At 43.5% G+C, this 262560-nt stretch overlaps 20 protein-coding genes and 1 long non-coding RNA gene across 95 annotated transcripts; 10 read left to right on the forward strand and 11 right to left on the reverse strand.

Moving 5' to 3' along the window:
* Positions 1–450: 450 nt before the first annotated feature.
* si:dkeyp-115e12.6 (centromere protein F) lies at positions 451–22808 on the reverse strand. Of its 2 annotated transcripts, none has more exons than XM_049028381.1 (16): positions 22668–22808; positions 20760–21026; positions 20120–20316; positions 19711–19811; positions 19504–19568; positions 19146–19413; positions 15389–15570; positions 14830–14955; positions 14475–14603; positions 12893–13015; positions 11753–11888; positions 5081–8376; positions 4437–4793; positions 3322–4219; positions 2792–2948; positions 451–2040 (listed from the first exon to the last, which is right to left on the reverse strand). In XM_049028381.1, exons 2-15 carry the CDS (start codon positions 20919–20921, stop codon positions 2818–2820), a joined length of 6171 nt encoding a protein of 2056 aa, XP_048884338.1. In that variant the 5' UTR covers positions 20922–21026; positions 22668–22808; the 3' UTR covers positions 451–2040; positions 2792–2817. The 2 variants fall into 2 exon arrangements, with proteins under 2 accessions (XP_048884338.1, XP_048884337.1); XM_049028380.1 differs by having other exon boundaries at positions 22618–22808.
* A 3010-nt stretch (positions 22809–25818) lies between these two features.
* Positions 25819–29685, forward strand: zgc:162144 (RD3 domain-containing protein). The gene is made up of 3 exons (XM_049028403.1): positions 25819–26072; positions 26444–26739; positions 28322–29685. The coding sequence occupies exons 2-3, from the start codon at positions 26444–26446 to the stop codon at positions 28686–28688; spliced, it is 663 nt and encodes a 220-aa protein (XP_048884360.1). The 5' UTR covers positions 25819–26072; the 3' UTR covers positions 28689–29685.
* Positions 29686–30306: 621 nt separating this feature from the next.
* On the reverse strand, positions 30307–37539 carry stx5a (syntaxin 5A). Its single transcript, XM_049028395.1, has 11 exons — positions 37417–37539; positions 36121–36338; positions 35967–36037; positions 35555–35610; positions 35369–35439; positions 34746–34862; positions 34488–34544; positions 33968–34049; positions 33506–33606; positions 33166–33287; positions 30307–32895 (listed from the first exon to the last, which is right to left on the reverse strand). Exons 2-11 carry the CDS (start codon positions 36181–36183, stop codon positions 32736–32738), a joined length of 900 nt encoding a protein of 299 aa, XP_048884352.1. The 5' UTR covers positions 36184–36338; positions 37417–37539; the 3' UTR covers positions 30307–32735.
* A 5061-nt stretch (positions 37540–42600) lies between these two features.
* vegfba (vascular endothelial growth factor Ba) lies at positions 42601–65461 on the reverse strand. Of its 2 annotated transcripts, XM_049028399.1 has the most exons (8): positions 62801–65461; positions 54310–54352; positions 51824–52020; positions 51454–51527; positions 50788–50820; positions 49298–49381; positions 48115–48261; positions 42601–44763 (listed from the first exon to the last, which is right to left on the reverse strand). In XM_049028399.1, exons 1-8 carry the CDS (start codon positions 62876–62878, stop codon positions 44742–44744), a joined length of 678 nt encoding a protein of 225 aa, XP_048884356.1. In that variant the 5' UTR covers positions 62879–65461; the 3' UTR covers positions 42601–44741. The 2 variants fall into 2 exon arrangements, with proteins under 2 accessions (XP_048884356.1, XP_048884357.1); XM_049028400.1 differs by lacking the exon at positions 49298–49381.
* On the reverse strand, positions 65451–72155 carry dnajc4 (DnaJ (Hsp40) homolog, subfamily C, member 4). Of its 4 annotated transcripts, none has more exons than XM_049028396.1 (7): positions 71549–71991; positions 70731–70852; positions 70034–70124; positions 68843–69027; positions 68454–68624; positions 66034–66120; positions 65451–65578 (listed from the first exon to the last, which is right to left on the reverse strand). In XM_049028396.1, exons 1-7 carry the CDS (start codon positions 71549–71551, stop codon positions 65482–65484), a joined length of 756 nt encoding a protein of 251 aa, XP_048884353.1. In that variant the 5' UTR covers positions 71552–71991; the 3' UTR covers positions 65451–65481. The 4 variants fall into 4 exon arrangements, 3 of the variants coding, with proteins under 3 accessions (XP_048884353.1, XP_048884354.1, XP_048884355.1); XM_049028397.1 differs by lacking the exon at positions 71549–71991 and adding an exon at positions 71998–72155 and having other exon boundaries at positions 65457–65578; XM_049028398.1 differs by having other exon boundaries at positions 65457–65578; positions 71456–71991.
* Positions 72156–73107: 952 nt separating this feature from the next.
* Positions 73108–78304, forward strand: nudt22 (nudix (nucleoside diphosphate linked moiety X)-type motif 22). Of its 7 annotated transcripts, none has more exons than XM_049028389.1 (7): positions 73108–73160; positions 75469–75613; positions 75907–76681; positions 76876–76983; positions 77079–77176; positions 77269–77362; positions 77981–78304. In XM_049028389.1, the coding sequence occupies exons 2-7, from the start codon at positions 75519–75521 to the stop codon at positions 78083–78085; spliced, it is 1275 nt and encodes a 424-aa protein (XP_048884346.1). In that variant the 5' UTR covers positions 73108–73160; positions 75469–75518; the 3' UTR covers positions 78086–78304. The 7 variants fall into 7 exon arrangements, with proteins under 7 accessions (XP_048884346.1, XP_048884347.1, XP_048884348.1 ...); XM_049028390.1 differs by having other exon boundaries at positions 73114–73160; positions 75445–75613; XM_049028391.1 differs by having other exon boundaries at positions 73131–73160; positions 75455–75613.
* A 1816-nt stretch (positions 78305–80120) lies between these two features.
* Positions 80121–86508, reverse strand: adssl (adenylosuccinate synthase, like). Its single transcript, XM_049028386.1, has 13 exons — positions 86226–86508; positions 85775–85877; positions 85497–85565; positions 85349–85399; positions 85126–85192; positions 84368–84475; positions 83713–83794; positions 83184–83310; positions 82883–83037; positions 82346–82470; positions 81643–81740; positions 81235–81384; positions 80121–80995 (listed from the first exon to the last, which is right to left on the reverse strand). Exons 1-13 carry the CDS (start codon positions 86454–86456, stop codon positions 80943–80945), a joined length of 1419 nt encoding a protein of 472 aa, XP_048884343.1. The 5' UTR covers positions 86457–86508; the 3' UTR covers positions 80121–80942.
* A 4995-nt stretch (positions 86509–91503) lies between these two features.
* LOC125750632 (rho-related GTP-binding protein RhoG-like) lies at positions 91504–96179 on the reverse strand. 6 transcript variants are annotated; one of them, XM_049028763.1, is made up of 2 exons: positions 96025–96179; positions 91504–94125 (listed from the first exon to the last, which is right to left on the reverse strand). In XM_049028763.1, the coding sequence occupies exon 2, from the start codon at positions 94094–94096 to the stop codon at positions 93521–93523; it is 576 nt and encodes a 191-aa protein (XP_048884720.1). In that variant the 5' UTR covers positions 94097–94125; positions 96025–96179; the 3' UTR covers positions 91504–93520. The 6 variants fall into 6 exon arrangements, with proteins under 6 accessions (XP_048884720.1, XP_048884723.1, XP_048884725.1 ...); XM_049028766.1 differs by lacking the exon at positions 96025–96179 and adding an exon at positions 95867–96011; XM_049028768.1 differs by lacking the exon at positions 96025–96179 and adding an exon at positions 95531–95837.
* A 2032-nt stretch (positions 96180–98211) lies between these two features.
* fhdc2 (FH2 domain containing 2) lies at positions 98212–112485 on the reverse strand. Of its 2 annotated transcripts, none has more exons than XM_049029044.1 (12): positions 112352–112485; positions 109557–110077; positions 108357–108418; positions 105994–106096; positions 105734–105819; positions 105057–105157; positions 104653–104723; positions 104247–104354; positions 103977–104047; positions 102902–103019; positions 102574–102738; positions 98212–101382 (listed from the first exon to the last, which is right to left on the reverse strand). In XM_049029044.1, the coding sequence occupies exons 2-12, from the start codon at positions 109986–109988 to the stop codon at positions 99703–99705; spliced, it is 2997 nt and encodes a 998-aa protein (XP_048885001.1). In that variant the 5' UTR covers positions 109989–110077; positions 112352–112485; the 3' UTR covers positions 98212–99702. The 2 variants fall into 2 exon arrangements, with proteins under 2 accessions (XP_048885001.1, XP_048885000.1); XM_049029043.1 differs by having other exon boundaries at positions 109557–110059; positions 112352–112478.
* Positions 112486–137132: 24647 nt separating this feature from the next.
* ogt.1 (O-linked N-acetylglucosamine (GlcNAc) transferase, tandem duplicate 1) lies at positions 137133–151463 on the forward strand. 2 transcript variants are annotated; one of them, XM_049027212.1, is made up of 22 exons: positions 137133–137611; positions 138913–139093; positions 140684–140927; positions 141024–141092; positions 144424–144540; positions 144651–144730; positions 144904–145099; positions 145350–145490; positions 145599–145699; positions 145844–145997; positions 146085–146186; positions 146344–146523; positions 146647–146805; positions 146945–147034; positions 147200–147325; positions 147464–147634; positions 147762–147878; positions 147956–148120; positions 148238–148390; positions 149100–149352; positions 149665–149788; positions 149870–151463. In XM_049027212.1, the coding sequence occupies exons 1-22, from the start codon at positions 137575–137577 to the stop codon at positions 150048–150050; spliced, it is 3141 nt and encodes a 1046-aa protein (XP_048883169.1). In that variant the 5' UTR covers positions 137133–137574; the 3' UTR covers positions 150051–151463. The 2 variants fall into 2 exon arrangements, with proteins under 2 accessions (XP_048883169.1, XP_048883170.1); XM_049027213.1 differs by having other exon boundaries at positions 138943–139093.
* A 1217-nt stretch (positions 151464–152680) lies between these two features.
* gcna (germ cell nuclear acidic peptidase) lies at positions 152681–160140 on the forward strand. 2 transcript variants are annotated; one of them, XM_049027214.1, is made up of 13 exons: positions 152681–153003; positions 153453–153564; positions 153722–153875; positions 153957–154032; positions 154548–154597; positions 155312–155378; positions 155471–155550; positions 157174–157512; positions 157864–158035; positions 158159–158306; positions 158409–158544; positions 158637–158841; positions 159357–160140. In XM_049027214.1, the coding sequence occupies exons 2-13, from the start codon at positions 153475–153477 to the stop codon at positions 159586–159588; spliced, it is 1749 nt and encodes a 582-aa protein (XP_048883171.1). In that variant the 5' UTR covers positions 152681–153003; positions 153453–153474; the 3' UTR covers positions 159589–160140. The 2 variants fall into 2 exon arrangements, with proteins under 2 accessions (XP_048883171.1, XP_048883172.1); XM_049027215.1 differs by lacking the exon at positions 152681–153003 and adding an exon at positions 153250–153282.
* A 1281-nt stretch (positions 160141–161421) lies between these two features.
* On the forward strand, positions 161422–162330 carry LOC125750215 (olfactory receptor 12D3-like). Its single transcript, XM_049027667.1, has one exon. The coding sequence runs from the start codon at positions 161422–161424 to the stop codon at positions 162328–162330; it is 909 nt and encodes a 302-aa protein (XP_048883624.1).
* A 670-nt stretch (positions 162331–163000) lies between these two features.
* Positions 163001–166748, reverse strand: cetn2 (centrin, EF-hand protein, 2). Of its 2 annotated transcripts, none has more exons than XM_049029376.1 (5): positions 166467–166748; positions 165783–165941; positions 165390–165518; positions 164377–164514; positions 163001–164188 (listed from the first exon to the last, which is right to left on the reverse strand). In XM_049029376.1, exons 1-5 carry the CDS (start codon positions 166467–166469, stop codon positions 164054–164056), a joined length of 564 nt encoding a protein of 187 aa, XP_048885333.1. In that variant the 5' UTR covers positions 166470–166748; the 3' UTR covers positions 163001–164053. The 2 variants fall into 2 exon arrangements, with proteins under 2 accessions (XP_048885333.1, XP_048885334.1); XM_049029377.1 differs by having other exon boundaries at positions 163001–164143; positions 166467–166675.
* Positions 166749–166871: 123 nt separating this feature from the next.
* nsdhl (NAD(P) dependent steroid dehydrogenase-like) lies at positions 166872–170142 on the forward strand. Of its 2 annotated transcripts, none has more exons than XM_049029374.1 (8): positions 166872–167087; positions 167347–167375; positions 168123–168284; positions 168466–168612; positions 168876–169004; positions 169333–169475; positions 169568–169670; positions 169761–170142. In XM_049029374.1, exons 1-8 carry the CDS (start codon positions 166973–166975, stop codon positions 170091–170093), a joined length of 1161 nt encoding a protein of 386 aa, XP_048885331.1. In that variant the 5' UTR covers positions 166872–166972; the 3' UTR covers positions 170094–170142. The 2 variants fall into 2 exon arrangements, with proteins under 2 accessions (XP_048885331.1, XP_048885332.1); XM_049029375.1 differs by having other exon boundaries at positions 167080–167097; positions 169761–170141.
* A 3018-nt stretch (positions 170143–173160) lies between these two features.
* On the forward strand, positions 173161–195807 carry znf185 (zinc finger protein 185 with LIM domain). Of its 50 annotated transcripts, none has more exons than XM_049027774.1 (49): positions 173161–173276; positions 174845–174899; positions 176764–176875; positions 176989–177096; positions 177599–177628; positions 177712–177765; positions 177880–177930; positions 178023–178103; positions 178722–178802; positions 178941–178988; positions 179228–179335; positions 180606–180656; positions 180840–180905; positions 182943–183002; positions 183197–183256; positions 183358–183417; positions 183555–183614; positions 183716–183775; positions 183913–183972; positions 184074–184133; positions 184271–184330; positions 184432–184491; positions 184629–184688; positions 184863–184928; positions 185503–185562; positions 185664–185723; positions 185861–185920; positions 186022–186081; positions 186219–186278; positions 186456–186518; positions 186700–186759; positions 186886–186930; positions 187066–187125; positions 187277–187339; positions 187727–187804; positions 187968–188009; positions 188230–188316; positions 188425–188469; positions 189556–189606; positions 189962–190006; positions 190096–190137; positions 190352–190417; positions 192399–192434; positions 193923–193976; positions 194099–194164; positions 194320–194388; positions 194554–194653; positions 194992–195090; positions 195374–195807. In XM_049027774.1, the coding sequence occupies exons 2-48, from the start codon at positions 174890–174892 to the stop codon at positions 195088–195090; spliced, it is 2937 nt and encodes a 978-aa protein (XP_048883731.1). In that variant the 5' UTR covers positions 173161–173276; positions 174845–174889; the 3' UTR covers positions 195374–195807. The 50 variants fall into 50 exon arrangements, with proteins under 50 accessions (XP_048883731.1, XP_048883732.1, XP_048883733.1 ...); XM_049027775.1 differs by having other exon boundaries at positions 184866–184928; XM_049027776.1 differs by lacking the exon at positions 180840–180905.
* Positions 195806–200560, reverse strand: fut11 (fucosyltransferase 11 (alpha (1,3) fucosyltransferase)). Of its 4 annotated transcripts, none has more exons than XM_049027829.1 (4): positions 200439–200560; positions 198258–198943; positions 196832–197454; positions 195806–196393 (listed from the first exon to the last, which is right to left on the reverse strand). In XM_049027829.1, exons 1-4 carry the CDS (start codon positions 200485–200487, stop codon positions 196246–196248), a joined length of 1506 nt encoding a protein of 501 aa, XP_048883786.1. In that variant the 5' UTR covers positions 200488–200560; the 3' UTR covers positions 195806–196245. The 4 variants fall into 4 exon arrangements, with proteins under 4 accessions (XP_048883786.1, XP_048883787.1, XP_048883789.1 ...); XM_049027830.1 differs by lacking the exon at positions 200439–200560 and adding an exon at positions 200377–200428; XM_049027832.1 differs by lacking the exon at positions 200439–200560 and adding an exon at positions 199572–199823.
* Positions 200561–200724: 164 nt separating this feature from the next.
* rab9b (RAB9B, member RAS oncogene family) lies at positions 200725–205128 on the forward strand. The gene is made up of 2 exons (XM_049027835.1): positions 200725–200836; positions 201533–205128. The coding sequence occupies exon 2, from the start codon at positions 201571–201573 to the stop codon at positions 202180–202182; it is 612 nt and encodes a 203-aa protein (XP_048883792.1). The 5' UTR covers positions 200725–200836; positions 201533–201570; the 3' UTR covers positions 202183–205128.
* plp1a (proteolipid protein 1a) lies at positions 205127–213542 on the reverse strand. Of its 2 annotated transcripts, XM_049027834.1 has the most exons (8): positions 213406–213542; positions 209960–210146; positions 209646–209802; positions 209047–209215; positions 208735–208808; positions 208564–208629; positions 207894–207960; positions 205127–205704 (listed from the first exon to the last, which is right to left on the reverse strand). In XM_049027834.1, exons 1-8 carry the CDS (start codon positions 213407–213409, stop codon positions 205634–205636), a joined length of 795 nt encoding a protein of 264 aa, XP_048883791.1. In that variant the 5' UTR covers positions 213410–213542; the 3' UTR covers positions 205127–205633. The 2 variants fall into 2 exon arrangements, with proteins under 2 accessions (XP_048883791.1, XP_048883790.1); XM_049027833.1 differs by lacking the exon at positions 207894–207960.
* Positions 213543–242283: 28741 nt separating this feature from the next.
* On the reverse strand, positions 242284–249853 carry pcdh20 (protocadherin 20). Its single transcript, XM_049028910.1, has 2 exons — positions 249609–249853; positions 242284–244949 (listed from the first exon to the last, which is right to left on the reverse strand). Exons 1-2 carry the CDS (start codon positions 249654–249656, stop codon positions 242463–242465), a joined length of 2535 nt encoding a protein of 844 aa, XP_048884867.1. The 5' UTR covers positions 249657–249853; the 3' UTR covers positions 242284–242462.
* Positions 249854–250860: 1007 nt separating this feature from the next.
* Positions 250861–254799, forward strand: si:dkey-27i16.2 (regulator of cell cycle RGCC-like). The gene is made up of 5 exons (XM_049028911.1): positions 250861–251020; positions 251386–251556; positions 252320–252400; positions 253029–253091; positions 253833–254799. The coding sequence occupies exons 1-5, from the start codon at positions 250999–251001 to the stop codon at positions 253838–253840; spliced, it is 345 nt and encodes a 114-aa protein (XP_048884868.1). The 5' UTR covers positions 250861–250998; the 3' UTR covers positions 253841–254799.
* A 32-nt stretch (positions 254800–254831) lies between these two features.
* On the forward strand, positions 254832–258170 carry LOC125750708 (uncharacterized). Its single transcript, XR_007400405.1, has 2 exons — positions 254832–255336; positions 255449–258170. It is a non-coding gene; the product is annotated as an uncharacterized LOC125750708 (long non-coding RNA).
* Positions 258171–262560: the final 4390 nt, after the last annotated feature.

Below are 262560 nucleotides of genomic sequence, written 5' to 3' on the forward strand. Positions count from 1 at the left end.
AAAACAAAAATCCCTGCAGCTCTACTTACCAATGAACTGTTGGCTAGTTCAAGAATTACTGAAAATAATGACTTAATAACAATAGCCTCCCAAAACACATCTGAAGTTTCTGAGCCATTTTAAATACCATAAAATGACATGGTCTACACTGGTTATTCTCTACCAGGCTTGTACTAAGAATGAAACAGCCCCTTTCTCTCAATTCTGGTTAGCTGATAAGCATCGGTCCCTTTCAAGGGGGGACAAATGGAGGGAAAGAGGTACAAAAAAAAAATCTGATTTTAAATAAAGAAACAAAAGAGCACCTTCAGTTTCAGATGAGCAAAGAAAATCATTTTACTAGCAAATGAGGATCACATGCACATAAAACCGCATTGATTGAGAGCAGGTAGCACTCAGGAGTCTTTCAGAAATCTACACATTAAAGCTAATAAGGACAAAACAAACAGGTTGCGTTTAAAAGGTTTTTATTTATAGAACTTTTTGTTCCAATCCTTAAAAACAAAGACAAATGATAATAAATAAAAGGACAAATTATAAAAAGAATAAAATTCCACTATTCACACAACAGAAAATTCATTCATTGAGTGAGGAACAACATTTATTATATGTGATAATTGTGTTTGTGGATATATGTTTTGCAATACATATATAACTTATTTGTGTAACTGGAAAGTTGAAATCTCAAAAAAAAAGCATCTTCAGTTCATCTGATGCTTTGAATTAGACCTTCGACAAGTAAAGAGAGCCTAACATGTAGCACAAATAACTACTGTGAAACCAACCCCCTGGCCCTCATTTAAAGCAGTTCATTCACAAACAAAAAAACACCACCCAAGCAGAGATGTGGCTATTCCAAAAACTGAAAGCCCATCTAATAAAATGTTACATTTGTGTGGATCAACACAAGTAATTTCTGAATGTACATTATTCAGTTAATTCATCTAACAGGCCACCAGAAAAGCAAGAATTTAGACAACTGTCATACATCGGCATTTATCTACAACTAAAACTAATGGCAGATTTACTTACATAATGACCTTATTTAAAAAAAAAACGTAGCTCGCCAAAACTCTGTTCATGAACAATCACTGCATCAGAGCAGATATATATCCATAGGATGACAAACAAGACTCAAAACAGAGACCACAATAAAAGGCAGTGTTTTACAGTCGGGGGAACTATTAAGAGAATACCAGGCTCAATCGAAACAGCCGATTGCCATAAATGGAGAGGAAAGACAGTAGGGCTGTGTGGCTCAGCAGACACACACAAGCGAAGAGAAACACAGAAACGCAAAGAATCCAAGTCTTCTAATGGAGAGAGGCTCATTGGAGAATTACTACATAAGAAAAACATTACACAAACATCTGATTATAAAGATCAAAGTACCCTATGTGTAAGAAAAAAAGTTACACACTAACAGGAATTAGTGCTTTTTGAAACAGATGAGTTTTCTAAAGAGGTAGTTAAAATGACTTTTACTTAGAAGTTATTGCCTGTATTTAATGGTACATCTGGATTCTAATTTATTAAATGTTAGCTCATTTTACTTGCTGTCGTCCTCAAGGCTGGTTAGGCTTTGCTATATAAATATCATAAAAATTCTTGCCAACATTAAATTAATCCCAAATTAAATAAGGAAGGTGACAGTGTGAACAGTGGCAACACCTCCTGTGTTTCTGTAACAGCAATGATCCTAGACAGCTAAATTCAAGAGTTAAAAGACCTTTCACATTCGAGACAATCCAATTTTATCTGGCCAATCAACCTCTCCCATAAAGAGCCATCACTGAGAACTCTTCTTAATATGGTCCTGAAAGCATGCTTGCTATACAGCCGCTTTGTTGATATGACCTCAGAAGCAACAAATAGTTGGGGAAAAAACTCAAAAAGAGGACAAAAAGACAATCATCACCTGGGTCTAGCACTCCAGTTCTGTAGGTTAGAACCCTTTTCGGTGGATGTCTCATTTGGTGGAAACCAATCTTCATGTCATGACCAGAATAACCGTTTGTTTTTAGCTAGACATTTTCACGCCTGGATGAGGGCAGAAAAACGAAGGACAAAAATAGAAGAAATATTTAGAAACATGACCATAAACCACAGATACCACACATATATGCTATAGAAATTATAAGTTCTCAGGAGCTTCCATCAGATCATCCCATTTCGAGGCAGGGAAGCAGGTCCCCCATTATTCAGAGACTAGCAATCAATCATAAACTGTCATTTGTTCAGCAGCCAATGAACAGTGCCTTATTAATCTTATTAATCTGTGTCATCAAGAAATACAAAAAGCTAGCTTCATACTACACGGCATACCTTGTGCGAACTAAGAGATTAACCAAGAAGCAGGAGCTGCAGATGTAATGGAAAGAATCTGGTAAATGTCTGGTTTCATGGTCAATGAGTGGCCACCGATTTATCAAGACACAGCACAGCCCACGTATGATATGAGCATTGCCAAAACAGCAGAACGGCCATCACAAATGTACATTTTTGCTGACATTTTTTGTACCTTAACATATTCATCCAATCCATTCCATCTCAGTCCTCTTAATTACCATTTATCCAATGCAGGGGACACCCAGGGCATGATTCCAGTCCCATGCAGGGCACAGGAACATATGCAAGTATTATCAATTAATTCAGAGCTGCCAACTACCCTAAATGGACTATGGGAAGAAACAGGAGTATCCAGAGGAACCCCACCAAAAATACAGAGAACATGCATACTCCTTACACACAGATATGAGGCTACAGTGCTAGCCACTAAGCTTTGACCTACCTGCATATGACTGAGATACTTGGGTGTCAGGGATCCAACTCTTCCTCCTCCTCACTCTCTGCTTGCTCTCGCAGAGGCAGTGGCATGGCATTGGTGCCCAACAGTCCCCTTCTGAGGACATAGGGACACGCTGGTCCACTCGGAATATCCGCAAAGCCTGGAAGGTGACAACCGTCATGTTTACCATCTTGCTTTTCGGCATTGCGACATTTCTCAATGGGAAATATACCGATTTTTACAGATTATTCATGATTTGGTAGCAATTTTTGTTCTATATATTTATTACTGCATTAGTTCTTTTATTGGTACCCGAAGGTAAATTTTGTTGGCAGTAGAGTCCACACACAAATTCAAATAGGAGGTCACTGCCTAACTAGAGAGTGCATTGTGTTATCAATAACTGTTTTTTATGTATAGATAGAGAGATAGATTGAGAGATAGAAGACCGCTGTTCCCTATAAATGTGGTGATTTCTCTGTGCCTTTTCAATGGTGATGCACTCACAGATCACAGCTGTTTGAGACACCCACCCTTCATGACGACCTCAGGCAGTCCGTAGGGCTCGTACTCGGTATCATCAAATGCAGCTGACATGCGGGAACGGTTCCGCCTTATTCTTTCTGCCAGCTGAGCCGGGTCAGCGGGGATGAGAAAGGACCTCGAAAACATGGTCATGTTGTCCACCATGGACAGAGCTGCGTCCACAGGCGAGAGTGGTGGAGAATCTGCACTCTCCTTGTCCGCCACCTCCACATCTGCTGGCTTATTCCACTCTTCCATGGCTCTCTCCTCTGTCTGTGTACCAGTATGGCACTTCTCCTGATCACTGGAATATGAGGCAAGGGAACCTGCTACGGCACCTTCGTTCATGCTTTCCGTCTGAGTGGCCATGCTCCTCGACTCTCTTTGGTTCTCCCACTGAGGAAAGCTGTTCTCTCCGTCTTCCAGAGGGCTTTTAGAGAACAGGCGTGTTGTCTTTCCTGAGGTTTCATCACTTTCTGCTCCTTGAGTTGCATAATCCTGAACTTTCTCAAAGTCTGCTCCTTCAGACTGCATCTGTGGCCCCTTTTCATTCAGCATTCCACTGTGTTGCTCAGTAAATGCTGAATTTTTTTCTTTGTTTACTTTGGCCTCTGGTTCAAGGATGGCTTTGGTCCAGTTGTCTTCTTGGACAACCATTTTGATCTTTTCACTTGTAGTTTTTTCAACAGCAGCTCTTAGCTGATTATCTTGGTCACTGTTTCTATCAGCCTGTTTGGTTTTGTTCTGTGTATCTGTAGCTCTGGTTTCCTGGTTTTCTTGGAAGAATATCTGAATGTCTGTATGATTACAACGGCTATGTGTAGTTTCTGTGTCCAGTTCACTTTGTCCATGTGCTACTGCTTTGGCCTTGAGGCTTTGAGAAACATCACCATCAGTTGCTGACAACTGAAAAGATAAACAGGAGAAAATGTGAAACTGAGGGTGAAGGTCTCTAACGTTTATTAGGATGAATATGACTTTTTTTTAGTTTTTTGGGAGTTTTAGTATTACCATAATAAATCAAAATACCATAAGATTTAAATTTTAAAATGACAACCTTTCATAGTGTAACATGTATATCGCAAATATTTCATAAATTTCCTGCAAAACAACACTAAATCACCTGAATAGAAACTGCCAGTGTCCCTGTTTCATCATATGCTCCTGAGAGATCGCACGTTTCCCTTTCTCCATGTACTCCATCAACTGCACCTGCCCCAGGAATGAACACTGGCTTCCCGCAATCTTCTAAAATATTCTCTGCATGGGATGGAGACCCCACAAGCTTTTTGGGCTTGCAGGAAACAAGCAGGTGGTCTTCCCGGACCACTGTTATGGAATCATTACTCATGTGAACAACAGGCTCCCCAAAAGAAACAGGGGTAAGAGTGTCTCCAGCCGTCCTCCAGACCTTCAGCTCATCTGCCAGTCTTTTGTTTTCCTCAACGAGACTTGAAACTGCAGACTGCAGTTCCAATAACTAGGGACAGAGGAAAAATACAATATTTTTATTTTTATATATATATATATATATATATATATATATATATATATATATATATATATATATATATATATATATATATATATATATATATATATATTAATGAAAATATGGTGTTTTACTTTTCACAATTTACAAGGAAATCTTGTCGTTAATAAAAACCTCTTTTTAGAAATTATTTTTGCCTACCCCATTCACGCTCTCTACAATATAAACATTTTTATGCAACCATGTGAAGGATAGTATACATTTTTACAGCCCACCTGCTGCTGAAGAAGCCAACTCTGGTTAGAGTGGTTCCCATCCTCTTCAGGCCCAGTCTGTGTGACACCATCCTGCACTCCAGGGCTTCTTTCCTGGTCTTCAATGAATGTTTTCAGCAGCACCTGCAGCTCCTTCAGCTGCTGGCTCTCCTTCCTCAGCTCTGTGTCTGTCTCAGTGACTGTCACTGCCTCAGTCAAGCAGTAACTAGGACAACTCGCTACGTGTGCTATCAAACTACTCCCTTCAGCCATATTTTGAATCCCTTGGGCATCTTTAGTCTTCAAGTCTAGTTCATTACTGCTAGAGCTCATATCTTCAGCTGAGAACATCACTGATGCCTTCTGAATAGCCATTTCTCTCTCTCGACTCACTTCCTTTGACCTGGGAAATGCTGAGTGCAATTTCTCAATAACTTCTGCACTTCCAAAACCACTAATTATGGCATCAATCCACCCCAGCACTCCTTCAGAAATGTTTGGCATCTCCTCTTGCTTCTCCAGAGGACTAACAGACAGAGCCCAAGACTGTAACGCCTTATTTTCCCCTAGTAATGTCATAATAGCATTTATATATTGTTTTACATCCACAGTGGGCTTGTCTCTTACGCGCAGCTCTTTACTTCTACAGATACTTTCAGCTTCCCTAGAAAAATGTAACTCACTGCACTCTGTTGCTGATTCTAGGGGGCTCTGCAAAGACACTCCTGTTTCTTGATCTTTGGTATTTGTATAACCTAATGCAACAGCAGCCACCTGTTTCCCGAGGCATGCTAACTTGGAGTCCAGCTGGTCTTTCTCCCTCTCCAACTGGTTTAACTCGTCCTGATTCACCTGTAGACCCGTCTTAGACCTGCATGTGATCCCTCCAAGTTTGGTATCTTGTTCCTCTACTTTTATCCATTCACCATCTGAATGTACACATAGCTCTGACTCCAATTGCAGCTCTTTGGTGTTAAGTAAGCTGCAGGACAATTGTTCTTCTAAGCTGCAAAGCCTATTACTTGGATTATCTCCATCACCTTTACCAACAATAGGCTTCTCCTGATTGACAGTTCTAGTTACAGATTCTTTAAGGTTCCCTGTCAAATGTTCATACTCATTTAGAACTACTGGATCAAAGTCCCTTTGTGCAGGATGCAGCTCCTCTGTAGATCTCTTGGTAGCAGCTTCACTCTCTTTGTTATCATCAAGTAAATATCCCTTAGAATCCAAAGGGTGGACTTCCTTCCTGCCTGGAGTTGTAACAGCTGCCAGAAAAGATTTGATTTCTTTATTCTCAGTTTTCAGTTGCATTAGCTCATTCATAGCAGCCTGTAATTGCACAACTACCCTGTGTGATGTATCACCACCAACCAGAACACCTAGCTCTGTGCTTATTTGTTCCAAACTGTTCAAATATGTAACTGCTTCAAATTTTGATTTCAGCTCTTTGTTCCCTGCTATTATCTCACGAAGGGATCCCACTAAACTCTCTATATTGGTATTTTCATCACATCCTCTCTGTTGATTGAATGCTACGGGAGAATGCAAATTTTCAAAAGCATGCAGTGTGCTCTTGATATCTTCACACTGCAATATGGGGGATTTCAGCTGGGGGTTTGGTGTTGCTGTAACATCCACCATAGATTTAATGTCCTCTGGGCTCTTGCCTTCCAAATGCAGCTCTTGCTGCTCTCTTTTCAGTAACTTTATCTCCTCTCGACAGCCCTGTAACTCCACCTCCAGCCTCCCGAGGACAGTGTCTCTGTCTTGCAGCTCATGCAGTAAATCCTGTATGTGGCAGCTTTGGCTCTCAAAGGCAAGTGTCAGCTGTTGGGTCTGGCTGTTCACCTGGGCCTGTAGGGCATCCAGCTTACCCTGAGTCTGCCTAGCCCGTCCAGCTTCCTTATCCCTTTCGTCCTTCAGGGTCTCACAGGTTCTCCTGAGATGTTCCAAATCAAGGACCAGCTGGACTGTTTCATCCCGAAACAGCATCGTCTCCAAGCCTACTTGCTTCTCGTTCCTTTTTGAGGGATCCTCAAGATTACTCTCTGATTGTACCTGACCTTCATTATTACTGAAGTTACTTTCACTGTGTTTTGTGCTTTGAGGGTCCACAAGCTCAGACTGAGGGGGGGAGTCACTTGGTGATGATGACGACATAGAGTCGATAATGACAGTCTCACTATTGTTGTTGAAGTTCTCAGCAATATCACATGTGATTAAAGGAGTTTCTCCAAATTCTTTGCCAGTTTCCCTGTCCTGATTCCCCCGGAGCTCCAGCATCTGAACCTCCAGTTGTTCAATCTGTGCTGTGAAAATTCTCCTGCTCTCCAGCTCATGTTCTTCATCCATTCTTCTCCTATCCTCCTTCTCACTCCACAACTGTCTCTCTCGCTCCAGATCCTCTCGTTCTTGCTTGAGTTGGGTCTCCAGTATTGCAACTTGGTGCCTGAGGACTGTACTCTCTGTTTCTTTTTCGCCATCCACCTGTCCCATACTCTGTTCAAGGGCAGCCAGAGCCTCCTTAAGCCTCCTGCTTTCTGCCCTCTCCTCCTCTAGCTCTTTCCCTAACCTCTCACCATCACCCTTTAACTCTTGGGCTTTTTGCCGCAACTGTTCCACTTGAGCGGAGTGCTTGCGGCTTACCTGCTTCAGCCTGCTTCTGGCTTCAGTCTCTGCCTTCCTTTGGGCCTCCAAGTCCTCAAGTCTCCGCTCCAGTTCCCGCTTCACCTCCTGAAGCTCATCATTAAGAGCAATGTTCTGCTTTTTTAGATCCTGTAGTGGTGGCTGGTTGTGTCCGTCTCGGTCAGCAGATGGAATTAGCAGATCCTTATCCTCTTCTGCTTGGACTTGGTCACAGTCTGGTTTTCTCACTTCTCTCACTTCTTCAGAATTCTCCCTTTCCATGTTGTTATTTTGTTCTTTCATATATGCTTTGCTGCCTTGAACATCGTATTTGTTTCGTTCAGCGATCAACTTGGCTTCATCTTCACGAGTCTTCTGATCCTCATTCTTTTGCTTGCCTCCTTCATCCCTTAATTTTTCCTCTGGCTGGGACCCAAGCTCGGTTATGTCGTTGGAGTCGATACCCTCCCCGGGTTCTCTGTCAGAAGGATATCCTGTTTTGGTGGTGCCATCTGTCCTATCTACCTCCCAGCTGTCCCTTGATGGATCATGACCTGTAGCCTTCTTCCTCTGTGAAGGCGGTGCTCGCTGGAGTCGTTCATGATGGGAGACTGAGGAAGGAAAGCTGTCTCCAGCTGGGGTAAATCGAACAGGAACATCAGCAGGGGCAGGGGCAATAAGCTTGGTGGCTGTGAAAGACAGAGAACATTGGATGCATTACCTCAATTATACCTTAATAAAATAAAATGTCTTGGACATAAACAATTAGAAATAATTATGCCGACCCTAACCCAAGCCGCACTGCAAAGAGAGACTAGTTAAATTACGCTTAGGTTTTCCACTGCAGAAGGTGCTCAGGAAAGGTGCCGCATGGTGTAGAGAATGACATAGGGCTGCTACGATTCATTCAGAGTAACTCGAATAACTCCACTACGAAAAAATCCTAGATGCAAATTCTTCACTTTGATGCTCCGTTTAATCCACACGACTATGTACTGCTCAGTGATCACCGTGTCCCACACGGAGGATTATTACTGGTGCACAGTGTGCTGACGCTGCATCACCTGTAGCAGAACAGTAGAAAAAAAAAAAAAAAAAAAGAGTGGCGACACTCCCAAAGGGCAGAGAAATCTCCTGGGTCTCAAACTTCTGGGCCATGGGGGCAGTGAATAGTTGCGAACATTGACATTCATGGCATAAAATCAGGTTCATTTCCATTATTTAGCAAGCACTTTAAGTGGTATGTTGATAAAAAAAAAATAAAAACCATACATTAGTCGTCAATTTACTAAATATTATTTTTTATATATGCTTACCAGCCCTGCGATGGGCTGGCCCCCCATCCTGGGTTGCTCCCCGCCTCATACCCATAGCTTCCAGGATAGGCTCTGGACCCCCCGCGACCCAGAAGGATAAGCGGGTTTGAAAATGGATGGATGAAATTAAGGAATTAAGCTTTAGCGTGCTGCATGAAAAAATAGCAACTCCTGGCTTGCCAAAGGGCCGGTTCTTGAATGGCAAAATGTTACGTTTGTCTGGAAACTGTTCTTAGTGTTCGGGGGAGATGTAGTCAGTAAAAGGCTGCAGTCACGGCTATTTATGCTGGGTCACTAAAGAACCAAGGTACCATGTGCTCAAGAGGCAAGAACACATAAATTTTTTTTTTTTTTTTAATTTGTACATAAATGCACTAAAGGTCTTTACATAAGACAATATATTAATATATAATATAATATATAATGGAAAATATATTAGAGAAATATATAAATGAGCATGCAGTGTCAACTCTTATCCTCCTCATGTTTTTATATAATGTGAGTTTGGCACACTTAGAAAGCTCTGTGCATTTCAGGGGTGTTGGAAATAGGAGGAAGGCATCCACCCCAAAATCAGCAAAACCTTCCCCCCTTCCCAAATAATAAATGAATACATAATTAACATTCCCTGCGATGGGCTGGCCCCCCATCCTGGGTTGTTCCCTGCCTCGTGCCCATTGCTTCCGGGATAGGCTCCGGACCCCCGTGACCCAGTAGGATAAGCGGTTTGGAAAATGGATGGATGGATGGATGGATAATTAACATTGTGTTCCTTATCTATCATTATATATACTTAACTAAGAATGTTTTGGGAAACAAGTTGTCTGTTAAAGCTCTAACATAAGGTAGAACTTACGAACGACAGCATTACGAAGGTTTCGGGAAACCGAGCCCTGCCTTTTTTCCTCATTTGAATTGTTACTAATGCTCTTTAATAGAAATGCTCCGATCAGCATTTTTGGGGCCGATCACCGATTACCAAGATCATGATCTGCCAATTGCCGATCACTGCCGATCACAGAATGGCAGGGGAATGGGAATCTTTTATCTATAATCTAGCAGAGTTTGCACCATTTGTAGAAATGAAACCAACTCTAAATTAACTATATTGAAAAAAAAAAAACTGTATAAATAGGCTACAGTCAAGATCTTGAAGAACTACCAAGTGTTTATTTTAGAAAATGAGAACTTAAGGCTACTGTAGGCCATCTTTCCCAAATAAGGCAGAGTAACTTAAAATTATTCGTGGATCAAGGCAGCTTAGCAGGCGACGGAACCCTTTATCCTCCACAACGGACAGAGGTTGTTAGTCGAGGCAAATTAATTCCATTATTCTGAACGTGATGTCTTTCCACCTCGTACTATCCCTGCTGTATGGTTCACGTCGTTTAAATGCATCACTCACAATCGGCTGGGTGAGGGATGGGGATGTTGTTGGCTTCGGCTGGTTTAGTTTCTCATACTCGGCATATTCAGTTGTATGGCGTATTCTAAGATGCCTAATCACGTTAGTGGTGTTAAAATACCGTTGCTTGCTTCCACCTCGAGGGATTTCATCACGACATACATTGCAAACGGCTAACTTTACGTCTTTATCGGACACTTTGAAAAACGTCCAGACGGGAGAACTCATGTTGCCACTGGTAAGCTCCGCTCTGCTGTTGTTTACCTGTGCACCGTGCATGCACGTGTGAAAAAGTCGCACAAGTAATTTACGTCAAGTGATCGGCTTTTTTGATCGGAGCTTTTGGGGTTCACCGATCAAGCTATTTTTAGCCAATATCGGCCAATCATGATCGGTGGCCGATCAATCAGAGCATCACTACCCTTTAATAAGGCAAAAGTATTTCTTATGCGATTGCGATTCATCGATAGAATTATCAATGGAATACTTGATTACTAAATTAATCAATAGCCGCAGCCCTAGAATGATAGTGACATAAAACCAAAGAGATGCATATATACCGTCAGAGAAACTAATAATTAATAATAGAACATGACGTTTTTTCCTTCAGATACTCCACGCAGATCACTGGTATCTCTGATGATAGTGACACAACCAGCTTAGTTTAGAGAAGCTTTTGCCCCTGTTAGTAAACAGGGCAGTGCCAGCACAGGTATAGGTTGGGTATGGATTGCATTTTTTAGAATAGAAAACCGTCAGTTCACAGGTACGGCTTGGTTTCTGGTAGCAGAGGAAGAGAGCCAATAGTGCTGGCAAAATATTGTATGCATTCAGCAGAGGGCAGCAGTAATACAAATTTTGTTCTCTGACACAACAAACAAACACAAAGATGATGACACATCTGAAGACTACAAAGAGTTCTTCAAAATTAGCCAGCAGTATTAGTCACTTGTAAACAATGCAAGACTAACCAAAAATCAAATGATGTAATAAAAACTGGGTGTGGTAGGGATTTACGTAGATTTGTATGCGAGAGCCACTGTGTGAAACCTTCTGTGGAAACATCCTCACTATTGCCACCTCTAGTCAAACTAGCCTCCACCTAGGAGGGGTTGCATTTGATAGGCTGGGCAGACAATGGCACTAGTTAAAAGAAAAAAAAAACCTTCCACAAATATTAATTTTCTAAAAGCAAGGTTAAGATGACCGATGTTGAGTCTATGTTAGGTCTCTGGGTATGTATGCCTGCACAGTAGCATACAGCTGTTTAACATTGTCCACACAAATGACAGATTCCAGTAGGTCACAGATGAAATGCCTAGAATCCTCACAGGCCTTCCTCACCCTTCAGCTCTTCCAGCAGCCTCAGAGCCTCACTGAGCTCCTGTGTCAGCCTCCTCACTTCCTCCTCCAGGCCCTTAGCCCTCCGTTCACTCTGTTCCAGTCTCAAGGCCAGGTCGTCCCGCTCTCGGATCGCCTCCTACAGCAGGGCACATGCATTCAATGCACTCTAAAAGACCCTGAAAGATTGCAGTGCGTGGCTTATGAACACTCCACCAGATGACTAAAGGCATCTAATGCTATGTTCACATTACATGATTTTAGCCCCGATTTTCCACTCGCCAACAGTTTTCAGTGATTGCTCACAAAAACAAGGAGGCCAATCAGTGTTCGATGAGTCGCTGATACATGGCAGGCTCCATCACATATCTAGCATGCTAAATATCTAGACCCGATGGCTACTCCAAATCCTGTAATGTGAAAAGTGTTGTGATTGGCAATGAGTGCAGCAAAGAGCTGCAACCAATTAGTGATTGGTAATGAGTGCGATGATGACCTATAGCCAATGAGAGAGCAAGAGACACATGAGGAAACACCCACATGAGGAGTCACATGCCAAATTCACACTGCACAAAAATAAAAGTCATCAGATCGCTATAAAAAAAATAAAAAATCAACAATGATGCCGGTAGCAAAAATTCGGTGAAGAAAGTTTGTTTGAACTTTGGCTAGGTGACTAATGCCTTTTTAATGTTTCTAACAACCTGTACCACAAACAAGTCGAGAAAGAAGAGGTGTACAGAAATAGCCAATTTTCTTCAACAGTCATGTGCCACTTCGTGTGTTTCTGCGACATAACAGTTGAGACCAGACAGACTAGTTGGGAATAGTTGGGATTCCGCCAGGTGAAAGATCTTGCAGTGTGTAATCCCCTGATAGTGATCAGCCATGTAGTGTGCAAACTCCAATGAGTTCAAGACTGCCAGTTACAAGACAACAAGTAATGTAGTGTGAACAGTACAAGGATCTGACAATTTTAAAAGTTGTGTATTTTGAACTTAGCATTATGACTCTCTGAACTGTCCACCACCATAATTACGGTTTATGTCGATGTAACAGTTCACAGCACCTTCTTCATATGAGAATGAGTTTAAAACCAGCAGAATTGCACCGCTTTGCCCTCATCCCCACACAGCCTCATACCGTCAACTTGCACTGGGACTGCTGTTGGACCTTTTGGTTTTCAAGCAGCTCTCTCTCTGTCCACTGCAGCTTCCCCTTCACCATGTCCAGGTCCTTCTCCACAGCCTGCTTCTGTAGCAATGCCTGGAGAGGAACGGAAAAGGGGGTTTAATGGGAGAACAGCAGAGGTACGTCTGGGAACGATGAATGAGCAGATTGAAAAGGAGAGAGGCAGTGAGAGACGACAGAGAAGACAGAAGGGACAAAAGTGAAGGGAAAGGAGATGCAGGTGAAAGGAGGGAAAACACAACCCCATGCAGGACACAAGACCCTCAGTGCATCGTGCTCATAGCCGATGCCTCAGCAAGAACAGACAAGGTGCAAAATCAGCTGAAAATGCCAACCGAGTTCTAGATCCAAAAAACATGCGATTTGCATGATTACATAAATACAAAAGTTGACCAGATTAATTTTTTTATACTTATTCTGCCATATTAGCTTAGAATTATAGAAATATATTTGTCTATAATCACAAAACACTGGCTTTGTGATTGACCTGCAATTAAGAAAAAAAACATAAGAACTACATAAGAACTATACAAACGAGAGGAGGCCATTCGGCCCATCAAGCTTTTTTCTTTTTTTTTTTTAGTGCTTTTTTTATTAGAGATAAGGAGATGAAACATATTACATGTCATACTATAGATGCGAAAGACGGGGTTAGTAGTACCAAGTAACATCACTATTTAAGGTTTGGCTGGAAGAGCCAGTCTAGCCATAGAAGAAAAATGTTTAAGAATGACTTTGACAAAATGTCCACCAAGCATATTACAATTATTATACCGAGTTGTTATGACTGGCCTGTTGAACTACATAGGGCAGTTAGGGATGTCTAAGGATTCACATTAGCAGGAGAGTATTAAGTTACACACTGCACTGTTATCATTCCTGCCCCTCCCCATCTCCCCCCCCCCCCCATGCTGTTCGTCTGACCTCTGACCCACATCCTCTCACTCAGCCCTCCTTGTCCCCAAGGCTTTCTCCATGTACTCCTCCCACAAACTCTTTCCCTATAACGAAAAGCTGACATTTACGTACGGGCAAAGGCTGTATCTGAAATTACAGTACAAACACACACACACACACATAAACACCAACTCACTAACCTTGATACCCCAAAAATCCACTGAGTGAAACAAAAGAGACATAGAAAATAAGAGAATTTGAAAGACAGAGAGAAGAGGAAAGTGAGATTAGTTTAGTAAGTCATAGAGCAAATCATTCTCTCGTGACAGTAGAAAAAGCCTGATCAGCCAAGGAAGTGAGAGGAAAGAAAACAGAGCAAGACAACAAACAAGTTTCTAGTGTTACGCAACATGGATGTTTTAGATTCCAGCAAAGCGAAAAGCCAGTGAACATGTCACTGTTTGGCAGTTCAAATATAAACTCTGTGGAAGCCTGAATGTCCCAGAAATATTTCTTTCAATTCTCGTACCAATTGAATACATTGCTTTTTACATTTACATGGCTTATGCAGTTTGTTATTGTTTGTGTGTGGAAGCACTAGACCGTCCCACAGGCATGTGTGTGTGTCGATGTGCACCTTATCACACTGTGCCTGCAGTGTGTTGTGGAGTGTCTGTGCACGCTGGATTTCATGCTTCAGTCGGCTGTTTTCCTGCTGGTGCTCTCTCTCCATGTTCTGCTTGTCTTTCTGCAGTCCCAGCAGCTCCTGAAAGGTGCCACAATGCACACTGCACATACAGCAAGCACACAGCCAGTCCCTCTCAGCAGTACCAACATATTACATGCCAGTGCATGTGCAACGTATGGTACATTTTGTTTACATGGTACCACTTGCCCAAGTGGCTCCTGTGGCCTGATATGCAGGATCCACACTCCCCAACACACAAGTACACCTCACAAACACCCAAGGGCTGCAGAATGGAACCACATACCCTGTGATGCTCTTTCTCCAGCTCTCTCCTGCTTTGCTCAGCGCTCCGTCGGCTGCTTTCTGCATTCTGCCTCTGGCAGCTCAGCTCCTCCTGCAGCTGTTTCAGCTTTTGCTCAGCAGCCATGACCTGTGTAAAAACCCAGGTCAGGGCCTGCTACTCAGTAGCCCTCTGGTTGTCACCTGCTAGTGGTGTTAAACTCATTTTCTGTTGGCTAAGTAAAACTCATTTCCTTGCTTTAATTGGTCAAATTACTGTTTATCTGTACTGTTTATACTAGCTAATTTTCCCAAAATATACTGTTTACAGAATGCTATGTTTCAATTCATAATGGACAAGCTTAACACCTTTGCAGTACTCCAACATGATTTTTTTACACTACAGCTGGGGAAAACATCCAAAGAATTAACCTCCTTTGTTCATAGGTGAATTTATGATTGATGAACCAATAATCAACTGATCACAGAGAACATGAAAGAAAACAAGTAGAAACAAGTGCTTGATACTTCAAAAAAAAGGTACATTGTTCAGAATTGGTCATACTTCATCACTGCCAGTTCACCTTGCTACACTCTTTCTCGAGAGAAGCACTGGTCCGGGCAAGCTCCTCTGTGGTTCGGGTCAGATCTTGCTCCCGGGCTGCCAGCTGGGATTCCAGGCCGCGGCGCTGGTCCGATGCAGATCGTGCCTCCTGCTCCAAAGACTGGACCCAGGTCTGCATTTCCTGGATCTTTGAGCGCTGGACTGAGAGGCAGAGTGAGAATGAGAGACTGCTAAGAAATGTATCATTCACTATGCATTAAAAAACTTCTGAAATCTAATTTCACACGTCATCCCAAACCCCTTAAAACATAACGAGATCAGAATAGTGAATCATTTTAACCTACTTCTTTATTTATCCTTTGAGTTGGTAAAAACAGGCACAGCAGTATGACTCATACTGACAGCCCTGGGACTCTAAACACTGATGACACACACCAACAACATGGCTGCCTTTTCCCAGTAGTCCTTAATAAAGATCCATTTTATCATAAAATATATAGCCCCTTTTGCACTTTTTGATTAACAAGTTGATGGCAAATGTGCTCTACAAAAAAAAAAAAAACACCCACTTGTTTCTCCAATTTTTTAGGTGGTACAGAAACATCCACAATGTTGGATGATCACAGCTGTGAGTGACAGAACTGACTGGAAAACAATACCTGGCATTCAGGGCTAATGCACTCAGCAAACACAGCTCTCATTCAGGCACACTTCAAAACCGGAACTTCTGGGTTCTGCAAGTGAACTTGATTGTTGCTCTGCTAGTCAAAGCAAACTACAGTCTGAAATATAAGCTATCACTACCATTAAATACGCTATCATTAGTATTATCATAGTGATTCTAAAGTTAATTACTATTATTACAAGCATTTTGAACCCTAATAAATATACACATTTCTGTACTGTAACTGTACTCTGCTCTTACAGGGCAGTTTCCTGCAATGCAGAAAAACAAAATTCGAGAAAGTCTAGTGTGAAGGCAGTTGCACAGCAGTTTTAAGCTTGTGTAAACTGGCTTTCAGTGCATCAGAACTACTACGCTGGATATAAATGTGTCTCTCTCTGTCTGTTTACCAGAACTGTTTTTCAAATGTGTGTCCACAGTGCCATTTGCTCCCGTTGTTATGGCGACTACAATTTAGCCTATGATGATGGCAACAGGAAACTGCCAGGTGACACACACTGGGACAAGAAGGTCCATCATAGGAAATGGAAACTTGAGACAAATTCACAAACATGGGAAAGGCTCCAAATCAGTAACGAGGGTCACTTCATGCCAACACAGACACACTGAGGGCTACAACAACAGTGCCTGTTTACTTTGGAATGCGACCTGCATGGGTATCAAATGTAAAATATTTCCATGTTTTCATGTGAAATAAAGGAAAATAAACACATGTTTCCAAAATTTCAGCAGCTGGCAAAGTCTATCCAACACTGGCATCACCAACCCCCCCCCCCCCCGTGGGCCAGCCCATCTGCATTGTCATGTCAGTCCCCTACTCCCTATTGTGAGGAAAACCAGATAAGGATAACATGGATGCACTTGAGGGTGGTACAGTAGCAAAAGGCTTCTGTGCTATTATAGGAGAGATACGCATACTCAGCAAACACTCAGAAATGTTCAGACCACTTAAATGTTATCTTAACACACACACGTCTACGTAAAAGGAGAAGAAATACTTCGCTGGAACATACAGATAACAGACAATTTCGTATAACAGAGCATATAAACAATATGTAGATTACTCATTTTTTCCCAAATTGCTGAATTGGTCATTTATTAACAGACAGCGTCATGAAATTAAATTGCTTATAGTATTATACAGCCATTATACAGCCATGTACTATAATGCAGAAGTGAAGCGATGTGTGACTTTATCAAGTACAAAACAGCACTTGCTCTTGAAAATGCAGGGCTGGGCGACATATTAAACTTTTTATCTTATATTTACATACGAGACAGCTTGATAATGCATGCTTATATAGACTGAATTTCTGATTGTAAATGTAGACGATATGGTTTGCCATAAAATGACATGATGAACAGATCAGGCACTGCCAGAAAATGTAACGTGGTGTACACATGTAACGTGCATATACATGCCTTTGTTTACGGTACACACATTTGTTGGCAGCGCAATATGGCTGCAATTTGACTCCATAGATTTAACCTTTGAACAACCTAGTAGTTAAATATTTGAAATACTTTTTCTGTTTTTTTCTTACATTGTAGGCACTCACATTGTAGGCACTCATGTTTAGTCAATTTCCATTTTTTTTGTTCATGTGAAACAGTTCTGCAGAGGAATGCAATAGCACCAAAATAATTACATAATGTCTTATACTGAATATAAGCATTTACCTGAACAACCTAATTATTAAATACTTGAAATATTCATTTACATTTCAGAAACTTGAATATTTAGTAAAACACTTTAGCTCATTGTTTCTTCAGTCTAAAAAACAATGACCTGACCAATAGGCCTCTGTCACGATAACAAATTTTGCTGGATGATAAATTGTCCCGGGAATTATTGCGATAAACAATAATACTGTCGTTGTGAGACTATTTTCAACTGATGTAATGATAATGGCATATTAATGCAAGTACACCCTTTCAGCGATCAAAGAACTTTAATTTCTAAAGAGCATTTAACACTGGGACTGAAAGACATTTTAATATCCAAAATAAATAAAACAACCAAAAACAAATAAAATGGCAAGAAAGGATAAACGTCTGTTTCAGAAGCTAAAAAAACAATAATAAATAATTTCCTAAGTGCACCACGTCCTCAAAATACAATCGAGTTTTAAGTTTCCACGCACATTTCTGGGAAATTCGGCAAATCCAACATATTTATACTCACATTTCATATAATTTATTGCCATTTTACTTTACCGCTTATAGTGAACACGTGATGCTTATAATCCGCTGATCATCATAACCGATTTTTTCTTCATGTCTCAGTCTAACTCCAGCTACAAAGTTGAACGAATAAGGCTCCCCTTCGTATCCGTGGATGTAAGACAAGGCAAACATCTTAAAGCCCTTCTCTAATTTACTCGTTGGTACTTTGGAGAAGGATTTACAAAAGCGATGTTCGTCATTGATCATAATGGGCAAGTCCTGTAAACGGCATGTACAAACCAATGCCATTTTCCACAGACCGGAAATGACCAAGCCGCACTTCCATGAACACAGAAGCTGACGTGCAAAGAGCCCACTGACACGAGAGTTCACGCCTCATTACTAGTGATGTGTCGCTCGTGAAGAAGACGGCTCTTTGAGCCGACTCTTTTTAGTGAACGATGGGAGCCGGCTCCTGTTCAAGAGCCGTTTTATTAATGTTTATAGAATTGTCCAGGTTTTTGAGCTGCCTAAACATTAAGGACGACAGTGGCCGGAACACGTTGTCTTCTGAAAAAGCCCCCCCACGAGACGGTGTCTTATTTTTAACATACTCAAATCAGGTCACACTAATCAGCATCAAGTTAAACGAAGAGAGGGGCGGGTTTTTTAAAAAAGAGCCGTTTAGGAGCTGAAAGCGCCCACTCTCCTTGGTGAGCTGAGCCAAATGAGACAAACAAGCATGCAAATGAAAATTATCGCGGCCGGAAAAATTATCAACCTAATTTTAATTATCGTGCAATTAATTGATTTATCGTTTATCGTGACAGGCCTACTGACCAACATTCCTTACTGCTAAAAAGTTCAATTCTTCTAAGCATCTTTGAATACGGCAAAAAAGGCAACAGACAATGCCATGACATACCATCAATCTCCCTTCTGAGGTCATTTTCCATCCCACAGTCCCGCTGAAATTGAACATCACTGACTTTTTCTGTGGTCTGCAGTGACAAGACAGGCCTTTCACTAGAGGTAGATGGAGCATCCTCTCGTTCCCATGGAAACATAGCTGAGGAATTGGAGGAATTTGACCGTCGGGTTGATTGGCGGACAGGTGTGGAGCTGTGTGGTTGCCGAGGGGACATAGTCCCCCCCAGCAGTGATCTGGGACTACAATCACCAAACTGCAACTGCTGCAGGACAACATAAAAAAGAGGTTAGGGTGACAAGATAAACATGCCCATGGACAGTCAGAAGCCTTTAAATTAATGATTAGCTCATACTCTGGCATGCAGTGCTTTAATTTCACTCTCTGCTCTGTATTCACTCCTCTCCTCCCATCGCAAGCCTGCAGAACACAAAAACTGCATCAGACAGAGGTCAAGCGACAAAAGATTAATAAACCAATAAACCAAATAAGAAAGACTAAGGTATCATACTGATGGGACAGGAACAAAATGAGAGGAAAGAGACAAAAACTGGGTAGCCACCATTATCCCTTGATGAGGACAAGCTCCAGCAGGGAGTGGAGAACAGTGTTGAGTCCACAGAGTTGCTGGCATTCTGCAGTTTCTCAAGCTCCGCCTCCAGCCTGGGGATCAGAACAGTCTCTCACAAACTGGAAGCTGTGGGGGGCTCTCCTCCAAATCCCAATTTAGTCTCAAATGACAAAGAAGAAGAGGAAATACCTGGCCTGCTCTTTACCACCTGCATTCATAAACCATGTACTTTCCATGTCATCACTGACAGGCTACCATTCCCTTCAGAAATGTTGTTAAACATGATTCAACTGATAGATGCTGTGCGGCCACAATTAAAGATTTGTGTGGTAGTGACATAATTTCTGAGACAGAAAAAGCGTCTGCAGGACTGCACCGCAATGCATTTGTGATGTCTTACCGTTTGACCTCCTGCGTCAGAGACTGCGTGAGCGTGCGGGAGGCATCCAGCTGTCCCTCAAGGCTGCACACCTGGGCTTGCTTTACCTGCAGCTCCTGGGAAAGGCGCTCTTGGACCTTTAGCCCTGCCTGTACTTCTTCCTGGGAGCTTTGTAAGTCCCGCTGGGCCACTGCCAGCTCTGAGCGTACCTCATCATACTGCAGGTAGACAGGGGTGCGGTGGATGAGTATTACTAATCTTCTACAGTTACATACAGAATACCGAACTGGACTTCTAAACAAAAGTCTCCTCTGCTTTTGTACCCTTTAGCATAGAAAATCTGGACTGAAGAACTGAATTACTATTGAAGAAATGAAATACTTGGTGCTTCAGCAGAAATCTAGTGGTGAAAACTGATGGAAAGAAATGATCCAAGTAGTTAATACATTATTAATTATATGCAATTACTTTTCAAAACCATTAAGTGTCTCTTTGACTATGTGGCTAAAACCCAAATAAAATGCATTTCAGAATATATAAGTCAAGTAAAACACTTCCTTTATCTTTTGTTAAACTAGGCTTGGCATGCAATTCCTTTTGTGTGTTTACATATTAAAATCTATGCACACAGTGCACACTTGCTGCCCAAATACACAAATACCTTAAGTTTCTGCTTGCTGAGAGCAGCTTCTGTGCTGTCCAGCTTCAGCTGTTTCTGCTGCTTCTCCCGCTTCAGCTGCTCTTGCTGGGACTCCAGCTCCCGCACTTTCTGCAGGGCCCGGCCTGAGAGCCCAGCCATCCAGTCGTCCACTGCCCAGCTCATCGCGGCACAGCTCAGAAGCACATGCGTTTCACAGAGCCGCTGCTGGTGCTGTGCGTCCAGCTGGGTGGAGCAAGAAGTCAAGCCATCCCACTAAAACACCGAAGTCTGGCAAAATCAGGAAAAAGGTTAGCACACTCTGCAATACCCATGACAACACGCAAAGTAGCAGTTCGATGCTAGGTCCACCTGGACATCTGTATGCAATGTGCTGTTTGGGTCAGGCTTAGCATAAGCAAATCAGACAACATTCATAATGTGACTCTGCACCTTGTTTATGTAGCCATGGAAACATAATGGTGCAAAATAGAACAGCTTCTCTCTCCTGGGCTAAAGGACAATCAGTTGGGAAATACTGAAGAGCTTTGCAACAACAACAGCAAAAAAAGAGAAGAGCACTAAATCAGACATGACTGGACACCACTGTAATTTTTATTTTATTTTTTATAGCTCAGGTCTACAATGCAATAAATAAATAAATCCAAACTTTCACGTCCAGAAAAGGAAGCACAACTAGGCACTATGAGAAATAACAAAGAACATAGAATAAAGACAATCAACATTGTGAATAATGATCTTTGTGTGTGTATGGTATGCATTTCTGCATAATAATATGCACCTAAAGGTAAAGCAAGGTGAAAATGGAGGTGTCAAGACCTACATGCATGCCGGCACACAGAACTACAAACATACTGCATGAAAACATAAAATGTGCATACAATCAGTTCATGCTGGGAGAACCAGAATCAACAGGTTTATGGCATTTTGGTCATCAGGTGATCCTCCGAGAAACTATATCAATACTACTTAGTATGTATATCTATCTATTTATCTATCATGCAGTTTAAGTCAATTTTAAGTCAAACTGCTACTGTATCTGCATTGAGTCAGAGGACTCAAAAGCAGAGTACCAGGTTTAGGTTAATTGTTCGTGTTTTGAATCATAGTTGGTTATCATTGGCTCGCGGCTGCAGACAGTGGAGATCATTTGAGTCGGACACGAAAATAGCAAGAATGTAAAATTCGCTTAAATGTAAAGTCGAAGTAAATGTAAAGTTTAACGACGCTAATGTCTCGTACAGACTGCAGTGCCAGTGCGTGGCAGCGTCGTGCACGCCTGCCGCCCCGCTTGGCGACTCCGCTCAGCGTTCGCCATTCAACCAACGTGTCAGTCAGGAGACCAAGCGTCATCAATCAGTCTTTTCATTAAGAAACCAGCTCGTTTTAAGATAACGCAAACTATTTAAGAGCACTATGGTGATATGCTGCAAGGTCGCCCTGAACACTTCATATCATCATAACTTTCAACTTATCATGAAAGAAATCATTAGTTGGGCACTAGAAGAATAATATCTTATTTCTAATGATTAAATAAAAACTGCCGACGGGCATTCATTAAATCTATCTGATTTCTTGTCAATTAAGATTAACGCAAGTTACGTGCAGCTCATCAAACATTAGCCTGAGCCACAAGACAGAAAGACAATGCTGTCATTAGTCCTCACGATATGAACAACTGAAGTCAATGGAAATATTATTTTTGGATACGGTCGGTCAAACATCGCTTCGGGTGGATAACTATAATTCTCTAAGCTAAGAAAACATAACATAATGATGTAAAACAGCCCTTATTTCATAAACAATCACGACACGCGCATTTATTAAAAGGTCGCTAAACTAGACAATAGTGTCCACTTACCGTTTAAATCCTTCCTTTTCAGTTAAGTTAAACTTTAAAATCTTACACACCTGAACTGGAGTTCTAGAGTTTATTTCAGTTTTCCATATTAGTCAAACAACCGGTTCATTCACAATGACTAGTGAACGGCCAATAACCCGCCGTCCGGTGCCCGAATAAATATCCAGTCCCAGCTCGCGCCTCCGGCTAGCTGCGCGGCTAGCAATCGGTCACAGGCACGAGGCGGAGGGCGGTGACGTGCCATGCCGAGACTAGGAGGTCTGCAAAAAGCTGCCCGCGAACGACACCTGCCGGCAGATTTAGGGAACACTTTGCGCCTTACAAAAGCGCAGCCCAATCTCGCAGTAGTTATGATTTTGTTCGTTATTTCGTGTTTTATTTGCTTTTATTCAAATTAGTTGCGTTTTACCTCTATCATAGAGGTAGACATTTGTGTAATAAATCTCAGCTAACAATTTCTCGTTCTAGGAACGTTCACAAACAAGGAGGTGGGATTGTGTTTACAATATACAGATAGAGTATTTTCAAATAATGATTTTTTTATTAGAAAACCTTTTCAACAATAATTACCCTTAAAATTATGTTCAGGTAATAACATTATCCTGGTAATGTTGACAACCTTTGTTAAAATGTCCATCCATCCATTTTCCAAACCGCTTTTTCCTACTGGGTTGCAGGGGATCCAGAGCCTATCCTGGAAGCAATGGGCACGAGGCAGGGAACAACCTAGGATGGGGGACCAGTCCATCGCTGGGCACACTCACACACCATTCACTCACACATGCACACCTACGGGCAATTTAGTAAGTCCAATTAGCCTCAGCATGTTTTTGGACTGTGGGGGGAAACCGGAGTACCTGGAGGAAACCCCACGATGACATGGGGAGAACATGCAAACTTCACACACATGTGACCCAGGCGGAGCCTTGAACCTGGGTCCCAGAGGTGTGAGGCAACAGTGCTAACCACTACACCACCATGCCACTCCCTTGTTAAAATGTAAAATGTGGAAATAAGTGTAACGTTCTCTGACATCTTTGAAAATACATTTATATAACATTGGCTAAAACTCTGGAAATGTTCCTTGTTAGATAGGGTTAACTGATTTATTTACTGGAGATGTCGCCCATAACCACTTATCCCATTCAGGGTCACAGGGGGGTCCAGAGTCTTTCTCAGAGGCTACAGCTGCAAGGCAGAGAACAACCCAGGAATGGATGGGGCACCAACCCATCAATGGGCATACTCGCACACCGGCCACTCGCACACCGGCCACTCGCACACCGGCCACTCGCACACCAGCCACTCGCAACACCGGCCACTCGCACCACCGGCCACTCGCACCCCGGCCACTCGCACCCCGGCCACTCGCACACCGGCCACTCGCACACCGGCCACTCGCACACCGGCCACTCGCACCCCGGCCACTCGCACCCCGGCCACTCGCACCCCGGCCACTCGCACCCCGGCCACTCGCACACCGGCCACTCGCACCCCGGCCACTCGCACCCCGGCCACTCGCACACCGGCCACTCGCACCCCGGCCACTCGCACCCCGGCCACTCGCACCCCGGCCACTCGCACCCCGGCCACTCGCACCCCGGCCACTCGCACACCGGCCACTCGCACCCCGGCCACTCGCACCCCGGCCACTCGCACCCCGGCCACTCGCACAAGCACACCTATGGGTTATTTGGTAACTCCAGTTAACCTCAGCATGTTTTCAGACTGGAGCCCCCGGCAGAAACCCCATGATGACAGTGAGTATAAAATGCAAACTCCACATGCAGAACCCTGGAGGAGACTCAAGCCCATATCCCACAGGTGTGAGGTAACAGTGCTAACCACTGTGCCACTCCCTGGAGACTATGAAGTACAGCAAATGTACCACGGCTTCAACCCAGGTCCCAGGAAACCATTCAATAAGATATGAATGGGAAGTCAGACGCATGGGGGCTCAGTAGGTAGTGCTGTTACATCACGCCTTTGGGTGTCAGGCCTTGAATCCCATTCCTGCTCTATTTGTCTAAAGGTTGAATTTGAGAAGTCATGCAGTTAAACGAGCTGGCAACTCGGTATCTCTGAATTGGCCTGTCTGTGGTGCCGATCTTATACTGCCATCCAGCACAGGGTACTTAGCACCTTTCAGTGCCCGAGGGAGGGTCCAGGCCCCCAGGATCCTGTACTGGGTAAGTGATGATACAATGTTCATTCTGATAATGTTTTTATTTGTGGAGTTAATAAAGCTTCATATATAAAAATGTTCACTACAGTTGATGTTTATATTGTTAATACTTACATAAACATACCTTTTGTTTAAAGTACACAAGGAAACCAAGGAAATAAAATTTTGCTTTCTTTCATATTCATGAACTTGTGAAATTCCTCATACAAAATCTTTATCACCAATAGAAGTCAGAGTTATTATTGCGACTGTTTCACAAGGCCTCAAAACAAAACTCAGTTGCTTGGAACACAACTAAATAAAGAACAGGTATACACAGGATCAACTGTTATGTAATCTATTATGTACATGATTTCATAACAAGAGATTAAGTAGACTTGGACTTGATCACTGTAACCATCCAACCAGATGATAATCTGATTAATTTTGTTTTTACGTTTATATTTTTAAAACAGTTGTGGCTTATAAATCAATAATAAAATAGTTTTTTTTTTTCTTTTTGCTTTTAACACACAGTTTGCCTTTACAAATGTATAATTATTATAAGTGTGAGACTGTAATTATACTGGATTAAATCAATGCAACTTTCTTATGTTCCCGGTATGAAACAGTTGACAGGTAACCAACGGGTCTTAGGTCTTCAGGCCCTGAGATTGTAAGCTGGAGTATAGGCGGCTCAGATCCTGCCAGCCAGCTCCCATGGAGGGTGTGACGGTGGCTTTAAAAGTACATGCTGGGCGTGAAGAAGCTGTCAAGGGGGGGGGTCCATATGGCAGGCAGGTAGGTGTGCCACCTGGTCCGTCAGCCAGCATGCATGGGCCTAGCATCGCATTGCGCATGAACGGCAGATACATGTGGGCTGCCCACTGGCACGATAAAAGTGCTGATCAGGTAAATAAGGTCTTGCCGTGCCTCAGTATTAATAGCGGATTACGTTTCTTACGTGCTCGGCACCGCTCCACCGAACGTGTGTGTTTACTGTGAGAGCCTGCCATTTAGAAACAGACTGTGTGGGATTCGTCTAACAATTATAGGATGGGTATGCGTTTGTACCGTAGCTAATGAAGAGATAATAAACCAGCTTTCATCCACTGACCATTCAGCTGCTTACGCACTACAGGCTCGTGGGTAACACTGTACTTGAGGCATTTATGTTTATTACTACAGATGTCATTTTTTATGCTTCTCTAGCAACGGGGAAAAAAGAGCAATAATTTGAGATTTGCATTTGAGCATTTATGCTGGATAAATATTATTAAATTCAACTAAGGTAAGATCTAGTAATTATTACTTTTCTTTCTTTCCCGGTTTACTTTTTTAAATCTATGTACATATATGCATATATAGTTTTAACATGAGCAGGTGCATGTGGTTTATATGCAGGACTATTGCAGTTCCCTAACAGAGCTGTACTAGTCAAAAAGCATCACATTGTCACACGTGAGGCATTTATCTGTGTTTAAAGTGTGCATTCTGTGCACTTTTTTCAAGTGTAGAAATGTCTCTATGGTTCCAGCTTTATATGTTTCATTTGCAGGAGTGTAGCATTATGCTTATTTTTAGTTAAAGCTGTATTAATCCTCATCTCTAAATAGCCCCTGAGCTACGCAGCATGAGAGAGCTTTCAATACCCCCCCCCAGATGTTTCCTTGGTCAGCAGTGCTCTCTGTGGCACCCAAAGTATCAGGCCAGCGCTCCACAGAAGAACTGGTCACCAACACACTCATGCTTGAGCTTGGGGCCCTGGTGAAGCGGGCGGAGCGGATCCGGCAGGAGCGGGCGATGCAGGTCCGCCGCCGCAGCTCTGCCGTGGACTACACCTGGCTAGCCGACTCCAGTCCCAAGCTAGCCTTTGAGATCTCCCCCAGGGAGGTGCTGGAGCTACAGAACCTGTGCACTAAAATCCCCCCATCCCAGTGCGGCCCCATCATTCTCAAGTAGGTGGAGTGCTTACAGTGTGATAATGACAGAATTATCACACCCGTGCCTTCCATTCTGTAATAGGAGGCAGATATTTGCTGCACCCACAAGCTGGACAAACTGATGTTACTAGTTTAGATTTGGGTTGCATGGAAAGTTAAGATGGGGAATTTTGGATATAGTCCAAGTTCCTGGGAATGACCAAGAATACAATAGAAATGTTCTACCAGTGTTTCTCAATATATGGGAATTAATGGAAAATTCCCAGCATTTTGCAACCCTAGTCTAGATCAGTTTGTCTCATCCTGTTCCTCGAGAACCCCAAGATGGTCCATATTTTTTGCTCCTTCCCAGCTCCCGGTACCAAAAATGTGGACTGTCTGGCAGTTCCTGAGGACTGGGATGAGACAAACTGATCTAGACTAGGGTTGGAAACTGCTGGGAATTTTCCATTAATTCCCATATATTGAGAAACACTGGTAGAATGTTTCTAAAGAAACAGGTCTAAAAAATGTCTCCTGGATAAACTGAATTGTGAAAATAAAATGTCACCCATCATATTTACAGCTCTTGAAGTTTTAAGTAGCATTTGGGGTTATAAAAAAAAGAAAGAACCAATACTCCCACGTTTATTACTTACCATTACTATATACTATTGTAGAATTACATTGAACAACTGCAAACTGTCCGTACCGGTCACTTTATGCATCAGTTGCACATAAATGGAAGAACTGCCTTTCACTTTACCTTATGAACGATTCTTAAACCACTGTTCTTCCCTATAAGCCGTTTATAGTCAAACTCGCAGCATCGCAGCCCTTTTCGAAAGTTGCACGATTTATGCATCTTATTTATTCCTTATTGGCTTGTTTTGTGGGTTTTATTGAATTACATATTTCTGGTGTTCAGCTTTTCTTATGCCCAAGAAGCTACGGTACCCTAAGATCAAACGTTCTCCCCAGACCTGCTGAGGGCAGAACCAAATGTTCATGACTTCCTCTTTGGGTGTTTTTCCACTGGCATACAGGAACCAGGCCATACCTGATCGATACTTCAAAGAGACACTAGTTTTACAGGAAGGTTCCACTTTGATTTTCCACTGCAGAAGGGTCGGCGCAGTAAAAGTATTGCCGGGTTTGGAGAGCAACAGTGAAGTAAAACTGAAGAGACGCCTGTTTACTGTTCATACCGTGTACATAATGGGTAACTAGTTGCTAATTTCCACTAGCACATCTGATAGAATGAGCATGCTATGTTCAATAATCGCTAGCATAATTAGCATTAGCGTGGATACGTTTGCATTATGAATCCATTCCATTCAGCCATTCTATAGTACTACATTAGTAAGTTAGTATTACTAATAAGCAGGGCCATGTCAGCATGGGTACGGATTAGGTATGGCTCGCATAATTTACAATGGAAAACCATCTCTTCCTGGTAAGACCTGGATACGCCTCTGTTCTTGGTGGCAGTGGAAAAGCACCATTTCTCTCCTGTGTGTCCCACCCTGACCCAACCCCTTCTTTCCCTGCTCAAAAAGCTGCTGATTGTTGCTGGATGGATTGAACGTTCTCAAACTTATTCTATCTTTATCTCCAGGTTCAGGAAGCTAGTGGCTGAGTTTGAGCCTGACGTTCATGAAGTGCCTAGCCTTTTCCGCTCGTTGCTGCGTGACTGCCTCGACGAGGAGGAAGAGCGGGACCTGAGTGGTGCCGAGATGCAGGCCAGGGCCAGCCGCTGGAGCACACAGCGCAGCAGGAGCCTCTCGTTCGTCTCCTTCCGCTCCAGGTTCCTCTTTAACCCCTTCAAGGGCGTGGCCTTAGGGGGCTCACGCAACAACCTGCAGGAGGGGGCAATGTGGATGGATGAGGAGGTGGAAGGGGATCCAAACCTGTCTGTTCCCGCGGGTAGGAGAGGGAGGAGCAGGAGCATGCCAGATATTACCCCGTTGGAGGACAGAAGCTAGTGCCGAAGGAGGAACTACAATACTGTGTAAAAGTCTTAGGCAGTCAAAAGAAATGTTGAAAGTTGATGAGTAGGATAGTAAGCACATATTTGCTTGGAACAAAAACATATTTTGACATTAGAATACATGCACATTAGGAGTAACACAATGAAAACTAACAGGAATTTCTTTTGTTTTCTAAAAAGTTACTGAGATCCAGCTGGATGGCTAGATTAACAGCTTCAGTTCCCAAACCTCTCCTCAGGGACACCCCAGCCATTCCAAGTATTTGTTCACCAATGTGACCACAAGCTTATTTGATTTATTAACTGAATAGGCTTTAAAAGTCAGTGAGGTATTGATAAGTCATGTGAGGTGTGCTAGTGGTCGAGTCAAAAACTACATGGATGTATTGGATGGTTGCTGCAAACACTGTGGTGACTATAAGAGAGATCTGAAAAGGTTAAGCTAACAAACCTTTACAGACATATTATCATAGTTTTATAGAAGCATGAAGGTCATTTAAACATAATTTTCTTTGACTGTCTAAGACTTTCACACAGTACTGTATGTGGGTTCAAAGTGTAGAAACAAAACATGTGAGTAGCAAGGGAAGGACGGACAGAAAGGCCAGCAGGGTGTAATACACATTCTTGTTTCTACGACATAGATATTCACATCAGAGATAGTGTAGAGAAAACTAGGGAAGACGTGCAAAGACAGCACCTTAGCACCAACCATGATACAGCACACTAACGAGGCAGATTCTTAAACGTGATTTAAAGACAAACCCATGGAGGATTACATTCGTTTAGTTACTAGTTTCTGAACAGTGTAAAAATCCCAGCAGTATTCAAGCCAGAAATAATTTATAGTGTCTGTCAAATTTAAATCAAAATATTTTTGTGAATATTAAAGTAATACGGACTGTAATGCATTCTCGTCTGACTGTTGCAGAAATACATTTAGGATGAGAAGTCGATTAAATAGGTACTGCAGCTCAATTGCCTCTGTGTGCCTTCACCCTTTACAAAACCTGAATGGAAACCAGCAGCTTTTCTTGGAGACAGTGACGCTACACAGTCAGATGCACAGCACTTCAGCTGTGACGCAGATGGCATCAGAGACTGCAAACAGCTTACGGTGAATTAAATGGGGAACAGGGCCTACCATCAAAAATCAGATGGATGGATCACCAACTCAGAAGCCATTCAATGCATCTGAGTGGAGAAGAACAATCCATGTCAATGCATATCAAGTGTCATGAGTTTTGCCCAGTCAATGAATCATAAATGGGCATAAAGTGTGGGAGGTATAATCATTCAGGCTTATAGTTTTTTTTTTCCATGAGAAAACTAATAATGGAGCACATAGGAAATAACTCACAGCATTTTGCAATCTCAAGATGATTCCAGGTTTCCTTTGAAACATGTACTACTAAATCCGTGTTCAGCTCTCTTTATGTTTTTACTTACAATTAGTATCTCCCCAGTAATCTTAAAATGGGTTGTAGGGAGGTATAAGGAACATTTAAGTGTCTTAAAAATAAAATGATTAAAATAGTCCCCAAGACACTAATGGCATTTTTAAAAGGCTAAAAAAGACAACATACACAATCAGTGCAGAACAGCACAGCAAACATATTCCAGCTCATTTTAATATTTACATGTTTTTAATAGTTATCTGTAGTTTGTACACTACAAGCATGAGCTAGAGTCAAACAGGAGAGGTGTGATAAAAAGACAGTCATTACTTACACAAAAAACCCTCCTGTAATATTATGCTGTTCTTTAATGCAGCATTTCCCAAGCCGGTCCTTGGAGACCCCCAGACGGTCCACCTTTTTACTTCATCCTAGCTCCCAGTAGAGAGCAAAATCGTGGACTGTCTGGGGTTTCCCGGGGATCGGGTTGGGAAACACTGGTTTAATTCACAGTTGTTCTTCACAGAGGGAGAGGTAGAAATTAAAAAATGACAGGAGGGTGACCTAGAAAGATCCAGAAAAGTGATTAGCAGTTATGCATCCAGACACATTGTTGCCCTTCAGTCTTGGGTTAAAGATGTCTCTTGAGTAACTTCTCCAAGGTCTGACACAGTCAAGAAATTTACACAACATATTTACCACTATATATCCAAATGAGTAACTCCTTCCCTCCCTTCATTTGGCCTCCACACTTTTCTCCATCATTCACACTTATTCTGCAACTAACCCTGTACCACCCACCAAATATATATACAAATTAGCTTACAGTCTTCAAAATGTGACATTCTGCATTATGTACATTTCAGCTAAGGGCATGGACTGTTCCAACAGAGGAAGGGGAGGGACTAATTATTAAAAATCATCCAGGATATCTCCCGCTTCCCAAACTGCTGTATCCATGACAATCTTTCCCTTTGCTTCAGAGTTCATAAGAGTACCAAGTGCCACAGACACACAGTAACGGTTAACGAAAGCTTACAGTGTTGCACGTATACAAACTGAGGAAAAGATCAGATACACAAGAGTCATCCTGTATAGGAATACATAAGGCTTAAAAATGGACATACATCAGCTTCACATTTGAAGTATTTTAAAAGTATGTTAATTTTAGGCAACTGTCTGGGGTGGTGATGCATTAGGCCCCTCGTCTGCCCCTCATCTAAATCCTGACAATGTCACAGAAGTGGCTTTTGTAAAGCTCTGGTTTTTCAGTTAACTGCTTAAAATGGCAGGTTGATGGTGGCTTCGGAACCCACTGCCACACTCTGAAGCCATTATGATTAGCTGAGGAAGTTGCTAAGTAACAAAGAACCACTATGTACCACTCTTCAGTCACATGTAAAGATACAGGTGAGAGTCAGGATGCAGGCTAAGATGTGTGCAAAGAGAGCCATCACTGCAGATATAATGCCAGTTCGCTCTCTCTACTCATCTTCTGTCTTTTCCTCAGTCTTTCTACAAAGCAGGAATGTTCCTCTATTGAAAAATGTCTAATTTAAGTTACAATAGTAACTTTAAATAATTCAAATGCTGGGAGCAAGTTCAGTAACAGGCCTTCATAAATAAAACGACAAAGGTCATGTCAACTACCTGACAGCACTAAACAAAATAATTATTACATTGTTTTTAACTCAAGACAAACCAATGAGCAAAAATGGATTTACAAGCTTTGAAAATGTTCATAAAAATGAACAAGGGAGACGATGGCAGATCATCACACTCCTGGATTTGGGTAAATCACTCCACATGCATTTCTCCATTTTGGAAAAACTACGAGCTTCTGTCTTGAGTTGTATGGGATACACCACCAAACTTTATACGTCAAAGATGACCCCAAGATATATATAAAGAAATTGTAGATATTTTCACCACTGCCACATTTGGAAAATGAATAAATACAAAAAAGTGCCAATATATTGGAGTGTTACACAAATAATATTTCAGAATCCTGTGTTCCTTATGAAAACCTTAAATATGGGACCTTTGGAAGAATTGCTTATGTCGCTGTAAATGTTATGTGTAAATCCTAATATCTATTAGGGGAAGATCACTTTTCAAAAGGGCAAGAAAAAAGTATAAATATACGTCTGAGTGCTACGCACACAGAATTTCATAACCCAATGTCCCTTATGAAAAACTTCCTATTTTAGAGGAAGAATTACTTATGTCATTGTGAAGGTTATGTATAAACCTTACAATTTATTATGGGGGGGTCACTTTCTAAAGGTCGCCAATGGTATATGAAAACTCTAAAAAGTCACGTAACGATAAATAAAAATAAAATCAAAAACAGCTTGGCCAGTTTCCCCAAAAACAGCAGCTTTCAAAGTGTTCACCCTCAGAGAGAAGGTAGAGATCATTAGCCACAAAAGAGAAGTTCGTCAACGTACAGAAAGTTCCCTTGTGTCCAAAACCCTTCATAAGCTAAAGAGGCTTCATCATTCTCACTCCCTGTTACTTTCACACACCCTCATAAGAGCTGCCCACACTCTCATCTTCCCCCTTTCGCTCCTCTCTCCCTCTGGTATGTGTGACCCCCCAACCATCCCCCCACCCAACACTTCTCTCCACCACCCGATCCTTCTTCAGGCGAGGAAGACGACAAAAACAATAAAGAACACCATCAGGATGAAGAAAATCTTGATCAGCAGCCAGCGGTTGGAGGAGACGGACTGGAAGTACTTGAGGATCTCTGCGTGGGCAGCCTCCACGTTGAGCTGACTGTCTTCTACATTAGCATCAATTCTGAGAAAGCAGGAAGATGGAGAGCATGACAGCTGGAGCAAAAGGCCACAAATGGCCAAAGACAAACACTCCAATGGCTCGAAATGTGTCAAACATAGCTTGCAAATAGCCAAAGTCAAGCATTGCCTTTCAAGGCCTCGTACCCATATTCCTCATCTCCTCTCCTCCCTTCCCGGACTCTAAACCCCAATCCTCTCTCACACCCTCTGTCTTCTAACCCGTCCCCTTCAGAGTGGCCTCCTTTTCCAATACATCCCACCACTGACCCACCTCTGCACCATCTCCTCCTGCTCCTTGACCATGTGTGCCAGCTGCTGGAAGATGGAGCCCAGTTCTACAATGGTGGACTCGATGTTCTGCATGGTGTCAGCTCGGCTCTGGATATACGAGTCCTAAAGAGGGGCAGTGCACAGTCGCAAAGAAGCCAAGAATGACTAGTAATTTACGACCCCCCCCCCTCCCCAAATTTTACAGCATGTTCTCAAAAAAGGGAAACTACACAACAGGTCAATAAAGGTTATGACAGAACCGGTCAGTGTCTGAAATGCATCCCACAGTTTAACATACTTTCTTTGAAGCACAAGACCATCATGATACCAGATTGATGTACCTGTTCATCTATGAGCTGAAGCTGCTGACTGGCACGGGGGTCCATGTCTATGGAGACCTCATTCGATCTTCTCGATTCATCCTGCATCAACACTGAACTCTCTGAAGAAGATGGAGAAAGGAGAAGACACCTCATAGGACATGCTACAATAAGCAAACAAGCAACTGAAGAAGCTCAGGATGGACTGAAATACGGCCAGATGAGGAGCAGAAATATGCATAAACTTCAGTCTGATTCAACTGCCGTTTGATTTTTTCCCCAGTTTCCACAAATATGGTGAAGGTGATCAACCGAAGCTTAAACCAATTCTACTAGTAAAAAGAAAAATATATCTAGCTTAAAGAACCTTATTCAGATGTATTCACATGTGCACAATTTTAAAAGGCGTTCATCAGTATACTGATGAACCTGGAAGCCAACACTATGACTGAGAGGGAGCAGAGACGTGCAAGGTGGTCTTACTGAAGTTGGCGGCATGTAAAGCGGAAGCAGAGATGGGAGCCTGAGAGAACTGGTCCCGCCGGCTGCGCTGCTGCTTCAGGTTCTGAGGGGAGGGGGACAGAGAGGGGAAATCCATCATGAGGGGGACAGAGAGATGACTATGGATAACTATGATACTTCTACAGCGGTTAAAATAACAAATACCAGTCCAAATACAGCTGTATATCTGGGTACAACTTGAAAGGTTGGGAACCCCTAACCTAGACAATTGCAAACTTGCACGTTTGCTATAAATCTTACTCAATTATGTTTTGGAGACGGACTGATACAAGCAAATCCATCTGGCTTGGTAGTGGAAGAATGTCAAAGAACTTTTTAAATTTAATAGCAATGACACAACAAAGAACCAAAATTATGACCAATTCAAATCACTGGTGGGAAACTCATCATTGTGTCTTTCTGTCAGGAATACAGACTATAATATAGTGTATAGTTAAGATCTGCACCTTTTTGAGAACAAATTGCTCCCATGAAGTCTTACCTCTGTTCTGACTTCCAGTACTGATTTAAAGTCGTTCGACATAGACGCAAGCTTTGACTGCAAGGTTAGAACAGAGAAGAGCCTAGTGAAAGTTTGCCAGCATGAACAAGACCATACACGTACCCCATAATGGTATATAAAATCTAACAAATAAAAACGACAAGATACAGATAAACTCATGAGTAGTATGAAAGACAGACAGTAACACAGTTATCGGCAGGTTCTGGTCACGTGCTCATTGCCAGTGTTGACCCTGACCTGCAATGACACGACGATGCTGTTGGAATGCGTCTGCACGTGTTTGCCTTCCTGGCCGGTCCGAGACAGCCCCAACTGCTGCAGCTGTGCTATCTGCTTATTCAAGCTGTTGATATCCTGGGATGAAGACATTTACATTTCCCCATTCAGAAGACACTACTACCCAAAGCAGCTTACAGACTGAACAAGTGCAAAACAAAAAGACAGATCATAAACACATACAGAACAATCCATGGGTTAGCCTGCACAAAAGCATATCATTACCATGGTGACACCGTGGCAGATAATGTAGCAAGATCAAGTGAAATATATATTGCAAATAGACACACAACCAGTTAATCAGTCAGACTTGCCTTCAGAAAATCAGGAGTAAGTGAAAGAGTTAAACGGAATTATTTCTGACTGGGGGGGGGGGGGGGGGGGGGGGTCGGGAAAGACATTAGCCCCCCCCAATGAGGAGAGGCCAAAATAAAGACTTTGGCCCTTGTGTGCTCTTTCTTCTGCATTTTTCCTCCCATTTCCCTGTACTTCGTGCTGACGGCGCTGCCCACGTACATGTGGAGGGTCATACACGCAGAAGTCACAGCTGCCATATTATAATCAAACACAAAGTATTGCCTCACCTGTTTAATGATATATGTCAACTCCTCAATCTCCACAGCTTTGTCATCAAACAAAGATTTCCTTTTGGCAACTAATTATAAAAGAAAGACATCATTGTATTTCAGGATTCACTCCATCTATGCATTTAAAAAAAAAAAGCCACAACACAAAATGTAATCATGAGGGAAAGAAACACGGTTCCTTACGTATAGTAAGCTTTTCCAGTTTGGCAAAAGTGTTACTCAAGTCTTTTCCAATTCTCCTACAAGAAAAGAGAGAGATAAAAAAGGAAATTTATAGAAGGACTGTTTATATTACAGTTATACGACAATAATTGTAAATACAGATTCAGTGTCACAACTACCAAACATATAGAGCTAATACTAAGAGGTTTATGGCTTGCTAATTATACTGCAATTAGGCATGAAAAGATATTCCTCTCCCCACACAAAGTTTGCTGGCAAATATGTACATGGGTGACGTGCTCACTAATTAATGTCATTTAACCGGGCCTCCCTCAACCTGTGTCATGGTACTTCATCAAATTAATATCAAATAACAGGTTCTTCAGAGAATTCGACAGAGAAAAACTGGAAATTCAGGAAAACAGGAACTGACTTAGCCATCAGTGTGAAGTCACTGCGTTGCTTGATGACACTGAGAGCTGGCTTATTCGTCTGGATCCCATTCTATCCAGAGAGATTTGAGTTAAACACAGAACCTGGCACACTCACCACCAAATAGAGAAGGCAGGAACTAGCCAGCTTCTCACCTGTCGGCCCTGCAGGGACTTGCATGCAGAGAGGAACTCTTGAGTCCTATCCCGGCAAGACATGGTGCTGGTGTTAGGCAGTGGGGCGGCGGCCGGGGTGGGTGTGTCTTGCAGATGGATCAGTTGCAAATTAGTCGGAGGCCCCAAGATACACCCCCTGCTCACTAGTATAAGGACCGTAGGGGCGATGTGTGATCATGAAGGTTCCACCATATCACCTGTGGTTAACAGGAGAGCATAAGAGGTCCCACACAGTCCAGAGAACCCAAACTCAGAGCAATGCCTTGTCTGCAGCCCCCCAGCAGCATCAGCCACAACAAATAGCCTTACATATACATGCTGAGCATAAATGAATAAGCTAATACAATAATAATGGACATAACTAAAGTTGATATTCCTTCCATGAGGATTTGTTTATGTAATTTTTAAGTAAATAAACTGGGGAGCACCAGCTAATTAATTGACCTATTCTACAAAAAAAAAAAAAAAAAAACAAAACCAAAAGTGGGGATGTTACTGACAGAGTTCATATTAAATCACTAGGCAAAACGTTTCGCTATTCGTTTAACAGAAACCTTCTAAAACTCAAAATGAAAACTTCATTATACCAGATTCGGTATTAAACATTTTTTGGTAATCGCTAAATTTCATGTTAAGTTCAATATTAAGTTTAGTATTTTAAAAACTGTATACGACTTTTCACCGCCATATACAATTTCCTAGGTGCCTATATACTGTGGTTAAACTCTTACACTCACAACCTACCACTTTCGCTTTACCGAGCCCGCCTCCAGCTTCACACATTTCTCATACACGTCCCTGTTACTGACTATCCCCGCATACCCAGATCTCATCTCCTATTCTATTGGCCAACAATCCTATTACTCATAACTTCTTAAGAATGTGATTTGCTGAATTTCAAGTCAATCATAATAATTTTCAGCCACACTAAATGATTGGCTGTTGCAGAAATCGATAAAAACGTTCTACGCGTCGGCGAAACTTGAAACTATGTAAAGAAAAATACTTTACAAGCATAGAAATAATCAAACTTCAACATATCACCGTGACAACAATGGATTAGCGCGTTACTTTTAAGAATGTATCAAATGTACTGTTAATCGGAAAGACAAAAGTGCGTTCGCTGGTAAAATATGACATTACGGTTCCGACCTAGCCGGCTAACTGTAAAAAACTCTCACAGTTCCTTTATTTCTTACGAATACACCACTGTGAAGCGCAAGTTTACCGACAAACGTATTTAAATAAGTGCGATTTAAAAGGCCAAGTTCTTACCGGTAAATCCTTGCTTCGCTCTATATAACCAGAATCTCCCGTATCGGTGTTTGGGGATTCGCTCCGGTTCACTCCCCGGATGTTGACGTCACCGCCACGTCTACTAGTGCGCGTGTCCGCATCTGTTCTTTTTAGCACATGCACTGTGTCACATGATAATACGAAAACGGGTGTTGTAGACGTGAAACTACCACCTAACAACAAATAATGACAAGAAACTGCGACATTTTCGTTATATGTAACACAAAAATACACAACGAAAATAAGAGATTATATGCAAGCAAAGTTAAATATTTAATTAAATGCAATTCCGTTATTCAAGTATAAAGTTATTCTTGCCAGTAGGTGTCCCCATCGCCTACCTTTAGAAATAAGAAGACTTGAGTTTCACCGCTAAAAAGCGCAATAATAAACCTCTGTCTTCTTTAATATTTACATAACTAAAGCATATAGCAGCACACTTATATCATGAATACTATTTTACTCTTTTGATACAAAATGCAAATTCTACAAAAGAATTTTTTATCCGTAAAAATCGTTCAATCCAGTAAAACTGGAAAATATTTTGTATGTGCATATGGATGTGGAAATATTACTGATGCTTTTATTCAGTATATATATATATATATATATATATATATATATATATATATATATATATATATATATATATATATATATATATAAACAAAGCATATATAATAAAAACTGTAATAAAGCATGAAAGGAGATGAAAGACAAAGAGACCAAGTTTGAAGCGAATGGGGGGTATGACAGTCAACAACCCAAAAAGAGATAACACGCTGTATGATCTCCTGATTCATACCTACGTGGTGCCCACATTCTCCAACCCAACAAGTACAGACAGGCTAAGGGCCGTCTTCCATCGCCCCCCCTCACCCATATCAAGACACTACAACAGCTCTGCTCACAAGTCTCCTCATAATGTTCAGTTGTCTATTCCCAAGTACAGTCTAAACTCAATAACCAACAACATGACTTTCAGCAGAAAATAGGATGCACATTTTGACTGCAGTGCATTTTCCAAAACAAAACTGGTTGCAGTGTAACAAAGCACATGTTGCTACTGGCTAGTAATACCTGGGTGTTATCATAATAAACTCTCTCTCTCTCTCTCTCTCTCTCTCTCTCTCTCAGGAAAGATGCTATCATGTACACACAGTTGTGCTATCCAGATGTCATAAAATACACACACAGCTGCTTCAATAAAAGACTGGGGGAAAACATGGCTGGCTGGATTTTTTTTATCATAAGAAAAACATGACACTTCACAGACAGTAGAAACAAACATGGGAACAGTGTTTATAGATGGAAATGAAAAAAATAGGCAAGAGATGTAACGAGGGAGATAGATATTAACAGAGGAAGATGTATGCGAGAGGTAGGGAATGATTTAGAGATGAATGAAAGGAGATAAATTGTTGTGCTATTATATAACCTGTATATACAGCATGTAATTTTCATAATTTCAAATAAATCCTGCATTTATTTTATTTTATAGACAGATTCTTTTTACTGTCTACATTGGTCTCTGACTCTGACATTAAATAGATAAGTTTAGTCCTGGCAAAATTCACCGTATGTACATCCCAGAGGCAGGATGCCAAATATGAACTCATTTAAATCAGCTGCCTAACAGGGAGAAGTGTGCAGATGCTGATAATCGCCTTGTTAGTTTTCTCTGACACTGAGTCAGCATGGAGGGGAAAGACAATATTGTTTCTCATATTATTGCGTCATTTACACTGATCTCCCTCACTCCCAATAAGCATTAGTAATTAACATCCTGTTTGTGTTTCATTAGAGCAACGACAACTAACAGGGAACGCTCTCAGAAATGTAGCTAGTATTATGTCACAAATTTGGCAGAGAATGTTCTTACTAAAACGTTAATGGAACGTTTTACACGTTTTACATTTAAACAAAGGTTTTGTTCATTTTAGCACGACAATGTTATTACATAAACATCCCTTTTACGTAAATCATGTTGGAATTATAGTTCCATAATAAAACATTGTGTCAGTAGTGTTATATATGTAAACTAGGAACGCATCGTGCAGCATTGAACACCTAACCCTAACCCTACCATCCCATTTCTTCATTTATGCATTATTGTTTAGTAGTTGTAGTAATTGGAGTAGTGGAATAATGTTCAAGGAAGCAGGGTTGGTGCCATTCCAGAATGCATTCATCAATTGCAGTCCAAATGAGCAAATGGAACTGGAGTTGGAATTTAAATCTCCCTGAAATTCGAATTCAATTCCAATTCTGTTCCCCATAGTTCTTTTTCCTGTCCTGACTCCAGTTCCATTTCCCCATTTGGATTAGAATTGATGAATGCATTCTGAATTGGCCGCAACCCTGCAAGGAACAACAGGAAAACATGACACTTTTGAGTGTTTCCATACCTTAATCATAACATTCAGTAAACGTTCCTTGAGCAAAATATTGTTAGCTGGGGAGTACCGAGAGGCGGAGTCACAGAGAAAGGGCTGGTAGTGGGCTACAGTGGGGAGAAACATAGGACAGAGACTGAAGGAGTCAAATGCAGAGTGGGGAAGAAGACAACAGAGAAAGGGTCAGAAATCACCCTTTTCAAAAATAAGCTGTTTTCCTTTAATGACTTGAACATTGTATTATGGTTACTATTAACAGCACGGTTCATCCCCTATCGACATAATTAGTAATATTCTTCTTCACATTTACAATGAAGTGTTTAATATTGTTACCACCAAAATATAACATGACTGACAAATACACACTTTTGCACACTTGCACAGACAATAAATAGGGCACAGATGGTGTAGCAGCAATAATAATTATCATCATTATACACACATATGCTGTATATATATATTTATATATTTGTAGGGAGGTTTTGGATTTGATTTGACAATTAGGATGTGACACACATTTAGTTCTACTCTACACTCCAAAACCAGAACTGACAATAAAGGTCCACATTGTAGAGCAATTTTATATTTCACCCAGATTTTCTTAGGTGGAACGGCAGACTACGCATTTGGTTAAATGTTGAAGATGTCATATACAGTATTTATATTTAAAGTGTTATGAATGCATTAAACTAATATATCCATATTATAATTATATAAGTCTGTGCTACATTTGCTAACCCTTCCCCAATATTGCTTTTGTACAATCTAAGCATGTTGCAACTAGTAGGCGGCGCTGATATACTCTTTGGAGAAAGTCTCATCTGCTATACACTGAGTCTCTAAAAATGTCCCCACGATGGACTTACACTGACAGACAAGGGAGATGTCACATCACCTGACAGAGAATACACCATAAGCAAGCTAGTGTCTAAGCTAGAGGTGCAGACACCAAACATTACATTCTAATGGGCTACTTGCATAAGTGTAGACGTACCACTGTGGAATCTACAGTACAGTACAAGTCAGCCTGATTGAAAGACCCCTTAATGTGGGCTCATCCTACACCTTTCATGATGTATTTCTGCTTATCACACACGAATCAGTCCGACAATGCTAAGTGGACGAAAGGTTTGTTAAATACATACAAATACTCTTGAAAAAAATGATGAGGGCAAATAAATAATAATGTAATAAATATGGGTGTTTCATCCATCTCAAAATTGGCACAAAATCCTTTTAAAAAAAGCTGGCCTGGAAAGTGGGAGGCTATTATATTTGTCCTCTTTCCCTCTGTGGAAATGAAGGCTGCGAACTCTGAACTGGGACCCTGTAGTGTTGCCTTTCAGCAAAGACCCCCCTCTCTTTCTCAACCCAGCCACTAAAATGGGCTCCAGACGTGGGATGAGAACTTCAGCCAAGTGAATGAATTATTATGCGGCAGGAGAAACTGCATTACGCTGATGGCACAAAACGGCGTCCTTTGTATATTCTCCTGATAGGCTACCCCCGGGTGACAGGGCAGGGTCCAGTGAGAAGCAAAAGCAACAAGCAGGGAATAAGAAACAGGAAGACGTGAACAGAAGCGATTAAGGCTTGAATACTGCGACAACTGAAAAGATCTAAGGTCTAAGGTTACACAACTTGAGGTAATAAGGAACGCAAAACAAAAGACTTAACTGATCTAGATGAGAAGATAATACACTAAGAACATCTAGAAGGCCAATTTTCTTTTTCTTTGTCACAGAACATATTAGAGGTGACATTTTGGGCCTTTTTCGAGAAAAGTTACTGAACACCAGAACCACATTAATTATTGCTCAGTTTATCCTGTCACTTGACTCAGGTCTGAAATACAAAATGCCGTAAAAAAAATTAAACAACACAAAAAAGCAGCAGTATGGAGCAATATTTAGTTTAGTTCCAAAGTCCATTGTCCTGTGTGGATTTAAACCAGAGGAACGCTGGTACATAAATTTGAAAAAAAATATACCACCACACTGGTGTGATATCTTTGTTTCATTTTGGCTCAAAAAAGGTATAATCAGTGTTAACTGGCCTAAAGCTTTTCATCAAGCAGCAAATAAGTATTTAGATGCAGCGCATGTCAATAAAGATTTACTACATCTGCCACTAATTCTGAGGCTTAACTTGGAAGATCCATTGCCATGCTACACAATTCCGTCCTTCATTTCCATTTAAAAAGTCCCGCTCTATGCACAGAATGAGTCTAATTAGATACACGGCTTTGGTGGGGGGACGGTTGTGTGTGTGGGGTGGGGGTGTCACTCCTTTTATACATTTTACAATTTACAAAAGAGTGTAGGTAAAAGTGTTTGCCTAAACCCATTTCCTAAAACATTTAATTACCTTCTCCCTGAGTCCTGTCTTGGCTACACTTGGTTTGAGTGATTTAGTCTTAAATTCATTGAATTCCATGGCTATGCACACAAAAGAAGACCCTTCCTCATCACCCGGGTCCACTGATCATTCTGAAACACTCACTGATAATGCATTATTACATAGGCTGATTGATTTTACTGCAAATTTGCAGCTTCTCTACGCAATCAGAGAAACACCTTTCAAATGACTTAGGATGCTGGTGTCGGTTCCACCGAAACCTTGTGCTCTATCTTATCGAATCTGCAAGATAAAGAACAAAACTGAAAGGACTAATGGCTTCTTCTCAGTCTCCATTTCATTGTGTTTTCATCGGTGTGTGTGGGGTGTTTCACTTTTATGTTCCAAGAGAAAATCAGTTCAGAGGTCATTTAAAAATTCATAGGAATATATTTCTTTCTTTCTGCACACGCACCTCGTCTTCGGCACAGACACACAGACATACTCTGCAGGCACCATTTTGTGAAATAACCAGCCAATCCGAGTGCTTCTAAGAGGCAGGAACACAACAAACAAACAAAAATAATATAACACAAAAGAAACATTACATTTTTCTTAAAAAAGGCAGCTTTTTTTTTTTACAACATGAACACAGTGAAGGCATCGCAAATATATATCTTAACATAGGCATAATGGCATAAAAAACAACTAAACATCTGACAAGGAATATATATCAGTATCTAAAATATATTTTCCATTCTGACTCAATTTTAACAACAACAAAAAGCTTTTTGTTACCTGTGTATATGTTTGCATGTTCAGAATTTATTTGCATCACAGTGTTTCAGAATCGCTGGACAAGTTCTGGGGATACAAGTCTGTATTTAACCATTGCGTTTATTTGTGTGTATGTGTGTGTGCCATTTAAAGTGCCTAACATTATCTACTATATTTCAAGATGGATTCGGGTGTGAGAAACCAAAAAAACAAAGGCAATGATGTTAATTACAAAATGACATCGAAAAGAACAATATAGGATTGGGTTCCTTAAAAAAAATAACTCAAGTATGTGTTTAAGTTTGCTTGTGTGTGGTCCTGTGGAAGAAAGCCAATATTCTTCACTATTGGCATTCCTAGCACTGCCCGACCAAGTTAAAGGCCCTTTCAGTCAGTAAAAGAAAAGGAATGAGACAAAACAAAACCAACAACCCAACAGGAAAAATAAAGATTCACTGACAAAGTCTGTGGCCGGCTGATGGATGCACACACTGAATAGAGAGAGAGACACACACACACGCGTTATTAATGACAGCCATGTGGGGATCATGTAGATGTCATTTTAAATTTGGTCACTTTAATAAAATTGATTCCTCAGAAAAAAAGGAAACCTGATCATTTTAACAATATGTGCCCATACGTGTGGATTTATTCATTGTATGGTGATACAATATTGAGGACATTATTAATTTTCATCAAAACTCTCTTTTCACCATATTAAGCTTTGTGTTCTCCCCACATCGCTTTTCCTTGGATTATTTCCACTAAAAAATCCATTTCCTCAGACCATTGGCATGTTGGAAATAATAATTTGACAAACGATTGTCAGTTGGTTTGCAGGCGCAAGATGCCAGTCTTCCTGCACCTTGTATCAGTGTGTGATATTAACCATGTATTGTAGGGTGTTCCCTCGGCAGCAGGCCAGTCAAATTCTGCAAACTTCAGTCTTTCTCTGTGCAAACTCACACATTTAATTTCTCTCCACTTTTTACCTGTTCACCAAGCACATCATTGCCGTTATTCAGTGGTCACATTTTGCTCCGATTCACTCCTTCAGATTCGGAGAGGACATCAGCAACCTTGCCTTTGTGTTTGACCAAGAGCAGGAAATTACCATGTAGGATTGCTCTAAAATGGCTTCGAATTCTGATGATGTGACTTAAGGTATTTGGCAAGTGATTCTTTATATGGACTCCAGTTTCAGGACTGTGATCTACGAGGGCTATTCTACCTGTCCTGACCTGTTAAAGAGCAGCATTGGTTATAGAGGAGCCCGTGGCACCTACTGTACTCCAAACGGATCGATGTGCTTACTAACAGATCTGGGTAGTACCTCCAGGTCCACGTTCGCATGAAGATCCATGACATAACATGAAAGATTTCAAGAAATATGAACGTGTGTTCTGTCGAACCACATGTCCACCATTCTGTCCCCCAGACCTTTCCAAACATTGCCTGTAAAGCATTTCTAATTATACCATTAAGGGAAAGGGGTGCCATGGCAACGTGATCCAGTTTGGCAGCAGTTTTTAGAAAAGCGTTATGTTGAGACTTGATAACACACACATATATATTTATTTAAGACTACTTGCTGTGGTGGCTTCAAGGTGGTTGGGTTATGGGAGTCAACAGCGGTTGGTGTGACTTGTTTGTTTAAGCGCGCACTCCGTCCACTTTAATGGTCCTTTCGGGTTTCCCCTGATCTCGCTGTTTCATCTCCATCACATCTCATGATTATTTTGTAGGCAGGACTCCTTTATTTCCACTATGGCGGGGAGACATAATTTCAGCTCATCACCGTCGCAGAGACTCGCATCTGAAAGCAAGGGGTAGGTTAGGAAGGAGGCAAGTTGGGGCCGGTTATTCAATCCAGCTGAGTCTCACACTAGGAGGGCAGCTTAACCTCTACTAAGCCCGACAGACCTCAATAACACGGCTAAGCTCATCATTTGCAAGGTAGACATATACACTCTTGAATGTCTGCAGACATTACGATGGAATGAAAAAGACGAAAAATGTATTTATAATGGATACATTGGTCTATATTTTATTAACATGTAAAATAACTGTATGTGTCATGCCCTGCTCGTCGGCTCCTCATGTGTGCCACGCCCCCCTGCTTGCCAACGTGTGTTTCCCTGATTGTTTCCACCTATGTCCGATTACTGTGATCAGTCCTGTGTATTTAAGTCTGAGTCTTGCCTGTGATCGTTGTCCGTCATTACGTGATCTGTGCACATGGTGTTGGTGGTCCCTCGCCTCCCGTGTCTCCTTGTCCCGAATAAACCCCGATTACCCCGATCCTGCTTGTCAGCCTGGTTTTCTGAACCACCGCCCGCACGATCGCCTGTCCACCCGAACCTTCCCGTGACAGAATGACGGACCCACAAAAGACGAAGCGGAGGCAGAGGAGAGTCCCGCAGGAGACTATCAGACTCGGAGCCTGCTCGCTCTCCCGGATGTGGCCGTCTCCGGACGCGGAGAAGCCCATCCGGACTCCAGCCCGAGGACCGACCCCACGGGACCGGTACTCCGTGTGGAGGTACTGGCCCTCGAGTACGGACGAGGAAGAAGAGTCCTTCTATCCTTACCCGGAGCCGGAGTTCGTTTTCTCGCCGTCCGTTTTCACGGACGTCACGCAGCCTCCCGCCACCGCCAGGCGCCGGAGGAGGAGGAAGAGACCGGAGATCGCCGGTACGGAGGTGCTCCCTCCGTTACTGCCAGCGGACCCCGCTCCGATGCAGCCGCCGCCGCCCGCGGACTCAGCGCAGGTGCAGCCGCCACTGCCTGCGGTTCCCATGCCTGCGCAGCTCCCTCTTCCCGCTGCAGCTCCCGGGCAGGCGCCCCCACTGCAGCCGCCTGCTGCAGCTCCCGGGCAGGCGCCCCCACTGCAGCCGCCTGCTGCAGCTCCCGGGCAGGCGCCCCCACTGCAGCCACCAGCTGCAGCTCCCGGGCAGGCGCCCCCACTGCAGCCAGCTCCTGTTCCTGACCGCGCTCCTGTTCCTGACCGCGCTCCAGTTCCTGCAGAGGCGCCCCCACTGCAGCCACCTGCTGCAGCTCCCGGGCAGGCGCCCCCACTGCAGCCAGCTCCTGTTCCTGACCGCGCTCCTGTTCTTGTCCCGGCGCTCCCTCCGCCTGCTGCAGCTCCCGGGCCGGCGCCCCCTCTGCAGCCGCCTGCTGCAGCTCCCGGGCCGGCGCCCCCACTGCAGCCAGCTCCTGTTCCTGACCGTGCTCCTGTTCCTGTCCAGGCGCCCCCTCTGCAGCCGCCTGCTGCAGCTCCCGGGCAGGCGCCCCCCCAGACTTCCACTCCTGTCCCTGACCGTGTTCCTGTCCCTGACCGCCCTGCAGCAGCTCCAGTCCCTGGCCCCGCTCCTGTCCCTGGCCCTGATCCCTCGCCCCGGCAGCGCCGACCCCGACCTAGGGTCGGCCTGTCTGTGTCCCGCAGGGGAAGGGGACACAGACGCAGGGCTGGGGTCCCGCCCGCCCTGCCCCCTGGCTCGCCCTGCCTCGCCTGCGCTGGGGCTCGGTTGGCGCCTGCGGGTCCTGGCCCTCCGGGTCGGCTGTCGCCTGCGGGTCCCCCTCCGGTGCCTCGTCGCCCTGCCTCGCTCCCCTCTCCGGGTCCTGGTCGGTCGCCTGGGGGTTCCCCGACGGCGGCTCCTCGGTTGCCTGCGGGGCCCCTACCTCCGGCCCCCCACCGGACGTCGCCGCCTGCTGCGGCTCCCCCCTCCTCCGGGCCTTCGCCCTGGCCCCTTCCAGCTCCCTCGTCCCCTTCCCTGGTGCTCCCTCCTGCTCCCTCCCTGGCCCCTCCGCGGGTCCCTCGCCCTGTCTCCTCGTCCCCTCCGGCTCCGGCCTCCCGGCCGCCTGCGGCCCCTCCGGCTGCCTCCCGTCGCCCGCTGGGGCTCCCACGGGCTCCCCTTGGTTCCCCCTCCTTCTCTCCCTTTCCTGCCCCTATCCCGCCTGTCTTTGTTCCGCCTCCCGCCTTTGTCCCGCCGTCCTCTGTTCCTGGTCCCTTTGTTCTGCCCCGCTCGGTTCCTGGTTTCCCGTCGTTCCCTCACGTCACTCCCGCTCCTTTTGTTCCGCCTGTTCCCTCTGTTCCGCCCTTTCTAGTCTGTCTCTCTGCGTTCCCTGCCCTTTGTCAAGTCCTGTCTTACGTCTTGTCCCTTGCCGTGTTCTGCGTCTCTGTTTTGTTTCCTGTGCTTCGTTGATTGTTCCGTTTGGTTCCAGGTCCGGGTTCCCGTGTTCCGTCTGTCGCCTCCTCCCTGGCGCGCCCGGTGAAGCGCGCCTTTGGGGGGGGGTTCTGTCATGCCCTGCTCGTCGGCTCCTCATGTGTGCCACGCCCCCCTGCTTGCCAACGTGTGTTTCCCTGATTGTTTCCACCTATGTCCGATTACTGTGATCAGTCCTGTGTATTTAAGTCTGAGTCTTGCCTGTGATCGTTGTCCGTCATTACGTGATCTGTGCACATGGTGTTGGTGGTCCCTCGCCTCCCGTGTCTCCTTGTCCCGAATAAACCCCGATTACCCCGATCCTGCTTGTCAGCCTGGTTTTCTGAACCACCGCCCGCACGATCGCCTGTCCACCCGAACCTTCCCGTGACAGTATGGTATAAAACAGGGGTCCCCAACTGGGGACAATTTAATCTGGACCGGGCAATCGATCACCTGCCCGCCCCATAACCCTAAACTTAACCCTAACCCCCCCCCCGCCCCAGAACGTTTTTTCAGGGCCAGTGGATCTTGGCTTTGTGCTGCTGATGGAATTTGGCTTTTGAGGAAAAATAACTGGGGACCCCTAGTATAATAGGACCCTTATGTATGCTTGAGGTTTCACACAGTCATCAGGAAATTGGGTATACTGTTTTTTTATAGTGATAGTACTTGTTTGGGCAATTTCACGCTAAGGTTTGTGTTATGTCACATCAATTACGCCGATAAAATGGTATGTAAATTAACATATAAATATGGAGGATTTGTCTATATTCAGCCCAAGAGGTCACATGAATTAACTCATTGATACTAAGTCTGTACATGCTCTGAAGCATTTTGTTTGCCAGTATGACTGTAAATGCCACAATTATTATACTGGAATTGCCCTTTTACATTATGTCTATTGTACGATTTCCAGCTATCGCTGATCTTCTGATCTCATCCATCGGCCAGATCCTGACCTGCAGTTCTGCTGGTTGAGCCTCTTTCCTCGTTGCCTGCAGCTGTCCGAGGTTTGGCTGCAGCGACACTGACAGGTCATACGGTCCAGCACCCGTCTTCTCCCAGAACAGGGCGTACACTGTGGCTTCGTGGTCGGAGGGGGGAGGCTTGAAAAATGCAGGGAGGGGATCAGTGGGGGGTCTGAGAAGTGCAGGGGTACATTCTGGCTAAATCTGGAACATAATCACAGTGCTGAAATGGACCGTAATTGATCGAGTAGCGAGAGAGCGGGCCTTTTGAAGATTCCCCCTATTGAAAATCCATTTAAAAAAAAGGATTGAAAGAGAAAGGCTTTTTTTTATATAAAAGTGACTTAATTGGGGGGAAAAAATCCCTTTTTGCTTCTGCTAAGGCACTGAGTGGTTGGGTGACAGAGGGAACATTTGAGGATCAAATTAGCCCGATTTCGCACCTGACACCATTTCAATTGGGGGGAGGGGTGGATGATGGATAAGCGCAGTAGCACCCCTATCCTAGAGTCACCAGCAAAAATACAGGCTGGGGAATCACAACAAAGTAAACCGTCTAAAGACAGAGGAGGGCAGAGCCTATTGCGTAAACATATAAATGCATGCAAGCAAACATGCAGCTGGAAAAGGTCGACCTGATTTACTACAGGAGGGAAGAAAACAGCCCATAATAACTTTAGAAATGATCCACGTCTTTAAAGGAAAATTAAGAATAATGAGAGAAGCAAAGGTTTGCATGTCAAGCAATTAGTGTGCAAGAAAAATTGCGCAAATACAGCTGTAGAGACAGAAATGTCACTATAAGAGTGAAAGAAAAAACTGTGGTATTAATTAGGGTCAGACTTGGGAAAAAAAAAGCTAGTCAGCAAAAGAACAGGGCAGACAAACAGCGCCTCGCATGCAGAATTAGGGTGCAGGAATCATTTGAGGGCAACTGACTTTCACCCAATATCTCTGGACCCATCAAACTGGTGTATAAAGATTAACAGCTTTTCTACTCTTTATTGGTCAAACGTTACTTAAACTTTTTTTGCCACAATTCTAAAAATTGCTGTGGACAAAAACCTTCAGAAGTCAAAAGCTGAATAAAGCTTATTCTCTTTCACAATGGATTTTGAGAAGTTAAGTGAATGTCTGCAGCCCTTGTCACAGATATTTTAAGAAATTGACGTACGATGGTTTGATCTCTCCGATTTTCTTTAGCTTGGATTTGTCTCTTTCTCTCTTTCCCCCTTTCCTTGTTGGGCTCTGTTCCTGTCTTCAAAAAAGAATTTAAAAAGCTACCTCAATCATCCTTTATGCAACAAGAATTTGCTTCTTTTTTGAGTAGCATGAATTTTGTATATAAACTACACTGTGTTCCACTTTAGCTTAACGTACACAAGCTGGACGTAGTTTAAATAATTGGAGGAGGAGTTTTCATCGGTTAGCTTGGGACTCCCTCAAAGAAAAAAAAAGAGAAAAGTCCTCCCCCCCATAATTTAATTACACAGCAAAGCAACCCCCCCCCCCCCCCCGCGTCCACAGGAGGCATGACTTTCCATAACTTGTTGCTGCACTTGACCTCTATAAACCAGGAAAGTGTTTGTTTTGCAGGACCTTCAGCACAAGCAGAAAATAAACAAAAAGAATATAAATAAGCATAACCTGTTTGTGGCGTGACGCCCGTTATTACATGGCTGATGTGCAGCACTCGGCATTTAGCCCATTTATATCGGCATTTAGATCGGTGATCGATCTGGGATACGGCAGCTTAATTTACGACAGACATCATATAATGGCTTCTAAGCTGAATGTCTCAATTCCCCTGAGGCACAGCGGAATCTTTGGCGGTATTCCAGCGTGAACTAGGCTGTGAAACCTTCTCACATTTGCCTAATAGTCAAATAGGAAAACTGTATTTTGTGTTCTGGCTTAAAATAAAATGAACACAAAATGCTAGATACCTACAATACAAAGATCTCCAGAGCTTCTGGACTTTCTATAGAGACGACATTAACATAAGTACCGACCTTATTTCTGGAACATCATGTGACCTGGAGATTAGTCTGCTTTCCTTTTCCCTAACCCTCTGAAACAGGAGAACTGGTTTTGCATTACTTTTGGAGAGAACTGAATGTTTAATAAGGCTTCATACATTTGCTGGTGAAATAAGTCATAAGAAATCTGATTGTAGAGAGCTACTCTTACATATTTTTCATATTTTATCACCGATATAAAAGGGGCCTTTCTGCTCGTCTTTGTTGGAAAAACCGTGGTTTACGCAATAAAAAATGTTTAATTCATGAAACACCATAGGACTCAAACCTGGGATTTACACAAAAGCCTAAAACGTAGTCCAACAGTAACATTCTGTTTTGAGAGACTGAAAAGTATGAAAAGGCACAATGGCTCACACACACAGATCTGTGTCTGGCTCCACAAAACAAAAACAGTATGCAGAAACATCTAGACTATCTCCAGGGCCCATAAGCCCCTGACTGTGCCTGGCGTAAGGGCTGTCATGCCGCGGTTCCCCTGAGCACCAGAGGAGACAAGCATCTCCCTGGGTTCACTGAGGCATGGCGGGAGGGGCCGTCCCGCGGGACGCAGGCTCTTAAAAAGCACCGCTGGGCGCCAGAGCGCACGCGTGCGTCACCACGCTACACAGGAAAATGAATGTACCTGGTGGGGACAGCGAGAAGGTCTTTTTTTAGTCTGGAAGGGAAAAGAAAGAGCAAGATCAGTTGGCGCGCTGACAGCAGGCAAAATGAGAGGGCAGTCAGAACTAAAAAGCTGATGTATCAGGCAAACAAAGGCTGTGTACGCCTTGTCCTGTCACTCTGCCTTAAAGGTAACAGTCTTTAAGGAAACACCTAGTCAGGAATAGTCAGAAAATTAGCATGATGGCCGTAATACTGTGAAGGGCTACATTTCAGTCTAGGATACAGACGCTCCACAGGTTACAATGGTTCACGTTACGGTATTTTGACATTATGATGGGTATTCCGTTTTTCACTTTCAGTAGATTATTCAATAAATTACATGAGATATGCAACACCTTATTATACAACAGGCTTAATGATTTTGTCCAACTCTAGGGCAACGTAAGTGTCCTAAGTATGTTTAAGGTAGGCTAGGCTAGGCTATGATGGTTGTTAGGTTAGGTGAACTGTATTAAAATACATTTTTGCGCTATGGTAGGTTTATCGGAACGTAACTCCATCATAACCCGGGGAGCATCTGCATTTACTGAGAGAGAGCAGCTGTCCATTAGTTTAAGCCAGTAATATCTATGAACATGGTGGATATACATGAGCTTGGGCATAGTGCGTGTCTGTGTGTGCTCACCTGCACTCACACTGGCTGTGCTCAGTGAATGGAATCTGCACCAGTTCATGCTTTGTGTACGTAGTCTTCATCAGCTGTGGGGGGGGCGGGGAGGGGAGAAGCGGTGGAAAAGGTACACCATGATAACAATATGTCACATGTCAAGGGCCATTAGCTGCATGGCAGTCACCGGGGCGTACAGGAATGATGGGCACTGTGATTCAGCAAACTGACTTCCTCCCTTGGGTGAGAGTATGTGCTGGCAGATAAGCCATAGGTCCTCCCACCTCCCCCCCCTTAGTGCTCTCTGGCGCCACAACGGAGGTATACATGGATATGCGTCGATGCATGCGCGTATCCATGTCTGCGTCTGCATTGCACGCGTCCATACCTCCATGGTGAGCGTGTAGGTGTGCAAGGGCACACACTCCAGAGTCTCGTCAGAGCAGCATCCACCACAGCGGTGCAGTACTACGCAGGAGGGCAGGAAGAGGTGCTGCGTCTCCCAAGGGAACTCCCTCCAGACCTCCACCAGGGTCTCCCGAGGCTGGCACCGGCTCCGGCTGTACACCTCCAGCCACTTGAGCACTGTGGGTGAAAATATGCACGACCCGTGTTTTGCTTCTTCAGGCACAGGCACGTGGAGACAGAGATATGACACGCGAATGCACATGGCACGTGCAAGGCCGGCGGCACCATCTCAGCGACCTTAAGCAAAGCTATACTTGGGAGGCCCCCTACCAAAAACCTGATGATCATTTCACTTCCTAAGCACTGCAGGTAATTCAGGAGCCCAAGGCTGCCACGACTGACAGCACATAAATATTTGAATTTGATGTGTATGATTTTATTTCCTTATCATTTTTAATTTTGTGAAATTATTCTTACGTGTAAATAAAATATATAAATATATATAAAATATATCTTTTTTCATGACTTTGTCTAGGCTCCCTTGTGCCAATCGGGCTCTAGGTAACTGCCTAATTCACCTCTACCTGGACCTGGCCGTGCACATGCACACACACTCACCCAACACCAAGAGTGCCACTTACATGTGTACAAGCACCAAAGCCAAACTTGCTAACTAACTATGGGGAGACGCCTCTGTGGGGGACTCTTACCAGATGGCCAGTCCTCATTCTCCGCCCCCCCGATGGCCAGTGCGACGTGCCGTACTTCACATAGCCAGTCCTGTGACGGCACTTCAGCCCCTCTATTCGAGATTACAGTACGACACACCCACCCCCCTCAGTCAACTCACACAGAAAGCCTCCATGCAGCACATACATACACATTACATACCATCTACTACTGCAAACACGTACAGTCATAATTCACCACAAGCACGCATTCAACACATAGGTTACACACTTCTTGTAACGTAAATTTGCACTTCTGAAATGCAAGCTGCTGCCCAAGATACACACACACGCACACACACACACACACACACACACACACACACACACACACACACACACACACACACACACACACACACACACAGACCTGTCTGTCTCTCAGTGTGACATAAGCCAGGTCATTACCTGCACATGCCTGTATCCCAGACAGGCCCAACCCTCGCCAGCCAATCATAAGCATTTCCATTCTTGCTCCTTGACACTCACAGACACTGTGGCGCATTTGTGAGAAATTTAACAAAATGAGTGAGGAGGAGAAATGCAAACAAGAGGTGGTCACCAAAAGACATTCGCTTTCTGCTGCATAGAAATATTTTTGATTCCACAGAGACGATATTGAGCAAAAGCAAGTGATTTGTCTGTACTGCTTTGTGTCCATCGGCATGACTCGCAGCACCACCAGCTTATCTGAGACACACTTTTGTTAGATAAGCTCTGTTTGGCTGTAGCTTATTTTGGGTAAATTTTCAACTTCTTTTTTTGTTTTATAAATATGAGAATAGGGCAACATAGTCAGCGCTCTTGCGGGACCCTGAGCTATACTTGTGGAGTTTGCATCTTCTCCCCATGTTGTATTGGGGCGTCTTCCATTTTTTCTGGTTTCCCTCCACAGTCCAAAAACATGGTAAAGTGAATTGGAGTTACCAAATTGTGTGTGTGTGTGTGTGTGAGTCTGCTCTGCATTGGATTGGTGTCCCATCCTGGGTTATTCAATACCTTCTAACTGTAGCTTCTGGAATAGGCTTCAAACCCCATGATCTTGCTCAGAAAAAGCAGATATAGAAAATGGATGGAAATATTTATCGCAATGTTTACTTTTCAAGTACATATAATGGCTAATAATTAATATTATGTAGTTATTTTGAAAGATTATGTGGCTTTCAGTGGCAATTATCTTGAGACACAAGAATCGTACAAAGTATTAACCTAAATAATAATATGCAAGTCAAAATGATGACATTGATGGGCTGGTTTACTCCAAGAGGTCAAACGGCGCATAACTAACTGTTATCCATGGGTAACCACATATTATTAGGCAAGTCCATGGATATCTTCTTTTAAGATGTCATTGTATTGCAGTTCCGGTGTTGCGATATTAAAGTTCTGCGACGACTGCATTTTCATTCATTTTTAATGTGAAGTGCTACCACACAACTGAGGCCTTTGCTCTTTCCGTTTTGGACCCTCATCCGCTATGCTTGGTCTTCCTTTCATCATATTGTAAGCAATCGACGTTATTCAATCAATCGTGACTGCTTTATTTATGTTATCCTGTTATTAAACTAAAATATGTCTATCTATTCATCAATCTATCCACACCTCACCAGAACTTATTTTCAGACGATGACATCATTTGGGTCATATTATGCATGTTAAATTACAGTCTCTCTCTCTCACACACACACACACACACACACACGCACACACTTACAGATATCAAAATCATCACCATTACCTTCCCTGGATCTGTGACTTTCGGCAGGCTGCCAGTGGGCCAGCTGGAAGACAGGAAAACGGCAAGCAAATGTCAAGTACGGAAAGGCCGGACAATGACAGTGCGAGAGAGAGCGAGAGAGAGAGACAGAGAGAGAGAGACACAGAGCAGACTCTCGCTCCAACATCTCCATTGTCTCAAAATGTCAGACAACATTCTGCAATGCAGGATGCACTGGCCAGGTGCATCAGTGGTACAGGCGTAGATTATGCTGGCCAGAGAACCTCAAAATGGCGTGGATAAGAATACAAAGAGCCAAGGAGGGCACACACTCTGTGCTGCAGGCTTTGATGAATAGAGGTTGAGCAAGAAATGTACCCTAGATAACAGAAAAAGGATGGCTTGAAGGGAAGGGGGATACAAAATAAACATGGGGGGAAGGCAATACATTTTACCGAGGCTGTGATTCTAAAATAGCACTTGCTGACACGTCCGAATGAATACAAAGAGGATGAAACCCAATAACCTTCATTGGAGCACCACGACACAGGGAAAGACCATAAATACATTATTACAGAATGCTTCATTCATCACTCTCCGTCACAGAAACAAATATATGCACAGGTGTGAGGAGGTTTTGGGGTCAGAGCACAGGCCTGGCCGGCACCCCTGGAGAAGTCAGGGTCCAACGGCGATATTATAGTGTGCCTACTAAAGAATTCAAACCTATGAGCTTTGAAAGACAGCCACCATACGTCTGATTATTATTAAAGAAGTCATATTACTGTATCTTCAACAAAATAAAGGCATTTTAAAAAATCATATCCAAGCATATAACTGTCAACTTTAGCACAGACCATAGGCCATAATCAAAATATGAGAATATGATCCGCAATAAGAGAAAACTGAATACGTGTAACCTCTTGCCTGCTTCATCAAAGTTCAGAAATTGTACAGCATTATTAAATACGTTATTACCTCTAGTCCTTTCTGTAGAATGTGTGACAATGAATGGGAATGAATGAATGTGTGTGAGAGACACACAGCTACGCACAGACATACAGATACGCACAGACACACAGATACACACGCACACACGGACGCACGCACACACGCAGCCTAGCCACTAAGTTCACTCTCTGGCAGAAGGTCATTACCTGGGCAATGCAGACTTTGCCCCTTGTTCTCTACCCCTAGCATTTCTGCTTTTGCCCAGTCTGTGAATAAATGCACACGTCCCTAGTACTTATAAATCTGCTGGGCTGTACAGGACTTCACGCAATGAGGTGTCTCTGGATGCAAATATATAAATAGCCTTATTGTAGTGAGCATGTAATCTGCATGCTATTCATGCGCATTTTCAGTAGTCAGATTTTTAACTGAATCTCTCCTTCTCCACGCCATACAATCCAATATATACCCCCCCCCCCTTACCCCTACATAACCTCAATATTGATCATTGCGAGAGCCACGTGTCTTCCTGGAATGTGCGCAAAAACCTGCTGAAAATACATACCCTAATGGAAGGCCTATTTGCGCAAAAATGGGACGTCTATACCCATTTCTGCATTCCTGTAAGTGTTACACGGATCACGGTGCTTTTCAGTACTCCACAAATCTGAGGGCCGCTACTTTGCTTCACCCTCCAAACGCCTGGCCCTCAGCTAAAACAGCAGTCACATGCTGTTAGCTTACAAGTAAAACAACTAGATGTACACCTTGCCTTTTATCTTGCAAAAACTGGCAGGAATGCAGGCCGCTCTGCTATCTCTAAGCCCACAGACAAATGCATGGCGACACACATATGAAAAGGTATACAACCAGCCCTCATGGGGCATACTTAGACACAGACGGGTGCACAAACACACAAGAAAGATCTACGCCGGCACATTTCCAGCCGGCACAATGCACACGCTCCGTGGTACGAGCAGGAACTGTGTCCTAGGTCAACTTGTGGAGGCCTGGAGAAGGATGAGGCGAATGGGGAACGTGGTTTTGCTTAATATGAAAGATTATAGTGCAACATTACTCAACCAAAGCTTCAATCACACAATCTCCTCAAGCTGGAGGAGTAGATACAGGCCATGCAGACTGAACTGTAAACAGCGCTGTTAAATCTGAGGGCAAATGGTTACACTGGGCTCACTTAAAATAATAAATACCCTGCTGCATGACATAGTTTAACTAATATTTATCTTAATGAAATTCAAAACTATCACAGGAAACATGCATCACAGAATTATATGCTGGCTCTGACAAGTGATTATGCTTTTTAAATTGAATTTCCTGCATACTGATGTGGGACCTCATCCTATGATGTTATATACTAAGATGCACTGCGGTCAACAAAGTCAATGAAAACAATGACCACTCATTGTAGCCACCACAGTCTGCCCACCATTCAGCTTTATTGATCATTTCTTACATGCCCGGAGTATTTAGCATGTACACAGGCACTGCCAAGAGTCACCGTGTGTCCGATTGTCAGGGTCGTCGCATATCTCCGTATGCACTGTGTGCCAGTAGCCAGTTCTGTCCAAAATTCTACATGGCACCCTGGTGTTGTAATCTGAGGGAAGAGTCACACCCTCCCATCACACCAAGGGAGTTGTGCAAGCCAGCCCTGGATGCCAGAAGGAACACAAGGCTGGCACTGCAACATATACGAAGAGCATTCATGCACTCAAAGCAACTATCAGTGAGTAGACACACATCTTCATTTATGGCCCCTAGAATTACATTTAACCAATAACGCCTACAGGCTATTACACAAGAGAAAAAAAGAATATCCTCAATTTAACTTCATATTCAGAAAACTCATCCTTGCCTTTATGTTCAGCAATGACATTACAATGACAAGAAACACTGTTCTGTTCTACAGAACAACAGATTTAGGGGAAGATTTAGCAGAGATTTACTTGCATGTTCTAAAAAAACAACGCTGATGGTAATCTTAAACATTCTAACTCAGTTGTGTACCTATTTAGTCTTGGTAGAGAGGTAATGTTTTACATTTAAACAATTTAAGTGATGTTCCACACGTTTTGTTCATGATCAGACAATTCAACATGCATTACACTTGGACTAACAGAAGAGTGTGTGTTATATCACTGACTACTTTTCAATGGATGCTGTAAACAATAGAGGTGTTAATCTTTGACCTCAAGGTGATTTGATTCAATTGTGATTATTTACAGAAAGACTCAAATGCATTGGAAATCTCGATTATTCTTATTTAGAACTTTATTTTAACTTCACTGAAATAAAATACGAGTATGGGAACTTAGGTATACATTAAGAATGGTTTATAAAGTAGATTATCAGAACATTAATTCTTACTGTTCACATTAAACAGTGACAACAAGTCATTGTAAATTGTCAAAAAGGTCAATTATTGAAAAAAACAAGGTAACACTGCCAAGCACATGAAGGAAGCGCTGTTTGACTGGCGGTTTTCACCAACAATAACTAGTGGTGCACTGACGTGGAAACGTGCTGAGCTTCCCAGCACAGATTAGCAGAATAGGGCTATGTTGTTGTTTTCTTATCCTGTGGAAACGGAAGGATCAATCTGAGGGCCAGATTTAATAATGAATTATATACATGTCACAGGCCAGTACTCTGAGGCCTAAGTGGTGTAGGAGCTGACGAAATCCCTCATGCTTCCATACAGAAAATGGCTGATCATTCAGCGCAATTATCTCCATTATGTAAGTAGTTGTGTCTTCACCTCTGGTATAAATAACGGCTGGCAATATCAGCCAAAACTAACACATCAGACTGATTCGTTAAAATATTTAGATTTCTTAACCGGTATATTATACATTAAACTACTTTTTACTTAGCCACCTAGTTAGCTACCTCAGGTGTTTTGACCATTGCTACTGTAGCAAGCAAAAACAATAAAGAAAGAAAGAAAATTCTCTTAACCGTTACAGAGTAGTCGGTACTACAAAACAGGGTTGAGAGTTAACAAGAGCATCATAGAGCAAAGATCGAGTAACGCTTCCTTTATGAATATCAATGGACTTTTCCCTTGACATCCTATGTTTTGAAAATTCTTGTGACAGCTGCTGCTCTGTGCACCTTTCATCAACATTTCAAAGGGAGAGCATGCACAACCTGGAAGTAAGAGCATCTTTAAGGATTTTGCCGATTATAATAGATTCTAACCAACTCTGACATTACAGATCGATGCACCTTAATCAATTTATCACAATGCATTGATGCATCTTTATACCCACAGAAGACAATAACCCTATGCTCTATAAATCATTAAACATGACTGTATGTGTAGATCTTCATACAGTAGTCGATTTTTGTCCATTGAGTCCACATCCATAAATTTCTCTCTCAATACTCTAATTACTCAGGGTTTGTAATCTCAGTTTTTTCTACAAATGCTTGGTAAAGAGCAGCTGGCAAGTGCTGAAGGGCAACTTCATTAAACTGGTGGTTTCATACCTCAATTCATACATAGGAGGAAAATACGTGAAAAAATGCATTTTTTACTTACATATATCGCATACTAGAAACAGGAGAAGGAAAACAAAAAAATATATAGAATTTTGGTGGATTTTGTATTTAAGTATATAAAAAGGACTCCATATGCCGAACACAAAAACTGGCAGAAATATTATCAGACCAGTGACTGAGACTTGGGAGGCTGTACTTTTATAAACCCCAATCATCCATGCATAAGTATAATGCCCTTTATCTATTGCCTAACTTTACTCAATGAGAATTAAACAGCAGGTAGCATTACTATGCGTCTGGTTTCTCACCCCTGACCACGATATTTCATTTTAACTGCCTCAATGAATATCCAGATGCATAATCATGTGTAAATTCAAACCAGCCATCAGCTATCAAGCACCTGACTTAGAGGAACAGGAATCCCCGATTAGCATTGTGTAACCGTCTATGAACAGTTACGTTTACATTTGCCATGATTTTATCAAAAGAAAAATGGCACATTCATGCAAATGTATTCAGCAGAATTCTGCAAGAGGCTTCATCCTACAGAATCAGCCTTTACATGCAGCAGTCACATGACATGGAAGTACAAAGAGGAGCACAGTAATTAACTCTAATGAATGACGAGTACCAGCGATACTACACAAAGTCGAGCGTGGTCCACATCAGCCAGACTAAAATCTCCAGGAGTATGGGAAGCTTACGACAGATAACCCCTAACCCAGCCCTCAGATCTCCTTACCCATAACGGACAAGTAAACGGCTATATTTAAACATCTTACACTCATTACATTTTCAAAAGCTTTCTATTATATCCTTTATAGCACATAAAGTGTATTACATTTCTCACACATGCTCCAGTATAAATGAAAAAGCTCCCTCTCACGCTCTCCTCAATCCAATTGAAAACCTTTTGGTTTGTGATCTGCTTTTATCACATTGTCAAAGCAGATAAAGACTAAAAGGGTGTCAATGCAGTACCAGGCACTTGGTCATACTTATACAAGATTTTTAAAGTGGTTTAACTAGCTTCAGCTCATGTACAGATGCTACTAGCGACACCCATTTACTGGGCTAATGAGATGCAGTTAAATAATACCTATCATACAATCAATCTGCAATTATGTTACTTAGATTGGGCTGCAGACACTCATGAACATCTCGATTTTTCTGTACATATTGCCCATAATAGTATAAACAGATCACCAAATAAAGTTAACGCAAATGTTTTTCATGAGTATAAGTGAGGACTTAGATTTCAACAACACACACATCTTCAAAGCTTAACAGATCAACAATATCAATATGTGGCATTGATCGCTGAAATGCCCTGTACTCTGAGACTAAAATGAGAAAAAGCTGTTCCTCACTAGCTACCCAGAATGACAAACATTGCATGTGTCTGCATCAGACATTTTATTCTCATGAGAACTGCTCATTTTCAAATGATGTGCCACAATGCAAATATTCTTCTACAATCCATAATTCTTGCCAAAACGTTAATTACGAAATGTTGTTTTGTAAACAGTGTGAAAGCTGCAGAAAAAAGTGACTTAAATTCTGTTTTGTTCACAGGGTGCAACGTTTTCTGTGCATGAACATATTAAAAATGCGCACAAAATCCGTGGCAGTGACCTTATTTCCTGACTCCTACTGACTTTCACTATACATACCTACTATACTTTGCCGTTATGGCTTATGCAGGCTTATGATGAACCTACAGGACATTCAACCTCCACACAGGCTGAGCTGAGACAGGATGTGTGTAAATAAAAGATTCCATAATGATAATTAACCAAAGTGTCTACATTCCTGTACTTTAACCAAAACATTTCATTAGCAGACTTGTATACAGACAACACCTCCAGCACAATAGTATAGTTTATGAGCACATCATGAAAATGACCACATTTTCCTAACACTCCTCATCCACCATACAATGACAACCAATATGAAAAACCTGTATTCATGAAATGAGCATATAAGACACTCAGCTAAAAGGAACCACAGAATGTCCATTCTACTCAACTACAGCTGCCGATACAGCTCTGTAGACAAAATAACCGTCTAGTATCTATAAGAAACCAGGATCATTACACTAGTCCCTACTCCAGTTTGAATGACGTGCACCCTTATCCCCGTTGGTGCATATATGTAAACCTCCTGAGCACCGAAGGTATACTCCAACTCCAAGAGCAATAAGGAGAACTAGAAATGTAGCTGTACACGAATTGCAATGTTTTTAATAAAAAAAAAATTGAGATAAAAATACTAAAATAAGTTGTGCGTAAGGGTGCCTGCAAGTAACAGGATAACAATAACATGTCTCTTAATAGGCGTATGTATTTCTTGTTAGCACAATAAAAAACACACATAAAATAAAAATAAAACCAGAACAAAACCAGATTTTTTGAGCCAAAAAAGAAACGCGTTTAATCCGGCTCCCAAAAAGAATCCATTCAAATGTAAAGTAAGCAAATGCATTGAAGCGACAGAACAATCTATAACTTCAGTTCAGCAAAGATATTGCCTGGGGTTAAGAATCACTTTCCCCGCTTAACACCCTCTTCTTTAGCAGTAAACCCCACACATTACAGATCCTCTGTCTGCGCCGCTCTCTCTGCCAGAAAAGAACGAGCTCCAAAAAGAAAATAAAACACGATCATTTATAAATAGACGGGATAAAAATCGTGTATAAGAGCCTTTATTTAGAATGCAAGGCACAGCAAAGTGAGAGCCGGTGGTCAGCCAAAGCGGATCGCCCTGACGGTAATTTTAATCGCTTACAACTCTCATTATAATGAGACGTGCGCGTCCCCCAGCCTCTCGCGCCAGGCATCAATCACGGCGCCGCTGCCCTGAGGAGCGCAAAGACTCCCCTGGCACTTTCCCTGCCTCATTGCACAAGACAGCACACAGCTGCTTAAACACATCCAGCCAACAAGACTGGAAGGCGCTGAACAGACCCCACAAACTGATAAACCACAGCTGAATGACACTGAATGACTCTCCCCCCATTGCCACACGTATATTATAGCTGAATTTGCCGTGAAGAGTTTTGGTTTGCCCGAGACAATTGATCGGTGCCTCATGGTGCCGTGCACCCGAGCCAGTGTATGATGGTAACTGGATTGATTATGTAAGGGTTTTACTTTTGTTCCGACTGAACAATCTGTTTTATGTCAAGTATTGGAAAGCACTCTAAATCAGGACATCACCAAACACCTTTCATTTTTAATTTTGTTATAGAAATATGACCAATTTTGAAACAGCAGCTCAAACACGAATTATTGCATAACCTCCATTAAGATTAATTCAATCCAAGAGAAAAAATTGTACTTTATCAACTAAATAAAATTACGTCAAGAGCAAACAAATGATAGGAACAGCCTAATGAGTAACTAACAAGAGTTTAGTTTTTCCACACAAAGCATACGGCCGCCGACGTGATATCACCAGACTGAAAGGTTTAAAAGGAGTTTAAAAAAAAATACAACGCCAATGGGGTTCTTGCCGACAAAACAGTAGACTGTATGTTCTTGAAAGAAAGACGGTAGACGTAAATAAAATTTATGTGAATTTTGCGATTGTCTGGAGGGAGATAATAGGGATCAGTTGTCGCTCTGTGGTCACGTACACCACCGGCTCCGTTCCGTATTTGTTACAAAGTACATGTCAGTCACTGGCAGCCCCAGCATTGTGCGCTTACGTTGAACATGGCAATAAAGGCATATGGCCGTATTCTGGAGCCAATGCACTTTTAAGGAGGGAAATAAACCGATGGTGGCCATGTCAATGACCGGTGGGGTATAAACATGAAGACTATAAAACCCGAAAATATTAACAAATTTATCGTGGTAGGGAGCTAGCCAGCTACATAAAAACAGTACTGTTTAATAACATGTTATTTCAGAAGTTGCCAACCTAAACAAAATACAAATAAATGATTACATTATTTCCAGGTGCTAATCCAGGTTTGGAGTTAAACACGGCGCCTTTGCGTTAAAGTATAAAATGTATATTTTTAATTACATACCTTGGCATAAGACGTGGGCATTCTGGTAACCAAGACGAACTGAAACATTCCTAGAATAACTTGAAGCTTAATCCCCATTGTTAATGTTTCCAAAAAAAGGACACCAAGTGAAACCCTTTCGTAAATTAACTTCTTCGTTTGTTGTCCTTTCTTCTTTATTTCTCCTTATTAAAATTTATGAGCAACTATACGTATCGGCTATGGTTAAAGCCATAACATCCATCGCAGCAGGGATTAACCGGAGGATAAAATTTCCAAACCGCGGCATATACTCACAGCCTCTATCATACCACATTGCACACACAGATGATTAGCCCGCATTCATTTATGTTCCACTTTAAAACGTGTCCTGTCAAACGCGCAGTTAATTTCATTCAGCGTAAAACAGCCCGATGCTATTACATCGTTTCCGTTTTAGTACCATGCCGAAAAACATTTTTCTACTCAAACGAGCGGTATTCCGGTATTCACCTATAGCCTTTTTCAGAAGTCAAAGGAACGAATTACTACGAATTACTGCGCGTAGTTGTATTTACACTTATGGAATAAGGAGGAGTTCTGGATATCTGAGGAGCGAATTTAATTCTAGCGAGGTAGCTAGGCATAAATGACCGAGGACGCGTCAAAGGTCACTGAACAGTATAAACAATACGAGATTTATTTTTCCAAAATTGAATCCCATTAAAATCCGTAGCAATTGGTTTGAACGATGTAGTTATTCCAGGCGTATATCTTCCTTGAGCCTCCTCAATAAACCGGTTCCGGCTATGAATCCACTCCGGGTAGCTAGCAAATTTAAGGGCAGATCAGAGTTGAGCCCATTTACTCCTGCCTCAATTTGCGCTCTACCGGGCATCGAGGATTTACAGTTTCTCCTTTACAGCGCAAACTTCTCCACGTTTTAGATGACTGGGTGGTATTTTTTTAACTGTACGCCCGACGAGTAGGAATACTTTGCGAAATGAGAATGTCAATTCTTCAAAAATGTGATGCGATTTTATTTTGCCCTCTGGAACAAAAATAAAAGCGTGCGGCAAATCGGAAACCGCACAACGGCTGTCCGTGTTATTTTGGTAGCCAGTTGAAGAAAAGCACTCCAGGCGAAGTAGTTACAGGTATACCGGTGTCTTCAACCTGTTCACCGTTCAGTTATTTCAACTGCGCTCCTTTTTCCTTCTCGTATTTTCTCTTAATTAGGTGGTTTAGACGAAGGGAGGTGGATGAAGTGGGCGGTTGGTGCGTATCTGAAAACCTGAGTCCGGTTTATAAGTCGCCCTTCCTCCAGTGTCAGTCTCAATTAGACTGCCGGTATTTCACATCCCACTGCTTTAAACACACCTACAGCACTCGCATTAACAAACTAAAGCAAATAGTAGCTCGTGTGTCACTGGTATTTATTAACAGGAAGACACACCATGCCTAAAACGGTTATCCTATTATAATATTCCAGGCTGTGTCTCTGAAAGAGACATTCTGTATGAAAACATTTTAAAATACTTTCTACAACGTTTTAAAATCCAGCAGATTCAACAGGCACAAGATTAGCAGAAGAAGTGAAAGACAAAGGAATTAGGGGATTTTAATCATTTTAAGTATTTATGGCCATGTTCATAAGTAATTAATTCAAATTTACGACACTTTGCATTAGATTTAAACACTTACTGTGAAGTGATACTCACATTTAAGCACTTACTTCTCCAAGTAATGTCAACACATTTTGGATGTACAGCATTTGTTTATTCATGCAGATCTACATCCCAGGTCCTTCCTTCCACTGAAGGGCACAGATATCCAGCCAAGGTGACGTCGGTACCTCATTCTAATTATGTGTGAAAATTAGCTTAAACAATAAGTGTGTACAAAACTGCAGGTTCTGAGTGCAACACCTACTAAGAGCCAGAAGAATGGGGTGGACACAGGCTGGCAGCTGCATGCCTTGGGCCCTCGTTCGTCCACGTTAAAACTATGACTGGAACTGAAAGTCATAAAAGGCAGCGTTTCCCAATCCGGTCCTCAGGGACCCACAGAAAGTCCATGTTTTTGCTTCTGTCTCCTGGTTGATATTTTAACAATTAACTAGATATTTAGAGAACACTTGTGTTAGTATTAAGACAATTGCAGACATAAACACTCCTTTGTACTTTTATTTCAGTGGCTAAGATATTTTCATAACTTAATTTATAATTTAACTTCTTATAACTGGTACAGTTAAATCATATCCACTAGCACTGACCTTTTAATTTCTTTGAGGTTCCTTATTGGCAATTCAAGTCCAAGTTCCTCTGACTCACGTGCTTTCTAACCATTTAATATCCTAAGCTGGGTGTTACTCGGAGGTCTAAAGGGACAAAGGGTGTGGCTTCACCTTTTCTGCTTCAGTGATGTAATCATTTGCCCAGTAAACACCTGTGGTTTCAGGAATCAGTCAGGTCGTAATTCAAATCAGTTACACCTATAAAAATTCAGCATCCTTCTTTTATGATAGAATCTTATGTTACATGTCCCAAATCCCTCATGTAACCATTTTCAATGAAATGTAACAATTTTCCACTCTTACTCTCCACTCAATCCACCCAGGTCCTGTGCTGGCATTTGTGTCACTCATGATACCCATAACACTTTGTTCCCTGGCTTGCCCCTCCCCCCTCCACCCCCCCCCCCCCATCCACCAGAACCCAATTCTATTTGTTGTCTCCACCCCTGCGCCACTTGTATTTTTCAAGATATTCAGCATGTTTCTGCCTCAGGATCTCCGTCTGCTTCTGGAACCCATTTATCCTGAAAATTAATCACATGGTTGACAAATAATTACTATTACGGTCATCCTTTGTGAATATTTAATCACACGATCAATAAAGATGGTCAATACAGAAATTGACTTCCCTGAAATTATTGGCCAAAACCATTCTGTATTCTCTGCAATCACTAAATCAATAACTCATAGTTAAGAAGGGAGCACTCTACCGTCATAAGGTAATTAAAAAAATGATTGTAAATCTCAGTTTATCTTAATAATGTTTGCATTAAATTGACTATATTGTTTTCAAACGTTTAAATCCAAATAAAATATATTTGCTGAAAACAAAAGGGAGTTATTTCTGTCCATGCCTGTTTGACCTTGTATAATGGACAGAAGCTACAATGATTCCCTAGTGTTGCATTCTATTCAATTTCTGATAAACCATTGTGCCGAGTCACAGCTCACGCGTATGTCTGTGTGTTACGTCACTCACCGGGCTCTCTCTTTGGACTCGTTGTAAATCTGCGTGATCACTCTGTCCTTTTCGTCCATGAAGTTATTGTGAATCTCCTCTAGCTTCCTGGTCGCAAGGTGAGGCCCACATACAAGAAACACAGACAGGAGCTGGAGATTAATCACATCAGCCAAAAGGGCACATGTGCAAATGAAAAAAAAGTGCCTGTGTGGAGAGAAAGCGAGGTCAGGGAGTCAGTCCCTGCTGCCTTCCCAAAACAAGGTGCTAAATTGCCGGGCCCTTAATCACAATGAGAAGGCAGACAAAGGACCTCGTTTTATTTCCCATAAACTGGCTTTAATAGAATTAGCCTCAGATGCTCACATGCTGGACACAGTCTCTATCAGTTCATCCACAATGTTATTTATGTTATTAGCCAGCCGTTTATAAAAACCCAGACACATCTGAAAAGTCTGTAAATATTTTACTAGTGCCGTTTTTTTTAACTGAAATCTCCAGATATGGCTATGTTATTAAATCCAGTATCAGACGTATCAGAACCGGAGGGGTCCGTGTGAAGCCCCACGGGAGTGTTCTCTTTAAACAAAAGCAAGGCCGTTAAGCCTTTGGACAGTTCACACGGCACTCAAACATGAACAAACATTGAGCGTTATCACACTATCGCACAGGTAACAATAACATACATGCAGAGACATTAAGTAAACAATGAAATATAAACAACATGTAGCATTTTCAATGTTTGCACTGTTTCCCTGGCTGGGGCAGCTGCAGAGGAGGTTCAGGTATCCTCGTCTCTGGGTGCCACAGGGACTCCGGCACCTTAATTGTTTTTTTTTTCAAACTAACCGACTCATTCAACCCAGTTATTGCATAAACTTCGCTAAGATGTCAATACTATTCTCAAGTGTTTTTTGTTGTTACAGGTTCTGCATATCTGAACTCAAAACAGTCATTTCCATCCACCCATCTGTGATGTTCTGATGTGTAACATTTGTGAGGAGCTGCTCCTGAATCCTACCGCAAGCTCTGTAATATTCACACTCTTCAGGCTGATCATAAAGACAGAAAACCGTGAATTCAGAGACATACCTCATCCCCATTTCATCCCCAATCTACTTCCAGACTCATGTGGGGACCTATTTTAGTTCACATAAAATGTTTTAAAGCTTTTAAATCTTTTGTACTTTGAAGCTAAACTGATTTTATTATGTTTTATTAAATTATTCTTCCATTTATACCTTTATGACGTTATTCTAACATTTCAAAAGCGTTTGTACTATCCTGTATTTCCACCAGTGCGACACAACTGAAGACAGTATTTGCTAATTTAGACAAAGTTTGGGACATAATTTCGATATTGCTACTCAATGTGCAAAAACATTATAATAATAATATTACTATTTTTTTTTACCTGACCAGACTGATAAAATAAGATGTGAAAAATAAGAATAAGATGTACAAGGTCTTTGAATGGTAAGTAGTTTGTGTACATCACTAAAGCCCCTATCAGACATGCCCAGCCATCCTGAACTTTTCTACACATCACCCGGAGGGGCTGTATAGGTGGAGGGAAATGCTCAACCCAGTCGTACCAGACACCAAATGAACTTTACCGGATTAATTCTCTATTACACAGTCCAGGTAATTTCATATTGACTCCTATGTGTGAATGAAGCAGGGAGAATTCCGGCGAGCTCACTTCAAGCATGTGGGCATCTTGATGACGTTTCTATCATGCGACTGGTGCAAAAACAGAAGAGCACAAACATCCAAGGGGGAAGGAGATGGTCGTTTACAGGAAGAAGGAGCCCAACGAACATGGCTGACTGGGGAGATTCGGGAACTTCACTCAGAAGTGCTGTAAACAAAGTGCTACAATTTCTGTGGCAAACTCTACCCAAGCACCACCTCTAGTCTAAAGCAACTGTAGTATTTCTAACAAGTGCGAAAGCATGTGACACAGACAATCTCCAGCTGCGTGCCACGTGTGTGAAAGGGCAACTTCGGAAAATGTCCGGGCCTGATGCTCCACACAATGTCCAGAGCTTACAAGCGAAGGAGAATAAAATAACCTGAAAATTCAAGCTGACATATGGTTTGCTTTTCCCCAAAATAAGCAGTGATCCATTCTGTCTAATTGTCACTTGAGCATAACCTTTTGGTACTTGTCACACCTCTTATAAATGGTATCGTTACTTTTGAAAGGAAACCTGCACAAACTCTTTAGCATGGCCCTCGCCTGGTCTTAGAGCTTATACATATAAGTTTTTTCTGAGTATTTATGACAATCCATTAATTCTAGAAAACTTTATACTACTAACTTGCTTATGCTATCAGGTTGGTCGCCTACTCATGTAACTCTACGAAAGACTGTCAATTTCAGAAATTTAAATTCACAGCCTGCAAAAAGCAATCCTTCTACATTTATCAAGTTATACCTGAAGCCAAGGTAGTGGATGCAAACGCTGGCAAGCATGCCAAGGACGCAATAACCCACGAGGCGCATGTTCTGCTTCTTCTGTCGCTGCCGGTGCTCTGCGGTGTAGTCCTGCGGTGGGGCGTAGCGAAACTGCTCCCAATAGCGCATCCGCTCTGCATGCTCCGCACTCCTGGGGGGAAACAGCGGGGGCCGGCTCAGTGGGCCCAGGAGAGGGATCGCTGGCATCAATAAGGAGCTTCACACGAGGAGCCACTGATGTTTGATACCATCTATTCATCTGTATTTTTCCGGCCTTAGACAGGGCCACTAAAGCCTAATTGTGGATTGTGAAAATAAGGACAAAGTGCATCTCAGTGTTTCACTGACTAAGTGCTGCTGCTCTCTCACCTCGACGGTGGCTTGGAGGTGTAGCCGTAGGCTGGGCTGAAAGGTTCCCCGCCATAGTATCGGTATCGGATTTGTAGATCGTACTCCCTCCTGGACTCCTCACGGCTGAGCACTCTGTAGGCCTCGTTCAAGGCCACAAACTGACTGTGTAAACTCGGGTCGTTGGGGTCGCTATCTGGGTGTAACTGCCAGACCACAGGAAAGGGAGGCACTGGTTAGAGACGGCCAAAGGAATAAGGCCCGAGGCCAGACGAAAAAGGTACAACTGCAGGCAGCTTATCAGTGCAGACAAGCAGGCAGACAGCGTAAGGAAACACAGGGGAGGGATAACATTCAACTTCCTCTCTTCAAATCGAATAATGTGAAACTTCCAGCAGGACACGCTTTGCCGTCAGTTTCTGCATGTTTTATTATGCAATCAAGAGGAGGGAGTTAATGACACGGCATGTCATCAACATGTAGGACGGACGTACGTATGTAAAACTGGCAATGATTAATTTTCTGAGCCAGACAGTAGTGGTAAATATCTGGGCCAGAGGCAGCGAGACTGGAAGTAGATGGAGAGTCATCAGATAAGGTGACTCAATGCTACAGTTCAACGGAGGAAAACCAGCACCATAAATCTACCTTTAAAGGTCTCACCTTCATATGAGAAAGAGTAAATAGACCAAAAAAAAACTGCTTAAGGTCTTTGGAGCCCCTAGTTCCTCTCGGTTCTTGTCATTTGTGGGGGCTTTATCTCATCGCCATCAACGTTTCTCCACAGGACAACACGCCCCTATCCAGCAGCCTCAGTCCCTCACCCCAGTCACGCTACAAATCAAAAGACACAACCACTCTCTGACACCACACATACTGGCATCTCTCCCTCCACCTCTGTCCAGACATACAGACAGATGCACACAATCTCTCCACAGATATGCAAACACACTCTGACACAAAAACACACAGCCCCTCCCACACATGTACCGACCACAGAATGACAATTGCTGACATGTTGCCCCTCCACAGCCCTGTACAAGAGCCTCCTCATGTGGACAGTAGATAGAACAGCCCAATAGGTGAAAATGCATGGAAGCTTGTGCAAAACATTGATCGACTGACTGACTGATTGATTGACTTATTTGTTTATTTAGTTTTTATGCAGACGCACATGTACACATTTCAGTTGCAACAATTTGGCAGGTTTACCTTTTTGCACTTGTTAAAAAAAGCATTTTTAATTTCCTCCAGTGAAGCATCTGGTTTCACTCCTAGAAGACCGTAGTAATTCAAAGCAGATCTGAAATAAATCAAAGAAAATAAGGTAGGAAGGATACAGAACTATGCACCTACACATAAATAAATGCATCATTAATATGAACTCAGTTAAACATGCATAAATATTTTCAATACTGATCACTTCTGAGTGTCCCTCATTGTCCAGGCATGTTCAAACCAACATCAGTTCATACATGAAAGCATATGAAAAATACCAATTACATCACATTTAAAGAATTATCACAAATTAGAAAATGGCATCTACTGTACAGCTGAGCAACTACATATGACTGTTGCATGCTAACATGAAATGCCAATAAATGTCTTTGTGGTTGGATAAAAGTTTATAAATGCTTTATTTCCAGAACTTCAATATACAATTATAAATGGCAGCATAAACTTAAAGTACAGAATTAAAAAAATATATATTTTTCTCATATATTAACAATAGGGATTGTAACTAGCTCAGTGCTGTTGAAAGAGAGCTTGTCAGAGCCTACATCCCCTTCTTAATTGCATGAGAACTGGGTGACCTCCAGTCCTGGGTCACGTTTACACAGCTCTCACCACAGCACCGATGACATATCAGTGCAGTAAAGATCTACAGAAGTTTCGCTGAGCCACATACCCATTTAAAGTGCTGAGAGAGAAGAGGCGTGGTCCACAATAAAGGAGACAGCGTTGACACAAGCGAAGATGCACTTCCAACTGCATGACAGCAAGTAATGGCGAGCCAAGCCGGGGACCCACCTGTGAAACAAACATAACCATTACAACTGAAGCTTTGCCTACCAAACTAATTATCTATATATGCTGTGATCTCAGCTAAGAATTAATATATTTCTCCTTATTTAAAACCAATTCTATTGGGGGAAAATACAAATTAGCAATCAATCAATCAATCAATCAAAGCCTAAGGGAATTACAAAGTCGGTAAACTTTTTTATCATATAAACATAGGCAAGCATTTTAACCGCTATAATATCAGGAATCAAGAAGCTCATTTGTCACGTGCACAGTTACACACGTACAATATGCAGTGAGATGTAACCCCGAATGACCCCTGAGACTCCGTGTTGGTTTATAATAAACACAGATAAATAAAAACCAAAGATATAATAGCGTAAATATAACAGATATATAGCAAATATGCAATATGTAAATGTATCAAATAATATGAAATACAAATAAACAATATCTATTAAAACAATTAAGATTAAAAAGTAATATAAAAATGGCAAAAGCAATTGTTGGTTTTACAGCATCGGGATTTTCAGCTAAGGAGACGTATATTTTTTGGTGTTTGGTCATATGTTGGAACATGATTTAAAGAACAAAATCTATAAAATATACCCAAACAGTGATTCTTAAAGGATGTGCGTCAAGGCGTAGATGAGAACTGTCAGTGTTGCCAGTTCTTAAATCCCGGGGTCATTTTGCACTTGCCATTAGGTGAGAGTGTTTCTGCACCGGAAGTTGGCAATCGGTGTAGCGCAAAACTCGCACAATGCAACAGTAAAGAGAGGAGGAATTCGATCAGAATCCAGGTTACACTTTATATAGTGAAATGCAACTTGCTATTATACATTGTTGTACTTAGCGACCAATTTAGCCACCTGGAAGGTTTAAAAATTAGACAGAAATCTGTATTTGGGAAACAAACATAATCTTCGTTACTACATAATCACACATATAAACCAAGATATGTAACTGAATGTTTCTACGACAGAGAACACTACGGAGGTGGCCATGATCGAAATGGCGACATAAACAAACTGCACTGCCATGGTCACAGATATGACATGATAGAACTGCTAAAACAGCGGAAATGTAGATAATCAGATGGACTTCGGTAAATACAATAATTTAAGGGATATTTTGCGCGTTGTACTTACGTTTCACTTCATTATGAATATGCGAGGTTGAATGTGTGACGTGACGAATAACGTAGGAGTCACACGCTGCTTTGAGCGCTTAACCCTTTCACGGGGTGTTACTCTGTATACCTCAAAGGCCATTGTGCACCTTCATTCAACAGAAAGAAAGCATACGGCCGCGCGTTCTCGTATTTCCATTCAGTTTTGTTTATTTGCTTTTTAGCTTACTGCTTCCGCGTTTCTCTGCCACTGTGGACTATCTAGGGGATCGCTCTGCTGCTAAATCTCTTCTAATGACGTTTGTTCTTTAAAAAATAAAGAGTATACTATGTACTATTATTGTGATTTATATTACCCATATGGAATCCTTGGTAGCTTAGCAAATAAAATGTAAAAATAATATACAAACAATATATATCAACGTATACGTCAAACGGCTCAGCATGACAATACTTAAAATGCAAAAATCATCATAAAATATTTCTTTCTAAACACGTCACAATCTTTTCATTCTGCGAGTGGGGAAAATGTAGACTGACTTGGTTGCCGATATGGCCTTTCACCAGGAGGCTGATAGTGAACGCGTGTTTCAATAAATAGTGAACTTGTATCTCATTCGTAATCTGGTGTGATGATGGCATTATAAGGTGTAAAATATGCTGTATGTTGAAAACTCCATTTATATACTTAAAGGCACAGGCCACTTTAAAATCTTGCTTATTTTTGCCGTATTATTTTACAATGGTTTTGCTTCATTCTTTAATCCCATGCATTCTGAGTTGCTAACTTGATAAACATCCATAGTTTATGATGACCAGATTTCAGTGCATTCATACATTCACATTCATGCTGGAATCACAATGCAGGGAAATATCATCTGCTTGACTAGAATAAAATGGATATCATATGGGAAATAACTCAAATCTGAATATATACACAATTTAAATGCTTATAATATAACATAATATAATATAATATAATAATTTTAGCAGGTGGATTGACATTGCAAGTGACATCACATTCTAGTACATACAACTTCGGCATTGCTTTTCGTGCCTAGTCTTGAGGATGTAGCCAATGGGAAATGATGAAGAAAAGCGGAAGGTGAAGGTGGAGCCAATCAAATGTAAATATCGCTGCTTCCGCGTCGCATGGCTAACGTCAGCCAGGAGACCTCTGAGGTATGTCATTGCACCGTGTGTCGGTACCTTTCCGGTTTGTTGTTTTTTTTATATTGGTTATTTTCCACTCGTCTTTTGCAGAGGTCATTTTTCTCCATCAAAGGAGACCAAAACTAGACAACTGTCCAGTTTATATTCTGTACGTAGCTAGGATGATAATAATAATAACTGCGTTATCGAGGAGCATCACACATTTATCAATCCGTTGAGGAAAAGGTTCGTTTTACAATTGACGAGATAGAAGCTAAATATATTTGAATGTATCTTGCATAGTTACATGAAAGTTTTATTAATTAAAAAAGTACAGTTTTGAAACCAAACAATCCAAATTTCTGAGTGGTCCAAGCAAAAGCAGAAGGGATACTTCGAAATGGTATGCTCTGAAAACAATAGCACGGCACATTTCAGCGAAACTATTATATTTTATGAGTGACAAATGGTTGAAATTATACTACTTAGAAGTTGAGGAAATACTCGGTCTGACAAAATGCATACAACAACACGATACTGATTTTTTAAAAGTATAAATCTTTTCCCTCACAAGTTATTGTATATTATTGTTCAAATCTACGGAGATTTATAAATATATAGCTCAATTTTTCGTAAAGTGGTCTGAGAGCAATTTAAAAGAATAGGCTTGTAATGTCTACCCTTGAAAATAGCTATAGAGCAGTTCGGAAATTATGTATGACGTCCTTGAGTATTTATAAATAGGTGATGTACTTTGCATCGTGAAAGTCGGTTTTTAGTTCGCGAAGAAACACCTCAGGGATTTATCGATGCAAATACAATACTTCACGAAGAACATTTTAATGGTACTTATCAATGATCAGCCCCTTTTACATTAAAAAGGACGTATCTAGACGCAATTCTTGTTTATGAATAGGTATACAAACATTGCTAAAACGGAACAGTAGCAGTGTTTCTCCTGATGCTTGAACTTGGAATCTGATTTTTGCAAAATTATTTTGGCAGTTGGTTTCTTTGGTTTTTGTAACAAAACTCCAAATAATACATAAAGAGAATATACCTAAACAACACAAAGTGTTTACTTATGAATACATACCGTAGTATATAAAATAATATATTTTAAGTAAATTCTAAACATTACTTTGCAGAAAACAAAAGTGAATAAAAAAAAGGCTTTATCACTTGAAGGGCACAAACACATAGTAGTAACTTAGTTGCTTAGTAACTTAGTTACTACTGAAGTATAAATCATGAACAAATATAGTAGCTACTTGAGATAAAAGATATGATTCATTAATGATGAACAAACACGAGATCAGTATTTCACTTGTTATTCATTCAGTAGCTCCTTCAGTAGTTTACTAAGTCTTACAGATATAACAGATATAGTAATAATTACAGTAATTGCTTGACATGAAAGATGTCATGATTTATTAATGATGATTGAACATGAACAGTATGTAACTAAGACTTAATTTGTGGTAAATTAATACTTAAGTAATAGCATAATATTACATCATCTGTGCCCCCTCAAGTAAAGTGTTATTAAAGGTTTGTATTTAAAAAATATGCTCAGGATACTGTTCCAAAGGCTTTATTCTAGGGGTCTCCCAGAGAGCTTAATGTCCTGGTAGAGGTCTTCATTGTTCAGAGCTGCAGAGGTGGACATTTCAGGTTCTGAAAGTAAAAATCCAGACCAAGATTTTGTTTCAACCAACCAGTTGAGTTCATTGTGACTCTGACTCTTTATACTCAACTGGTTGGTTGAAACAGAATATTGGCCTGGATTTTTACTTTCTGGACCTGAAATGTCCACCTCTGCAGAGCTGTATTCCATTCCCAGGCACTGCTTGTTCTACTCATTTCATGCTGGTTTAATATGTGTATGATGCACAGAGACTCTTAAGCTTTTGTTCGTTTGCATGTTATGATACAATGTGTCACACTGGTCCACATGATGTTGTTGCTTGAATCAGGACGAGGTCAGTTACACAACTCCTAGGTGCTGACAGTTTACAGATGGCAGCATTGGAAAGCATTTGGGTAATTTTGTGGTGACGTTCCTACATTTCCTGTATACAAACAAGGCAGATGGATAAAATAAATAAGAAAATAAAGAAAAAAAAGAAACACTCATGCATAAGAGTCAACAAAATTAACCCTATATGATGAATCCTCCCTAATTGCATATGTTGGCCAGATAACTGTTACATTTGTTCATTTACTGTATTTCTCGGTTTGGCTATTCTTAGCTTGTTCATTTATGTTGATCTGCAAAATAGAGATCCTGATATTTATGAAACCGACATTTTAGCCATTCCCAGCGTTTCTGTTATAGAGGAAAAAGAACGGACATCATCAGCAGGCCTGCGGTGGAGGAGACCCAGCATGAGCATGATGGATCCTGAGGTATCAGTGCTTCTACACTGCACACCTTGGAAAGGCTTGAGAGAAGGACAAGTACGAGTGGAGCTCTCGACCAGGTTTGAGCCCTCTGCTTCCCAGCTTCCTGTATTGAAGAGCTAACCAGTTTTTTCCTACAATAGTGGAAATGCATATAATCATTTACCCTCTGAACAGGACCATTGTTTTTCATGCCATGATGTCACTGTGTGGATTGCAGCACAATAGTGTGATATGTTTCAACTTTGTGCTACATAATGAAGAAATAAATGCCAAATAAAAAAACAGAACTGCAACCTAAGCTTCACAAGAAGCTCCTCGTGTGTATCACTAATGGAAGGTCTGCTAGACTTTCTTTCCCAATGGCTCACAGGTACAACCGCCATTGCCTGCCAGGGCTTGAGCAGCAGATTGAGGAGGTATGGAGAGAGCGAGTCACCTGTGAGCCCTGGCTGTTCAACGGGGCTAAATTCAGACTGCATTCAGCCACTTTTACACCCAAGTTCCATAACAAGCCTGAAGCAGACAGAAACGAGAAGGAGCAACAAGGAGAAGCTCATGCAGCAGATGTCCACTGCATGCTCTGTCTGCCACCGGGTCAGGCTGGATGCAACGGGCCACAAAAGTGGGTCAGTGGTGCCGAAGGGGGAGGGACAACGCAACAAAGAGGCAAGACTGAGCCAGACCAGACACAAAGAACCACTGAAAATACAAACGGGGCAGGAGCATGCAAATGTAGAGACCAGAAGACAGTAGATGTGCTGAACAGTGTCAGCTTGCATGCGTACACATGGACACCTGGCGCGGTAATGCATTCAGCAAATGTCAGTGAAGCCCAGAGAGAATCATCACATTGTGCCTCAGCATATCTCTCAGTGTGCCAGGGCAAACACCCCGTTCTCACCCTGCACCTTGGCCTGACCTGCTACAAGGATTTCCTTGGGACCAACTGGTCCAAGAATGTAGAGGATCTTGTGAGACAGGGAACAAGCCAATTTGGAGACCCAAGTTCTTTACTGGCCCAGCCCTTGGGGGTTGGCGCGGTTCTGCGGACCTCTGACAATCTGGTGGTGTTTCTCAGAAGGAGCCAAAAAGTGGCAGAAGCATCAGGACTTCTGGACATTCCAGGAGGACATCCAGAACCTAAGGTGAGTTCATAGTGTAGGGTGAACGGTTACTATCATCATGTACGTGATACTGCATTTAGGATTAACAAATTAATCACCTAAGGATATTTACTAATAAGGGAATATTTTACCAATACATTATGACCAGAATTCCAGATACCTGAGTGTTTATCTTTACAGATGACATCAATAGCTAATCTCCTGTGCATCTGCAGGCCGTGTGCATGGGGGTGAACGAGGACAGCATCCGTGTGGAACAGCTGCCACAGGAGGCTGTAGTGAGAGAGCTCTTCTCCTCTGTTCAGGCTGAGATCCGGGATGAGGTGAGGGTGCCCCTCTGATATTGTGCTACTTCCTTGTTAGTGACAGTAATGTCCGTAGGAGGCCAGGAGAGCCAAGTTCCCCTCTTTGTTGTCAGGTGAACATTCCCCTCAGCTGCCTCAGCGAGCCTGTCCTCATGGGCATCGCCCTTAATCACACCAGTGCCGGCCGACCCAGCGCAGAGTTCTACATTAGGTACTACGATATCTCAAGACCTTCATGTGACGTGTGAAGCAGAGCTGTTTGTCTTAAGAATTACAGGGACGCTAAATCATTCTCCTTTTTAGCTGCTCCCTCACTGCCCAGGAAGTGAAGGATTTCTACTTGCAAGGTGGCCCAGAAGCCAGTGAGTCCACGGATATCGTCTTTCTCAGTAGACGGGTGAGGAGACGACTTTAGAACAAAGGGCAGCCTTTTGTTATGTAAAGTCCTTTTACTGCTCAACTTTTACTTGATTCAGGTAAAGGAAAGTTATTTTGGTTTACCCTCTCTATCGATAAGGCCTTTGTGGTTGTTAGCCTATCAAAGCATATCAGATTTTTAATAATAATAATCCTTTATTGGCCATTGCACCAGTACAAGTACAGGTACATAGGAATTATTCTCTTTGCCTACCCCATCTTGCTCTCCATAGCATGGGGGTCACAGCACAGGGTCAACCAACGTGCAGTGCTCCTGGAGCTGGGGGGGGGCGGTTAAAGGCCTTGCTCAAGGGCCCATGGAAATGGGACTGTCTGCTGAGGCTGGGGCTAGAACCGGTGACCTTCTGACCCTGGGCACAGAGACTTAGCCTGCTGAACCACTGTAACGACTGTAGTAGTTATATCTCAGCCAATACATCTGTGTCAGCATTTCATCAAAGAATTTATCATATTTATGGCAAAACTATTGGCTTTTGCTATGCATGAAAATATGTCGTTTACTTTTTTGATTTTGCTTACACATGATTAATGGTGCTTGATCTCTGTCACCTGAAATGTTTGTGTGCTGGCTCTGTAGGAGGCACTGCAGTTGAATGAGAGCGCCCCCCTGTGGTCTGATCTGTGTCCATCCGCAAAAGGAGCAGTGCTGCTGTATCGCCTTGTTCTTCCTGACCAGGACTGATTGGCAGCAGAGCCAAGACATGAAAAACAGTTAATATGTTTAAATAAGTGCAAAATCAAGCACAGTAACTCAGGACAAATGCAGTCAAGAAAAATGGATATATGATCTCATTACATCATAAGTAAAGTTATAAATGTGTGCTGTACATATTCTTTTCATTAATGAGTGTTTGTATTGTTTAAAGCAAACACATGGATTTAAATATATTTTTGTACATTTTCTTCCTGCAGCATAATCTTTGAGCGAATGCTAAATTTCTACCTCAAAAGAATAATTACCATAACATACATTTTTAAATGGTATCTCAGACTAAATTGGCCAACCTGGACAAAAAAAGACCATTAATATTAGAAATCAAACAGCAAGTCTTTACAGTTGATGAAAGTACTGTTGTGCCATTGATAAGGAGGCTTCCACTGGAGTGACTGATGAGGATCAGAGTGGGAGCCGGAGTGCTTTTGAACAAACACTGCAATCGTTTCATTCAGGTTATCCGGTTGTCATGGAACAGGTCATTGAGTGAATTTGCAGCTGCTGTGCAGTATCACATCCATCCATCCATCCATCCATTTTCCAAACCGCTTATTCTACTGGGTCACAGGGGGTCCGGAGCCTATCCCGGAAGCAATGGGCATGAGGCAGGGAACAACCCAGGATGGGAGGCCCATCGCAGGGCACACTCACACACCAGTCACACACACATGCACACCCACAGGCAATTTAGCAACTCCAATTAGCCTCAGCATGTTTTTGGACTGCGGGGGGAAACCGGAGTACCCGGAGGAAACCCCACAACGACATGGGGAGAACATGCAAACTCCACACACATGCTGCCCCGTGCAGTATCACATGTACCGGTAAATGTGTTTTAACTGAAACCAGTAACACCAGTATGCTTGTGCAGCCTAATACTCGAATGGGTAACTACCATGAATTCTGACGTGTCCAACTGTATTAGGGGTCTTGTTTTAGGTTGGTCATATTGTGCCATCAGGTGGAAGTAGTTAAGGAACTTTATTTCAACATATTTTCCGATGCCCTACGCATACACGCATGCGAAGGAAGTCTCTATTTTGCTCCGTTTCCGAGATATTCGAAAATTTTTTGTATATAGCGTGTTTTGATGCTAGTTTCATCTCTTTTAATATATTAATGTTCAAATTAACCTGTGCTGTTGGGTGAAGAGGGAGCGGCATGGTGATGCAGTGGTTAGCACCATTGCCTCACACCTCTGGGACCCGGGTTCGAGTCTCCGCCTGGGTTACGTGTGTGGAGTTACCCCCCATCGGGCATCAGAAAATATGGGACATTGGGACGCTCCGTGACTGAGCAAAAAGTTGCTAGGCTGTGCCAGGCTACAATTCCAGACTGGTAGAAAAGTTACTCAACTATAACTTGTTTGTGAGCTTAGCCTTGCACAAATGATACAAGGGCAAACTATATCTGGAGAGCTACTGATGTGGAGTGTTGGACTTGGAAACAAAATCTTTGATGAGAAGCACTGCAGAGATGAACAATGGATAGAGACATCAGTTCAAACGTAGGTAGGTGAGGTCCTTGATACTGACCAATCATAATGGAACAAATCATTTAAACTTTACAATCGACCTTTCTTCATCGTGATTTTCCCCATCGCGTGGTCGGCTTACGGAATTAAATGAGAATTTTCTGTGAGAGCCAGGGATGACACACAAAAAGCTCAGCAAGTAATAAATGCTTTAAGAATATGGACACATGTTGGTCTGTTGCACGCCTGCCATGTGATATCTTGCATTGCTCATATCTTTTCGCTTCACTCACCATACCAGGCAAAATATTTTACGCCGCTTTTCCAGATCGCGGGGGCCCTGTGACCCTAACCCCTGCAATGTGGAAAGGTCGACTAGAAAATCCCGTGACATGCAAAATGTACAATATAATACATGTCTATGGAACAGTATTTACCAGTAGATCAACACCTTAAGCTGAGTGTCATCCTAAGACTTCACCCTCGGCATGGATTCATCTGTACATTACGCAATGACATACACCTCAGTTAGATTTTAATACATTTATTAGCAGCTAGTAAGAGTGCGTAGGGAGCGTGTTTCATTTCAGGCCCCACACCCGATGGAGCCTATTTATGATTCAGAGCCTTTCTTTAGATAGAACAGCATGCAGGATTTTGTCTGTGTGCACTGGCATCAATCAGGGTGAGCTCTCCACTAGCAAAACATGCTCTTTAAAGACCTTAAAACCAGTTTCATTAAAAATCAATACAAAATCCCTTTGCTTTACATGCCCTGAAATTTCTGCATCAAACTGGTTATGTTAATAAGCACATATCAGTGAACCTCAAGTTCAAAATAATCCCCTGCGATGAGACTGCAAGAATCAATCATATGCATCAAACTACGATTACTGTAAGAGGTATAACACGATTCGAGGTAACTTGAAGTGTTCACCGATTCCAAAGCGCTTTCCACAAAAGCCTCAGTTTGGCAAATAGCTCAATGATAATTTTCATTGACAAACTGGTACAGATAAAAGCTTCAGGCTGGAGAGCCAGATAACCATCAGAAAATAATCAATGAAATGCTTACAAATGGAAAAATCAAGGTACTGTTTTAAAAAAAAAACTTCACTAATAAACTTTGTTATAAAAAGAGGCAGTCCCCAGCATCCCACTTAATACTAAATAAGTTATCTATTACTTCATTGCTCTGTCACGACTGGATGACAATGACGACAGTGTGGTCCCAATGTAAATGATTCAGTAGCAATATAGAAGACATGTGCTGGTCTGGTATTATTGCATTTTGAGTGCCTGACATAGGAGCACAGGTGCTGGGTGCTGGGACCTGGATCGCTCCTTTGGCTACAAAAGTTTAATCATGCTCTCCCGTGACTTGCCTACGCCAACCCACTTCACTATAAGAGACAGAGAAACAATGTTAAGTGAAACTGCTGTGTAAACAAATAGCTACAAAGGAACAACTTATGCTTGGTATGCCAAAGCAACATGTTATATTCAAGGGTAAATGGTACATTAACTTGGGCAGAAGTATTTGAGGGGTTTGAGATATTTCATAAGACTGATGCATGGAATTAAACCTGTATTAAGCTCCTTCTACTAAAGTTACGGAATACAGAAGCATGTCTGGGCTTACCAGGAACCTGAAGGAAGTTCTCGATGAATTGTATATATTTCTGTGCCTCAAGGGGAAGTTCCTCAAAACTCCGAGCCCCTTCAGTGCTGCAATTCCAGCCTGGCAATGTCTCATACTGCACTGAGACCTTGGTCAAGACATCCATGTTCGCTGCAAAGGAGGCCAGACGAAACATCTGAGATTACAGCAACCGTTCCCAAACTTGAATCGTCCCAGTGTTTCCAGATTCTCTTAAACCATCAGCACACCCAACTGAACTTCATCAGCTTAAAATATTAGTTGATCAGTTTAATTCGATCGTCTAGGTGGCAACACAGGAGAAACAGCGAATGGCTGGTGTTAATTCCAGGAAAGCTTCGGGAACCAGTGAAATTCTGGACGAGGATGAGACCGGGTGACCACAATCACCTGGAAAGCTGGGAAGTGGCTGTTCATCAACTGTGTAGCCTACACCAACTTTGATCTCAGGTAGCGTATCCAGGATATCAAGTTTGGTAAGAGCAAGCCTAAAATGGATGGAAAAAAGTTAGTTTACCACTTCCCATAAAGTTGTGCAATTGACAGAAGAGACATTCATATATTTAAAATTAAAATGTTCATATATCAAAACATTTATAACATTTATATATCTATATACCAGGACATAACCACCACAGCATTTTAGCTGTTCATAACAAACACTGAACTCTCAAGGAACTCATCTGCTGTTATGACATCTGTCTTGGGTCTATTTACATCAACAACTAGCATAGTGTATTTGTATTGCAAAGTATGTGTGTGTGTATGCATTATATAATTTATATATATTCTATTCCATTATATTGCACACTATACAGATACTGTAACTAATGTTTATTTGTATATATTTTTCAATATATTTCCTTAGTCTTAGCCCTTTCATATTTAAGGGAATTTGTTAAACTTGTTAATGCACAGACTCAGGACTGAATATGGGTAGATTTCACTAGGTGTTACACTTGTATGACTGTGTATGTAACAAAAGAATCGTCAATCTTGAATATACCTGGAATTAAAACCTGAAAAATATAGGCAAAGGACACCTTAAGCAAGCATACATACACACGGGTGTGTGTGGCGGTTGGGCCCTTACGCAGTGAAGCCATTGACCATGTGGGCATAGCGCACCAGAACCAAATCAAGCCAGCCGCAGCGTCTGCGACGACCTGTGGTAACCCCAACCTCCCTGCCTCGAGACTGCAGCAAGGTCCCGACTTCCTGCAAACCACGTGCATGCGATGCCTTCTTACTGACACAGAAAGTCCATAAAGTACGTGCATGCGATGCCTTCTTACTGACACAGAAAGTCCATAAAGTACATGCATGCGATGCCTTCTTACTGACACAGAAAGTCCATAAAGTACGTGCATGCGATGCCTTCTCACTGACACAGAAAGTCCATAAAGTACGTGCATGCGATGCCTTCTCACTGACACAGAAAGTCCATAAAGTACGTGCATGCGATGCCTTCTCACTGACACAGAAAGTCCATAAAGTACGTGCATGCGATGCCTTCTCACTGACACAGAAAGTCCATAAAGTACGTGCATGCGATGCCTTCTTACTGACACAGAAAGTCCATAAAGCACACACACAGACACACACGGACACACACCACATGCCCACTTACGTTGTCCTGCTCCGTGGGGAAGGCTCCGACTCCTACTCTAGTCGTGTAGGCCTTGACCACTCCATAGACTCGGCCAATGTGTGACGGAGGTATGCCCAGACCAGTACACACGCCGCCCACTGTGCAGTTTGATGATGTCACAAAGGGGTACGTCCCTGCAAATCAGACCCCCACCCAACTTTATCATTTCTTATCCGTAACACAGCTGCTAGTAAAGAAAACATTCAGAAATGGCAGAAAGCCACATCTGGTGCCAGCAGATCATTGCTGCCACTTTGGCCTATTTCCATTTCTGTCATACCAAAGTCAATGTCCAGCAAGGCTGCGTTGGCTCCCTCTACCAGGATCTTCTTGCTGGGACCAGTGAGGGCCTTATGCATAAAGTACACACCATCTGTCACCAGGGGGCGCAGTCTCTCAGCAAAACCCTATATTACAAAGGAAAAATCTCATGAAATTCAAACCTTGTGACTGAGGAAATACATGAGCTGAACATACATTATAATTAAGAATCACCTGAAACACATGCACTAATTACACCTGAACCAAAAATATCAAGATTTGCGAGCAACAAATCTGGAGCAATTAGTAAAATTCTACTGGTCAGCAGTTAAATTGAACTTTACAGCAGTGGTGCTGAACCCTTGCAAAACAGAGAACAAAAAACATACATGGAATGTCCCAGTTTCACGAGGAAAGTTTAAAGGTGAATTAATCATTCCAATACTCACTGCAAAATCTGCCTGACATGCACCCAGGGAAAACTCACTGACATACTGTGGCAACTAAGACACTCAAAGTAAATAAATACAGTGATACCCTATACTCACCCTCAGCTGCTGCAGCTCAGCTTCAACGTCAATGTTCAGGATGGGGTACATGGCCTGAAAATGGCCAGCCAACATGCGGAACCTGCAAGAAGACCCACGTTCACTCAGGCTGCCTTGTGACAGAAATATACCGTCAAAAGTATAATTCACTCGCACAATGAAAGGGCAGCTAGATAAGGTACTTTTCATAACTATCCAGTTAATTGCATAGTTATCTTCATAAAACTTTGGTGATTAGACAGCTAGAATGTTGTTCTTTGGCAGTGACATCACTTCATTTCAAGGTCAATATTTAGTCACAACGCAAAGCTGCTACTGCGGCTGTGTGACTCACCCATAGAACAAAACTTTGAGTACCTTCACTACAGCCAAACAGAAGGGAAGTGTCAGAATAATACTTGTCAAAATAAAATTAAATTTGAGATTTTCCTATGTTTTTAGCACTTTACAGAAGAATATGCAAATCAAGCTGCTAGAGAAAGGTGAATTAGTGATTCACATACAAGTATACAGCTGCCTTTATAAAAGTAGAAATTTGCAAAAACAATCCCTTATTGATTATTCAAAAATGGAACAAACTGATATTAGTGTGTTTTTCTTCATTTTTACTTCCAGCTATTTTTATTAGTGAATGACATCAAAGAGACAGACTGACTTGTCCTCGAAGGTAGAGAAATCGGACACCAGGTCACAAACTCGCAGGCCGTTGCGGGAGGCTTTGGAAGAGTAGGCTGGACCGATGCCTTTCTTGGTGGTGCCCAAACTGAAAATAAAATGATGAGTAATGAGTAGGGTTGCAAAATTCTAGGAATTTTATACCAATTCAGATTATACCCCTGGTAATTCCTATGAAAAGTTTCCAACTTAAAATATTTCCAAATTTCCCTGCTTAACTTCCCATGGAATGGAAAGTTTCTGGAGATTTATCACGCTTTTGCAACCCTAGAGGTATGCAAGCAGGCGTCAGAACATTCATCACAAACTCTTCGATTTGTGGACCAGGCCGTAACTCTCCCACTCCTAGCTTGTCACCAGGCCATTTCAAACAGAAGCCACAGGTTTTTACTGAGATTTCAGCACCCACTGATCACACATTTTCCTCCTGCCCCCCCCCACCCCATCAGCTCCCACTCATGTTGGTGTAACCTTGAACTGACACAGCTTCCATTGTTCATAATATATAAAACAATTTCTACTGCATTCCTCATCTAACTAGCAGCCTGCTCAACATGAAACAGTACAGTCTATTTGAAGTACTTGAACAAGTGAGCTGTGACGTTAAACTGATATACAACCTTCAAACAGCACATAAGAATGAGATAAGCATGTGCCGATGATAAACACTCAGACCAAACCAACACAATTCCAACTATCCAGACATTTAGAGGAAAAAAGGCCAGAAGATTAACTCACTTTTTTCCAACTTGTTGCTGTCTCTGCTGCTCCTGAACCCCATCAACCGCCTGGTGGAAGTTGAACACTTGAAGAAAATTTGCAAAGACAGATAATATTAGAATGTTGACTCAGACACAGCAGCATGAACAGACTCACAGCCGAGAACTGAACGAAACAAACAAATACATTAACAAGTTGCCCATTACAAACAAATGCATACAGCATCACTGAGGTGGTTTACCAATGTGGGCACGATCCGAAATCTTCAGCCTCTCCTCCCATCCCTGCAGACCTGGCATATATTTAAAAACAATTACTCATAAGCTACATTACAAAATGTTGCGACACAGCTGCAGCTTACCATTGTCAACACATTTTCTGTAACACACCTTTTCCCTTCTTCAGATTCTTCTCTGCCTCCTCAAACAGGCCAGGCAGATGAATTACAACTCCATTTCCTTGGGGAATGAGAAGGTTAAATATTAAAAGCCTGGAAGTCACAGGTTTTTATAAATGGCTAACCTGACCGTGCAAAGGGAAGGTACCTCTCAGCATGAAAGTGTTTAAAAGCGCACACATCAATGGACAATTATCACTGCGATCACAAACCTTTAATGACACGCTGAAGTCTATAGATCTACAAAGGTTATAAATATGTGCAATATACCAATAAAGGAGACGGCATTCTTGTTCAACACTCCGCTGGGCAGGAGATGAAAGTCGTACTCCACGGCATCCACCACGACAGTGTGTCCTGCGTTGTTACCTCCCTAAACACATGCAAGGACAAATACGGTGTCAAGCTGCTCTGAAAATCACCCGCTGTGCGAGGAACAGCTGCCTTTTCTGCAGGCAAAGGGGTAGGTTTGTTTTAGTTCCCCAAGTCATAACTGTTTCGCAAAACAGTATCGGTGCGTGGACGCGCTACTGTCCCTGCAATTACTACAACGTCGGTGCTGATATTACTTCCTTTTATGGCTTTGGTTACCGATTATGATTAGAACTGGATATCCAATGGCAGCTTACCATTTATTAAACAGTAGCAATGCATGCATACAAACTTGTTTATGGATACATCGAGTTATATCTATGTAGAAGGGCAATGACGGTCAGATTACCTGACACCTGCACACTATATCTGCGTCCATCGCAAGGAGGTCCACGACTTTCCCCTTTCCTTCATCACCCCACTGAGCGCCCAGAACCACAGTCACTTTATTAAGCGGCTCCGATTTTAAAAGCCGGGGCGCATCGCAGTCCTCCGAACATTCACGGGCCCGCTTGACGACCGGCTCGCCGTTCAGGGACGTCGTTTTACTGCCATTAGACACCGTGCTATCCGCTGCCATGCTGCGCCCGCTTCTATGTGTATATGCGAGTGTCTAAGAATCCGGAACATGAAACCTGCACGCGAAGAGCGGAAAAGGAAATAACTTCCTTCTCTTCGGAGGCGGCCATTGGAGGTTTAAAAAATAGCAGAGAAATTAAATTTGAACTAGAGCAGATACTCCTACCGTAATAACAAATCAAAGACTGGATTAGAGGTCAAATTAAGTTATATGCGGAGTTTTTTTTTTTCGGATTTTCGTGATTGTTCTTGGAAATCAGTGAAACTTTTTCTGCATTTTACATTTAAAAATAAGAAGTTCCATTAACTCATAAAATGTATAGATTTTCCACATAAAGACAAATGGGCGGGAAAATTTTATGCGCGGTCATGAAGTTATGAGGTAGCTCCTCCGTTTCTTTTTTCCTACATCGTGGCTGCGCTTCTAGGTCTCGTGTATATATCTACGCTTAGATGAAGCTTGACGCTTTTATTGTTAACGAGACTTGCGCAGAAAATGGCGGGAACGATGTTGGAAAATCTATTTATTTTTCATAATGTATTTCAAACATCCCAGGTTTGGCTTCTTGAATTCAGGAAGGTGGTAATTTTCGAGCGGGAGAGGTTGGGATGGGGGAGATTTTACCGCCGCTGAATGGCGGAATGACAGATTTCCGGGACATTGCCCGGCACTGTCCGGCTTGCCAGCTCTCACGCATCTGAAGCGATACTCACGCTTTCAGACTCTCATGCAATAAACCTTACGGTAAATCTGTATTACTGCATTATAAACCTAAAATTGGCTATATCAAAGCCGTTGGGGTAGTTTGCAAATCCTACAAACTATTTACAAGGTAATTAAACTCTTACATACATGTAAGTGTGTGAGCAGAAAATATCACTCCAGCCAGCCGACCAAAGTTGGGAACCAAGGGACCTGCAGGCAATTTCAAGATTGGGGATTGGGATGTGGGATTTTTCCTTGTACACACAAACACACATGTTTGTATTCACATCTTTGTGGGGACTGTCCATTAGTTTCTGTGGGCAAAACCCGAATCCCGACAATGACAATGTTAACCCCTACCCAGCCCGAACCTTGACCATAAATAACCAAATAAAATACAAGACGTTTAGCATTTTTATTTTTATTTCTTGTTTGCAGTGACAGATTTTTTTAAAATGAAATTTCCCATAGTGGGAACCAAAAAAACAATAACAGGTTATCTGAGTGAAGACTAATATTTTCTGGCTTTGCAACCAAATGTCTTCAAAATGTAATACATGACTGCACACGCACATTTCTGGATTATTATTTTTTTTTTTACTCTTGAATAAATTTACTTAGTGCCAGTTAGCCTGCCTTTATGTTTTTGGTGGAGACCTACTCAGCACATGGCAAGACCTGGAAGTAATCTGCAAAAATTCCATATACATGGAGTGGAGGCAAGATAAGGGGTCATACTTTTAGTACGTACGCACATTTTACCGATTTTTTTGGAACCCCCCCCCCCCCCGTACGCACACATACTCTGGGTAGTTGACCCCCCCGCGTACGCACGCGTGGGCGATCGTCAGTCGACTTATGCACTGCTTTTTGGAGCTACAAACGTTCCTGTTAACTTTAGGGATAACAGAAGAATGATGTGATGAGATTTACTGTAATAAAATCACTTTCAAATAAAACGAAATGGGTCGCCATTACCTTAATGTTACAGCGCCTTTTAAACCAGACATTTCGGAGGTCCGTGGTGCATTGCAAACCTGTTTTTTTTAGATCGTTTATGAGATATTGTTTAAACAGAGACCGATCGTCCTAAAAACTCATGTCGCACTCAGAAGTTGTGACCGTGTAAAAGCTAGACATGATGTGGGGAAGCCCCGACCACGGTCGTTTTGTCTGACGGCGTTTGCACTTCCAGCCTTAAACTCGGCCCCATTGTCATTTGTTACGTTGCATTCAGGGGCAATGGGGCACGGCTGTAAGAGAGTGGTAATTTATAACAGAATAAAAATAACGTCAAACTTTCTATTCAACTTGGATTTATTCGACTACGTATGTCAGGCGAACAGTTATTACAGACATTAATAATAATGGTTAGTGTTGCATGCTTATAATTCTGCTTGCGTGTTGATTCGATGTTGATGGACTATCCGTCGGCCGGCCGGCTGATGATCGGGAGATGAACTAAAGACGTTTTGAGTTATATGCACGTATGGAATGCAATCCAGCAGGTCAGGTTTCGTGAACGAAACACTTAATTTTTTAATTTCTCACCCCCCCCTCCAGCATACGCACACGTAAATTCGGTCAAATTTTTACACCCCCCCCCCCCAGTGCGTACGTACTAAAAGTATGGCCCCTAACACGGAAAAAACATGGATGTATGAGGTAATGGTGCTATTGGTCTCACCATAGGATCATTCTGCAGGTGAATTCTGTATGGGCAGAGAAAAATACACTACATAATCATGTCGTAGGGGGGTACAGGAATATATAAATTCGTGATTCCCAAGTCGGTCCTTGGGGATCGACAGGCAGTCCACGTTTTTGCTTCTTCCCGGCTAAAATGTGTACGGTCTGGGAGGGAGCAAAAATTTGAACTGGCTGTGGGTCCCCAAGGATTGGATTAGGAAACATTAATATAGATTAACAGCCCAACCATAAGTGATGCCTTAACCTACCTTTAAAAAGATAATGTCCATCAAAAATTATGACGTCCATTGACATAAAGTATAAATTGGAAAACACACATCTGTTTGTGACATCAGAAAATGACATATCTGAAATGCCTAATTCATGGTAATGTAACTTTGCTTTAGGAAGGACGGTGAAATGTCATAACACATCTCTTGGAAGATGAAATTGCCACTTTCGGGAGTGGAGTAGAAGTGGGGCGACATGGCGGGGCAGTGTTTAGCACTGTGACCTCACACTGCTGGGACAAGGGTTCAAGTCTCCACTGGGATTTCATATGTGTTCTCCCTATGCTTTTGTGGGGCTTCCTCCAGGTACTCTGGTTTCCCCGCACCGTCTAAAAACAAGAGGTTAATTGCAGTTACCAAACTGTATATACACATCTGAGTGAATGGTGTATCAATATGCCCTGTGATGGGTGGTTCCTTGCCTTATGTCCATAGGCACTGGACCCCTGTGACCCTTAATAGGACAAGCAGCTGCTGGAAATAGATGGAGCAGAAGTGGGTATTACAAAATTGGGCAAGTGATTTTCATACACCCACTCTGTCTTACAAAGACATTGTGATGTGATGAACTAATTAAAAGAATGAGTTATTTTACAGTTTTTATTCTGCTCTACTTTTTGGGGTGGTGAGTAGGGTTAGGGATTTATGCCTTTGTGTAGAAGGTCATGAGTTCAGCAGAATAATCGTAACACTATTGGGTCCCTGAACAAGACCCTTAACCCCAATTGCTCCAGTGATGCTCTGAATAAAAACTGGACCGATTTATTTATAATAAGCAGGACAATGCCTCATGAAAACTTCAGTCCAGACCCCTTTTTTCTATGAATATTTATGGAGTCCCCGATGACTGTGTCCAGTCACAATGTGAAGACGATCAGGATATATTTTGCACAAGGCAGAACACACTATCCGTGAAACGCAGAACTCTAGCCTTCACAAGGCTTAAACATGCACAAAGTTAATTTAGAGTCACCAGTGTATGTGCACTTAGATGGGCAATCTTACCCCCAAGGGGCTGGTGTCTGTGCGGGTTTTCACTGCAACTCCCAAATCGGATTATTAATTAGAGGACTGATTGGCTGAAATGTCCTCACACCTGGGTCTGAGCATCTGACCCACAGGTTACCCCAAAAACCTGCATACACACCGGCCCTTTGTGGGTAAAACTGCCCACTCCTGAGTAAGACTGTGAAGTACGACCGTCAGACTCTGGTAGGTAATCAAAGTGGTGAGAACATGCACACTTTTCATAGGGTTCCTAGAGGAGAAAGGCAAGGATGCTTCCTATGGAGCAAATGGACCCCCCTTATAATCTAACCCTATGTCTCAAACACAAAATACTGATTTTTCTCCTTGCATAAAACTGTACTTACATGAATTACCACTCACCACAGAATAAGGTACAAATTAATTGAATTTATTAATTTATTACTTATTCCACTACTCAACAGTCTCTTTATAATGTCTGCATTCTTATCTTACACCTTTTCTGACAAACTGTTGTTCTGGAGTTGGGTGGAATTTACTATTGGAATGTTACAGTTGTAGACCCGATTTAGGTAATATTTGTTGGAAATTTAAGCTAAATATCAAATTTCTCCTAGAAGGCATAATCCCTTTTCATTCATTAGTCTTGTACTAAAAATTTCACATTAAAATGGTCGGTATGTGAGAGAATTTGAATTTAAATGCACTCTCCAAAATCAGAAAGAAGCGTTGTGCAATTCAAGGCCATGGTGAATGTTTTCACCTGGGTACGTTAGAATGAAAAGCCATCTAGCAATGATCAAAAAAAAAAAATTAAATAAAATGCATGCTTGATGCAACAATAAGTTCATAATATTCCTGCCAATCACCGGAAACCAAACAGAAGTTTCTAGTTTGTGCACAAAACATCTATTCACACCTCTACAACGCCCAACAAGCTTGACGGTGAAGGCTGCTTTCTCACCAACAGAACATCAGCTCATACTTCAGGTTTTTCCACATGCCACCACCTTACTACCTCTGGTGTTTGCCCCATTCATTTAAAGCTTTTCTAAGTAATGCGAGTTTCTACTCAATTGTTGCAGTGGCTTTTTGACTGCATAATTTTGCCTCCCATTAGTACTGCATGATGGCATCACAAGGTGCGGCAAGGAGAAGCGCATTTGAATAGCAGACATGTCTCTGACAGCAGCAGCTGGCAGACAAGCATTACGGTAATGGTCCGTTTGCAGATGCTAACCCAAACCCTCTGTTGTGGCTTGTGCAACCAGGAAGCCAGAAAGCGTGCAGCCCACACAAAGCACGAAACTACAGAACAAGCCAATAAGCATGTTAGAACACAATAGAGACAGAAACGTTCACAGGGCACCGAGAGATTTAAAGTGACCATTTTATTAGGCATAATTTATAAAAATCATTTTCAATGTTAGTTATTTATACAAAACTTTTGTTTCTTTAAAAAAATGTATAAAACATAAATTCCCAGTGTAACGGTGTAGTAGCACACGCTGTAGTACCACACGCTGTGGCATGCTGTAAGGAGGCACTGCGCGTGTGGCTCAGTCGACGCTTTCGCTTTGACAGCATACAGCAGTGATGTCAAAGACCCCATTACCCTCTCCATGCACTTACACCCCACTACGCGGGCAGTTCCAGGAAAGTTGCATTCACAGATTAGCAGTCTCTACATATTCATCCACTCAGCATAAAGCAGCAGCCATCACCAACACTGACAGCCTAACTCTTAGAAGTTTCTAAAAGAAACCTGAAATAAACTTAGGAGCAAAATGAACTTAATTTGTTCCAATATCGACAGAGTCCTCACAAACTTTCCATCGTTTTCCTGGCTGTCCGGTAGTTTAATTCCATTATAGTCATTCCAGTTATCTACTGAACCCTTAGTTACTGGGTTCATTTGCCATTGTTGGCCAGATAATTCATTTCACAAACCTTCTCAATCTAATGTCATAGTTAAATCAACTGATGATGGTCTTGTTTTCTGGTGCTTCCTCACCCCATTGTGGTGCATTTAGAAGGCACTTGCAGATATACTGGAAGTGGAGTTTTACTGCAGTTATGACTGCTGAGCTTCTCAGCTTAGTTCACGAAAGGCGGTTTAGGTCTCCTGAATTCAATGAAGACTTTAAGCTGTTTGATGCAGTCAAACACGTCACCTTATTCACCCACAAAAAAGGAAAAGACACATACACAATGAAACAACCAATCACAATGACCAAGCCAGACGACCATCACACATTCACACACTTAAAAGTTTGGTTCTGCTTTATATCTAAAATTGAAAACATGTACAAAATGTTTCAATGAAGTGAACAGGACACGAAGTACAAATATATTGATTTGAAAAATAGGAATCACCCTGATTGTGAACAAACCCAAATAGGTATAAACAGATAAACGAAAAAACAGCCATATGCAATTATCAGCTACCATAAACCCAAAGGCACAGAGAACATTTTTGCGGTTAACTGGTACTGAAAGGAAGAGGATATTTGTTGCATTTAAAACCTATTTCTTGGTGACCAGCTTTGATTTGAACTAGGCAGTACTGATTCAAAGGCAGTCATACACAAAGTCCTTGTCCAACGTCCATGAGTCAATATAAAATTTTGGAAAGACTTTATCAATTGAAATGTTAACCGGAGGACGTAAAAAGAAATCCAATGCCATAACATGCACATCGTTAGCTACGTCAAATCAGAAAGTCTACAGCTTGTGATCACCTTTTGCTGAGACAGTAGCACAATGGGAAAGAGACCAATCAGAACTAATTTAGGCTGGGCTGATTTTTGGATTCCTGCAGACAAGAAGAGTTGGACCACTGATCCAAACTGGGAGGAGTGTTAAGTGGTGACAATGAACATGTTCTTCTATGGCACATAATTAACAGGATAGCGCAGGTCCATTAAAATCAGTGTTTGTGAGGGGCCCCTCTGCTCCCTCGGCCCAAGCTATGCTGCAGTCTGTGGGCCAAAGGCGTGGGTTGGAGCGGCAACACGCTCTTAATGGAGGAAATCCTTTTTTGGCATCTTTGCTGCAGCGTTACTTCTCTGTAAAAAAATTCATCCGTCTCCCTCCTCTGATAAGACCACCATGCTTAAAAAGCCAAAAGCTAAAAGACATGAAACAGTAAAAATAAAGATGCATTTAAGAGAGATAATCTGTTGGCAGAAGCTTTAAAAAAAGAAAAAAAAGGAACCGAACTCCACGAACTGAGATGGGGGATGTTTTCAATTTCACTTTGGCATCAGTTGAAGTCAAACAAGGATGTTCAAGAAAACTGGGAACAAAAATAAAAAATATGGGTAGGAGCTTGGAAGCCTGTGCTGTCCTCATTCTGGAGCTCTTCTCTGGAGCTCTTCCTCCCCACTGACACTACAAAAGCACACACTTCTTGGCATTCTTCTTGTTGGAGGGATAGAGCACAGCACGCACAGCTTCCATGAACACCTCCCGCACGCCTTCCTGCAGCAGCGCCGAACACTCCAGGTACTTAATGGCGCCAATCTGCTTTGCCAGCGAGCTGCCCTGCTGGCCGGTGGTAGCTGCCAGGCCCTGCTCCCTCAGTTTCTTCACCGTGTCGCCGTCAGTGCGCAGATCTTTCTTGGTGCCCACCAGCAGGATGGGCACACCAGGGCAGTGGTGCGACACCTCCGGGTGCCACTTGTGCCGCACATTGGCATGCGATGACGGGCTGCCGATGGAGAAGCAGATGATGAAGACGTTGGTCTGAGGGTAGGAGAGCGTGCGCAGACGATCGTACTCCTCCTGGCCCGCCGTGTCCCACAAGTTGAGGCTGACCGTACGGCCGTCCACGCTCATCTGAGCACTGTAATTGTCGAACACGGTGGGGATGTACTCCTCCGGGAAGGCGTTGGTCGTGTAGGAGATCAGGAGGCAGGTCTTGCCAACCGCACCATCTCCCACCACCACACACTTTATAGTTTGCATTCTCCCCTCATTCACACAGACTGTAGCACCTGCACAGATGAAAGAGGGTCACTGATGCAGAAAATAAAAACAACCAGTCAAATTCATCAGAAGCCAAGCTTAAAATTACCACAGTAAGGTCACAGCTTTCTATACCCACAGTGCTCTTATCTTTGCTTGCTCTGCTACAGCCATAGCAATTTCTGTACCGTGTCACCCATTCTTTAAAGGATTTTCCCTTTCAGTTGGCGTGTTATAGATTTATGTGCATGTAAAGTCTGCAAAGTCTTAAAGGTCAAAGTACACGCCAAAAGGATGACCTCACCACAGAAACCGCTCTTCTGTAATCTTCCTAAAACTTCTTGCTAGAATTACAGCCCTTATTTCCTGGACACGGTGCGGTCACCTCGTAATACAATTCTTATTGGCCACCTACCTGAAAGGACCTGTCTGCAGACTGCAAGGGCATGACGCGTAAGGCAAGATGACCAATAAGAGCACAATGGACTCATCGGGGGTGGGGCTTAAAGCTCTAATATTGTAGCATTAGAATCTATTCTAGCAGACCCCAAAAATAGTGAACAGTGAAAATTAGCATAACAGGCCCCCTTCAATACAAAAAGTAGCAACAATGAGCAAATCTTAATTTACAATTAACACTAAGTATTTCTGTGAGCTATTAATTGCAACAGACTCATCATAATTTACCTGAGCTCTAGGTCAATTTGGACAAACCAAGCCAATTTAAACATCATTTAACAGCCATATTAAAACAGCCTACTTTTATTCTTATCAAATTTCAGACACTATCAAGTGCTAAAAGGTAAAAACTTGAATAAGCAGATTAATTATAAATAACCAAAACCCAAATATGCATTGTTACCAGCAGCAGAGGAAATAAATGTTACTTATTTTTATTAAATAAGCAATAAGATATTAGGCTTTGTGTGATAACTCAAGGCAGTCACTTCCTTGCTAAATCTCTGTTGTTACTTATAATATTAGTTTCAGTATAAAAATCAGACATCCTTTCCCTCTTGCTACAGGACTTACAATCACACAGTGACCATCTGAAACACAACATACTGATCTACCTTAAAACAATTCGCAAACATACCGTTTGAACTACCTTAAGAGAGGAAACATAGCACCTTGGGGAAACGACTGATCGTATTCAACTGATAATAGCAGATAATCCACTTTTCACACTGTGCAGCTGCTCTCACCCGTATTCGTTACAGCGCGAAATGACCGCTAAGGGTGTGAAACAGGGCCTCTGGACAGGCAGGGAGGGGAGAGAAGGGCTGCCTTAAACCAACACTGAGATTTCTGGTCTCATTGGGAGGTTCCTGTGACTCACACATGACAAAACAGTACGGGCCTCCTTGGTGCTCTAAAAAACTTAAAATGTGTTAAAGTTATGCCCACCGGTTTTTCGGAATGGTTTTCGAATACCTGAAAGTCCACAAGTGAACCCGCTACTCGGGGGCGGTGGGTCAGATTCATTTGTACGAGCACAAGCGTCCCAGGGCGGGCAGTAATTCACGGTAAAGGCAAAAGACTGTTAGCCCGCTAGCTATGCCGGCTACTCACATACCGTTAAGGAATCGCGGCTAACGATCTCGACAAGATTTAAAGTGACAGGTTCCTTCAAAAGAAGTTACAGATGTCATGAATATAAAAACCGCGGAAACAGAAAGAAAATGCAATTACGCTCACTGTATGACTCGCGGATAAGCTTGATGAATAAATAATCTTAATAACTGGCTAACAGCCGCAGAGCTCGCTTACCGGCTAAGTAAGCGGGTTCGGGTTTGAATCACTAGCTTTCCGGTCAAAAAAGCGAACAAATCGGAGATGACCGCGACTGGACCCGCCTTCCGAAACACACCGAGAAACCTGCAAAGAAAACAGGCTTATAACGAGCTTCAAAAACGCATCCGCCTTACCCCTTCATTGGCGGCTGGCGTTCTTCTGCCGCAGCTCAATTAGACCATGCTAAAGCGACCCGCCACAGACCTGCTTCCGGGGAGCGGCCCGAAACACCTTGGCCGATTGGCGGCGACGCCCCGCTCGGCGCCGAGGGACGCCGGTCAATGTAGTGCTTCGAGAACAGGTCCGACGGGCGCGCGGCAGGTGAATGCGGACCCGCCTACAGCCGCCGCCGCGACTCCCGAAAGTCCCAGGACCGGCGACCGAAAGGAAAAACTGCACAATGCAGAGAGGACACAATGAAATACACTCAGACTCTTTTTTGACTACAGCTGATGAGACGAATACTCTCCGGCATTCGAATCACTTTACGGAGCCAGTCCCAATTTTAGCGGCATTTCAGTAGCTTGTAATAAGCGCCAGGTGTCACTGTAGACTGTCCCTGAAGCAATGCACGTCTGAACTGACAGACCAAACCTACAGTTGTGTTGAGCACTAGAATGTTACATGTTGTTTCACAAGAATACGTATTCCCTGTTTTTCAGCAATACAGCAAAAATTCTTAATAAATATTCAGGTTTTTTTCTACCCTAGCATGCTCCCAAAAATGTAACTTATTAACCGGTTACTCAGGTCATTCACAAAATAAGTTACAGTGATGACTAAGGCTTCCCACCTCAGTCCCCTAAAATCCTTGACATTGTGACACCATTACAAAGGTTTGTTTAGGTGTGTTTAATAGGGATATTCCGTGTCCAGGAATGAAACTTGTTTTTTCCAGCACAGACGACCAAAATCCAGGGTGGTCCAGGAAAATCTTGGATGGGTGGCAACTCTAGTGATGACATCCATTCACAGTCAGTCATCTTTTCTCCATCTCCTGTTACAGAACTGGCCAGTTTACAACTTACAGTAACATCCCACCACGTGATGGTCCAATTCCAACAAAGAATGGCATTTTTCAAGAGGCACGAAAGGGACCTGCATACTCGATCACAGGCCAGTAATTCACAAACTAAGATACAACATAAACACTGGCTACTGGTAGTGTGGATACACCCAGTGACCCACAGTCAGACATTTTAACATAAAGCAACACCAGTTTATTACTTTCCCCAAGATTTCCAGCGTCACTAAGTCCTATAAAGGATACTTTCCCACAGGACCTTTCACCCCACCCATTCTTTGAGGGGATTCTCAAGGCCAGTTCTAACATCTCCATGATAACGCTCGCACACTAGGGTGTGCGTCAGTGGAAGGAAAAAGGGAGAGATTGAGTAGAGGTGAAGGGCAGAGGGCTATTACGAGTTAAAGGGAGAAAGTGCTTGAGGAAGTCAGAGAACCTTGAAAATGAGCCAGACTAGTTAATTAGCTCTTGCTAAACAAACTGAAAGGTCTTCCTGCTGTTGCATGAATTTGCAAACATCTGATGGAGACATTATGTAAAATGTGGGAGAACCTCTTGTTCTTAAGCAGAGTGAGGCATCAGCTATGAGAGAGCTGAAATCTCACGGTTCACACAGGGCCCTTAAACTTACTACGTCAGTCCTTCTCATATTCCAGGAAAATAGCTTTCAGAGACAAAACTATCAAATAATGGGTATCCATTGCATATTCCCCCCAAAAATAAACATGATTGGATATCATCTTTCGGGGAATGATGCCAATATAATTTTCAATCTCTGCGGAGTTTATATAGCACTCATAGCTACTCTCTTCTTTATAATTACCCATGTGGGAGAAACTTCATAAAAACACATGAAATGATCCAATTTTATGACATATAATTGGAGTAAACTGAGGGTGGCTTAGCGAGTAGCACTGTTGCCTCACATTTCCAGTGTTGGGGGTCGGAATCTCACACTTTTCACACATGCGGAGGTATGTTCTCCTCACGTCACGTGGGGATTTCCTGCAGGTACTCTGGATTGTGAAAGGAACCCGAAGACATGCAGTTTTCACTCAAGCCAAGTCTAAATTCCAATTATGTGAGCATGTACACTGTGAGATACTGGCATCCCAGCTGGGGAGGTCCCCAGCCTCGTGTACCGAGCTACTCAGGAGAGGGTCAAGTTACCATGATGAGGTCAGAAGATGGAAGTATTAGTTGAACTGAAGTTCAATTAATGAAAACCAAAGTGGAATGTGATTTTTAAATACACCTAAGTACCATTTCATGAGGAAAATGGCAAATCACATATACATCACACTGGGACAATGATCTTTATTTTATTTTCTCTTATTTACAGAACTTAATCATAAAAAATGACATCAAGTTACAATCACATCTGTAATTTAAATTAAATTCTCTTTTGTGAAAACTAAAGAGACACACGCGCGCACACACACACACACACACACACACACACACACACACACACACACACACACACACACACACACACACAATTACAGAAATACAGATGCCCAATCCCAGTCCCTCAGCAGCCAGTAAAGTGCACCAGAATCAGGAGGTTTTACTGTGAGGGAAAGGATGGGTACAAGTACAGCACTGAGTACTCTGCTGTGCCAGATGGTCAAGTCACAATTAAGAATCAGCCCTGAAATACCGTCCACTTCAAATGCGGTCATTGAGAACTGTATCATCCCAATTAATAGATTTGTGCCAAATGGGTTGCGCTGGTAAAAGCCCACTTGGTCATTCTGCCAGGATATTCTCAATGGAATATTGCAGGCTATTACAGCACAATGGAGGTAGGGTGGGATTTAACAAAGATAACACCTCCTATGCATTTTCACCATATGCAGCAAGTATTTTAAAATGTAATAGTGGTACTTTGGACTGCTAGCATAAACAAGACACAGAAAGATTGAGATATTTCAGTCAGGGTGCCAGAGGATGAAGGATCACACATCTATCAGACACTAATGAAGAGCGTGTTGCGTGCTGTCGATATATTATGGGCGCTGTGGTGTTTTATCAAGAGGTTTAACGAAGGACACCCTCTCCCACACCACAGGTGGCCTTATCTTCTTGTCCCCTCCCCTAATGGCTGGAGGTAGAGTGTCAAATTTAAGGGCTAATTTATACCTCGGAGTAGAATCTATGCCATCAGTATTATGTAGCTGCAAACCCTACTGCGCAACCTGACACGCACCTACCCAGAAATGTAACTTCCAGTGTCAGGCTTTGTCGTAGGAAACGTAGCTCCCAACAGCGTAGATTCTACACAGAAGTATAAATTAGCCGAAAAACGTAAACTGACTTCTGCCTGACGCATTTCCTTGCTGTCCCTATGTGCACACAGTTCAACATTTCCACCAAAGCCAATTAGCTGAGCTTGAGAAAGTAAGTTCACACCTCTCACAAAAGCTGATGGCTATGGACAATTCAACTAAACTCTGTTCTGTGCCTCCTAACAGTCTCTTCCACAGGATCAGATGCCCATTTTTCTCCAAACATTTAAAGATCATGGACAACATTGCAGATTCAGATAAACTCTCACTGATGAAGCTGGGAAACCAGCATACTACATAAGTACCAGCAGCAAAGGCAAACTATGGTCCTGTCAAAGGGATGCACATCCCACTGACAGTGTTTGCCCTGAATAAAAAAAAATAATAAAAAAACAAAATACATCCACTTCCTTGTGAACATAAAATAATTTTTTTTGCTCCTATACTATGAAACACCCATTTAATGGTTAAATGGTCAAAGGTCGTCACCTCAGACCTCACCTCCACATGGGCTGGGCAGCTGGCCGAACTACCTTGGGCCCAGGTAGCCGTGAACCTAAGACCCTGTTACTGGCCAACTCTGAAGTCTTGGCCTCTTTGGCCACAGCGGCGGCAATGATCGATGTGCGTATAGTTTTGGCAGTAGCTGAGGAGGGACTCAGCATTGCGGCTGCCATGTGGGATTCGGCTTTGGGTGCCAGTCGTTTGGAGACACGCATGGGGGAGCCCCTGATGAACGGCGCTGGGGTGGCTCCAGCCTTGTCTCTCTCATTTGTTGCATTCTCTGGGAGGTTACGGTTAGCCTTTAAAGCCTGGTTGGCTAAGACCCGAGTCTTATCGCTCGTGCTGCTAGCTCGTTTGATTTGGGTCTGGGCACCTGAGGGTCGTTGGCCTATTGTGGAGCGCCCCGAGTTGCTTCGTGTAATGGGCAGGCGGGATCCACGTGCGGGGGAGGTCTCCTCGACAGGGGCTTGATCTGCCTTGCTGCGGACCTTGGAAATGTTAGCATTGACATGGGTCCCTGGCCTTGGCGCTTGGGTCTTGCGAACTCGTAGAGGGTACTTTGCACTCCGAGTGTCATCCTTGCTTGCTTGAGATGCAGACCTCTCTCTGTCACCCACTTCCTTCCTCCATTTGGAACAGTGGCTGGGTGGAGCCCGTTGCACAGGCACAGTAAGGTTTTCGTAGGAGTGTAGGCCACGGACAAGGGTGAGGCACTCCAGCGTCTCGCCCACACGCGAGTACGTCCGCGCCTTGCCTGACCTTGGTGGTTCAGCTTCCTCAGCTAGCTGAGGAGCATGCTCTGACATATCCGAACCTCTACACTTATTCACCTCCAGGACAGCAGCAGGCGTTGAACCCATCTGCTGGGCCAACACCTTCTCGGACACAAGTCTCAGCAGCTGAGCGCTGTCCGTGGACGGCTCGCTGACAGTCTCTACAGCCCGAGCTTGCAAGTCACTGGCAAGAACAGAGGTTTGAGGCTGGCTCTCGGCAAGCTGCTTATTCTGCCTCCAGCCTGCACATGCAGAGTTGTTTCGTATTTTACTGAAGTCCTGAGCACTTTGTGCAGCATCTGAGATCAGCCCATTTTGAGTATTTATACTATGAGTCCTCTCCTGTTGCTGATTGTACGTACCTTTGACTGTGCTAAGCTGATCAGTACTGCTCAGTTCACACTGACTTTGAAGAGTTTCAGACTTGAGCCCAAAATAGCTGCTTGAAGTATGAGTACTTAACCCATTCTGATGATATGTAGAATTCAGTCCATGTTCACTAACTGTAGAAGCAGTGTTGAGTCCATGTTCACCAACTGTAGAAGCAGTGTTCAGTCCATGTTGCATCTCCTTGTCAGCAGTGTTCATTCCCTCCTGATGACTAAGTCCATGTTGTGTCTGTGTAGCTGCAGTGCAGGTTTCCTGCTGCTTGAGTGGATCACCAGAACCGAGCCTCCTTGGTGACGTGTTGGCTCTAGGGCTGCCGTAGGGCCCCAGGGACTTAGTATGGCGCAGGCTACGGCGCGTCTTGGCGGAGATAAGAGTCTTCTCCAGGGCTTGCTCCAGGCTGTCTTCACCCATGTCGAGGTCCAGGCCTGAGCAGGAAGCCACAGAACGCCGCCGCTCCATGTTCTTACGCTCTGCTTGTTTTTGCTCCTTCAACTCACGCTCTGCATTCTCCTGAGAGTGAGAGAAACACAACATAATCCTACAACTGAATTACATGATGGAAACAATGGGGAAAAACGCACATAAATCATTAAGGGTGTGTGTTTCATGGTAGCCCAACAATAGGGTCAATAGGGGAGGGAATTGGCAGTGACCGGTCAAATCGATATCGATGTATGTTTGACAATTCAACGTGCATCTAGAATTTTATATAGATTTTGTTAATGAGCATCTCAGGTCTACATTCAAAATAAAGGGCTGTAACGGTACGCATGTTCCTCGTCTGCCTTTTGGTTACAGCACTTTTGGTTTGGAAAGTGACAAATCAACACATTTCTTGACACAGTTAAAACAAATTCACAAGTAGATGTTTAACATGGAGAAGATTATGCTAATTGTGTCTTTGAATTAGTTACAGCTAGTACTACAGAGCTCAAAGACCCTCCCACATCACTTAAATCATTTTGGCTTCCCAATAATTACACAAGCACAATTGAGAGAGTAGTTGATTATACTAAGAATATCTGTCGGTTCTGGTAAATCGAACTCATTTTCCTGGAAACACATCCAACATGCTAACTCATTTTAGACATCATCATCTGAGCATGTGCTTCTGCCAGAATATTCAGACTGGGCTTAAAAATAAATAACTACATTATTTTAACCATGATTTTACGTTTGGCGAACGTTTTTGGCGATCCTCAACCAAAAGTCCCAGATCAGAGGCAAATCTGTGTTGCTTGGCTCTGGCAAATGGGTGCTTGATCACTATTCATTCAAATATGGGACTGACAGTCACCAATGCATCGTAGACACCAGTCAGATATCTAGCAGGCTAAATATGTGGACTTGTCGGCAACTCCAAATCCTGTACTGTGAAATGTGTGGCAACTGGCAATGGGTGCGGCAATGAGCCACAGCCAATCAGAGCAGAGAAGTTTAATAAAGGTGCAAATAGTTTAATAAGGGTGTAAATTTAGACATAGCTGTTAGTGTTCAGGTAAGAAGTTTACATTTCACACATTAGGTCAGCTGTAGTTTTTAACTCAAAATTATTATATTTAAGTATTGACATCGCCACCTTGAAGATTTGTAACAAATTCGATTTTCACCCCAACCCTAAGTCGGGATAAAACAAATACCACATTTATCAAACATAAAATACAACTGAAAGGGAAAACAGTAAAAAAAATGGATACTGACCTTCACTGCTTTTTGGAAGCGTTGGCAGAAGCTGTGGAAGACTTTGCATGCCTCTTCCAGCTTGAAAGATTGTTCGTCCTCACAGAAGAAGTCAACAAGGGCCTGACAGTTATTCTGTAAAGCCTTTGTCTCAGCCTCTGTCGCTTCCAGCTTCTTCTCTGCAACCTGTCAATGAAAATGTATCACGTTTCATTTGTGCAACAGAATTTCAACATGCTCAACATGTAATGGCCATTCATGTTGCAGAACTGGTGGCAGGTCACAGGGTTGCATCACCATAAAGCTCTGTGATGGACTCATCTGATAGCGCTGGCGAAGACATACTCACCTCCAGGAACTGTTGGATCTGCTGCTGCACCTCAGGCTCACTGGGAACGCTGGCCTTCAGCTCCGTAAGCCTGTCTCGTAACCGGGAGACATCATCCTGCAGTGACTCTTCAGAAAGCCTAGAAATACGGAGAACATCTGAAGTGACACACGGTGCAACTCTAGCCTTTTTTTTAAATCCACTAAAGCCTCTATATCTGCATTCCTGCTGCTGGACTGAAGGAATATCCCTCCCCAACCTCAAGGGGATCAATAAAGTCAACTCTAAGCCTAAAGGCTGGTTCATACTTCTGCACACGTGTACTAGCGGATGTGTCCACTCAAATATTTATGACAGTCTGACATCACTGCGCGCCTCCACGGATCTGCGCAAGCAGTCTACCAGCAGCTCTGGACACAGCGCATGATCGACTCACTTTAAATACCAACATGGGTGGTTTTGACGAGTGTTGGGATAGGGTGACTTTGGAAACTATAGTTTACAGACTACATACAAGGAAATAAAAGTGTGTGCATGTGAGTGCAGACTTGTCTCAAATTGATACTCTCATGCCAGTCGGCTGACCAAAACTGGCAACCCTGTGAGCTGCTCTCTGAATTTGTAACATATAAGGATACATGTGCGGGGAATATCAGAATAATAACTATTTATTATTAGTAAAAATAATAATAACACATTAATAAAAATAATAATAATATAACTACAACACATTGTGCGTATGTGCAAAGTATTTCGGCTTGACTGGAGAACTATGAACGTTTCCGTGTACAGATAGGCAGAGTGGATATGCAAGTGTTGCACTTGCGCGGAAAAAGTAAGAAGCACCCTTAAGCCTAAGCCTAACCCTTAAGCCTAAGCCTAACCCTTAAGCCTAAGCCTAACCCTTAAGCCTAAGCCTAGTACTCAAATCCCCTGGACAAACCAAAGAAGCAGGGAGTATAAAGCAGGCCCGGTAGAGGGTGTGACAACGCACCCGGGGCACAGATAGCTATGGCCATGTTGTGAGAAACAGCTGTTGTGCTGTGAGTACTGAGTTTAATTGAAGTCAAGTGTCCAGCATCAAGAAAGTTCAGACCTGGAGGCTTCTGCCACATGCTCCAGCTGGCTGGGAAACGATAACAAGCCTGGGTCTTTTTTCATCACTTCCTGCACAAAGAGGTGAAAAGGGACACGCACTTCAGTCATTGTAATTTTAAACTAAAAATTCTTTTATGCAGTTAGGAATGTTTCAACAGTCAAAATGCTAGGACAGCGTTTGCCCCAGAAGATGGGAGGGAGCAAAAATGTTGACCATCTGTGGGTCCCCCAGGCACTGACTGGGAAACACTGGTCTAGGAGTGCCTACCATGGCCACAAAGTGCAGCAGATTCATGCCCGGTTTGTTGGCTTTGGTGTCAGCCAGTTTGAGCAGCGAGGAGATACGGAAGCCAGCAGCGTTTCCAGCGTAGCTCCCCTGTGTACGACCAGAAATCAGCCCCAATCACCAATCAAACACACTAACACACAAGCCATGTGCCCAGCCGGACCAAGAAACACTGGACCCTTCACCCTTTAAACAGGAGCCCAGTCTGAAGCAGCAGCACGTAAGCAGTACTTAAATGGTTACGACAATACAAAGTCACGTGGTAAGCATTTTGGTACAGGCCAGTAAATTCTGTATTTGGACGGTGTCAATTCCACGCGACTTAATCCACAACCATAAATTGTGCGAATTTTGCTTGCGTGTGGGTGATGCAAGAAAAAAAACGTACTGCATTCATATAGTTTCCAGCCTTCAGTACCAGACGCAGGATGATGTGCAGTTCAGAACAGTTCTGTAGCTCTGGGGAAAAAGAAAATAATAAATCACCAACCTTACATTCCTACTGGGCCTCCTTGAGCCCATTAGCTGAGCTCATGCTGCTCGAGATCTCTAAAAATCACATTTAGGGACTGCTTAAAAAGTCTTCTTTTTAATTTTTTTTTTACAAAAAAGTTTCAAGTGTCTGCAAACCACACAGAACAATCACATTCCCAGAGCTGTCGTGCACCGCATGATTACTCAGTCTCTTAAGTGCAATGTAAAAATTCCTTGGCCGCTGTGTAAACGTTTAATGTAGGATGAGCGTGAAACAGGCCATGATTGGCAAGATCCTCCCCCTTCCTGATATCTCACCTCGAGCCGCGACTCCCAGACAGCGGGCGGCCACACACAGGGAGCTCACAGAGGGTTCAAACTCCTGCTTAAGGATCATGGCGTCCAGACGCAGACGAAAACTACGGGGTCGCACACAAGAAAGACTCAGAGGAGAGCAACTAGCAACTAGTCTCTAATGCAGCTAGGTAGGTAGGCAAAGGTTTAGGAGAGGACATCTGAACAATCAATGCCTTTGTTTCATTTATCAGTTTTGCAGTTCAGCAATGCGACTTGTTGCCAAGGCAATTAAGAGAGATTTAGTAGAGAAATTGGAGAGGAGGGAAGATAACAAAAGACACGTGTGGGGGGGGGGAGATGGACTGGGTGTGAACAGAGAAGACAAAGGGAGGGAGGATGCAGGCAGTGAACTGATTAACTGAGTCAGCAATAAATGAGGTAGTCACAGATGGGCTGCTCCAGCGTGGGGAGAGGTTTGTGAGGAGATTGCAGAGGTCGAGCACAGCTGGTGTGAAGAGTGACATTAGGCAGAGCCCCCGCCCACTAGAATTTATTGCATCAGGCTCCAGGAAATACATATGCCTCTCTGTCAGCCTTTCTGCTTGTCTTACTGTTTTTTCCTTGGGATAGCTCTGGGTGGCCGAGCTTGGACAGTGGAGGAGATGCTGACATGAAGTCGCGAGGGGCAGCCAACTCACCTGGGTAGCTGCACTAAAAGCAGCATGAAGAGATCAGGCTCCCCAAGCAGACGGTGGTCCCCCTGGAAGGATCGTAGGCGCTTCTCCTGCACGGTAGACAAGTCACGTCGACAGTTAGCCCGAAGATGCATGAATGTGCATATAATATGTACGTGACTCAAATTTGTAATAGAAGCTCCTGAACAAACTCAGCCCAGGGCTGTGATATTGTCCTATGGGTTCACGGTTTAACATGCCACAAACAAGAGTGGGAGAAATACCTCTTCTCGATCCGGCAGGAGCTTGCAAAGTTCGCTCAGTTTTTCTGCCCCGTACCGCTCTCCATCCCCCTGCCTGATGTCTTCCACAATCTCCCTGGCGGGGCTGTGGAAAGCGAGAAGCTCCCCGCTCTAGCATTACATCATCTTCATTTGTTACAGAGGCAGCCTCAAGCACTACCTGATGCGACTATGCACTTAAGATCTCTATGGAGCAATTTAGAAACAAACATCTTGTTCATAGGCATTTTTTCTTCATCTTTCTTTTAATCCATGACCTCCCCACCCTACTGCAAACAGGAGCTCAGGTTATTAGCTACGATTAATGCATATTAAGCAGTCACCAGCCAGACGGGTCTGTGACTGATACTGTAAAAAGTGCATGAATGTGATCAGACTTCCTTGCAACACCCTGCCTGTTGGCCTAGAGTCAGGAGGTGTTAGAGGTCAGCAAGCAATCGCTCAGTCCGCTTTACGAGGCTCTGGACCGTACGCTTTACAGTCAGCAAATCATCCTCCACGAGCCTGCTTATCTGCCCCTAGGGGTTATGGGTAACAAGTCTCACGCCAAACTGGCGACACTTGGAAGCAGAATGCAAACAAGAAAACCGTCCCTGGAAGTCACCCTGAGACTGGAGGACAGGCATAAACAGCATGCCCAGATACGGCCCCGTTCTGGAGGCGTGACACCATTCAGCGCGTCAGGGGAAGGACAAGTTCACACATCCTCATTTCTCCTACGTGTAAGACTCACTTGGGCCTAAGTGACTACTCCGAAGCAGGCTCTGCCCCTTTCTCCTCCCTTGCTCCCGCTCGTCCTTCCCTTTGTCTGCATCAACATAAACCTCGCCCAAAGACAGACGGTCTGGCTTCTTGTCACAAAACAAAAGAACAGCAAGTAGAAACAAACCCGCACAGGTGCCTCCGATCGTGTTTATTTTTGGTTTTATCTTCCCTTGAAAGGAATTGAACACACACTGTTGCAATACAGAGTCGTTTGGACACACACCTTTTGTTCCTTAGAGGAAATTCTGGATGCAGTCCATACTTCACAACCCTCATTATTTACAGTTCATCAAAAGTCTAACCCTAAAACAATTTTGTCAATTTTTTTCTTAAGGAATAGAATAGAAATACATTCATAGAATCTGTATGTCAACCTGGAAGACAAGCAGTTAGGCCAATCAGAAGTATGCGTAACATTAGATGTGAGCTAAGTGAAAGAAAACAAAAAAACTTAATGGTAGCCTGTCAGTCTGCATAGCTTAAGCTACGCATTAACTAAGTATCCAACACATAAGCACGACATATCCGGCAGGTTCCAGTCCAAACATACTTCAAAAGTGTTGTTTCTATAAGAATTAAAATGTCGTTCCCGTTTCTTACAAGGGCAGGACAAATGAGTGGGTGGATACAAACTTTTTTTTTTCCATCTACAAAAGCACCCTCATTATATTGAGTCTTCCATGCAAGTCCTGACAGACATTGACAGTCACTTGGAAGCACAGCCCTCGTACTGAAGATGGGCACCAAACACCCTCCCTCATCCACTTGCTCAATGCACAAGTAGGGGCATGACATCATGCCCGCTGAACAGAAAGACCGAATGTTATACAGACAGGCAAGTTAAAATGCAAACCCTCTTAAGTATGAGCTAACATTCCCAGTAATGTAAATTAGAGAGTGTGGAGAAGGGGGGGGGGAAACCATTAACCATTATCAAGTAAATACAAGTGGATGACACCCAGAGAGCACAAAATGTTTTAATGAGCTCTGTGGCTCATAAAAAAGCTCAAACAAAGGAGAGAAAAGGAAAAGCAGAGAACTTCCTCCTCTTTCTCTGTGGGGGGTGGGGGGTCAACACACAGTTAAAATGAGGCTGAAATGTTCAAAGCAGGTGTCAATTCTGACCCCAATGACCTTTAAACACGACACCCCAGCTGTACACTCAGTGTCCACTCACTCCACACCTGTCTGTCTCTGTCCATGACCCTGCCCTCACCCCCCACAAAAACCTCAGATGATTGTTGCCCCCCCCTTCCAAACACCCTGAGAGTGTTAACTTTCTTAGTTAAGTACCATCTATCTTCTGCACCTACAGAACTACACACAACAAGCAAGCTAAGAACCTGTTGCTCCAGGTTCGGTTCTGCTTTCTCTAAGCAAATGGAACACAAACAACTATACAGCTCATTTGCAGACACTTGCAATAAAGTCAACTTAGGAAAATATAAAGTTGTGTTTCCCACCCTGGTCCTTGGGGCCCCCCCAGACAGTCCATGTTTTACTTCTCTCCCAGCTCCCTGCCAGACAGTCTGGGGGTCCCTGGTAACTGGATTGGAAAACACTGATACAGAAAGTCTCACCTCTTGAATTGACGCAGAAAAATTCCCACATTCATGCTGCGCTTGGCATCTAAAAGGGAAACCTGTATGAGGACAGAGACACAAGAGACTCAGGATTGACTGATACAGTTTCCTTCCTTTACATAGTCACATATGTAGGTGAGGGGTGTTTGTAAGGGAGGTTCCAATGTTCACATCAGAATGAAGGCGGTTTATTTATCCCCCAGGGCCTTTACAGACAAGGAACTTACTGAAAAATATGCAGATTGGCAGAAAACGCAATGCGAATGTCATGAGACACAACCACTAAATTTTGGCTTAAAAATACACTTTTAGCAAGGGATTGCATGCATACTGAATTGGGGTATAAATCGCAAGCTTTGCTATGATTCTGGAGATATCTGAAAAGTTATGACACGATTCGATTCAGCAATACATAATATATATTTTCAATGCAGTGAAACATAAGCTGAATTTACTGAAATTTATCTGAATTAAAAAAATACATTTTAATAGGAGTATTTTGAAAAAACTGTCTCAAAAACTCAAAAAATGTCTGCACAAGAAACATTCTGACTTGTATTTGCAGTTTTAACAAGAAAATTTTCAGGATATGTACAACATAGCTCACTCTCTGAAGAGTGAGATAACAGGAACACGATTGTACTACATTGCATAAAATGTATCGTGATGCATCGGTCTGTACTCTCCACTAAGCGGAGTCTCCAGACAGCTTTGTGGGACAGATTTTTTTTCTGGCAGTGTTTTGGCATCTAGTCATGGTTTACTAATATGAATTGATATTTGTTAATTGAGTCAATTAAATCATAGCAGGGTTTTAGCCTCAGACACCACAGGGACATAACCTAGTAAAAAGAGACCCATAAAAGGAATTAATATACAAGCTACAGCAGTGCTACAGCCATCCCAGCTATACATAAAAACTACAAGTGCTGGGATCAATTGCTTTTCTCCAGGGAGGAAATGAGTCATTGTCTCTTTTTCCCTCCCTCACAGGATCCTGAAAGACTCTCTGCAGCCTCTTCTTGCCTTGGTGGTGTAATTGCTTTTTATTTTCTCTGAAGCTATATCAGGGCAAATGACACCCATAAGTCTGGTGGGTTACAGCGCCAGCAAACACCCTCACACATCCATGGAATTCCCCCAAAACTGTAAAGTCTGCAGCACCGGACGCCTTAGGCTGAGGGAGAAGCCGCTCACCTTGTCAGCACCATCCTGGGTCAACGTACAACGCCTCTGGCTTCGGCGGAAGCTGCTAGTCTTCTGCACAGACGGCGCCTCCCTCTGGCTGAAGAGCTCATCCAGCGAGCGTAGATCGATGGCAAAGTCGTCCTCGGCGGTAGCAGGCTCGCTCCACACGCTCGGCCGGCCCTCCACCCGCTCTTTGGGGATGCGTTCCCAGTTGAGGTTACGCAGCTTGGAACGGGGCATGGAGTGCAGCTGCGTGACGCTGGGAGATGGCGGAGGGGGCGGAGGCGGAGGGGGCGGCGGCGGTGGTGGAGGAGGCGGGGCAAGTGATGTGGCGATGACGTCCATGCCAGTTACTTCCATGGCCGCATCACAGGGGTCGCTTGGTGACACTCCATGACAGGCCTGAAACTCCTTTGAGGACACGGTCACATTTATCAGCATGGAGGCTGCCTTCAACAGGTCCTACTGATCTTCTGGCACCTGCAGCCTCAGCATCCACTGCGCCCCAAAGTCTGGGGGAGGAGAACAGCCTGCAGGGTCAAAACCAAAAATGGCAACGAAAACTAAGAAAATGTCACCATACATGTATACATTACAATGCAAACATATAGCAAATGAGATATCATAATTATCCCATAAAATACTTTTAGCATGAAACTATTCAATTTTAATAGAATGGATTTACAACAATGAAATTGATCAGAAATAATTTTCAAATACACAGATACATTATTAGTGACATGTGCTCATTTGGAGAATGACTTATGATCCATTTGAAATTCTAACACTGGTTACCATGTCCAGATTTAAAAATTAAACCTGACAATCTGTGGTCTTTAATTGCACTTGAAATATAAGCACTATATTCAAATCTGCTTTCAATTAAATTTAAATAAACTGATCCCAGTTTGTTAGGTCAATAAGAGCTATATCAACAGAGGGCCCAAAAAAAATCAACCCGTTTTGTAGACTTACTTTTTATTTAATTAGCAGAGCTTTTATCCAACGTGAGGCACACTACAAGCATAATCAACTCCTTACATCTGGATTGCGCAGAACATATAACTGCATCTTATAATAAGATAAACACAGTCAATACAGCCTAAGAATAATCCAAGGTAATCTGTACAATATGTACTTTTGAAAGCCGGCTTCACGTCATACTGTGCAGTTCAATAGACAACCTAGTTAATAATTGGGCCAAAGGCGCCAACGCCCCCGCCTGTAAACCCATGTTGTGTAATTACCAGGGGCTACACGTGTGTGGTTCCCCCCACAACTAATCCGACAGTCACTTAATGTCTAAATAGTAGATTTTAATTCCTGGGTTTAATGCAGATGTCAGGCTCGGCCTGCCGGTATTGATGCCGGATTTACGGCTCTATGGGAGCACTCGCACACTCCCTCCCGAGCGGCTTGTCTCGTCCTGTCCGCCTTCAGTCCGCCTTCACGCCTCGCCAAGCGCGCCGTCTCTCCCCCCTACTTCTTAGTAGTTACATCCCACCGGCCCGGAGAACAAGTCAGCTGCTGCCCTTGACGGGGGATATGGGATGGTGCTATAAAGCTGTCGCAAAAGCCGGGGATTTTTCCCGTGTATTGCATGTTTTTTCCGATCAACTTGCTCAACGATAAAGCCATGTCATCAGACGTAATATAACAATATATGCCATTTTCTCCAAAATTTGCCAGATCAACAATCGGTCTTTTACCGAGTTAACGTACAAGTACAAATACTTTGAGGACCCGATAAGTCACATTTTTACCATACATTTACTTCAATCTGGTGCTGTTTAAAATACCATTATTATCACATTTATATTAAGTCGAATGTATACAGTGATCTATGAAGACCCCGCTTTTCTTTAGGATTACTATGCTCCTAGCGGTCTAGGAGAGTGGAAAAACTGGAGACGAACCGTTCAGACACCGCGCCCAACACTCAGAACAGCCCCAACACGAAGCAAAACTCCGTGCCACTTCTATTACAGGACAAAGTAAATTATAAACCTAACTTTGTACATTGTAGATGCTTGTTTTCGACACCAGAGCAACCATCAACTGCACGAAACATTTAATAAGGCTGAAACCCTACAGGGAACCTCACCAAGAATGACTAATGCATTTCGTTAACTTAGAGATAAGGCAATCAGAGAGGTTACACGCCATGCCGGCATCATTTTAAGGTCCTTCGCGTGCTTTCCGTAGCTGACGGTCCAGCATAAGTGAGTCTGGCTTCCAGACTCACCTTCGTTATGCGCTATTCCCTGGGGTACCGCCTGAAAGCGCTGCACACACTCCGGGCATTCAATACAACACGCAATTAAGACCCAAAAGTGAATATATCATATGGTCAAAAATCATCAAAACCACCCTACACAACATTATACTCTGTTAAATATTATTGGTACGCAAATATGTATATATCACTGTTTATATCACTGTATTTAAAATAACTAACAACTTGAAAAAATATCGCAAAACGATTCAGGCAGTCCCAACATTGTATTTATCTACACAATCCGACGGCCTATTTTCGGATATAAATACAAAAAAATAGCGCCTTACAGAATGTTAAACTGTCACTTCGATTTCAGAGTATTGTGCCTGGATTCAGTCAAATAAGCTCATTTGCAAAATAATTTATAAACGTCATATCGTTAATAAAAGTTAAGTTGCGATCGTTACAATTAATTTAAGTCCTAATAAAAAAATCTGAGTTTCGTTTGCAAAATCTATGGTACAAAACTTAACTACAACCGTTTCTGCTAAACTTCAGTGAATGAACACAAAAGTGCAAAACTTACAACAAAGTGTTAGAGAAGTCCGTATGCGTCCTGCATTGATATTCCATTTATTTCCATAAGCCACTGTAATTTCCAACTTTTAACAACCTGTCTGCTTTAGCGGCGTCTCTCCCTCTCGCACACTAAAGCCGACTACGGCGCTTTCTCTGGATTTAAAACTTCAAGAAAGCGAGACTGCAGCGCGCTTGCGCAGCAGCCACTCGCTGAAATTAGACTTTTACTCATCATGCAAAAACTTTGGGGACCTGACTTTCCTTTTGCGTGAAAGATTAGTGGTTAGATTTCTGGTGGAATTTCCAGGGATCGTAGTATAATTAGGAATGGGAACCTCGTAGGAACGATGAGATTTATGTAGAGCTGTCATCGCTGACAGTTGACGGGAGAGACGGTCTTGATCATAGACCGGGGTGATGACAGTGAGAACAGTTGGATAACAAGCATGGGAAAAGCAAGTGAAATATAACTTGTGAACCCAATTGCATTCGTTTAGATATGGGGTAAAGTAGGCTTAGAAATGAGCTGTTGTAAGTGTAACGTTTTTAGGAAAGTATAGAGGAATATAATTACATTTTTAAAAAGACATGGCTTCCAACAAAGGAGGAACTGCTGGAGAGCAGTCATAGCTAAATTTGGGGGTGTCGTACAGGCATTCGGGGGTTGCCAGTGAGTTAGGAGTGGGGGATTTGTCCAGGAAGGGAAGAGGTGTTGGTCAGCAACAGTGCTGTGTGGGTGGGGGCTGTTTTCTAATGTAATTAAGGTCAGATGCCTTTTGCAGACCTCACTATGTGGGCTTTCTCATAGCTTATTAACTCCCTATTCATCTGGTAGGAAGAACAAAGCACTGTACATCTCATTTCTATTTCCTATTCAGGACTTTACGTCGCATTTCTAAGACAATAATTTTCTGCCTTGTTAAGATGCCACTGCATTTGTGTTGTGGTGTGACACAAAAAACTTCATCCGTCCATCACTCTTCTAACCGCTTACCCAGTACTGGGTGGCAAACCTCAAGTCCCTTGAGAAAGATTCCCACGAGTTCTGCTTCTTCAGGCTTTGTGTGTCTGCTTGGGCCTGACCTGAATTTCTGCCTATTGTACTTTGTCGGGCAGACTTAGGCCACCGGGACGATCCTTAGATTCTCATCAGTTTAAGTCCTCGGATTACCTGTGGGCCTGGAGATCAAAGGCGTGCCCACCAACCCAACCCAAAGCCCCACACCGGGTCTTGTTACTGTCACTCTTTCCATTGCGAAATGGGCCTTGCATGCACCACCGATGCAAGGTTCCACATGAGACACATCTGCCCATCTGCGTGCCCCCCTCCCCCCGCTGTATTAGATTGCTCTGGTTAGGGAATGAAACAAAGGGGTGTGTGATTGCTCAAGCAAATTGGCCGGTAAGAAACTTTCGCGAGGGCCCCTCCCCTCTCCGCTCCCACTCCTATACAGCATGTGTTTCGGATCGCCTTGCCGGTGGACTCCGAGTGGCACTGCAGTAGAGGCTGTGGCACAGGATTACTGCCGGGCCCCTTTGAAATCTTAATCTCTGTCCTTTGAAGTACTTGTACTGTAGAGCTGAAATAAATGTTAGGGTGGAAAGAGGGGCTCCAGTCAGCTTTCATTTATGCCTCATTGCCCCTCAGCTGCACCACAGCCCTGGCAGGGGTCCTATTACAGAGACCATGAAGTAGGGGAAGGGTGACCTGCCACTTGGAGATTAATGACACAAGACAATCCGATGGACTGTGACAAACAGCTAGTCACCTCTTTGATAACTTACAAAGGGAAGTTCAATTAAGCCATTTGAATTACTGCCCCGTTATTGTAATTAGGGGTTCATACCAATACCTGTATTGGAAATTAGAAAATTGTTGATAATTGCAGTCAGTTTGTGCAAAAGTTGTTTTCAAACTTAGAAGAGCCAGAAAGGCAGTATCGGTCTGCTGAAATATAGTCTAAAACATTTCTTTATATACCCTGCGATGGGCTGGCCCCCCATCCTGGGTTGTTCCCTGCCTCGTGCCCATTGCTTCCGGGATAGGCTCCGTACCCCCCGCGACCCAGTAGGATTTGGAAAATGGATGGATGGATGGATTTCTTTATATATATAAAAATAACCTTTTATTCTGCAATCATACTAATTACTCATAATGATTTTCATTTATTTTTCAAGAAACCAATAGAAACAAAAGAATGTGGCTTCATTGCTGTCAGCAAAACAGGGCCTAGGAGAATAAAGATTAATGCTATCAAGTCGAGATAATAGTTAACTTGAAGCTTTTGAGAAGGGACCTTAGTAAAGATTTTGCAGCGGTAATCTGGGATTTTTTCTCCCTCCTTTGATTGTTGAATCAATGCAGCTCAAACGTTAGTCAGGCATCAAGATGCATGACCCCACAAGCAAAAATAAACAACTACTTCTAAGCTCATTGCAAAACTGACGTGGCATAATCGCAGTCACTGCATTGGAAAAAGCCTGTAGCTTTAAAAGATGCACCATTAACAGTTTTACTTACACTCGTGGGTCCCTAAAAATAATAATATTTACAGTACAAAATTTAGGCACCATAACATGACTATTAATTTTGTCTATTACCAATCACTTGATGTATTTCTACAATGATTTACAGCAAAATCATCTGCATTTGAGTTTGTAAGACCTGATGATGTGTGCATTTTCTGCCTTTCACTGTGTCACCTGACATGAACCTGATCTTTCGCCGCCCATTTTCCCATTTGTGGGGTCAAATGCATGTCTTTGGGAGGTCAGGGGTCACATTGTCTGACCAGTTCTTTTTCCTCCCCTGCAATGGCTCTCATTGGTCAAGCCATACATAGACTGTAGTAACATAATTGTACCAATCATTGTGAATCACTGCTATAGAAGTACCTTGTACAGGATATATTGTTAGTCTTCTTGGCATAAATATATACATTTCTAGCGTGTTACATGCCAGCTGAACATTGCTGCTGCTCTAGTTTTCGTCAGTCATGGTTCCCAGGGACCAGATTCCATAACTTATAAGAAATTTGTGTAGAAAGTGAACAGACATGCCACTGTGAAACCAAAAACCCACTGGTGCTACAAGGATTAGTACCAATCGTAGTAGCCCCAGTGACTTCACAGTTTTTTGGGTAACCAGGGTATTCAGAAGCACAACTTCACCAGGACATATGTGACATTTCCTGCTGTTGGGGCTCGAATGTGCCAATAGGGATGGCTGCATTTTTTCACCACGGGGGATGTTTTGGGGTGGGGGGCTGGGGGGGGCGGATGATGGGGAAATGCGATAGTGAAGGGTCACAGGGCAGGTCTGGATCTAATCTCTAACAGGGCCAGCAAAAAACCCTGATGGCATACCGGTGTCTGGCAGATGTGGTCTCCTCTAATTGCAGACCCCCCCCACACACACATACACACACAGACACTTATAAACAATGATCTGAAGGGTGGGCAGGACACAAAGATGTGGAAGAAGACGAACAAGAGAAGATACAGAAAGACAAGCATACACAAATGCAGATATTATATTTTACTTTTAAATATCTTGTGGTTTTGTCTTAAAATACATACTAAACTAGGTTTAGTATTCCATTACCTTCTCCACTTTTTGGGACTAAGTTAGACCACCTAGACTAGTGTTGCAGACTCCTTGTGTTCTTGGTGTTTCGTCATTTAGCAAAGCAGAGAGAAAACATAACCCTCCAAATAAACTACTCGTCAAGTAGGAATGTGGACAGGGCACTGGAGTCTCTGGCAGTTCCCTAGAATATCTCTGCATTTCTTTGTTTTGTTTACCCTGCTAAACTCAAGCTGCAGTCTTAGTTTGCTTTACTTAGCAAGACACCTCACAGTTCATGACCGAGGAAGAGTGAAAAGATCCCTCTCTTTAGCTGCAACTACTGCTGTCTTACAGCATTATACTCAGTGCTTTCACAGATAATAGAGGAGCAAATCCAGACTCAATTATCTGTGTATCCAGATCTAGCTGTCTACCCCGAGGCTATCGTTCAAGCAAGCATTTACCTGTTGCTATAAATCATGTAGTGAAAACCATTTTAGAGTTATGCTTCTTCCTACATTCGTACTGTCAAAATATCAGAAACTATAATAAAACTGACATGTCAGCTAATAGAATCAGCTAAGCTCAGCGCATTAGGTATTTAGAATTAATTATTCAAAAGTATTTATACAAGCAGTGAACCATGAGATGTCATACTTTATCATTGCAATGCACTTCAAATGTGAGAAGCTGATAACCTAGTGGATATTATTGTTGTTCCTCCCGTGTCGTCTGGGACTTAATTAAAGTAAATAAATCCCAGGCTAACAGATAGAGCTCAGGGTTCAGGGCTGAGCCTGGCTTCTCCTGCGGATCATGACTTTGACATGCTACAAGTCTCAATTTAATACTCAGTTTGATTTGGTCTTCTGTTCCTGTCTTGTCTGTCTCATGTTCATAGTTTTGGTTTTGTTTTCCATCCTTCTCCACCAATGGCTTCTTCTCCAGCACACCTGGTTCCAGAACCTTCCAACCAGTCAGTGGCCCCAAGTTCCAACAACTGCCCATTTCCGGCAGCGTGTTTTAGGTGCCTTACTTTTATCTTACTATAGTAAACCCCGCTTCCATGTTGTGGATTGTGATAGTGGGCTACATTTTTGCATTTTTACTGGGTGCAGGTTCAACATCAATGAAATAAAAACTTTATTTGCGGCGCGAATGTGAGTGCAAGCATTGTGGAATGTTTCTTTTCATATATCGCATCACGGTTTCCTTTGACACGCACACACACACACACACACACACACACAAACACCTTGGGGTACAAGTGCACAGCCCATTGGAGATGAGAGTATTCTGCAAAGGATGGGATTTGAACAAGTGACTTTCAGATCACTGACACAGAGGTCAAACCCACTGAGCCGCCCTGAAGCATGGGAAGCGAGGTCCTAATTACCAGACAACACACAACCAGAATGTGTGAGACGGGAAGAACAATGCAGGTGATTCTTGACATCATGGAGTGCTTGGCAGCTCTATATTAGATCGTGCAGCCGTGGGGTGAGGAATTGCAGCTGCTACATGAAGTGTGCCCCCTTCCCACAGGTGACGGAAGTGCAGGCATAGTACTCACCCAGAGACTTGGGGCCCCTGCTTGTGTGGCCCGAATGCCTGCGCAGTTAATATTCACGGGCTGGCTCCTTGTAAAGGGAGCTGCTCCAAAGACAAGTTGACAAAGCATGTCCGTCTTGCACAAAGAGCTGTTGCCAAATGGCCCGTGTTAAAGGCGGCGGGGGAGGGAGGTCTCAACTTTGAGGGGGCAGTTATGTATATGGAGGAGAGGCAGTCTCTCAATGACGGCCGTCCAGCCCATTTGCTGTCTCTAAAATGTCTTCTGCTCCTTAAGACTGTCCGCCAAGTGTCTCGCTGTTTTTATCACACATATCAGTACATTTTGCAATGGTTACAGCCCTTTATGTCTGATTCTCTAACTTGAAAAACATCAGCCTCATCTTGTTCGATCCTTTTCCTAAAACAGGCTTCATCTATGATGCCCTCCCTCCACCGTCCCTCCCCTGGCTGAGAGGCCCCTGTTACCAAAGACAGTGTCATTTGGGTGAAACATGATTTATTCCCAGATTAGGTCTCTGGACCCCCTAATCATATCTTACTATTGCTTTTTTGCTATGTCACTTTTATTATTCTTCCAAACCAGAGGCTTCATGGTGCGAAATACAGGGGGTGTCAGTGTACATAGCACTTTGTGTCAAGAAACCTGCCGACGAAACAGGGGTCACTGTGACCCCTATGCCGCGAGACCCTTCCACATCTGTTGGGCCCCCAACGGAGACTTTGAGTGCCTGCCTTAACTAGACAGTTCTCACACTCTGCAGTGTTTCTCACTGTCTGCACTGCTTCTAAATAACATTACATTTACATACCTTTTGGCGGAATAGCCTGTAAATTTATTACTGAGCTATGTGGCATACACTTCAGGCCCAGTACAGTAAGTGGGATGGAAAATAGACAAACAGAGAAATGGATTATGGGTATTCTTGATTATTTTTTTTTTTCAGTAATAGGGTTAATAGAAAGACACTAATTTAATACTATTACTACTACTGCTGCTACTATTACTACTACTAACAATAATAATAATAATAATAATAATAATAATATACTTGTCTACTAAAATTTGTTTGAAAAATCTTTATCTTAAAATAAGGACCAGATGGATGGATTGATCAGGTGATATGTGTTACAGTTTCACTCAGTAATGGGTCTCTTTCGATATTGTATGGCTTTGATATGTACAAACCAGTTCCTCCCAGTCCCTTTCTGTGTGGTTTTAGTAAACATGACAAGCAGAAAGACCATCACACTGAATGTAGAAGTGACACATGTGCACATTGTGAAGGTTCCAGCCTCAATATCCACAACCCCCCACCCCCTGCCTGTGCTAAACAGTGATGTCATCTTGGACAAGAACATGGAGAAGCTGGCAGGTTGCCCGGGGTTCGAGTGGGGAAGGAAGGGCTGGGTGAATTTCTGCTGGCCCTCGCGTTGACGGCCGCAGAGATTAGAGTGCCCAGCTCCCAGGACGACAATTCGAAGGGCTCTCTAATTTAATGCCCCATAAGTCAAAAACAGCCGCATTTAACGAAAAAGAAAACACTACTGGGAGCATGTGGGGACAAGTGCTGGAATTAACCTCCCTGTCTTTGCACTCCTGATCCCCAGGTCCGCATTTCCAGGCCTTGTCCGGCCCCCCAATGTCGCCACCTGCTCCTGAGCTGTTACATAACAACAGGGCCCACTGTCTCATATGGGCCTTAAAAAATGACGGCCAAGCAAATCACTCTTTCCCCAGTCATGCCTGCTTCTCCTGTCAGATTTTGTTATGTGCTAAACTAACTGCAGCCGATTTTCAAGTTAGCAGCCTGGGAGTAGGAGTAATCTGACGCAGCCCAGTGCGTCCGGTCTTATTCAGAAATAATCCGAGAAACTAATTGTGCTTGACATTCCCTTTGTTGAGAGAAACCAGTTTCCTTGAGAGTTACTGTCACCTGAAAAATTCACATTCAAACTACGAATTAGCATTATCAGTGAGTGCTGAAGTCCTCTTTTCTCTTGTTCCTGGCGTGTGATGTGCTGGAGGTCATTTGACTAACTCATAATAACTGCACAGCCATAAATGTGTAGGATATAAGGCCCGAAAGTGAAAATCTGTGGAAATGAAAGACGAAAAGGCAAAACAGCACATACTCACTCACTGACTGTTACTCTCTGAGGCACACGGTGGGAAGACAAGGCCTGGCATGGAAAAGGGATGGAGAAATCCAGCAGAGGAGGGACCGGTGTGGGGATGTGATGGACAGCACTGTTTTGTGGCTGACAGCATGTAAATCAGAGAGCCTGTTGCTAGGCTGCCGCTGGGGAACAAAGAGAGCGACCAAAAAGCCAGTGGAGGCGAGAGCCACTGTTTGTGCTGAAAAAAAAAGACTTGGTCCTTATGGATGACTTTCAGCCCCAGTAATGGTGGTCATACAAACAGCCCGGGGCAGGGGGGAGGGCTTGCTTCAGAACTACCATAAAAGCTAAAGAGGAGCTGATGGAGTTTGTCCTCTACCCCCCCTGCAATGAAAACAGTCCTCTGATGATTCATTGGAAAGTTAGGGGCAAACTGTATTGGCGCTGCCACCATGAACGTGAAAACAGATCTATTTCCTCCCGTAACTGCGTTTGTGGCCGGCATTTGTGGTTCTTTCCAATGGCCTTGTTGTAAATACCCGTGTGGGACCCACTGAGCCCCTGGTGACACCCGTCCAACCCCCCAGCACCACACCCACCCTATCTCCACCACACCATGCGCACACACGATCACATGACCCACTCGGAGTCTTTCCAGCTTAAACACATATGTCATTCCCGACTGTTTTTATTTGGCGGAATGTTTATCTGGCCCTGCTCTGGAAACGTGAAGGTGTTTCTGATAAATAGGGCAAATTTGCTGCTGGTTCCTCCCTCTGTCTCACTGATGCCCCCCACCCTGTCACACAGAAATACTCTCACATTGTCTGCACATATTTGCTTGCATTTTTATAAAGCTACCACTTAAGTGAGATATCCACTTTCCTATTGTCTAGGTGAAACCACAAAATACTCTCGAAATTCTTGGTTTCCTTTTCTTTTTCGAAACAGGCCCTTGGGAGTGATCCGAATACCCCCAGCTTTAGCAATATGTGGCTAACGTGTAACCTCATAACCAAAAACGTGTGATTTTTTTAAAGATTGCAGGCGACTGTTAAAATGGAATGTTATAGAGAATCCCGCTATTTAGTCAACTAGTCTGTATGTTTATGGTGCACCTTCATGATTCATTGACCGGAGAAGAATTTCTGTACCCAAAGCAGCGGATGGTTGTACAGAGGAGGTGCCTGAAGCTCTGCGTGAACTTCAGGGCTCAGCGGGGGGGAGGATGTGCGCTGACTTCCGGTGCGTTGTTAACATTTCCACCAGTGAATTGCTCATCACTCAGCGTTATAAAGGCAGCACAAACAAAGGGAGACTGGACAATACCGCTCCGTGCTTCATATAAACTGCTGAACTTTCTGTCCCTACAGAGAGCTCTATAATCAGAATCAGATTCTTCTTTGCCTCATGACCAAGACTGGGAGAAATTCTTGTTGATACAGCATACAGGGGTTATGTACATAACAATAGACTATTAATAACTACAGACAGAATAAATTCAAGGCACAAAATACATGACAGAGAGGAATAAATGCAAGCTAGGTAAGACATAGAGTGGTATGTGTAATATGAGTAGCGTGTTGCTGTTATTTCACACATTAACAATGCAGGCAATATCACATCCTTAATTTCAGTACTGCACCCGGCCGTGGCCAAGATTGCTAAAGTTTTTAAGCACAGAAAGCCTTTAAAAGCAAAGCAGAGCAAGTGACTTCGACAAAAAAGGAAAGCTTAAGAAATGCTTCTTCTAAAATGGCTGTAAACAACCTAGTATACATAGTTCTTTTTTTTTTGCTATTCGTTTTTGAAAAATCGAATTTACTTTATTTATCCAAACAAATGACTGAAGATTGTAGGAGCCAGTGAAGAGAAGCAGGAACTTGGCTTTGGGTAGAGGATGTGAAAAAGAGGGTGGAGTGAAGTAAAGATATGAGGTTATAGGTTTATTTCCTAGGTTTATTCAGTCTTGCATAATATATTACCATGGAGGGCCATAGGTAAACCCCAGCACCCCCATCAGGCTCTGTTCCTACTCCTTCGGTTCACCTCTGTGCACATTCCTATCCAACATTCCTACAGTATCAGGAGTCGGTGAAGCAGTAGTTACATGCTTTCTCTCTGTAATTAGCCATGCCATCTGCACAGACAAAGCATAAAAAGCACTTTGGTTATGATATACCAGGTCGCACTTGCTCGCCCCCTACTGGTACAGTGATAAAGAGGTTACAGAATCTATGGTCATGCTACGTCTAAAGACCAAACCTTATAAAGGAAACCGTCATTTTGGTTGCTAGCCCTAGCCTGTAGAATCCACCGACATGATTTACGGCGGCAAACGGCCCCCCAGATGTGGCAGCTCTGTGAGAGAGACTTTCTGTGCCATGATGATACGCTGCGACTCCAACTTTAATAAGCACCCTACGTATGACTGAGTTGCCTGAGGAGAGCAGATCAGAGCGCTGCAGTACAGCAAAGGCTCACAAGGAAGCCACAGGAATCCGCAGAGCTGTAATGACACGGTGTATACTTGTCAAAAAACAACAAACACGTACACACACTGAAAAACAAAGGTTGCTCATCAGGACACTTTGCTGGCGAACTTTGCTATACTGCACTATTGAAAACAGGAACTCCTACCACATAAATATATGCTCCATTACTAATAATTTTATTTACATTAACTTATTCAATGTATCGGTTCCATCTTATTTATCAGTGGTTTAAGAATAATTTTTGATTCTGAACCACAGCAAAACCGTATCCATGTGTTTTACAATAAGATGTAAAATCTGTAATAATTTCATTGTTATCATTGACCACAGAGAAATTGGAAAAGTGGATGAGTTTAAATATCTGGGTGTTGCTTTGGATTCTCATCTTAAATTTGAGTCTCACATCAAGAAAGTGGCCAGAACCATTAAGACCAACCTCAGCTGCTTCTGTCTGATAAGGGCATATTTACCTGTAAAAGCTGCCCAGTTGTACCTGCATGCCATGATTCTGTCTCACCTCTTACACTGTGTAACTTTTTTTTGTTTGGAGCCAAGCATCTCAATCTGCTTTAAAACCTGTGATGTGTCTGTACAAACAACCCCTAAAAGTCTTGGACCAAAAATCGATGAAGTGGCACCACTGTAAAATACAGGTGAAGTACAATCTCCTAAATTTTGACAATTTTATAAACTACTTTTTTTATAAAACTGACATTTAAATGCCTCGATGGCCTTGTCCCCGACTTGGTGAGCAGAATGACTGTAAAAGCCAGCAGCACATGAGCCCCAACAAGAGGAGCGGCTAATGGAGACTGTAAACCAACAAAATACAAACCATCCTTTGGTCAAACCTCGTTGTCATTTAGAGGACCTCAGATTTGGAATAAGTTACCATCAGAAATAAAACTGTTACCAAATGTCAGGGTCTTTAGCTCCCAGGTGAAAAAATGGCTGAAACAAAAACAAACCTGTGAACACTGATGTTTTATATTAGCTATATTAATTAATTTGCATTCATTTCTTGAGTGCGTGTGTGTGTATGTGCGTGTCTGTGTGAATTGATAGTTGCTGTTATTGTCTATTTTTAAAAGTCCAACCATGGACTAGGTTTGAAAATTAGCCTCTGGCTAGAAAACCTCTGTACAAAACAACGGGTGCACTGTTTTTTACATGTAACATTGTCTTTTGTGCTGTCCTTGTTCAATAAATCCAATAAATAAAATGTATTCATAGATCAGGACTTCAGTATTACTGACATGAAAGGAGTAAGATGTAGTTTGCTGGCAAGGCCACTGACCTGTTTGTTTATGCGACAGTCACCTTATCAGGAATGAAACTGAATTAAGAGAAAAAAGGCATGTTTTGAAAACAAGTATCCGAACATTATTCAGTGTGTTTATCTGACTCTTGGTAGCCATGTTAGTCATCATGCTTACAAAAAAGCAATGCTTCATCACAGGCATGATTCATATATGTCTGTATTTTTTGCATTTGATGGGTGTTTCAATTAAAACTCATACTGAAATTGAGTATGAAATAAGCATTTAAGGAAAATGGCAAGATGGATTCCATTTTTTGTTATTGTTAAATTTGTTGTTTTCAATTTTACATTGGATAGTTTTTTTTCCATGTATTATTCATAGAAAAATATAGCTGATCAAAAGATGCGTTAAATGTTATGCAAGTATGATGAAGTTGCCTGATATTATGGGAAGGCTGGCCTGTGAAAATCAGCAGGCGAGAATTTTACGGATAACAACAGACTGTAAAAACACACACATGTGTCTGGATGTAAGTCTGATTTTTTAAATTGGACTGTTGGCCCCCGGCATCAGAAAGTGTCCTACAGTGGTACAAACTGCCAAATAAAACAGGGAAACTGCCCTGTTAAGTAACCTACAATCAACCAATTAAGTGAGTGGGGGGGAGGGGAGGGCGCTTGTCTGGAAGTGGGGGGGGCTGCAGTAGAACATTCCGTGAGGTCAGTCACATTTGGTCAGGCTTTGTTGTCCTTCACTGTGATGTTTACAGACGCAAAATGTAGCAAATATCAAAAATGAGTGGGGGGAGGGAGGGGGGCTGAAATATTGAGGAAGGGGTGTCTACATTAGAGAAACAAAGTGAGTGTGGGGTAATGATTGATGTCCGTATGGAAATCAGTGATAATATTAACAGAAAGAGTGAGGTGGTGCTGTGATAACAGAAGAATTTCTCCATGCTAATGATTTATTATTTTTGCAGAGTTCAAGACCAGACCATGAAACAAACATGGGATTTTAATATGAGATTTATTCAAATAAACAGTAAGCAGTTGCTCTATGTTGTATTGCACTTAATTACCAAATGAAACCGCTATCTGGTTTCTAGCCATCTGAATAACAACTACAGGATACGGGAAATAAACTTTTCTTTTATAAACAAATTCATCATGAGCATCCAAGCACAGCTGAAGGTGGAAACATTTATGAATTTTTCATCTATAAAATATATATTTTTTTCATACTAGCAACCTTAGTGACAATGATGGGATGGAAACTTTGATCAGCCCTGCCCAACTCCGCAGACTGAGAAACTGAAACTTCTGCTTAAAATTTGCAGAAATTCCGCTAAGAACCTGTTGTTGCTGCCTTGATCGTGGAAAGTATGTGATTGGTCAAGCAGCACATCTAGCTGAACAAACGGTTGTTTATTTGGATAGAAAAATCATGAAAACAGAAGACCGCTGTGACAAATATCAGCCACATGTCTAGCGACGTCATCTCCTGGACCCTTTCATGATAGACGTGAGAAGGTCAGCGGGGTTCCTACTGTAAGCTGTTGGTAAACAGCACTTAGCTTTCCTGTTCCAAATAAATCACATAGGTCAGTATTTCCCAACCCGGTCCTTGGGGCACCCCCAATCAGTCCACATTTTTGCTCCCTCCCAGCTCTTGGTAGGGAGCAAAAATGTGGACTTTTTGGCAGGGAGCTGGGAGGGAGCAAAAACTTGGACTCTCTGGGGTTTCCCCGAAGACCGAGTTGGGAAATACTGATCTAATCAATCACACGAGGCAAGGGAAAAACAAGAAAAATAACAAATGTATGATAGAAATTTCACCTTTATGAGAACCTCTATCAGAATTATTCTGTTCCATTCAAATAATTTTTTAGAAATAAAAAAGTACATTTAGACAGTGGAGCTTCGAAAGTGGCGTCTGGCTGTGGGAGGTTTGGTATAGAATGTGCTGGGGGCCAGTAGCCCCCGCAGGCGGGACAGTGGGCTCTGGGATCTGTGATTCTGGCACAGGGAGTGAGAAGCCAAGTGCCCTGTGATTCATGCTATTGTTCCAGGGCGGATGACACTGCGAAGTCAGGAGCAGATCCGACACCCCATCCAGCCAATGAGGCATGGGTCAGTTCTGAAAATGACCAACACAGCGAGCATTCAGACAGACACAATGCCAGGCGTAGCCGAGCCTCACAGCAGGCTGCTGTCACCTCCCATGGTACATTGACACAGCACAAGATTAACATGCAGTCCATACGATAACTGGATCTGTGCGGTATAGTGACAGACTCTGCCTGGATGGTAATTTATGTAACTCATTTCTCTGTAAAATATGCTGGGTAACACCAGCCACCATCTGCACCTTCCTAATTCTAAGGGGCACTAACTTAGCCTTTTAGATGGCAGTGTTTGTGGGTAAAGAGCCAATAGGAAACTTTACTAAAGGTTTCAGACTTTGTTCCAAATCTCTGGAAGGGATCTGATAAATTGTCTATAGGCCAGTTACAAACAGCTTCTGCGTGTATCCAGGACATTAAAATACAAGACGTATTATCCTGTAAAGCACAAGTGCTTACGGGAAATCATTTCTTCCCAGGGAAAAATATCCACAGGGCGCCAGCATGACCTCTGAGAAAAGACCAAGTCTGCAGGAAACACTGTGTTTCGCAACCTGCTCAATAACACAATTGTTTTTATTTATGGTAATCCCAAGGATCTGCAACCTCATTGAAGCCTCATTGGTAAAATGTTCCTCTGCAGTCACGAGAAGCTACATTTATGTTCAAGCAGATTTTTTAATATGCAGTGAATATAGATTTTGTATTAAATATTTTTACATGATCCATCTTCCAAATGCTTCTCCCTTCTGTAAAGGGTAATGGGGACCCCATCACAGGGCACAAGGCAGGGGAACACCCAGTACATAATGCCAATCCATTGCAGTTAATCCATTACTTATCTGTACTGTTGAATGAAACAAGATAACCAAAAGAAAAGCTGCACTGTGTATAGAGCAGAAATGGGATCTCAACCAGGAACTCTGTGGCAGTGGGCACTGCCCCCAGAACCACTGTCCCAGCCTGTGTCACTTATCATTATTGCTAATTTAACTAACAAATCAGCATATCTCCGGTATTATTTTCTACAAGGATCATTTGCAAATTACAGTCACTGCCTGTGATTGGAATGCGATTGGAATATCACCTGTTCATTTCCCGTGACCAGCAGAGTGATTTCACTGCTGGCCTATTGAGCAAAGCCCTAAAACCTCCCAGCCTGTGCGCCTTATCTTTATCATTAATTTAACAAACAGAATATTGTATTATTATCTTGCAGGGATTATTTACAAATTACAGTTACTGCCCGTGACTGGAAGGTTGCCGGTTCGATTCCTGTAGCTGAAAGAGTGATATCACTCTTGGCCCATTGAGCAAGGCCCCAAAACCCCTTAAAATCCCCCAATCTGGGGATTGCATGACCCTGCTTTGTCAGTGTCATGTTACTTTGGGTAAAAGCGTCAGCTAAATGAGAAACTGTAAATGTCCACCCCCTACTACATACTCATTAGCTAATGACACAGTTACATTAATCCTGGTGTCATGATTTGAGCAGGACACTGGTGTCAACTGAAATCTTATCCCATACATACTTCTATACACTATGTGGACAAAAGTATTGGGACACCAGCCATTACACCTACAGGCATTTTCATGACATCTCATTCTAAATCTATAGGCGTCAGTATGGTGTTGCCCCCCCCCTTTGCAGCTATAACAGCTGCCACTCTTCTGGGAAATCTTTCCACAAGATTTTGGAGTGTGTCTGTGGGAATTTTTGCCCATTCACCCAAAAGAGTGTTTGTGAGGTCAGGCACTGATGTTGGACATGAAGGCCTGGCTTGCAATCTCTATTCTAGTTCATCCCAAAGGCGTTTGATGGGGTTGAGGTCAGGGTTTTGTGTAGTTCTTCCACACCACTTGCTTTGTGCGCTGGGGCACAGTTATGCTGGAACAGAAAAGGGCCTTCCTTCCACAAACTGTTTCCATAAAGTTGGAAGCATAGAATTGTCCACAATATTCTGGTATGCTGAAGCATTAAGAGTTCCCTTTACTGGAACTAAGGGGCCCAACCCCTGAAAAACAGCCCCATACAGTTACCCTCCTGCACCAAACTTGCAGTTTGCACAATACAGTAAGGTAGGGTAATGTTCTCCTGGCATCTGCCAAACCCAGACATCAGACTGCCAGACAGAGTAGTGTGATTCGTCACTCCACCAAACACGTTTCCACTGCTCCAGAGGCCAGTGGCGGTGTGCTTCACACCACTTCATCTGATGCTTGGCATTGCACTTGCTGATGCGAGGCTTGCATGCAGCTGCTTGGCCATGGAAGCCCATTCCATGAAGCTTCTGCTACAGTGTTTTTGTGCTGCGGTTAATGCCAGAGAAAGACTTGAACTCTGCAACTATTTAGTCAACAGAGTGTTGGTGAAACACTACACACCTTAGCACTGCAACCCACTTTGTTACTTTACTCTGCTACTTTGTGCCTGAGTTTCTGTTGCCCCTAAAATAATGCCAATACAGTTGACCATCAAATATCCAGCTGGGAAGAAATTTCATGAACTGATTTACTGCAAAGGTGATATCCTATAACAGTACCATGCATGAATTCGCTCAACTCTTCAGAACAATCTGTTCTTTCACAAATGTTTGTAAACCTGACTGCATGGCTACAGTATGTCCTTGATGTTATAGACCTGTGGCAATAGGTCTGATCGAAACACCTGAATTCCATGATTAAGAGGTATGTCACAATACTTTTTTCTATATAACGTATTTGAAAAGTCCAACACCAGACACCAGCCTCTTTCCCCTGTTGACTGAGTAGATGCTCCACACAAATCCCTTAATATTTTGGAGTTAATGTGGATGTTGACATCTGTGCTCCAGGGCCCAGATGACCAACAGATGCTTAAATGAGACATGTTTGTTGTGGCTCTGTGCCTGTGTCTGCAAGGTCATTAGTTTGAATCTCATCCTCTGAGTCATCATCCAGAGAGTCATATCTCTGTTGGTCCTTTGAGCAAGGGTTAGTCCCCAAAAGTCCCCAAAATGCCCCAGGGTGACTGAATAAATGGCCTCACCTCGGACCCCAAACTTGACTTTCAACTGTATGTGTGTATATGTGTCTCTAAGGTGAGCAGGATGGGTTATGTGAAAAGAAGCATCCAATGTACCTGTGCAATGTGCCAAGTGAGGCTTCATTTTATTAGATGCTTACGCTGGTTGTGCGTGCAGGTGTACCTGTTGGTGGGAGGGCTCAAAGCTGATCTGGGAACAGCCAAGGGCAGTCAGAATGTTCAGTGTGGGCGCGGCAGTCTTTTTCCGATGTAGTGAAAGTGATGTGAAGCCTGCCCCCCACTCCGAGCCACAGCTGCCTTCCCCAGTATGTGCGGGGTTGAAATGCGGTTCAGTCCAGCTGACCTGCTGTTTCAGGAATACCCCCCTAGGCAGCTTTGTGCATGATACCATCACTCTCTGTAAGCCTCGCTCTGGATGGGACAGCAAACTTGGCCCTATGACATGGCACGAGGGGGGCGGGGTTAGGTACTTTATTTGGATACGGGAGTGGGTGTGGGTTTAACAAAACCGTTGGGAGGAACAAAAACAGGAGACAGCAGTTTTGGCGTCAGCTCAAGCGAAACACAAGAAAACAAAATAAGAATTCTGTCTTGGAAAAGGCAGCAGTGAGGTCTGAGGGTGTGTTCTGGCCCTGAGAGAAATATGGACTTATATGGCTATTCGTTTGAGACTGTGTTCTGGTTCAGGTAAAATGAATGATTGCAAGCACATCCACCTCACTAGTCAATAACTTCCATTTCACCGACCACTGACCATCCGTTTCAACCCACACTGTCATGAACCCAGCATTGACTTCACCCCCACGAGTCCTGTGACCAAACCCAGCTCTAGGAAACCATGCTGGATCGGTGCACGCTCCTGTCCCAAAGCTCTGGGGTAAGGCTGGCCAACATAAATCACTCCCTTAACTAAGTGTCAGTTATCAGCTAAGAACATTCACCTGTCTGCAGTATTTTGGCAACTTTAAAGGATTTCCCGGCACAAAAGAATCTGAAACACCCCTTCCTGCTGTTTCCTGTGTAGTTTCCTTCAAGGTCACTGGCAATAAAGCACACTAACACACACTCATACATATGGAGGACACACACTGGTGTTACCATGCCAACGTAGAGCTACACTGGTACATAGACAGACAGACAAACAGACAGACAGACAGATAGACAGATAGATAAAGGTAACATATGTGAACTATATCTATCATAGCTGTAATTTGGCATCTGTACAGGAAATTCTCACCTGTAATTGCTGTTGAACCAAGGATATGAAGTGAGTACAGAAATAAACTAGGTCATTCTGATAAGACGATTCTGACCCAATTAAATTTTAATTAATTTTTGAAGCAGGACAGTGCTGCCTGTAAACAGGACACCAGAGAGGTGGTGATTATTTAATCCAGATTGAAAATGGGAGGATAAACACCTGACCAGAGCTGTATTAGCCATGTAATTTAATTTTAAAAAATTGCTGTGGTGCAGGTGGGCGCAGTACAAGCTGAATAAGAAGGACACTGACAACAGAGACCTGTAGTGCATTTACACCATGACCATTGCATTCCCTGGAAAGGGCTCCGATCCTTTTCAGCGGCGTGTAGCCAGGGCCTGATTACCTAGATGTCTCATCTGGGTCCAGCCGTCTGAAAAGGAAGCAGGTGATTACAAGTGAACTTCAATGCAGAGCCACCGAAATCTCTTCTCAGGGAGGGAGGTGAGGGGAGGTTGCTGGTGCTCTGTGGACAGAGTGCCTTTGTGTTAGGCCATATGGAGGGGAGGGGTGACCGAAGCCTCAATCCAGCACAGCGCTGACCCGGTTTCCACACACAGTGTTTCACAGTGCGCTCTACTCACAAGGTGCTGCCTGTTATGCAATGGGGAAGATCTGTGGGGGGGAGGGGGGGGTGAGGTAGAGGATGGGGGATCCGTTTTTCAACAAGAGGACTGCGTGACAATCCAGAACAATACCGGCCTATTTGCTCAAGGCTGGATGAAAGGCGCAGACATCGCGGTACTCGCCAGCGGGAGTGCTGCAGCCCGGAGTGGGCCCAGCTGGGGTGTGTTTAGTCCCAGAGAGTCGTCCGGTAACTTATACCTATTAAAATAAAGAGCCCAAAGAAAGAGATTAGGCTGCTTGCGGAGGGACGGCTCTTGAGCCGTAGAGAATCACAATATCCAGGCCGTGGGAGTGAACCGGTAGGCAGCTGTGTCGTGTTGTTGTAATTACAGTGATGTCATTTGCCATGCACAACAATCATTATCAGATTACACAAAAGGCTTTATAATGTGTATTTTGTAAGGAAAAAGATACATCTTTAAATCTTTATTGTGAAACAGGAATAGATCCACCTTGTGAACAGTGTTTTTTTTTTACCTGTCCTGGGGGTGGCGGTGTGGGGGGAACTGAGTCTGTTAGCCTGTGGCTACCTGCAGGTGGGTAATAATTCTACTTTGCTTCGTTGCCTCTTACCAATGGCTAAGAGGAATTCTGCTGAAAGAAACTGGAAGCCTTCATGTTGTGAACTGAACATCCACATCAGTCAGCAGGATTTGGGGGGGGGGGGCAGGGGTCAGCTAGCCTTCAGGCATCTAAAAGGACAAAAGATGGAAGCGAAAGAGCAAAGGAGTCGGTTGGCCAAAATAAGCCACCAGGGGCGGGGATTAATGGCACCTTTATCACCTGGCATCGTACACACTTTGCGTGCCACAGGCAGATACAGGCGTCTCTGAAGAAACCACCCCAAAGCACCTGGATGCTGGCTTCCTGCACATCTTTGGACTGCACTGGATTTTGGGAGAAACGATTGCAAAAGACACCCCCCCCCCCAGCGCCACCACATACGCATTCCCCACGCAAATTCCCGGAGTGCTTCTCATGTACAAGCCCCATTTAAGATGACCTCATTCATCCGGCGAATTCTGCTATATTGCCAACTTCAAACGGAGTTTTTTGCGTTTACAAGGCACGTTCTCCCACATAGTTGTTTTGTTTTGCCAAACAAAGTGACCGCAAATGCGTGCCTGCCAAACCCATCCATCGCTCCCTCGTCCGGGCCGATTTCCCATAGTACCAAAGAAAGAGGAGCTAATATTCAGGAGTCTGCAGCTGCAAGGGTCTGTTGTCCCCCTCCTGTTGTGGTCACCAATATATGCCAGCTTCTTCTTTACACAATATACGGCTCGCTGATAAATGCTCATCAGGTGACTTCCCTGTGGCTATTGCACAGCTAGGAGTGTGCAGTTTGTCAGGAGTGAGATACACTAAATCTTTATTGTAATACAGGAACAGCTATTTTACCTGTCCTGGGGGGTGGGGGGTGGGAGACATAGACAAATGTCCTATGATGCCAACCACTTCAATCCTAAAGGCTCCCACAGGAACCCGGTGCTGTGTATGCAAGAGGCTTCCTGGGGGGTTGCCTTTGTATGAGTCTCTGCGGACGGCAGTGGGGAAGCGGCCACCTGCTTTGCTCTCTTCAGAGGTAAATTAGGTGACCGCCGGTGCGCTGATCCCACTTTTGCCTGTATCGTGCATGTGTGCATTATGTCCCGAGCCATTGTGTGCAGCCCGACGTGCTGCCAGATGGGGAAATGTCCAGATGCAGGCACACATGCCACAGCTTGTCAGGCTGGCGGACTTGCAGGCACATTGAGCGGGATGGCAAAAGACCTGCACCATTCGTCATATACTGTAGTCACTTTTCCATTAAATGACAAAGAAGCCACCTGCTGCTGAGTGCAGATTGACTGCATTTACAGGCAGAACATAGGGCACCTAAAAGAAAGAAATATCATAAATATGCGAAAAAATATATAACTAATGGTCACAGATTTAAATGATTGGCAGTGGTTTTATCTGTGCAATGGTTTTGCCAATATTATATGAACAGTACGTTTGTTTTTTTGCTAGAAAAACAGACCTTTTTTGTGAAAAAGCCAGGCAATACATTCTGGGTTTCCTCAGTAAATAAACAGCTTTGGACTGGTTTGTCCCATAGTTAAAATCAGACTTGGCAAGCAACTCTGTGCCAAGGTTTCTGGTAGCCAGAGAACCATCAATCCTTTCTTCAGACAATAGAATTCTATTTCCTGACCCAAATAGCCACTTTGGCACTGTGGATTAACAGAAAATAAACAGAGGCTTTTTGCCAGCCAAAGAAAGGGGGATTTAACTGACACTGAAGGGCTCCACTCTCAATCTGCGTGGGTAGGGGCTGGGGACGTGAGAGGGACCAGGCTGGGTGTGTGCTCTGAGCAACACCATTATTCATTTACCTACATCTCTCACATTCGAGCTGAACACCAGTAAGGAAAGTGATTTACCATAGCACATTGGTGTTTACCATATTTTACCTTCCTCTTTGATTGTAAATTCTCCTTCAGTTATTAACTAATTTATAAAGCTGAAGATATAAAGTGCACAAAAGCTGTAAGCATCTTCCCAACCTTTGAGATCAGTCACGATGCAAACACATCTTCAACTTTCCCTCCAATAAAAATTCAATTCAGGTGTTATTAACTTACTACAGGGATGGTGTTTTGGTGGGAAGCCCCTAACCAGTAGTGTTTAGTTTCCTGGGTCACATGGGTGTGAGGAGGGCGTGCCAATGTGATTTACTGCACAGATCTACCTTATGCTACTCGCTGTGGGTTGATTATAAGCATCATGGAGTCAAAGCGGCTGTTAAATGGATAGCACATTATAGAGAACCCTGAGTTCAGATTGGCCATCAAAGGATTCCTAGTTATACAACTTGGATGCCCAAGGCAGGAGAACAAAAGCCAGATTCATCACAATTTGCATAGAGAGACTCATTTGAAAGTGTTTTAGTGACAATGTAGCATCTTGTTCTTTTCAAAGATGCAAGCAGTTAGCAGTAAGTCGATCCATGGACTCACTTTGTCACTCCATATTATTACGGTGTCCATGTCCTGTTTGTCTGGCTCTTGAATTAAGGGAAACAGTGTATTCTACAGTAGTGAGCTGAAACAAGGTATGAATGCCGCTTCGAGAGTAAAATGATCTGAGAAAAGTTGGAAAGAAGCTAATTCCAAGGAGGAAAGTGCATCTTTCACATTCTTGACATAAAAACAACAATAGAGAAAAGTGATAATAAGAAAAATATATTACTCTAAAGAAAGGAAGCGAATGTGTGTCTGAGTTTTTAATGATGGTACGTGGAAGTCAGTTTCAGTTTCAGTTAAATAATGTTGCCCTGATCTGACTGCCAAAGATGGGCTGGCTGCCACGTTAGCTACAATTTATCTGAAATGTCTGTATTCCTGACTTTGCAGCAGAGTAGTAGGGCCCACCCAGACAGATTCTGGATAATTTTTGTAATAAAAATTGATCTTGGCCATCACAAAATAAAAGGTAGAATCAGCTCTGGTCTTGAGTTTACAAAATGATGTAGCACTTGATGTACAGTAATTCAAGCAAGACCTAAATTTTAGATTTAAATTTTAAACAATGCCTCAGTGTAAAATGGGTTTTATTGAGGATTATGGGTTGAACTTTGACCTGGCCCTACGTTCACACGTTTTCCAAAATAACTCAGGGCTGTGTGAAAGGGAGCCCCGTGACATGCTGGAGGAGAGGTATCCGTGCCGACCAAACAGCACTGGGCATGCACAAAGATAAAGGACGTCAGCTGCCATCACCATAGACACGGCCTTGACATCACCCTGCTGTGGCCTGCTCTTTCCCAAGACAGCCGACCTAACCAAAGCGGGCTGAGGGCAAAATCAGGGGCGGGCACACACACAGAACCAACGTGTGCTGAGCACACAAGGCAGCTGTGTGTCCGATGATGTCAGGCCCACTTCCCACAGAGGGGTGCTGAGAAACAAATGGGTGAACCCAGGCCCCGTTTTTGCCATTCTAGGAATAAAACAGGAAATTAATGAGATTCACATCACAGGGTAGGGTAGTCAAAGCCTCCATTGACACTGATGGTCTGTATCAATCAGTCAGAGAGGCTGGAGAGAGAAAAGACTTGAATTGGGCCTGTTTGCTTTGCAAACCTTTAATTTGCTGCTACCAGGACAAAGGACACAAAATCAATTGCAAAGGCTACAGGCTGGGAAGTGAACCACTCTCTTTTTAAATTAAATAAATGACTAATTACTAAATTACTAAATAACGATTTAAAAAATAATTATGAGAATCTGTGGCCAAAAAATTAATAAGCTGATAAGTGAATATTTCACAACTAGTAGAATATTGTTTTCCTATTGTACTAAGCTTGAACAGCAAGCATTTCTACACGTCTAACAAATCTTATCATCTTGTCATGAGGGTTTGCCTCATGGTGCCAGTAGGCTGCTTAGCGCGTGGAAAGCACCTGAACAACCACATAAGCAGGGAAAACTTCATTCAAGAGCGGCGATAAGGCATTTTGTGCAACTTTAGATTAAACTTTAGGTGCATGGGGTGGCAAGCAAAATGTTCAGCGAAAGATGGTGTTTGTCCGTATAGCTTTGCAGTCCTATTAGCACGTTAACAGCACTAGAGTCCGGGACATTCCTCAGAACACAAGACTCATCTCCCAGAGTGCGTAAGAGGAATGTGACCATTGGGTCATTTCTCAGAAAGCAGACAGATAGTGAAAGTGATATGTAGATGTTGTAAGTTCTTAGATAAATTTTGGGAGGGGACGTATCTGAAACACTCTTTGATCAGCTGATCATTTAACTGGTTTGACGTTAGGTTATTGGTTCTATTACTGTTATGACAGATTATCAATTAGCTGAAAAAGGAGAATAAAACTGATAATAAAAGCACATGGGAGACAAAGTAAAAAGTGGGTGTACAGTACTATACAAAGGACTTAGGCAGTCACAGAAAATGATGTTTAAATGATTTTTGGTGGTGTAAATCTATGATGCCTGTCAAAGTGTGTCAGCTTAGCCATTTCAAAACAAATGAGGGGAACGTTAGGATGATCCCAAAGGCCCCTCAATAACATTGGTCCTAAAAAAGTAAACATACTTGGAAAGTATTGTTTGGGGCCCCAAAATATCTTGACAACTAGGATACAATTTTTGACTCACTCATCCATCCATCCATCCATCCATCCATCCATCCATCCATCCATCCATCCATCCATCTATCTATCTATCTATCTATCTATCTATCTATCTATCTATCTATCTATCTATCTATCTGATTGGAGTGCCCTCAAGAAGAGGTTTGGGAACTGAAGCGGTCTTCTAGCCATCAAACAAGATCTCAATACCTTTATGGAATTCTTGTTCATTTTTATCATTACTGTTAATTTTCATATATTGTACTGCTAAATTATGCGTTTTTGTTGTTGATTTTAGGTTTTTTTAGCAAATATACACTTACTACCTAAATAAACAGCTTTAAACATTTCCTTTACATTAGACTTTTGCACAATAATGTATATTAAAGAAAGTATGGAAACAGCAGAGTTTCCGTCTGGATAACCTTTCTGGATAATTTATCCATGGGAAATTGCTAAACAGTTTGTGACTGCCCCCTGCAGTATTAAATAGGAGAAATTGTAACTGAGAATACAATTAAATGGTCTTTGATTTACTATAGGGTTTCTTTAATCAAAGTTTTTTTTAGATTTTGATATTTGGAATTATTAAGCTTCTTATTTACACATTTGGGTATGTTACAAAATTACACATTATAGCTATTAAAAATTCCCATAAATTCCACAGTATTACTCATTTTCACCGTTAAGTATTTGTGTTCTCAATCCTCATTCAACACTGTGTCAATTGGAAATATTGCAGATGCCTTCGTTTTCATGAACTCTTCGCAAGAGTAATGTAGGAGACGCATATGGTACTAAAAGTAAGGAGTAACATAAAGGTTAACGCTCTGAATTGTAAAAGAAAAAATACTGAACATAAACTGACTTGGTATAGCTATATAAACAAAGATAACTGTAGGTAACAGTTCAGAATAGTATGTCCCAGTCGAGCAGTGTATTGCGTCTTCCATTGCATTTTAGGGTTTCAGACCACAATAAAACTTGTACCTTTGTCATTTCATGTTCTTCCTCACTGAACCATAAAGACGAATGACATAATCATTAATGAATGTGCTTTTATTAATTAGCTCTATCTCTCTTGCTTCTGGTGTATAAAGATCGGGCATGTTCACATACCGAAAAACAAAAACGAATAACACTCATAATATTTTAAAATAAAATTAATTTCTTATACCGCGAACACAGTATTTTAAAAGCTGATAGATCGCACGTTTCGACACGCCGCAATGCCTCAGGTTACGGTCACCTCCTTTTATTAACAACTGATTTGGGATCAGCTTTTCTTCCACCACTGCGTATCCTGCGAATTATACGCAGACTAAACACACTGATCCGAGCTTACTTATCAGGGATATGATATCTACGGCGCCGCAGTGTCCCGCGAATTGATACGCAAAATTCTCCTTAGTACACCCACATTCTCGTTCATTCCGCTAAAAGACATTTTTATGCAACAAAGAAACTACAGAAGAAGACCACTTATTTGTGTGAAATATTTACATTCAAACACAAAGTAAGTTTTTAAAACATATGCTTGAGCTATATTGTTATAGATCTGAGTAATGTATTAGAATCTCAATGGGGGTCTACTTTTGAAACGGAAGAAAGTTCCAGTCAGATCCGCCATTTCAGAGTAGGCTAGGCGCGTTGTCAAGAATATTGCTTTCCTATTTTAGGAATATATGTATATTGTTATTCTTTCTTTATCTTTGGTTATCTTCGAAGATTGAAATTGGGTAGTATTTCAGTTGGTGTCTTCATATTTTATCCGTCGACCAATATTGAATGACGTGTGGTTAAGGCCAGGTGGCTAGCTACAAATGATACAAAGGATCGTTAGCTTCCTTGTTGAAGGATAGACTTCGCTGGTGCGTTGATACAACCAGAAAAGCACCTTTTGCCACCTAGCCGCCCCTTTAGACGCTGTGGGGAACGGTTTACAGTCATTTACCGGCGCTGGTTTTTGTGTAACTTGGAAGCAGACAAAACAATTCACATAGAAGGGAAACACTTTGACGGACCGCTGCGGACCAGACCGACGAAGAGATGGCGAGCTCCGTTGGAAACGTGGCTGATAGCACAGGTAGCTGTTCCCGCTAACCAACTGGTTAACTTGTTGGCCTTATTTTACTTATGAGCAATACTTTTAATTTGGAGTAATACAGAAGTACTAGTATTGCCGTCAGGTGTTTTAAACTGTCTTTATGAGCTGAACTGTAATGCGGCGTTAAGGTACCCCCGATGTTGCTATTTTTAGTTATCACGTTCCTTTACTGTTCAGACGCTTTTGACAAAAAAAATATATTAATAAAATATATAGCTAGATACATCCCGTTAAAATGTAATTCGTCGTTTTTAAGCGCCGGCCTGTTTAGAAACCCGAAATGAAGGGTACGTAGCTATTTTGGTGACGCTTTTCATTAGAAAATCCCTGCTGCTTTAACAACGTGCACTTCACAGCGCTGCCGCGAAGCCAAATGACAGTATCGTAGCCGACAAGCAACCTTCTTGTATAAAAACAGCGCGGACAGTCGACATCTGGCTGAAAATCAATAATGAAAATATGCGAAACTTGAAATGCATTCATATATAATATGTTTTATTCACATTCGTTACCGTATATTGTAGTAATTTTACTAGGCAATTTTACAGGTGTATATTTGCTTAAGTATATTAAGATTTTTATTTAAGGGTGTAATGGTGGGCCCGTTCTGTCTATTCATCTAACACGTTTTTGGTCATTGTAGGACAAGTTTGTATAGAAAATGAGTGGATAGATTATTGTCGGTTAGTTTATAAAAAGGATCTCCAATTCTGATCCTGCAGTGCTACTATCCAGTACGTTTTCTGTTCTGCCTGGCTTCTGATGAGCCACACCTATTCCTGGTATTTACCTGAGGACAGAAGTGGCTCATCAGAAACCAGGTAAAACAGAAAACCTACTAGATAGCAGCTCGCCAGGACCAGATTTGGAGGCCCCCCAGTATAACCAGTATAACCTATAACCTTTGTCCCATTTACTTTGAAATACTATTGAACTGCATTTTTTTTGTAATTCAGGACAATACATGTTGATAGTAAGTGTAGCAATCACTTGTATTTTTGTGTCAGAAGTATATTCCTCAACACCCATTCTGAAGTTTTTTTTAATCCCCTGTTTGAAATCTGTATCTATGTTTGTCATCACCACTCATTAATTTGTCATACATCATTTGTGCATCTTTGCTTGCAGAATTGTCTGAAGCATTCATTGTTTATCATTGTCGCCTTTTCCCGTTGTTGCTGTGCATTGTCTTATTTTCATTCATGTTTTGTTTCCTTCCATTTTTTTCTAACATGTTGTTTTTCCCCTCCCCCTCCCCTTGGGCTGTGCTGGTGCTCCAGAACCGACAAAACGTATGCTTTCCTTCCAAGGGTTGGCCGAGCTGGCGCACAGGGAGTACCAGTCGGGTGACTTTGAGGCGGCTGAGCGCCATTGCATGCAGCTGTGGAGGCAGGAGCCCGACAACACTGGGGTTTTGCTTCTGCTCTCCTCCATCCACTTCCAATGCCGCCGGCTTGACAGGTGAGACGGGCCCTGACCGGGCCCATGGTGGTGGTGTCTGCTGGTGCCGCCCAGCCAGCAGCACGCCCATGTGACGCAAGACCGGTGCTGCCAAGTGCTCTGATTGGCGGAGTGATGCCCTTATGTGTATCGGCTGTTATTCTTCTGTACCTCTCCCTAACCTGTTAGTCTTTTGTGCTTTTCTAATACCACACCTTTTTCTACAGCTTTCTCTAAGCAGAGTTTGTGTGTTCCTCCCAAAAGGTGTTTGAAACTAATACTTTATATGAAGTGAAAAACATTCTCTCACCTTCCACCTTTTCTTTGAGTGTGTCTTGTCTGGTTAGTAGAGGTAATGTATATGTATATTTGTGGGTTTATTTCAATAAACCTGGTGTCGGTTCTGGATATTTTTTTTTTTTTTTAACCAAAGCACCTTATTTCAAATTTTATAATTTGTGTGTAATTTTGTTATTCTTGTTTGTGTTTTAAATTCTTACCTTCTCTGGTTTTGGTGACTTTTTAGGATTATAAACTTTTAGGTCTAGCCTCGGTTGCACAGTAAATATAGTCCTAGCTGCTCGCTTGGTGGAAAAACCTAATTAAGTTCTGGAATTTTAAACATCCACTTGTGTATGAATATGAAAATGTGCATAATACCTCATACTTAAGAAATGATTTTCCAGGGTGGACTGCTGATGTTAGGTGGTAGTAGTATTGCAGTGTTTATTCATACTGTGAACCCTAGGAAGACTAAGGTGATACTATCGTAGGCTCCCTTTATACATGATATCATCTCAAGTTGGTGGTTGATGGGTGTAGCTTATTGTAACAGTTGTATTGTGTGTAGTGTTTATTCCGGTGACTGGTCTGGTAACGTACCATTAGTGAACTTGTAAGAAGTGCTTTTAAAGAGTGCAGTTAGAATTTTAGCTGCTCTGGAAGTAAGTTGTTAGATGAGAAAAGCACGGTTTGCTTTTATCGTCTCAAAGGGCAGAATAACTGAGCCTCATTCTTCTCTCAGTTGATGGAGCACTTGGGTGTGACTCAAGTACCAACATAGCAGTTTGTAAAATTTTCTGAAGCTTTTTTTCATTCGTTAAATGGGAATACCAAAGGTTGTAGTAATCTTTAGATTTTTTGCATGGGTTAGACATTTGCATGGGTTCTGCCCTTATGTAAACATAATGGAATGTTCCTTATAGCAGCTCAGCCTTTTTCATGATGCCACTGTCATAATTATTGGGCTTGTTCAGTGGCTTCTATAATGGACTCTTTCAAATTTGCTTTCCTGGGAATGTTAACTTAATTACATGAACAAAATTTTCCGTTGCAGCTGTATACTGGGATCTGGTTGTATGAACAGTATTTTAATTATCCCAGAGATGCTGGTTTTTCACTTACTTGAGTTTTTTTTTGTGTTTCATTTTGGCCTTTTATATGTTTGGATATTGGTGCAGATTAGATTACGGTATGTTCTCAAAGCGACTGGAATTGTTGCTGGGATGTGAACCTGTGAACCTGCAATCCTGTGGCTCCTGCTTCGCTCTGCTGCTTCTGTGAATGGTTAGTCTCTCTGACTTGGGGGTCTTCGTGTCTTTGGGTCTGCAGGTCGGCTCACTTCAGCACCTTGGCCATCAAGCAGAACCCCATGCTGGCGGAGGCCTATTCCAACCTGGGCAATGTCTACAAGGAGCGCGGACAGCTGCAGGAGGCCATCGAGCACTACCGGCATGCGCTGCGGCTGAAGCCTGACTTCATCGACGGATACATCAACCTGGCGGCTGCACTGGTTGCTGCTGGGGACATGGAGGGGGCTGTGCAGGCCTACGTTTCTGCTCTGCAGTACAACCCGGTGAGTGCCTCACCGTCCTGCCCCGTCCTGTGTCGGCCTGAAAAGATGCCTCAGCTCTAACGGCGACTTGTCTGGGTGCTCTGGTCTGCATCGCAGGATCTCTACTGTGTCCGAAGCGACTTGGGGAACTTGCTGAAGGCGCTTGGGCGCCTGGAAGAGGCTAAGGTGCGTCCTAGTGGGTTCACTGCTGCAAGGCTTGTTGTCTTATTTTTTATTTTATTTTTTTTAAGTACGTTTTGGTTGATTCCCACTCTCACTCTGGCCCCAGCCCTCCTGTTGGAGTGAATGAATCTTCCGCTTGTCTGTCTCCCTGCTGTCACTTTGTATGGTGTTCATTTGTCATATTCTACTTCATCTCCTCCCCCACATCATAGGCCCTGTCCCTTTTAAGAATGCCCCCATTTTTTCACTAGTTTCAGTTTCTTTAGTTTTTTTTTTAGGAACACAAAGCCCAACCCCTTCCCTTCATACATTGCTAACAGTCCATTTACATTAAAAGACCATAACTTTGCTTTTATTCATCATATCTATAACTCAAGCCTAGTTATTTTTTTTTAGTTCTTCGGTAGACTCCCTCCAGTTTTTTTATTATTAAAGAGATTTGAATTCTTTTCCTTTTTAAATGTAGTTAGATTACAGTCACGTCTCCTTTCCAGCTTGCTTTGTCCTCTTGATCCAGTACATGTTTCTTCTGCCTTGGCTTGATCCTGGTTCAGTGCCTTTCCACACATGAAGAAAGGCTGGTCTCTAGAAATTGTGTAAGACGGGAGTTCCAAAAACAAAATTGGCGTTTAACACTTAAGTCCAGTGCTGCTTTGGTGGGATAATGCTGGCTCGGTCTTCGAAGAATAAATGGACTGATGGAGTTAGTGGTCTTTGCTATGCAAAAAATAAGATGGCTTCTAACCCACATTTCTCACAATTTTCCAAAGAACTGCCCTTTTCCCACCCGGACAATAAAACATTGGGAATTGAACAACAGCCCCATCTGAGCAGAGTAGACTCCCCCTGCTGTTGCTCTTTGAGTTGTCCCTCTCACCCCCATGCCCCCACCCCCCTTAGCACTTACAGGCTCTGAAGCTGCCCTTGGATTTGGTGTTGGCTGGAGCTCAGTGTGTCCACCTTTTGCTGGTTACAAGCCATCTTATTTGGTGCTAAAGGGGGGGTGAGGTGGGGAGAAGCGTTTGGGGGCTGCCCATTCCCTGTCCCCGCCCCGCTCTATTGCTCCACCCCCCCGCGCGCCTGCTCAGGGCCCGTGGAGTGTGCGCGCACGGAGCTGTCTGCCTGACCCCCTCAGCCCCGCTCGCCGCCAGTATGCGTGAGCGCACGGGGGTTTCCGGGTGTTTCTGTCCACCCACGAAACCTCTGCAGCACCCCAAGCAAACAGGACTCCCCTCCCATTAAGATTATGTGTAATTTGAGGTTTCCCTGAAGGCTCCATCGCCCCCCCTCCCATCCCGTCTCTCCTTGGGGATGCTGGGACTGCGCCAGGCACACAGCTCACTTTCTGCACTCCACTGCACGCACCAGCCGCTGGGATAGTGAGAGACAGAATGTACACGCGCAGCAGCAGCGCTGACCTCTTTATTTCAGAACTGTGGAGGCTTCTAGATACAATTAAATCCCAGATTTTTTTTTCCTCCTTAACCATTGGCCAGGATTCAGGGAAGCAGGACAGGATAAAGAAAGCAAGATATTAAACCTGAAAAAAGACAAGATAAATTAAAAAATGGAACTTTTTGTGCCCCAGAATGCTATGATTATATTATTCCCAATAATTGTGATCATTTCATTTAAGAAAGATCAAGCCAGTCAGCCTCCCTCCTTTTTATACATTTAAATTGTAATTTTAATCAGAAGTATTTGCATTACTGCTGTGAACAGAACAATCAAAGCCTTTCTTCTCTTTTGTTCCTTCTGTGCATTCGTCTTGAACATACTGCATGATCGTAAATAAGGGTTTTTTTTTTGTGAATAAGATCGTTATTTCCATATGAAAAATATGTACTGTTTGCAAAACTTTTACTAACGATCTTGTTTCTTATTTTGTCTCTTTTGGTTTTTTCACGACTGATATTGTTATTTAGAAGGTTTCAGGTGGGTGACACTATTCCTGCGTAGGTGCCTGGCGGACAGGAACACTAGGGCAGCATCAGTCCTCTCCTCCTCTTCCAGCTGCGGCCACCCCCCTGACAAAGTCCAAAAATATGGTAACGGGTTTGTAACTGCCAACAAAAGAAAAACACACTTCACTCCATGCCTGAGTTCTTCTGTCTTGTGGCTTCCATTGAAGAACTAAAGAGACGAGAAAAAAAATCAGTAATGAGCTGTAGTTCGCATTTTACTGCATAGTAACTGCCATCTTTGTTAAAAAATGGATTGGAAGCAATATGCAAAAAAAAAAAGTAAGAACCCTCTAACTCTTTAAATTTTTTACTTATTTTTTCCTATTTTTATTTTTGTTTTGGTTGTTTTATTTCCATTTATTTGGAGTTGCAGCGATCTGCTGGGCAGCTGATGCGCTGTGAGTCTGCAGTAGCGCAGGGGCTGCGCAGCGACACCCTCAGGCTACCTAAGCGCAAGCAAGCGAGCTCCCCCTCCCCTTACCCCCCCCCAGTCTGTCAGCTGCAGTCCCCCCTGCCCACCCCACCAGCATGTCACCCAGTGGTCCCCTTCCTCCCCCCTGAAATGGGGTTTTTTGGCTTTGACTCCCCGCTGCCCCCTAGTGTACTTTCCTCCTTCATAGCATATGGCCCTCTGACCCACATTGTGCTGGAAGCTTGTCTTCCTGATCCTCTAAAACACGAGGGGGTTCTAGAGTGTGGCAGCCTGGCAGCAGGGAATTCTGGGCTTCCGGTCTGCAGCTGACGCGTAGGGCTGGAGTTGGCGCGAGCGAGCAAGCGAGCGGGAAAACAAACGTGGCTGTTAGTGCGGCTGGCGCCAGCGAGTGGCGGCATGGTGGAAGCCATGCGCGCACGCGTACCTTTTGCGCTTGCATTACAGGGACCTTTATCTGCATGTGGCACCTGGTATTTAAGGTTTTGAAGGACCCCCCCTGGCACTCAGCCCTTCTGCTGGGCAGCGTGTGCCATCTCCGTAACCTGGGCATTAGACTGTTCTTACACGGGGTGTGAATTTAGCATGGCTTGCAGGGGTACAGCACCCACCCCAGCTGGGTTTAGGTGAAGTGCCTGTAAGCATTCTCTCAGAAGGCCATAACTGAAAAATGCCGGTGTGCATGTAGGTGTCGGTCGGATCCGCGCAGCGCAGGAAAAAGCAGGCGGCTTAGCGCGGCAGATTTTCGCGCATGCGAGCCCATGCTGCAGGCTCACTTTTTGCTTTTGTGGAGAGCGAACACTAACAGTGTTTTTTGTCTACTTTTTGTTTTCTTCCTTTTTTATTCAATCTTTTTATTTTTCCCTTTTATAACCCCTTCCCCTACCTGCACTTCTCTGCCTCTTCTTCTCTGGTTTTGGTTATTAACCCCCCCTTCAAGGCCTGTTACCTGAAAGCAATTGAGACTCAGCCAAACTTTGCAGTGGCTTGGAGCAACCTGGGCTGTGTGTTCAATGCCCAGGGAGAGATCTGGCTGGCCATTCATCACTTTGAGAAGGTGAACGGATGTGACTGCAGTGTTGAAATTGCCTGTCCCTGCCTTTACCTGTGTGTGGTATCTTGTCATAGGATGATTCACCTTTAATCGCTTAATTTTATATGTCTTAGGCTGTGACTCTGGATCCTAATTTTCTGGATGCTTATATCAATTTGGGGAATGTCCTCAAAGAAGCAAGGATCTTTGACAGGTGTGTAATTTTTATTGATGGTTATTTTAATAAATCTGAATGTTTAGCTTTATTCCAGGCCGTGTTTCCCTTTAGTCTGCAGTGCATGGTATAGTTTCCTCCTTTCCGTGTCTTACTTTCCCTACTTGTTCATAAAGGTGTATAAACTGAATTGTGGTCTTTCCCCCTAACAGGGCTGTTGCAGGATACCTCCGTGCCCTCAGCCTGAGCCCAAACCATGCTGTGGTTCATGGTAACCTGGCCTGTGTGTACTACGAGCAGGGCCTGATTGACCTGGCCATCGATACCTATAGGCGGGCCATTGAGCTACAGCCTCATTTCCCTGATGCCTATTGCAACCTGGCCAATGCCCTCAAAGAAAAGGGCAATGTAAGTGACTGAAGCCTGTCTCCAGTGGCAATTATGTCCTAAAAGCTGGTGAAAATTTTGTTTTGTTTTCAGCGTTAGATTTCCTGGCGAAAAATGAATTTGAATTACTGTTTTCTTACCATAGTCAAAGTTAAGAAGCAGAATGATTTCTCAGAACCTTTTAGGTGATGCTAAAATACCACGGTTGCTTTGTATAGTCTCAATTTCCCCAAAGTCAAGGGGGCCGTTGACATCTTGTGGGTCCTTCCAGGTTTCAGAGGCAGAGGAGTGCTATAACACAGCGCTACGCCTGTGTCCCACGCACGCAGACTCCCTCAACAATCTGGCCAACATCAAGCGAGAGCAGGGCAATATTGAGGAAGCCATCCAGCTCTACAGGAAAGCTCTTGAGGTGAGAAGTTTTGAGCATAACAAAGGATACCCACCTAGAAGATAGAGGTTGGTGGTGGTTGGTAAATGTGGACTCTTGTCTTTGTTCTGACCAAATGCATATTTGTAGGTTTTCCCCGAGTTTGCTGCGGCCCACTCCAACCTGGCCAGCGTACTGCAGCAGCAGGGAAAGCTGCAGGAGGCCCTCATGCACTATAAGGAGGCCATCAGGTATGCGCCACTGTCTTCTCGGAGCGCGTCCTGCCCGCAGTCCTTCTCTTACTATCATCTCTGTCGCTACTATACTATTCGGCTTTGGAGAAATGTCAAATATCACTGCATGCAATTTGATAAGCGGCCCTGTCTCTGCCACAGGATCAGTCCAACCTTCGCCGACGCCTACTCCAACATGGGTAACACGCTGAAGGAGATGCAGGATGTGCAGGGGGCGCTCCAGTGTTACACCCGTGCCATTCAGATCAACCCAGCCTTTGCCGACGCCCATAGCAACCTGGCCTCCATTCACAAGGTATCGCATTGTGTTTGAGGCTTATTCGCTCCTTCGCAGTCTGATCGGATAGTTATAGCTTACTTGTGTGCATTTGTGTTTTCGCAGGATTCTGGAAATATTCCTGAGGCCATTGCGTCTTACCGCACTGCCCTGAAACTGAAGCCTGATTTCCCGGATGCCTATTGTAACCTGGCACACTGCCTACAGGTGAGTAGAGCCTCCAAATTTCTCCCGTGTGTCTGGATTTCCAGAACGTCAGCTCTCGGTAGCAGTTAGGGTTCTCCCAGAAGTTGCTGGAGATTTAGCATCAGACCTCAGAGCAGGTTCACGTGAGATGACCTCGATTATCGCGCGCTTCCTCCAGATTGTGTGTGACTGGACCGATTATGATGAGCGCATGAAGAAGCTGGTGAGCATCGTGGCTGACCAGCTGGAGAAGAACAGACTGCCCTCGGTGCACCCCCACCACAGCATGCTGTACCCCCTCTCCCACGGCTTCCGCAAAGCCATTGCTGAGAGGCACGGCAACCTCTGCCTGGACAAGGTACCTGTGTTTCTCAGTGTTCTGCATTAGCCAGGTGTTTTTTACCCAAGATGACCTTGCAAAAGTCTGCGTTATAATACTCCATCTATTTCAAAGTATGTGTTTTGGTTTTCTAACCTATAGATCAATGCCTTACACAAGCCTCCCTACGAGCACGCCAAGGACCTAAAGACCAGCGGGGGGCGTCTGCGCGTGGGCTACGTCAGCTCTGATTTCGGGAATCACCCGACCTCACACCTCATGCAGTCTATCCCTGGCATGCACAACTCTGAGAAGTTTGAGGTAAGGGCCGCGTGATCATTTAGAATACTGTGGAATAGTCTGATACCTTTTAAACAAACTGCTCTAAATGTCTGCGTATGTTCTTGCTGGTGTCCCTGCAGTGCCCAGGATTTCCCTGATTTTCTGCTCTTTTCTTTAGGTTTTCTGTTACGCCCTTAGCCCTGATGACAGCACCAATTTCCGTGTGAAGGTGATGGCAGAGGCCCACCACTTTGTAGATTTATCCCAAGTAAGTGCAACAGAGAGCAGACAGTCTGTGCTCCTAGCCAGCCATTGCTGGTGTTACTTGTGGTATTTTTTATTTATTTATTTAATTTTTTTTTGATGATCCCTCCTCCTCGCATCCTCTGAGCCTTGCTCTGTGCTCTCTCGCTCCTGTCCCCCTCTTGTTCAGATTCCCTGCAATGGGAAGGCTGCAGATAGGATCCACCAGGATGGTGTGCACATCCTGATCAACATGAATGGCTACACCAAGGGGGCACGCAATGAACTGTTTGCCCTGCGGCCAGCACCTATTCAGGCAAGACTCTGGGCGATGAAGGGGACTCTTCGTTTCCCTTGCTTTCTACTTTTATGTTGTGCACATTGGAAAATCCCTGACCGACATGCTATTAGTTTTATGTTCGCTATAAAAAGCTCTATTTCCCTTCCTGTTCAGGCCATGTGGCTAGGCTACCCTGGGACGAGTGGGGCTCCCTTCATGGATTACATCGTTTCTGACCTGGAGACGTCCCCCATCGAGCTGGCAGAGCAGTACTCTGAGAAACTGGCCTACATGCCAAACACCTTCTTTATTGGCGATCATGCCAACATGTTCCCACACCTCAAGGTAGATGTGTGCATTTGTTGGAATATATCGGTGTGTGATTGTAAACGCTTAACAAATATGGTGGTCAGTCTAAACTATTAGCAGTATTGGCTGATGTTGTTACTAATGGTTTTTTTGTATGCTTCAGAAAAAGGCAGTGATTGACTTCAAGTCAAATGGACACATCTTCGACAATCGCATCGTGCTGAACGGCATTGATTTGAAGGCCTTTTTGGACAGCCTGCCGGATGTGAAGGCTGTGAAGGTAAGTCAGTGCTACAGGCGACATGCTCATGTTCTTTTCTGCCGTGGCTTCTGCTTTAGCCTGACATCTCTCTTCAGATGAAGTGCGACGGCCAAGAGACCACTGATGGCAATGGCGCCCTCTCCATGCCCGTCATCCCCATGAATACGGCTGCTGAGGCCATAATCAACATGATCAACCAGGGCCAGATCCAAGTCACCATTAACAGCTTCACTGTCAGCAATGGGCTGGCCACCACCCAGGTATATGGGACTGTATGGCAGACGTGGGGCTCAAACACACCTGGAATTTGGGAAAGTGTTGGGATCGCTGTCGGAAGATGGTGCCCCTCCCTTCACACATCTGTCTTGTACTTGTAGATCAACAATAAGGCTGCCACTGGAGAGGAAGTCCCACGCACAATCGTGGTCACGACGCGCTCCCAGTACGGACTCCCTGAGGACTCCATTGTGTACTGCAACTTCAATCAGCTGTACAAGATTGACCCTCCCACTCTACAGATGTGGGTCAACGTAAGTGAAGAAGTCACTCTACAGGCTCATTGAATCCCTGTGTTACGTTTTTGTTAAGTAAAAGGCTTTTGCTTCAAAATGGCATAAATGAATGCACATCAGTTTGTACCTTTGTCTGTCTGTGTTCACTGTAGGTGATGGAGTGTAGGTGTCTGCTTTTCCGATTAGTGAAATGTCCCACTACTTATGCCCACTGTGCTGCATTTAGAAATGTAACTGCTCTGGTCAGATTGTGCTCATCTTTAGACTAGTTTTTCTAGGAATTCATAAAGATTTTACACAGACATGGTGTGTGTGTGTCCATATTTATAGTACTTAAATGTCAGAGCCAAAATTCACTGGGAATGTTACATTAGATCTGAGATTTTGGTATATCCTGGGCTTGAGAGATTTTTTGTGTTTTTTTTTTTTTTATTTATTTTTTTTTTTATATATAGTCTTTCTGCCTGTAATCCCTCTAGCACATAGTGTAGGCAGCCCTGATCCAGGAGTGCTGGTATCCAACAGGTTTTCTATCCTACCTGAATAGTTACGATCTGCCTGAGATCAGGTGTGGTTCATCAGAGACCAGGTAGGGCAGAAGATCTGCTGTGTACCGGCACTCCAGGATCAGGACTGCCTAGGCCTGCTGAAGCACATGCAGAGTGGGCAGTCTGTGATGGGACTCTGTAGTGCCTAGCGTTGCTGACCTTCCCCACCTGTCCTGCAGATCCTGAAGCGGGTGCCTAACAGTGTGCTGTGGCTGCTGCGCTTCCCGGCTGTGGGCGAGCCCAACATCCAGCAGTGTGCCCAGAGCATGGGCCTCCCCATTTCACGCATCATCTTTTCGCCCGTGGCCCCCAAAGAGGAGCACGTCCGACGTGGCCAGCTAGCCGACGTCTGCCTGGACACGCCGCTCTGCAATGGGCACACCACTGGCATGGATGTGCTCTGGGCTGGCACACCCATGGTCACCATGCCAGGTAGGACCTGGGTGGTCAGTGGTCAATTTTGTCATCTGAGCATGTTCAAGGAGAACAAAATTTTGCCCCAGTTGAAGGAACTTCTAAAGTTTATTGTAGATACTAGTAAAACCTAGCCTCTGCTCCATGCCTTAGTTCTTAGTGTAATGGTTGCTGTTGAATGATGAAATGTAACAGACATGGACTTTCTGTCTAAATGGTATTCCTGCACAATGAGTTTGGGTTGTAATGGATTGCTGGGGCAGCATGTAGACAAACCTTTAGTTTCAGTGCAGTATGTCTCATTGATCTTCATCTGTGTTCCTTCCCCAGGTGAGACCTTAGCCTCTCGAGTGGCTGCCTCCCAGCTTACCTGTCTGGGCTGTCTTGAGCTCATCGCAAACAGTCGTCAGGATTATGAAGATGTGGCGGTCAAGCTGGGAACTGACATGGAGTTGTGAGTATCTCTGTTACTTTTATGGATCTCTGAGCTGGTATATATTGGGCACAGAAATAATCATCTCCTTTCTCATACCAGCCTGAAGATGGTTCGCGCTCGGGTCTGGAAGCAACGCATATGCAGCCCGCTGTTCAATACCAAGCAGTACACCTTGGACCTGGAGAAACTCTACGTGCAGATGTGGGAGCATTACTCTGCAGGGGCCAAGCCTGAGCATCTTGTCAATCTCCAGCCCCTAGAAAGCAGTGAAAGCGCCTGAGCTGAGCACCCCTAGACCAGCTCTGATCTCAGCCACCCCCACCACCACCCCCTTCCTAGGCACATGGACTCTTGAGGAGCCTGCCAGGTTAATCCCCTCAGATCAGTCAAGAAACAATGTGGTTCTTCCTCAAATCCAAGAGATATGGAGAAGGGGGTGTCTTGGCTGAGCTGTGTGTCTGGAACTTGTACCTACACACACTCTCACACACACACACATACATACACATACATATCACCAAGCACATATTACAGGTCATTGTGGTATTTCCTCCCACAATTTTTCAAACTCCACTTGACTCTCCACAAATAGGTACACCAAATCAATTGCAGTTGGAGATCCCTTTCAGCAAATTCTAAGTTCTGTCTAACAAGTAACAAGAGTGGGTTATGGGGGAAAAAGGAAGTTAATTGATGTGTATGAGTAAATTTAGCTTTGACTTGGATATGAAACTTGCTTTAGTCTAAACCTGCGTTTTTCTGTGGTCCTGGCTACAAGACATCTTTCTGCACCCCTCTCCCCATACCAGAAGCCATCTTTTAGGTTTGTCATATCTTTTTCCCCATTGTACAATGTCTTGAAGACCAAGCAATGGAAAATTGAAACTGGAAAGAACAGAAGCTTGACACTTGTTCATTAAAAGGGCCTTGCATAGATTTACTGTCCACTCGTAAAGAAATTACTGCTCTTACCATTAGTGGCCCAGGTAAGTATTTTATCTTGGTTTTGTACTCTGCTTCCCTCCCTCTTTTTAGATCTTTTATTTATACTTGAATGTGCTGTATCCAAACCTTCTGACACCCGTAAGGTTTTGAATAAAGCTGTTGAATTAAATTTCGCAGAATATAACTGAACCCAGGTCTTACACTTTAATGATGTGATGCCTGTAATATGTGTTCAGTGTTGCTTTGCAGTAAATATCGCTTTGGAGTAGAAGCCTTTGAAGGGTCGTATTTGTATTAAATGCCATATGTTGGCTTTGAGCTTGGTCCTCTCCATCCAGGGTCTTAAGAGTATGATTGAATTCTATTTCCAGCCCAGATTTCGTACAGAAGGTGTTCCTTAGAAGAAAAATGTCATGAAGAGTTTAGCTTTGCTTCAGCTAGCCAGTTGCTCTCTTTTGTTGATGTGTATTGACATACCTTTCATCTTTTGAAACAAACCATTCAGTATTTGTTTCAGTAGCAGTATCCTTTAAGTCTGCATATCCCAGTGTTCCTTGATAGCAGTCTTATCAGTGTGTTGGTATCCCTTTAAGTCTCATGAAGACCGTCACCATATTGCTCTCCAAAGCTTGAATGTTCTTGCCTGAGCATGTATCTCCTCCTGCTCCTGGTTGGTGTTGGGTGTCTTAATCAGCTTCGTCCGGGTCACGTTCTCAATTAAGATATCAATAAATTTGTCAGTCTGAAATGTTGGCCTCCTTTGTTTCAATGATTTGCACACACAGCCTTTGAAAATATGAAGCTAAACATTCATGACATATTGGTTATAATAGTCAAAATAAAAATGCTGTGATCAAGTGCAAAAATGTTCCCCTTGAAATGGAATGTCACGGTGCATTGTCCCTGCCAGTCTTACATAAACAGCACTATGTATTCTGGTATTTATTCCCCCCTGAGCAGCAGCAGTTCACAAACAACCAAAAAATGGTTATTTGGCTTTTCCCTTCCATATGCTATTTAGTCACATTCATGACATGTACTGCTAACCTAACAGATTGAGTGAGGTTGAACTTCAAATGAACGTTCAATCAAAATGCATGATTCAGTTAATTATGACAAAAAAGCAGGAATATGGATCCATAGGTCTGGTAAAATCTTTAACGAAATATAGGGGGTGGCTAAAATAACTCAATAAATACATTTATTTGTGTACTTTCCAAATGTAACTGACGCATGGTCTATTAAATCAACAGCAAGGCCATAATAAGGAGCAACCTTATGAACGGCTTCAATTTTCATATGAATTCTTCAAAAAGTAATGAAATGCTTACTATGTAAAATGTGTGGTATTGTAATATGAACAATTTATCAAACATAAGGGACCAACTATCTGACGAAGGAATATCCCAGGCGAATATGGAGTCGGAAAAGTGCGTTTCGGATGTAAACGAATCACTGAACGATTCTGACAAATCTTTTACTGTACCGATAAATCTATAAGCTTAAAATATGGTTTTCATCTGCTTCGTTCTGTCGATCCCGCTAACCTCCGTGTTCAGCAATGGGAACTTCTATCACTTGCAATTACAACCATGCTCATAAATACACGGACAGAATACCCTATACAGGCCATAAATCAACACACCTAACGTACATAACCGAATATTTTTATTTGATATATTATCGTTGCAATTCCAAACCAAAACGGGCGCGCACGCTTTTTTCAATAATTTAGATTACATCGAGTACAAAAAGAAAATCAATATTAGTCGGTTATTCTGTTGATGCATGATGTTCTCCCTATGTCGCATATGGGGATAGGTTCCGGGGTTTCGCATATGGGGTTTCCTCCGGGTACTCTAGCTTCCCCCCACAGTCCAAAAACATGCTGAGGCTAATTGGAGTTACTAAATTGCCCGTAGGTGTGCATGTGTGAGTGAATGGTGTGTGAATGTGCCCTGTAATGGGTTGGCCCCCCATCCTGGGTTGTTCCCTGCCTTGTGCCCTGCGATGGGCTGGCACCCTGTTCTGGGTTGTTCCCTACTTCGTGCCCGTAGATTCCGGGATAGGCTCCGGACCCCCGCGACCCAGAAGTATAAGGGGTTTGGAAAATGGATGGATGGATGTTTACATATCACGAAGGTTTTAAAACAGTTTAGTGAGAGTAATACAGCACGGCATTTACAATTTCACCCCAGACCTCCAGGGGGAGCCCTAATGAATTTACAGGCTTTAATAAAACGGCGAGCTTCCGATGCGCCAGTTTTGAAATAAATGAAGAAACGAAGGTATGTATGCTATAGAACAACAAACCTTTTGTAGCGAAAATAAATGGTTGTACTTCGAATGCTGATATCCAGTTCATTCGGAAAATAAACAAATGAAAAACGCAGCATATTGTATTAAAGTTTGTTATTTCTTGTCGAGACCAGCACTACCAGGAACGATAGCGCATATTCGTTATCTTTGACTTTGTATTTGCGATTTTAGCATTAATTAACTTGTAGCTGTTGCTCGAACCTGATACTCGTGAGGAAAACTACGTTTCGCTGCTTTCAATTAATTCAGTATCCTTTAAGCGCAACGTATCTTAAAGATCATAAATGAGCTAGATAATTTTCTTAATACTTAACGGCAGTAAACGGAATGCCTGTTTGAAAATGAATGTAACGTCACAGTTCATGGTAGTACACAAATGTACAAGCTTGGTTTCGGTTTGTTTTGTTTTGCTTTCAAGCATGCAGATTTAAAGAGCAGTGATGGACGCTAGCACGGACAGGCTCTTCCAGAAGGTGGCGGAGAAGTTAGGCTGGACTGCCAAGGGGGCGCTGGATCTAGCCGAGAAGGAGGTGAGCGCCAGCACCCTCCAAGAGCAGTCGTAATTCAGTTATTCATTTGATAAAAATAACTATAACGATTGTGCTTGTGATTTAATATTTGTAAATGTGCATCTTCCTGCGAGGACTTAAATTAACAGCACATTCGTTAATTTCCGTTTACCTTCAGCTTATACAGAGCATTGGGAAAAGTAGACATCAAGGTCCTTCTAGAGATGTAGATTCAGACAGCGGCAGTTCTGGAAAAGAGAACAGTCCTTTGAAAGGACAAACTCAACAGAAGGTGATCCCCCTGGACTCCAGTGACGACGATTTTGATGTGTGTAAGTGGACCTTGATCGGCCAGGGCATTGACGAGAATATCAGTGATGGGAAGCCCATCTTGTCTTGCCTTTCTCTTCCAGTTCTTGTTGCGAGGGCTACACCTGCTGCACGGCGTGCATCCCGTCCGCCTGAGAAAAACACAGCTTGTGAGGAAAGGTGTGTTTTTTTGTAGCAGAGTGATGACAATGCTCAGAATTCTGTGAGAGATGTGTAAGTTTATACAGTTGCTCCATGAATTACGATGTGGTTACAATCCAATGAAGTCGTCATAAGTGTAAAATATAAGTTGAATATAATATTATAAATAACTATTGTCGGTGAACAAACAAATGACTAACAATATCAGTAATTAAAAAGTCAATAAATGAATACAAGTTTACAGTATTTGGTTGAATACAGAAAAAAACTTTGTTAAAAATGTTGTCAAACACTATATGAGATCTTTTGGCTCAGCTTGGCTGTGTGCCATTGCCCTGTACCAGTAGAAACTATATTCTGGCATATAGCCGGGAACAAGTCAAAATAACATTAGTTATTAGTTAGAGTACCTGAATTTCCAGAAAGATGGATGTTTATAAAGACTCTGGCTCCACTTTCTATCAAAACAATAGCTGGTGAATATCAGTTGGAATATCACTTTGATCTTTGATTTTTTTTTTTCCTCTTTATAGTTCACCTGCAGTGGTAGTGAGTTCAGACACTGACGACAGCTTTGAAAAGTGTGAGTACATTGACTTGTTTGGACAGTGGGGAGAGTGAAATGGTTATTAGAATTTGAACCTAGTAGAGGGTTAAGCGGTGGCCCTTCTGCTGACCACTGCTGCAGCTTTTTGGCTCCAAGCTACTGTATAACTATTTTATGGAGGATTATTTTGTACTACACACCAAATCAAGAATTGCTATTTCCTAGACATGTAACAATTTAGGATATTGTGATCATGATTCAATCTTCCCATGATATTTTTGGAAAAAAATTAAATTAAGAAAATTTTAATAGCAAAAAAAATGTTTTCCCATTTTTTATCAACTTAAATATTCCTTTCATTACGTAAAATTTGTTTAATATTCTTAAGCAGAAACATTTGTAAAGGTTGGAGTAAAATGTAGTATCCTATTAAATATTCCTTTTATTTTAAAGGAGAAAAAATAACAAACTGACCTTTTCCATTTAAGCCTAACCATTACGCCATTCTATAGGTAGGAAAATCTCAAAGATTATGCAGCATAATAATAATTTGAGCTATTTAAGTGTTCATTTCCATGATTTCAATAGTCATAAATTTGAACTGCGTTTTGTCACACAATATATCGTTGTGTACCTAGTATTTTCTGTTTATATCATGATGTCTGAAAACACATTGGTGCGCATTGGTGTGTTTAAAATGGAAAAATTGCAGTTGTTTGGTCACTAGTTGTACTTTTACCTTCCTTACAGTCCTGAGCCGTGTGAAAACTCCAAAAACCAAGGCAGCCCGTGTGAAGAAGTACGGTAGTGATGACAGGTGTGTTTGGTTGGTTGTCTGTCTTCTGTTGCATGCGATGCTTTATAATTTTCCTATGGATCGTGGTTGTAATGCCTTGTGTTTTCGGAAAGTCTTAAACAGTTTATAGTGGACAGCTCCTCCGACGAGGACTTTGTGACAGACCAGAGAAAGAAGAAACCTCTGTCCAAAGGTGAGCTTTTGTGCCTTAGTGGATGTTTGGATTGTCATCTTTGCATTTTGCATTTGCATGCATTGAAAAATAATTGTTTAATAAACATCAGTAATGCCTAGGGCTGCAGGAAATATTGTTTCTGTTCAATATTTTGTGTCCTGGTGCAATAATCACATTGCATTTGCTGGTGCTGCTTTATGTCTTTTCACACAATTTGCGGTAACATCATCAACTTACTCGACACACTGGGCCCTATTTTACGACTCGCCCAAAGTGTGACGCAAAGTAGTTTTGCTAGTTTCTTACAAACACACTTGTAACTTTCACGCTATGCATGCACATTGTCAATAATAGTAAGTGATTTTGCGCTCGCTTCACACACATAAGAGTGGTCTTTTTTTAAGTGGGGAGTGGCCGGGCATGTTGCCATTTTAAGGCAGCGAAATGACTTTGAGCTTTTGACCAACAGAAAGCATGTCTAAAGTCATTGGTGCGTTATTAAACGGTATTTATGCAGCACGTTTTAGAAATGTGCAGGTTACTGACAAAGGTATGTTATTACTGACAAAGGTATGTCCATAATCTTGACGTGTATTAGTGTTTTTTTTTTTTTTTTTTTGTGTTCTTATAGAGTACAACTGGTCCTTTCATGTAATTATACTATAACATCATCGGAAATATATATATATATTAAGTAAAAAATAAACTATCGTAAAAAATGATCAGAATTAAGTACGTACTGTAATTGAAATGACATTTGGATTATTATACCTCTTTTGGCATTGAGTGCAGGTGATCTTATGATGCACGAAAACGAGGACGCACTCGCTGCTACCACATCCCACGCCTTAAGTGAAACAGTGGTACTATTGTAGATGACATGCTTGTGCCTTTTCACCTTGCGCACGAGCACATCCATTTCCTCCTGCTAGCCGGCCAAACACGCTGGTGTAATAGCAATTCGCCGTAGATCATGCGTCATATTCTTTTAAAGGTGACGTGATGCACCATTCTGATTGGTTCATTGCATGGTATGTCCAACACATGCGTCTGAATAATTTAGTTAGGACAACCTTTTTGTGCCTTACGCTGGTGCAAAGTCTGTGTTTTCCATTGTCAAAATAGCTAAATGGATTTGTACATGCCCATAAACGTTAGTTGCGCTTTGCTTTAGATCTTCAAAATAGAGCCCGCTGTATTGATAGACAGAGTTGGGTAATTCAGGTCCATAGAGTAAAAGTCCAGACTGGGATTTTGTTTCAACTAAATAATTGAATACTCTGTGACTCTTTATGCTCAACTGATTGGTTGAAACTAAATCTTGGTTTGGACTTTTACTCTCTGGACCTGAATTACCCAACTCTGTTGGTAGATAAGTACTATTTGGCTGCAGTTTATTACAGATAATTTCATCTCCTTTTTTGTTTTATGAACATTGCAATGTTACCAACATTTGATATATCACGATGCGATATCTTGCAGCCATAGTCAATCCCTGAAATACTGAAGTATTTCAGAACTGTTTTTGTACAGTATGATGTGTAATCGGTAGACCTGCGGGACTGACCAAACTGTTGGAGGGAACCATGTCACTGCGATCTCAGGACTTTTAGGGTAAAGGGTGTTGTGCACTAACCACAGGCAACCCGAAGGCTCCCAGCCCTGATCTGCGAGCTGCGCCAGCAGTACTGTGCCCTGTCACCCAGTTGCAGTCCCCGGTTTTTGTGAGCGATGACGACGAAGGCGTGTTAATCAGGAGCACCTGGAAATCTCGCCACACCCGGCTTATTCCTACATCACTGGAAACCAAATCCCCTGCCCCCAAGTCTTTGGCTCCACCCTCTCCCTCACCATACCGGACGCCAGTGCAACTGGAAGATTCCAGTTCTGGGGAGGAGTTCCAGTCCTTGCTGGACAGACTGAAGAGGAATCACAGTATTGGCAGCACCAACAACACACAGACACCCAAACCCAGCCAAGGTAATGTTAGCTTCTAATCTCCACCTGGAGTATGCATATACACACACACACGCACACACACACACACACACACCACAGTGGACTTTTTCTCATAACTTGAGTCTTCTGCGATTTCTTCCAACATCTTTACAATTCAGATTATTTAGTTCAGTGCTAGAGATGTAATTTACAGAGGTTTATAAGATGCTGCTCAGGGTTACCTCACCATGGTCCCACCTGAGGTTTAAACCAGCAACCTTCTCCGTCTGATAGCATTCCTTCTTCAGTGTGATTAATAGTAATAATTAGTAGTAATAATTTCTGATTTTTTTCCTTTGAGTTTTTCCCTCCATGCTTTGTGCTTCATCTTAGAGCCTGTGCAAAAGCCCTCTCTGTCAGTTCCACGGGGCCATGGTCCGAAACCGAGTGAGGGTAGAGCAGAGAAGGCCCGGGTGGAGAAGGGGACCCATAGCCTGAGCACCCCAGTGCAGAGAGTGGAGAGGCCCGTGCTGAGCCAGACAGAGCCCAGACTCCTGGGAAGCAGGTAATGAGGCAGAGCCTCTTCCAACCTCAGCTTCTGTGCTACTAGACATGGCTCACTTCTGATGTCGTGATGACAACGGTGCACATCTGTTGAAGAACTGATGGTAGCATGTTGTGTTTGTAGCCAAAGCACGGCTTGTAAGACGCCTGGCTGCTTCCTGCAGTCCCTCTCTATTCCGGGGTCCCAGTACTGTCGCAGCTTCAAGCTGCACAAGGAGGAGCTCACGGGCAGACTGTACCAACTGTACAACAGCAGCATCTTTGAGGGAAAGGTCAGAACACGCACACATACACGTCCACACGCCGTGACACTGGCAGCCGAGCGCCTGGTGATCAGTGTCTGCTCTGCCCCTTGCCGCCCCCCAACTTCCCAGCTCCCCTCCAACATGTCAGTGAGCTGGAATAAGAAGATGAGGAAAACTGCTGGGTACTGCATCTCAGGACAGGAACGGGGCAGTGGAAACCGCTACGCCCGCATCGAGCTCTCGGAGAAAGTGTGTGACTCCGCAGGTGAGTCTGCGAGGCTGGTGAGGGTGTGCGAGCGCATACGTGTTCCTAATCTGAGAGGTGACACCCCCATCTGTATTCCTTGCCCCCTCCAGACCGCCTGAGGGACACACTGGTGCACGAGATGTGCCACGCGGCCACCTGGCTCATCAACGGCGTGCGTGACGGCCATGGATCCTTCTGGAAGCTCTATGCTCGCAAGGCCACGCTGGCTCACCCTGAGCTGCCCATGGTCACACGCTGTCACAGTTACGATATCAACTACAAGTTCCAGTACCAGTGCAGCCGCTGCAAGAATGTGTGAGTTTTTGGAGGCCTTTACCATGGTCATTTACGAAGCATTTAGGCGGATAGCATGGTTGTTGAGCTCTACACTACCAGTCGAAAGTCTGGACACACCTGCTTTTAATGCATTTGTCTATTTTAGCCGTTATGCGGAATATTCACCTTATAGTAAACGCCATTGAGGCACTGAAGGAATGCATATACAATGCTGCAACAAACAAGAGAAGTATTCAATATCCAAATTTTTGACTCTTCAAAGTAGCCCCCCTTTGACTTCAATGACTGCATTGTAGACTCTCTGTATTCTTTCAACCAGGGCTTAGGTGGGGGGATTATGGGGGGCAGGTCACAGCACTCCATCTCTTGTTATTCACAAGATAATACTTACTACATAACTAACTTCAAAGTGTGCTTAGGCTCGTTTTCTTGTTGAAAAACCAATTATTTTCAGTATGTGTGTCCACATACTTTTTGACTTGTACTGTACCTGTCAAAGACAATGGTCTTTTGTGGCCCCACCCCCTGCACAGGATTGGCCGCCACTCAAAGTCCCTGGACACGCAGCGATTCGTCTGCGCTCTCTGCACCGGTCAGCTGGTGCTGCTCACTCCTGCCAGGTCTCGGGGCCCCACGCCCTTCGCTGCCTTTGTCAAAGAGAACTACGGCAATGTGCGGCAGGAGCTGGGGGGGAAGGGCCACGCGGAGGTCATGCGCAAGCTCAGCGCCGATTTCGCCGCCAAGACGCAGCTCGGGAGCAGCTGAGGGCCTCAGGACTGCCGCCCACCCCCATCAGTCCCACCTGGGGCCCTTAACGCACCTCCGGACAGGGGGTCAGGGTCACTTTTTCAGGCAGAAAGTGTTTCTCTGTGTAAGGTGATACAGGGTGGAACCTTACTTAAAATCACCTCATTCTCGCCTGATCATTTTTGATGTTTGTGAAACCCTTAACAGTTGTGTTCAGATCAGGACATTAAGAACACCTCAACACACACGGAGACACGTGTCGTTCTTTGAACTCTGCAGGAAACAGTCATTGATTTTATCCCTGTTTTTCATGTGTGAAAGTGGTCCATGGTGTTGTCGACGCTGCATGGCGCATTTGGTGATGCGTTACTCTGGGATGCGAAGGGCATAATGCCCATCGGTCTTGATCTGCGACACTGCAGATGCTCCAGAAAATGTGACACATACAGTGAAATTTACTGATATGCAGAACTGTACTTTTACAGTGTGTGATGTTTGTCTTTATTCTTTGTATGCCTTATGTTTTTTCAGTATCATTCAAAATTTAATAAATCTTTTGGCAATTTTGTACATGTGCTGAAGTCTCAAGAGTTACTTAGTCAGTAAATGCCAGCCATCTTGCTATTGATTGGCCTGTGATTTTATCCTTAATAGAAGTTGCGTATTAGTTTACTGAAGGCACCTTCAGTAAAGTACTTTTCCAACAGGTGCGATAAAAAGGTAGCTCCCGGCTTTGTGACCTCCGAAGTCAGTGCAGCACAACAGTAACTAGCATTTACAGCAGGGCTCTTCAACTTGATTCCAAATCCAAGCCTTGTTTTCAGTTCTACTTGGTTGGTACTTTAATAATTACTGGTTCTGGCCAGAGGCTTCACAACTGGGTCCTGGGTAAAGGAAGGCTGGAAATGCAGCAGGATTTGAATAGCCCTGGTATACAGCAATACAGGGATGGACCCCCTTTGAGTCTCACCAAGCAACAGAAGGAGAATGGAAAGACATGAATGGCGTATTAGTCGCATGTGGTCTTGTTTTGTTTTGTGTACAGCAAGTGGCTGGATAAATGTTGACTCTAGCAGCAAGCGCTGCTGTGACAAATTAAACATTTAATTTCCACCTTTCTGTTTCGTGATATGTGGAGGTTTCTCTTTTATTTATATAATATATATATATATATATATATATATATATATATATATATAATCAAGTCAGTGACGTCTGATAAGGTGATCGTCAGGGTGTGGGATGTCATGCAGGAGGAGGGCTGGTAGATTTTCCCAACTTCTCTTCCATGTAAGCCTCCATGTGCACCTGTGTGTTGTTTGCTCCAGTGCATTTAAAAGCATGCATTTGCAATAGTCACTGTCTTTTAATGCACTTAGATTTTGGTGAGTACATTTTTTTTCCCTTTGCTACTAAGTTTGGTTGTGGGTTTACAGATTTAACAAAGGATTTAGCTATTATCATCTGCTAATGAAATATTCAGGTAATGCTTTTCATTGCTTTGTCATTTTTCATTCCCTCACTTTTGAAATGTATGATACATTAACAACTGATTACATTGACACAAAGTAAAATGAAGTCATTAATTTGTATAGTCTCTCCTAATCTTGATTGATTGATCGTTTTGAGTTAAACAAAAAAAAATCCTAATTGTCTTTTGATTTTTCTTTGCTAACATTCGCACTTTTCAAGCTGTTATAATGTCTGGCTTTTTGAATATCTGGTTTATTTTTTTGGTTTAGAATAATTAAATCTGTTATTTTATTATTAAGTGATTGACCTCTGAATAGCTGAGATATGCAAACCCTTATTCCCCTGTTTGTGGTGCAGTGACACATTCTTGCAGGAGGGATGGTAGGGTGCAATATTACAGCGCTAAAGGCCTCCATTCAGACTTCTGATCTCTATTATGACATCAAGCTGACCTTGACCTGCCTGAGTTATGGGATTAACTTGCTGCTGAGTGCCCCCTTGCTGCTAGCCATCATCCGGCCACCTGCTCTCTTGAGCAAACTGCGCTTCATGCTGTTGGCCCACCTGCTCTGCTGCGACAGCCTGCAGTTGCTTCTCCTGATGCTTCAGGCTGCCCTGCTCACCTCCAGGCTGGGCATCCGCCTGGCCCACTGCCTTGTCTTCTCCTTGGCCTCGCAGGCTTGCTGCATGGTGGACGTGCTCCTCAGCGCCGCCCTGGCGGTGGATCGCTATGTGGCAATCAAGTGGCCTCTTCGCTACGAGCTGCTGCTGAGCCCCACCCGGCAGCGTGTCCTGGTGCTGGCCGTGTGGACAGCCTCCCTCCTCGCCGGCTCGGTCACCTTGTACGTGGCCTTGAAAAACATGCAGGTGGACCTTTTCCTGCCGCGCTGCCGAGTGCTGCTGGTGGCGGACTGCATCTCTGAGGCCTCTATGCTGCGGGCCTTTTCCCTGGCTATGGGCGCCCTGGTGCTGCCTGCCTGCTACCTGACCATGCTGGCCTGCTTCCTGCTGCTCTGCAGGGACACAAGGGGGCTCCTCCGCTCGCACCGTGCCAGGGTCACGCTGGCCATGCAGGCAGTGCAGATGCTCTTCTACTCGGTGCCCATCCTCATGGACAGCTACCTGCTGCCCAGCACCCTGCACTGCGACTCCCTGGACACCGCTGCCTACACCATCTACAACCTGGGAGTCTCTCTGATCCCACTGGTGTATGGCTATCGCTCCCGGGAACTGCAGAAGAGGGTGCAGCCAGGTGCCCTGAGAAATCACATTCACCTCCGCCAGTGACCAACGGGCTCGCTCAGGCTGAGCCGAGCCCAGCGCAGAGAGCAGTAAGTGACGTCCTTTCTAAGGGGCCCAATGGTTATTGGTCACCTAATGCGGAATCCCAGTGGTGTTGATACACTAAACCACTGTTTCCCAACCCAGTCTTTGGGGACCCCCAGACAAGTCTATGTTTTTAGTTACTGGGAGCTGGGAAGGAGCAAAAATGTGTCTGGGGTCCCCAAGGGCCTGGTTGGGAAGCGGCACTACACCGTTCTCCATGGATTCTTTGTATCTGCATAAAAGTTTTCCGAGTAGAACAATCATACCTTCTAAATGATGCCACCCAGCTGCCCAGTAACCTTTTGTACTCTTTCGTCTCTTGTATAAAACACAGAGCGAGACGATGATAAACCCTACAGCTATTGATGTTATCAGGCAGATATTCTCCGTTTCCCCTCAGCCTCAGTGATCTAGGTCAACATGCGGGAGAAAGAAGGGCAGCATTTTTTTAATTAAACTGATGCTCTGTACCAATGGCAGGGAAATGAAGGTGATGTATTATACACTGAAGTGCATGAGAAACATTTGTTTCCCTATAACGAACGTCAATGGAAAAGATAAGATGCTGCCGGCAAAATAATCGGGAGTCATGCTAGGAAATGGCAAAGTATTTCAAGCACACGAATAAGAATAAGAGTTAAATCGTTTAATGATTTCTTTGATATTTAAATAGAATATGCAGCATCTGTACAAAACATCCATCAATACACAACATGGAGCAAAAACTATACAAAGACAAAAATGTAGCAGGAGTAACAAAGAAACCAGCAACAGGATCACGTCACATACAGTCAATAGCCATCGGGGGGCGCTAGCAGGGCAAGGGAAGAACTGGCCTAATTTGTTTCTCTATAGAGGCTGTGGTACAAAGGGGAGATGACAGCATATACAAGCAGGCACCCCCGCATAAATATATTCACAGCAATACTGGTTTAAGGTGACTCAAAGCAAGGATTCGATTTCAGTTGCATTTTATATCAATAATACCTCACAAAAACATATGAAAGAGTGAGCCTGATGCTTTGGGTACTGAATAATACTACAATTGTACTTTACCTGGCAAAGGATCTAGGCATATAAGGTTTCCAGTTAGAGAGCAGATAGAATATCCCAACTGCCCTGTTCTTGTAGTCCTGTGATAGATCGCAATATACATACTGTAGGCACTGTGGATGTAACTTTGAAAACAGCCCCATTGGAGGTGCACCTCCCATAGAAAGCAGACTGGGAAACACCATGCTTTGGGGGCTGTTTAATAGGAATTATAGTTTTTGGCACATTAGTTGTCTATCTTGTGGAACTCTCTTACCCTTTGTAATACACATTTACTATATAGAAAGGTACATATATACTATGGCTAAAGCTCACCTGACCTCTGGAAATCATACTTTTCAAAAACCAGTTCAGCCTGGCAAAGACATTCCATAGTCAACTTGGTCCAAAGTCACGTAGGAACCTCAGCAAACATTCTTTGCTGGGTTAAAGCTCAGCTTTTATTCTGAATTGCCCCCCCCCCCTCCTTGTTTTGTTCTTGTTCCAAATAGTAAGTCTGGCTCCCCAGGAGATCAGCTGGTGGGTCCCCACAAAGCAGTGTTAATGCACTAGAAGGTGACTGTGTCCCCCAAAAGGGAGCAAGTCGGCATGACCATCTGGGGGTGCTGGGCCTTCCTGGGACTGACTGCCCTCAGTACAAGCTTGTCTTCTTCATTATGCGCAGGAACTCTTGCTGGTTCACCTCTCCATCGCCATCCCGGTCAGCTTCATCAATCATCTCCTGGAGGAAGGGTACCATCAAGTCCATTAATGGTAGTGTGAAGGGCTATGGACACAAGTCAATGAATCGATGCAATTACAGTGTCTGTCATGGTGAGATCAGCGAGAAACAGACCAGGGTTTTGCTCTTTATTCTTACCCATAATTCTTAACACTGGTTGGTTAATGTGAACCTCTGTGTAGCAGCTTAGTGAGGGACCACAGAAAGGTGTAGCTCTCCTCACTGCTTCTCACCTGCAGCTCCTCATCTGTGAGGTTCTCCCCCAGCTCCTTGGCCACCCTCTTCAGGTTACGGAAAGATATCTTCCCTGTCTCGTCATCATCAAACAGACGAAACGCTTTCAGGATTTCCTCCTTTGAGTCTTTCTCCGCCTGTGGAGACACAGCGATGCTCAGTGAGATGATGATTCTGCCCCTTTTAAGATCTTGAGGTTGCGGGTCTCAGTAATTGACCGTGTTGTTGTAATGTTGAATAATGTTGTGTTTCTCCAGTTTTGTTAATATATCCATATATCCAGTTACGTTAATATATCCATACAGTACTCACAAAGTTTTGAGACCCTTGCTTAATTGGGCAATATTCAAAAATTTGATTTGTTGGTTTTATAACACAAATTATTGCCTTATTCATTTGTTGAGAAAAATATAGTATCGGAAACAACCAATAGTTTTAATTAAAAAAAAAACTTAAGTAAAAGTTTCAAGTGGTAATAAAGTGAAACCCAAATTTTTGTTCTCGAAGACTTGATCTGAGTTTAAAATTAATTTGTGAAACATCGATTGAAATTCAATTAGTAACACCTTTGCAATAACATAAAAAACCAAACATTTGTGTTTAATATCCCTTTGGGAGCCATTGACTACAATTGCAATTAATAGTAAACTGGCAAGATCAGAACTCAATGAGTCAGTCAATAAAAATGACACTTAAAAGAAAATGTCTGTGCCAAAGATGTGTGCAGATATGTTAAACATTACTTGTCAGTGAACTTTATGACATCAATAAATCTGCCATGTTTTTCAGAATTGAGCAAACATCCCAAGAATATCTGTGAGCATTGTATCTTTAGGAACATGTCTGTGCTCTTCCATCTGTGTCTGGTAAACATCACACCAGGTAATTTTTAAAGAATGTAGGCATTACTTTACAAAGAACCAGAACCAAAAATCAGAACTGATCATTATTTGCATAATGAACATAATGTATCCAGGTGGTAGGGAACATTTTTGAGCTGTGGAATGCTCACCATTTTCTGTGTCATGACTGTCAGGAAATCATTGAAGTCGATTTTCCCAGTGCCGTCCTTATCGACTTCACTGACCATCCGCTTTATCTCCTCTTTTTTTGGCTCAAATCCCAACGCTCTCATGGCCACCTGTCACAAAGAAGGGAACCAGATGCCTGAAATCTGTCCATCCTCAATTATGAAATTCATTGTGACTTATAATTAAACTTGTCTAGCTTAATTGCATGGAACATACAGCTTCATCCCATATATATGAGCTGTTGAGTTTCTCCTGTTTGGTCATGTGATAACACTGCATGTCATCCTACACGTTTAGCAGAATTGCTTACATGTATGTGCAGTAGATGCATGCAACATTAGTAAACAACTGAACAGACACCATGGTGAATGAACCTTCAGTTCCTTGACATCGATATGTCCCGAGCCCTCGGTGTCGAACAGCTCGAAGGCCTCCCTGATCTCCTGCTTCAGCTCCTCCGTCAGCTCCAGCTTCAGAGCAGCCTTCTTCCGGGGTGCCATGGCTCCTAGGGAGGGCTTCTTAGCGCTGGTAGCCTGGGCAGGCAAAATGATCCGCGTCTTACTTATGACTGCATAATGGTGTTTTAATACTGGATGTGAGCAATTCATACTGGAGATGAAGAAATGCCAGCTTTTCTTTGACTTGTACTAATTTTGTGTTTTTAATGGTTTAAAACGATTCCGTGCAGTTAACGTACATGCAAAAATAAACGCAACGTTGTCATCATTTAAACCACACGCAATTGTAATATTTGTGGTAGGTTTTTTACGACTTCGATCTGCCTAATCCTATCTGCGTTAACATACTACATATAATTTAAAATATTTTGCTCCATATTCTGATGACAGAACACATTCAAAGCAATAACGATATAAAAACATTTTCTCAAAAAATTTGATGACTAATATCTGTCCATTATAAACTACACAATAATTATGATGGACTGTCAATGAAAACGATTGTAATTTGCGAACAACGAAAAAAATCTGAAAATGTAAGTGCAGAAAACTGATGAACGATGATGTGATACCTTCTTGATTTAATAACATACTGCTTACCATGTTCGGCAGCGAGGCAGCAATCGCAAAACACAAAAATGCTAGCTGCGTTCACGCAAAACATTCACTGAGTAACGCAGTAAGGCTCTTTCTGCGCTTGGACAGAAATCACGCTCCACCGTGACATATGGCGGTCTGTCACTAGACTGTGACCAGCATCATGACGCACATTTTATTGGTTATGGGGAAACATTTCACATTCTTATTGGTTAACAGTTAATGTGAAATATTCAAGAATCGCAGTAGGTTATGGGCGAAAAATATTCTCGTACGGTATGTTATTGGATACTGGCATCTCCTGTATTTAGTAATCTTTTATATGTCAGACGAGTTGCACTCGGTTACAGAAAACGCATCAATTCTGCGCAGTGGACACGTGATACAGAGCGCGGCTTTTGATTTGTCGATTTCTTTCGCGTGGGTGTAGTTTCAGACACCAGCCCGAGCGATTTCAAAAACGTCAGTTTGGTTGGTTCGCGTGGTCACTACGAGATTAACGCGATTGGATGGATATCTGTTTAACTCACACACTATTGGACGAGAGGTCCCCAATACAATCAGCTGATGATGGCACTACTATAGATACGTGGTTCATTCATGCGGTTTGTGCATTGTACCTAGGTGAGTTTTGGTATGGATACTTTATGTTTAAACTTTTATAGCAGTATTATTTTTGTTTGACTAAGGAATGTCCTTAGCCTTTATAACGTGGTTAGGAAGGAGTATGTTTTAGGTCTATTCACTGATTGCTACGAATGTAGCATAGTTTTTAAAAGTTATGTGATGTTTACAGTAACTGTATTAGCCTTTAGTATGTGATTGTTTTGATCATTTATACTTTAGACTGCAGACTAGCTTTCTTCCTTTTGTCTTTCGGTAGTCCGAGTAATGGCCACACGGATACGGCCGGTAAGTGTACTTTGCGTTTATTCATTAGATCTACCCGTCTTTACCACGTAAAGAACATGTGCTTTGTGCGGTTGCTAAAACTGAGTGATAAGCTACATTTTATTATTAATGAGAGGGTTAATTCATAATTAGTTGTGCGATGTTAGGCAGACAATATAGTCGAGGCCCAGGCTACTATGATTTGGACAGTGTGAATTGACACTTAGCCATCTCTCGTATTTGACTCTCCCTGCCGGCCCCTGGAGGATGGGCTTCCCCTTTGAGTCTGGTTTCCTTGCCACTGTTGTCGTTGTTGTACTAGTAGGGTAGTTCTTTAGTTGGATTGACATTAAGCTGTAATTTAAATGTAGTGTTTTATTAATGGAATTATGTTTTTAATATTGTTGTGATTGCCTTTTTGAATGATGGGCGTCATTGCACGGAAATAATGACATTCAAGTGTTTTAAATGAACAACATATTACAAATGGACTGGGAATATTCATTTTAATGTGCATTTCAGAGTAAATTTCACGCATGCGTGTTCATCATGCACCTCCTGCAGTCCAAAATAAGTTGTGCTCGGTGCTTCTTCCTAGGTTCTATATCCTGTATTCCTTAGGTTTATGGAAGATTGATGGATGAGTGGGTGGATTTCAAAGTTAATTGCCTGTTTGTGAGATCACCACGTAAGCTTTGCAGGTGATATTAATGATAAACCAATGCTGATTTTGCATACTTGCTTGATAATGCAGTTTTTTTCCTTTAGAGCTCTAAGAGATGCACAGTCATCGGTGGATCTGGGTTTCTTGGTCGGCACCTTGTGGAGCAGCTTCTAGTCCGGGGATACATTGTGTCCGTGTTTGATATCCAGCAGTCTTATGAGCTGCCTGGGGTCACGTTTCACCTGGGGGATTTGTGTAATAAGCAGGTGAGTTTTGCACATGCAAATCCACAGTAAATGGTGCAGCTGATCTGCCTGAACAGCTGTTAGCTGGCAAGCTTCGAAGACCTGAGCTTTGGCGCTTTTCCACATTGCTGTTTCGTTGCCAGGACAAAAATAGTCCTCCTCTGTGCCAGTGTGAGGACTTCTGATCGTCGTCTCCCCTTAGGCCCTGCTGCCAGCCTTGCAAGGCGTGTCGCTGGTGTTTCACTGTGCCTCCCCTTCTCCTGGCAGCGATGACCGTTCCCTCTTCCAAAGGGTTAATGTAGACGGCACTGGCACCATGCTGGAGGCCTGCCAGGAAGCAGGTGTACAGGTAGGGGGCGACAGATGGCCAAATATTGAGAAATGAGCCATATCTCTATAGTTAGCAGTTTACATGTTGTGACAAGAAACTACACCATTCAAAAGTACTCGGGCAGTAAGTACTAAGGAAAACTAGAATAAACATTATCGTTTTGCACAAATTTTTGAATGTACAGTTCAAAGCTTGATCACTGATTATTGCAAGATAGTGGACTGAAGCTGAAAACAGGACTATTTGGATGCTATCAGAATGTGTATTTTTTTGTGTTTTAGAAAGTGGTCCTTACCAGTAGTGCCAGTGTGGTGTTTGAAGGGACAGACATCAAGGATGGGAAAGAAGTGCTTCCTTATGCCAAAAAGCCGATTGACTGCTACACAGAGACCAAGATTCAGCAAGAGAAGGTAACGCCCAGGTTCCCTCTTTTTTTTCCCGCTGCTTATTTTGTCAAAATGTTATGTTCCACCATGAGTTATAGGAACGTGTGCATGTTTGCTCTCCAGTGTATTTGCTTTAGTTTTGTGAATGTTGGTGGTTCGTTAACGTTTTTATCTTTTAGTGATCCAGCTGGAATACTGAGAAAGCGCATGCATTCCTCCTGAGGCATTTCAGACAATTCAGGAAATTGCACTGGAAACCAGTTCCATATCCCCTGTTTGGACATTCAGTCTGCAAGCACTCCAGAATAATATAACCAATCCTGACATTTTGTATGTTTTCACTGCCTTTCAGCTGGTGCTGCAAGCCTGTAATGAGGAGAACGGCTTCCTTACAGTGGCCATCCGCCCTCATGGCATCTTTGGCCCCCGTGACCCCCAGCTGGTCCCAATCCTGGTGGAGACGGCACGCCAGGGGAAGATGAAGTTCATTATCGGGTCAGAATTGCATGCCCTCCTTGAAGGACAGTGTTGCGGAGTCTAACCTGGGCTGCGCTGACGGGTTGCTGCCCTGCTATGTGTGTATGCAGGGATGGGAGCAACCTGGTGGACTTCACCTTTGTGGAGAACGTCGTCCATGGGCTCATATTGGCCGCTGAGCACCTGCGTCCTAAGTCTCCTCTCTGCGGCAGAGTAAGGACACTCCGGCTGCACAATGTTGGCTGCATCCCTGGCGAATGACTGACGATTGACCTTTAAACCCCTCCCCTCTCCCCAATTCAGGCCTACCATATCACCAATGATGAGCCTGTACAGTTCTGGGACTTCATGTCCCAGGTGCTAGTGGGGCTGGGCTACGACGCCCCACGCTACCACCTGCCCTATTGGCTGGTGTATGGCCTGGCGCTGCTGCTTTGGCTGTTGGCTCTGCTGCTGAGGCCCGTGGTGAGGCTGCGGCTCACATTCACCCCCATGCGTGTGGCGCTGGCTGGGACGCATCACTACTACAGCTGCACTCGCGCCAAACAGGACATGGGCTATAGGCCGCTGGTGGGCCTGCAGGAGGCCATCGTCCGCACTGTGGAGAGCTACCCACACCTGCGCCGCGGGGCCTGACTGATGTGGGGGCGGGACCTGATCAGTGTGGGGGGCCTGATCAGTGTGGGGGGCCTGACTGATGTGGGGGCGGGACTTGATCAGTGTGGGGGGCCTGACTGATGTGGGGGCGGGACCTGATCAGTGTGGGGGGCCTGATCAGTGTGGGGGGCCTGACTGATGTGGGGGCGGGACTTGATCAGTGTGGGGGGCCTGACTGATGTGGGGGTGGGACCTGATCAGTGTGGGGGGGTGTGACTGATGTGGGGGTGGGACCTGATCAGTGTGGGGGGTGTGACTGATGTGGGGGCGGGACCTGATCAGTGTGGGGGGTGTGACTTGATCATCAGGAGGCGGGATCCAGTTTTCATACCACTGCCTTCTCTCCCGTCAAGGTGCTTGCTCATCCTTGGTGTTTTGTTTGCATACAAGGCTGTGCGCGAGCTCTTGTCGGAATTAAAGACATATTTTTGTGTTTGTGATTTGTCTGAATGTTAAGATTGATGTTTGTAAGTAACGTGACCGTAACTGAAGCTGAATTTATACTCTTAACCCTCTTTCCTGCGCCCCTTCATTGTACCTTGCTGGATTAAATGATACACTGAACACAGTGCTCTTCTAAAGTCACTTAGGTGTAAAATAAAAAAAGGTGCTTTTCCCCCACCTTCTTTCTGCTCTTTGGTAAAGTCAGTGTGGATGTTGCTCACACTCTCTACACTCCATGTTTTGTTTGAGGTTTTCCACTCATCTGATATTTCTTAATTTTTATTAACTTGTCCCCGTTACTCTTATTTGAAGACTTTTATTTTGTGCAACCGGGTACAATGACTTCTCGCTTTGCGAACGTAATGCGTTCATGAAATGCTTTTCATATGCTGAAATTTTGCAAAGTGGAAACATTAATCACGCAGTGCCTCAGTAAAATGATGTTTTCCTCGCATCGTGCACATTTCCATGGTCAGAAGATATTCAGTTTGCCTAATTACCCGTAGTTTGTGAGTATGGGGCCAGCGTGCAGTCTATCGTCGTATAACCTGGAATAGGCTGGAGGTGACCCTGACCAGGTGGCTAGAGGATGGATGGATGGATAAATGAAAGCATTTGCTGATTTATGAAAGTAGAAAGTGTATTTGATATGACCTTCTGAAATATCACGCTGACATTACGGCCCTCACACTTTATACTAACGTTTTACCAATTTTATGGATTTTTTTTTGTTTTGAGTGTTTCTCCATAGACTAAATTTCCTGTTTCACTGACCTTTTGAAGAACATGGGAACCCCAGCCCCCACCTTTGAAATGACTGCTTATTCTTTCTGCTTTGTATGCCACATGCACCCCGCGACCCAGTAGGATAAGCGGTTTGGAAAATGGATGGATGGATGGATGGATGGATGGATGGATGCCACATACAGCACAATAAACTCCTTGGAAAGTTTTGTTGCTGTGAATAAAACAAAATTGTGTTTCTATCCAACCACTTCCCCTTCTGCGAAGGAGACATTTCAGAAATGTATTGGTAGAAGTCAGGGATTTTTTTATTGAATTTTCCTTTCTTGGCATATTTACCGAAAAGATACCAGGTTTGTGGGCCTTTTGGCGTCACTACAGCCCTCCTATTGGTAGGACGTTCTGACATTGATTTTGGTTGGCCGACCCTGCCTTGCATTTCAGTCCTGGCTGACGGTTTGCTCTGCTTCGCATCGTTGACTTTGTTCACCGTTTTGCAGGAAGCGGCGTAAATCCTGTGCTGTGAAACCTGACCCTCCAACTGCCTCAGGTCTGGAGTAAGCGGCGTATTTCTGCTCTTACTCATGTTCTGCTCACCGCTCTGCCTTCTTCCTCCTCCCAGCGTCTCATGTCGTTGGACGGGGGCCGGCAGTGTCACCATGTACAGGAGGAGAGGGCGACCTTGCTTGGGAGTGCTTGTCATTCCGGTGATCGGTGTGGTGCTGGGGGTGTGGGTGGCCATGCAGATGCCTAAAATTCCCCAAACAATGAGACGGTGGAGGCATTTGCAGATGGAGCGGTCAGACGGGTTTATCTGGGACCTGCGCAAGGTGGTGGCAGGGTTTGGGTGGGTGCGTTGGTTCCATGGAAAGGAACCATACTACCTGGACTGTGACTATGAATGATGGCCGTGGACCCCCGCAGCCCGGACCTGCTGCATGGTGGCATGTAAAGAGGAACCACGGGCAGAAACGGGCTTCTGCTCTCCGGGAAACCCTGGCAATGTTCCATCACAACGCTCACGCCCATTTCATGCTTAAGAAATGGATCACTGCGCTCATTGTGCAGAATTATTTATACACCATCCTGTGTCGTCTAGGGGCGGATGTTAGTGAGCCAATGTCTCTCTGGCAGGCAAGGTGCGTTCTGTTGCCATCAGCAACAGGGTTTGAGGCAGGCGGACACATTTTTGCTCTGAGCGGGGGGTGGGAGTTTCTGAATTATCAACCCTCCCTGGAGCATTTCCACCCCAGTTCTGTGCTGGGAGCCCTGGGACCTAATTTATTGGATTTAATTTCACTTGACTAGGTTGGCTGACTTTAACAAGCCTTTATTTACACACACAAGCTGTGTGTCTTAATGGATGACACAGTGGAGGTGTTATAAAGTGGGGAGATCATTTGTATCAGGAATTCACAGATAATCATATCAGTTTGCACCATAATTACATCAGACATGCATATCGGGAAGCCATCAGGGTATAGTAACAGTGAACAGTGTTCAAAAGTTTCATAGTACAGAAGTGATTCTTAGTGTATTTGTATACATATAAATACATCTGGGGAAGTCCAGCATGATTTCTTGCCACGTTCAGCAGGTTTGGCGCCTGCTTCGCATTTGATCTTTGTTTTTGTGACATACCTTTTAAACTTGTAAAGTACTGCTGGTCCAACGCCTGTCAGAAGAGATTCGTTGGCCAAATGTGACTTAATGCCCCCCCCCATCCCAAGTAATGCTCAAGGAAACGATAGAAACGTGTGTAGAAGCAAACAAGCAGTCCGACACAGAAACCTCCGCCCTGTACCCTGCGTGTGTGCTGGTGCTGTGTGACCTCGCCCATTCCCAGGGTGGGGCAGAGCCTTACTGACTGGTTGAGCTTGTCTGCGGTGTTGCCTGAACCTGATCACAGTGGAAGACACCTGTCAAACAGAAAGGAGCGTCTGATAACGCTGACTGACTGCCCAGACCAAACAGGTATGTTTCCCAGGTCTTGCTTTCTTCATTTTTCTACGTCTATGCTGTGTGAAACGTGTGTTTCTTTAATGGAGGCACAACTTAGGTGAACCTAAATAAAGGCATTCTGCAGAGACGTACATTCAGCAGAAGTTATAGTCACTGTTAGGGTTTGTTGTCTGGGCAGTGATTTTGAATGCTGAAGTTAACTTCCAAGCTGTTTGTAATTCTATCTTCTGGTAATAGTTGTACTTCTGGTTACCTCCACTTGTAGGTTTGCCCGTAATGTAATTGCCTGTAAAGTTCCCCTGTTAACCACAGGATGTGCTGTCATAGTATTCCTGCATGACTTCATGTTTTCCTTTTTTATATGTGTAATTTTTTGTATACTGCAGGTTGTATATAAATATGTATTGTTTTATGGGCTTCTGTAATGTTAATTGAAATTGTAGGATATTGCAAAACTGTATAATTACGGATTACACACCTGTGAGACATATAGGTTATTACCTGTTAAATAATAATGGAGATGGAAAATGCTTTGGGAGGCAACAGTGGCAGACACAGTGGCACTCCTACTTTCCCACAAGCAACATAAAATAATTAGGGGAATATACAGATCGAGCAGGAAGCAAACAAAGGTCTCTTTAGGAGTCATTAACGGTCTGCATTGACCATTAACAGATTTGTAGAAGTCATTGATGGTTTATTGGTTTATTTCCATCTCAGCAGCCTTCATTGGATGGAGTCATTTGTTTATGTATCATTTTACCAAAGTACAAACTCTGTTGCGTGATATTGCAGGTATGCAGTAGGTTTGTATAGATAGATTATATATAGGTAATATACCATGAGTATATGAGGAAATGGATGAAAAACACTGATATGGTTGATTCATAAACTGTGTAAGTAAACTAAAAGCAAATCCTGTATTTGAATGTGACTTTGCTTAAGTTGAAGGCCTCAGTGTTTCTTAAGAGGCCCTGCTGGTGTGCATGGGTAACCCCTTCTCCACTGCATGGAAAATGTGCATATCCCTGTGTGCGTAATGTCAGGATGGGGCAAGAGGGTGAATGCTGGGTGACTATCAGGGCAGGCATCCAAGAAGGGGGTGTGTGTGTGTGAGTGTGAATACTGGGGGCCAAGGCAGAGCTGGGGCTGAATGGAGCACCGCATTCCACCCGGTTTGCCTCCTGCTTGCACGTCGACTTTGACATGCCCAAATAATGCTTGTTTTGGAAACCGAACTCAGAGGAACTGTGTATGAATAAATAGAGAACCTCCAGAAAGCCCAGATAACTGAAGAAAGCGACAGGCGAACCTCTGTGGGCTTAATTTATTTACAGCATTAAATGTAGACACCTTTATACTCATACTGAACTTACAAGTGCAAGGAGCAGAGATCATCATCAGTACAGACAAAATTGGTAGACATGATAGAATTACTTATGGATGCTAATGTGGAAGAACGTAAAACATAGGAGTTCTACCATTCCCGTTAAAAAGGTCTGTTTCCCATATTTCATGTGCTTTAGAGTTTACACATAGTATTTCAATTGTCTACCAATGTGCCCATCTCTCCGATACAGGCATCACCATAACGAAGCTGATAACAGTACAGGCAGCCAACAAACATGTCGAAAGGTGAGTTTGTCGTTTAATAGCATCATAGTGGGTGACTTGCGGCGATCATGAAACTGAGCTGAAAGCTGTTTGCGTCTGAGTTTGAATGTGTAAAGATTTCGTCAAGAAATGCTTGCGGCATGATGGAACCCTGGAATGTTACCTTCAGTGGATGCTGATGCATTCCAAAGCTGTCTGCTGCCAACAGCTTTATTGTGATTGAAAATACACACCGTAGCATTCCATTGTATATTCACTTCCCTTTCAACCTGAAAGGTGAGACCATCTGTGACATTCTTCCTCGCATTCTTTGCATTCATTTATAAATATTTTTTAAGTATAATTAAAGTTCGTTCTACAGTAGTCATACCCCATATTTATATATGGACAAAGTAAAACAGATACGACATGAAAAATAATTAAATCACAGGCAAAAAAAGCAGCTATAAATGTGAGTTATATGAGGTTGAGTGCCAATTATCAGTACGTGTCAGTCATCAACAATGTCTGAATCAGCACTTTCATATCTGAGTTTTCAAAGCAACTTAAAGCAACTACGTTTCAAAGAAGCCAAAGAGCCAGCACCTGAAATACAGGTGCAAAATAGTTTTTTGTATTAGGAGTTTATGTCAGAAATTATGCCAGCATACGCCAAATGCAGATTACCTGCAGTTACCAAGAGAAGCAGAGGTCACAAGCTTACCAACTGGGACAGGCAGGCACTAAAAAGGACAGTTGCTCAACAGCACTAAAGTATGGACTCAGGAATGAGCGCAGGATTGACTCGCATCTCTGTAGCACATTTTCAACAAAATGGTATTTCGAGAGCTGGAATTTATGACAGGGCTGCCATCCAAAAAAGGAGACAGCAAAAGAAGGTATAGCATAGATTAAAAACTTCTCAGAAGTAGAAGATAGTAACATGGTGTGATGAGTCTGCTTTCACCCTTTATCCTACATCTGGTCAGGTTTACATTTAGAGAAAGCTTAAGAACTGGCAAACGTGGTGGGGGCAGTCATTAGATTTGATGATTTCTCTGCATGGTTGTAGAACAGCCATGATATATGAAGATGTTTTGCAGGACCTGGTTCTCTGTGGGGCAAACACTGTTCTAGGGTGACGACCTAATCCATGTGGGGGGGGGGGGGGGGGGGGACTCTGTGAACTACTTCAGATTTTATAAACTACTTTAAAACTAGAAGGCTCCTGTGTTTGGCTCATTAGTTCTTCTTGTGCTTTTACTGGTTTCCTTCTTTGCTCGAATGACTCAACCAGCTGTTTCACATTAACATTAGTGACACATGTATGAGTATAGGAGACTGACCAATCAGCGCACAGCAAGTACTCAGTTCTAAAGTGAAATTCAGGCCCTTTTAACTGAAATGGTAGTTTACTAACCCTGTCCCAGTTCATAGTGTGCCCTCTGACATGGATTAATTGGTCACCCTACACTGTTCAAATTCTGAAATGAAACCGATTCATTTTGTGAATATCACGATAAAGTCCATGGTCTCCCTAGACACCAAACCTAAACATCGTAGAAGTCTATAGTGCAGGTTGCAAAATATTTTCAGTCTTGTTCATGCCTCAAAGAAATAGAAGTTTTTCTTTTTGAAGGATGATCCAATATCTCACCCACCCATTTCAGGACTTGTTTGACTGTATTCCAACAGTGGCCAGACTCCTTATGGTATTTTTAGGTGTTTTTATGATTTTGCCCATGAATGAGGAGCATTTTTGTTAATACATACATGTTTGCGTTTTCCTGTGTGTGTTCAGTTGTGTGTGTTCAGCTGTGTGTGTTCAGTTGTGTGTGTTTCTCTGAATGCTGTGCATGAGTGTCAATGTCTTAACAGGTTGCTATTCCGGTCTGTCTGTTTTCAGAAGGGGATCGTCAGTCGGTACTACGGACCACGAAGGTCCGGACCTCCCTTAAGGGAGACAGCAGCTGGATCCAGCAGCGCTCAGAACCACAACTTGAGCAGCAGAAGTCATGGTAAACCAATCACAGTCTACCACACTCGTTCACTGGAGACACCTCCCACCCACCCATCCAAACGTCGACATTCGAGCGTGGCTGCTGATCGATGTCTCTCTTCCTTTCTGCAGGTTAGCGGAGGTGAAGGCGACACCTCCCATCTTAGAGTTGAGCCCCCCACCATCTCCCACTGCTGCCTCAGCAGCCACCGATCCCAGCTCTCCCACCACCACACAGGCGTAAGCATTCAGGCTTATGTAAAACAGAACTATGGGGGGACACGCGCCATAATGGGGCTGGGGAGTAACGCTCCAGAATTACAAGATTGCTTCTGTATTTAGCATTTTTTTAACATACATACATTTATTTAGCAGATTAATTTATCCAGAGTACTGATGAAATCACTCTACCGACCCTGAGCTTTGACCCGACACCCTTTTGATCACAAGTACAGAGTCTAACTCACAGAACTAAACACAACCCTGAAAATAAGCAGAACAACCCACTCGACGGATCAGACTTACAACCCAGTGATTAAGAGATTTGTGCTTTACAACTGAGTTAACCTAGTTCTATAGCAATGCTATGAGTGGGATTTGAACCCGCATGGGGAGCCACCCCTGGGTTTCGAGTCCAGTACCTTAGCCACCTGGCATCATGCAGGAATGGAATGTGCTCAGGTTACTAAATATACAAGAGAAAAGTGAGTGATGGTGATTTCTTTTTGTTTCTGTTCTGTAGCCCCAAACCATCTTCAGGTTACCTTATCAGGTAAGACGGGTCTCCGGCAAAGCAGGAACCAGATGGAAACAGCCTTTCAGAGCACTGAACTGAATTATCGCTTTCTCTTTCAGGGGTGTTTTCACGAAAACCAACAATGAAAAAGCACCTGCGTCCAATGGAACCAGGTAAGACAAATGTTAAGAAGACACAAAGGTATTCTGTGAAGCGGGATGCCGTTTTTCCTATAGCAGATTTTAGCTGAAGGAGTCTGATTCATGTCTGTTCTCTTTTCCTGTCAGTGCCCCCTCTGGCACCTTTGTTAAGAAGCCCACTGACAGCTACAAGAAGATGTAAGTCATATTTTGTCTGCGCATGACCGCCGTGCTGTGTACATGTGCTGCTGTGACTGTCTGATTGTGAATGTTGTGCATGTGCGTTTCAGAGCTCCTCACATTGTCCGGTCAGGTAGCAGCAGCTCCTACGTGGATGATGTTACGCTGTCTCCCGAGGAACAGGACAAGCGGTAAGGGGCGAGACATGAAGGGATGTCCCCGAGGCAGACTCAGTCACATGACCAAAACAGGCAAAACTCAAACAATCAGACATCCCAGGTCACATTTACAATAAGACTAGCATCTTCTTACCTGGGCGTATAAACAGGTTATACAATTCAGATTCAGAATTCAGATTCAGAATACTTTATTGATCCCTGAGGAAATTATATAATATTATGTAATGCATAGTACAACTGGATATATATACACACAAAACAAAATGCAGTACCTTAACTTTTCAGCACCTGCAGCATCTGTAGACCATTGAGGCAGAGTAACTGCAGTATTCAAGCACAATGTTTTTTTCTGCTACCAGCTCTAAAGATACTAAACTGGTTGAGGAGCTGAAAAAGCCAGAGAGCCCAGCAGAATGACTCCCTCTCAGGAATGTTCTTAAGTTGAACTTCTGCTTGGGTTCTTGCTTTGTTAGAAGTCGTTCTGTAGCTCCTACTCCAACACTGCATACACTTCTGCCTGGGAATTCGTTGGAAGCTCAGCCTAGCTGCACTTATGCCTTATCATCTCCTACACAGCATGTATGCTTGTAAGTTGTAATGCATCACCTTCCCATTTCCCTGCCCTTTCAGGACGGAGGCCGCCAGCAATGTGCTCATGTCGTCCGCAGCCCGGCAGCGATCTTATGTCCTCTCAGCAGCTAAGAAATATGAGTGAGTGGCTCCACCCACCTCCCGCATCACACCTTGTCTTTGTTTACATCTGCCCCAGACACCCTGCTGTTTGTCCCGTCAGTCTAACGTTCAATCTCTGCTTTTGCCCCGTTTCTGAATTCATGATTTGTGTCACAGGTCTGTAGAAAAACCACAAGATGCTGGTCTGCCATTCGTGGCTAAACGGTAACCCAGATGCCTTTAAGCATTCTTAGAATTATTATTTTAAGCATTATCAAAATTCTGTTTATCACCCAATTCTGCCTGTCATTGCACTATAATGGCGGTTAAAAGTTTACAATGGTTTTCATGTCTTTGGTAGCATTAATTTGAGTACAGAAAGCAGTGTCCTACCAGGCACAAAGAAAGATATATCAAATGGAACTGATAAGCAGCCTTATTTTTCCTTGTGTTTGTGTGTGCAGGGTCGTGATTAATGACGATGATGACATTAGTCACAAAGACAAAGGGATGGATGACATGACGCCCCCTGTTGGTAGCCGACAGACAGTGCAGTCTGTACCCCCCTCAAGGTGAGAATCTGATATCCTCTTCCTGCTGCCCAATGCACTGATCCTATCCTGTGCTCTGGCAACACACAAAGTCTGATATATTACACACTTGGCCCATATTCATCCATCTTCAATAACTGAATAGAACATCCATCCATCCATCCATTTACCAAACCGCTTATCCTATTGGGTCGCGGGGGGTCCGGAGCCTATCCCGGAGGCAATGGGCACGAGGCAGGGAACAACCCAGGATGGGGGGCCAGCCCATCACAGGGCATAAGGCAGGGAACACCCTGGATGGGGGGCCAGCCCATCACAGGGCATAAGGCAGGGAACACCCTGGATGGGGGGCCAGCCCATCACAGGGCATAAGGCAGGGAACACCCTGGATGGGGGGCCAGCCCATCACAGGGCATAAGGCAGGGAACACCCTGGACGGGGGGCCAGCCCATCACAGGGCATAAGGCAGGGAACACCCTGGATGGGGGGCCAGCTCATCACAGGGCATAAGGCAGGGAACACCCTGGATGGGGGGCCAGCCCATCACAGGGCATAAGGCAGGGAACACCCTGGATGGGGGGCCAGCCCATCACAGGGCATAAGGCAGGGAACACCCTGGATGGGGGGCCAGCCCATCACAGGGCATAAGGCAGGGAACACCCTGGATGGGGGGCCAGCCCATCACAGGGCATAAGGCAGGGAACACCCTGGATGGGGGGCCAGCTCATCACAGGGCATAAGGCAGGGAACACCCTGGATGGGGGGCCAGCCCATCACAGGGCATAAGGCAGGGAACACCCTGGATGGGGGGCCAGCTCATCACAGGGCATAAGGCAGGGAACACCCTGGATGGGGGGCCAGCTCATCACAGGGCATAAGGCAGGGAACACCCTGGATGGGGGGCCAGCTCATCACAGGGCATAAGGCAGGGAACACCCTGGATGGGGGGCCAGCTTATCACAGGGCATAAGGCAGGGAACACCCTGGATGGGGGGCCAGCTTATCACAAGTGACACAATTCAGGCAACATAGTGACATCAGTTAACTGCATGTTTTTTGGGAGGCACAACACCTGGAAAACATGCAAAGTCCACAAACTGAAAGCAGGGATGAGATTCAAACCCTCAGCCATGGAGACATAAGTCGGTTATGCTGCTTACTGAGCCACCACAGAAACCCCCCAAAACTATACTGGGTTCCATTAACTTAGTATCATCTATGTTTAAGTCATTAACATAGATATTTGTTTGCAAATGCATGACAATCATAATATCTATTCTTTCTCTTACAGCTCAAAGTTGCCTGTAGAACCTAAACCTGAGATCACTTCAGTTAAGACCAGGTAGGAGAGTAAAAATATTTTCTAACTATTTTTGGACTCCACAGAGACTTATGATGATGTCACTCCATGAGCTTTTATTGACATGAGGTCAGGAGTGAATATTCCTATAATAATGATTCTTATCCTAAGTTTTTCCAGCCAGTGCTAATTGTGCTGCTGCCTTTTTTCTTTTTTGAATCACAGTCCCAAAGACACTCAATTTGTCATGGAACAGAAACCAAAAACAGAGGCTGCTCCAGCTAAGACCAGGTACTAATATGTAGACATGTGAAGCCCCCCAATTTGGTGCCTTGGACCAGTGTTTCTGAACCCGCTCCTCGGGAACCCTCAGATGGCCCTCAGACAGTTCACGTTCTTGCTCCCTCCATGTGAGCTGTCTGAACCTGCTCCTCGGGAACCCTCAGATGGCCCTCAGACAGTTCACGTTCTTGCTCCCTCCATGTGAGCTGTCTGAACCTGCTCCTCGGGAACCCTCAGTTGGCCCTCAGACAGTTCACGTTCTTGCTCCCTCCATGTGAGCTGTCTGAACCCGCTCCTCGGGAACCCTCAGATGGCCCTCAGACAGTTCACGTTCTTGCTCCCTCCATGTGAGCTGTCTGAACCCGCTCCTCGGGAACCCTCAGATGGCCCTCAGACAGTTCACGTTCTTGCTCCCTCCATGTGAGCTGTCTGAACCCGCTCCTCGGGAACCCTCAGATGGCCCTCAGACAGTTCACGTTCTTGCTCCCTCCATGTGAGCTGTCTGAACCCGCTCCTCGGGAACCCTCAGATGGCCCTCAGATAGTTCACGTTCTTGCTCCCTCTATGTGAGCTGTCTGAACCCGCTCCTCGGGAACCCTCAGATGGCCCTCAGACAGTTCACGTTCTTGCTCCCTCCATGTGAGCTGTCTGAACCCGCTCCTCGGGAACCCTCAGATGGCCCTCAGACAGTTCACGTTCTTGCTCCCTCCATGTGAGCTGTCTGAACCCGCTCCTCGGGAACCCTCAGATGGCCCTCAGACAGTTCACGTTCTTGCTCCCTCCATGTGAGCTGTCTGAACCCGCTCCTCGGGAACCCTCAGATGGCCCTCAGACAGTTCACGTTCTTGCTCCCTCCATGTGAGCTGTCTGAACCCGCTCCTCGGGAACCCTCAGATGGCCCTCAGACAGTTCACGTTCTTGCTCCCTCCATGTGAGCTGTCTGAACCCGCTCCTCGGGAACCCTCAGATGGCCCTCAGATAGTTCACGTTCTTGCTCCCTCCATGTGAGCTGTCTGAACCCGCTCCTCGGGAACCCTCAGATGGCCCTCAGACAGTTCACGTTCTTGCTCCCTCTATGTGAGCTGTCTGAACCCGCTCCTCGGGAACCCTCAGATGGCCCTCAGACAGTTCACGTTCTTGCTCCCTCCATGTGAGCTGTCTGAACCCGCTCCTCGGGAACCCTCAGATGGCCCTCAGACAGTTCACGTTCTTGCTCCCTCCATGTGAGCTGTCTGAACCCGCTCCTCGGGAACCCTCAGATGGCCCTCAGACAGTTCACGTTCTTGCTCCCTCCATGTGAGCTGTCTGAACCCGCTCCTCGGGAACCCTCAGATGGCCCTCAGACAGTTCACGTTCTTGCTCCCTCCATGTGAGCTGTCTGAACCCGCTCCTCGGGAACCCTCAGATGGCCCTCAGACAGTTCACGTTCTTGCTCCCTCCATGTGAGCTGTCTGAACCCGCTCCTCGGGAACCCTCAGATGGCCCTCAGACAGTTCACGTTCTTGCTCCCTCCATGTGAGCTGTCTGAACCCGCTCCTCGGGAACCCTCAGATGGCCCTCAGACAGTTCACGTTCTTGCTCCCTCCATGTGAGCTGTCTGAACCTGCTCCTCGGGAACCCTCAGATGGCCCTCAGACAGTTCACGTTCTTGCTCCCTCCATGTGAGCTGTCTGGCATGGAGCTGGAGGGGATCAAAAACATGGAAGATCTGGGGGTCCGGTGAACTGGGTTGAGAAACATTGTTATAAACACAGGCTTTATGAAAGTGAGTTGCTGCTTGTATTATCTTTAATTTTGCAGTGAATTGTTGTCATGAGAAGGACAACTTATGCTTTTGTTTATGCTTGACGCTGATTAATTATTGGTGACTGATTTGCCCTCGCTGTATAACTATGTGAATAAGAGTGTATGTGTGTATCTCTCCATAACCCCTACACTCCCCATGATCGCACCCAACCCCCCACTGCTGTTATTGGCTTAGTTATTACTTATAATGCACACATTAATATATTAATATAAATCATTCTCAACTTCACTTTATTGCAGCTCGGTGGAAACACCAAAAGTGCCCCCGGCTGTTGTTCCTGCCCCGGTCGTCTCCAACAGGTAGAATAATTGCTCTGATTAGAAAAGCCATTAGCTGTAATACCTTCATAATTACATCCACTGTTCGAAGTGGCCAATGATTTTTCAGGGGGCCCAAAAATGGCATTCAGTGTTCTTTCTTATTGGGGGGACTCGCCTCTCATTTTGATCTGTGACTGTAACAGTTCTGCTGGATTTGTTTTACCCTCCTGCAGCTCAGTGGAAACACCGAAAGTGCCCCCGGCTGTTGTTTCTGCCCCAGTCGTCTCCACCAGGTAGAATAATTGCCCCTCTCAAATATTCACAAATTTCACATCAAATATGTTTTCTTGTTTAACTGCAGATCACTGCTAATCAATTTCTTGCTTATTCACAGCCCCAAGGAGTCTAAGCCAGTCGTGGAACAGAAACCCGAGACCCCTCCTGTTAAGAGCAGGTAGTGATATATAAAATGCGAGGCCAGTCAGTGTATAACAGCACACAGAGGACGTCCACAGTCTGCACTGCCTGTAAAAGCGATAGCATGAAATGTGCTGGTTAATATTAATCTGCATTTATCGTACTGTCTTACAGCTCGGTGGAAACACCGAAAGTGCCCCCGGCTGTTGCTCCTGCCCCAGTCGTCTCCACCAGGTAGAATGATTGCCCCTCTCAAATATTCACAAATTTCACATCAAATATGTTTTCTTGTTTAACTGCAGATCACTGCTAATCAATTTCTTGCTTATTCACAGCCCCAAGGAGTCTAAGCCAGTCGTTGAACAGAAAACTGAGACCCCTCCTGTTAAGAGCAGGTAGTGATATATAAAATGCGAGGCCAGTCAGTGTATAACAGCACACAGAGGGCGTCCACAGTCTGCACTGCCTGCAAAAGCGATAGCATGAAATGTGCTGGTTAATATTAATCTGCATTTATCGTACTGTCTTACAGCTCGGTGGAAACACCGAAAGTGCCCCCGGCTGTTGTTCCTGCCCCAGTCGTCTCCACCAGGTAGAATAATTGCCCCTCTCAAATATTCACAAATTTCACATCAAATATGTTTTCTTGTTTAACTGCAGATCACTGCTAATCAATTTCTTGCTTATTCACAGCCCCAAAGAGTCTAAGCCAGTCGTGGAACAGAAAACCGAGACCCCTCCTGTTAAGAGCAGGTAGTGATATATAAAATGCGAGGCCAGTTAGTGTGTAACAGCACACAGAGGGCGTCCACAGTCTGCACTGCCTGCAAAAGCGATAGCATGAAATGTGCTGGTTAATATTAATCTGCATTTATCGTACTGTCTTACAGCTCGGTGGAAACACCGAAAGTGCCCCCGGCTGTTGTTCCTGCCCCGGTCGTCTCCACCAGGTAGAATAATTGCCCCTCTCAAATATTCACAAATTTCACATCAAATATGTTTTCTTGTTTAACTGCAGATCACTGCTAATCAATTTCTTGCTTATTCACAGCCCCAAAGAGTCTAAGCCAGTTGTGGAACAGAAAACCGAGACCCCTCCTGTTAAGAGCAGGTAGTGATATATAAAATGCGAGGCCAGTCAGTGTGTAACAGCACACAGAGGGCGTCCACAGTCTGCACTGCCTGGAAAAGCGATAGCATGAAATGTGCTGGTTAATATTAATCTGCATTTATCGTACTGTCTTACAGCTCGGTGGAAACACCGAAAGTGCCCCCGGCTGTTGTTCCTGCCCCAGTCATCTCCACCAGGTAGAATAGATGCCCCTTTCATGGCATGACTACCTACGGTCCTGCATCACTTCATTTCTCTACTTCTGCATGACACCTTCTACCTTTCCCCTCGCCCTTCCATAAACACCACTGATAATTACCATTTGAATAATCATTTAATTAATAATTACTAATTATGTTTTTTTCTGCTAGCAGCTCTAAAGACACTAAACTGGTTGAGGAGCTGAAAAAGCCAGAGAGCCCAGCAGTTAAGGCCTGGTAAGGAGATACAGGACTGTGGTTTCACTGAAGCTGCCACATCATATACAGGCTTTTCATAAACAGGCTGCACATGAGGACATCACATGAATTGCTTGCAGGTTTTCTTCTGCTTTTCGTGTCTGAGGTCTGGCCTTCACAGGTCCGAGTGAATAGTGGTGAGGGCCGACAGACTGATTGTGTCCCTTCGTTTGCCTGTAAGATATTGAATGTTATTCTGCTGCTCCAGGGCTGCATGTTCAGATGTGACCTGACCTGTGTGGCCCGTGAATTGCCTTTAGTGTCTAACTATTTGATTGTCTGCTTATATACTGATGTCCCATCTAGGAATGTTCTCATCTTTATGTTCTTCCTCTGCCAGGCAGGTGTCTGAGGTGCTCTGGCTCTGATTAGAAAAGCCATTAGCTGTAATACCTTCATAATTACATCCACTGTTCAAAGTGGCCAATGTTTTTTCAGGGGGCCCAAAAATGGCATTCAGTGTTCTTTCTTATTGGGGGGGGGTCCTAGACTCCCCTCTCATTTTGATCTGTGACTGTAACAGTTCTGCTGGATTTGTTTTACCCTCCTGCAGCTCAGTGGAAACACCGAAAGTGCCCCCGGCTGTTGTTCCTGCCCCAGTCGTCTCCACCAGGTAGAATAATTGCCCCTCTCAAATATTCACAAATTTCACATCAAATATGTTTTCTTGTTTAACTGCAGATCACTGCTAATCAATTTCTTGCTTATTCACAGCCCCAAGGAGTCTAAGCCAGTCGTGGAACAGAAACCCGAGACCCCTCCTGTTAAGAGCAGGTAGTGATATATAAAATGCGAGGCCAGTCAGTGTATAACAGCACACAGAGGACGTCCACAGTCTGCACTGCCTGGAAAAGCGATAGCATGAAATGTGCTGGTTAATATTAATCTGCATTTATCGTACTGTCTTACAGCTCGGTGGAAACACCGAAAGTGCCCCCGGCTGTTGTTCCTGCCCCGGTCGTCTCCACCAGGTAGAATAATTGCCCCTCTCAAATATTCACAAATTTCACATCAAATATGTTTTCTTGTTTAACTGCAGATCACTGCTAATCAATTTCTTGCTTATTCACAGCCCCAAGGAGTCTAAGCCAGTCGTGGAACAGAAAACCGAGACCCCACCTGTTAAGAGCAGGTAGTGATATATAAAATGCGAGGCCAGTCAGTGTATAACAGCACACAGAGGGCGTCCACAGTCTGCACTGCCTGCAAAAGCGATAGCATGAAATGTGCTGGTTAATATTAATCTGCATTTATCGTACTGTCTTACAGCTCGGTGGAAACACCGAAAGTGCCCCCGGCTGTTGTTCCTGCCCCGGTCGTCTCCACCAGGTAGAATAGATGCCCCTTTCATGGCATGACTACCTACGGTCCTGCATCACTTCATTTCTCTACTTTCGCACGACACCTTCTACCTTTCCCCTCGCCCTTCCATAAACACCACTGATAATTACCATTTGAATAATCATTTAATTAATAATTACTAATTATGTTTTTTTCTGCTACCAGCTCTAAAGATACTAAACTGGTTGAGATGCTGAAAAAGCCAGAGAGCCCAGCAGTTAAGGCCTGGTAAGGAGATACATTTGTTATTATAACCAGTGTTCAAAGTGACCACTGATTTTTGCAGGTCCCCTAAAAAGCATGATAAAATACAATGACATTCAGTTTTCTTTCTTATTGACGGTCCTGGACTCCCCTCTCATTTTAAATTATGATTATAACTATAATAATTTGTTTTACCTTCCTGCAGCTCAGCAGAAGCATCAAAAGCTGCGTCTGATTCCAGTCCTGCACCTACCCCTTCATGCAGGTAGCATGAATTCCCTCCCCAATCAGTCATCCCTCCTGTTTCTGTTCAGCATCCTCTCCTGTTCCCTAAATCCCTCTTTAAGTGCAAATCCCTACAGATGATAACTCTGCTCTTTTTTTCTCACAGCCTCAAGCCATTGGTGGAGCAGAAAAGCCCCGCAATTAATACCAGGTAAGGACGTCATGAACGCCAGGCGAATCAGTCATCACAGCAGATGGCAGGCTGCTGTGGTGCTCTGAATGTATAAGCGATCATTTAAAATATATTGATTAATATTAATCATTCATTTATTGTCCTGTCAATCAGCTCAGTGGAAACACCAAAAGTGCCCCCGGCTGTTGTTCCTGCCCCGGTCGTCTCCAGCAGGTAGAGTTAATGCCCTCTCTTGGCATGCCCACCTTACTGCCCTGCCTCACTTTGTTCCTCTACTTGTGCACAATGTCCTATGACATCCTCATCCTCTTTTACATAATAATGTCAGCTAATTATAACTGTGTTTCTTTATATCCACTACCAGCTCTAAAGATACTAAACAGGTTGTGGGACAGAAATGGACAGAGACCTCTCCAGTTAAGGCCAGGTAGGGAATATGCGTGATTAATGACCCTGTTTCAAAAGGCGTCCTTTACCCCAGTGTCCTCGGGAAGTAGCCCCTGTCTCTTTAGTCCACTGAGACCCCTGCTTTCCTTCCCTCTTCATCTCCCCCAGACCACTTCCTACCATCTCTGCAATCTCCTGTAGCTACAAACTGTGTTTTTTCATACTAAGTTAGTCCTGGAACAGAAAAACAAAAATGCAATTAACACCAGGGGCCTGTATCTTGAAACACAATTGTTGTGATTGTGTACTTCCCACAAACACGTAGAGTGCATTGAGAATGCAGACAGCCACACACACACACGTTTGAGCTTCAGGCTTTAAGCCGTCCTGTAGCTCTGGATGATCATTCTCTGTCTCCTTACTGCAGTTCACCTGCTAAAGCTGAACAAGCCCCAGAGTCCAATAAAAACATAGACAATCAGGACCTCATCTCCCTGGCTGAAAGGTTTGTTCAAATAAAGTACCATTCATTATTATATTCAGTTCTTGGTTTTAGTGAGCATTGTGGGTTTTGCATTCTACACATACTTCAATTCATGTAATTTTTACGCTTTACACTGTGATTTTGTGTATTTGCTTAACACTGCTTTGCTCCCTGTCTCCGGCAGTGGGGAAAAGTTTTTAGATCCCTTTCCCAGTGTACCGGAGAGGTAGGTCAGTCTCTGTGTTTGCCAAAAACATGCCGATACAGTAACATTTTGAGAGCTAATGTCTCCAGCTAAGAAGCTATAACGAACGCTGTGGAATGCATGGGAACAGAAACAGCATTTGTAAAGATTTGCACATATGAATAATGCTGTTAAGTACAATGTTAACTACATATAAGTAAGGGTAAAAAAGTGTCAAAGATATATTCTCTTTTACCCTCAGCCAGAAGACTCAGGTAGATCAGAAAACAAGCATCTCATTGGACAAGCTGGCTGATGATGTCATCCCATTCAGCATTAAATCCATCAGGTTAGTGTGTGAAAAAAAGAACAATGAAGTTCAGTTAACTTTGTTCTCATTAATGTTTCTCTGCCATTTGCCATCTTCCTGTCTCACATCTTGCATTTCCTACCTCAGCGCCAGTGAATCAGCCACAGCCAAGGAACCCACTACTACCCAGAGGTAAAGACCCCATTTTTGTCTCTGCTTTTCATGGAACCCATTTTTAAAGTGTCTAGGAGTGTTCTGCTGTTCTGTCAGTCCCATCAAGTCACCATGAAAACAACAACATCAACCCAGAACACACTGGTCCTCACTTTGACAACATATGTCAAAAATCCTCTTCTCATTTGTCTGTCCCCATGATGTATTTGCTCCTGCAGCCTACATGTGACATTGTGTAACTCGGTGTTTCCCATTCCAGTCCTCGTGGACCCACAGACGGTCCATGTCCTTTTGCTCCCTTCCAACTCCCTGCCAAACAGTCCACATTTTTGCTCCCTTTCAGCTCCCTGCAAGACGATCCACATTTTTGCTCTCTCTTAGCTCCTTGGGAGGGAGTAAAAATGTGGACTATCTGTGAGTTCCCAAAGTACTGGACTGGGAAACATTGAACTATAGCTGAAACAGGGAAGTCTACTATTCTGGTTTGGCTGTTGATGTCTGTCTGAGAGTGAGCAGTGATTTCTTCAGTATTCTGTATCTGAGATTTGGAGGCTGTGAGTACATGTCTGCTTCTGCTTCTGAAGCTGAAGCTGAGACTGATACTGAGGCCTGTTTGGTTCTGATGTCACCTTCAGAGTCACAGAGCAGAAAGCTAGAGAAGGTCCTTCCAGCACACAGACAGTGACCACATCTGTTACCAAAACCATATAATTATTTAAAGGGTGTAATTTACTCCATGTTTAGACAAATGTAATGGAAATATGTTGTAACAGCCAGTAATGTAATAATATTACCTATCTTAATGTAATAAAAGTCAATAACTGGCCAAGAATGGAATATGCTTCTGATTCAGAGACTTTTGTATATTATTGGTTTGCTGTTACACTGTTGACATTTTTTACATTAATAATGGAAACAACTGTTACATTACTGGCATGTATTACATCATTGGGTGCCAGGTGTGTTCATATATAATAAGTTTGTGCTGTACATGATACTGAAAAAAATCGTGTTACAATTATAGCTTAAGTAATATACATCAATAGTTAAAGATTTTAGTCTGATTTATTTTCATTCTAATAGATAGTATTGTTTGCATCTCAGTTCCACAGATCCCAGTCCTTTTAAAGAGCCTCCCAAATCCACTGATATCAGGTGAGGCAGCATGGGCCCCCAGTCCTGTTTGTAGTGACAAATCAACATCGTCAAGTAAAAACATCACGCAGTTAGTTTATTGTGATTTGCATAGTTTTTTTTCCAAATGTGGTTTATAATTTCATACATTCAGACAGCTGGATGATTAAAGTTCAGGATATATGTAAGATCCAGGCTTTGTGTCAGAAATACAGCTTTTTAAAAAAACAATTTTGCTGTGTGCACTTTGATTATATGTACAGTGCTGTTTGTAAGTACTCTGTACTCTTGAGTAAAACATGGTCAATGGAGGACGAACTCTCCAAAACATTTCAAGTTAGATGTCATACACAAAAAAATTGTTTGTGTTCATCAGTGTCATGGATCTATTTGACCCCTTTCCTGTGGACCCCAACAAAAGGTAAAGGCGTTGGCATTAATATTTATCCTTTGTGTGAAAACAGACCATACATGTTATCGGAATGACAATCAATAAATACTGTGTTTTAGATCCACAACGCCAGTTTCTCCATTGAAAAAAACAGAGGATAGGTGAGATCTTACCTGTTCCATTAGTCCTGGTTTCATCTAGGAGCACCAGGCAGTGAATGTTATTGAGGGAAACAGAAATTTAACAGAAGACTACAGAATATCATAGCAAGACTGGAGCTGAGTGTGGTATTGACTAGTTAACAAAACCCTACAAGAGACGGTGCTCTGGATAAACTTGCAGTTGATGTCATGTATTTTTTGCATTGCCTTTCAGCTTTGAGGAGGACCTTAATGACCTCTGTGAAGACCACGAAAATTTCACTATCACAGTGGAGAAAATGTGAGTCAACTCTCTTCTTCAGTGCCTCAAGGATTATGCAATTGACATCGCTAACCTCAAAAATGCATAAAAATTTATTTGAAATTTCGTACACCGTTTCTCTTATTAGTGTACAGAATTGTATTTATTTACTATATAATTAATAACTTACACAGTTCAAAGGAACACGACCTTCACTTGAAGTAGATTCCTTCAAAGTAGATGGGGTGCTAATAATATTGTAAATGGTAAATGGACTGCATTTATATAGGGCTTTTCTACTCCTATGAGTACTCAAAGCGCTTTACAATTCAGGATTGTAACAATTGTACAATTCTACAATTGTAGGATGAACAGCTCTTTTTAATGCTTAAGAGAGAATTTTATTCAAGTGAACTAATACTTTGTGTATTACAATCGTAGACACAAGCAAATGCTTTCCGTAAAACAATGTTGGCTAGACTATGGTTGAAACTGCAGCCTTCAAGCCAAAAGTATGAACTATTGACTGTTACCCTTTTCGATTGAACAAAGTATCAATTATTGTAGCTGTCCAATATGTCTGGCAAAATCATTGTTTTCTGAATTCTGTAGGAAATCTTGACTGTAGTTTTCATGTAATGGGCAGCAAGGTGACCCTGTGGATGGCATAGTTGACTCAAACATTCAGGGTTGGAGGGGTCAAATCCCTCCTGTGCTCTGTCCATGTGTGGTGTCTGCATTTTCTTCCTGTAAAGGTTTTCTCTAAGTTCCCCCAGTCCTCAGGGACCCTTGGAAATTCTACATATGGGTCCCAGCCAATCAAGAACACCAAATACCTGAAATAGGTGTGTTGGGAGCTGGGAGGTAACAAAAATGTAGACTGTCTTGCAGTCCCCGAGGACCTGGTTGAGGAAACACTGATCTAGATGCTCCAAATTCTTGCTGCAGTTCAAAGTCATGTAGTTAGTTAGCATAATTGGCATAATCCCCTAAGGTGCCAGAGTTTGTGCCTGTGTGCTCTGAGGTGCTGTGTGATGTCTCACCTTGCGACCCTGAATAGGATAAGCGGTTAGGACAGTGTTTCCCCACCCGGTCCTCAGGAACCCCCAGACAGTCCATGTTTTTGCTCCCTCCCAGCTCCCTGCAAGACCGTCCATGTTTTTGCTCCCTTCCAACTTCCACCACATCGGTACCAGATATTTGATGTTCTTGGCTGGGACCAAAAATGTGGACTGTCTGAGATAGAGAGATAGAGAGTTTCCGTGTACTTGCTTGTGCACGTGCATACCAGAAACAGCCATTCATTGTGTGACAAACAGACGACACCCATCACGTTGGTTCATGATTCAGAGAACAAGTATGACACACTAATAAAATCCTTTAGCATCCAGCATAATTCAGTAGGATAGAATTTCAAGTTATGAAATAATCTTGTAAAGTCACCAAATGTCATGGCAACACAGGAGGTAGTGCTGTTGTTTCACAGCCGTATAAGAAAAAAAATTATCTATATATACATATATAATATAGTGATTGGTCAGATATGCAATGACCAGGTTTGTTGGAGGGGCATTAATTCCTTGGAAGATTTAGGGGGCCCAGCACTTGACGGAGGGCCTTGAATACATACAATTATACATAAAATATGCCCCCAAAGTGGCATTTTGTCTGGGGGAGGCTAGAATTTCTCCATACAGCACCTGACTGTGACACTGGGATGGTCAATATATAGCAACTTATAGGCAGGAAGCAAAAAAGTGCTTTACAGATGCAGTTACAGTAGAAGCGTGGTAAACTAGGGCAAGGACACGCCTCTGACTGGAATATCAGGAGAGACTCGGTGCGCCACCAGTCACACTGCCATCTCAGTTACTAACCACAGGTCGTGTGAAAGTGGGAGTGCAAAAGCAAGAGGCTTAATAAGAGAAAGACGGCAGGGCAGAGACTTATATGCTCACAGTGTACCTACACGCTACTCCTGGACTGCCAGTGTGACCCTCTGCTGCCTTCTTCATTGCAGTGAGCCACACAACCCATCACCATCTTCAATGGACAGGTAAGTATCTTTATTCCTCAGTGTCAAAGTCATCTTCTGACCGTTTGTGAGAGCTAAACATCCATTATGTGGGCAGTTCTTGTTTTATATGGTTGTTTTATCGTGTCACATAAATAGCTTGATGGGAATGCCATCAAACCTGTACAGTTTTTTCTAGTACAGAAAAGGTATTACAGTTCCACTGTTGAGAATAACTGTGTGGCTCCATAGATGCAGCTGTCTGGAGATACACTATGTAAAGCCCCGTCTTCTCGACGGCCGTTGTAGCACGAATACATAATCACTTGTGGTTTCTAACTAATACATGCACTGTGTTTGGTCATAACTGTAGATTTTCTAGTTGCCTCTCCCTAAATACACGCCCTTAAATAGGTCAACAAGACTGGTCTAACTGGTTTACATAAAGAACATTCAGGCAAATGTGTGTATGAGTAGACATATGTATGTATGAGAGTTTTGTGAAAATGTGAATATGTGGAAACAAATTTTAGGGTTTTCCTTTTTGTCAAGTGACAGGACACCTTTGCCTTTAAGTTAATTTATGGCTGCTCTCAAAAGACAGTGAGTTACTCCTTCAGAGATGTACCATTCAAGTGGAAGATTTCATATAGCAGATTTTCCGTTTTATTTCACAAATAAAATACATGTAATTTGGATGCAGCACTATGAGTCACGCGTCACCCAACGATGGGAATAACTTCTGAGAAATGCACTATTAGGCAATTTTGTGGTTGTGTGGATGTCATGGTGTACTTACACAAACAGATGTTATAGTTTGCTACACAGGCTACAGTATACTTTCTAAGTTAAAAGAGTACACTCAAAACTAATGAATAAAGTACAGCACAGTAAATACATAAACCATTATAACATAGCTGCTATCATTAGTGAGAATTATGTACTATACATAATTGTGTGTGCTATGCTTTTACACGACTGGCAGTGCAATAGGTCTGTTTACACAAGCATCACTACAAACATACTGCAGCATTTTTCAGCTCCGTAATAATCTTACTGGACCATCGTATATCCGATCCATTGTTGACGGAAACATCATTATCCTGCGCAGGAGTGTGTTTCAGTACATTTTGCAATGCATAGAACATCATATTGATCTCATTGCTTAAATTATAATGGTGAAATGTTTAGTTTTTGTATAATTGTGTTACGATGATCTCAGTCATTTGACACATCTTAGTTCTGTTGATATTAATTGTAACTGGACGAATATTGTGTAACTTTACTTGAGGGGGCACAAATATCGTAGTTACTTATTTATGTATTAATTAATTAACCTGAAACTAAGTGTTAATTATGTACTGACGCCGTGTTCATTCATCATTAAGCAATCAAAACGGTTCATGAGTTTCATGCAGCTACTATATTTGTTCATGATTTGAACTTGAGTAGTAACTAAGTAGTTACTAAATTACTTGTGCTCTCTCAAGTAAAATATTACCGAACATTTTTTTTTTGTGTCGCAAACAGCTCCTTGGAAACCACTAGCCAGGAAGCCACCCCCTCTGAAACTGAATCCAAGAAGTAAGTTGAGAGGCTTTGCTACCACGTCAGGATTAGTGGGTGCATGTGTTGACCTTTGACCTGCAGAACCCATCCACTGGGCACTGCTTGAGGTTAATGGCTGTATCTTCGCCCATACTCAGGGGAATTGTGCTACTGAAGGAATACGTCAACACGAAACCGGCTACAGGGATCTCCAACAACGACCTGTAAGTGCATCTTGAGAATGTGCTACTCCCTGAAGGCTCTGGATGCTGTTGAAGGAGTTAAATTTAAGTTATTTAGACATTGCTGTCATCTGCTGTTGCTGAGGCAGATGGCATTGTGTCTTATTCGAGGTCTTGTGCACCTTCTTCCCTTGCAGATTCTCCGGTGACTATATTTCATCCAGTGTTTCCAGTTACAACTACAGCAGCCCTACATCTAGCTCCAGGTGGGCTTCTTCACAAGCCTGCTATACATACACACGCCTTCATTATCTAAAGTGCATTTTATCTCTAATGCCCATAATGCTTATCTCAATTTAACGTGAGGGATTTCCATGAGATGCACGCATGGCTTATTGATGAAACCTATGCCAATGGCCTCCTGTCCGCAGTACATCGAGCGCCTGCACATACTGTGGGCTGCCTGTGGGCAGCGAGGCCAAGATCACCATCGAGCACCTGAACATCTCTTGCCACCCAGCCTGCTTCAAGGTAAAGTTTTGTTCAGGGGTGCAGGAGGGACATGGATACCCTAGCAGATTCGGGGGGGGGGGGGGGGGGGGGGGCAGGGAGCCCAGAATTACTAGGTACACCAGCAGCGATACTATTACTTAAATTGTGTTTCATCAATTGAAGTTTCACACTAAAGGTAAAAGCATGTTATTACAATACTTTTGGGGGTCTTTAGAGTTCGCTATGTCTTTGTCACTATGAGATAACAGGCGAGTGGAGATGTTGGGGTGGCATTAATTAGCACGGCGGCATGTTTCGTGGATGGTGCTCTCTCGATGTCGCGTGTAGGCATCACTGACATCTACGCCATATTGCAGTGTGGCGTGTGTGGCAAGTCCATGGGAGACCTGCTGTACAGCATGTTCCTGCACAAAGGCGTGGTCCACTGCGAGAGCTGCTACGCCAAGACCATCTAGGTGAGGCAGTCAGAGGCCTGGAGCCTCAGCTGAGATAACCCGGGTCATCATTGTAACCCGAAATGTTATATAGTGCTGGCTGTTCACTCAGCATCTAGCATACTGGCAGGGAAGACTGAACTATTATATAACAATGCGGAAATATTTATTGTTTTAAATGTTGAATTGACTTGGAACAATACTGACTGAAAGTTGATATTTCCTGAAGATCGCAAACCATATCTTTGGAACTATCGCTAGCTATGACACACTAACACTGTCCCCCCCCCTCCCATTTTTCCAGAGACAAAAGGTGCAGCTGAGGGTCAGAAGCCAGATGATGCAAGAAATATACTTTGGCATATTTTTCTCTAATGCATTACGACATTATTGAAAGTAATACATAGATTAATGTGAAAATTACTATGAGAATTGAACCATTACAGCTGGTTATACTATATGGTTTGAATTTCCATAGAGCTATTGTGCAAGACTGATACTTCAGGAATAGAGGTCTATCGCTTCAAGTTACATCCACGGATATGAACAGGACATTATGTCCTTCGACCATTGACCACTCCCGTCAACTTCATACTGAGTTGTATTTTCAATATTTGAACTATACTAATCAAACAATATAGTGCTATAAAACATTGTGTGCCTTATTGTTAATGTTAAATCTAGCAGAATATTACTATGCTTGTGTACTATCAATAAACTAATCCACACAAACATGTACCACCTCTTTGTTTAATTCTATAAAAACAAAATACAAAGTTTAATATGTACAATATATAGAAAGGTTAAATGCTTATGTACAGACTATATGAAAATCCACAAAAGGGTCGGAGATGCAGACATGTGCAATCAAAAAATCCATCTAAATAAGATGGGTGATTAAAATAAAACAAGTACAAAACTTGGTAAATGGTACAAAACCAGTGGGCATGTACAGCACACTTGATTGTAAACAACTTAAATCTGCAGATAAATACTAAGCACAGTGGGAATGTTGTGCCCTATAGAAGAGGCAATTTCCTGAGTTTTAATTCCTGGAAAAAGTTTTAGTGAGCTTATATATGTGCAAATCTCACACACCTCAAGGGTACAACAGCCGGACCTCGCCTTGAAACATGAGCCCACGTCACCATTTGAGTCAGTTTGCACTGCTCTTCTCTAAACGCCTCCAGTCCTACTTGCAGCTAGCTTCTGCATATAGTGCCACAGGAGTCCCGGGTCTGACTCGTTGTGCTGGATCAGAGACTGCAACCCCTCTGCTTGGTCCAGGCTTTGCCAGTAATCTGGGGGCCACATCTGCAGCCAGCTGCCAACACAGACACGTACACATTTATGTATTTAGCAGATACTTTTGTCCAAAGTGATATAGAAGTTAAGCAAATAGCACAATACAAACCTACATGCTGTCAAATAGTCAAGAAGGCATAAGTGCAGCTAGGCTGAGCTTCCAGTGAATGCTGAGGTACAAGTTTCAGCAACTGAAGCAGGAGGTACAGAACAACGTCTGACAAAGCAAAAAGCTAAGAAGACTATTCAAGGACCAGATGTGCAATATAAGAACATTCAGGGAGGCACCGGGCTAGTAGAGGAGCCTCAAACACCCACAGTTTTCACACTGCAAGTCAGCACCCAACCCAGGATTAATTATCAATGCAAAGGCCTCCCACGAAGAGTGTGAATTCGCCTACCTCAGCTAAGAGCTGTAAGCTGCCACAAAACACGATGCCGGATTTGGCCGCCTCACCTGTCATTGGCGGGAAGGTCAGCGACGGTCCCAAAGCCAGGGCAGGGCAGCGGGCAGCCCATGTGGGAGCTGTTCGCCATTCTCGCCAGCGGTAAGGGGTTTTTCTTGGGGGCTCGGCGATGAGCTCGTGTGGCCACCAGCCGCTCATTCTCCCGGTCACACACGAAGCACTCGAAGCCATTGAGGTAGTTGGGCATGCTCATGTCGTTGACTCCCCACTCCCGGTCTCGCATCGCCTCCAGCAGGCGGGTGTTGGTAAGGCGCCCAGGGAGTTTGTACCCCAGGAAGCGGGCGTACTCCGCGTCATCGCCATCTAGTGCCTTCAGGTACTGGGCGAGCTCACGGGGGGAGGGGAAGTCGTCGATAAGAATGGCGGAGTGCTCACTGGGTAGCCAGTCCAGCACAGAGGCGGAGCCCCTGTACACAGGCACGCAGCCCTGGTGCAGCGGCCGCCACAGCTTCTCCGTCATGTAGTCTGCGCACAGGCCATTCTCCATGGCCAGGTGGAACTTGTAGCGCGCCACAAAGCTCATGAACTCCGCATCCTCTCCCGTGGCTGTACTCGTGTCCTCCAAACGCTCAGGCAGAGGCTTGTTGTTCAGACACTTCCCGTATGAATCCACCTGGGCGGGACATATAGCCAGAGCACTGGTTACTGGTTATTCTGTGCACGTGCTGGACAGGAAGTGACAGCTGAACACAAGACCTCCGACTTTCAGTGGGGTCACTATTAAACTCTTAATTAGCTACCATTCAGCTCTATTAGACATAGCAACTATGCAACTAGCTATGAACTTTGAAATGCTTTGAACTGGGCAGCACTGTAAATTAGCACTGTTGCCTCACAACACCAGGGTTGGAGGTTCGAAGTCCATTGTGACCATGCTTGGTGAGTTTGCTCCATCTGTGTGTTTTAAAGAGATTCTTCCCTCTGAGTACTTGGGTGATGTTGTGTATGATCTGCGAGTCTCTAGCAGGGACAGACCAAACCACTGAATTTTTCTACCTGAATCGATGCAATATGATGATAAAGTTTGCTAACTGAGGACCGTTCCACCTATCTAGCTACACTAGTGTTTGAGTGCCTAAAAGCATGTCTGGTAGTGGTTCACGTTCTGCTGTCTATAATAATATAAACATTTAAATAATGTAAATAATAATGGGGGAAAAAAAATATCGTTAGAATCAATTCGCAAAATGAAACATTCAGATCGAAAAAATAGATATTTCAGTATAGATCAGCAACATCCTTAGTTTCTAGCATCCCATGAGGGGTGCTCCTCTGTGTTGTGCTGCCTGAAAACGGCAGAAAAGCAGTTGGAAGGTGGATGGATGGATGTATGGACAGATACAGGCTCTAAATTCATGAGGAATAATAATACAGGTGGTGTGAGGAACTGCTTCGCTGCTGGGGCTTCCACATTACCTCGATGTACTTCATGAGCTCGCGGACATAGCGATCGCGGTCAGAGGGCACGTCGCAGTGGGACTGCATGTACAGCACAGGGGCCAGCCCCGCCCTGCGCCACTTATTCTTCTGCTGCAGCGAGAACACCGGCGGGCTCAGCAGGTAGTCGAGCGTGGGCAGCCACTGGAGCGTGAGCGGGTAGTCGGACTCCCGGCGGAAGGTGGCGCTGTAGTTAAAGAGATGGATGCCGGGGCTGTGTGACAGGACGTAGTTGTTCATCGGCGACTCCTCGTGGAAGAGCGCCCACATCTGGTGGGGCAACCGGGGCAACGGCGCCTCATATGCCCGGAAGTCAGTGCCGTAGAAGATGATGGCAGTGGTGCGCCGGTGCAGCTGCACCTTGCGGAGGCGCGTGACCATGCACGAGGAGTGGGCGCAATCGATGCGCTCCGTGTCGCCGGGGAAATGCGGGAAAAGGCCTGCGGTCCACCACAGCAAGATGGGGAGCTCCTTGTTGCTGCGCGAATCGTTGTTGCCTGGGCCGCGGAATGAGCTCACAGTGGTGAACTCCATGTCTGAGAGGGTGCTCTGGGGCTGGAAGACTTCCTGGTCTACTGGGTCCAGGGGCTGCTGACTCTGGGACAGTACAGCCCACAGTAAGCAGAGTCCCAGCGAGGCCATCGTCCTGTCCTGCAATCCCATCTCTGAAAGACATAAAACTCTGAAAAGTTTGAATGAATCAAAGGATCACCTCCAGTTTCTCGAAAAAGGACAAAAAAACAACATACAGCCGATACTGCTTAAAGACAGAGGAGCCCCCTGTATTACATGCAAAACAGAATCAACTGCCCTGGAAGTATGTAGTGTATTATGGTCACAAAGCAGAATGAGTTCATTACAAAATACATTTTAAACCATTGGGAAAGTAACATATTCACAAGTGAAAGCACAAGTAGTTGGGTAAAAAGAACACAAAGTGGACGCTTGAATTATACTAATGTTAACCACAAAAAGGTAAACAACTTAAAAACTGGATGACAAAAGGAAACTTCGTGGGAGTAAAATAATTACGAAAAGACAAATCCTATACAGTTCTATATTACTTGCTATTTTTGGGGTTAAGCTTTGGAAATATTTCCATGTAAATTAAAATAATGCCAAATCTTAGTAAAAGTGAAGCCACGTGAACCACGTCAAGCCTATCTCACACACAGCAACCGTATAAGACATGGGGAAAAGCATTCGTTAAGGACGATCACTAGATTAAAATACATGACTGTCAGGCAGCTGTACTATACTGAAACTTGCCCTCCAAAGAGATGCGATGCTCACGTATCTGGCGAGGCTAATGACTGCGGGCAGCTGGGAATAGCGGTACGCCGGCCAGCCGCAGCCGGATTCCGGGGAAAATAAGTTCAAAATCACGGGCGTTTCATGGACGACAGCTTGGTACGCAGACTCCTATCTTTTCAGAAATAAAACTGCCATATCGACTTCAAGGCTGATGGATATCCCTCACCATCCTTTCCAGCTGTTTGCTGTTAGTACTAGCTAACAGGAAGTGAGGAGATTCGACTGGGAAATGCCAAGCTGCGCCTGCAGTGCGGACAGAGTCCGCCGGGGGCGCACAGACAACGGCGTGTAATGGGACACGTTTGGAAAAACGGTCCCGCAACTGTGGCTTATCCCTTAATGATATTTCAGCTAAACCGATCACGCACGGCTAATAAATACCGTGCAGTACAGTTTTTCGTATACTATTGGTATTTCATTTGGAAAAAACATAAAAATCCATAACAGTTGTAAAGGACACTTTTTTCTGTTTAAGTTGTCGATTTGTCACGGAAAATTGGAAACGGGGCTGCATAAATTGACTTAAATGGAGTTTAACATTTATTTTAGCACATCACAGCAAGATTCCACGGGACCTTAATCTGTAACCTCTCGATCCAGCCCCATATCACAAAGTCAACTGTTTCACCAGTATTACTGTTTGCTCAGCTGATCGATACTCAGTCTAAACAAGGACCTGTATTGATATGCCTGTTACTAAAATCTAGTCGCCTCAGAAAAAAATAATTAAAAAAGCTAAACTTTTCTGCCTAGTTAATTCAGTAACGTATGTTACTAATTATACCTGCAATAGTAAAACATCTTGAGGAGATGGACATTAATGGTGAACTGGTATGTATTACTCACCACTGTCACCGGCAGAGATACTAGTACGAAACGGTGAACATTTCTGCATACGAAGCTGCCAGATCTTCGGGTGACCAATAACTCCTCTTATTCCAGCTATTAGAGAATTTTGAAATCCGCTAAATATTTAAAAGCATCATTCAATAAGGTAAGAGTCAAACGTGAATGCGGCTATATTTCGTGTTCTGTGTTGTTTTTAATACACAACGATAATAATGAAAACTACTTTAAAGTATACATTTTATTTTAGTATAATAAGCATTTAGCGTGCATGAAATGCCCGCGCATGCGCGACTCCGCTTGGAGTTTAGAGCCGCGCAGCAACAGCGCGTTCACGCGAAATCTCAGTTTGAGAGTGTGGTTCACGCCACGACACAAGTATCGCTTGGCAGAATGAGGTAAATAATTAGATTTTTAGCTTTAACTTTTTGCCGTCACGCCGAGCGCTCCTGTGGTATACAGGAGTTATATAGCTTTCGCAGGTATATATTTGTAGGTAATGTTTAGCTCTGGTGCGATGTACGAATCTGGCGTAAACGATGCTGTATACGAATTAGCATGTTAGCCGGTTAGTCGCTTGCGCGATGTATCGCGAGATGTAAGTGTGATGAAAGTGTCCTTTGAAGAATCAGCTGCACCCAGTGGCTCGCTAGCTATTTAGTCAGCGTAGTGTTTTATATCATGCACAGCATTTGCACAGTAATGGGCACATACACGGATCAACTGACTGTGACGAGCTTGCGCAACTGCAAGCCGACTGTTTCCTGGCAGGTGGTCCCTGCGACGCACTTCGTACTCTGCAAACAAATAATAAAATATTGACTCATCTTCTGCATTGGCCGCCTGACTAAACTGCCACTTGTGTAATCTGAGAGTGTGCATTTTCAGGCAGTTCAAACATTTAAAAATGATATCTGGTAGCCTACTTGCGCATCCCAAACACGATCAGCATACGAAATCAGTTTCAGATCCCTATTCCCTCCTCAGTGCTCCATTGTTCTCCAATACATAGAACCTGCCATGTCAGAGCTGCGTTACAGAGTGTAAATTGTTACAAGCAGTACCAAATTAAGTGTCCCGCGAACTCTGTCCAGGTGGCGCTGAGCCAGTGGGTCTGTCAGTCAGTGTCATCATGAGTGGGAAGAGCCTGCTGCTGAAGGTGATCCTCCTTGGCGATGGGGGAGTGGGCAAGAGCTCCCTGATGAACCGCTATGTGACGGACCGCTTCGACTCGCAGTCCTACCACACCATCGGCGTGGAGTTCCTCAACAGGGACTTGGAGGTGGACGGCCGCCTGGTCACCCTGCAGATCTGGGACACGGCTGGGCAGGAGCGCTTCAAGAGCCTGCGCACTCCATTCTACCGGGGTGCAGACTGCTGCTTGCTGACCTTCGCCGTGGATGATCTGCAGAGTTTCCGCAACCTGGGCTGCTGGAAGAAGGAGTTCATGTACTACTCAGACGTGAGGGACCCGGAGCGCTTCCCCTTCGTGGTCTTGGGCAACAAGGTGGACAAAGGCCCGGAGAGGGAGGTGGGGGAGGAGGAGGCGCGAGCCTGGTGTCAGGAGAACGGGTGCTGCCCGTACTTCGAGACCAGTGCCAAGGACGATACCAACGTGGGTGCGGCGTTTGAGGCGGCTGTGCGTGAGGTCCTGGCAGGGGAGGAGCAGCTGGACCACGCGCTACTCAGCAGCGCCATCGATCTCCATGGCAACCGCAAGGCCCCGCGCTCCTCCTGCTGCTGAGTCCGATTGCTTCCCCCCACCCCCCCCACTCCCGGCTTACATATCCGCTTGCGTCATGTGAGCTTGAGACCAGCCTCTGAGCTGCTGCCAGGGGTGGTTCTGAGGCGTGATCCGAACGGACTGTTGTGCGCCTGGTACCGGTTTCTCCGTGTCCAGCGGGATGTGGGGTCTAGCACAAACTGCGCCCTTTTGTCTCTCTTGTCAGCCTCCCAAATGCCTGTGGGGTTGAAGGCAGTGGCAGTGGTAGTGTTGGTGGGGGGGGTTGCAGGTGGGGGGGGGGTTATTTAACACGCTGGTTTCTCACTCTCCAGTGCTGTGATGCTGCCTCCTTGAAAAAGCACCGCTTGGCAGAGGAACACCGAATGGTTTGCATTCTCATTTTTAGATTCCCTTTAAAAAGTGGTCTTTGAAATTGAAATAATATTGCCTCAGCCTGACAGATCACCTGTCTGTTCATAGGACTGTCATTTTTCTGCAGGTGGTGGGCGGGGCGGACATAAAGAGAAGTGAAAGTGGTGAGCTGCCTCTGTAATCCTGCGCTAAGGGTGACTTGGTTGCCATGAGTTTTGTTTAGTAATCCGTAGCTGCGTCTGCGCCTGTTCGTGACTCATTTAATGATGGAAATCAGTTAACTATGAAGATACTGTATTTATACTACACTTGTTTTGCGTTTTTGGGTGTTAATTGGGGAAGTGTGGGAAGGTGACATTTTTCGGGGACATATTTGTAATTGGGCCCCTTTACTCTTATTTTCAAAACATCATAAAGTGAAGAAAGCGAAGGTATTTCTTTCGATATGTCTACTCCGATGTTTCCTTAAGATTTTTTTGCTGCAGCATGAGTGCTTTTTGCTGCTTGCATGGCAGGGTGTGGCGGTGTGTGCCGGTCTGATTGTGAGTGACAGACAGGGGCAGCGGGGTAGGATGTAATGGGGTTCAGCGAGGTTAGGAGCTGCACTGCGGCTTGTTGTAAGGCACATTCTCCCGGCTGCTGCTCTCTCACGGCTCCTGGTTACAAGCGCGTTTCTCTCTCTAAACGCTGTACCACTTCACCATCTTTCCCCTGTGCTGCTACAGATCTTTTTCCCCTCGCTGTACAAAGATGCTGTTACAAATGTCGGTTTGTGTGTCGACACGCCCATCGAGCCGATGCCCGCAGATGTAGCAAATGGTGACATAGTGTGAATTGGAGCAGCAGAGAAGCAGGTAGCATAGTGTATATAAAAACCAAGCCCCAGGAGAAGGTACTTGATCTGAATTGCATCAGAAAATGTTCAATATGTCTGGGTGAAAAATGAAAACTTACCTCTGTAATTTTAACTACAGTATTGTAATGAAAAGATTCAACCTTGTTTGTTCATAAAACAAAGTATGGAAACCTTGTACAGTAGATTTATGTGACTGGGCATTTTTAGGCATGAAGGGACCTGTAAAAGCGAAGGGTATGATGCAAGTGTTTGGTTCACTCTGGGTTAGGTCAGCCGTGCTGTGACAGAGGATTTTGATTGGTTGACATAATTGCATCCATACAGCTTGAGCCACTGTGAGATGTGGTGAGGACCAGTATTACACAAGTATTAGGATCTGACTAAAAGCATGATGGACCATTGCGTCCATTAAGTTAATGGAAGGAGCAGTGTGGTATAGCAGTTATGGGACTGTACTGCATGTAGAACGTGTGCAAGCTCAGGTCTAGGGGGCACAACTATTGCACCCTAAAAGGCACTTAAATTTCTTCATACATGAATAAAATATAAATGTAAAGGGAAAATGTATGTATGAATTGTAAACCTGTAAATATTTTCTCTTTACGTGACGTGAGCAAGAAAATAATTGAAATTAAATTAAATTAAAGATGGTACAGAAATAATGGTACTTCATGTGGGTGTGCCAGTTGTCTGGTTTTCCATGTATTCTGGAAGACCTTTCATCAAGGTGACGTTTCCTATGTAAAAGGGGATATGAGGTTCAGTGCCACGTTTGGGTGACGTCCTCCATCACATGAGCAACTGGATGTGTTTGCATCGTCACGTATGACTCTGCTTGCTAATAGCAGTGTTATCTTGTGGTTTCTTTTGGTTTTAGGGTGGTGTTCGCTAAGCCAACGGGTTTATTTTATGAGTTCATTAATTCCCTTCTATTGTAGGTACAAAAGCATTGCTTTGCTTTAATGAAGTGCATTTCTCTTACGCTTCACCATCTTTAGTATTGACTTTTTGTGTGGGTCTGTATAAAAGTTTGTGTTTTCCCTTGTTACAGTTAAACGTTTGGCGTGTGCAGGTTACTGGCGTCATGTACACTGTGAAGAGGAGGGAGTACGTGATTAAAAGAGGTTATGACAGATATGCTTTTGGAAATTAAATGGAATATAGTGATGGTATGTTTCACTTTAATACTGTGATAATTGTCATGGATTCAGTGTTACGGATGTCACTGGTTACTTGTATGAGTTGCCTCTGTATTAAAGGGTACATTGGTTCAGTGTTTACTTGAATTTATGGAAACAAATGAGGCAGTAATGGGTCTTGTTACTTATTCTGTATAATGCTTTGTAAGTTGTAAATATCCCAGTAATAAACTGAACCTAAATATACAAATTAACAATGCAATTGTGAAGACTTGAAGTACATATAATGAAATCTTGTGATTTTATGTACCATATATGTAAAAGATTTCCATGTTTTTATTATGGCAGTGATAATACTGTAGCATTTTGTCCCTTCAAATGCATTTTTCCATTATACTACAGTTGCCTATGTGTGAAGCACCTAAGAAAGAAGTTTACAGTTGTGAAATTGGTACCATGAAGCATTACCCCACAAAACTGAATTGCTGTTAAACTTTCTGTGGATCATTTCAGGGGGGTAGAAATATGTGCTCTGTCACACGGAGTCTGAGACACATTCAGGCTGTTTACAAACCAAACTAAATAAATGAAATGAAAGTAGTGTGGTTGGTATTTTTAATTAAAGAAACAATGCAATGAATTGCTGCTTAAACCTCCATTATTCAATACATTTAAACAGAAGTACAAATGGATTTATAACTTTTGTAAAGCAGCTATTTAATATTTTAACTCATTCATTCTGGCAGCATTCTTTTAGGCCACTGCAGAGAACAAAGTAGTACTAAATATCTATTCTATTTACATTTAGTGCGATGTTGGCAAATTCATGTAGCGGATAACCAAAGGATCAGGGCTTTTATGAATTGTAATGTATCGCCCTCTAGTGGCACTGGCTGAAAACTATAAACTGGACACTGGCTATGCACTTCAACAGTCTCACATTTCCTGCGACCTGCAGAGAAGCCCAGAGTCCTACACAAAGGTAGAGTGCTTTCCCAGCATGCTTTGGGGCTTTCACAGCTCTTGATCAGGTGCCCCATAGGGAGAACAGATACCCCTTTTCCAATCCATAACAGGTGTTCCGAAGAGGTCAAGGTCCACAAATTCAGCCTTGTGTTTGCGCTGCTGCTCCCTCAAGTAGAGCCGCATGGTTGCCAGATGCAGGAAGCCGTACAGCTGCAAAGGAAGATGAAGACCTTTGCACAGGGGGCTCCACAGCTACCCGACACAGGCAAAGATCAAATGATCCAATTCCTGTCATGATAATGCTGGACTGCATTTCAGATAAGTGAAAAAGTTACAGCGAATTACATTACTACATATCATAAGCCAATTGGCATGTGGTTAAACTGGTCACATGATCAGGATCACAGCTAGTCGTCATGAGAGTAACAGTCAAGCTTTAATGCCTTGCATTAGTGTACATCTGTCATCAGAGAAAATATTGCACCCATCAAATGCATTTTCTACAGCCCACACACACACAGACTGCCATTGTCTTTACATCAGTCACAAAGTCCACACCTAGTTTGCTCATCACCCATCTCTACTAGTAGGAATTCAATAATAAAAAAAAAAAAACTTAAAACCACAATGGACCTGGATGGGACATGACATACACTGACACAGTCAGCAGCTCACGCTGTAAGGCAGGGGTGGCCAATCATATCCAGAAAGGGCCGGTGTCTGTGCAGGTTTTCGCTGCAATCCCCTAATTAGATTGCTAATTAGAGGACTGATTGGCTGAAGAGTCCTCACACCTGGGTTTGAACAGCCGACCTAAAGGTTATCCCAAAAACCAGCACACACACCGGCCCTTTGCGAATAAGATTGGTCACCCCTGCTGTAAGGTGAAAGGTCACCAAATCTAGCAAACTGTGGCAGTAAATATTCAAAGAAACCAAAATAAATTTGTCCTTTTTTAAAGCTTGCTCACACACCAGTGTAACACATTGCACTGCGAACTCACAGCCCACACTCCAGTTTCCATCCATCCATCCATTTTCCAAACCGCTTATCCTACTGGGTCGCGGGGAGTCCGGAGCCTATCCCAGAAGCAATGGGCATGAAGCAGGGAACAACCCAGGATGAGGGGGCCAGCCCATCGCAGGGCACACTCACACACCATTCACACACACAGGCACTCCTACGGGCAATTTAGTAACTCCAATTAGCCTCAGCATGTTTTGGGACTGTGGGAGGAAACCGGAGTACCCGGAGGAAACCCCATGACGACATGGGGAGAACATGCAAACTCCACACACATGTGACCTAGGCAGAGACTCGAACCTGGGTCCCAGAGGTGTGAGGCGACAGTGCTAACCACTGCACCACCATGCCGCCCCTTACAGTGCTAACCACTGCACCACCATGCCGCCCCTTACAGTGCTAACCACTGCACCACCATGCCGCCCCTTACAGTGCTAACCACTGCACCACCATGCCGCCCCTTACAGTGCTAACCACTGCACCACCATGCCGCCCCTTACAGTGCTAACCACTGCACCACCATGCCGCTCCGCACTCCAGTTTCCATTCGCCTAAATTCTAGCATTCCACATCACCAAATAGTCTATGAAAGCAAAGCATTTCATCCAAAGCTTTTTTCAAATGGATCTATTTTATATTTTATAGCAGCTTTAAGAAATGACCGGGGGGGGGGGGGGGGGGGGGGGGAAATCAGGATGAAACTGCCAGCTGAGGTTTGTCTGGTGCTATGGAAACAGGATGATCCCATGGCTACAAAAGTTCATTATTTTGTCATTTTTCCCGGGAATTCTGGACACGTCCATATTGACGCAAGTCATTCAATCGGATTGAGATAAACTGTTATTTACTTTATAGTCAGTCGTATGGAATTCATCACAGCACATTCTGGAATTAAATAAAGATTACTTAAACACCGAGAGACACTATTTGGTGATACCACAAAAGCAAAATAAAGACCTTTCAAAAGTAAGCAAACCAAATAATAGTTAATTATGCATTTTACAAATTCAGACCATATGTTAAAAAAAAAAACGAAACAAAAACAGAAAAAAGCAGCAATACTGAAAACAGGAGGTAAGAGACCCCCCCAGTACCACCCCCCACAGAAGCAGACAATTTCCAGAAGGGGTGTTATGTGGATTAAAGTGACAGAGGATACAAATCAATTCAGATGCAATTTCAGCTGAAAATAAGAGCTACTTTTCCCCTGTCCCTTCTTCTGGAAAAATGACATAGTCTACAGTGTGTTACGAAATGGAATAGGAGGTGGGTGTGGGGCTCCCTTTGTACTCCAAAGGATTCCTGTTTCTGCTTCACTATGGAGACAATGGAGGAGAGGACAGAGGTGGGAGGACCAAGAGTCTAACAGTGCATACCTATGCCCTTTCTGCTCAGATACCGCAGCACAGCAAAGTTATAGGTGGTGGACATCACATACGTGAACTACAGGAGAGAGAGAGAGAGAGAGAGAGAGAGAGAGGGAGGGAACTGTTTCATGAAAAGGTGCTTACCAAATAGTACTGCATGCACAGTGAGAAGATATTAATCTCAAACTGAAAACTTTGGGTGTAATATTGAATATATAGCATATTGCTAGACCTATCCACACATTGACTGTTCGATAAATATTATAGCAAAAAAATATATCAATTAAAAATCATTTAAATCTGTGACATCTGTGTAGATTCTCCCTATAAATCCCATAGCTCAACAAGAAGAGTATTATGCCAATGCAAAGGTCATGGGTTCAAATCCCAGGCAGCGCGTATAAATTGTACTCCTTTCTTCCACTGTAAGTCACATTGGATAAAAGCGTCAGAAAAACTGAATATCATTCACTTTTACATTCAAGAGATTCTTTGAGGAAGCATGTTGGGCTGTTGATATTCAAAGACTGTAATACATTAACAGAGCTGAGAGCGAGAGAACAGAGGCTCCAGTCAGCAAATAAAGGGCTTGACATTACTGTCCACCTACACCAGACTGGTCACATGCCACGTCGCCGTGGTATCCGGAGTGCAATGTGTGTCTCTGAGCTTTACTCACCAGGGCCAGTAGTGTGATTCCTGCTCCTGCAAACGCAGCTATGAACAAGTCATAGGTGAGCTGGAACTGAAAAAGGAAGCAGACAGTCAGTGACCGAAGACCCAGACATCTGTGCTGTGTTGGCAGACTTGTCATTTTCCATAGAAGACTCGCAAGCTCAGACTTCCTCACCTCTTTCGTTTTGCAAGTGTTCGAGAGCGTCATTCCACAAACTTTTCCAGGAATTGCATTCCAGGGCAGCAGTCCTGAGGGAAACAGATTACAGTATGATCATCCCTTTATTTACAGTCTGGCCAGGATTTTATAAGGCTGTTTGACAATATAACTTATGATGGCAAAGATGCTGCAAAACGGCAATATTGACATCAGTTCAATCTTTGTCTCAGTGCTGTGGGTAAAGTAATAAGAATTGAATGTGCAGTGTAACAGGGAGTGGGAGTCACTCCTGGAAGTGAGCAATGACAGAAGTGCTGGTTGTGGTACCATATTGTCTGGCGTCAATGCAAAGCTGGTTGATGTTTGCGGTCGACTCGGACAGCTCGTCGATGATGTGGCAGGTGGAGGCCATGTTGTAGAAGAAGAAAACAGGGAGGGCAGAGAAGGCGTACACCACCAACCAGAGGACGGCCAAGGCGTACGTCACAGCAATGAACTGTGGGCAGAGCAGAGGCATGTCGCGTCACCCAGAGGCGATTCCAGGGACACTGGGGGCTCCAAGACATCCCACCCAACACGGTAAAATTTATGACCATTATTTTAGCCTGAAGTCTCAATAAAAAAAAAAGAGTGTTTAATAAACACAATTCCTTTATTTTCACTTTACAGTGAAAAACAGCAGAATACACAAATAAAGCAGATTTGTCATTGCAATGTCAGTCTGGCTCAGGGTCCCCAGCCAACTGCTTACCTTGCCCATCCTCTCCCTACCCCTCTGGTATTACTATGGAAGGGGAGATTGCATGACTTTGTATCTTGGTGTCCATTTTACCCACAATGCATGGAGGGAGACTGAGGACATTAAAACCATACAGCTCTCACACTTCCTACAACCTTCTTACCCACAATCCCCCAAAGCCCCTCACCGTGGTGCCGAGGCAGCGGCCACAGACGGTGCTCCGAAACTCCCCAAAGGTTTGCTTGGCAGCACTGGTGGTATAAAAGCCCTCAGCCAGCAGCAAAATGCAGTAAAGGAAGAAGAAGGAGGCCAGGGCATAGATGATGTACTGGAAGTATTGTATTCTGTAAGGGATAAAAGGAGAGAAGGGATTACGCTGAATCTACAGCCTGCATCATGTGCACATTATCAAATGACCATCATTTCAAGGAAGCCTTTTCTGTATTGGGCTCCAACTCATGTAATGAAGATGAATGAATGGCATTAGGGGACGGGACTGACATGTAGGCCAGGGTGATGTAATCCTGCAGGTTGCGGGCAAAGTAATCCTCAATGAGCCTCTCAGTTTCAGTAAGCGCCTGGTGGCCACATCCACAGAACAGCGCCACACCTGAGAAGCACATGAGGGTGCCCACCAAGGAGGTATAGGGGATGCCCCCTAGGCAGCGCATGCAACAGTTGTAGCAACCTGGAAGTGGAAGAACATGATTGGTGACATCAAAACACATGACACGGACAATGGCTCCCCTAGTGCTTTACAGGAATGAGTGACTCTCACACCTAAAATTCTATGACCCTATCCTGATGTTCATTTACCAGGCAGTGGTAAGTTAAAAGTAAAAAAAAAAAAAAAAAGACTGCAAGAGTTGCAGTGGCAGCTGCATAGCAGTTTTTCTAAGCCAATAGCATGTGGATGTTGAGCAAAGCAAACCTGGTAACGAAGTAGATACTGTATAGGGACTTCAGCATTTCTGAAGGCTTGTACTTGGGAAATATTTCCTAGCTCTGGTGCTCTGGGTCCAAAGAATACTGGTTTTAAGCAAAGAATAGAGATATTGGTGTCTCATTGGATTAGGATCCTTTGCCTGTGATGGGAAAGTTACCGGTTCAAATCCCAGAGAGAGCAGTGTGATGTCACTGCAGTGTGATGTCATGAGTGAGCTCCTTCACCACCAAGTGCTACAGGGACCCTGTGACTGCTTTCTCAAAATGCATGTCGTTTTGGATAAAAATGTCGGCTAATTAATCAAAACATAAAAATTTGATTTTACTGAACCAGTAAGTAAATATTTACTCGTTCACTTTATTTTGAACTTAAGGCTCACTTCAATTCCTTTCCGCCTCTGACAGAAAGTTTCTAAATATTTGGCCTGCCCACTAGTGCAGATCTTAGTATTATTGATACAACAGAGTAAATAGCTAATTACACAAAACTGCACAATACATATTGTCGTACTCAAGCATTACATGATCAATTAAATATATTTTGCTACTTCTATGTGCTTAAAAAAAATTTAGCTGATTTTGCAAGTTTAACTTTTGTCGCTTGAATTAAACCAGGCAAAGCATTCAATTAATTTCTCAGTCTGGGCAAATTAAGGGTAAAAGCAGGCTAACACCCACATTCTGCTGTAAGAAGCAGGTCTAGCAAACACTGTATGGGGGTGTCTCTGCCAGAACTAGATTATCAATATATAAATGACATTTAACTGAAAATGTCCCTTTGGCACTTTAAATGTCTACAGAGGGTTAGGGAGCAATGCACTTAATGAATACTGTCATTTTGACTCACTTACTGTGCAATTTGCCATAGAGATTTTTGTAAGTATGGGGGACATTTAGCACAAATTCCCTGGCACACATTCACGAAACAGAAGAAGCAGAACACAGGCCCTTAGTTTGTGTGATGGTGGAGCACAGACAAGCTTCTGATTCATGCAGACTGCATCTGGGAACACTGGGCTATTAGGACCGCCAGGCTATAAAAGGCAGTCGTGCCGCAGCCAATGACAGTAAGACACCACAAAGCATCTCTCTCCACGGGAGTCTGGGTGACACGAAGCTGGCGATTTATTTATTCGGTGTGATTTCTCCAAAAGTCTGTGAGCTTCTTCGCTCAGAATCTGAGCCTCCAAGTACAGTGCGAGTCAAGTCCATCTTAACTCTTCTGGCAAAGTGGTCAGTGTTTGTGGCGAAAGGAGTGTGAGAAAGGATGGATGGTAACAAGACCCTGGAAGAGAGAAGCTCTTTTTGTGATGGGGAGACTGTATCCTTTATGTGCGTTCAGCGAGGGGGGGGGACAAAGGCCACCAATGTCAAACAAACAAAGACTGGGGCCGTCTCACTCCCAGGCGCAGGCTGACAAATGCACTTTTGAACGTCTGTGTGAGGTGGGGGGGCATGAGGGGAGAATGGCCGTCCATGTCACCCGTGCCCTTGGAATGACAACGTCATTGGCCGTCCTACACGGGGAAAAGACTCCCTGGAATTAGTGTCATTATACTGTGGAATATAGATGTCGAAAGTAGGACTGAGCTAAGAAATAAATTCTCATGGCAAAATAAGAACTGTATCATTCATCCAACAGATCTCTGAAGCTGGGGCACCAGGACTGACACCAAAACAAACAACAACAACAACAACAAAACGATATTTTCCATCTAGACTGTAGCTCAGTTTAACAGGCGCAATACAGCACAGGCCAACATTCCAGGGGTAAGTGGTTTTACTGTGAATATTTCACAGATTGGTAGGTAGACAGATGGCAAACAACAACCTCACAACACACTCATTTACATTCAAAATTAATCACAAAGGCAAAAAAAGACAGGAGTTTTCATAGAAGATAAAGAACTGGACTACACCACAAAGGCAGTTGGGTGATAACCTACTAGAAGGTCTATCGTGTCCTTCAGTAAAGGTAGATATATGAAAATAAACACAAATGTATTACTTAATAACTCTGGATACATCTGCAAAGCAACAAAAAAGCTGGAAGCATCAAGTAGCCCATATGTTACCATAAATGTTTCCTTCTAATGTGGGCGATCGTGTAAACAGTCCTGCCTTCCGTGCTGAGAAATGGGTGAAGCTTTAGGACTCAGAAATGATTCAGATGGGGATCCTTTCCCATCTGGTGAACCTCATACCACACTTAGGGCTTTTAAACCCAATCTGGAAACGACTACTCTCGTTTCCCATAGTACTTTAACATTAAGACAATTACAGTCACACAGCATTCACGTACTTTTTATAAATTCAAGATTTTTTATACGTAAAACACTACGGTAAAGGTTGCCCATAAATACTGAGTGTAATCCACGCAAACTATTTATTAAAAGCTCGCTTTGTCTATTAGCAGTTTCATACATATCTATGAGCACATCATCAAGTAGGTTTCTTACATACAGCAAACAGTATACTTCCGACCGAGATACACATTGCTAAAAAGCAGCAGCTAGAAATCGTTCACACTACGGATATCAGAAACTTGAGTTAATTCCTTGAATAGGCAAACAAATTTGACCCCCTGACAAAAAGACGAAACAACAAACGATCAATCAGACATAGCTGAAGCCTGGTTGCAGTAGATCACGTAAACTGAAGACCTCAGATGACCTTTCACACTTCCACGAGTTGAAGTTTGGGGCAGTAGTAACTTTTCTGCCTTCCAGTAAAAAAATTAAATTCGAAATTTTAGAAATAAACTTTGTTTAATACGCACACATGTTGCCCTACATTCATCATTTTATTAAGCTAGTTAACAAACTGAAAACATTGGAAGTTTTTTCTAAAAAGAAGTAGCGACAAAAAGTAAAAACAGCCCTCAGTTTACAATAGTTCATTTTTAATTGAACCAAATGTAACAAGCGTTTCTTTTACTACCAAATTAATAAACAGTGTAAATAAATAACGGTGATGATCAAAAATATCATCAGAAACCTTACCCATATCTCGAGAGAGACGTGAGGTTGACTTTGGAAGTCCTCTGACTATTACAGCGTTCAAACTCCCGGCTTGAGTCCTACTTTATCAATCTCACTCGTTCTTGTATTTCACGAGCAATGAACAGACCCCGTTGATCGCTGAGATCCAAATCTTAAAGACACAATGTCGCTTTTGAATAGACTACAAGCCCACACCAGAATAATCTGGGTTCAAATTAGAGAACAATGCCGAGGTCAAGGTTTAGCGACTAATAACCACCGCACAACCAATGAGAACCAACATTTGCATGTTTGCCGTACTTTTTAAGCAATATTAATACACTGGGGTTTTGTGACCAATGTCCTGAAGGACCCTATATGCAAGTCATTCAGTTTTGCACCAAAGATGAGATAACAGAATTAACTCAAAAGGAGCCTGACAACAGCAGAAATAAACGTTAGATTTTTTTTGTATCATTTCCTGCAAAAGTAAAAATGAAATTAAATCTTGATTGCAAATTCTTTAACTCAGGATTTAACAGCTAAATGACTTTGCTGGTCAAAGCTATATTTCATGTAAATTTGTACAGTTTTGTCCTCAAGGCTCAAATGAACCAGACACTCTCAGAAAAAGGGGAAAGAAATGTACCTTTGCTTGCCACTGGGGCTGTACTGTCGAGGGTGTACCAGTTGTACCCTTAGCTGTAGGTAAATGTACCTTTTAATGTACAGAAATAAACTCTTAGGAACATTTCTGTACCCTTCATGGTACATTATTGCTGTCTGTACCTTTGGGATGTTACTCAGAGTCCATTTCTGTACCCTTGATGGTACATTATTGCTGTCTGTATCTTTGGGATGTTACTCAGAGTCCATTTCTGTACCCTTCATGGTACATTATTGCTGTCTGTATCTTTGGGATGTTACTCAGAGTCCATTTCTGTATGTTTGATGGTACATTATTGCTGTCTGTACCTTTGGCATGTTACTCAGAGTCCATTTCTGTACCCTTCATGGTACATTATTGCTGTCTGTATCTTTGGGATGTTACTCAGAGTCCATTTCTGTACCCTTGATGGTACATTATTGCTGTCTGTGCCTTTGGCATGTTAATCAGAGTCCATTTCTGTACCCTTCATGGTACATTATTGCTGTCTGTATCTTTGGGATGTTACTCAGAGTCCATTTCTGTATGTTTGATGTATGTACCTTACAAGGTTCAATTACAATTTTTTAATTCTTTTTTTTTGAGAGTGCACCAAGTTGTCAGACCATACTCCATAACTGTTTACCTCATGCAGGGTCACTATGGACAGTTTACATATCTTTGGACTGCAAGAGGAAACCCATCCAATGCAAGGAAAACATGGAAATCCACAAACAGAGATGGGGTGGGAATCTGAACCGTAATCCTGGAGTTATGAAGCCCCAGTGCTACTCACTGAGCCAGCATCCCAACGCCAATTTGCTGAGGTTGTAACCATTAATGAACCTGATGTCGAGATCAGTGTTTACTGCAACAAAATCAAAGTTCAATCAAGAGGGTGGGATGAATGTCAGCATACACAAGCGTCTCTCTAGACCAGGTGAATCTTATCCTAATAAAACCTAATAGCTAAAGCATCTGGCTTGTATAAAGTCCAACACTGACAGAGTGAGAACGATGGGCTTTTAGAATGCAAAGCAATGTATGCTCATGGTATGAAGGCATTGTGCTTCTTAAGGTGGATTATGAAAATATAGGACCGAGGTTAGGCCAGTGCTTCATAAGATACATTGGTGGATACATCATAATAAGATTTGAGAGGCTGTGGGAGATCCAGTTAACAGAATGGATATAGATAGCAGGCTGGGTGTTTTTAGGGTTAGGGTTAGAGCCTGGAATGTTTCAACCGCACTGGTTTTGATACTAATGTGAGTATATGTAGTGGTTATAATGAATGCAATTTTGGAGCAAGTAAACATGAAAATGTATCTAGTGTATATGCACTGTGAAGATGAAAGGGTGTGTGAGATTACAGTGTGCTGGGAAATTATACCCATGTGTGTGAGATTACAGTGTGCTGGGAAATTATACCCATGTGTATGAGATTACAGTGTGCTGGGAAATTATACCCATGTGTATGAGATTACAGTGTGCTGGGAAATTATACCCATGTGTGTGAGATTACAGTGTGCTGGGAAATTATACCCATGTGTGTGAGATTACAGTGTGCTGGGAAATTATACCCATGTGAGTGAGATTACAGTGTGCTGGGAAATTATACCCATGTGTATGAGATTACAGTGTGCTGGGAAATTATACCCATGTGAGTGAGATTACAGTGTGCTGGGAAATTATACCCATGTGTGTGAGATTACAGTGTGCTGGGAAATTATACCCATGTGAGTGAGATTACAGTGTGCTGGGAAATTATACCCATGTGTGTGAGATTACAGTGTGCTGGGAAATTATACCCATGTGTGTGAGATTACAGTGTGCTGGGAAATTATACCCATGTGTGTGAGATTACAGTGTGCTGGGAAATTATACCCATGTGTGTGAGATTACAGTGTGCTGGGAAATTATACCCATGTGTGTGAGATTACAGTGTGCTGGGAAATTATACCCATGTGTGTGAGATTACAGTGTGCTGGGAAATTATACCCATGTGTATGAGATTACAGTGTGCTGGGAAATTATACCCATGTGAGTGAGATTACAGTGTGCTGGGAAATTATACCCATGTGACGCAACATTAGACACTCAGTCGTGAGTGTCTAATGTAAAGGGCCTAATAAATGTAATGTTCCATTACATTTACTTGATCGAGACCTCAGAGAGAGGACATTCTATCAGAATGTACAGACATCCAGTTCTCATTGTATTCTGTAGCACAGTGGACCTTGTTTCACATTTGGTTGGCATGTGATGGCCAAACTGACATCATTTATTCCTTCCGGGCCTGCCCTACCCTTGCGAGACGGGTCCATCCATCTCCAGAAGAGAGCTTCGTAGTCAAAGGGGGCTATGGCTGTGCGAGGGGAGGTGGGACTAAGGCGTGTCTCACAAAATGAGATGCAGACAATGGGGACAATGCAGATGTCATGCAGGCACTGCTCATTTTGATGAAGCAGAACAACGTGGGCACAATGGGGACATTGTTGCCTCATGGGACCATGCCTACACCCTTGGGGAAAACTACTATTAAGGCCCAATCCTCACAATGAGTTCAGTGTAAGACTATCAACTGCTGGCGGTAACACTACACTACATCTCCAAGCTGACCCTTTAAACATTTTATTTCTCCTTTACAAAATGTTCTTTTATTGGATTTTCCTATGAGTCACTTGTATTATCCATCCATCCATTTTCCAAACCGCTTATCCTATTGGGTCGCGGGGGGTCCAGAGCCTATCCCGGAAGCAATGGGCACGAGGCAGGGAACAACCCAGGATGGGGGGCCAGCCCATCGCAGGGCACACTCACACACCACTCACTCACACATACGGGCAATTTAGCGACGCCAATTAGCCTCAGCACGTTTCTGGTCTGTGGGGGGAAACTGGAGTACCCAGAGGAAACCCCACGACGACATGGGGAGAACATGCAAACTCCACACACGTGACCCAGGCAGAGACTCAAACCCGGGTCCCAGAGGTGTGAGGCAACAGTGCTAACCACTGCACCACCATGTCGCCCCCACTTGTATTATGATAATTTTATTTATTAGGTATTATGATGTGTGATCTGTCCTCTGAAGCAACGAATACAATACTTTGTGTAGATCATTGCATAATGTGGTGGCTTATATACATCTACGTGTACATTCACGTATACATCTACAGGTCATCTACATCAGTCTATAGGTTTGATTACTGTTGTACAGTATATCTTATGAAAATTAATCAAAATGAAAAATAACAATAGTAATAACAGCTTCCCTACTTCCCTGTTGTTTTTATCTCAGTATGTTTTCTCTCCAGGAGTTTCGTAAAGGTGCTGTGTTACTCAACAGGAGTGTAACACATCTGTTTCCACAAGGTGGCAGGCTTTCTATCGCTGAGCAAGATTTTGTACAAAATATGAAAAAAGTAACACAAACTCTTAATTTTAAATCCTAGACACATGTTTAATATGGAAAACAACACACAGTGCAAATGGCAATATCCTTTACGTGTCCTTTTATTTTCAGGTATTCATATTTTACTTTGTTCAGCTGTCTTGTATTGGTTGAGAGATTGGAATAAGCCTACTCTAAAATATGATACAATCCATGAGATAAACTGTCATTAATTACATGTAAGCTTCAGTGTTCACGATAGCAAGGCTTTCTTTGCACTACAGTCCAAAACTATTGTTCTGAAACAGTTGGTTTTGAAACAGAATCTGTTAAGAAATTCAATGGTACTGAAATTCCAGTTAAGCAGGAAATGAATTATTCCTCTGTGACAAATAACACAGAACTGATTGACTTGTTTTCTTTTCAGAAAGACATGCAAATGTTCCTTCAAAATAGATTAATAAATCTGCGCTGAAAATTCTTGGCTGAGTTTTTTTCCCACAAGTTTTACAACAATAAATACACATGCAAACACACACACATACACACACACACACACACACACACACACACACACACACACACACACAGAGGTGTAATTATATCTTTGTGGGGACTCTCATTCATTTCTATGGGAAAAATTCTAATCGTAACATCATAACATGTTGCCCTTAACCCCTACCCAGCCCTAACCTAACAGCTAACACCTAACATTTGGTCCCTGCAATGTAATATATACCTAATCCACACACACACAGACACACACACAGACACACACACAGACACACACACACACACACACACACACACACACACACACAGACACACACCCGAAAGTTAGACATCATGGTTTGTTGAAAGGTACAAAAGAAAAGGTCTTCACCTAATTGATATATTCTGGTAGCTATTAAGTGCACTAATGGATAACCATATAACGACAATGTGGAGACCCTGCACAGGCAGTGCACCGAAATGGCGATCTCCATGGTGATTATGTATTATATAAGATCTTATTGTCAAAACAAAATGGATTCTGTCAATTTCATCTGAAGTAATATGATTAAAACTAGCTGCCCAATCTGGAGCTCATAACTTGCCTACCGAAATCCATATTTGTGTCTGAACAGCAATAAAGTGCTTGCTGGTTGCAATCAGAGAAAGAGCCTCGTGTTTCACATCTCTCACTCTTGCGGGCTGGTCCTGGTTCTGTACGTCAGGGAGTCGATGGGCTGCCACATGCAGAAATAAGAACAAGCTTTGAGTGTGGGTTTCTTAGTTGTATCATATATGGGTGGAGCCATTCAATAGGGTTTCCTTTTTTAATTATACCTTTATTCATAATTTATGTGTTTTAAGAATCATAACCATACAAACAGTAAAATCATGTAAGCAACTTCAATTAAATCTGGGCAAAATTGAAGAACGCAACCAAAATGTTGACTGCACAACATCCAGTACTTGGTGGAAGCTATAAGTCTGGAGTCCCGAATGAGGTACATTACTTGCATTGTAAGGGAGCGTCAGTACGGCCACTGTCACAACTAGCTGACATAAATGTGATGCTGCGAGACTGGTCAACAGGACCTTCATGTTTTAAATAATGTAAATTAATTGATGTATTTGTATATTTCTGTTGATGACATATGTTATAATTGTTTAATATTTGCCACGGCATGTGTGTGTTTCATTAACGTGTAACTAATGGCTTCCCTGTCTGTGATGCTGTTAGTATTATAGTCAGGTCAGGTTGAGGAACACGCACTGGTACAGTGCCTTGCTGCACCCACCACACAACGAAACACCTTTGGATCCCAGTTGGCATCCCCTTCAACCTGACATGCGGTTTAGTACCACCCTCCGGAAATGCTCAGGTCCTCAGCAATGAGGATCCTGCGAGCCGGATCACCCCAGGGCATCGCGCCACATGGCTGTAGTGCCGTAACTGACGCTCCTTCACCATGCAGGTAATGTGCCTCATTTGGAACTCGCTGAGCAACCGCTCATTCATCTTACAGTCAAACCAGTGGTACCCAAGGATTCTCTGAAGAGACACAGTACCAAAGGAGTCCAATCGTCATCTCAGGTCACTGGATAACATCCATGTTTCACACCCATTCAGTAAAACAGGGAGTACCAGGACTCTAAAGACTCAAAAGACTCTTACAAAGATATTAGGAGCGCTGCACCCTAACCCTAACCCTAACCTTAACCCTAACCCCTTTCCAGCGATCTCATGAACCCAGCGCTCACAATCCATCTGCTGACTTCATAGGAAGAGTCACCAGACACATGAATGTCGCTGCCCAGGTAAGTGAGCCTCTCGATGAGGTCGCCATTCTCTTCACAAACAGACACAGTACTGATGGCTGTGCCTAAGAGGTCATTAAAGGCCTGGAACTTGATTTTTATCCTCAAGCCCAGACACTCCTCGTTTTGGGGCCTCCATTGACTCTGCAAAGATCACAGCATCGTCGGTGAAGTAAAGACCCGTGAATTTTTCCTTACCAACAGATGTCCCACAGCCACTGAACTCTACAACCCTGTCCAACACCCAGTCCATGCAAGCATTGAACAGAGTAGGAGTAAGAACACACCCCTAACAAACAGCAGAATCAATTGCCTCCACCCTGCACAACACTCACAGTACCAGTATACAGGCTAACCATGACATCCAGCAGCTTCGCAAAGTCTCAAGATGTCCCTCCGTTTGACTTGGTCAACTGAGTCAAAAGCTTTATGAAACTGACAAAGGCTGCAAAGAAACCCTGACAATATTCATATTTTTGAGCTCGATGAGAACCCTCAGTGCCAGGATGCGTTCGACAGTAGACAGTAGACAGGAGAAAACCAGACTGCACCAGTCACTGGTAGGCGAGTAAGTCATTATATTGAGGTTCTTATTGAGGATGACCCTAGCAAAGACCTTACCCAGCACTGAGAGCAGTGTTATCTTCTGTTGTTGCTGCAATCCAGGTAATCACCTTCCCCTTCCCAGATAGGGATAACAACTTCCATTTTCCAGTTACTTGGGATTGCTTGCAATGCCAGGAGGACAGCCTTACCACCAGCATGGAGAAGTTCATCCCAGATACCACAGGTCCCTGCAGCCTTCCCTGCCCCCAACTGATTCACCACCCATGCAATCTCTGTGAGATTAGGTGGTTCACAGCTAATCGGAGGATCAGCCTCAAGAACTGTTGACACAGAGATGTCCAGTGTCCAAGCCAGAGGATCAGCTAATGCTCAAAGTAGCCAGCTCAGTGGAACAGATTCAGATGTGGGTAATGCTTTGATTCCTCTGTAAGCAGTAGAACATAGATGGTGTGTAACATGCTCACAGATCTCTCTAAGAAGTGCCTCCTAATCTGCCCTCAGAACCCTTGCATCCATCCTTCGCAGTTCCCGGTACAGATCAGAGATGCCATGATAATACGCAGGGTGCCTGTGAGACAAAACACCTCCTTCTGAGAACAGCGGCACCAGCAACACCAACACAGCCATCAGTAACCTTCAGGACATTATCACGGAAGGTCTCTCACACCACATTAGGATCGGCAGTCACATCCAAGTCTGCAAATTCCCCACACAAACTGCATTTAAGCTCATTAGAACCAGCATAATCTCGGAGTTTGGCCTGGCGCAGCCTCATTCTCCTGGTAGGTGACAGCGTACTGGCCAAGCTGAATCTTCAGAGTAGCAAAAACAAGCCTCTGGTCAGAATTCACACACTGGGCACATCTGTAGACCCTGCAGTTCTGTAGGAGGCTCCAGCGTTTACCCAAGAGGATGTGATCGATCTCCTACAACACCAGTTCTCCTGCAGAGAGCAGAAATGTGTCTTATCTGCTTCATTGGAGCTGTGTGAGGTTTTTCACAGTGGCTTTCACATAAGTCCCATTTTGGCCCGATCCTCCACTTAACCTTCCATAAATATGCACTGTCAACAAGCTGAAGAACTTTCAGGACAAGAGTTGTACAGAATTTTGTATTAAAGGCAAGAAAAAGTAGCTCTGCATTACTGTACAACAAGCACCATATAATATCCCTAAAGTATGTGGCCATCAACAGAGAGATAAACATGATAATATCAAGACATTTCAGAACCTGAAAAGGCGTTACTGATCGACAGTCTCTGTTACATAAAAAGAATATGAGTGGTCTGTGTCATAGACACCCAATGGTAGTATATGCAAAATTAGATCCTAAAAATGTATTTTTCATATTTAACTTTCATGTATAATTTTTCCAACGTTATTTTCATAACCAGGCATCAAACAAATCATACATTGTACTGGTGCCCTGTGATGGGTCGACGCCGCATCCTGGGTTGTTCCCCACCTTGTGCCCATAGCCTCTGGGATCGGCTCCGGACCCCTGTGAGGATAAGCGGTTTCAGAAAATGATGGATGGATTATTCAAAGTAACAAGTTCTCATCACACGAGTAAGAGATTAGCAAGAAATTTTCTAGGTTTGGCTCTCCAAGCGTCAAATGTTGTCACCCCTCCTGCCCTGTCCCCCCCTGCCTTGTCCCACCCCCCCCTGCCCTGCACCACTCCGCCGTGCCCTGCCCCACTGCACCCCACCCCCAATATTCAAAGTCAAAGTAAACTTTATTGTCATCTCTGCTATATACTGTACAGATACATAGAGAGACGAGATGACGTGGCTCCAGTTTTTTTCAGTGCAGACAAGAGAAAGACATGTAACAAATAGGCATGTGGTAAACAAAGTAAATAAATATAAGGTATACAAAAAATATATATATACTATACTTGGAGATAGAGGTAGAGGAGGTTATAATAGTTATATGTGGAAAATGTGCAAATAAGTGGCAGAAGTGCAAAATGCTTGTAGCAGAGTTTGTGTGTAAAGTGCAGATGTGCAGGAGTCAATTTGTTAGCAGTCTGGGTGTGTGTGGGGGGGTAAGTGTGTTCAGGAGTCTAATGGCTAGTGGGAAAAAGCTATCCCGCAGCCTGGAAGATCGAGTCCTGATACTGCGATAGCGTCTGCCAGATGAGAGGAGTGTGAAGAGTCCGTGTGAAGGATGAGGGGAGTCAAGCACGATGCAGGAGGCCCTCCTGATGCAGCGCTTGTTGAAGATGTCTTGCAGCGATGGGAGAGACGCACCGATGATGTTCCCAGCTGCTTTGACGATCCTTTGAAGCCGTCGGTTATCGGAAACCGTGCTGTTTCCAAACCAGACGGAGATGCAGCTGGTCAGGACACTCTCTATGGTGCCCCTGTAGAACACGGTGAGGGTGGGAGGTTGGCTCGCTTAAGCCGTCTCAGGAAGTGGAGACGTTGCTGGGCCTTTTTGGTGATGGAGGTGGTGTTGGTGGTCCAGGTGAGGTCGTCTGAGATGTGAACTCCCAGGAACTTGGTGTTTTTTACCATCTCAACCGTGGAACCGTGGATGCTGAGTGGTGTGTGGCTGGGGCGAGTTCTCCTGAAGTCGACAACCATTTCCTTGGTTTTGTCCACATTCAGCGACAGGTTGTTCTCACTGCACCACGTGGACAGCTGCTGAACCTCGTCTCTGTACGCCGACTCATCGTTGTTGCTGATGAGCCCCACCACCGTCGTGTCGTCTGTGAATTTGATGATGTGGTTTGAGTTGTGCAGGGCGGTGCAGTCATGGGTCAGGAGTGTGAAAAGAAGTGGACTGAGAACGCAGCCCTGAGGAGCACCTGTGCTCAGTCTGATGGTGCTGGAAACGCTGTTGCCGATTCGGACAGACTGAGGCCTCTCTGAGAGAAAATCCAGAATCCAGTTGCAGACACAGTCTTTGTGGAATGATGGTGTTGAAGGCTGAACTAAAGTCAATGACAGTAGTCGCACGTAAGAGTCTTTATTGTGCAGATGAGAGAGGGAAAGGTGAAATGATTGCTTTTCACCTGCGACATGACGAGTCTTTCGAAGCGCTTCATGGCGATGGGTGTCAGAGCGATGGGACGGTAGTCATTCAGGCAGGAGACTGAAGACTTCTTTGGCACTGGGATGATGGTGGTGGATTTGAAGCATGCTAGGACGATCATCTGGCTCAGTGATGTGTTGAAGATGTCTGAGAAGACCTCAGCCAGCTTATCAGCGCAGTCTCTGAGCATGCGAGCAGGAATGTTGTATGGACCGACAGCCTTCCGTGGTCGGCTGCAGGCAAAGAGATAATCTTGTCAGTGATGGGAGGCCTGGCTTTCGACGTGTGTGTGTTGTTCAGTGGACTATAGTGCACAATATATTTGCACTGTTATTCTTTTCTCCTTAAAGACAAATGCTTACTCTGTGCAAGATCAGGAAGAGTCACACTTCCCTCAGCTGTATCTTTTGCATTACTACGCATAGCCTCAAACAGCAGCTGGACTTTTTGCCTGAAGCGCTACTCATACCATTAGCACTCTGTTGTGAAAAGTATGCCGAAACTTGATAGATTAAAGGAAGAGATGTAACTGACACGGTGATGACAAAACGGGAAAAGATAAAACTGAAAAAATGTAGAGCGGCAGAAGAGGGAGAATGTGAACCAGTCAAAAAAGACTTCCTCAGCACCCTGGGAAGTACAGGCAAATTCTTTCACTTACATACAGGTATTTGTTGTTACAAACTCACCTCTACTTAACACTTTATCCACAGTTTGAAATACTTTATTAAATATGGCTATGGTCTTTTTTTGTTCTGTTCACTATCAAAGCCCTATCTTCTTTATCATCGTGCCTGTCAGTAGTGTCTTCAAAGATGTGGAGGTCTAAGTAAAGAAAAATCAAAGACGTGGAGGTCTAAGTAAAACAATACGGAGATCTTTACGCAGGTTTTGTTGCCTGAACATGAAGGTATTTCATGACCCATGAATAAGAATCTTGAAAACAGATAGAGCGATAAGACAGCATTTAAGGCAGCATACTTAAAAAGATAAGCTGTATAATGTATACAGCACTGGGCAAGAGTATTAGGCAGGCAAAAAAATTATATTACTACAGTATGATCTTCCTCTCCTAAAGCCACCCCAGTGTTTGCAGGACCATCTAATATACTGTAGCACCTCTAATGCAGGAGTGTGTGAACAGGGCCTCCCCCTTGAGCCAGGTTTGGGAGGGAGCCTGGGGCCCTGTTGGGCATAACCGAAAGGATAACGTGGGTCTGCCCTCCCGTGGGCCCGTCACAGAAGCAGTGTAGATCGGGTGGCAGTCTATGACAGGGGCCTCGGCAGACCAATCGTTGGCTATCAAATCTGGCTATAGACAGAATATGGAATGTATCCTCTCTGGTGGGAAAGGAACGTGAGCAGGTGCCAGAGGTAGAAAGAGACTGAGTAGATATATTTGGGTTCACCTCAACGCATGGCTCGGACTCTGGAATCAAACTCCCGGAGAGGGACTGGACTCTATTCCACTGTGTAGATGCCCATAGTGAGAGCCATCGGGGAGGTGTGGACCTAATTATAGCCCCCTGATTATGCAACAGTACGATGGAATTCATTCTGGGGAATGAGAGGGCCACCTCCCTTCGGCATTGAGTCGAAGGATGGGCTTTGACTATGTTTAAGCATCAAACACCAGTTCAGAGTGTCCAACCTTTTTGGAGACCTTGGATGGGGTGCTGGAAGGCGTACCATCTGGGGACTCCATTGTTCTGCTGAAAGGGTGAGATTGGGACAAACGGCCTGCTTGATCATAACCTGTGTGGTGCCCTGTCATTGGACTTCTGGGCTAAGCATGGTTTGTCCATAGCGAACACCATGTTCGAACACAAGGGTGTTCATAAGTGCAGCAGGCAGCAGAGTATCCTAGGCTGCAACTTGATCAATTTTGTAATAACATTGTCTGATCTGAGTCCATATGTTATTCAGAGGACCTGAGCTGTCTATTGATTGGCACCTGGTGGGGGGGGGGAAATGCGTGACAGACCTGGAAGACCCAAATACATAGTGAGGGTTTGCCCCAAGGATCTAGCAGAGGCCCCTACTGGGAGATCTTCAACTTACACCTTCAGTAAAACTTCTCTTACATCCTGAGGGAGGCTAGAGATATTGAGACTGAATGGACCATGTTCCAGGACTCCATTCCTGAGGTGGCAATCCCTGAATTCGATGGTGGACACCAGCGGTAAAGGGAACTACCAAGCTGAAGAAAGAGACCTTCTGAACTTGGTTGACTTTTGGGACTCCTGAAGCAGGTACTGGCAGGCCAAGGGGAATCTGGTTTTAGCAGTTACAGTAGGTTAGGTTAAACGTCCCCATAGGGAAATTTGCCTTGGGCATTGTACATGTTTACTGAAGCAAAAATTGTCGGAAGCCATGGAAAATGACTTTGGGTTGGGCGCAAAAAGATTCTGAAAAACCATCTGGCAACTCAAGATATGGGAAGAAGGGCTTTAGCCATGTTGTTTACAGCAGGGATGAACAGCTGTTAACTTCAAATGGGGATATAATCAGGCAGTGGAAAGCGACTGAAGTCACTGAAGTAGTCAAAAAACTCTTCAGTGGAAAGGCTCTGGTGGTGGATGAGATTCACTCTGAGTTCCTAAAAGCCCTTGATGTTGTTGGGCTGTCTTGGCTGACACACCTTTTCAGCATTGCTTGGAGGTTGGGGACAGTGCCTTTGCATTGGCAGACTGGGGTGGTAATCCCAATCTTAAGAAAGGGGACAGGAAGATGTGTAATAACTTCTCAGTTGGAGAGGAAGGTTCATCTATTAGTCGAACATCAGGTCCAGGACCAGTGTGGATTCCATCCTGGTTGCGGGACACCGGAACAGTTATTCACCCTTAGAAGGATACTTGAGGATTCATTGAGTTTGCCCAACCATACTTACATATGTCTTGTGGACTTGGAAAAGGAATATGATGTGTGTCCCTTGGGGGGTCCTGTGAGGTGGGGTTGCTTCGGGAGTATGGAGTACAGAGTCTGTTGTTACAGACCATCAGGTCCCTGTATAACCAGAGCTTGGTTAGCATTTCAGCATTTAGCAAGTCAGACCTGTTCCCGTTGGGTGCTGGACTCCAACAGGGCTGTACTTTGTCACCGATTCTGTTCATAACTTTTACGGACAGAATTTCTAGACATAGTCAAGGGCCAGAGGCTCAGGTTTGGTGACCTCAGGATTGTGTCATTGCTTTTTGAATATGTTGACTTAATCAGGCTGTGATCTGCAGCGTACAGTGGGGAAGTTTTGCAGCTGTGTGTGTAGTGGCCAAGACGAGGATCAGCACCTCTGAATCTGACATCGTGGTTTATGATCAGAAAACAGTGGATTGTCCTATCCTAGTGGGGATGACTTAATGCCTTAAACAGGGGAGTTTAGGTATCTCAAGGTTTTGTTCACAAATGATGGAAAAAGGGAGCAGGAGATTGATTGGCAGATAATGTTGAAGCTGCCCTGTTCTGTCGTGGAAAAGAGAGCTGAGCCAGAAGGCAAAGCTTTTGATTTACAACGACAACAACAAATTAATTTTTGTATAGCGCGTTATCACAACAATACATTGTCTCAAAGAGCTTTACAGCATCCCTACCCAAAGCCCCCAGTGAGTAAGACATAGGCGACAGTGGCAAGGAAAAACTCCCCAGAAGGAAGAAACCTTGGGAGGGACCAGACTCAAAGGGGGAGCCTTTAGGAGCAGATAGGAGGGCATTGCAGTAGTCCAGTCTGGAAGTTACAAAAGCATGTATTTACCAGTCGATCTACATTTTTACCCTCACCAATGATCACGAGTACTGGGTAACTTAATTCTGAAGCCAGACTGACATAATTTATTACCATTATTTTTCTGTAGGAAGGAAGACGGCTGATGAACAACAACTTTCTCCAGGATGTGTAATAAAAGGAAGATTTGAGTTAGGTCTATAATTTCCTAAATTACTAGTTTCGAGATTTGGCTTCTAGAGAACCGGTCTAATAACAGCTATTTTAAAAGTTTTTGGAACATATCCAAGCCTAAGAGAGGAGTTTAACGAGTTTAATGGGGTAGCGCTAATCAATGGTGGAATCTTCTTAAGAAATTTCATATGAATTGAGTCTACAAAGCTGGTAGAAGATTTGCAGGAGGAAATTAAGTTCTGAGCGTTTTACAGGAACGAAAGATTCATAGGTGTCGTTATCAGTACTAATAGGACTAGCAGAAGTCTGGTAGCTGTATGTTGGTACAGCCGTGCTCTGGATAGCCCGTCTAATCTTAGTTATTTTACCATTAAAACATGTAATAAAGTCATCGCTCCCACAGCTTCTGGGACTTGTGAGTTTAACATTAAGGAATTCTTTGTTAACTTAAACACAGATTCAAAGAGGAATTTAGGATTGTTTTTGTTCTCTTCTATTAGCTTGGATGGAAACACAGACCTAGCAGTCACTAGTGTGGAGGCTCTTCCAGGTGGACATGAAGACCTCTAATTTGGTTGAGCACCATTTGCCTTCTAGTTTGCATGAAGCCTGTTTAAGTTCATGCACATGATCAAAGAACCAGGGGGCAGGTTTCCTATCTCTATGCTTTATCTTCTTAAGTGGAGCTACAAGATGAAGACCTGCTGCGAAGGGATTTCTCCATGTTCACACAGATTGAAAGAATGAGATTGGGGATAAAAGCAGCAGAAATGAGTTTCCTCTGCAGGGTGTCTGGGTTCAGCGTTAGAGATAGGGTGAGGAGCTCCGACATTCGGGGGGCGGGGGGAGCGGGGAGGGGGGGCTCAAAGTGGAGTCTTTTGTCCTCCACATGGAAAGGAAAGGTGCCTCAGGTATCTGTCTAAGATGCCTCTTGGGCACCTCCCTAAGGAGGTGCAGAGCCCAGGGCAGAATGCCTTGGTATTCCCCAGTGGAGCTGGAAGAGGTGACTGGGGAGAGGGGGTCTGGGGAGAGGGGGGTCTGGGGAGAGGGGGGTCTGGGGAGAGAGCCTGCTTAGACTGCTGCCCCTGTGACCTGGCCGGGATATGCAGCAGATAATGGACGGATTTTCTAAAGTTAAATTATGTATTTTTTTCTGAGGAAATATACAATATGCAATATACAAAATATTCAGATAAACAGCCTTAAATATTTCCTTTGACTGCTTAAGTCTTTTGCACAGTGCTGTGCTGTATGTATGCAATACTGTTCTGGTTCTTCTGCCTTCCCAGTCTCCCCATGTAATAATCTTGCACTGGGGCGGACTGTGTACTGGTCTGTGTTGTGATTATTGTGACTGGTGGGTTTATGTATTACGTACTGGTCATAATCTCTATGTTGGCATCTGTTTTTAATGTTGTATTTATTTATTTATTTGTTGTATTCCTTTTTTAAATGCCTGGCTGCAACTTAACCTTACAGTACTTGACTTGACTTGATGTACAATACCAGTGAAAAGTCTGGACACACCTACTAAAAATCATTTGTTTTCATCAAGATAATGACCATAGGCACACCTTCAGATTATGTAGAAAGGGTTATCTTTTTAACAAGGTAAGAGATGAAGTGCTGTGACAGACGACCTGGCCCCCACAATCCCCCCCCACCTGAACTCTATAGACCTGATTTGGGATGAGTTGGATCAAAGAGTAAGAGCGAGGTAGCCAACTTCTGCCCAGAACTTGTGGAAACTCCCTAAGGACTGTTGGAGAAGCATCCCAGGTGGCTACGTCTGAAAACTGGTTGAAAGAACGCAGAGAGTCTGCAATGCCGTCATCGAAGCAAAATGAGGTTATTTTAAAGAACCTAAAATTTAAGAAAATTTTGTTGAACATTTTTCTTAGTTGCAATATTTTATATGTGTTTTTTTCATTACCTGAAGGCCATTTACTATATGGTGAATAACTGCTAAAATAGAGACAAATGCATTAAAAGCAGGTGTGTCCAGATTTTGACTGTTACTCTAAAGCATGTTTTTTTTTTTTTTTTTTACAAATGTAATTAGATTTACATTTAAATAATGAGACAACTGCCAGTTAAATCCACCATGAAACTTTCTTGACATGCCAAGACGTGCCACTCATTGGACCAATTGGATGTGTAGAAAAACAAGTTTTCAGTCACAGACAAAATAAGTAAACCAGTCATTCAGCCATGAAGGCTCCTGTCCTGACACAACTGAAGAATGCATCAGAATGATGCTTCCCTTGGAGCTGGGAGCCGCCGGTAGCCTCTAACAGAAATAAACTTCTGGTGCACAGGAAGTCAGACACTGTGTTTGTAAATACACAAGACCTAAAACTGGACTTAGATATAATATGGAAAATATTGAGACCACAGCAAAATTTTTTGCTTCACTCATTTCTCAATTTATGGGTGTGCATCTGTGAATAATATGTTTATTTTTTGTAAACTGCAGCCTGGTTCTTCCATGTTACTCATTAATGAAGGGCTTCTTCCTTGCTTTATGGGACTTCAGTCCTGCTTAAGAAGCCTGATACGAACTGTGCAGTTCACTCCAACACTTAATGTTTCCCATTGCTTTTGAAGGTCAATAGATGTCATCCTACAGTACGATTCACGAGAAATTGTCAGATAAGTTGGCGGTCATTTCTGGCATTAGAAAGTCACTTCTGCCCTCTACCTGGCTGGTATTTGGTCGTTCCCAGTGTCTCCTACTCCACCTTGTGTACTGTTGTTTTAGAAATCTTTAACCTGGAAGCAACCTGTTGCTCAGTGTAGCCTTCTGCCAGCAAAACCACGATTAACCCAGGATTTAAAAATGCTGTTTTGTGTAAAAAAATGTAGAGCGGGCTGAAGATGAAGACTAGAATCAGAACCACAGATCGACACCAGAGAAAACAGTGTAGGCGTTGGAAAAAACACAAATCATTTTTACGCAAACTGAGGATGGGGAATTTATGCGATGAAGCAGGTAGTGCATTGACCACCCTACTCTGCATGCATTTTACTGCATCACATTCAGCTGCTTAACATAATAAACTAAGGTATTATCTGCTGCATGTGAATACCTGAACCCAAAAGTGCAGCTCATGAAAACCGTGACCACGTAAAGTTCAGTGGCTCCCAAAGGGGTAGCCAGGTGATTTCCGGAATATGTGAATGAAAACCATTAAAGACAGATGCAGGAATTGGCAGTCACCTCCTGATTCGATATTAAATTGATATCTGTTTGCAGATTCAATATCTTTCATGATTTTAAGTAGGTTGAACAGCATGGTTTACATTTAAAGTAAAGACAAGGGCTGTTAGGGTAGGCATACTAGTCATGTTCTGTTCGGTTACATCATTTTCAGTTCAGAATGCACGATGAAACGAATAAATTGCTTGACATGAGCATAACCTAGATTCAAAAGTAAAGGTTTGATATGGAAAACATTATGCTAATTATGGCTGTGAGTTGTTTACCGGTTTGTGTTAGAGAGCTCAAAGATCCACTCATGACACACAAATCAGTGGTTTGAGAACATCATCCATCCATCCATCCATTTTCCAAACCGCTTATCCTACTGGGTCACGGGGGGTCCGGAGCCTATCCCCGAAGCAACGGGCATGAGGCAGGGAACAACCCAGGATGGGGGGCCAGCCTATCACAGGGCACACTCACACACCATTCATTCTCACATGCACACCTATGGGCTATTTAGCAACTCCAATTATCCTCAGCATGTTTTTGGACTGTGGGGGGAACCCGGAGTACCCAGAGGTGTGAGGCAACAGTGCTAACCACTGCACCACCATGCCGCCCATATAATATATATATATATATATATATATATATATATATATATATATATATATATATATATATATATATATATATATATAGTGTAAGTGTAATTCCATTCTTATAACTTATATCTTAAAAAATGACAATAAAACCTTTTCATCTTTGAATCTTTATAGCATTACATGGCACTACAAGTTTTCCAAGCTGCTATTTTTTTGTACCACTATCATGAGTTGAAAAGATTCTTCTTTCTTATCAACACATCTTGTTACTTATGGAAGTTGTTAAACTTAAAATCTCACTCTGAGTGTTATTGATTCCTACAAGTTAAAACTGTCAGTCATAGTATAGAATTCCATCCACTGTGACTTTCCTATAATTGTATTTGTATTTGTTTGTTCAGCCTGCCCCTCATTGTCAAAGAACAACTGTTTGTGTTTTGTTTTGCTGTTTTACCAAGTAAGTACGTCTATTGCCTGTTGCAAGATTTGTAACTCTACTGACAAAGTCAGATCAGAAAATACATTTCATAGATGACCTCTGAGGTTCCCTCTTGATAAGCACAAGGAACAGGTAAAGGAACTTACATTAATGAACAAAGAATCAGGGAACTCTAAGAATAATGAAAATAAGGGACACTAATGAATCCAAATAAACAGATGAGGCTAACATTGAGAACGGGATAAGAACCCACAAACAACAGATGAGGCTAACATTGAGAACAGGATAAGAACCCACAAACAACAGATGAGGCTAACATTGCGAACGGGATAAGAACCCACAAACAACAGATGAGGCTAACATTGAGAACGGGATAAGAACCCACAAACAACAGATGAGGCTAACATTGCGAACGGGATAAGAACCCACAAACAACAGATGAGGCTAACATTGAGAACGGGATAAGAACCCACAAACAACAGATGAGGCTAACATTGAGAACGGGATAAGAACCCACACACAACAGATGAGGCTAACATTGAGAACGGGATAAGAACCCACACACAACAGATGAGTCTAACATTGAGAACGGGATAAGAATCCACAAACAACAGATGAGGCTAACATTGAGAACGGGATAAGAACCCACACACAACAGATGAGGCTAACATTGAGAACGGGATAAGAACCCACAAACAACAGATGAGGCTAACATTGAGAACGGGATAAGAACCCACAAACAACAGATGAGGCTAACATTGAGAACGAGATAAGAACCCACACACAACAGATGAGGCTAACACTGAGAATGGGATAAGAACCCACAAACAACATATGAGGCTAACATTGAGAACGGGATAAGAACCCACACACAACAGATGAGGCTAACATTGAGAACGGGATAAGAACCCACAAACAACAGATGAAGCTAACATTGAGAAAGGGATAAGAACCCACAAACAACAGATGAGGCTAACATTCAGAACGGGATAAGAACCCACAAACAAGCAGAACACAAAAAAACAAGGAAGAAGGGAGGCTAACTATACAGAAGAACAAAAGCAAAGACAGAGAAACACCAAAGCAGGAATAAACTGAAAGAAAATTACAAAACAACTGAAGCTGGTGTCAAACCCACAACTGCAGAGATACCAGCCTCAAAGCTGCACACAGGCCCAGGCTGCATGTATGACACACAAGTGAAACCAGATGAAGGGCAGCCAGTGGGAATGGGACCTGCTGTCCATAAAGGGGAAAAGGCAGATGGGGGCCAGGCTAGATGGGTACTGTCCCTGACAAGACCTGGTTAAGATGTGAGACACAAAGGTAATCGAGGAGTCACTTAGTGACAGGAGACACCTGACTGTGGTCTATTTGTTTGGTTATACATTCTGTTGCAAAGTTAATCTGACATTAGTTCAGAATCGGCCCAGATTTTAGTGACCCATATGTAGAACCCCCTAAAAAAGTCGTATGTGGTTTGCTTTTAATCAACACTAGGTTATACTAAGAAACGCTGACAGATACCTTTTTTTCTAGAGAGTTCTATCTGCTCTATCCACTTAGGGTCCCACAGTGTTGCATTCTTCAGTTTCGGGGATCCACAACTGTTTGGGCTGTGCTCCTTCCTGTTGCTTATCAAGTGCCATGTTTGGATGAAATCCTAGATCATAGCATTGATTAGCTGTAGCACTTCCAACATTTCAGAGCCCGAACACAGAGATTTTGTGTCTGTGGGTCCTCTTGAGGAATGAGCAGGTGCAGTTACCGAATCATAAAAGCGCAGTGATCTCTGGGAAAAAAAGCAGGGCTTGTTTCTGCGGTTGATCAGTTACCTCAGGCACTTTATTCACAGTTTCTTGGCATTGACCAGCCTTAGACCTTAGCTGAAAGGGTTTCTGGTTAGTTCACCCCCAATGAAGGAGTACAAAGGGTAGCTGGAGGACGGCAAAGTCCAAGAAACAAATGCAGTACTGTGAAAAAATTAGGATGCCCCATTAAATATTTAGTTATTAAGAAATATCAACAGATCAATATTAAATCTTGTTTCAAATTATATTTGTAGATAAAGATGATGTAATTGCATCACCTATGGAAAAACAAGAAACAAATTCACTTATTTAACAGAAGACATTAACCATGATGCCAATTTCTGCTGAGAAAAAGGTTAGGACACCCTCACATCCATTAATAAGAAACATGTTCTTAATCTGTCTTGCGTGGTTAAATAAAGGTAAATAAAAATAAAAAAATAAATAATATTTAAAATGCCTAGAATGGGATCCTGGGGTACCACATCAGGTAAAAATGATTAAAACATTCTTAGGTGGAGCCTGTCGTATTTAAACCACAGACATTTAGTTTGGTTTGCTCTTGATTGTTGAAGTGAGTGGTATCACCACGGTGAGATCCAAAGAGCTCTCAGAAAGAAGACTGTAGATGCTTATGAGTCTGGGAAGGGATAAAAAAACACCTCGAGAGAGCTTTGAATCAGCCATTCCACTGTCTAGAAAATTATTTACAAGTGGAGAAAATTTAAAACAACTGCCATCATGGCCAGTTCAGACCGTCCCAGCAAGTTCAGCCAAAGAGCAGGACTGCAAGATGCTGAAATAAGTCTCCAAAATCCTAAATTTGCCACAGTTAATGTTAATCTACCATCAGAAAGAGATTCACAGTTTGATTTACATGGGAGTAGTGCAAGGAGGAAAAAAATCTATCAGAGTAAGACTGAAGTTTGCCAGAGACCCAACTAGACAAAGACCTGGACTTTCGGAACAATGTGCTTTGGACAGATCAATCTAAAATTCAATTATCTGGACTGGAAATTATCTGGAATAGCCAAGTCAAAGCCCGGACCAGAATCTTATTGCGATGCTGTGGGCTGATTTGAAACGGGCTGTGAGCGGGACACACTTCAAACATCAAACATTGGGGAGTGGGGAAAACTTTCTGCCAGCGATTTCAGAGATTTATATATGGTTTTGGAAACGTCTTATTGAGGTTATTTTAGCTAAGGGGGGACATACTAGCTATTAGGGCATAGGGTGTCTTAAATTTTTTCTCTGGAGGAATTGGCATCTTATTTAATTTCATTTGTTAAATAAGTGAATTTGTTTCTTGTTTTTGCATAGGTGATGCAATCACATCACCTTTATCTACAAATATAATTTGAAACAAGATTTAATATTGATATGTGATTTCTTAATAAAGTACTAAATATGTCCTATTTTTTTCACATGACTGTACTTTGTTGAAGCACTTTTTGTTTTAATGACAGCATTCAGTCTTTTTAGATAGAAGTCGATCAGCCTGCCACATCTTGACTTGGCTGTTTTTGCCCACTCTTCCTCGTAAAAGTTCTCCAAATCAAATTGTGATGGAACCTCTTGTGCACAGCCCTCTTCAGGTCACCACACAGATTTTCAATTCAATTTAGGGCTGGGCCTTTCCAAAACTTTAATTTTCTTCTGCTGAAGCCATTATTTTGTTGTTTTGGATGTATGCATGGGGTCATTGTCATGCTGAAAGGTTAAATTCCTCTTCATATTCAGCTTTCCAGCAGACACCTTCAGGTGTAGGGTCAAAAGTGACTGATACTTGGAACTGTTCATAATTTCTTCCACCGTCACTAAAGCCCCAGTTCTATCTTAAGAAAAACAGCCAATCGATTTTGGAGGGACATCCAGTTCTCGGTAACGTGACTATTTTTTTCCAGTTCTTGATGACTGTCTTTACTGTATTCCATGGAATATCTAATGTCATGGAAATTTTTGTACCCTCCTGATAGATACCTGTAGACACTGAGACTTTGTAAGCTCTCTGCAAATCATGGCTTTTGCTGTAGGCAGCAACTGAGTTAATCAGAGTCACATTAATTGATGTCAGGTGTGAAGCCAAAAAGACTGAACGCCGTCATTAAATCAAAAGGTGTTTCAACAAAGTATTTGTCATGCCCGGCTCGTCTGATCCTCCTGTGTGCCACGCCCCATCCTCCTGTGTGCCACGCCCCATCCTCCTGTGTGCCACGCCCCATCCTCCTGTGTGCCACGCCCCCTCGTTAACCTTGTGTGGAATCCCGTGTTCACCAGCTGTTTACTGTTATTTCTGATTAGTCCTGTGTATTTCAGTCCACGTTTGAGTACATTTCCCGAGGTCTGTCATTGAAGTCTATTGAAGTCTGATTGCTTAGTCTGGTGAGGAGTCGCCTGTTTTCGGCTTGTGTCCATGTCGCTGCTTCAGTTCCCCATTAAACCCTCTGTTACCCCATCTAGCTTGTCCCTCTCCTGCTTCCCAGCCCTGTGCCCCCGTGCATTTGTTTGTTGATCACCCAACAATAGTTTAATAGTTTAAAATGCCAGTTTTAACATGAATATTGTTACATTTGACCCAGTCAAACAGTTGATGACAAAAGTAAATACAGTAATTAACATAATTAAAAAAATACAATAAATCTCTGAACACAGTGGTAGAAGTCAGCCAGAACTCCCATGACGCAGTGGAAACTACAATTACTGTAGTTATTTAGGGCTCAAACTGGTGATCCTTTGATCACCAAGAATGTAATCTTTCAATCACAGAGTTAACCTGCTGAGCCACTCACCACCTAAGCATATTAACCATGCAAATACAAGTTAAAACAGATAATTATCCACAGACATATGATCTACATAATCTTAAACTGCATTTATTCCACGACCTTAATAGTAAAGGCAAGGTCCCATCCGTATCTGCATGAGTACAATATGCAAACTTAACTTTTTTGTTTGTTCCTGTGGGGGAACCTCTTTTTTATGATTATTATGCGTTAAAATACTGAAGGATATGGAGTAAGGGGGGGTCCATACCTATCTTTGCCTATTGGATCCCCAAATCACTAAATCCACCTCTGGATACAGTATGATGTCATACGTATGGCACAGAGATATCAGACAGGTGATATCATGGTGTGATGTCACTGTGAGATCATTATGAGATTAAGATTTGATCTCCATCCATCCATCCATTTTCCAAACCGCTTATCCTATTGGGTCGCGGGGGGTCCGGAGCCTATCCCGGAAGCAATGGGCACGAGGCAGGGAACAACCCAGGATGGGGGGCCAGCCCATCGCAAGGCACACTCACACACCAGTCACTCACACATGCACACCTATGGGCAATTCAGCGACGCCAATTAGCCTCAGCATGTTTTTGGACTGTGGGGGGAAACCGGAGTACCCGGAGGAAACCCCACGACAACATGGGGAGAACATGCAAACTCCACACACATGTGACCCAGGCGGAGACTCGAACCCGGGTCCCAGAGGTCTGAGGCAGCAGTGCTAACCACTGCACCACCATGCCGCCCAGATTTGATCTCATATATGTTAAATATTTATCGTGGTGGTATCTAATATATATCATTTTCTGACTGGGAATGTGTTTTAATTTCTTTGATTACTTTAACCTTAACTACATTAATTCTGAAAACCCATTTGGGAAAGTAGTATGTAAATTTTATACTGAATATACAGTACAGACTATTAAATCTTTTTTAACATACTTGTGTATGCAATTAATCGTGATTAACAAATATTGTTTCATAGCCTTATTAAAAATCATTGCTCATTTTGAAGTGTTGCTGTTCTTCTTCACCTATAGTATTTTGTCAGAAGAAAGAAGAGTGGTTCAGATAGAATCTCAGATATCTGCGTGGGTGTGCTGGGCGTTTGCCCGTCTCGCCTTTGGCACAATCTGTCATGGTTATAATGTTATAATTCTTGCAAAGGAGAAACTACATACCAACCAGTTGTGATTGCTTTGATAAAAGAGATTCCCAAAAGCAGCCACTCTCATTAAGCGCTGCAGGCTTAATCGGGACTTTGCTTTAAAATCTCAGGGACGGCACTATGTGTGTACATGCTCTCATTTTTCTCATGACTGTAGCCCCCCAGATTGAGCAGCAGCATTTTTTTTGAGCCAAGTGTAAAAGAAGCTTAAGACTTCTGGTCTTCAGTAAATGTGAGAGGGGCGTGTGTTACGATGGATTTGTAAAGAATAGGGAAACAGAATTGTTACATGTGATTATGTGTCTTCCAACTGATCCTCTTCAGAATGATGTGGCTTTAATAGCATTGATTCCACACATTCAAGCTGTCACACTGGATCGCGGGCAGAGCGGCGATCGTGCGGGCGAGCAGGCAGAAACGGGCAAACACGCCGTAATCAGGGCAAACAAGGGGTTTATTCCGAAAGACGGGGCAGGGAACAGAAGACGCCAACTAACATCAATGACAGACACCGGTTAGTACAAATCAGGAACTTAAATACATGAAACAAGGCAGCAGGAAACAAGACACGACTGGGCACGATCAGGAAATCACACGTGGGTAATTAGGGGGCGTGGCACACACGAGGAGCGGACGTCACAGAACCCCCCCCCAAAGGCGCGCTACACCGGGCGCGCCAAGGAAGGGGGCGACGGACGGGACGAGACCGGGAAACCAGAACCTGAAAGACAAGGGCAAAAAAAAAAAATCAACGGGGAACAGGGAACAAGACAGACAGGCAAAACTGACAAAGAGGCAGGAGCCAAGACAGGACACTACACAGGACAGGAAAAGCGGACAGACAGACCAGGAAGGGAGAAACAGAGGGAACAGGCGGAACAAAAGGAGCGGGAGTGAACGACGGGAAACCAGGAACAGAGCGGGGCAGAACAAAGGCAGGAGGAGGAACACAGACAGGCGGGACAGAGACAGGAAAGAAGGGAGAGAAGGAGGAGGAAGGAAGGGGAGCCCGAGGGAGCCCCAGCGGGCGACGGGAGGCAGCCGGAGGGGCCGCAGGCGGCCGGGAGGCCGGAGCCGGAGGGGACCTCGGAGGGGCCGAGGAGGCAGGGCGAGGGACCCGCGGAGGGGCCAGGGAGGAAGCAGGAGGGAGCACCGGGGAAGGGGACGAGGGAGCAGGAGGGGCCCACGGCGAAGGCCCAGAGGAGGGGGGAGCCGCAGCAGGCGGCGACGTCCGGTGGAGGGCCGGAGGTAGGGGCCCCGCAGGCAACCGAGGAGCCGCCGTCGGGGAACCCCCAGGCGACCGACCAGGCACCGGAGGGGGGAGCGAGGCGGGGCGACGAGGCATCGGAGAGGGACCCGCAGGCGACAGCCGACCCGGAGGGCCAGGACCCGCAGGCGCCAACCGAGCCCCAGCGCAGGCGAGGCAGGGCGAGCCAGGGGGTAGGGCGGGCGGGACCCCAGCCCTACGTCTGTGTCCCCTTCCCCTGCGGGACACAGACAGGCCGACCCTAGGTCGGGGTCGACGCTGCCGGGGCGAGGGACCAGGGGTCACAGGAGCGGGGCCAGGGACAGGAGCGGGGCCAGGGACAGGAGCGGGGCCAGGGACAGGAGCGGGGCCAGGGACAGGAGCGGGGCCAGGGACAGGAGCGGGGCCAGGGACAGGAGCTGGCTGCAGTGGGGGCGCCTGCCCGGGAGCTGCAGCAGGCGGCTGCAGTGGGGGCGCCTGCCCGGGAGCTGCAGCAGGCGGCTGCAGTGGGGGCGCCTGCCCGGGAGCTGCAGCAGGCGGCTGCAGAGGGGGCGCCTGCCCGGGAGCTGCAGCAGGCGGCTGCAGAGGGGGCGCCTGCCCGGGAGCTGCAGCAGGCGGCTGCAGAGGGGGCGCCTCTGCAGGAACAGGAGCGCGGTCAGGAACAGGAGCGCGGTCAGGAACAGGAGCTTGCTGCAGTGGGGGCGCCTGCCCGGGAGCTGCAGGTTGCTGCAGTGGGGGCGCCTGCCCGGGAGCTGCAGGTTGCTGCAGTGGGGGCGCCTGCCCGGGAGCTGCAGGTTGCTGCAGTGGGGGCGCCGGGACAGGAACAGGAGCGCGGTCAGGAACAGGAGCGCGGTCAGGAACAGGAGCGCGGTCAGGAACTGGAGCTGCAGCAGGCGGCTGCAGAGGGGGCACCTGCCCGGGAGCTGCAGCAGGCGGCTGCAGTGGGGGCGCCTGCCCGGGAGCTGCAGCAGGCGGCTGCAGAGGGGGCGCCTGCCCGGGAGCTGCAGCAGGCGGCTGCAGAGGGGGCGCCTCTGCAGGAACAGGAGCGCGGTCAGGAACAGGAGCGCGGTCAGGAACAGGAGCGCGGTCAGGAACAGGAGCTTGCTGCAGTGGGGGCGCCTGCCCGGGAGCTGCAGGTTGCTGCAGTGGGGGCGCCTGCCCGGGAGCTGCAGGTTGCTGCAGTGGGGGCGCCTGCCCGGGAGCTGCAGGTTGCTGCAGTGGGGGCGCCGGGACAGGAACAGGAGCGCGGTCAGGAACAGGAGCGCGGTCAGGAACAGGAGCGCGGTCAGGAACTGGAGCTGCAGCAGGCGGCTGCAGAGGGGGCGCCTGCCCGGGAGCTGCAGCAGGCGGCTGCAGAGGGGGCGCCTGCCCGGGAGCTGCAGCAGGCGGCTGCAGAGGGGGCTGTGCAGGCAGCGAAGGCGGCTGCGCAGGCGGCTGCACGGGAGCGGGGTCCGCCGGCAATGGCGGCTGCACGGGAGCGGGGTCCGCCGGCAATGGCGGCTGCACGGGAGCGGGGTCCGCCGGCAACGGTGGCCGTTCAGACGGCGTAGCCGGGACCGGTGCTCTCCGGACAGGAAAAGCTGCCTGGGGAGACAGCTTAGCAGAGCTAGGGACCTTCCGGGCGATTGGGGAGACCTCCCGATCCTCCTCCGGGAGGGCTGCCGGGATGAGGGCACATGCCCTCAAGGCGATCGTCGGGGCGATCGCCGGTTCCTTCCGTCTCCTCCTCCGGCTTTTGGTAGCGGCGGGAGGTGGAGCTACGTCCGCCAATGCGGACGGCGGAAGGACGGGTCCCCGCTCGCAGGGAGCGACTGAGCGCTGGGTCCGGAGCTGAGCTATCCGCTGGAGACCCTTGCGCAGTCCCTCGGCCAAGCGGGCTTCCAGGTCGAGGGCTAGCTCCCCGAGGGTCCTCTCACACCAGCGGACAAGGCTCCACGCTGGACGATCCTCAGTGATACCGGGTTGGGATCTCCAGTACGCTACCTGTTCTCCGAGGCGGAAGTACTCCTCCTCGGAGATGTAAGCAGCCTTGTTGTGGTCTGTCATTCTGTCACACTGGATCGCGGGCAGAGCGGCGATCGTGCGGGCGAGCAGGCAGAAACGGGCAAACACGCCGTAATCAGGGCAAACAAGGGGTTTATTCCGAAAGACGGGGCAGGGAACAGAAGACGCCAACTAACATCAATGACAGACACCGGTTAGTACAAATCAGGAACTTAAATACATGAAACAAGGCAGCAGGAAACAAGACACGACTGGGCACGATCAGGAAATCACACGTGGGTAATTAGGGGGCGTGGCACACACGAGGAGCGGACGTCACACAAGCAGGTATTCTTAATTTAGTTTAATTATTCAGAAACAAATGCACTCTGAGGGTTTTATCTCCTGCACAGACTCTGTGTCATACACAGAGTGCTGACAATGACAAATATCCGGTGACACTGACTGTACATTCTCTATGTAAACAAATCCTATCTTATCCTTTTTTATCCTTGCGTTATGACCCCTCAAAGGAAACATAATCCTTATTACACATCCAAATCCTCTGAATATCTGCAAACCCAGAAGAGTAATCTGACTAACCTCTAATTAATTGTATGGGGTGTGGTGTTCATAATTATCTTATAATTCATAATTAATTAGTGTGTAGGATACACATGTCTAAGTCCTTGCAATATCCTCACCAACCTATATAAACTGCAAAAGTCAAAGAATAAATGCTGTACTTTTCAATATAAAATCTCTCACACTGATATGTAAATTCAAGAATACAACTAACCTAACAGATACACCGATCAGCGATAACACTAAACCCACCTGCCTAATATTGTGCACAATATTGTGTCTAAAATATTGTCCTCCTTGTGCCTCTAAAACAGGGTATGGAGTCCACAACGTCCATTGGCATGAAGGGATGTACTTATTTTGCAACAATATTTCGGTAGGTGGTACGAGTCAAAATAACATCCACACAAATACTAGGAGTCAGGACCCAAATTTTCCCAAGAGAACATGACCCAGCACATCACACTGCCTCCGTCGGCTTAACTTTTCATAGTGCATCCTGCACCATGTCTTCCCCAAGTAAATGGTGCACACACACCCGTCTGTCCACATGATGTGACAGAACCAGACCAGGTCTCCTTCTTCCATTGCTCACTGGTCCAGTTCTGACCCTCACATGCCCATTGTAGGTGCTTTCGGTGGTGAGTAGGGGTCAGCCTGGCCACTCTGACCGGTCTGCAGCTCCACAGCCCCGTATACAGCAAGCTGCGATGCACTATGCGTGCTTTGCTACAGTAGCTGTTCTGTTGGATCAGACCAGATAGACTAACCTTCATTCCTCACATGCATCAATGATCTTTAGGCGCCCATGACCCCATTGCCAGGTCACCGGTTGGTCTTCCTAGGACCACTTTTGGTAGGTGTTGACCACTGCATACTGGAAAAACCTCTGAAGGCCTGTCGTTTCGGAGGTGTTCTGTCCCAGTCGCCCAGCCATCACAATTTGGCCCTGGATAAAGTCACTCAGATCCACACGCTTGTCCATTTTTCTTGCTTCCAACACATCAGCTTCATAAACTGACTGTTCACTTGCCCAGTATATAAGGGCACCCTTGACAGGTGCCATAGTAACAAGATAATCAATATTATTCACTGCACCTGTCAGTGGTTTTAATGTTATGGCTGATTGGTATATGTTCTTATGTTAAAAATTTGCATTTTAATGTCAATATCTGGAATCCTTTAGGAAGAAGTTAAAACACTCCAAGTATGACACTCTTTTACAGAAACATTGACTGTTTTAATGACAATGTCATAATGTACATTTTTGTGTTACAAATGATGCATTGGTTGAGCAGCTTGCATTAGGGCAAAGCCTGAGTAGACACAGATTAAAATGTATAAAATACAGCTTTAAATACGAGCAATATGTATATAATCTCACCCCCCCTTCACTGTTAATGAATCCAGTTATCATTGTGACAGTCCTCCATTAATTTCAATGGAATTTCTTTGTCATATTGTTTTCGTTTTTCTCTTTCGCTCCTCTGTTTTATGCATGCTATCCCCGTTCCCAAAAACATAAAGAAAGAACATGCCATCATACACAGACCTACCATAAAAACCAGCCGTGACTGGTTGGCACTGGCTTCATCAGTCTTACAGGAGTTTGCTGTTATGGCGATTCGTGGGATAGATTTGGGGATGTCGTTAACATGACAGGGCTCCAGTGACGTGTTAACAAGTAGGTTGACCCATACGGCGGACTGCAGTGGAACAGGCCTGCCACTATCCCTGACTACTATGAGGAGGCGGTGTATCCCATAATCCTTCAGCAGCAGTTGCTGAGCCAGAGTGATGTTCCCTGAGTAGGCGTCTATCTGGAATGGGCTGCAGCCTGGTGGTTCGCAGGCTCCAATGTGATAGCTGATATCTGAGTTTATCCCAGAGTCCTTGTCAATAGCGAATATTCTGGTAACGGTGGAGCCCAAAGCTGCATCTGGCAACACTGTCAGACAAGAAAAATTGCTGCTGGGAAGGATTATGTGGGGCTGATTGTCATTGACGTCCTCAATGAAGACAGTGACCTTGGCAGTGGAGGATAAGGAGGGCTGGCCTCGATCCCTGGCTAGAACCCATAGCTCATAACGGTCTTGTTTCTCACGGTCTAGCTCAGCTGCACAACGCATTATACTCTGGCTGCTGTCCACCACGAATGGGCTGCTGCCATTCAGCATCTGCATCTCCACCTGCCCGTTTTCTGCTTTGTCTGCATCCTTGACCCCCAGCAAACCCACACGGCCCTGAAGGGGGAAGTTCTCTGGGATAAAAAAGGTGAAGCTGGGGTTGAGGAAAATGGGCTTGTTGTCATTCTGGTCCAGGACATGGACAATCACTGTGGCAGTGGCTTCTAATGCTGGAGAGCCACTGTCCCCGGCCACCACAGTGATTCTATGAAAATCCTGTTGTTCTCTATCCAAGGAAGCCTTCAAAAATAACTGCCCTGTTGTGTTGATGATTCTGAAGAGGGCATTGACATCAGGCCTTAGGCTGTAAACCACTTTGCCATTCTGTAGACTGTCTGCATCAGTTGCTGCCACCTGCACGAGAAAAACTTCAGGCACATTATTCTCAGAAACATCCACTTCATACACGACTTGGTGGAACTGAGGGACATTATCATTAACATCTTCAACCTGGACTGGAATAATTATTTTGTGATTAGTGATGGGAGTACTGTTCACAGATATGGAGACATAATATATACTTTTCTGCTCAAAGTCAAGTGGCTTTGATGAAAACAAATGGTATCTTCCATCTTGTGGTTTTAATAAAAACGGCACTTCACCATCAATACATAGGGTGCCTGTAAACGATTCACTCAGTTCTAAAACGGCCAGAATTGTGGAGGGCTTGTTCTCCTTTAACAAGATAGTGTGGTTTGAGTGCTCTGCTATTAACTTGATATTGATTACTGGCTGCTGGCTAACCACTCTCAGAATTGATACAGTTACTTCAGTAGCTGCAGGGGTGCAGAGTGGACCTGATGCCAGGACTTTCAGCAAATGCTCAGAGGAATCATCACTCTTAATGCTGCTGGACAAAGTGATCTGGCCAGTGTCCTGGTCAAGGTCAAACAGTACCTGCGACCTTCTGGAAGTCTTTGGGCCGTAGGAATACCTGATTACAGCACTGAGGCCGAGATCGGGATCGATTGCTTTGACTTGCGTGACCACTGTGCCCCTGGGTGAGTTTTCCTGAATGGTAGCAGTCTGAGGGGTGTGAGGGGGAAACGTTGGGCAATTGTCATTGATGTCCATCACTTCCACAACTAAAGTGGTGGTTCCAGTCTGTGGTGGGAATCCATAGTCAGTGGCAACAAGGATCATACGATGGATGCTCTGGGTTTCTCGGTCTAACTGGCCTTGCACAACCACAACTGGTGATGGGCCCTCCTCTTCAACTCTGAAGAAGCTGCTGAAAGTATCCAAAGAATATTGGACTTTTCCATTGATGCCCACGTCCTTATCCCAAGCCTGGTCATCCAAGGGGAAACTGGTTCCCACATTAACATCTTCTGAAATGCTAAGGTGAATCTCACTTTTGTGGAAGCAGGGTGCATTGTCATTGATGTCCTCCAACACCACATTAACCTTGATAGCATCATGCTCAGGGTGCATGATGATGAAATGCTCAATCAGGCAGTCTCCAAACTGCTCAGCGCACAGGGACTCCCGGTCCATCCTGTGCATGGTCGTGTACAAATCACCTGTATCACTGTCCAGTCTCAGATACTTTTCCAGTCTGAGGACCTCGTATGGAGGTGTGAAGTTGTGGGCAATTGTGGCCACCTTGATGCCCTCTTCACACTCCTCTTTAATGCTGATGTTCATCTCAGAGGGTTTACACGTTATCTGCTGGATGAGGACCATGCTGAACAAATTCTAAACAGAAACAAAAATGTTAGGGATGCAAGCATTGACCGTTTAAATGTGCACAAAGTAAACGTTATGTGCTCTGTAATCTGTAGTATTAATATGATCTCAGTAGCATACACTCAATCAGTTCAATTTAACAAAACAGAACTATAAACCCTAGTCTGATCACTAATCCTTAATTTCCCCATAAATACTCTATACTTTGGAAAAAGAAAAAACATAAATGTTGATGGAGTGTTTACTGGGAATTATATGAGACAGTGGTCCACTCATTGGAAAATAAAAATTTTATGAATTCTGCATTATAGTAGAATACTACCATGTTTGAGGAACAGCATTAATACTGTCATTATCATGGTGTGTTGTTCCTAAAGCTGGCCATATACTTCAGATGAAACTGATAGAATCAGCAATGCACTGCTGATTTGGCAGTATGACGTTGTATGATGCATAATGACCGCGGTGATCACTGTTTCGGCATACTGCCTGTGCAGGGTCTCTCAGGTGAACGTTTTCATTTGTTATAATAACACCCACGCTCCGTGATTGGCTGACATAAATGTGATGCCTCCAGGTTGATCAGCAAGACAGATTATTTTGTTACCATCATGCTTTACACCACACTGTTCTTTAGGTAAACACCAGGAACAGCTGTGACTCATCAGAAGCCAGGTAAAATAGAAAATGTACATGACAGTAGCACTGCACGACCAGTGTAGGGGACCCCTGGTGTAAATTAATATGTGTATTAGTGCATTTCTCTTAATAGTAATATAGTGATTCTTGAGATTAGGAAAGAAAGTGGTTTTTATTACCTAAAAGAAATCTTGATTATTTGTTTAATAATCAATCTTTGTTAAATAAGAATTTGGCTATCCTAACATATTTTGGAAAAAAAACTCTGCATTGTAACATATTTTTTTATAAAATACGTGTTTGCTGGATCAGTACTAGATTTTTGTCAACACCACCAGACATAGAAATGTATGTAATATTATTATGAATGAACTTATCACAGATATTTTAACTTTTAGCAGTTTCTTGGTTCTCTTAATTATGCACACCGAAATAAGAACATATGAAATTCACACAGGAGACGAGGTCATTCATTTAGCTTGCAATACACTAACAGGAAGACTATAGAAGTGCTTTCTCAAATCCAGTTTAAAATTCTTTAATTGTAACTTTAGATACTCATGAAATTATTTACTAAGCTACTTACACATAGTAATTATGATGTTTAATTTTACATTACTTTTAATTCCTTTTAAGCTGTTGTAATGTAATGCTTCAGGACAAGGGTTTTTTCAGGCACTGGTCACATATTATGTCCTGTTTGGTCTTTTGGTTATTTGTATGAATAATATGTTTTGTCCCAGATCTCAAGAATTAATGAATAGTCATAATTGTGTAATATTCGCCATGAAATGCCTGTGTTCTTTTGAGCATGAGATGTAAGTTGTTGCTTCCTTGTCTGTGCCACTGCTATTATTACCCATTAGTGGCTGTTAATAAAGAGATCAAATTCCATTTTAAAAGTTGTCATCTCCTATATTAGAATGACTCATGCACTCCCCAATATGTTTATTTGCACGCTCTGCGCCGGTCTACTGTACTGAAAACATTCTGCGTTCTCTAGGGCAGTGGCAGTATCATTTTAGTATATGACAGATTGTTCTGATGTGTTCAGTTTCGTTTTGTCCCGATGTCGTTCAAAGTTTATAGTTCATATTAAGCCCATTTATGTAAAACGTCCCTTTGTACTTCATACTGTAGCAACCCTAGAAACCTTTCTTACAGGGAAACTGTTATTAGGACTAAAGTGCCTTCCTTCCAGATGGGAGGCCTGAGTGTCAGTCTCATTGCTGGCTGTCCCCCACAGAATACACACATTGATTTCTTACATGCACAGTGAACATAGGCAATCCGAGGTAAGAAGGAAGCCAGGTGCTGCATTTTGCTGTGGGTGCTAATCAGCACAGCAGTCAATGCATCTCAAATGTAAGATCAGTATGAAAGTGTCTATGAAGTGTGTATGAAATGTGTATGAAGTGTCTATGAAGTGTCTATGAAGTGTGTATGAAATGTGTATGAAGTGTCCATGAAGTGTCTATGAAGTGTCTATGAAGTGTGTATGAAATGTGTATGAAGTGTCCATGAAGTGTCTATGAAGTGTGTATGAAATGTGTATGAAGTGTCTATGAAGTGTCTATGAAGTGTGTATGAAATGTGTATGAAGTGTCCATGAAGTGTCTATGAAGTGTCTATGAAGTGTGTATGAAATGTGTATGAAGTGTCCATGAAGTGTCTATGAAGTGTGTATGAAATGTGTATGAAGTGTCTATGAAGTGTCTATGAAGTGTGTATGAAATGTGTATGAAGTGTCCATGAAGTGTCTATGAAGTGTCTATGAAGTGTGTATGAAATGTGTATGAAGTGTCCATGAAGTGTCTATGAAGTGTGTATGAAATGTGTATGAAGTGTCTATGAAGTGTGTATGAAATGTGTATGAAGTGTCTATGAAGTGTCTATGAAGTGTGTATGAAATGTGTATGAAGTGTCCATGAAGTGTCTATGAAGTGTCTATGAAGTGTGTATGAAATGTGTATGAAGTGTCCATGAAGTGTCTATGAAGTGTGTATGAAATGTGTATGAAGTGTCTATGAAGTGTGTATGAAATGTGTATGAAGTGTCCATGAAGTGTCTATGAAGTTTCCATGAAGTGTCTATGAGCCAGGAGGAGTCGTTGCAGCAGAAGGAGTCTGTGCAGCTGTATTTCTGCATTACTGCAGATAGTTAAATAATTGACTCAGGAAACCATAGACATGCTTCAGTGTGACTCCCTCACTAAGCACACCTTTTGCATGCTTTGGCTTTTATTAACCAGATATATATTCAAATAGCTACATGTAGCGAGCTACAGCCTGGTTAAAATTTAGTTAGCAGGAACTATTAAATAAGTGTCTACGTAACAGTCAGTAAATCATTGCTATGCCTTATGATAGCACAGGGTAGTCAACAGGCCTAGAGAATTTATAGGAATTCTTGGTTTCACTGTGTATGATGATTTTGGGTTCACATGAACAAGTAATAAAGTGTGAGTATAATATCCATCCATCCATCCATCCATTTTCCAAACCACTTATCCTACTGGGATGCGGGGGGTCCGGAGCCTATCCCGGAAGCAATGGGCACGAGGCAGGGAACAACCCAGGATGGGGGGCCAGCCCATCGCTGGGCACACTCACACACCATTCACGCATACATGCACACCATGCAATTTAGCAACTCCAATTAGCCTCAGCATGTCTTTGGACTGTGGGGGGAAACCGGAGTACCCGGAGGAAACCCCTTACGACAACATGGGGAGAACATGCAAACTCCACACACATGTGACCCAGGCGGAGACTCGAACCCGGGTCCCAGAGGTGTGAGGCAACAGTGCTAACCACTGCACCACCATGCCGCCCCCTGAGTATAATATTATTAATATTATGCATTGCCTGATTTTAATTAGTTATATGTTAAACTAGGATAAAATTTTTCATTCCATTCTAAGAAAAGACCAGCGTAAATTATAAAAATTGTGTTTAGGTTAATTGGTGGTTTCAAAGGACATATATTAATAGTCACTGATTTATATGATTATCATTGTTTTATTTGTTTTAAGGAGCAAAATATCCAAAAATATTTAGATGTAATTAGTCATTTTTATCACCACAATAATTTTTAACACTAATAAAGCAAGAGTTCAGTTAAACCATTAAGCATAATGTGATTTCAGTTGTGTAATTCAGTCCGTAGCTCAGTCTATCCTAATAAAGATTTATACTGGATGAAAAATCTATGTATTTTGTGTGATTCAAGGACTAAGATTTAACAAAAAAAGGTCCTCAACATTTTTTTACTCATTTCAGCTGCAAGATATTGACACGACCTACAAATTAACAGTCACTTCTTACTTTGAATACAGCAGGTAAAATGTTTAACTGCCACGGAATGTGTTCACATATTTAAGGAGGATTCCGTAAAACCCTCCATATTGTGTACAAGGTTAAAATGCTGTGCCACATGCTATGCAGCTTCTCTGAATCAGCGTGTGTGAATCTGCTCCTCCCATGACCATTCTTACTCACATACAGCCTTTTCAAGATACCCTCAGCTTTTATTCAGCTAAATAAGCAACCTGGTAATTAACAAATCTTAAATACAGTAATAACTGTGTTTCTTGATAGCAAGTCCTTGGCAAAGAGATTCGTCAGAGCATTAATATCAGAAAATTCATTTCTAAAATTTCTCAATAACACAAATCTAGTAATAAATGTAATGGAAGGATCTTCTGACCTAAAACATGGTAAGATATACACTGCATCATTGATTAAACAAAATTCACAGATATTTACTTTTTATCACCTTATAATCACAGAAAGCTGCAGGTGGAATCAGTGGCCAAAGTCCACGATTTAATTATACAAAATCTGTGACAAACGGAATACATGTATCCTGAAGTACAGTTAGTTGAACTTAAACAGCTCTTACAAATATTTACTAATGATCTCTAGTCACATTGATTTAAGTTTCTTTTCACTCCCCAGATTCACTGTGAGTCAGCAAATTGTCATACGATTTTCTGGATTTATAATTAGCTCTTCGGGAATGACTGACCTGTAGCAGATTTTTCCTGTTCATGTTAACATGTATCGCTGGGCTCATGCCTACAGCACTGAATGTGTCGCAGACGGCACTCCTGGTGGGAGAAAGGACGGGCCACCTTTTCGGGGAGGGGCTCCCTCTCGCTTGTTTCAGGTAACTGTACGCAGGACCTGACTGTGGGCCGCACCGCAACCACCGGGTATTTACAGCTGCTTAATTTCCGGGCTGATATAACCGGTGCTACCTGTTCCTTCGTTATGCGGAATTAAAGTTCTATGCCTTATATCCGACCGTTCTCGAACCCTACTTTTCCCGAGTGACTCATTCACTCTTCGGTTCTCTTTATAAGCAAAATTTACCATTATCTGACGAATAAGTTTTATATGCTCCATATCCTTGTATTATCACACATTATTGAAATTAGTGTTAAATTTTCTTTCCAAGTGTCAATTATTTTTCTACTAACATTACAGATCACCGAAACACATATTCCGCACCTTATTATTGCTTGTCAATAAAAATGCTGCCATCGTGTGGTCAAACTTTAGTCTTCCCAATGCAAAAGACGTAAATCTTGTACATCGTCCCCTTTCTGCATGTTAATCAACCTTAATCGAGTGAGTCTACTATGAGGGTACGTGGAAGTGTCTGTATTTATTTGCTGAGCTTTCTGGTCTTTTTATTTATTTATTTATTTATTATTTATATATTTATATATTATTATCATACTATGTTATACGTTCTATCTATCCCCAATTAATTTGTGTTACTCCACGGATATCATAGTTCAGTAGACAAGTGTATCAAAGCAGAACAAATTGTTATATCAATTAGGTATATATTTATCACATTTTTGAATTTTCAGTAGCAAGACATAATAAAAAAGTCTACTTTGAACTTTAGCTTAAATACGGCGTATTTGCCTAGGCGTAAAAACACATAGTATGACCATTGAAAAGCTGTGATATAAAGTTTTAAATAACGGGTATAGAACATCAAATATTGTGCATTTATAAGCGATGAGTTTAAAGCCAGAAAATTATAATGCGCAAAAAACGGAAGTAGCCGTAGCACAAATGAGAATAACCAGTAAATCAATATTGATTTAATGAACTTTTATCTTTTTAAGGTGTGAAAGTTTAAACGACAAAGAACGTAGACTACGCAACGTGTTACTTGTCTGGAAAAAAACGAAACTCTCCCACGATTAGCGGAATTGATATTCGGAATATTTTAAGTTATTTCCTCTTAAATCATTTTCCCCGTGACGCCTACTGGTCGGAACCCACTGCACGGGGCGGTCCGGCTGCATGAGAAAACAGCCACGAGACAGCACCCGCATCACAACTTTCATATTTGGTTTTGCTGACCCACCAAACGCATCAAAACGAGGAGTTAAACAATGACCTCCGAAATCGGTGCAGGTAAGTAGAAATTCATACTTTTATTTAACATATTTTTGGCACTTAGCCTAATGCTAAAACACTAAAACTAGAAATATTAAGCAGAAATACGAAGAAGTTAAAAGACACTATTTCAAACACCCAAAGGTAATAATAATAACAAAACGTTTACGCGTTTTACGATAGTATAAAAAACAATGTGCCCAGTGGCAAAATTTTAACTTACACGTGTTTTTTAAGTAACTGCGCCATATTTCAAACCTCAAAAACCGAGATGTATTTGTTTTATTATTATTATTATTATTATTATTATTATTATTATTATTATTATTATTATTATTATTATTATTCGCACAACAAAGGATAATTTTGCGTCTGCGTTCTAGATCTGGAGGCAGAACTTGGAGAATTGCTCCAAGAATTTCAAGACGTGGTGGAGGAGCTGCGGGAGTCTACTCAGGCTGCGCCGAACGTGTACCTGCAGCATCTGGTGCAAGCGAAGAGACGCGCCGGCGTGAACGACGCAGTCAGCGACAGCGGGATCGACTCGGACCAAAGTGAGTGAACCTCAGCCACTGTTCGCTAGTCATTCACCTATGTTCGAATCTAACATTTCCACGTTACGTAGCATCACGATCAAAACACAGTATCAGACACCATGACTAGTCATTAATTTCAGTGCATGCCCCCTGGAAATAGTTCATCTTGTTCTTTTATCTGACCATTATGTAACCAAGTAAGGTGAGTGACAAGCTGGATCCAACCATGTAATAACTTGAGGGAAAAAAAACAGAAAAATATTCTTGGAACCATCATCACTTTATAACCAGCTTATGAAACACAGATTCCACCTTTCTCCATCTTTCCCCACTTTTCTCCATCTTTCTCCATCTTTCCCCACTTTTCTCCATCTTTCTCCATCTTTCTCCATGTTTCCCCACTTTTCTCCATCTTTCCCCAGTTTTCTCCGTCTTTCCCCACCTTTCTCCATCTTTCTCCATCTTTCTTTATCATAAATAGCGTTGTCATTTTAACAAAGCTGGTACGAGGCTGATTATAGTGAGTTTACAGAGATATTTATAGGGACATGTAGATCTATAGGGACAACAACAGCCCCGTGAATGCAGTATAGTATAAGTACAATCACTACATGGATAATACTTACTAGAAATCACTACCTGTAAGATGTTTGCGATGGTTAAAACTGGGATGTGTACCACGATGAGCATTTACTTCATATATTATACCTGTAGGTAGTATTTATATTGTACATGGCAAAATTGGAGGTGCTGCATATTATCTTTGTGTGAAATGTTGTAGGTAGGGAACAGTCACCTGGAAGCAGCTTGAATACCAGTGAGGAGGAGCTGAGCACTGCAGGCGTGAACGTGACTCAGAGAGGTAACGTCGCTGGACGCAGTGCTCCTTACCATCACTAGACATGCTGTACTTAACAGACGGGGAGTTTCGACTGCAGGAAACTGGGCCATAACTGGACAGGGCTGAGAAGTTCAGAAGCTGGTTTTTTAGCACGAAGTTTAAGTTCAGTTTAAGGGGGATGGGCTTGTGGAAGTAAAGGACGGCAGGACCGGAACAATTAAAATGCCTGTTAAAAGCCAGACGGAGGCCGTACACTGGCCAGCAGCGCGGTGCTGCTGCTCTGTGTGACAGCGGCTTGCCTGAGCCCCTTGGGGTTTGAGATTCCCGCTTAGCTGTCTGGCCACCACGGCGGGCCGCGGGTGCTGCCAGCGTGACACTAGCTCATGGGATTATGGGATGTTTAGGATGTGATTTGTCAAAGCTAGCCTTTGAAAGAAGCCATGAAAATTCCCCAGCGTTGGAAAAAAAGGGGGGATTTGGATTCCTGCGCTTATGTAATTCTGGCAGTACAGTAACGTTTCCTACATCCAGGGTATTCCAGAGGAAATTCCATTGCGATTACAGCTGTAGCCTCTTTGCAGGCTATACTTTACTCTTCCTTCTCTACTGCATTATTTCTGCTGATTTTCTTTTTTATTTTTTTTTCCAGCGAAACTGGGGGACACCAGTGAGCTTCAGAGTTTTATTGACAATCTGGACAAGGAACTTGCAGGTAAAATAAGATAAATCTGTGACGATTAGGGGGGAATTTAAACAACTGAGGGGTGGGTTATTTGTGGTTGAGAAAGAACAGCAAACTTCATAAAAAAAATCTGCTTTTGTCACCAAAGTTTGTGACATCATCCAAAGAACGTGCAAAAGCGTTACACGTGATGAGATAACGCTTAAATGCTTTTAAGCCATAGTGCACCCACATTTAGAACTGGGGGCAGAACCCGGAGAATTACTCCAAGATTATCAGGCCATTCGGTTCATGCACCATTGGTAGCTGCCCGTGAGTGTGACCATACGTTACGCCATTATGTCCCACGTAGCGCAAAGAGATCTGTTTTAGTGAAGCCTGATGACACTGGCCTGCTCTCCACCCTCTTTCATGGTGCACAACAAAAGCAGCTCTGAGTAAAGTGTGAAACATCAAGTTCTGTTCACAGCAGCGTCTCCTTGATTTCCGTGAGCGAGGGCTGTCGCCCATCAACAGCGACTTATTTTAACAAGAAAGTGGCACATCTGAAAGCCCAAGGGGGATGTAGAAGCATCACTTTGGCTGACCCTTCCCGCGCTCCATATCAGCGGAGGGGCAGCTGTCTGACATGATGTTCAGTGAAGACGTCGGCAGTATTAATGAGCTTCTGCTACATCATGTCCCATCCCCCATGATCTAACGAGGGGCTTGTGCGTACAAATCAGGCCATTGTTGCTTTTCCTAACTGTCCCTACTTTATCTCCCTGACAGAAATGTAAGCCCAGGGAATCCAATCAGGCCAGAGCGTGCTGCTCGCTGCCTGTCCACCACCGGCAGAGAGGAGGCCGCAAATCCCCATCGCCCATTAAAAACAGTCCCATCCCTCCCCCGCTTTGGGTGAAAGGTCAAAAGTAGCCAGTAAAGAATATGACACAATCAATCTCTTGGTCTCTGACTGAAAGGAGAGTCGGACAAGTTCCCCCGAGTCCTTGAGAAGGGGACTTGGCTGTGAGTGAAGCTGCGAAGTGACTAAATCCTCTTCTAATTAAAATGTGTGTCTGAGCTGATGAGGCCCTGAGTTTGCATAGCACACATCTCCATCAGCAGACTCATAATTAGTGCGAAAAACCTGGCGTCCTGCCGATTGTCGGAAAATGGAAGGGCTTTTTAATTATGATGTCTAATAAATAACTGAGTTGCAGTGGTTTTATATTTTAAAAATCTGGGGTCAAAGAGGTGGGTCGAAACAATAAATACAAGTTTTACAGAATTTGCTTTTGCGGATAAATCAAGACTGTAAATGTATTTTAGTGTGTTTTATTACATCATTGGGGCCCTTTGTGAAAAATGGTATAATTTTCCGTTATACAGAAGTTGTAAAATATTGAAAAAGAATATTTTTTTTTGTATCAGTATGTACAGTGACTGACAATGTTGAGCTGATTGATGCACAATATATTTTTATGGGAATTTTAAATATGTAGTATTATAATGACACTGAATACCATATGGTGTCTTTTTTTAAATTAAATTACATAAATAAAATATTTACACCATTATTATTTTTCAATTAAATTGTTTAAAATGTGCCTATTTTTTGAATCCCTGCATGTTTCTGGAATGATACTATGGTATAAACTTAGATCCATCTATATTAATAAACTAACCAATTCATTTTCTTACTTTTATTTCTGCATTTTCTTAGGGGTGGCTGATTAAACACCATATGAGATATATAGCATGTGAGATATATACCAGTCAGATATATACAGTTCATTATTTAGTGGTTTTACTAGATGGATGTTTTTACTGTTTATTGTAATAACAAAAACGCTGCAGTACACCATTTTCTTAAGGTACACACCTCTGATGGCTATAATATTAGTGACTGCAAAACAGGTCAAGTTCGGATGTGGAGCATACGCTGATTCAGCGCGTTGCTGCACCCACCACACAGCGAAACCCCCCCAGGCAGATACACGGTCCAGTCCCACCTTCCGGAAATGGTCATCTATCTGCCGCAGCCAGGTGTTATATGGGCATCTCCTTGGCCTGGTCCAGCCGCCTGGGTCCTCAGCAATGAGGATGATGCGAGCTGGATCACCCTCAGGGAAACGCGTCACATGGCCGTAGTGCCGTAACTGACGCTCCCTCACAATGCAGGTAATGTGCCTCATTCAGGACTCCAGCAATGAGGATCCTGTGAGCCGGATCACCCTCAGGGAAACGCGCCACATGGCCGTAGTGCCGTAACTGACGCTCCCTCACAATGCAGGTAATGTGCCTCATTCGGGACTCCAGCAATGAGGATCCTGTGAGCCGGATCACCCTCAGGGAAACACGCCACATGGCCGTAGTGCCGTAACTGACGCTCCCTCACAATGCAGGTAATGTGCCTCATTCAGGACTCCTGTAGCAACTGCTCGTTCGACACAAAGAGAACCAGAGGTACCCAAGGATTCTCCGAAGAGACACAGTACCGAAGGAGTCCAGTCTTCATCTCAGCTCAGTCAAGTCAAGATTAGTAAATCTTTATTCACCAACGGACGCCCCACAGTTGCTGGACCCCATGACCCTACCCAACACCCAATCCATACAAGCACTGAACAGGGTAGGAGCAAGAACACACCCCCGACGAATCCCAGAATCAATTGGGATTCTCCCTCCACTCTGCACAGCACTGCAGTGTACAGGCCGGCCATGATGCCCAGTAACTTTGGGGAGATCGAGCGAAGCAGTACAATGTCCCACAGGGCAACTCCATCAACTGAGTCGAACTCTTTACGAAAATTGACAAAAGCTGCAAAGAACCTCTGCCGATATTTGCGCTTGCATTCGATGAGAACCACGGCAGTGCAAGGATACGGTCGATGGTGGACTTCTTAGGTATAAAACCAGACTTCTCTGGTCGCTGACAGGCAAGCAAGTGATCATGGATCAAAACACGTAGATATAAATGATCTGCAAACATTAACACTGTAATCTTGCAGTTTCAAATCACTCTGATTTAAAACCTGTGGAGTGTCTTTGGGATTAACTGGGACATAGAATTAGGGCAAAGCAAGACAGCTCCCTTTGGTAGTAGAACTTACTTGTATAACACAAGGTTTTGGTTTTGTACCAGAAACCTCTGTGATGCACTGAAGCTGCAATTAAGGCCAAATGTAGACTGGAATGCTATTATTCTATGCTCGTAATGGGATAAGTACCATCCATTTCAGTAATGCAGCAGCTGATTTGTTTGCTCTTAGGGCCCTGTTCCTGTTCAGCAAGTAATTCGGAAGAGACAAGCAAGCTGTCCAAGACAATAGTAACAAGGGTGGATTCAACCAAAGTCCAGGGGGATCATTTGTTTTCTGCTGTGGCACTGGGATCCCTTCCTTCGGAGAAGGAACATCTTGAAACATCCCCATTCGCCCACATCTATCCTCACTTCCTCTCCAAAAACCCAGTTTCGGTTGTCGTCAGCTTCTGTCGAAAAAAAGGAAATCCATGCATTCAGGCCTCCAGCCGTGAGCTGACTCCTCAGGCAGGATGTGCGTTATTTGCACAGCAACACAATTGTGATGTTTATCTCTGTTTAGACTCGCTGTAAGAATCTGTCTGCAGTTTGTAACAAGTTAAATTTGTGTGATTTGTAATTTAAAAAAAAAAATCTATACTGCTGAGAAAATAAAGGAAGGTGGTCAGCAAATTTGAATAAGAATACTGAGCAATACTGGGTACATCTGTGGAGGATGATTAAATTATCAAAGCAGTATCCATCCAGTCATCTCCCAAGTATGTATCCAGCTCAGGGTCGGCAGGTGCCAGGTGCCGAAGCCTGGGAGCTCAGGGCATTAGACCTGGGGCAGCCTAGACGAGACACCGGTGGCAAAAGTAAATCACTGTGTTAAATGGCTAGTTATTAGTTGCATAACTGACATTTCGATTCGAAATGACAAACTCTTGCCCATTTATAGAGATGGACATTTTACTGCATTTGTCTAATCTGCCTTGCTCATACCTACTACATTTTCCCAGATAGTGTTGTATGGCTTTACATTAAGTTTCCTGCCAACCCAGATGTCTTTAAAAATACTTTTTGTATAGATTTCATTTTGTTAAATGAATAGTGAATGCATAAATACATGTCAAAAGCTAATTTATGTATGTTGAGAGTAAGAGGGTGTAAGAGTATGTATGTAAGCACTTACAGTAGATATGACCTTAATTGGTGATGATGTATGTGCGCTTTCTTGGTTTTCCAAGGTGAATTCGCATGGCTTATAGACGGCCCTCCGTCCCTGCTAACGCTCTGTTGTTCTTTTCACAGGTGCACCCTGTGCAAGACGTTTAAGTGCAGCTTGCATCACACTTTGAGCAATATGCAGTGGCGGAAGACGGTCGCTTGTTGTTCTGTCACTCAGGCAACAGTGCTTCAAAGGGAAGTCTGTAGTTGACAGCGGTTTCGACCGACTTATCTGAAAAACACTTTACTTAAGGCCATGTTTTTAGTATTTTATAATCACATTCATAACGCATTATAATGCATTCATAAAGCATTATAAACACGGCTGTAAATATAAAAAGGCATAACACATTATAGGCATGTTTATTATGCATTATGAATGCTCTATGAAGCTCTCATCTATAATGCACTAATGATACCTTCATAATGCAGTACAAAGCATCCTTAATGCTCATAACGACCATTATAATGCATTATAAAGATAAAGGAGAGCTTCATAGAACATTCACAATGCATAACACATGGCTATAATATATCATGCCTTTTGATAAATATTTATAGCCATGTTTATAATGCTTTGTGAGTGCTTTATTATTTGCTATAAATGTCTTTGTAATTTACTAAAAACATGGTCTTTAAGTGTTAACCTCATTTGTAACTCCACAGCCCCGAAGCCCCGCTGCATACGTCACCTCCGATGGTTTTTTTTCCGAAATGCCACAATGCAGCTGCCTTTGCTGACTTCCTCCCATAGTTGAACACACCACTTCCTCATCGCGAGTCTTCATCTGATTTCGGTTAGCTGACTTCATAAACAAGTCATCATTTTAAGTCACACTGCCGACATTTAGTGTGTAATAAATATTTTCGCTTAATAAGTTCTTTCACTCTGTCATAAATTCTCTATGGTACAACCTTCGTGCATCACTAATTCATCCATTTGTAAGATTGTTCATTAATCTGAAACATCTGTTACAGTCAGCTGCCTGACGAAGCTGTTTGTTCTCAGAAGGGTCTCTCACTTTTGTGGCTGTAGTCTGGAGTGTACCCAACCCGCATTTCTCTACAAATTATCCAGCTGTTTACATACATACAAATTCCAGGTGTTTGAGTAATCAGGAGGAAACACTTCCTGTTAAAATACATTTGACATTTATTGATAATCTTTTCATAATAATGTGTAGGACAATTGCTTCTTTTAGACTCCATATAAACACTCCAATAAATTAAACAGGTTAAGTTACATTTTAGTTACTTACATAACACTTTCATCTAAAGTGCCCACTTAATAGCTCGATAATTTCACTGGACATACACAGGTTTAGTGCACAGTGTGACCTTCTCCTGGGACTTGAACCTTGGGTTTACCAGTCAATACCTTGACCACAAGGTTAATCACTCATATTAGCCTGGAATAAGAAATCAGTACTTTGGATTGTGCTTAGCTTAGCCATTGCTAAAGGGCCGTTCCCTAAGGAAGAAACAAGCTGGACATTCCTCAGATTCTCTGTTTGATTGGTCACTTCCTGCACTCCTGGGAAGGCACACGTAGCATCCTTGCATTATTCCAAACTTGACCCGTTTTGTGTACACATGACCTCGGCTTCTGACATTCACCACCATCACGTTTCCTGATGCAGAAAGATAACGATGGATAACCCGTCACCCTAGTACAGTTTGTTTCGGATTGGGAGATTTTTTAATGATTTTACTGTTTGCGAACTTCCTGCTTATGCTGGAAGTGGATGTTATGGGGCAGAGATGTACTGGCGTGAGAATGATAGCTAATGTTTAGCCCATGAGCAAACTGAGACGGGTTAGGGTCTGAAGAGGGAGGATGCTGGGAGGATACACCCACTGGGAGAAATCATGCCGCACTCGATAGGAGCAGTGAGTCTAATGGCTTTCGCTGTGAAAACGCCCCGCCCCCCACGTGTTTTTTCCAGTAATGAAACAGGAGGTGTTGTTCTTCCCATTAAACAGAGTGATGAAGAGGTTATGATTAGCCACCCGTTATCAAATGGAGCCTACAGCAACAAAGTACTGCTCAGAGGACACCGCTGATATCAACTGTGTAATTCATTTGCTTAGCAGAAACCCCGTTCTGGACTTAAAGGTGGACAGAGTATTTAATGAGGGACGTAAACATGAGGATTGTTGTAAAGAATTTCACACCAGTACCAAGTACAACCCATCTCAGCAAGCAAACCCGACACACGTTTTCTTTTTTACATCAAAAATTGCATTGAGGGCAGCGTTACCTTTTATTAATGTGTCGTCATAATGGACAATTAATTAAATACAACAAAAATGAGTGCTGTTTTCTGTCAGTATTCTCTATTATGTCTTAATAAACCCTGACATACTGTTTCCTGTATCATTATATACAGAATTGAGAACTTTATTAAAAATTCATAAGTTAAGTAAAAAGTAAACATGTCCCTCATCACCCTTGAAACAGTTAATGGTGTAAGAGGTGCTGTGTAAGTGGCACAGCTTGTGAGATAATGGGACTGAGCGATAATTTAATTTCCAAAAATATACTTAAAGTGCTTGTAAGAGGCCTTGGTTGCAGTCTAAGGAGAGAATGGAAAAAGGAGAAGGAGTCTTAAAGGTGAGGCTGGTGGAAACAGTGAGGGGCAGACTAAAGGGGGGGGGGGGCAGACACATCCTGTGTCAAACGAGAGCTGAGGAATTAACGGTGAGCCTGGCCAGAAGTGTGGGACACAGACAGCAAGTGTTTAGTCCTTTTCCATATTGCAGAAAGATGCCACAATGAGCCCAAATAGAAAGAGAAATCTGTGGCATTCTGCTCTGCGGATGGAGGAAGTTACATAACACTGCTAATCGTTTAGGCCTGCGGTGGTGAGTCTGTATCTGCAGAACTGATGCGTATAAAACGTGCCAGGGCTGGGGTCTTACAACCTCCAGCAGGTGTTCTCCGAAAACAACAACGTTTGTTAAGGAGAAACAAGGCACAGCCCTTTCCGTCAAACAGGAAACGACTCAAACCTGTGGCTGCGACTGGCTGTGATCTATTCCAGAAGAATATGATTCATGTTTCAGCTCTCTGGTCTGTATGCAGCCTTAGCTCGCTGCTGACAAGAAATTTATACACCAAGTGCGTCGCTGACCCTCTCCTGCGTCAAGCTAAGTGCTGCTTTCCTGGAAGCTATAAAGTACAATATCCTAATGGATACAACTGGACAGTCTCCACACTTGGTATTTGTCCACAGCTCCAGAATGTTGGTGTAGAGGGAGAGAAATCTGCAAATCTGTGGCTCATTCCCACTGACAGTTTTATGTGTTTCACTGTGTTATATTTATAATTCATATTCTGGATCAATAAACAATAACACTGCAGACTGGATAAAGGATTCTTTTGGGAAGGATACATTTTCACACCTGTGTCTGGGGTCATAAACTCAAGATTTCCATCCTAGACTCTTCCTTGCAATCTTGTAGCCTAAAGGGAAATCTGGCTTCCATGCTGATGTAAATCAAAGTCAATCTTTCATATAATTTTCTGACAAGCCTTAAAATCAATGTCAAAGACAGACATAAACTCATTTGTAGTGAACAGGAAGTACTTACCATTATGTTTCTGACAACATTTTCACTATTTTCTGTCACTAGGACCCAGTGGCCACCCTTCGATAGCTGTTAGCACTCCCATTGCGTTCACCTTCTTGAGTTGCAGCTTTGCCACTGACCTTCACCAGAACCTGCCACAGCCCACATTAAAAGCTAATGAATTACCTTTCATGAAAAGAACAGTAAACAATTTGTGCTTACGCTGGACCAGTAGGGATTGTTTCGGGAAAATGTTTCGCTGACAAAGCAAAGGGCCGGTGTGTTGCTTGGCTCATTGACCCAAGGTATTTAACTGATTACACAGGCTTGCCATGGAAAATTTTTTCCAAAGTTTTCACCGATTCTTATGTTTTTTGGGGTGCTGAATCCAAAAATGACATCAATTTTCCCATCACGTAAGGTTTTCCCACAAATCACTATATTCAGCTTGGCTGTTTGTTAGTATTCCCTGATGTCCGTGCTGTACTCATACAGAGTATTCGAGAATTTGAGCTTGATTCTGTCAAAGTTGAAATATAAGGACCATGAGTAGACTACATGTGGGGGATTTAAAAGATCTTTCTATGCTTTTGGGACAGCAAGGAGGATACAGCAAGTATCCCTGTGTTATATGAATGGGGCAGTCGAGACAGAAGCCATCAATGGGCAAGAAGGGATTGGCTAAGGCAAGTGGCACTGGACACTGGAAAAATGTTGTGAGGGCACATCCCATGGACCCAGAGGGAGCACTTCTGTCTCCACCCCACATCCAACTTGGCATCATGAAGCAGTTTGTGAAGGTTCCATCAAGAGAAGGTGAGTGTTCCAAGCACCTGGGACACAAGTGCCAAGCATTGTCAGAGGCAATGTTGAAAGAGGAAGAAATCATTGGTCCTGACATCCCCAAACTGGTGAAAGATCTACAGTCTGAGACATAAATGGACGAGAAGGAAAGAGCAGCTTGGCTTTCGTTTAAGGAAGTGGTCACCAAATTCCTCGGTAACCATAAGGACCCAAACTCTGTGGCCATCGCTGAAAATATGTTGACAAAATTAGAAGAACTGGGTTGTTCAATGAGCCTCAATCTGCATTTCCTCCAACTCTCCTCTGGACGACTTCCCCCAGAACTTGGGTGTGGTGAGTGAAGAGCAAGGCGAGCGGTTCCACCAGGGTATCCAATGCAATCATCTCCATTATTTCAGTAGTTATGGTTTTAGCTCTGGTGCTGCTAACTTTGAATACTGATCAAGTTTAAATATCGAGCGGCAATACTGGCCAAGATCAACACATCGGACGGATACGGATATTTTGAGTTTCAATGAATATCAGTTGATACCGAGATGTAAACTGACATATTGTACGCCTCTCAAATATTGATTTGTCCCATCTTCATAAAGCCAATATACAATAAATAATAATAATAATACTAATAATAATAATAATAATAATAATAATAATAATAATAATAATAATAATTAAGAGAGAAATATATTGCTCAGGATTGAAAGAAAATCACAATCTTAATTCTGAGTGATTCATATTTTACACAGAATTGTGCAGCCTTAGTGGGAAATCCAGGGCTTCCCTAGTGGCCTATTTGTACCACCTGTATTTACATCTCGGCTATGTTACAGTAGGGCCACATTAGCTGGAAAGAGCTCATTTGGAATGATTTGTGTGTTTACTGCCCAATAC

This window comes from Brienomyrus brachyistius, chromosome 10 (assembly GCF_023856365.1).
Source record: "Brienomyrus brachyistius isolate T26 chromosome 10, BBRACH_0.4, whole genome shotgun sequence".
NCBI classification, from domain to species: domain Eukaryota; kingdom Metazoa; phylum Chordata; class Actinopteri; order Osteoglossiformes; family Mormyridae; genus Brienomyrus; species Brienomyrus brachyistius.

Coding starts and splice junctions, on each gene's coding strand:
- vegfba (XM_049028399.1), bottom strand. CDS start 62,878: ATGGGGATTAAGCTTCAAGTTATTCTAGGAATGTTTCAGTTCGTCTTG. Junction 49,382..50,787: donor CTTCTCGCTGTCCCCACCAG/GTACATTCATTT, acceptor TCTTTTTTGAAG/ACAGGAACAGAGCCCAACAA. Junction 48,262..49,297: donor ATCGGAGAGATCAAACCATC/GTACGTCAATTT, acceptor GCATTTTTCAAG/CCTCCCCCCTCCGACCACGA.
- nsdhl (XM_049029374.1), top strand. CDS start 166,973: ATGGATATCTGTTTAACTCACACACTATTGGACGAGAGGTCCCCAATA. Junction 169,005..169,332: donor CCAAGATTCAGCAAGAGAAG/GTAACGCCCAGG, acceptor ACTGCCTTTCAG/CTGGTGCTGCAAGCCTGTAA. Junction 169,671..169,760: donor AGTCTCCTCTCTGCGGCAGA/GTAAGGACACTC, acceptor TCCCCAATTCAG/GCCTACCATATCACCAATGA.
- si:dkeyp-115e12.6 (XM_049028381.1), bottom strand. CDS start 20,921: ATGAGCTGGGCAGTGGACGACTGGATGGCTGGGCTCTCAGGCCGGGCC. Junction 4,794..5,080: donor GTTGGCTTCTTCAGCAGCAG/GTGGGCTGTAAA, acceptor CTCTGTCCCTAG/TTATTGGAACTGCAGTCTGC. Junction 2,949..3,321: donor GCCTGAGGTCGTCATGAAGG/GTGGGTGTCTCA, acceptor GTCACCTTCCAG/GCTTTGCGGATATTCCGAGT.
- si:dkey-27i16.2 (XM_049028911.1), top strand. CDS start 250,999: ATGACCTCCGAAATCGGTGCAG. Junction 251,021..251,385: donor GACCTCCGAAATCGGTGCAG/GTAAGTAGAAAT, acceptor TCTGCGTTCTAG/ATCTGGAGGCAGAACTTGGA. Junction 251,557..252,319: donor CGGGATCGACTCGGACCAAA/GTGAGTGAACCT, acceptor GAAATGTTGTAG/GTAGGGAACAGTCACCTGGA.
- stx5a (XM_049028395.1), bottom strand. CDS start 36,183: ATGTCTTGCCGGGATAGGACTCAAGAGTTCCTCTCTGCATGCAAGTCC. Junction 35,611..35,966: donor GACTTCACACTGATGGCTAA/GTCAGTTCCTGT, acceptor CTTTTCTTGTAG/GAGAATTGGAAAAGACTTGA. Junction 33,607..33,967: donor TTTACATGCCGCCAACTTCA/GTAAGACCACCT, acceptor CATCTTCTTCAG/AGAGTTCAGTGTTGATGCAG.
- ogt.1 (XM_049027212.1), top strand. CDS start 137,575: ATGGCGAGCTCCGTTGGAAACGTGGCTGATAGCACAG. Junction 140,928..141,023: donor CTGCTCTGCAGTACAACCCG/GTGAGTGCCTCA, acceptor TCTGCATCGCAG/GATCTCTACTGTGTCCGAAG. Junction 149,789..149,869: donor CTGGGAACTGACATGGAGTT/GTGAGTATCTCT, acceptor TTCTCATACCAG/CCTGAAGATGGTTCGCGCTC.
- LOC125750632 (XM_049028762.1), bottom strand. CDS start 94,587: ATGAGTCCATTGTGCTCTTATTGGTCATCTTGCCTTACGCGTCATGCC. Junction 94,126..94,511: donor CTGCAGACAGGTCCTTTCAG/GTAGGTGGCCAA, acceptor TCATCTGTGCAG/GTGCTACAGTCTGTGTGAAT.
- zgc:162144 (XM_049028403.1), top strand. CDS start 26,444: ATGTTTCCTTGGTCAGCAGTGCTCTCTGTGGCACCCAAAGTATCAGGC. Junction 26,740..28,321: donor TGCGGCCCCATCATTCTCAA/GTAGGTGGAGTG, acceptor CTTTATCTCCAG/GTTCAGGAAGCTAGTGGCTG.
- plp1a (XM_049027833.1), bottom strand. Junction 209,216..209,645: donor GCCGCTGCCTCGGCACCACG/GTGAGGGGCTTT, acceptor CTCTGCCCACAG/TTCATTGCTGTGACGTACGC. Junction 205,705..208,563: donor GAATCACACTACTGGCCCTG/GTGAGTAAAGCT, acceptor CTTCCTTTGCAG/CTGTACGGCTTCCTGCATCT.
- gcna (XM_049027214.1), top strand. CDS start 153,475: ATGGACGCTAGCACGGACAGGCTCTTCCAGAAGGTGGCGGAGAAGTTA. Junction 155,379..155,470: donor AAGTACGGTAGTGATGACAG/GTGTGTTTGGTT, acceptor GTTTTCGGAAAG/TCTTAAACAGTTTATAGTGG. Junction 158,036..158,158: donor CCCAGACTCCTGGGAAGCAG/GTAATGAGGCAG, acceptor TTGTGTTTGTAG/CCAAAGCACGGCTTGTAAGA.
- LOC125750215 (XM_049027667.1), top strand. CDS start 161,422: ATGGTAGGGTGCAATATTACAGCGCTAAAGGCCTCCATTCAGACTTCT.
- fut11 (XM_049027829.1), bottom strand. CDS start 200,487: ATGCAGAAATGTTCACCGTTTCGTACTAGTATCTCTGCCGGTGACAGT. Junction 198,944..200,438: donor TATCTCTGCCGGTGACAGTG/GTGAGTAATACA, acceptor TATGTCTTTCAG/AGATGGGATTGCAGGACAGG. Junction 196,394..196,831: donor GACCTTCCCGCCAATGACAG/GTGAGGCGGCCA, acceptor CTGTGTTGGCAG/CTGGCTGCAGATGTGGCCCC.
- cetn2 (XM_049029376.1), bottom strand. Junction 165,519..165,782: donor TCGATGTCAAGGAACTGAAG/GTTCATTCACCA, acceptor TCTTTGTGACAG/GTGGCCATGAGAGCGTTGGG. Junction 164,189..164,376: donor TCACAGATGAGGAGCTGCAG/GTGAGAAGCAGT, acceptor TTGTGTCCATAG/CCCTTCACACTACCATTAAT.
- fhdc2 (XM_049029044.1), bottom strand. CDS start 109,988: ATGCTGATAAATGTGACCGTGTCCTCAAAGGAGTTTCAGGCCTGTCAT. Junction 108,419..109,556: donor CCCAGGATGGTGCTGACAAG/GTGAGCGGCTTC, acceptor GTCCTCATACAG/GTTTCCCTTTTAGATGCCAA. Junction 104,724..105,056: donor TCTGGGAGTCGCGGCTCGAG/GTGAGATATCAG, acceptor CTTTTTCCCCAG/AGCTACAGAACTGTTCTGAA.
- dnajc4 (XM_049028396.1), bottom strand. Junction 70,125..70,730: donor TCTCTCAGCACTTTAAATGG/GTATGTGGCTCA, acceptor GATTTATTTCAG/ATCTGCTTTGAATTACTACG. Junction 66,121..68,453: donor ATCCACTACCTTGGCTTCAG/GTATAACTTGAT, acceptor CCTTGCGACCAG/GAAGCTAGAGGAGATTCACA.
- adssl (XM_049028386.1), bottom strand. CDS start 86,456: ATGGCAGCGGATAGCACGGTGTCTAATGGCAGTAAAACGACGTCCCTG. Junction 85,400..85,496: donor GAATCTGAAGAAGGGAAAAG/GTGTGTTACAGA, acceptor AATATATGCCAG/GTCTGCAGGGATGGGAGGAG. Junction 83,795..84,367: donor TTCTCTACCTTCGAGGACAA/GTCAGTCTGTCT, acceptor GTCTTCTTGCAG/GTTCCGCATGTTGGCTGGCC.
- znf185 (XM_049027774.1), top strand. Junction 178,104..178,721: donor CCCGAGGAACAGGACAAGCG/GTAAGGGGCGAG, acceptor CTGCCCTTTCAG/GACGGAGGCCGCCAGCAATG. Junction 183,257..183,357: donor GCCCCAGTCGTCTCCACCAG/GTAGAATAATTG, acceptor GCTTATTCACAG/CCCCAAGGAGTCTAAGCCAG.
- rab9b (XM_049027835.1), top strand. CDS start 201,571: ATGAGTGGGAAGAGCCTGCTGCTGAAGGTGATCCTCCTTGGCGATGGG.
- nudt22 (XM_049028387.1), top strand. CDS start 75,803: ATGCCAAATAAAAAAACAGAACTGCAACCTAAGCTTCACAAGAAGCTC. Junction 76,682..76,875: donor GAGGACATCCAGAACCTAAG/GTGAGTTCATAG, acceptor GTGCATCTGCAG/GCCGTGTGCATGGGGGTGAA. Junction 76,984..77,078: donor AGGCTGAGATCCGGGATGAG/GTGAGGGTGCCC, acceptor CTTTGTTGTCAG/GTGAACATTCCCCTCAGCTG.
- pcdh20 (XM_049028910.1), bottom strand. CDS start 249,656: ATGAGCCCAGCGATACATGTTAACATGAACAGGAAAAATCTGCTACAG. Junction 244,950..249,608: donor ACAGGAAAAATCTGCTACAG/GTCAGTCATTCC, acceptor GTTTCTGTTTAG/AATTTGTTCAGCATGGTCCT.